Source organism: Psittacula echo (genome assembly GCF_963264785.1).
Source record: "Psittacula echo genome assembly, chromosome: 3".
Classification (NCBI taxonomy): domain Eukaryota; kingdom Metazoa; phylum Chordata; class Aves; order Psittaciformes; family Psittacidae; genus Psittacula; species Psittacula echo.
In genome coordinates, this window is record NC_137736.1 from 91,959,405 (window position 1) to 92,211,137 (window position 251,733).

Sequence of the window (251,733 nt, forward strand, 5' to 3'; positions counted from 1 at the left end):
CAGCAGGGCAAAGCACTTCGATTAGGTCTTTTTTTATGCAGTGACCAGTTCTAAATCCCTCTGCATAATAGAATACAAGTTATTGTAGCTCCTTCTTTGGTTCCCTAATTCAAAGCCAGATGTTTACAATGACAGCTCCTAATTCCTCACATTTTTGTCTTTCTTTTAGCGTGACAAATTTGCTATAGTCTGAAGCAATTGATTTAAAAAAGAAAAAAAAACCCAAACAACAAACAAAACCAAAACCAACAGCAGATCAAAACGTTGAATATATCCTGTATTTCATATTAATTGCATAACCTACTGGTCAGACTCACCCAACTGATGAACTGTAAATTATGAGTCTTTCTTTTGTCCTGAAAGTCCTCACTGAAATAGATACTCATCACAATGAAACACCTAAAGCCAAGAGTTGTCCAGTATCAAAATGGACAAAAGACCAATTCTGGGGACTGCAATCAAGGGCTACAGAATTCACATTGACTCAGGTTGTTTTCCATGGAATATTCTATGAAATAATTTATCCAGCAAAACCTTGAAGTACGGGAGTGCTGGTACTGCTGTCTATTCACTCCCAGAATAAACAAGTTCATTGATCCAGAAAACTGACTACATTTCTTGAAGCCATAAAAATGAATCAAAATCTTAGCTGTATGCTTTCACAATGCACGTTTTAAAACTGTGATTACTCTGCCATTCTTTTCTTATATCTGTATGCTTTTCCAAACCTATTTTGCAACAACAGTTAAATTTTGCACAGAGGATTAGAAGGTGGGCACAGAGCAGTTGAATAACACTTACTCATTTTTTTTTCACATTCCATTTCTGATCCCCTTATGCATTTTTATACATTGGTGTTGTAGAAGGTTTGTGCCTTTCTACAGTTGTCTTAAGCTGACTATTGCAACAATCAAACCCTAGGCAAATCAAGAGTACAGAGATTAAAAAATGTCATTAGTCCACCTGCTTATTATTTTTCCCTTGAGGTGACATCAGATATCAAACCCTCGCAGCTTAAAACTGAGCCAAAGTATATACAGCAGCAGATTGCGCATCTGGTGTGACTTCAAAATATTAAAATCTCCTGCTGGTTATCAGCACAACGACCAGTCAAAATCTTTGCAATCATCCAAACATCTTGTTTCACACTACATAGAGTTGTATGATCTCCAATTAAGTTGTTCAAAATCATCGTCATTACCTTATGATGAATGTTGATCATATCACCCAACCACAATTCTGCGTTTCATCTGTCACTGTCCAGCTAATATATAGTTACTGAAAACCAGTTTTGTCTGTGATCCAAAATATTACAGGAAATCAAGAATTGTCAGTTACAAAGTGTAAAATCAAACAACTTTCTAGACTCTGCTGAACACTGTCAATGTAGATTAATATGATACAACTCCTAAGTGACTGTAAAGCCATGATTTACATAAGACTGTATCTGAAAGGATATACCCTGTATCATCTCCCAGTTTAAAAGAAATGGTTGTACAATGACAGACTTCAGTTCTAGATAAACAGGCCAAATTTTCCTCTGTTTCCACTTAAAACGTAAATGGATAATTACATCCACCCCCAACTCCTCTCACAAGTTACAGTAACAAACACAGGGATAAAACAGTCAGTTCTGAGACTGTGCACATATGTTGTTCAAAGCTACAAAATCTCACAAGTCTGAAAGCTTTATTGAACAACACCAACAATAAAATGTGGGTTATTTTGTAAATATGATGAACACTGACAAATGACAACAGGCACTTAATGACTTTTTTGTCCTATTTGAAGAGTAGAACATTAAGTTTGGAAAGAAAGTGTATTTTATTCTGATATATCTGTTCTGGTGAATTTTACTCTGTAAATACAGGCAGAAACTCAGAAAGTCTAGAAATCAAACAGAATTTAGGTGTTCTGGTTCTTGCATGTAACATAAGTATCGAGCTCTGTGTATTAATCAAGGTGTTTATTATTGTAAAATGCCAGGGTCCTGGAGCTCTGTTTTGAATGAAAACAAGGTAATGCCCCAAAAGCTTGCTGGTTTTTTGTAGAAGAGAGACAGGAGATACAGACCAAATCAGAAGCAACACCTAACAGTGAGGGAGGCTGTAATTAAAATCTACATTTCCATGGTCATACTGGCAAAGGATGAATCTAAAGAAAGATTCAAAATGGAATAATTAGGGTGCTCATCGATGCTTACAGATTACTTCTTCATAGAGTAATGCCATCTGGGGAAAATGGCACACAAGTACCTGTTTAAAAATCTAACAAATTAATGATGGGACTGCTGTCATGCACTGATTAGAGAAGAGACTTAATTTCTTCATATTGCAAGTTTCCAATGTTGAAGAGGAAGTTTTACAAAAGAGAAAGAAAAATATATTGTAACAGGAAAGGGGGAAAATAATTAAGAAGAGAATATGAAACAGAAAAATGGAATAGATTTTGCTAATAAAATGTGCTAGAACATTTAGCTTGGTAGCAGCATTAATCCTTTTAATCACCATTCAAGTAAGACCATACAACAGGAAAAGTATATTGGCAGCTTAAGACTTCCACAGTTTTGGAAGTAGCTTAATATCTGTAATGATAACAGGCTGAGCCCTTGGCACTGCAGGACCTCCTCTGCAAGATCCCCTCCAAGCTCCTTGACAACCACCTCTACAAGGAGTGGATGAGCACCCTACAGATGACCAGCAAGTGGGAGAGGCTGGCAGCACTGAAAGAGTAAGTGGGGACTGGCACAGGCTGGGACTCACCTGCAAAGCAATGGCCTGCCTGAAATAGCCATGGTTTCTGCAAGGCACCACCTGCTGCTGCGGGGTTTATGTTTGGGGGGAAAGCGGCACAGAAAAGCATTTCTCTCCAGGGAGCACTTCCTGCAGGCATTGGGGCTTGCGTCAACAAGGGCCTCTTTGAGAAGGGCAGGGAGAGAGGGAGACGGCCGTACCTCAGCAGTCTCTCTGCTGTAGACCAGGCAGTGGCCTTGGGTGAGATCAGCCTGGGAGACCAGTGCTGTCAACACCGACTTCCTCAGCTTTATGTTCTTGTTCCCCCAGGGTGGGCAGCACTTTACCTGAGCCCAACCTGCTCCGGCTCCAGCACTTGCCGTGCCTGCTCAGTGACATCAGCAGGAACGTGGCTGCCACCAAAACGACTGCTGGCAACCTGGCCGTTTGGCACCGAACCTGCTCAGCCCCTCCCACGAGCTGCCCCTGAGCGTCCTGGCGCAGGAGATGGGGAAGGTACCCTGTGGTCACCACCCGGCTACAGCGTCCCCAGCCCACCCCAGCCCAGCTTTGCTGCTCAGAGGTCCCTGGCTGCCTCCTCCCGTCAGCAAAGCAGTGGGGCAGCATCTGGGAAGCGCAGCCCTGCGGCTGCACCATCCTGCACAGAAGTGCGGGTCAGGCTAGGAAAGGCTGTTTGAGCCCTTATCAACCACCCTAGTGGAACCAGTGGTTTGCTGTGTGCAGGTGACGCAGCTCGTGGAGTTCCTCCTTGACCAGCATGAGGAACCCCTTGGGGAGGAGGTGGCCAGGCTGGCCAGTGGGGGGGACGAGGAGCCACCAGCACAGCCAGCAGAGCCAGAAACAGCAGAGGTATGTGAAGTGCACAAGCAACAAAAGCCTCCCCCCCTCAGAAGGTGGGGCTGCTGCCGCGGGGACAAGCACGGTCAGCCACCAGCCTGCAGCTCTGTCAAAGTGCACAGCAAGGCTGATGCAGGTTGGCCATTGTGCTTTGTGTGGCGATCCCACCACAGCTGAGCAAACCCATCCAAGGGATGTGCTTTTCAGAGCTAAGGTAGCCATGGGAGAGGGAGGTCCTTGCCCCCTGCTAACATACATTTCCATTGTGGGTGCATCCCGTCGCTCCTCAGAGTGAACACCAGAGAAGCTTCTCTGGGGAGAAAAGGTAAAACTGCCTAGCTTTGCTTGGTTCAAGGTAACCATGGCTTCACCTATCTAACAATACTACTGAATGGAAAGGCTCCCAGGTTGTGCACGACAGAGCAGAAAGCAACGAGCAAGCAGTGAAGTTGGCACTAACGGGCCATCCTTCAGGAAAAGGAACAGGTTGTCGAGGGAGCTGTTAGGGATGGGCAATTAAGGAATTCCAAGCAGGGGAAGAAGAAGGAGGAGCCTGGGTATGTAGCAGACCCTGTTTTCCATCTTTTCAAGCTCTGAGTATAGGAAACGTTCCTGAGGTGCACACGATGGTCCTGGACAGGAGGCATGTACCTGCCCTTGGGGGAACATGTATGTCAGGAGAAACATACCACTGCAGTGTTGGCAGGGGTCATTTCGCCCCTGTAGAAGCTCTGCTTGTGTAGGTCTGAGCAAACACCCCAGCATGGTTAGCAGACTCACAGTTTGAATTCTCGCTGTTCTGCTCATGCCAGGGGACAATCCAAGTGCTTGCTGGTATTGTCTGAATCCCAGAGACATGCAAGGAGCTGTTCCAAGTATCTGTAGGTGCTGAGATATTGGCAGTTTTTACTTTACCTGAGATAACTGGGGGTGGGGGGGGGGGTGGGGGGGCGGCGGCGGGAATCAAAGCAAACAAATACAAAAATCCCCTAATAATAGTAATAATAATAATAAAATAAATAAAAAAAAAGGGCGTGCTTTGTCTGCCAACCTGTGATTTTAGTATGGCAGAGCAAGGGCTGATGCTGCTTGGGTGTTGGAAAGAACCATACCTCAGTTTCCCAGGGCTCCCTGCCAAACCTGCTGCCTGGCAAGGGGGCACTGCACATCTCTGTCAACTTGCAGTGCTCTGAGGGTATCACTTGCATTGAGAAGGGAACAAAGTACACTGTAGGTGCCAGTAAGGAGCCTCTCCCCTGTGCCAGGAATGACTCCTTTTACAGCACACTTCCAGAAAACCCAGGGGTCAACTCCCACCTGCTCCTGCCCTCATGGTTTCATCAGCGCTTTCTGACTGCCCCTGTAGGTGCCCATTTCCTTGTGCTGCTTGGATCCCCTGGATAAGATCTGTCACCTGGGCTTCCAGTTCCACCCTGCGGCCCTAGCACCACCCCAGCGGCAGTGAGGACAGCGTTACCGTGTCCTTCTGCTCTGGCCAGAAGGTTCCACCAGCTTGTCCTGGAACCAGAGGAGTGCCCTCAGACCCATCCCAGCCCTCAGGGGGCCTTGCTGGCTCCCTCCTCAGCTCTGTCAGCAAATGCCCACCCACTGGCACCTCCCCAGGTGGGGAGCTGGCCTCTGGACTTCACCTTACACATGGCCCTGAAGAGCCTCTGAGGGGGACAGCAGAGGCAACACTTATGCTGGGCCGCATGTTTATTACTGCACTTATTACTATGTTTGTTACTGTGTTTATTACTATGTTTATTTATTAGGATAGCCAATATAGATATAATGATAGGAGTTCTGGTTTAGTGGTTTTACAATTTAGACAGTAGTTATTTCATAGAATCATATGATAGTTAGGGTTGGAAAGGACTTGTAGTAACTTGATGTGATTTCACAAGACTAGTCTTAGAGTGACTTTTCAGCTCTATTAGTAAAAGAGCAGAAGAATAACAAAAGCCATATCTCTCTACCTTGCCATCTGCATCTTGCAGAATGCAAAACGGAAGAGAAAGTACACTGAGAAAGTCTATTGTTAAGAAAAAAATGACAGAAAGATGGTTTTATTTATAGCTACACATTCTGTGCAGAGAGACGCTGAAAAAAAACCAAAATCCAAACCAACCCAACAAAAAATGCCAAAACAAAATGAATTAAAAAAAACCCAAAACAAAACAAAGCAAAACAAACACACAAACAAACAAACCACAAAAGAGAAAAAAAGAAAAAAAAAACACTACAAAAACCTTTACCTAAATTATTTTCTGGTCTACTGGGGGCTGGTAGAGCTGATCTGACAAAGAAGAGGAAGAGAGGTTTTGGTAGGAGGCTTGCCAGGCTGGTCAAGGTTTCTTTAAACTAGATGTGTTGGGGAGGGGGGCATCATTCCATCCCAACACACCCAGTCAGTTGCCAGCACCTACAATAAATGCTTGGAGTGATGCAGAGATATTCCAGCTGCTCCAGCCAACAAGCCGGCTTCATTTGGAGCTCGGCTCAGATGCCTCTATACAAACGCCAGTAGCATGGGAAACAAACAAGAGGAATTAGAGATGTGTGCACGACTACGGGAGCATGATATAGTAGGCATCACAGAAACATGGTGGGATGGCTCCTACGACTGGAGTGTTGGAATGGAAGGTTACAGGCTCTTTAGAAAAGACAGGCCTGGCAGGTGGGGAGGGGGAGTTGCTATTTATGTTAGGGATAGGCTGGAGAGTATGGAACCCTGTCTGGGGACAGCTGAGCAGTCGACAGAGAGTTTGTGACTCAGGGTTAAAGGGAGAGCAGCGATGGGGGACATTACTGTGAGGATCTGTTACAGACCGCCTGATCAAGAGGAATCTGTGGATGAAGTGCTCTATAGGCAGATAGGAACAGCCTCACGCTCGCAGGCCCTTGTTCTCATGGGAGACTTCAACCACCCTGACATGTTGGAGTGAAGGTACGGCCCAGCACAAGCAGTCCAGGAGGTTGCTCGATTGTGTGGAAGACAACTTCCTTCTGCAAGTAATAGAGGAGCCGACAAGGAGAGGTGCCATGCTTGACCTTGTGCTCACCAACAGGGAAGGGCTGGTTGGAAATGTGAAGCTCCAGGGCAGCCTTGGTTGCAGTGACCACGAGATGGTCGAATTCGAGATCCTCGGGACAGTGAGAAGAGCGTGCAGCAAGCTCACTGCCCTGGACTTCAAGAGAGCAGACTTTGGCCTCTTCAGGAACCTGCTTAGTAAGGTTCCATGGGATACAGCCCTAGAGGGCAGGGGGGCCCAAGACTCTTGGTTGTTATTCAAGGATCACCTGCTACAAGCCCAGGAGTGTTGCATCCCAACCAGAAGGAAGTGCAGCAGGAGGGCCAGGAGACCTCCTTGGATGGATAAGGAGCTGCTCAGGAAAATTCAAAGGAAAAAAGAGGCTTATAGAAGGTGGAAGCAGGGACAGGCGGCCTGAGAAGAATACAAGGGATGCTGTCCTGGAAGCTAGGGACCAGGTGAGGAAGGCTAAGGCCCAGTTAGAATTGAACTTGGCTAGGGATGTTAAGGATAATAGGAAGGGATTCTATAGGTACGTAGCGAGTAAAAGACAGACTAGGGACAACTTAGGCCCCCTTTGGAAGCTATCAGGAGAACTGGCTACCCAGGATTTTGAGAAGGCTGAGGTTCTTAATGACCTCTTTGCCTCGGTCTTCACTGGCAAAGGCTCTGACCGCACCACCCAAGTCTTGGAAGGCCATCCTAGCCATCTGCAAACAAAGCTGTCTCAAATCCGAGTACCAACAGAGTGATTTGTTTGTAATGGGGCTGAATGACTGATACGTGTGTGTTGCCCTTGTGTTTGCTGGAATACACTGTACGGACTGCCTGCAGTTCTCAGCACTTCTTCATATGTATGCCTTCCTGAACTTTCTCACCATTTACACACAGAAATAAAGTGTCAAATGTCTGTCTGGACAGTCTCTATATTTGGATGAGTCTCTTCCCTTTTTATTCCTCTCTTCATCTCTGGGTTTCATTTCTCTCTTTCTCTGATACTTACCTGTCCAAGAAGACAAAAAGGTCATGCAATGGTTGCACTTGTATGAGCCTTTGCTTTCTCCCAAGAATTTTGTTTTTTCTCCTAAGAAACCTGAGGAGACACTTGAATCCAAGAAAAGGTCTTGACAAGGAAAGAACAGAGTATGTTACTACTTCTTATAATCTGAGAAACAGAAGCCAGTGTTCTGTCAGACAACAACAAAAGGCTTTTTGAAGTATGCTTATAAGAGGAGGTTTAAGGAAAGTATTGGACTGATACTTCATGAAGATGGTATCTGAAAATTGGGCATGAAGAAAAGACAGAGGCATTTAATGCTTTTGCTTTGCCCTAGTCTTCAATCTGCATGGTAGACCTCGAGCTCCCTAGGCTTGTGAGTCGGAAGGCCATGGCTGCAGGTGCCGTGACTTTCACTGCAGCAGCTACTAAGAAGGAGAAAAATAACTTTTACAGCTGAACCCAGGACAATATGTTTAAATGACAGGAAGCATTTTTTCTTTATGTACTTGTACAGTACTTAGTGTAGCTGAATATCAAGTTGCAGTAACCATGATATGATTATATCTGTTATTCTTGCAAGAGGAAAAATTGGAGTGAGAAACTTAAAGATGGATTAGGATAAGAAAATCAGAGACAAATAAAAGCTACATAAATTACAGTCAATTCTCAGACTTCCTCAATATACAACTAACTCATAAAAAACATTATATATGCACATACATAGATGTGTTTATATATATATCAAAATGATACATCTGTCAAAAAGAAAATGGGATTTTTGAAAGCAGACAGTATCATGCCCTAGTAGAAAGTAATATAAATTATCAGAAGTAAAAATGAAAGAAAGAATCTTAGAAGGAAATTTGGAAAATGAATCATAAAAAAAGACAGAAGTATATTAAAAGAGGAAAGCTATGAGGAATTCAGACAGTTATCAAGAAGTAATGGAAGATAATCACATCCCAGAATTCTGACATAAGCCTGAAAATCTTTATAGTAAATGCCCTGACAAATGTCTGTGCTTGATCAACACCACTACAGACCCTTATATTCATAGGAAACTTCATCACAATTTTCTCCTCTGGGAACATACTCATTTTCTTTTGCGAAAAGTTAACTGTTTGCAATAATTTCACTAGGAACATTTAATAGCGCAATGGCAGAGCAGGCAAGGTTTGAACAGCTCATTTAATTCTTTAGGCAGCTCTGAAAATCCCACACAAAGTATAAAATTATGTAACACAGTCTTTATTGCAGCCCGTGACACTCAGACCACTTACAATTTGTAATTTATATCAGCTGTCAGGCTTAGCCTAGTCACTTTGACTAAACTTAGAACTGAAGATAATTTGGACCATAATTAAATTACAAACCTGAACTTTATAATAATGTAGTATGCAATGTATCATAAATAGTGCCACAAATCACATCTCCAATATCCTCATAAAGATCCATTTGATGAACTGTATAATGGACTTCTTTACTCATTTTTTCCCCATCTAGGCAGTATCTCGAAAGAGGTATATTAAATTTCCTCAGCTGAATGAGAGGTCAGCCTAAAATATTTTGTGAGAAATTATTAGCAACATGTAATCCACAATAAATTGAGGAAGCAAACTACTTTCCCATTTCTTATATCCTCATCTTTAACAGGGTGACTTTGAAAGCTTCCAAAAGGACAATGGTGCTATTCAGACTACAACTACTTCTGAAAGCTCTTAATTTAATTTCTAGCTAGAAAAGAGAGAAAATAAATCCCCTGCATGAAAAAATTTGACATTTCAAAAAGCTATGACTGATACAAAATCAATAACAGGATTGTGACATATGCTGTCATCAGGGATGCCTTTCTCATCTGTACATTCTTGAGTAAAGGCAGCTATACAGCTATACTTTCAGAATCCGTTAAAACCATTTGCTTTCCTGTTTTCTTCAGTAACAACTCCTATGTAATAATTAAAAATGTATGAAAGTATTTTAAAGACAAATCTCAGTGAAGGCTTAATTTCAGCTTGAGTCCTCTGATTACATCTTTTTAAGTGCCTGGAATTTACTGCCATGCAGAATAGAAATAGACCCCTGGTGTCCTTTGTGTTTCCCAAAAACCTGAGCATTTTTATAACTGGTGCAAGATACATATTGCATTCATACTTAACACTGATACTTAGCACTGCACAGGTGTGACTGATCAAGACATCTAGCAATAAAGAATTGGGATCAAAGTCGGCAAGATTCTGGTTTCCAAAACTACTTCTGTTGGTAGCAGAAATTAATTACAAGCAACACAACGATAATTTTTTTATTTTTTTTTTTTTAAGAAAGGGAAGAAAACAACTGGGTTTAGAAGATAGTGGGTTCAGAGACTTTTAAGAAACAAGAAGTGTATGTGCCAAGAGGTGTGACCTAGTTCAGCTTTACCAAGTCCATGATCCAAATGGCTCAAAGCTGCTTGTTTGTCACTACAGACAATTCAGCATACCAGGCAAGATAGCATTTTCTTGAATTATCTGTCCCATCATAGGGCCTTAATTCCACCTAAAATATTCAAAAGTATTAGACAAATAGTAACTAGCACACTTCACACTTGTCTGCCAGGGTGCCAGTGAATGATACTAAAGGAGTGGTTTGAGTACTTCCAACTGCATGTAGTGCACTGGGTAGTCAGACAGAAGAGAGTAAGAGCAGGGGCTTAAAAAAGAAGCATAAGACAAGTAATACCATTCTTAAACATTCTTAAATTCTTAAGACATTCTTAAAACATCATATGAGTAAAACGACCTTGTTACCAAAATAGAACACAAGGAATCACAAAGAAAATGAGTATTTTTTACCTCAGCCTAAACTCAGTTCTCGGATTCCCTTTAAGCAAATTCACGATGAACAGAAGCTTTTTTGATGAAGAGCTTAAGCAAAGGAAAAATTCAATCCTATGAAACCCAAAACTCCTTTTTGTCACATTTCAGTAGACTTACAACTCTGTAACTGCTCATAACTAAGTTCATAACTATAACTGTACATCAGAAAATGTCTAATAGCTTTCCCCTTGTAAAAACTTCAGGCTAGTGTCTTATTAGGCTGCAAATTTCTAGTTGCTTCCTTTCTCTGATTGATAACCATGATCTTCCAGCACAGACTTATAGCTATGGATTTTCATTTTTCCTAGTCTATGCCCCAAACAGACAGCAGAGGTGACATATACTAGTATAGTGGCAGTGATATTGATGAAACAACAATCAAATGATAATCAAAAATCCATAAGAAGTCCAGATGTTTTATAGGAGAAACGTATGAAATTTTCTTTAATAAAACTTTATTATTTGGATAAAGCATGAATTCTCTCATAACTGTAACATAAATTAGTTCATTCATTAGTATGCTAAACTTGCTAACAGCCAGGTTCCTTAGGAAAGTTAACAGACTTAACTAGATGAACGACTTGAGTTCTTATATGCCCATTATCTTAATAATGGAATAATGTGCTTCATGAACCACCCATGCTGTGAAAATTAAGTAAGATCTTACCCATAGCTTACATTTAAGGGTATTATATTGCAATACATTTAAATTATTAATGGTTTCTGTTGCAATATGAAAATGCACCTGTTAAAGAGTTCCTTAGATAAAACAACATCAATTGTCTGTGTAAGACATGAAGACAGGCCATGTTTTCCAATATAATTTTTACCAGCATTATGAGTTAACAATCCGATAAGTTGGTGTAACCACTTTATTAAATGTTTGGATAAGATGTTAGGAAAGGTGTAAGATACATATTCAATTGGTATGACTTATAAACAGCTATTCAGGGTTGAGGGATTTAGTAATGGAATAGCCTGTTTGGTGCTTTTCATGAGAGAAAGAAGAAACCATTTTCCTGAAAAGACACATCTATCTGTCATTTGCCTTGCTTCTGCCAAGCCATGGCAACAGTGGCTCTGGAAGGTTCTGATTGTGAGAATACTTACATAGTATAAGTATTAAATTTGTATGCTTGCTGTATAAAAGCAACAACATTGCTCACAAAATCCTTCATAACTTTTACATGACAGTTTAAGAGGATGAACCTAATTAAAGAACAGTTAATTAACTGTTTTATCTTCTTCTCATAGGAAAGGACTAGGTGTCTCCAAATGAAATATGGAGAGATGCCTAAACTCTGTAAAAAGCCAGCTTACAAACACTGTGCACAGGAATTTATTTGAAATACTCCCTCCCTGGCACAATGAATATTAGGAGGATGTGGTTTTTGTTTTTTTTTTTTTTTTTTTAATTATTTTTTATTATTTTTTTGGTTTAAGACCTGAGTCACAGTATATTAAAAAATGAAGAAACAGAATGGGAAGAGCCTAATTAAATCCATCAATCTAAAGGACTAGTTTTGCAAATATCCATATGTTTAAACTTTACACATTTACTTTGTCTCAGACTTTTGTCAGCTATACACATGGTCCAGACAACACACATGCTATGTCCAAGTATAATCTCTGCACGATTATAGTATTACTGATTCATTTCTTTCTCACATATTTTTCCTCAGTCATGATTAATCTTGGCCAACTAAGCTGTTGGAAAAATGTATTTAGGTCTATGAAGCACCTAAAAAGCACAAGAGGGGTTGTATAAAATAAGAATAATTGATCAAAAGTACTAACATTTACTTTTGGCTTAGTAAAACTGTCTGATAAATTAGTCCTTTTAGTGTTTCCTGTATTATTGCAATACAGTACCTTGAAAGTGATATATTGGCACAAGCCATTGTGTTCTACCACAGTGCAATTAGGAGGCCCGTTTAAACATCTTTATCATACACATACATAGGCTGATTAATTTTCTAATCAAATGTTCCAGGAAATCATTAACCATGACATTAAACGGTGTTGTGCTAATTACACTCTCCAGAAAGAATTCCAATATAAATTTACAAAACATCTATAAAAATATGCCAAAGGACAAACTGTTTAATATACGCAAATAATTCTGACATCTACTCTATGTAGCCCCACAGCTCTGCAGGGTTAAATCCCTGTCTTGTCAAGGTCCAGTCTGGGCCTAGATTCTGCTACATTTTACTAGAGCTCCATGTAGTGCTAGTCATGACATTTTGTTGGTCACTGCCTGCGTAAATCATGCTGAAGGATTGGAGATTTTTATTCTTTTGATGTCATTGCATTGGAATGAAAGACCCTCAAACTGCATGGAAAAAGCAATTGCAGTTGTTGGAGGGAGCATTTTATTTTTACTGCATTAAAGACAACACAAAATGATAAAAACAATATGGAAAACAGAGCATCTTTCTTACTGAATGACAGAAGAAAAAGGAAACTTGTTCTGTTTTAGAAGACACTCTAGAGATACATATGATGAGTGTTAGCCTTCTTTTTCTTAAAAATACCTAACATCGAGATTTGGAAATAGATTTTCCCCTGTGTAACTCTCCAGTTTGCATTGTTATTCTAACTAGTGTTAATTTAAGATACAGATAAAAGCAAGGTATTGATTGTAGTAACGAGAATTCAATTACTTTCTTAAGCATATACAAATTGCTAGTCTATAGTGCAATGAAATCCCTGACTATCTGTGTATTTCCCCAGTCTTGGAGCCCTTTCTGTGACAGAAAACAACAGACTACATTATACAAATGCAGGATGTAGGTACGCTTGCTTTTGCAGCCTTGCTTGCTCCTCTGTAAAGACTTTGTTGGTCACAAACTAAAACCCTGCCCTGAAGAGGGGGATGGAAATACAGCCACTGTTTTGAATAGGGCCTATGTCTCTCCTGTGTTATTCTGTGTTATTCCTGTGTTATCCTGTGTCTTGACCCAGTACCAGCAAACTTATGTTAGAAAAATATTGTATATATAATATACATAAAAATGTGTATTTACAGGGCTCTAAAGATATAAAAAAGTTATATAGAAATAGATACACCAGTTTTCACCTGTCAGTGGCTCTACGTATGAAATGACAATTCTTAACAAAACCAGGTGTTGGAAGTCACCATCCTAGGCCAAACAGCTAAGGTACCCGTCCTATCCTTTGGCTGAGTGTGATCAGATCCTTTCGAAGAAAAGGCAGGGCCTGGGGGACAACGAAATAAAACACTCCTGAGGGGGTCAAGATTTGTCTTAACACCTTAGATGGAGAAGGCCGTAGCTCAAAACACGGGGATTTATCCCTTTTCTGTCGGCATTGTGACAAGAGATGACGAGGCAGGCGTGGGAACCACCACTCACTCCTTCTGCCAGAGGTGAACGACATACCCCCGCCCAAGGGGCGTTACTCCGGATGGCCACTGTTAGGGAAGCATAAAACTTCCTGAGCCCAAACCCTGACGGAAACCCGTATGTGCCTACAGACCCGCACTGACTGACACATTGCCGGACGGGACACAACGGCCTCTCCGTCCACACCCGCTCGGGACTAAACTATCTCCACGCACCTCTCGCCCTGTCTTATTCCGCGGGCTCTGTCGCGCTGCACTCTGGGACATGTAGTCCGGGCAGGAGCTCGAGGAGCGGTTTGTTACACAACCAGCCGCCGTAATTTGTACTGGACGCCGGCGCTTGAATCAGGTTGAGAACAGCTGATTCACCAGTGATTGGCAGAACGCCAGCCAACCGAAAACCTGCATTTCCACCCTGCCGTCGCGGATTGGCTCTCACGGGGAGGCCGCGGGCGGGACCGGCAGTGGCGGGACTATTCGGACGGCGCTACATTCCTAGGCTCTGACAGGTGGCGGAGTGTGGCCGTTGAGCTTCCGTGTTCCTTCCTCCGTGCTGTGCTTCGGTGTGATGGTCTTGCGGCCGGGAGAATTCGCTGCTTCCGCTGCCGGGATTAGTGGCTCCTCGCTAAATCCTTCGCTGCGCTGAGGTGGTGGTGGCGGCGGCTTTAGTCCTGAGCCTCCCCGTTCACCCCCCGCGGCTCCCTTCCCGGCTAAGCCGCGTTAATCGCAGGAGTCCAGGGCCGCCGGGCCTGGGCCCGATCGTGGGCAGCGGCCTCCCCTCTTTTCTTTTCCTCTCCTTTCCTGAGCACGGCTATGGAGCCGCGCCGGCAGCAGCCACGTTACCACTCTCAGTCCTCGCCGCCTGATCGCGGTGGGCGGGAGAACAAGGGGCTCCGTCGGAAGGGCCCGCCGGGGAGCGGCCTCCTCGGCTGCCCCGAGGAGGTGGCGGACGGCAGGAAACCCAAATTCGTAAGTACGAGTCTATCCCAGCCGTTGCCCCCGCGACTGCGGCAGGGCTGCCTGAGGTGAGGGCTCATGGGCGGCCAGGCCGGGCCTGACCCAGCGCGACGCCTGCCTGCTGCGCCTGTGCCGGGGGCCTGTCCTCCCCTCGGGGTTGGTCGCTGGCCTGGAGCCCCCTGAGAATCTGCGGCGCCGGGTAAGAATACACGGGCCACAACGGCGCTGTTGACTTCGACTGGGCTCCAAGGGGTGAGCCTGCCCGCTCCAGCTTGTCTCTTCCTTGCCTGCCAGGACACGGCTTTATTTTGCAGCAAGTTTTCGGGTCTCTCTTCGTCATCATAAAGCTTTATTGTCTTTCTCGCTGTTTGACAGCTATAGGTGTAAGGGGAACAGAGCAGACTTCCAGCTGTTAAACGATGTTATCTTTAATAGAACTGGGTTGTGGTTTTTTTTTTTTTTTTTTTTTTTTTGTTTGTTTCTTTTGTTTTGTTTTTAATTTTGGTGAAAAATTGAGTCTTCGAATTTAAGGGATATAGTAAAGTTCTCCCTAGCCTTGCTTTAACAAGCCTTTTGGGTAGCACATCAATAAGCTAGGGAAATGGAGGCAACTAATAATTGTCCACAAGACAGCGTGTCAGTAAGATGTGCTCTAACTAAAAAGGACTTGCAACCAGCCAGGTTTTGTTTGAGCATCATGAAATTCTCACGTCTAAAGCTGGGAAAATACATACTGTCATATCCACCGCATGCAGAGCAGATACGTCTTTTGTTCATATTTAGGCAATACACACTAGTCTTTGTTCAACCAGCTCTTGGGCCACCTGCTCTAAACTGTATTATGTGCTTATGAAATAGATACTGTAATGCAAAACATAGAGTGGATTCTTGATTCTAAGGTGTCTTTGTGTGATACTTGGTACTTGAGTGTTTGACACTTGAGCACAGGTTCAGAAAAGTTAGCTAATGAGTGATATCAAACTGTAGGCTTGCCAAACCTGTTCTGGGAGGTCACAACTTGCTCCTGGCATTCCTTTTTCCTGGAATCCTTTCCGTATTGTGGCTGTGTATATTGCTGTTTCAACCAGGTCATTGTGCCTGGTTTTGCATGTTAGAATGTGCATATATGAAACTGTGACAGACAGCTGTTTGCTTGTTCTCATAAATGGCTATGTATCTACGGGGGGTGCATGCATTTTTGTCATGTTAGTGACCTGACTGGCCATGCCTGAATATAGGATCCCTGAGTAAAAACCGCATGATCTGCTGAGTCTAAAGGTTTGAATAGCATTACTAGTATATGACTTGATGGTTGGATTATTCCTGTGGTGTGCGGGAGAGATGGATTTGTGTGTGTTTGAGACTGACAAGAGCACTGAGTTAAGAGGTTTTACTTATTATTGAAATTTCAATTGCTAAATTCCTATGCAAATAAGAAATTGCAAACATTTTCTCTTCTCCCCCCTCAACTACGTGCCAAAACAGAAACAGGGTGTTGCCAACATATTCAGCTTTTTTTCCTAACCATGTGTTAAAATGGTAATACAATAATTTACTGTGAGTATAACCCTGCAAGGGCTTTTTCCTTGAAGTCTTATTGGCTTTTCAGTGAAAGAAGGCCATCTCTTTGGTGTAAATGATCTGGTTTGATATCTGTCTAGGCTTCCTAGGATAGGCAAGAGTAGTTTTGAGCATGTGGAGATGTGGGCATGCCTTGCTTTTTGAGGTCACAGTGTTGTTTTTTTGACCCTGATACAGAAGAGAAAGAGAGCTCAGTTGGATATCTGACTTAGCTTTGTAGTGTATATGATCATCATGTATATGTTTTTAGTTTGTTCTCTTCTGCCCAGTTTCTGAAACTCTTGAAGCAGGGATGACTGAGAATACCCTTAATTGTCAAACTACAACTTGACCATAGATGGTAGTCTTATTTTTTCATCTTTAAGTCATCACTTAAAGTAAAGATTTTGCCTTGGGGTGTTGATAGGGACTGAAGAATGATAGTTCTGCAAACCTGAATTGTATTCTATGTACATCATTAGCTCACTGGATGACCTTAAGAAGTGTAATTGGTGAATATTTCTTGAATGGAATTTAGAATTTTGTTTCTGCCTTCATGTAAATTGCTGTGAGTGGTATAGTTTATGAATGTCATCTGTGGAATTCAGAGATGACTAAAGAGCAGCAGGCTGCTCTGTGCCTCAAAACTTTTGGAGTTACTGTAGGTACTATAACCTTTGAACTGTAGTCTAATCCCTGGCTTGTTCTGGATAATAATTTCTGGTGAAGAAACACACAGTGGTAGAGGTAGAATTACTTTAATAATTGTTGACATCAACCAGCTTCTTTGGTTCTTGAAGGGTACTATGAGATACACTTTTATTTCTATCACTTTATAAATTTATGCCCTAAGCTATTGCAATACAGAATATTTATCTCTTTGCTGTTAAATCTGAAGTTGGTTAACTCTCCTTCCTATCTACCTCCTATTGTCTTACAAGACTGGTTTGTTTGGGTTTCTTTGAGGAGGAGTTGGTTATATTTCTCCCCCAAAATAGGGTGGATGGATCAAGTGTATCCTCAGTGCAGATGACACCAAGTTGGGCGGGAGTGTTGATCTGCTGGAGGGTAGGAAGGCTCTGCAGAGGGATCTGGACAGGCTGAATTGATGGGCTGGGGCCCAGTAAAAGGTTCTGTGAGGCAAAGTGCCAAGTCCTGCTTTTGGACCTCATGCAACACCTCATGCAAAGCTACAGATTTGGGGAAGAGTAGCTGTAAAGCTGCTTGGTGGAAAATGACTTGGGAGGGGTATTGGTTGACTTAGGACTCGTTGGTATTGGTAGCCAGTTGACAGCCAGCTGAACATAAGCCAGCTTGTGTCCAGGCAGCCAAGAAGGCCAATGGAATCCTGGCCTGTATCAGAAATAGCGTAGCCAGCAGGGCCAAGGAAGTGATAATCCACCTGTACTTAGCACTGGTGAGACCACACCTCAAATGCTGTGTTCAGTTTTGGCCTCCTCACTACAAAAAAGACATTGAGGTGCTGGAGTGTGCCCAGAGAAGGGCAGTGAAGCTGTTGAAGGATCTAAAGCACAAGTCTTATGAGGAACAGCTGAGGGAACTGGGGTTGTTTAGCTTGGAGACAAGGAAGGTGAGAGGAGACCTTATTGCTCTCTACAACTACCTGAAAGGAGGTTGTGGTGAGGTGGGTGGAACAGGCTTCCCAGGGAAGTGGTGCAGTGACCATCCCTGGAGGTATTTGAAAGATATGTAGATGTGTGATTTGGGGACATGGTTAAGTGATGGACTTGGCAGTATTAGGTTAGCAGTTGGACTCTGATCTTGAAGGTATTTTCCAATGTAAATTATTCTGTTCTGTGCTGTTCAAATCTAATTCTTCCTGTAAAACATCTTCAATATGCTTTTATTAGTTAAATTAGTTTTGTGTTAGAAGACATAAAACTTCCCTCAGCCCTTGAATTCTATGTAATCTAGTCTTACATACAGGCTGTAGCCTTTTCTATGTTTGGGATACTTAGAATGCCATACCTATTCATGTGACTTGAATTATGTTTCTGATCGTTTGTCAAATGTGAATGAAATTGGCCGTTAGATTCAGTGAACTCAAGTTCTCCAGGTTGTATTAGTCTAATTTTCCTCAGTGCAAAAGGCTTGAAAATAAGTTCCAGGTTGGACCCTTCCATTCAATGCAACATATTGAGCAGTCACAGCAGATATGCTAATCTGAAAAATAATTTGATTCTCTGACAAACCTTGAGGTGAAATTGGATTGCTAGTTGACAAAGTTGGCCTTGTTAACATGTACCTCTTTTTTATTTTTTTTCTCCTTGCAAAGAAAAATCTTGTTTAGCGGGAGGTAAATATCTCTATTTAAAACACACTTCATCTGGAGGGGGGACATAGAGTCTTTAGGATAAACAGTTGTAGTGGTTGAGTCCAAAGGTGGCTTTGAAGTACTGCTTTTCTGAATAAACTTCTAGGAAGAAATGAATAGTTGTAAGCATCAGCTGTCTTACAGACTAATTTTTCTGTTTCATTTTGTTTAAGGAGTGATGGTTAATTTTTAAGCACGTACCAGCTTGGCTTTGTTCAGCAGTTCCAAAGTTTTGAACAGCAGGACTCTTAAAAGGGTAAAAGATATTCTGTGGTATCCTGGTACTTTGGCTTACTGAAAGCTCTTACATTAGCCATTGAGGTTTAGGGCTTGGTGAAAAAAGGAAATTAATTGAAGGATGGCAGAGACTATACCTGTTTTCTATGTATACATAGACTGAGCAGGAAACTTCTGAAATCAGCTGAGAGGTGGGGTAAAAAACTCCCCCTCCCCCTTCCCCTTCCCCTCTTGTAGACACTGGTCCTCAAAAGACTTCTAATCATCTTCAATTTCTAGCTCAAATTAGAGGTTTTTCTATTAATTTCAGTATACCATTGACTTGTCTTCAGTGACTTTCAGGTTATGTTTGTGATTAGGTTCTCCATGAAATTTATGAGTCAAGATGGCTATCTTGTTTGCACCAATCTGTTAAAAATAGACAAATTAACACTTATATTAACAGTGTCTGTAAAACAAAGAAAATGTAGTTAAGGGCAAAACCACTTCCATTTCTCTGGCATAGAGTAGAAAGGTAAGACTGATCTGTGTCAATATCTTTAATTACAAAGTGACTGAATTATTGCTGCAGTTACACTACAGTGTAAGACCTTGAATCTAAATTAGTCTTTTAAAGAAATGATTGCTGAACAGATGTTACCTAAAAGACTTTATTGCAGCTTTGTACAATTGTAAATTCCTCATGCTGTTATTTTTGTTGGCATGAATTAACACTGTGGGTTATGATATTAAATTTTAGTGTCGTGTTGTAGCACTTTGTTGTATAATCTTACCTGTAAGCACCAATTTTGAGTTTAACTCGTCAATGTCTAAAGAATATCACTGTGTGGAAACTGTCATGTTAAGATAATTTTGTTCCTGATTGCTTCTCAGACTGCTTTCCAAGCAACAGAGTGTGTGATAAAGCCATTAAATAAATGCTGAAGTAGTATATTGGAAATTAAAAGTAGGAAACACTGTGGGGTTATACAGCAGTTTCTAAATTGTGCTTATAAACTGAGGTAGCAAAATTACTGAGGGAATATTGTGACAAAGGAGATCCTAAAGTAATAGCATTCACTGTAATCATCCAATTTGCATCTCTCTTGAGCCTTCACATTTCCTTGCAATCCCTGCTTCAGTCTTGTTGTTGTGTTTCTGCTGGAGAATAGCCTTTGGGGAAAAAACAGCTAGTGTTAAATGTTTTTCGGTGGTAGAATTAATGGCAGTGTGTTGTGAGCTCTTTCTCACTTTCTAATATAAAAAGGCACAGAGGGGATTACGTGATTATATGTACATCCTTAGTCTTTATTTATCTAGTTTCAGTATTCAGACTTAAGTTGGCCAGTTCTTCTAAAACTCGTCTTTGCATCTTGTTTGAACCCTCTTATTTTTTTTTTTTCTCTACATCTACCTGTAGGCTGTAAACTCTTCTTAATGTATCAATAAGCTCCACATGTGTCAGTGGTTTGGAGGGGGTGTTATGTATTGTTTGTTGGGTTTTTTTTGCCTTCTTCTGCAAGGAAGGCAAAAGTGAATATCTCAAAAAGCTTTAGATACCAGGCTGTGGGATTTATTTTGTTTTTCGTAAGTTGAAGTATTTCAGTCCAGTGGAATGTTGAAATTCTTGCTTAGCTCCCTGAGAACCTCTTACTTTGCATGCTGAAAACTTCTCTCACATAGGCTGTGGTGTATGATTTGCTGCTTGTCTGTCTTCTGATTTCACTTATGATTGTGATAAACACATAAATGTATTGGCTTTCGCAAATCATAGGTGTGGTTACGTGGATATAACTGTATGAGTTTACAATAACAGAAATAAAGCTTGCTAAAGGCACAAGATTAGACAACAAGTTAAAGAGGGGCCGGAATTCTTGAGCAAAATGGAGTCACATAGCAAAAGAAATTGTAAAGGTAAAAGAAAGAAAGGGGGAGGGGGCTTGATATAAGAAAAGCTAGTGCCTGGAAAATATACAGTTAAAGTACTTTTTAGCTTAACTTAGGTTGTAGAAAGAAAACAATGTTTATGTTGTAAGTCTGTGGAATTTAGTGGCCCCACTAAACATGAGTTAATTGTTTCACACTAGTCCTCTAAAGTATCTTTAGCTTTAAAGAACAATGTTTGTGTTGTAGGTCTGTGGTGAGATAACAGGATTTAGTGGTCCCACTAAACCTGAATGAGTTATTTTACACCATCTTTCTACTTATCAGTTAGTTTAGAGGCAGAGCCTCCCAAACATCTGCTAGCTTGGGGTAGTCCTTGCCTGCCTGTCCTGCAATAAATTTTGCAGGAAGGTCACCCTGTTCTAAATCTTTGCTAGTTATCAGAAGAATTACAGATATGGCTGGTTTCAGCTATTTGTGTGATTACTGGAGCGCCCAACTGTGCCAAAGGTGAAAAGTACACTGTGAGGAAGACTGCTTACTTCATCTTGAAGACCCTTACTCACAAGAGGAAGACTGCTTACTTCACCTTGAAGACCCCTGCCCACAATCACCGGAAAGCAGTGTGCAGATGCCAAGAGGAGGAGACTTAAAGTATATAAACCTGTAACAAATAATAATCACTTTTGCCTCTGGCTACGGTCATGCGCCCAGCCCTGTTGCTTTTGCTTTATTGACTTTGTCCCTCAATAAAACCTTGTTATCTCGTTTAGAGGAGTGAGTTAGTATTTAACATGATCAACAATTGGACATTGTCCGCCCCTGTGGCATGCAAACATGTCCATCCCTGCCAGGCATGATCTGAGTTCATCTGCCAAATATACTGTTTTTAAACGTGCTGTTTTAATTCAGAAAGTTAGATGAGCAATGTCACTCTGTGTTCAAGTGACGGTGAAAAGAACACTTGTGGAGACCAGAGATACTGTCCCTTTTTGTAGAGTGCCAAACCTTTTAGATGATATAGAACATACATTTTATTGTGCTAGGATATTCCTCATTTTTTCCAGGCCACAGGGAGCTGCAGTGCTGGTGGAAAAAATGCTGAAGTCATCAGACCAAACTCCTGTGTGAGAAGATGTCATTCTCTTGAGTTCTGGTTCTGCTTGCCTGGACTGCTTGTACCACATTTAGATAGAATTTTGTTTATAAACGTGCACATGCAAAGATAGAGAAGTAAATGTAATGACACAAAAGATCATACTAGTACTGTTGATCCAATTAAGTGGCATTTCTAGTTTCTTTGCTTCACTTCACTGCTTCTACCCAGAGTTGACTGGTGGGCAGTTATGTAGACAATGACTCGCAGATTAAACATCAGTATGTGCTACTATTTGGACATGCAACAGAAAATCATTCTTTTCTGCATGACAGTAAGATTATTTTATTGTTAATATATGTGAAGCCAAGTAGTATTTGTCTTACTTTCTGTAGCTGGGTGGTGCAGAAGTCGCATCACACATGGCTTCATCATATATGACCTTTTCAAGAGAGTATTCTTTCTGTTCTGTAAATAGTCTTGTTGCTGTGCATGTGTTGTGAACATCAGCTGATGTGTGTCCTATTGAACCTTGCAGTTTCTGTCTAAGGCTCTCTATCTTAGATGTTTTTGAGATCAAGCCTTCTGATAGCTTATCAAGGACATTTTACCATACACAAAATGTATGTGTAGATCCTGTACCCAGTGAAATTGGCTATTTACCATTATGCCTGAGGGAAATAATCTTCAATAAGGGGTAATTCTATCTCAGATTGGTTGCTTTTCTCAAAGTATGATACATCTATATGCTCCTTTGTTATTGTGACTTGACTTTAACTAAACTGATTTTACTCCATAGCAAACCAAAATGACCTCTTCCTCCATGTCCCAGACGACTAAGTTAGCACAGAAAATGTAATTTCAAAATGTTAGTTGCCTTCAACTATACAAACACATTTATAAACAAAGTAATGGTGATAATTCTGCTTTTCTAAGTGTAGGTGCTACTGATAACTCTGGACTTTTGAAGTGTCCTAATTAACTCTTTAATCTCTTAATGGTTTTGTATAATTTTGACTAGAAAATAGGATGTCAGTGTACTTAAAACATTGTTACTCTGTTTCATTTCATACATCTACTTTATACATGAAAACCAGACGAGAGTGATAATTATACATAGCTCCTATGTTCTCAAAACCAATAATTTTATTATTCTGGAGTAGCTCATGGAAGGCACAGTATAGCATGTTAGTCTTCTTATCCACTGCAGAGTAGTATTCTGTAAGTTTATATCATGTTTTTAGTAGTAACTGAATATTGGAGGAATGTTACTTAAGCGAGATTTATTTACTTGCAGGCCTAAGTTTAAGGCAACCTATTCACTTGAGCAGAGTATCTTTTGTGAGCTGATACATCCAGGCCTAAAAATAAAAACATGTTCCTTTGTTAGTAAAGCACTCCAACCTCTACCTAATGGTCATCTAGTTATTTTTTTCCCCCTTATTAGGAATGTGTGTGTTTTGTATGACCTGGGAAGAATAAAAATATGCTACTGTTCTTGAGTCACAGCACTTCTCTAATTTTAATGTTATTAAAGACCAGGAAAGTGGCAACTGGTTTTACTTTGTACAGTCTTGCCAGAAGAGAAGGACTTGGTGAGGGTGAGAGGAAAAAAAGCACTCCAGTTCTTGTATTTTAACCAGCTCCACTGACTGAGAAGTATTATAACTTATATAAAATGTAAGTATATATAAAATTCACAGATTAAGTCTTTTGACATGTTTTAGTGCAAGTAATCTGCTTAGAATGAAAATCTTCTTTGTTCTATGCTTTGAGGTAGAAGTTGGGGACTTAAACATACATACATTCCACTAAACAGACACATAAAGCACAACATCACTTCCACTTAGGAACAGATGTTGTTTCCTTTAATATTAGAGTGGTAAAAAGATCTAGATATTAGGTTGTAGTTTAAGTAGGGTTTCTCCTGCTTTATAAAGAAATCTCAACATGCAATGTTGCCAGTGTTGATAGGTGAGTGCTGGTTAAGCAGGTCTACTTCCCTATAGAACTTACTTTTGAACTAGACCCCACAACATTATATGAAAGAAGTCTTATGCTGATAATTTTAGACTCCTGTACTGTAGGTAGACAGTAAGATGGAGAGTTAAGAGGCTCATATCTGTATATTGAGTATCTTATACCATTATGGTGTCTTTTATTGGTTGCATTATAGTCTTTTTTTCACTAGTTAGTAAGATTTTACCTGGGTCAGTGAGATGTTCTGATATATTAAATGGGGAACTTACTATTTTTTATCACAGTAAATTCCATTGCTGGATTTCATAGCTTAATTGCAAAGCAGAACAGTAGCTTGAGCTATCCCATTAACTATTATATTTTTGAAAGAATAAAACCTGAATCTGAAAAATATTGCCTTGATTCCATGGATGATGACGGTGTCTTGTACAGGGCAGTTGCAGACCATCCAGCATCTGTTCCTAAGTGGAAGTGATACTGTGCTTCCTGTGTTTAGTGGAATGCACACGAGTTTGACATGAGTCACCAACTTCTAACTCGAAGCATACAATGAAGACGATTTTAATTCTAAGCAGATTACTCTATCTTTTACCATGTTAGAGGAGTTTCACAGTGGTATCTGTACATTGCTTAAGGCTTAGTGATTGAAGTGATGTGTGTGGAAAAGGAATAAATGTTTATGTTCTTTGCTACCAAGCTGCACACCATATGTTAATGTTTTCTCCTGCAGTTTTGATCACTTAAGGGTAAAAGTATTATACCAACAACTTGCTAAACATGAAGTTGTGAGCTCTGGCAAATGACAGAAGTTAACGCCTTTGCTGTCTTTGTAACTATTTAGCAGAATGAGAAGAACAAGTTATAAAACCCAGGTCTGTAGCAGTGTGTGGGGCAAAAGTCTGATCTAACTGTGCAGCAGGAGAACACCAATGAAAAGACTAGCATATAGATCTTCACTCTCCTGATGGGATTGAAGTATTTTCACTTTGTTGTTTCCATTTATTAGAAATCCTTATCTATTAGCACATGGAATGGTCTTGTCATAAAAGTGCAGTGGTGACAAGCTCCAATTTTTGTTTATTTAATTCTATTTTGATGGTAGAACTTACTCTATGTCACCAACTACAGAATGTTTCCTCACACTTCACTTGCTTTGTATTTTTAACTTCACAGCTACTCATCAGATACATCTTCCTCAGTTTCTTGACAATATTCAGAGTAGAGCTACCATGGGATAATATTTGACTTACGGAAATTGTTCCTCAATCCTGAGGGAGACACCAGAGAAGATGCCATAAGTAATGATGCCTAACTATTATTGACTTGGTGAAGACGAAGCAAGAGTTTCCAAATCTGATTAATTTGGAAATAGCACTGATAGTTGCTGTAGCTGCTGACAAGCACATGAGGCAGTGAGGGGAGTCTTAAGATTAAGAGTCTACATAGCCGAGTATGTGACTTCACATTCTTCTCATGTCTTTGCCAAGTGTGTTTGTAGCCTTTTCATAAAAACTAGAAATGGGATCCCTGCAACACTGACTCATCAGCTGCCACAGTTCTTTGGTGCTGCTCTTCTGGTTTGTGCAAGATCTGAACGTTCTAGAACTTCCTGTGTTAGTAAATGTGTAGTGAATAGTCAAAGAGTTGGTTCAGGAACTCTTGTTTCACACAACAGGGACTAATCTACAGATTTTTGAATGTTACTACTAATACATGCTAATGTTACTTTCTACTCATAACTTTGTGTTCTGATTGCCACGTAGGCGTTGCTTGAGAGTAGTCAACAGTCTCAGTTGTTTGAGTGCTGCACTTGGCAGATAGTTTTGAACTGCTGAGGAACTCTGTTTCTGTTGAGTTAAAAATCTCTGTACCTAAAGCCATTTTGAGGAGACATAAGTCTTATAGGTGAATTATGAGCAGGTTTTCTAATATATTTAGCTATAAAATACAATCAAACATAACTTGTTTCAAACTCTGCTTGGTTTATATTCTTCTGGTATTATTCTATCTTAAGGGTTAGACTACAGATTGTTTTGAATCTCACTGTATTCCCTGTATAACTTGCTGTGCACTGTAATCCAACAAAGTACAATTTCTCAAGAAACATCAAGTTCCATGATTCGACACTGCTTAACTTGCTTCTTACTTTGAGTAACAGTAACTGTAACTGAGACTTGCTTTTTTATTTGGGTTTTGGGTTTTGTTTTTTTTTTTTTACTGCACAATTATGACATGACTGGTTTCCTGTTTGATTTACAGCACTTAAATATCAAGACACTGACAGATGATGTGGTAAGACAAGTTTTTCTTTGGCTATGCTAAGCTAATAACCTTATTGGTAATGCAATAGAAATAACCTTATTGATACAAGAAGCTCTTAATTGTGGAGTTAATTTAGTTAATTGGCAAAGTCTCACTAAAATGTAACTATCTGTAGCATACTTGGTGCAAGCAGCAAAAATCTGTGGATGTATGAAGTATGCTCTAATCATAGCTAAATGCACTTGACAGGTAGCTGTGCCAATTTACATGCAGTATAGTTAAGATATCTGTGATTGCATGTTTAAGAATAAAGTTATTTAGGCTGCATGGCTAGTTTAAAATACCATGTTTAACCAACTAACAGTTGCTTCTGAAACTCATTAATGCTTGTTTCAAACGACGTTAGGTAGGTATATGCAATGTCATGTTAGCACTGTTTCTCAAACTTCATCTGTCTGAACAGCAGATGAGGTTCTGTATCACAAAGCAGGTGTTTTTTTCTTTCTTGCTTCTGAAGTTACCTATTTCACTGTAATATTCTTTTGTAAGTAAGAATAGCTTTCCTTAAAGTGGATCATTTATGGTCTTTGAGTTTATCTAGGAAGTAATGTTCTGTAGGTATATAAAGATCACCTGTTGTGGCTTCAGTGCTATACAGAGTTCTTGCTGAAGTACTTCTGTGCATGACTGAAAGCTAAAGGGTAGAGAGTTTTATGCTGAACAATGTGCAGCGTGCTTGTGCTGAGAAATATTGTTGTTTCCTAGCTGAGGAACCAGTACTGCTGATTAGGTGTGCAAAGGTGGTAGTGTTGAACATGTTGCCTCCACCTATCATTCCTAGATTAACTTAAATCACCTGTTGCTATTTCTTTAGCAGAGTTCCATGTGTGGGAAGTTGTTGTTAAGAAATTTGAGTCTGATGGGTTGATAGTAAACTTTGATTCTCTACCTTTGTGCTTTTCCTCGAAATGCTGAGGAAATGTTCACAGTTCTTTCAAAGCAAAGTATTTTGTGGTAACCAAAACTTAATTTTGGTCATGTCCTGGAAGGGTTAAAGCCTGGATGTGCAAGATCTTGCTGTTTGTTTCTGTGGATTTTTTTTTTTTTAAACAGGCTAGCTTTATCCCTTTTTACACTTATCCTTCCCTTAGCCTATTGGACTTGTCTAACTTGTAATAATAGCCACTAGAAGTCAGGAGGTTTGTTTTGCATGTTGGGATAAGGACAAAGAGCCTTATAGCTCTGTAGTAAGCAGTCTCCTACCCAACTCCTTAAATTTCTTGGAGCATACTTAAGGCCCTTTCGCAGACTAAAGAAACATCACCTGAAAAGTAGTTATAAAGTGTCTGTATATTTGTACATATGTATGTATTTTAAGGGGAAATGACAGCTGTTTAATAAAAGGCTAACAGTAAAAACAAACAACCCAATCCTTAAATATTGCAGTGCCAGACACTTTTAAAGATGTGTATTTTGTTCAATTTCAACTTCATCTTGGAACAAGGGTATGCTTTTCAGTTGACACTTTTTGTCCCTCTGAGTTTTCTGTTGGTTTAGTCTTTCTGTGCCTGATCCTGGGAAACAGCTAATAAGACTAGGTATCTGAGTCCTAGGCAGCTTAAATGTGGCTCAGAGCAGAGCAGTTTTGGCATTTCACACCAAGCATAAAAACTGCTAAAGGTATTTTCTCAAAATTCCTTTTGTACCAAGGATGGAAACTGTAGTAAGAGAAGGTTAAAACCCTGAAGTTTTAATATTACTTGATTTTTGTAGCTTTCTATGAAATAATAGATTTCTTTCTTCTTGGAGACATTCATTTGCATGTTAATTTGCTCTCTGCTGCATTATGCTTTATAAAATAAATTATTACTCGCAGCCTTTTTCTTACAAATACAGTGTTGTATCATGGTCACTAGGAACTTTTTTACATTTAGGAAAGTTAGCAACATTTTGAGAGTCTAAAATGCAGACTGCTTTCAGAATTTCAATTGTATTGGATTATTCCTGAAACACTGATGCTTTGTCTACTTTTAGTGACGAATCTCCATAAAGTTCAGAAACACCTTGCTTTTTTACACGTTTGACACGTTCCTTTCACATTGTTTGTTTACAAACTATGGAGACAGGAATCTTAATCTTATTCCACAGAGTGGCAAATAGGTACCTGAGAACTCATCTACCTGCAAGATCACTGTGGAAGCAAGCCTTTTTTCTGTTTTATCTTGAGTGTTTCATATTTTGACAGATGGTTTGTAAGGTTCATAAAGATCAAAAACCTGCATATGAACAGAATTTTATTAAAAATCTCTTATGTAGACAAAAATGAAATGCTTTCTAAAAGTCCTTACAGCTTAAAAGGTATAAAGTTGGCTGATTTCATAGCAACTGCTGTAATGATAAGAAAGGCTGTATAAATTCCAGTATATAGAGAAACCAGATTCAGAGTAGAATATGTTCTAGACATTCAAGATGTGACTGCATAGGCCTAAACTCTGTGACTTTTAATTTTCTACCATTAGTAAAATTGCTCTCAAGAAAGGTAAAATAATCTCTGGGAGATTGAGCATATTAGGAATAGGAAGTCATATAAGAGGGATTCTTCTCTGTATCTTGGTTTATGCAATATACAAGGCCTACAAGGATGCTGGAGAAGGACTTTTCATCAGTGACTGTAGCGATAAGACGAGAAGTAAACTTAAACAGGGAAGTGTAGGTTAGATGTAATGAAGTTCTTCACTGTGAGGGTGATGAGGCCCTGAAACAGGTTGCCCAAAGAAGTGGTAAATGATCCATTCCTGGCAGTGTTCAAGGCCAGGTTGGACAGAGTCTTGGGTGATGTGGTCTAGTGTGAGGTGTCCCTGCCCATGGCGGGGGGGTTAGAACTAGGTGATGTTAAGGTCCTTTCCAACCCTAACCATTCTATGATTTTATTCTATGTCTTTCTCTTATGAAAAGCTTCGCTGCTACCAGTGGAATTTATCACATAGTAAGAAGTTAATTTTATAGAGCAATTTGGCTGTCAAAGAATATATATTTTTAATCTTCTTTAAGCCCATGTGGACTTAATGATTTTAAGGGTCTTTTCTAACCTAAGAGACACTATGAATTATTCTAATATTTTAAGTAGCAAAAATTGTTCATATGCTAAGAATATCTTATATTACTGGCAATGTAGCTGTGAACATGTGAGCTGTGGTGGGTAAAATAAATCCTTTGTTCTGCTGGGGAAGGAAAATGTAAAGAGGAAAATGCATCCTGTTACCCAAGAGAGGCGAGGCTGCTGTAGCTCAATGACCCACAGATCCAATCAGTATTGAGGCTGGAGCTGTGCCCTACCTGTGTCAGTTGCTTTCTTTCAAGTAGTTTCTTTAATGTGGCTGTTTTTAAAAAATATGCATTATAAATTAAATCCTTATGGGATTTCAATATTGCTGTGATGATACCACTTTGCAAATAAGCCAGCATATTTTCTTGTACTACTAGTAATAAAAAAGCACAGCCCAGATCTTTTTTGCACTGTATGCATGATTTATGTTTAAAGACATGTGGGATCTTCATCATTCACTCACATATCTTGACTGCCAAGTGATTAGTGAGGTAAGTTTTCCCTGTGCAGATGCTGTCAACACTGTGACTGTATATTCAGGAACTTGCTTTGCCCCTCATACACTGCTGGAGATAGTTGGTAGGGTTTGGCTGCTGTACTTTTCTGAAGCTAGTTTCCCATAGCTGTGTGATGGATGGAGCAGAGCAGTGGAGGAAACACTACTGTAAGACAGTTTTAAACTCTTATTACAGTGCAAGGGGGCCATAACAACAGTTTTGCCAAGGCTCCCAGAGAATCTTCAGGGTGGTAAATGTAAATGCTACTGAAAAGGAGTCTCATGGTAACTCATGGTTACATGTTGACCATGGTTTATTTTTCACTGTGTTTGAGTTATGATGTCAAGATTTTGTTTCAGCTGCCTTGCCATTTTTGTCTCACGGAGAATGCGAACTGACAGAATAAAGTACACAGCTTTATAGATGTTTCAGCCTCTGGCAGTAGGAGGCATAAAGACAAAAAAGCTAAAATATATGCAAACTCCTCACTGCTTTAAGTTTACTAGAAAAGATGTCTCATGCCTTTCATGCTGGGGGATCTAGTCTTAGGAGCGAGAACTATGCAGACTATATCTTTAATAGCTTCTTTGCTGTCCTAGTTAATTTTTTTTTTTTTATCTTTTCCCTCCTCTTCCTCTTCCCTCCCACTTAAGAAAAAAATCAGACCAAACCTACCTTTTGACCAAAAAAGACTTATGACTGTCTCTGTTAGTTGTTGCTAACAAAATAGTGCTGTATCAGTGTTATTTCTAGAATTATGCTTACCTTTGGATAAGAAACTTCTTCCTATCATTCATTTCCAGAGTTAACTTCTTTTCAGTTACTTTGGCTTCTCTTTTTGATATCACAGAATCCCAAGGGTTGGAAGGGACCTCAAAAGATCATCTAGTCCAACCCCCCTGCAAGAGCAGGGTAACCTAGAGTACATCACACAGGAACTTGTCCAGGTGGGCCTTGAATATCTCCAACGTAGGAGACTCCACAACCCTCCTTGGGCAACCTGTTCCAGTGCTCTGTCACTCTCACAGTAAAGAAGTTTTTCCTGATGTTCACATGGAACCTCTTATGCTCCAGTTTACACCCATTACCCCTTGTCCTGTCACTGGACATCACTGAGAAAAGCCTAGCTCCATCATCCTGACACTCACCCTTTACATATTTGTCAACATTGATGAAGTCACCCCTCAGTCTCCTCCAAGCTGAAGAGACCCAGCTCCCTCAGCCTCTCCTCATAAGGGAGATGTTCCACTTCCTTAATCATCTTTGTGGCTCTGCGCTGGACTCTTTCAAGCAATTCCCTGTCCTTCTTGAACTGAGGGGCCCAGAACTGGACACGATATTCCAGATGCGGCCTCACCAAGGCAGAGTAGAGGGGGAGGAGAACCTCTCTTGACCTACTAACCACACCCTTTCTAATGCACCCTAGGATGCCATTGGCCTTCTTGGCCACAAGGGCACAGTGTTGGCTCATGATCATCCTCCTATCCACCAGGACCTCCAGGTCCCTTTCCCTTTCACTACTTTCCAGCAGGTCAACCCCCAACCTGTACTGGTACATGGGGTTGTTCCTCCCCAGATGCAAGACTCTACACTTGCCCTTGTTGAATTTCATGAAGTTTCTCCCTGCCCAGCTCTTCAGCCTGTCCAGGTCTCGCTGAATGGCAACACAGCCTTCTGGTGCATCAGCCACTCCTCCCAGTTTAGTGTCATCAGCAAACTTGCAGAGGGTACATTCAGTTCCCTCACCCAGGTCGTTGATGAAAATATTAAACAGCACTGGTCCCAGCACTGACCCCTGAGGGACTCCACTAGTCACAGACCTCCAGCTAGATTCTGCCCAATTGACCACAACTCTCTGCCTTCTTCCTTTCAACCAGTTCTTGATCCACCTCCCTACCTGATCATCAAGCCTACACTTCCTTAGCTTATCTATGAGGATGCTGTGGGAGACAGTATCAAATGCCTTACTGAAATCAAGCAAAACCACATCTACTGCTCTACCATCATCCATCCACCTAGTTACTTCCTCATAGAAGGCTATAAGGTTGGTCAAACATGACTTCCCCTTGGTAAAACCATGTTGGCTACTCTTAATGACCCCCTCATCCTTGATATGTCTAGAGATGGTGTCAAGAATAAGTTGTTCCATCACCTTTCCAGGGATGGAGGTAAGGCTGACTGGTCTATAATTACCTGGGTCCTCCTTCTTGCCCTTCTTATGGACTGGCGTAACATTTGACATCCTCCAATCCTCAGGCACCTCTCCTTTTTCCCACAACTTACCAAAGATGATGGAGAGTGGCCTAGCAATGACCTTCACCAGCTCCCTCAGCACCTGTGGGTGTATTCCATCCAGACCCATTGATTTATAGATGTCCAGATTGCTTATCTGATCCCTAACCCAATCCTCATCTACCAAAGCAAACTCCTCCTTTATCCTGACTCCTTCTGGGGCTATAGGAATCTGGGGCCCCCGGGGAGAGTCTGCAGGAGTAAAGACAGAGGTAAAGAAGGCATTCAGCACCTCTGCCTTCTTTATATCCTCTGTCTCCAGGGCACCCACCTCGTTCAGCACTGGGCCTATGTTGCCTCTTGTGTTAGTTTTATCCGCTATGTATTTGAAGAAGCCCTTTCTATTGTCCTTAACCCGACTTGCAAGATTAAGTTCCAAGGAGGCCCTAGCTGTCCTAATTGCCTCCCTACATCCTCTAACAACTGTCCTATATTCCTCCCAAGTGGCCAGCCCCTCCTTCCATAATCCATAGATTCTCTTTTTCCACATGAGTTTGCCCAGCAGTTCCTTGTTTAACCATGCTGGTCTCCTGACTCCCTTACTTGATTTCCTTCCCATTGGGATGCTCTGATCCTGAGCTTGGAAGAAGTGTTCCTTGAATGCTGACCAACTATCTTGAGCCCCTTTACCACCTAGTACCCTTTCCCATGAGACTTCCCTTAGGAATTGACCGAAGAGGCCAAAGTTGGCCCTTCGGAAATCCAGAATTGTGGCCTGGCTAGGTATTCTATTCCTCCCACACAGGATCCTCAACTCCACCATCTCATGGTCACTGCAGCCAAGGCTGCCATTCACCATCACCACTTCAACCAGACCCTCCTTGTTGGTGAGTACTAGATCCAGCAGCGCTCCTCTCCTAGTTGGTTTGTCCATTTGCATTAAGAAGTTATCATCAATGCACTGGAGGAACCTCCTAGACTGTGAATGATTGGCTGTGTGAGTCTTCCAGCAAATATCGGGGTAGTTAAAATCCCCCATGAGGACCAAGGCATGTAGTTGCGAGGCTGCTTTCGGTTGCCTGTAGAAAGCCTCATCAACTCCTTCATACTGATCAGGAGATCTATAATAGACCCCCACAACTGTATCACCCGTACCAGCCTGTCCCTTAATTTGTTCCCACAGACTTTCCACTTGCCCCTCATCTGCCCCTGGACAGAACTCAGTACATTCTAGTCGCTCTCTCACATAAAGGGCAACTCCACCACCTCGCTTTGCTGACCTATCTTTCCTAAAAAGGACATAGCCATCCATGACCACATTCCAGTCATGTGAGCTGTCCCACCACATCTCTGTAATTGCCACCAGATCATAACCTTTAGACCGCACACAGACTTCTAACTCCTCCTGTTTATTCCCCATGCTGCGTGCGTTGGTGTACAGGCATTTCGGGGAGCGAGCAGAGCACGCTAATGGCACCCTTGGGTGGCGGGAGGCCTTCTGGTCTTCATTAATACTAGAACAATGCCCCACTAGTTCAAACCCAGCTACAACCCCCTCGCACTTTGAATCTAACCTAAAGCTCTGTGAGTGAGCTCTGCTAACTCTTGCCCTATCCTTTTTCCCCTGTGGGACAGGGTCTAAACAACTATCCTTTCCCTCAAATGAAACAATAGATTGAGAGTCCTCCCTAGTCCGCCACCCTTCAAGCCCTAGCATGTTTCTCTTAGGCTTGTCCCTAATAGGCCCAGTTATCTCCCCTTCCCCCTTCATATCTAGTATAAAGTCCTGTCAATGAGCCCTGCTAACTCCTGCCCCAAAACTCTTTCCCCCTTTGGGACTGGTGTATCCCACCTGCCACCAGCAAACCAGGTGTCTCATATAGCAGCCCATGATTGAAAAACCCAAACCCCTGCCTTTGGCACCAGTCACATAGCCATACATTAATCTGCAGACTCTTCCTATTTATCTCTTCACCCTTGCTTGTAACAGGAATGGAGGCAAACACTACTTGCGCTCCAGACCCTCTAACCAGGCGTCCCAGGGCCCTGAAGTCTCTCTTCATTGCCCTTGCCCTCCTTGTAATAATGTCATCACTGCCAACCTGAAAAACCAGCAGCGGATAGTAGTCAGAGGGCTGCACCAGATCAGAGAGTTTCCTTTTAACATCTCTAATCTGAGCCCCAGGTAGGCAGCAGACTTTCCTGTGAGATGGATCTGGTCAACAAATGGGCCCTTCTGTTCCCCTCAGAAGGGAGTCACCCACCACAATTACTCTTCTTTTCTTCTTGGCTGAGGAAGTTCTAAGGCATGGGGGTGAGTGACAAGCCCTAGGTGACTCACTAGATAGATCTACCCCTCCATCTCCATTTACCTGGCCCTGTAGTTCCAAGACCTCATACCTGTTATTCAAGGGCAACTGGGAGGGAGGAAGGGATTGCGAGGGTTTTCGCTTACCTCTCCGAGGAGAGACCTCCCTCCATACCTCCTTGTCCCTTAAGTTCACTCCTTCTATCTGATGGTTGGAGGGAAGGGGATCCATCACTTGTTCAACCACTTCCCTCTGCCCTTGCCTTAGGGTGTGGCTCCACCAATCTATGTCACTTTCACATTCTCTGATGGCTCTCAACCTTTCTACCTCCTCCCTCAGTTCAACCACCTGCCTGAGCAGATCATTTATTCGCTCACACTGCACACAATTGGTGTCACTGGCTCCCTCCAATACAAGTGCCAGGCTCAGGCATTCACTGCAGCCAGAGACCTGCATGGCTGCATGTCTGTGGGAAGGCTCAGTCTGGGTACCCACATTATTCCTCACTACAGCTTTTGATCGCTTTGTGACCATGATCTGTCTGGTCGATCGGACCGTCTACGTCTCTCCGCACAAGCAAGCAGTCCTTCCTCCTCCAGCGCTCCAGGCGAGTCCTCCTGATCAGGCGGTCATCCCGCTCTGCTGCATGCGCAAACTGGCTCGACACGCTCTGGTCACCGCGCTCCCTGGGCAGGTTTTTAACCAGTCACAGCTGGTGCCGCTCCTCCTGGCTCCGCCCCCCGTGAGTCAGCTCCTCGTGTGAGCTGAGCTGCCCGCTCCTGGGCAAGTCCTGTCGAGGACTTGAGGCTCCCTCCTCGGTGGCTCTTGTCGCTCTGAGGTGAGGCTCCTGGACGCTGATCTCCCCCCGCTCCGCTCCGGTGTTGCAGGCATCCTCTCTTAAGCTACTCACCCCAGCAATTGGATATCACATACTTTTGAGCATAAGACCATTCTGCAGCCTATATTGTGCTTATGTAGGCAGTTAATACTTTTTTTACAATTTCAACGCGAATAGTTTTTAATGAATATTACAGAAGCATTTTTGTACTTTGTATTTAATTATTTTACTTTTGTTTCTTTTTGGATTATCTGAAATAGTTTTTCTCATCTTCGGTAACTGTGCTTAGATTTTTTTTGAGATTTTTTTTGAATTTATGAGCTGGTTACAGATTCCCTGTTACCTTTAGGTACAGTGGATTAAAAGAATTCTAGCTTTCTCCTCTGAGTGCCCAGAAGTACATAACTGCACTGTTACTTCTTTCTCATTCCTTTATTGCCTTTGAAATCTTAACTCTCTACAATCTACTCTGCCTTCCATCAGTACATCAAATAGATATTAATTTGGGGAATTTCAAAGTGACTTTACTATGGAAATACTTTGTATCAAGAGCATTTGAAACACTGTTTATTGTTTGGTTAATTTTAATGTTGGCTCAACAAACATTCCAAGGGGAAAGTTTGTCCCTTTCAGAAAATTATTGTCCTAAAGCACTGTTCCTGTATGGGTCTGTATGTATTTATTGGTAAAATAAATACCAAAAAAATGGTAGACATCTTTAGAAAAGATGGAAGGTGAAACCTGCTTTAAACTGTGGTGACACTTTGTATCAAAGCTAACTTTATATATTCCCCATTGAAAAACCATGACAGGCTGATTTAAAATGTTTTGGTGTAGCATGGAAGATTACTGAACTACCTTTTTGCCATTTTCTCCTCAATGCACTTAGATCGCCAGCAGCAATTGGTGGTAGATTTCATTACAACCAAGCAATGATATTTCCGTTTTTTCTGTATAGTGGTTTCTGTAGACCATGAAATTATTCTCCTGTACGGCATATCGGAGGTATTAACTTTTTTGAAGCACTATCGATGTATAATTCAAGAGAAGTGTTTGTAGAATACCCACACTGTATTTCTATGCAGGTCTTCTGAGTTTCATTTTTTTTTTGTGTGTATGAAAATCTTACTCTTAGGCTGCATTGTTTTAAAGTAATTTGCTTGACACATGTTTATATGTGCTTATAATCCTAGTATCTCACTTTGTCTCACATTTTCTGCCTGATCAAATATATTCCAAGTGTGTGCTTCCCTACTCTAGGATATGTGGTATGGAATTTGGTGAATGTGGGGAATATGAATGTTATGGCCTTATCTGTAGTGTTGCGAAACATCTGCCATACAGTCTAATGTTCAAGAGGAACTTAAAACCAAAGCATAATCTAAAAATGTGAACAAATTTAAATATATATTTTCAAGGATGGATGGTCTCTCATCCCTGGATTGATGCTGCCTGTTATTAGTGGAGCAAGAGCAGCTCTGGGACTGCAGGGAGTATTTCATGGCAGAGACTGGGGTGGTTCTGTGCCTGGCCAGAGCTGATATTGCTGCTGCTGTGTGGTGCAGGGAAAGGAAGAGAGGACACTTCAACATCATGTACTGTAAGGAAGGGGCCGAGATTTTTCAGGAGAGATGGGATAAGGAGTGTACGGCACGCATTTCTCTTAAACCTAATTTAGTAAATTCTCTGCTGACTGAACCATGGGCTGAATGTTGTTTTTTTATTTTTTTTTTTTTTCTTTACCAGAGTGTCTTCCTTCTACCCCTGCTTCAGTTCTGTGTATGAAGAATCTTCAAACATAATGGTTTATTTCTTAGGTTACTGTCCTGGGTTTAGCAGTAGCAGTCAGTTTTTCTCCTTCTTAGTAGCTGGTGCAGCGCTGTGGTTTTGACTTTTGGCCTGGGAACAGAGCTGATGACACTGATGTTTGGTCTGACCAAGAACTTTGTGAGTCTCATGCTCTGCCAGAGAGGAGGGGAAGCCAGGAGGAAGCAGGGACAGGACACCTGACCCAAACTAGCCAAAGAGGTATTCCATACCACAGCATGTCATGCCCAGGATGTAACTGGGAGTTACCTGGAAGGGCACTCTCTGCTCGGCTGCGGTCATTTCCGGCGGGTGGTATCGTATTCTCTTGCCTTGTTATTTCCTTTATCATTATTATTGGTGGTAGCAGTAGTGATTTGTGTTATACCTTAGTTACTGGACTGTTCTTATCTCAACCCATGGGAGTTACATTCTTTCAATTCTCCTTCCCATCCCTCTGGGATGACTTGCCGACAGGGCTTAAACCACCACAGTTACACACTTGATAGTGAATAGTGGGGCATGGAGAAGCTACTGGCTAATTCTTTGGAGTAGACTTGCTGCCTTTTGTTGGTGCTCAGTGAAAGACATTGCTTGAGAAGAAAAATCTCAAATCATATGATTTTTATTTTTAAGATTCCAGTCTAAATATTGCAGTTTGCAACCTGGCTTTATCCCCCCATGTTTACCAGAGACTTCTGCTTTTAAAGGCAGGAAAGGAAATTGCTGTCTGATTGAGATGTAAGATGATTTTTTTCACTGATGATTCTACTTCTCTTCCAGTGATGTTACCCTCCCTTTTGCTTTTGCTGCATTCTTTCTTCCTGGGACTTGCCTATGTAATTATTCCTTTAGAGTGTGCTTTCCTCACTGCCTGCTGGTTTGATATGACACTAAAGAGCCCCATCACTCATGCTGAGTTCTTTTATGTTTATGCTATATTCATTTTCTTCTTTTGCGTGTTCTACAACCATCTGTATGTGAGTGGCTTGTACTCTATTTCTGTGTTCCAAAACCTGTTCTTTTACAATTTTGAACAGGAAGAATTCAAGTCTTTTTGTTTTTCCTCTAAGCCTCTCTTCATGGATGTCTAATAGTCAATTCTTGCTCTGACTAGAGTGGAACACTTGTACCCAGTTTTTGCTACTAATTTTCTTTGCTCTCTCTGATCTTAATTTCACAAATGCTATAATAACTTTACTTGTCATTTAGTTTAGTAACTTGGATGTAGTTATTAAGTTATATCTCAAGATACTTATATTCAAGATATATTGAAGCCTCAGAATATTTTTGCATAGCATTTCAAAGATGTAGGTCTATTGATGTGGTTGGAATCTTGTCCAAAATCTCTTATGCATCAAATGCTAACATAACTTCCTTCTGTATTTGCAAGTGTAATACTGGTGTTCACATCTGTTCAAAAGGCTGCTACAGAGATGATTAAGATTTAGCACGTTTCATTGAGCATGTAATCTGCTTTTGTGTTCTGTTGGCTCTTGCCCATATACATTTAAATTTGCAACCTCTAAAAATGAAAATAACTAAAATTTCACTTAGTAGGTCTTTATTGAAAAGGTGATATATACCTAATAAGTAAAAAAAAAACCCAAAAAACAACAACACACAATCCAAACCACTTTTCCAAAGAATTTTTTTTTGTTTGCTTTTGAAAGGGTAAAGTTCAAGTGACTGTCTCATGTTGGTGATAAGACCTAAGGATTATCCACAAAACCATGAGTGTATCCTGCTTAACTTTAATAAATGAACTGATGGTATTTATGCTTCTCCTAAATGAATTTCTAAATAACTGGAGCACAAAAAGGCACTAAGTTTTGGGTAGCATAACACAAATAAAAAACCAGAGCAATGTCTTAGTTATGCTAACTTGTCTTTTAATAAGAAGTAACTTCTGTATGTTCTGTATAAAAATGCAAATCTGTGTATTCTATTACTGTGTCAGGAGTACAGCTGTTTCAGGGTAGCAAAAAAACATTTTAGAACTATGCTTTTGGTAAATAAGCCTTCATTTTCATATGCTACATGTAATGGTTGGGAAGAACTCTTCATAAATTGGTTTTGTAGATATTTTTGCCTCCAAACGTTCTGCAAAATTCTCATGTTCTGCATGATTTCTCCATTATGTAATGGAATTCTGGTCTGTTAACTTGATCGCTAAGGTAACTGACTGTTACGTGCATATTTAAGAAACCCCTCTAAAATAAGGCAGTTAAATAACAAGCAAGTTACCACAGAAAAATAAGGATGTTTAGTTTCCAAGAATGCTTATCTTAATTAGGATTACGTAGAATGGAAACAGTATGTGATGTTACACCTTTTCTGTTTTCAGTTGGATAGATTTGCCAGTATAAGAATTCCAGGAAGTAAAAAAGAGCGACCTCCTCTGCCGCATATGAAGCATTCTCATTCTACGGATTGGTCATCCACACCTATGGACACACAGGATTTTGCTCCAAAGACCCTGTCGGAAAGAGAAATTATAGCGCTGTTTGAAAAAATGATGGTAAGGGTCTTATGTTGTTTTCCTTTACTTGAAGAGTAACAATATGGCTAACTGACAGAAGGGGGCCTTCTTTTGTGCATGTGTTCTGATCTTCACCTGAATTATTAGTATAGTTATTGTGAGTTGTAATTGTGTGTTTTTTACGGTGTTTCTCAGGGGATGAAGTCTTTGCATTATTTGGACAAGATATTTCTCCAAATATATTTAAAATGGAAACTAAAGGTTTCTGATTATTAAAAGTGAGATTATGCAACAGATTTTGAGGAAAACAAGAAATGGAGAATCCTGCTTCCTTTCAAGATGACTTGAAATTTTTACAAAGAGATTTTATACCTCTGAATGTCACATTTTGTTCTGAAATTATGTTCTCTGTCATTCTTGCACAAAAAAAGACTTGAGGTTCTTGCCTCCAAAGCAGCATTTGTGTGCACATGAGTCTCAAATTTGCTGCTTTCCCCAGCTGTCATTGTTATTGTGCTACAAAAGAGCAGTCATTTGGTGTAAAGGTTATGTGACGTTGGTAGCACGACTTGGCAGTACCAATAGGTTGACATTTTTTGTCGTGGTGATGATGACATTTTGGGCAATTTAAAACTAAATATGGAATGATCATGAGAGAAGAAAGTGACTGCAATCTCAAGAGTATAAGAGGACATTAACAAGGAGAGTGATGTCTAGATTGTTATTTCTTTCTCTGTCCTGTAACAAGTAACTCTTGAAACACAAAGGGATTGCCAGGAGCTGGGATGTGGAGGAAATGAAATGCGCTATGAGAGAAGTACGTTTATGGAATTTCTAATTCCCAGTACTCAATAATGTTAGTTTAGTCATGAAGATGCTTTTGTAGAACTGTTGAGAGCTATAACAGAAAGAGAGGATTCAGGATTTTAATTTTTCAGGTTAAGATGAATGGAGACGACAAATTTACGGTGTTATCAACTTTTGTATCTGTACTTGTTCTTACATGGTTGATTTTCTTGGTGTACCTTGGTGTCTAAGCTACTTTACTATTTTAAGAAATTTTGCTATGAACGATAGTTGCTCAAATGTTAGGAAATGGGAGAGGTTTTTCCTTAAATAACCTTGAAGATATGCCTCCCTGTGCACATCCCCTGCTACTTAAATGTAGAGCTATAGAATCATAGAATCATAGAATACTTAGGGTTGGAAAGGACCTTAAGATCGTCTAGTTCCAACACCCCTGCCATGGGCAGAGACACCTCACACTAAACCATGCCACCCAAGGCTTCGTCCAACCTGGCCTTGAACACTGCCAAGGATGGAGCATTCACAGCCTCCCTGGGAAACCCATTCCAGTGCCTCACCACCCTCACAGTAAAGAATTTCTTCCTTATATCTAATCTAAACTTCCCCTGTTTAAGTTTGAACCTGTTACCCCTTGTCCTGTCACTACAGTCCATAATGAAGAGTCTCTCCCTAGCATTCTTATAGGCCCCCTTCAGATACTGGAAGGCTGCTATGAGGTCTCCACGCAGCCTTCTCTTCTCCAGGCTGAACAGCCCCAACTTTCTCAGCCTGTCTCCATACGGGAGGTGCTCCAGTCCCCTGATCATCCTCGTGGCCCTCCTCTGGACTTCTTCCAACAGTTCCATGTCCTTTTTATGTTGAGGACACCAGAACTGCACACAATACACCAAGTGAGGTCTCTACTATTCCACAGGGATTCTGGTATAGGATAGTGTGTGATGTTGGGACTATGCCATAAAAAATGCAAACTTTCAGTAAATCCTCAGAAACCTACTGCTATGTGCCTAGGTAAAACGAAATGCTTATATCCAGGCTTATTTCCATGGATCCTGAAGCAGTTAATTCCAATTTATAACTACTATGCAAAAACATGTTAATGATGACATCAGGATAATTTCAATGCTTTCCTAGTCTCATTGAATAACAAAGCACTTAAACTACTTTATTAATGTTATTTTAGCTATAACATAAGGCAAAAGGGATTCTTCAGATTATCCACACTTGAATGGAGTGAAATAAAGCTTGTTTAATCACAGTAGATTATATAGGTAATTATATATTGTAGCCTCTGGTTTGCTGTTCGGATCAAGTTAAATGATCTAGGGGGTGGTGAACAACTTGAATGTTATAGCCAGGCTTTTAGAACTGATTTTGCACAAAACAAGAAGTCAATTGGTTAGTATGGAAGAGAGTAGTTTCTGAATTCTGAAGTTTCGATGAATGTGTTATGTTATACTTTGGGTTTTCCTAGATGCCTGCAGCTTCCTTCTCCCAGTATTTTATGCAGTGGCTTCTTGTGTGGTTTTGATGGCAAAAATGATGAAAAAATTTCATAAAAACAGATGATTAAAGCTCCTTTAATTTCTGTTAGTGCTATTACGAAAATATCCATGTGAGAGTACTTATTCTTATTTTCCAATGAGAAAAAAAATATTTTTTCTCACCTGTAGAATAACTGTAAATGATTTAAGAAGAAATAAGAGAATGGAGTTGAAGATTTTGTTAACTAAGCCACGTGTGATGTGCCCCTTGTAATGCTGAATACTTCTAATCTGTATAAATCAATTGCATCATAGAATCATAGAAGAGTTAGGGTTGGAAAGGATCTTATTAAGATCATCTAGTTACAATCCCCCCTCTAAACCATGTCACCCAAGGCTCCGTCCAGCCTGGCCTTGAACACCACCAGGGATGGAGCATTCACAATTTCCTTGGGCAATCCATTCCAGTGCCTCGCCACCCTCACAGTAAAGAACTTCCTTCTTATATCCAATCTAAACTTCCCCTGTTCAAGTTTTAACCCCTTACCCCTTGTCCTATCACTACAGTCCCTAATGAAGAGTCCCTTCGCAGCACACTTATAGGCCCCCTTCAGATACTGGAAGGCTGCTTTAATGATGTTTCATTTCTTGAAAGCAACAACAAAGAAATTACTTTTTGCTGCACACAGACAGAATATTTCTTATAAATAAACCTGCTGTTATGTTTAGGATTCTGGAATATAGCTGATAGGCTATAGGCTACTGATAGGCTTCTTAACACCCCCTCCCCTTTTCATCCTTTTTTTAACATGATTAGAAGTTAGATATTTTTGCAAGAAAAACAACACCTTTTTTACCTTTTTATTATATAAGAAGTTATTTTTCAACAAGCTTAAAAAAGGAAGTCTGAAAGGAGGGCTTTTAAATGAAGAATGAACTTCATAGTGGCTGCAGGCTAATGTGAAAAATCTTTTCTTGTTTGTGTTTTTTGTTTTTCCTCCCCTGTTAGGTAAGATATACATACATTTCCATGTTGCTATGAACAGAACCCGTTTGGCATATTGGAGGCAGGGTACTGACGACATGTTAACTCTCAGAAAACAGTGAGAATGACCTAGCCGTATATTTCTGTGAAACTTAAAATTGAATACTTTGATTTTGGTGTTCCTATGTTTGTCTTTATGTAGGTTTTAAAAACACAATTTAAGTATTAAATAAAATACAGCTACCTTTATTAAATATACATGTAAAGTGTATTTTCATTTGAAGCCAGTATTGCTATACAGTTGTGTCCCTGTGGAAAGGAATCCTGAGGCAGTGTTGCAAAGATACTTATTGGAACTTGCAGAAAAAAAATCATAGGGTAATGTCAAGGTGGACTTGATTTTAGTGATCTATAGTATGGGTTGTCATGTACATATCTCAACACATGTGTTGCCTCTTGATAAGAATACTCATCAATATGATGTTGTGAATTTAATGTAAGGTAGTTAATTAAACTGAAGTATTGCATAAAACAAGAAATACCTGTAGTAAGGTAACAAATGGAAGGCCAGAGGGAAAACTAACATTATAGTTTTCTTGACAATTTGATTTGATTTTGATCCCTCCCATTTTTAAGCTAAGGAAATGCCTTAGATAAGGTATACAGATTTTTGAGCAGTTGTTGAGAATTTAAGGTTATAGTATTTTGCTGGCTTTCAAAGAACTTGTTACTGAAAAAATATTTAAAGTAGTAAATTGAAAAGAACTTTCTTATCTGATCTTATTTAAAATACCTTTTAACAGTCTCCAAATCTGTACGTCCAAAACCATGTATCAGTGCCAGAATTCACTGATGACTTGTTCAAGTCCTGTCTAGTTATGTAATTAACGCTAAGTGCTTGACCAGCCGTTAAAATACATAGATTGGTTTGTGGTGTAACTAGTTTAAATTTTTAGGTTTCCAGCTGACCATGTGTGGACTCCTTTCTTGTTGGCTCTGTCTAGCTTGTTTAGACGAAGGTGTTTTGCGTTTACTTTGAGATGTAGGAGGTAACACCAACATGCAAGCTAGCTGCCAAGGATTCAAATTGAGTACATTTTTGCTTGAATGAAAGATTTTTTTACATGCCCCTTGTACTTGCTTGATACTAAAAATATCAAATAATAACATTGTATATATAGTATCAAATATATAAATCTGTTAATAGAAATCCACTACATAGTATCAAATAAATAATAAAATACTAAATAGTAATTAAATAAATAAGAAGTAGTAATTTAAATGCATACTAGACTTAAGTGAAGAATTTTTTCTAGTCCTTAAGGAAACAAAAGACTAACATTTGTGGGGGGGAAAAAATCTACACAAAATTGCCCTACTTGGAAGAAGTTCAGCATAAGGCGTCAAGCATTTTCTGCAGTGTCTTCTCACTTGCATTTATGCAAAACTCTAAATGTCTCTAGGAGTTGTGCTTGATTCTATCCTATTCAATATGAAAACTAGTGAAAGACAAGGAAACTTAAGTTTCAGTGTGGTATAAAATTTGGACTTTAGGTTGTTTTTTTTTTTTTTTTTATTTTTTTTCTTAAAATTCTAAGGTTATGACTTTGCTTGCTGTTTGTCTTTGATTTCTGACTAGGTGAAATAGCTTTGCTATCAAGATGCTTACCTACTGATTTTGTAGCATTGCTACTGCCAAAGCTGGTGGGGATTCACCTTGTGAGTGTCAGCTGAAAATAACTATAGTAATTCTTGCTAAGCTTGGGTGACCATAGTAATGCTGTATGTGCTCATATGCGTGTGTGCCTTCTTTTTTTTTCTTTTCTGTACCTTCAGTGTGATAGGAAATGTCCTTTCTCACAGATGTGGAACTGATTACAATGATCAGAGCATTTCTAGGCTGGAACAGTAGAAGTCCGTGTGTCAGAAATGTCAGTGAATAGCTGCTGTGTGGCTTTCAATGTAGCTCTGCACATGTTCCTTTTGACCTCTGGTTTATGTTGGAATGAATGAATTGTGATGGGGTTTTGATGACAGTTGAAGGTGTTGATTTAGTGATCAAATCATCAAGAATTCAGGCCTTACTTTTATTGCAAGGGTATTATTTTGTGAACTACACTCAGTGCAAAGCAGATTCTGCTGACCAGGATTAAGTATTTGGTGAGGAACACAATTATGGAACAAATTTATATTATTTTTAAAATCTTTCCAAGAAGCTGGTTAGCGTACATTTATAAAATCTTTTAGGAAGTGGTAAGTAATGCTTTTCTGGTGTGTGTGTATATGTGTGTGTGAAACTGCAGGTGATTTCTAAGAGATCATGCTAATGGTTGTGGTACACTTGTTTGTTGTGACATAGTTGGCTGTTTTTTTAGTCTGAGTTGCCACAGAATATGGATAAGGATTTTCATTATTTTGAGTAACTAACCTTTGGAAAGTTCTTTGTATAACAGTTTTCAATCATTCAAGCTCGTATTTTTGTGTCTTTATTGTTTTCAGGTTAGTCTCATAGTTAAACAACTGATTCTGGTTGACGTTTAAAACGACTTTTTTTTTTGCTTGTTTGTTTTTTTCCTGCTTCCCATTCTAGGAAGATATGAATTTAAATGAAGACAAGAAGATGCCATTGAGAGAAAAGGATTTTAATACCAAAAAAGAAATGGTGATGCAATATATTAGCACAGCTTCCAAGTCTGTAAGTAAATGTTTCTGAAGTGGAAAAATTACTTAATGTTTAGGTTATTTTCATGTTGGAGAGGAAAAAATGATGCCTGCATGTCACATTCTTTTGACTAACTCCTGTTTTTCATAGACACAAACATTTTTAAAGGGCATTATCTCCTTTTATAAGCTCCAATGAAAGATACTCACTTGTACTTGGGGTGTGTCTTCTGCTACAGAGCAGCACTTCTTTTTGGTAAAGGTATGGCTGTTAGTGGAGATGGAAAGATTTTTCATAGAACTTGAAAAAGCTTGATGTGAACATTTTTATTTTGTAGCACTGTTTGGAAAGAATTACTTAACTGGTTATTCTTTTTCATACTTGACTTCGGTACAGAATTCGTGTTGTGATGCTATGAAATAGTTGCTAATGAGATTGTTTGCACATGAACCCAATTAGTGTCTGTTTTTTACTTATAGGGGTAATGACTGGTTGTTCTAGAGAAGTGCAAGGAGTTGTGTACCAGGCAGTTTAAAGATTAAATTGGCATAAGAAAAATCTACTTAGTTCTTTCCAAGTGTGTACTGAGTCCAGGGCTAAATGCTTCAGTGCTCATACTGTCCTCAGTTCTTTTGAATGTTTTCAATTTCTTTTATTTGATTCTCTTACTCTCACTGCTCCATGTATGTAGACAGATCAGCAAAAAAATGCCCATATGTAAGTATAACTAAATATTGAGAAGACACTATAATAATTTAAATGAGCTTGTCTACTTATATCTTACTGTCTGTTTTAAATGATGTACCTTATTAGTGTAATGCACTTTTAGGAAGGTAGGTGCCTACTGCAGGAGTGAGCTGTCTGGAGATTGTTTTAGTTAAGCTAAGCTGATCAAAGCTGCTAGTCCTTCTATAGCGTAAAAGTTCCTTAGTACTGGAAGGATCAGGATGTTGACCTTGTTTTTCTTTTTTAGAGATATTTCCTGGGAAATCAGGAAACTTCAGGATAGTAAATCTCACAACATTCTTGAAATTTCTTAACCTAAAACAGTGTGTCAAGGTTTATATGTCATTGGCACTGCAGGCCTCCACACGCCTTCTAAAACTTCAGTTGTTTCATCTGAGAAGTAATGTGATAATAGCGCATGGATGGCTGTGCAGAGTGGTTGCATCCACATCTGTTGCTGGAATCTTAGTGTCTTGATGATGTTGATGTTAAGAATCCCTTTCTCAAGAGAAAGATTTTCATGTTTTCAGTTCCTGGCACTTAATACTTGCAAAGAACTAAAACCTATAGCAGAGTAGGTTTCTGTGATCCGTCTTTCTGAGTGCCATTTGCAATAAATATTTTTTTTGTGTCTTTGGTTGTCATTGCACTTATTTTTTGGCAATGGAGCTTCTTGCGCTATGCCTGAAGCAGCCATACAAGGTACTCTACAGAAGAGGACAGGTCTGTTTCCTCCCTCAAAGTAGTGATTTGTTCACACATGCTGTTGCCTTGCGTGTTTTCATAAAGCCCCCATAGCATATTTTCTTTTCCGTTACCCTTCTCCACTGCCAGCGCATGTATCCCACAGCTTTCTGCTGTGGGAGGTCAGTGAAGACTAATTTATGCAGGAAAACTCTTGTCTTCACTGAAATCTATTTCTAGTGTTGTATTCTTAACTGGAAATGGCATTCAGTCATTGTGAAAGTGGGAGGAGCTGTTTCTGTGATGCATAGAGTCAGCTGTTTGATACAGTAGTGCTCCAGATCAATTCAGCTTAGTGCTGGAGCTACTGGAATGGGAAACTCCTTCACTTGCCCTTGCAACTATTTGTTCCTGGCATGCTCTTTCATGCCTCCTGTGCGTTGGACTGTCCGAGTGATTTCTCAGTCTAGAGAGAGTGGTGCGCTGCATGCCCAGGGTACTCAGCTAAATTTTGGTGTACCTTGACTTGATGGAAGTGTCATGCTTTTCTGAAGAGATGAAGAAGCTACTGACTATTGCATACAACTAATCCCATCTCGGGTCTCTCTTTCTAGGAGTGATGCTGCAGTAACATCTGATAGTAGGTACCTCTCAAACTTTAAGCAGACAGGAACTAACCTGTATTGTGTTGGGACAAATATCCTCATTTGCAACTGCTATGCAGAGTACCAAGCAGGTTTCATTTACAGCACTTATTACAAAAACTATTAGAATGAAGAATAGAGGCTGCACCTCTAAAAATCACTGAAAGGGAAGCAGCCTCTGGGGAGCAGGCTATAGTCAGGTCTTCATCACTGACCTCAGTGTCAGGGTTTCTGTTTCTTAGAAAAGCAGAGCTCCTTTACAATATTAACAAATCACATCTCTTATTGATATATCTAGAAATTCTGCTGGCTTTGGTAGGGCTGCGCTCAGGTGCTTATTTAGGTATGGAATATTGTAACCTACCTCTATATGGTGAGATTTTAAGAATCATAGAATGGTTTGGGTTGGAAGGGACCTTAAAAATGATCTACTTCTGACCTGCCTGCCATGGGTAAGATGCATTCCACCAGACCAGGTTGCTCAAAGTCCTGTCCAGCCTGGCCTTGAACACTGCCAGGGATGGGCCTGCCACAACCTCTCTGGGCAACCTGTGCCAGTGTCTCATCATCTTCATAGTGAAGAATTTTTTTCCAATGTGTAATCTAAGTCTGCCCTCTGTCAGTTCAAAGCCATTCCCCCTTGTCCTGTCACTACAGGCCCTTGTAAAAAACCCCTCTCCGGATTTCTTATAGTCCCCCTCTAGGTACTGAAAGGCTGCTGTAAGGTCTCCCTGAGGCCTTCTCTTTTCCAGGTTGAAAAAGCCCAACTCTCCCAGCCTGTCTTCATAGGAAATGCATCATCCAATACTCCACTTTGCTTAGAGACTTAACAGTTGGCTGAAAGCATGCTTCTGTATATGTGTCTGTATATCTTTGCCTGTAAGCTTGCTGTTACAATCACTCTTTATAATGTGTAGAAGGATTGCAAAGACTAAACAGTCTTGGGGTTTGGGATGCTAGTAGTACTTGATGAAAAATTTGAATGATAGCAAAAGTTGTATGCTTGGAAGAATTCTGCTCAAGTACTTTAGTATTCTGTTAATACTTCCTTGCATAGTGTTTAGGTGAAGCCTTGTTTCTTCCCATAAAAAGATTATCTTAGAGATGTATACTGCGTATTGTGTAAACCATCATGGCTTTGGAATTTTGAATGAAATTTCTGTCTGCTGTGTTGTCATGTCTTATTTATCAGGGAACAGTCAGAGAAGGGAACAACAGTTGTGCTTAAAGGCTACTATGTAAGTGTGAATTCTCATCTACCAAAAGCAGTGTGGTTCCATTTGTTGTTGGATATTATGTCCAGTGTATTTTCTGTGGTTTTGTACCTGTTTGTATGTATTATGATTATTTGAGGTTAGAAACAGCACCACATTTTTAAGTGATGTATAAAAATACAAAGATGTTCCAGCCCATGTTATGGAGTTGATACTCAAGTGGGAATAAAAGCAGTACTCCCGTAACGTTACTCTACCATAAGTTTTGCTGTTCTGTATGTTGAACACACACAAACCGGGCTGTTAAAGTGAATTTTCTTCACAAGACTTTGTTTTTGTTTTGCAGCTTTTACTCTCTTGTAATGTTTTAACTGAATTAATTAATGCTGACTTCATACTGCATCTGCTCACAGACCAGTTCTTCAGTTGAGCAATTAAGTTTCTAGAGGCACTGATGCCTCAAGATATTTCCTGTCTCTCAGTTAACTGAAGCATTTTGAACTTAAGCAGCTTTTCCCATGGTGAAATGTAGTTAATATAATCAGTTTCACAATTGGTACCAAATGCAGCTCTCATTTTATTTAAGCACTGGCAGATGTATCCTATTCTTATTATGTTGCAGAACCTTAGCATAAGTATGAGTAAGTGGTACTTGGTACTGTGGGTGTGTTGTACAGACATTCATAATTCATTGGCATCTTTTGTACAGGGTAATGTTCAGGTGGGGAACTGAGCCTGAAACAGGATGTCTGATACTGTCTGGATATTGATGTGAGACTCCATTGCTTGTGAGACTTCGGATAAGTCAGAAGAGACTCTGAAGTGTCATCCTAGTGAATTCTTCTAGCCTGGTTAGGCTCTTGTCTCATGGGACCTTTCTACTGCACACATTTCTATTGATTATATTAACTTACTTCCAAAATATCTTATGACCATCTTAACTATGTGTCCTGTCCATATGACTGTCCTATATGACTGTTTCTGCATCAAAGGAAAGCAATTTTGCTGGCTTCTTATAAGTACCTTAGTTATATCCAGCTTGGTGAATTGTACAGCAAGAACTGCTGGAGGAAGTCACTGAAAAATACAGATTCTCCACCCACAATATTAATCCATATGCTTAGGCATACAAGTACTACTTATCAACTAGTCTATGCACAGCAGGAGCTGCCAGGAGGATTTCTGGAATTTTGTTAAATTTCTGACTGGAGAGCTCCTGTAATTTTTAGTTAAATACTTTGTCACGAGGGCTGCTAGGAGTTTGGTCCTCTTTTCTCTAGTCAGTCTCATCTATGCAGAGACTAGCTGGGAAGATATAGGATTGCATAGAGAACTGTATATTCATCCAGGCACAGCCTTGAGCCCCTGTTACACCATGGTTATTACAATTTCTTCCTTATATCACAGCTGTAACTCATATTCTCCTGACTGCCTCAGGGGTATATATTGTCTAGTCTTAAAGTGTTTGAGGATTATTGTAACAGGATGGATGCGCTCTGTATTTAATCTCTTGAACAACCAGGCGGAATCCCTTGTCAGCAGTTCCCCTTAGCCAGTGAATTTGTACTGTTTTGGGCGACTCATGGTGTAGTAGCTTTTACTTTTCATGTTTTATCCAGTCTTTGTTATGAACGCTTTATTGTTTTATTTAGGATCTTCTACATTTGGCTTGGAGATTGCTCTCCAGCTGTGGGGTTTGTTTTTTTTTTTTTTTGTTTGTTTTTCATTCCTGTGTAGATGTAGTTGTGTCAAAGCTGTAGAGGAGTTGAGCTTTCTTGCTTTCTGCAAGTGCAAGCAATTCTACCATCTTGGTGAGGAGCATAAATTCTTTATGGAATAAGTTTGCCACATAGATTGAGTTTTTTGAGGAGGTAGTGTTCTGTTCCTGGCATTACCAGTGCATACAGTTAACTCTTTGGACCCAGAGAATATCTAAAGAGGTTAAGGTATGTTCCCTTGCTGTAGGGCCTGACTTGAATATTATGTGGGTATGAACACAGAACATGAAAGAAAACTGAAACCACTTGAGGTTTTTTTTTTTTTTTGTCTGTGGGAACATTTGTTGTTATGGATCTTTTATTCTAAGGTTCCCTTCATCCCTCATCGCTTCCTGGCCATCTCATCTATTCTTTTGTGGAACATTGGAAGTGACTTTCATATGTAAGCAGATGGAGATCTTCATCAATTCAGAGGCATGTTTGGAATCACATTCCTTGTATGATGTGTGGTGTACCAAAACATAGCATGAGCTGCTGTATTTTCAGGGTGGTTTCTGTCAGAAGTCTGTTTTTGGCATCTGGAACCTATGTTTCCTAAGTCTGAGGAAATATAGGTGGAGCAGAGAGGTAGTGAAGCCTCTAGTAGCCCATCACTGTTCTGTTATCATAGTCATAGAATAGAATAATTGAGGCTGGAAGACATCTCTAGAGATTGTCTTGCTGAACCCCTTATCTAGTCCATTTCTTAATATCTCTGATAGAGGAGACTATACAGTCTGCAACCTGTTCCAGTGCTTGACCAACCTCATGGTTAAAAACTAAACAAAAACAAGGGGGAAACTTTGTGTTTGTCTTATGTTTAAACAATTTCCTGTATTTCTATTTGTGCCTCTTGTCCTTTCACTGATAGAGTTCCCCTGAGCCTTCTCTTAGGGCTAAATAATCCCAATTCTATCAGCCTCTCCTTGTGCAACAGATGCTCATTTAGTCTTGCCCACAGCCCTTACTGGGCTCATGCCAATGTGTTCATGTCTCTTCCATCCTGGGTGAGCCCAGAAGTAGATGCAATACTCCAGATGTGTCTCACCACCACTGAGCTGAGGAGCAGGGTCATCTCCCTTGAAGTGCTTTACTTTCCTATGGTCAACTTGGCGTCAACCAGGACCTTTGTGTGTTTTGTTGTTTTGTTTTGGTTTTGTTTTTTAATACAAACCTACTTTCCAGCTGGCTGGCCCCAACACGTATTTCTGCATAGGATTATTTCTCCCACGTTCAGGATTTAGCATTCCCTGAAATTCCTTTGCCCATGTCGTGGTTTAAGCCCCGGCTGTAAATTGGAACCACGCAGTCTACTTCCCCCCCCACTCCCCAGAGGGATGGGGAGGAGAATCGAAAGAATGTAACTCCCACGGGTTGAGATAAGAACAGTCCAGTAACTCAGGTATAACACAAATCACTACTGCTGCCACCAATAATAATAATGATAAGAGAAATAACAAGGGAAGAAAATATGATACCGCTCACCGGAAAAGAGCCCGACCGAAAAAAAGGACGTGCCCTTCCGGGTAGCTCCCAGTTACATCCCCCGACATGATGTGCTGTGGTATGGAATACCTCTTTGGCTAGTTTGGGTCAGGCGTCCTGTCCCTGCTTCCTCCCGGCCCCTCCTCCTCCCTGGCAGAGCATGAGACTCACAAAGTCCTTGGTCAGTCTAAACATCAGTGTTACCAGCTCTTCCCAGGCCAAAAGTCAAAAACACAGTGCTGCAACAGCTACTAAGAAGGAGAAAAACTGACTGCTACTGCTGAACCCAGGACAGCACATTTCTCCTGTCTGTTGCGATCCCTCTGAATGGCACCACAGCAGTCCAGTCTGTCATCTGCTCTTGCCAGTTTTTGACATGACTTCTCTGTTAGAAACAGTTTTATCATCTTTTACTTCAGGATGAGAAAACTTTTTTTTTTTTTAACACTTCTTGAGGACCTACCAAACTGAGAAAGCATCTTCTGTATAAAGCTCTGTATAATAACATAATGAGACTGCCTAACCATTCACAGTGGATAATTTCAAGTTGTTATGGCATTGCAAGTCTAATTATTTTCAATTCCTGACTTAAGCCACTAGATAATCAAGTATTATTTCATAACTCTCTTTAGTGCTATATGACAGAATAGTTGTGCTTCTTCTCTTCTCTAAAAAGGAGTTATTCCAATGAATTAAGTCAAATATAGGTTGTATACCCCATTGTGTGCCTCTATTTTTAGAATTTAGATATATTCTGCAGAAAATATATCTATCCTTCTCATGTCATAAATGAGTATTAGGTGGAATAGACTTGTTATTTTGAACCATCTACAAATTTTTTGTCTTTGCTGATATTTAAAAATAAAGGGGAGGAGGATACTCTTAATAATAGAGTCAATGCTTCTTAGATTCCTCATTTTAATTGCAAATTATAAAGCTTCCTTAGTTCAGTTCAACCATTGTTTTGTTTACAACCATGGATACTATATTTCCTTCAGAAGAGTTATTAAGATCTTGCCTTTATTTTAAGCAACACTTGACAACACAGATACTATGATGAATCAAAGCCAGTGTCCTTCAACCTATATTGCTATAAACTACTTTTGCAGTGTTGCGTTAACTTGTTATTGCATTTTCATTTTCTATCTTGCCATTTTCTATGTCCCCATTTGCTTCCCCATCTGCCAAAAAGAGCAAAACCGGAAAAGCAAGGCAAAATCCAAGCCCAAAGGTTGAGTTATGTGCTGATGTTATTGCATCAATAGTCATATTTGTGTTGTACTGCATTCTCATAGATGACAAATACAACAAATGAGGAGCTGTGATTTATCTTTGGAACTTCAGTGATTCTGAAGAAGTCTTTTTGTTTTATTACTATTATTTTTTATTTTCAAGTTATTTTGCTTTAACTGTTAGAGCCAAAGCTAGTCTGTTTTTATAATCCCAGTCTCATATACTCCTCATCTGAAGGACCTTTAAGGGAAAAGCCTTTTAAACCAGTATCTACAAGAACTCAAGTTATTGTGGTAACATCCTGAGTACTCTTCAGTTGCACTGGTTCTTTCCTCTATATTCTGTTATGACTGTGGTTACCCTTCTGGATGCGTGCCCTGTGATCTCTCCAGAGCACCTCAGAGTTGTTTTTTCTTCTGTTGAGTACTGAAAATTAAGATGCATAAACAGAATCCATTCATTACAAAAATTGCATTTCACTGAGTGTGCATGATACATTTCTACATTTGATGCCTGCTGCTTTTGACTACTGATTATAAATTTATACGTAAATTGACAACATTTAGTCAGAATTTAGCATATGTGTTATATGGAAACAGTTACGGTTCAGGACTAAATTATATACCTATCTCCTCTCCCCCTCTCCCCCTCCCAGTTTTTTCAAGGAACAGAAATGAAAGTTAGCCATTAGTAATCTATTCAAGTGAATGTATTTTCTGTATTTCAGGGAAGTCTCAAGAACAGTCGGAAGATTTCACCCCAAGAGTTTATTCAAGATTTAAAATCTGGGTTAACAGAGGAAAGACTAGTCACTTGCCTAGAATCTCTTCGTGTGTCCTTGACTAGTAATCCTGTCAGGTAACATCATTAATGCACATTGCAAAGATTAATTATATTCTTTATTTCTTTATGAATTAAAATTAATGGATCTGTAGATGTACACATTTCAAGATTTTAGTTAATGAATGTACATGCATTAGTGAATGATTGTATGCTTTTACTTTTATTATGTATCTTCTGTAGATCTATTTTTCAGTAGAGTTCACTAATCTGTACAAGATAATGTGAAGACAATGTAAAAAAAGTGTAGAGCAGAACAGTTCACTTTGTTTTCTGATCAAATAGTCAAATAGCTAAATAGCTCTAAATTGTTTTTTGGTTTGTTTTAATTGTGTGCTCCTTCTGTCCAGTGAGCTTTAGGCTTTCTTCCTTGATGCCTTCTAGTGATCTTTGCTGTATCTGTGGGGTTTATCTATACAGAAGATAGTTTAGTTTACCTGTGCTTTTTTTAAAGAAGTCTAACTCTTCAGTAGTTATAACTCTAACACTGATATCAATCTTTATGTTAAATTTTGGTTTGATCCATGCAGCTTGATTTGTAGATGCTGGGTTTTTTTTAATAAATTATACTTTTTTTTTTCCCCTACTCTTTTCAACCTTTTGTTTTAGAGTTCCTATTTAAGCCAGTTGTTGAACACATTAATTTGGGAAACTGTTTTGGGTTTAGTTAAAAAAAATGTAAATGAAATTTCAGGGTTGCCTATGGTGGGGTGTGGTTAAAAAAGGATTTGACAACTTCTTTCTGCATCTGACCTAGCAGAGTTGTTGGTGTGGGTCTTCTGTATGGGTGGTTGCTTCTTTCCTTCTATTAATTTGTTTTTGAATTGGATTATCTTATTTGGAATATGCAGTGGTTCACATAGGAAGAAACATGCTTTACATCAACCAGAACCATTCTGGTAGAGGGTTTTACAGAAGATACACTTCTTCCAGGAATGTGAAACAAATTTTTGGTATAGTTTTGTTTTTCAAAAACCAAAAAACAAACAACCCAAATATACCTCCGCCAAAAAAGAAAAAATCCCAAACAACCCCAAAACAGAAAAACAAATGAACCCTGCTAAGACCACATACCTTCCCCCCCCGATAAAATTAAAAACCAAACCCCAAACCCCAGAGACATTTTTTATTTTTTTTTTTTAATTTACACATATGTTGATTTAGCAAAGAAACTTTTGCTTCCTAGTATGTGCCTGGAAATAGAAACACAAAATGTGTGACGGTTGAAGTTTTAGAGCAGTCTCTTCTCTCTGTTGTTTGTATGACTAGATAGTTTTTCTTTTTTTGTATGTGATTCTTTCCCACACACCAAAGGAAAAGTTAAACCTCCTCCTCCCAAAAAGCCAAGCCCCATGAGCTTGGTGAAGTACTAATTCTGTTTTCATTTTCAGAAGCTTAGTGTATTTTATATCAAAACTTCAAAGCATGCTAGAAAGACTACGATGCATTGTTGATATCAAAATATTATACTGATAGTTTTGAGAGCTCAGTTTCTTTAACTTATTGGGAAAATAGTTCTAGATTGCAACACTGGCTTTACCCTTGTTCAGTGAAACTATGGTAGGTAGGAAATTTGACAGCTGAATCTAAGTTCTAATGTGACCACAATTTATAATTTAACTTCAGTTTGAAGCATGAAGGAGAATTAAGGAGAAAGAAGTGTAGAAGAACTATAATGGTTGGATTGGAGTGAAACTTGTTATTAAGCTAATGGATATATGGCCTAAGAATAGCTTAGGATTGCAACTAGTAGAACAGTTCTGAAACAGTTTTTTGGAAAAGGCTGTTAAGATAGACCTCACTAGGCTTAAACAGAGCATCTTAAAATAGCCTGAGTGAAAACCTGAGTTCTTCTGTAGGGCTTATATACAAAAATAGTAAAAAATGTAACAATGGCATGCTGTTCTTCATAATAAAAATGTGTGGCATAAACATTTTTAAACCATGCGCCTTTCTTTCTAATGAGTAACAACAGTTGGTGTTCATTGGATGTAGATTTTAGTGACTTTGATTTTCCTATCAGCAGCCAGATCTTTGAGTAAGAACTTGCTTTGACACATAAATACTGAACTCCAGTCCAGCTGCTATAAATCCATGATTATTTTTAAGTCCAGCTTCATATCATGTGGACAATAAGAAATAATTGATGAGATTTTGGGGTTTTATTTTGTGCACATGTAATACCTAAGAATAAATCTATCGGGTTTTTCCAGCAGGATGAGAATTAAATTTACATCTAGCCCAGCAATCTTAACACTTGTGGGCTGTAATCTTTTTTGACAACATATAATTTAAGAGGTTTTGCTTGTTTTCCAATTGCTATACTTCAACTTTTTAATCTTGTTGACCATGCCAAGTGCAAGGTCCTACATCTGGGTTGGAGCAATCTCAGACACGGCTACAGATTGGGCAGAGAAGAGATTCAGAGCAGCCCTGCAGAGAAGGACTTGGGGGTGTTGGTCAATGAAAAAATGAACATGAGCCAGCAGTGTGCGCTCGCAGCCCAGAAAGCCAAATGTATCCTGGTCTGCATCAAGAGGAGCGTGACCAGCAGGTCGAAGGAGGTGATCCTGCCCCTCTACTCTGCTCTCGTGAGACCTCACTTGGAGTATTGTGTGCAGTTCTGGTGTCCTCAACATAAAAAGGACATGGAACTGTTAGAACAAGTCCAGAGGAGGGCCACGAGAATGATCAGGGGACTGGAGCACCTCCCAAATGAAGACAGGCTGAGAAAGTTGGGGCTGTTCCAACAGCCTCCTAGCAGCCTTCCAGTATCTGAAGGGGGCCTACAAGGATGCTGGGGAGGGACTACTCATCAGGGACTGTAATGACAGGACAAGGGGTAACGGGTTCAAACTTAAACAGCGGAAGTTTAGATTGGATCTAAGGAAGAAATTCTTTAGTGTGAGGGTGGTGAGGCACTGGAATGGGTTTCCCAGGGAGGTTGTGAATGCTCCATCCTTGGCAGTGTTCAAGGCCAGGTTGGACGAAGCCTTGGGTGGCATGGTTTAGTGTGAGGTGTCCCTGCCCATGGCAGGGGGGTTGGAACTAGATGATCTTAAGGTCCTTTCCAACCCTAACTATTCTATGATTCTAACTGGTTCTACAACGTTGTTTCAAATTAGTCATTTTTATAAAATGTATTTTTTAGTTCACAGAGAAAATCTGAATTAAGTGATATTAAATAGTTTGGTCCTGGTACTTAGAAAAATGTACTGAACTCTATGGCCTACTGCTAAAGGTAGTGTTTATTTTCTATTGGTATAAAAAGAAATCCTCAAAGGGAAAATGCATCCACTGATATAGGCACTTGATCCTTCTCAGCATTCTCAGCAGATATGTGATAAAAAATGTCTCATAGGGTTGTATTTAGGTCAGATTTGGCCGGTTACATCAAAATCAGTTGACAGTTATTTGCCTAATCAGTTTCGGAGCAAAGCACCCATCCAGGAAGGACAAAACCTATTTTCATATATATTTATGTTTAGGGGACAAACAGATAAAGGCATCTAATCTGATTCTCTCTTCCTGTAATTTTAAGTCCATTACAGATCTGTATCTAGCTGGTATGAAGAACTCTTTAATCCAATCCTATGATGGGATTGGAAGTAGTTTGTATTTCAAAAGAGCTGTTGCATCTCCCTTGTGTTATTTCCAGCAGAACAGCTTATTATTTATCACTAGTAAGGCCACACCATTATAGGAGTATCTAAATATTCTGGTTACTAACCAAAAAGGTGATACATAAGTTTTACCCAATGTGTACAATAGTGTGTAAATAGATGAAACAGAAAACAGTGCAGAGTCTGTAATACAGCTGAAGCAGCTGTCTCATGTAGAAGCAACATGCCAAGGTCTAAGCTCACCAAAAAATATCTTTGGTAATAGCAGAAATTTTAAATTTTTGTTTTGTTCACTTGGAGAGATTCCTATGGATTAATATTTCAGGCAGCCACTTCTGCAATTCCTTTTGGTTTTTCCTTCATTTCATTTATGGTTAGATTCTGACATTTACAGGAGATCCTAGTACAGCATTTAGTAGAAATATGTTGCTTTTCTTCCCTTCCTTTGCAAGGGTTTCTTAATTACAATTCTGTGCCAAAGAATATATAATTGTCAATTTAAAAATTAAAATATAATGGCTACTGTAAGTATTTCATATTTTTAATTCAAGGTTATCTAGTTGCATCCGTGAGTGGATGGAATGTCTCTTAATATTCTGTTGAGTAGAAAGTCCATTTGAGGTTTTAAAATGATCCAGTTATACTGCTCTTATTCTGACAAGTCTCATTCATTGTAATTAGTCCTTTTAAATGTCAATTCTTTTAATTTCTTTTTTTCTTTCTCCCTAGCTGGGTTGAAAACTTTGGCCGAGAAGGTCTAGGGCTGCTGTTGGATGTTTTGGAAAGATTAGTTGATGCAAAAAAGTAAGGATCATTTCAGATAAAGTTGTTGGCTTTTCTTAATAAGTAAACAGCATTTAATTACACTATTTTTTATTTTTTTTTAATTTTTATTTATTCAGCCAGGACAAAGTTGTGAAGAGGAGTCAGCATAAGGTTATACAGTGTTTGAGAGCCTTCATGAATAATAAGGTATGGGATTTTATTTAATCTGGAAATATAAATTACCATAGTTCAATCAGATAATGTACATGTTCAGTGGGTATAAACCTATGTTTAATCTGGAGACAGAGGTATGTTGGTCAGCTGTGGTTTGAAGTTCTTTCTGCTGCCACTTCCTCTCCCCAGAAGTATACTGAGATAATAATATGAATTTTTGATCCTGATGTCTGCCCTTATTACAGAGTAAGTGACCCAACTGGGACTTTGCTGTCCTTCAACTTTTTTGCTTGAGTGTTCGACAGATTCGAATGTCATTTAAAATATTTACTTGAGGGAACTGTCGCTGTCTTATACTAGATATTCAGTACAGTCATTTGGATTCCATCCAACTCTCCTTACAACTGTTCTTCTGTTGTTTAGTATGGATTGGAAAGAATTCTGGGAGAAGAGAAGAGCCTTCTATTGTTGATCAAAGCAATTGATCCCAAGCAAACTAACATGATGACGGATATAGTTAAACTCCTATCTGCAATGTGCATTGTTGGAGACGAAAACATGTAAGTAATGTATTTAGCCAGAAATAGTAACATAATTTTACAATATCCAATATTATAGTTACACCTGAATGAAAAGCAAGTTTTCAACTTCAGATTGAAATTAGTACCTGTGCTATATTGTCAGTTTTCTGAATACCTTTACCTTTGGGTTTTTTTATCATGGTCGTATCAATAAGAGTTTTCTTTTTGACATGTGGATCTACTGGTTAAATGGAAGTGGTTACGCAGCCATTCTTTTGATTGAATTTTTTTAGCATTACTTTTAAAGGTCCATTAACCATTGTAATCCAGTAAGTAATTTTTTGGCTACGGAAGTCTCCAAAGGAAACAAGTAATGCTTAATCCTCCTAAATTTGAATGCAAGAAATTTAGGCAGGTGAATACTTTGGCAGCATGGATCTTCAGATAAGAAATGAACGGCAAGGTTAAATCTCTCTCCTGAAAGAAATGCTTTTCTTACAGCCTTGAAAAAATTTTGGAAGCTGTAACAGCAGCAGCAGAAGAAAACAATGTTGATAGATTCTCTCCTATTGTAGAGGGCCTTCAGGATAACTCAGTTCAGCTGCAAGTAAGCAAATTTTTTTCACAAACCTCTGCAACAACTGTAATTAAAATCAATTATTTTTCCTTACTGAACAAGTCATTACAATAAAAAGAAGGAGGAATACCGTTTCAAATAAAGGTCTAATTTCAAAATGTTGTATATAATGTTATCTTTTAAAAATGTGTCATTGGAAGATTCAGTGTTGAGAAACAGTGGAGTGTTTTAAGTTTGTTTGTTGATATCTATTTACCCAAATATTGCAGGCTTTGGGACTTAAATTTGTATGTATATTTGCTTGCAAAAGATTATCTCACTTGTGGCAATATTTGCTGGAACTTAAAGATTAATAACAGTAAAAAAGCAAGTTTTTAGGCACTATTTTTTATAATTGACGTTTAAATCTGTGGGAAATCTGTCCCTCATGCCCACTTGATGATTTCATAAAATTGCAGTGGAGAGTCTGAGGAAAAAAATCCTTCACCTTATTTTCAGTTTGTTTCAGTTGATATAGAGTTTACTGCAGAAAGGCACAAAGTATTATAGTGTATTTGAGTGATCATTATAAATGATTGGTCTAAGAGTGTAAATATTAACTTGTACTGATTTTTATGTAATTCAGTTGAACTGAACACTGTTCATAATTGTCATTGTTTATGAATATTACAAAAATAGTTTAAGATGAATCTCAAGTTAGAAAGAAATGATTATGTTACTTCACTGTCACCTCTTGTATTAAATAGTCCATGCCTGACAGTAAAGATTGCTGTTTGTTTCATCTGTCTCAGAGAAATGCTAACCATAAAGAAGTACTTGAAGGTAGAGGAGAATCATTTGTAGCTGAATTATGCCAATACTGATGGGAATATATTTTGAAAATTTGTCCCTCCTTTCTTACACCTTCTATCTTGTAATCATAGAATGGTTTGACTTGAAAGGGACCTTTAAAGGTTCCAACCCCCCTACCATGAGGGGTATCTTTCACTAGATCAGGCTGCTCAAAGGCCTGTCCTACTTGACCTTGAACATGTCTCTGTTCTGAGCCAATAGATTTTTATTTAATATTAATGTTATAGCTGAAGCTGGGATCAGTTGCTATGATAGGACAAATTCAGCTTTGAGTTACTGCTTAGTTGTCTGACAGTACGAATTCATAGCCATGATGTAATTTGCCCGGTGAGCTCATAATTGAGGGAGGAATAATCCTCTAATTGAAATACATAATTTTTTTCTTTTCTATTCATTAAGTTCTGTAAATGTTCGTTTATCTCAGCATAGGCTTTTTGCACTGAGTTAAAAAGTTTTGAATGAAAACCAAATCAAATCATTTATGAATTCTCTAGCTCCTTCTTTTGCTTCAACCTTGAAGATTTTAAATGACTGTAATGCATATTGCGCTCTATTACCAACAGTGATACTCCAAGTCACTTAGGAACCTTAAACAGTCAACTTCAGGGCCAAGTAGGCTCTCCCCCAGCAAGGGGTGAAATGTAGGATATTTTGTTTGCTCTTATATTTCATTTGTTGTTTGTTTCTAAAAGTGGGTCAGCTTGGTATTGTCTTCATATAGATGGTGTTGGTTCTGGCTTAGTGCAGAAAGATTTGTCTTTTTTTTTTTTTTTTTTTTTGCCTTTTTTTCTCCCCTGTGTGCATATGTATTTAATGTGTTGAAAATCTTAGTAATTGCCATTAGGGATCAAAAAGGAGGCCTTGCATTGGCAAGGCTGGAGTGGAGCTGGAAAGGAGAACTGTAGAGTAATTTTTAATTTGGGGCTGGAAAGGTTTTTGTAAGGCTCAGCCTAGAATTACGATCAGCAAGGAGATAAAGAAAAAGCTTTGAGCTACAGTTGTAGCGTGACTGAAAGGGACTGCAGAAGGAAAGTGTAGATTGTAAGACAACATATTTCCTGTTTTCCAAGGCTTTTGAGTCTGTATTTTCCAGATTGGACATATATTTCTTGTAGATCTTTACCTTAGGTATTTTTGTATGAATCGTTGCAGTTCTACAGTATTAAATCTAAATATATGGTCTCATAAATTTCTCTTCTCCACTGGGGTTTCTGTTTCATTTAGATTTCAAAGTGAATGATGTTCAGTTAACAGGTTCCTATTCAGTATGATTTCTTTGGCTCATATTTTAGTATCCTTGATATTAGGCAGTTTGAATTTGAGCCAGGCATGCAAGCTTGGGCATGTCAGACTTTCAGGACAATGTAACATTTGTCTCACTCCATCAAGGGCCTTTTTTTTTTTTTTTTTTTGTTTGCATGTTTTTTTAGTCCTTCTTGGTTTACTTGCTTGGTACTTTTGTTCCTATTTGATCAACCAGAGAAATAAAAATATGAAAAGTTTCATTTTCTGTTATGCTTATTTCTATTGTTTTAGTATTATCAATAAGGAAAAAAAAAATCTATATAATATATATTAAGAAAATGTTATTTTAAATATAACCAAAGAATGATAAAGTCCAAATACAGAAATTAGTTTTAGTGTTGAATAATGGTAGTTCAGTGTCTCTTTGTATTGGTTAAGCAGCTTTATTCTTTCTTTGGCATGAATATGGATATCAATTAATTTTGATTCAGAAGGGAAAGATGCTACTTTCTTTACTAAAATGCAAAAGGTTTTGAGAACTTCCACATCCATCACCACACTTATATAAAATGTGTAAATTTTAATACTATGTAGGGCAGTGCTTCTCTGAGTATTCTTTGGTAGCTTACAGGTATTCAGAGTTCTGAAATTAACAAGATTTTGTTATGAGTATGAGGCTTGCAAAAGTGCATAGTTTTAGTATCAGTAGAAAAGCTGTCTGTAATTCCCTTTGCTTTAGAGTTAAGAAAGCATGTGAAAACTGCCTTAAAGTCAGCCCCTTACTTTATTTGAAGCAATAAGTAAAATACATTAATCCTGTGTGCTTCTCACTTTACCCTGATTGGTACCCAAATGGGCATTTCACCCCTTTCCTCGTTTTTAAAAATTAAATAAAAATATAAGGGCCTCTCTAGAACTATAACTGTGTCTTGCAGATCATGCTGAAGATGAACAGATAGTAGCTCTTTTTGGGAATTTACTTCAGAAATTTTAAGCCCTTGTGAACAGTTGTTGGTAAAGAAGCCTCTTTAAGAAAAAGGTTGATAGCATTATAATGGCAGTTGAGACAATTGATATGCAGGGAAAAAAGGTCATAACTGATTATCTCTAACCACTTAGATCTTTCTTATAAATATGAGTCCTTTCATACTCACTGTTCACAGCGATGCTCAAGTCTATTAGTGAAAATTGCTGATTAGATAACCCAGTTAGTGTGGAAAACTTCAGCTGAGTTTTTAACTGTGCAGTTAACAGCTTTTATTTTCATGGGACTGCTACTCAGATATTAAGCAAGTACTTTTCTACCAGGTATGCCTTCTTGTGTTTGTGCTACACCTCCATTTGGTATTTTGCTATCCTCTTAAATAGAACATAAGAGCATTATTAAAATTGAGAATTCACTCTACATGTTGCAGTTGCAATACTTCAGCTAAATATATTAGTTTGCCTTCACTGAGAGTGTTACCCTAAAGTTCCTGAAAATGGGTAACATCTTGCTATTTCATTTAGTGTATCTTGCGTAGACGCAGAAACTTCTGCTGAGAGTTCTCTTTTTTTGAGTTAAAACTTCCATTTGAACATGTTCTTTCCACTAAAAGGCTCTTTATCTTTTTCAGACTTCACAAATGGTTGCTAGATTTCTTTTTTAAGACTGGAAAAACCAAGGTTGCTCATGTGAATCAGTTGTAAACTTTTATAACAATGCTATTGACCTGTTGGTTAATTTGACAGTGTTTTAATGGAACAAAAGTTTACAGTTGTCAGTTACTTGGTATACTTGCTTTGATTACGAGGTTGATATATGTAGACTTGCTGTGTGGCAGTTCAGTTTGACACTAACTACTGACCTTTTCAGTTTTGAGTTGCCTAACATTTCTGCTACTTGAAGGTTGCATGTATAAAGGACCTCTGTATGATGATTTTTTTTATTTTTAGTGAAAGCTCTATGTATCTACTTTTTGCATTTGTTGAAAGCTAACTATATCCTCCCTTTTATCTTTTACAAAATCCAAAGCTATGGAAAGCATACTTAATATTTTTGGTTAAAGACAAGATTGGTTTTACCTTAGTTTGAGACTGTAACTATAGCCTGGAGTAATACTGAATTTCTGGATTTGTTAAAAGTAAACGTAGTTTAACATCTTAGGCTTGTGCTTGAGAAAATGTTCACGGGGTAATCTGGTATCTTATATACTTAGGATAACAGTGTTGGTTGTTCTTGTCACGTCACAGCTCTTCTGACACAACCCATTTTGATATATTTTAAGACAACAGCTACAACAAATTTTGTCTTGTGTTGTACAGTTCTTACTCTTCATGGAGAATCAAATGAATGGTTCTGCTTTCTAATTATCATCTTTCATCACTGTCCCCTAAGCAGGCGATTTAACTAGTGGAAAGCGTGCTGCTTTTCTGTAGAGTTCTTGTTGCAGATGCCACCTCCTTTTAATTTTTCCAGTTAGAACTGAGAACAGGTACAATGTTGACGCAAAGGTGCAATTCCTCCTTTTCCAATTAAGTTCCTGAAAAATGAGCATTGATCATCCCTGTGGAAGCCTGCAGATGTTTCATGCCTGTCCTAGAAGTGCTTTTGTGACAAAGTAAAAGGTCTTGTCTATTCATTGATAACATTACCCTCACACTACTTGTCATTGTCAGGGAATTTTCATCTTTCTTTTTCATCTAATAATGTGAGATGGTATAGTCTGTGATATTTTGGTTAGCTGAATCACTTAATGAGTCTTGGTTGCTCTATGCTAATGAGGTCTTTTCCATCACTGAGTATGTAATAGGATGAATTACAGCAAAGCTCACCTTGTCTAAATGTAGGGACTGATAAGTGTTCAAGATCCATGTAAATGTACATGCATCTGGATGATATATCTCAGTCATTACTAAGAATTTTTTGTCATTAATAACAATAAAGAATTGGTGAACACTGATACAGTTTCTGTACCAAAGCCAAATCTACAGCCAGTTTAATACTGGCAAGCAGAATTTAACTTAAATATGCATCTTTAGAGCCTTTTCTACAAAAGCATATTTGGAGTAAGAGTGAGAAAAGTGAAGTAGCAAATCTTACTGCAGTTCCTCTTATTCAAATGAGCAAGTTATGAGATAAGAAGATACTTGCCATGTAGTATTGATTGTCTTGTTCATGCAAGAGAAAAGCTGTTCAAAGCTACTGGTATACACCTGACATTTTCCACCAGAAAAGGACCAAGTATATCCTGCCTGGTCATCAACTGGGAAAAATGCAAGTTTAAAGTACAGACTGTGGAATCCTTGGAAAATGCACCCTGTGACTGGACAGACATCATCAGTTAGGACTGGAATTAGAAGCTGTAACTTCTCACATAGCAGAATATATCTGATCTCATTGGTCTAGTTTCCCATGGAGGAAAGTATTAAAAATTTTTGCTTTCCGGGTGAACTGTATCATCATTAATGAAAAATTCTTCACTACCAAATATGTGTGTATCCATCAATATATGCCCATCTCTTAGATGAACAAAGTCCAGTATTGTAGGTTTCCCTACCATGTAACAGCAGGGTGTTAAAAGCATTCCATATAGAATATATTCGCAGACCTGAAAGCTCTCTGAAAACTAACAGGATGGATTATACTTAGCTGAAGTTCTTTAGGGATGAAGGAGGAAATGAAGCATTTAACTGGACTACCACATGAAGAGAAGGCTTTGCTTTTGGCTTGTCCCTGAAGAAAAGAAAGTGTCTCTATATGCCTTCACTGCATGCCTGTTGTAAACGGAAGGGTACTCTCAAAATGTAATTAACTGTCTGGGTTAGAGGTGCCCTTCTGGAAAGAGTGTTTAGAAATTGCACTCCTCAGCACCACAACAAAATTTTAGAAGGTACACCAGAGAGCTGTGTATTATCTAGAGCCGAAAATAATTTCATTTCTTCATGCATCTTCTCAAGTGCAAACTGACAAGAACCTCCACCTACATCATCTACAACTTTTAATGAATTGCTTTTAGATATAAACCATTTCCCCACCATGTTTGCTCACAAGACTTGTGTGTTCCTAGGAAGCTAATTTACCTATCATTACTATACTTCATACTACCTCAGCAGTAGTACCTCTTCTTGTGTTGAAGATGAAGCATCCTTTTGATGTGGACACAGCTTTCCTATCTTATGTCTGTGGCTGAAGATTCAAAAGGCTGTCAGTCTGTTTACAGAATCTTATCCAAGGTAATTGAGTGTAAAAGAATGCAGTTAGGGCCCACTCATCTGGAGTGCAAGCAATGACTGATTGTTCTGTGTCCCAAGAGTTGACATTTATAAAGCTGTCAACTGAGGTGTCACAGGCATTTTGTTTAAGTGTTATGTGCTCTGAGATTTGTCAAGGAATGATGCTACATTTGAGATAATTGTTCTTCAATTTTTTCCTCAGTTAGGAACATCGAACATGAGCCATTATGAGTGGATACTCCTTGGAATTGTATGTAGTATGAATGCACATAGAGGCCATCACTTGAAAAGAATTACTCATCCGTAGCTTCCTTTCTTCCTTAAATTTTTTTTTCAACTCTTTGGACCTTGTTTTCTTTGGTGTGACCCTTTATTAGCATCACTAGAGAATGGATGGTCTCTTTCTGTGGAAGAAATTACTATATCTATTGTTTCTACTGCATTTCTTTGATTAGTAGCTGTACTCTCAAAGTAGGAATCAAACTTGTTGTTTGATTAGTGTTAGATCTGAAGTCAGTAATTTAATGATTCTAAATACCAGTGTGTTTCTTCAGAATTTTTAAGCATGCTGTTAAACAAATTTAGCACTACTTTAAGGTAATAAGATCCTAATCTGGTATTTTTAAACAAAAGCCATGTACCTCCGTAGTTTAAAAAAAAAAAAACAACAAAACAACAAAACAAAACTCATGACAGACTTTGTTTTTCTGAGGCCTTTTTGTGATTGAGACGTTCTCACTAAACAAATAGACACAGATGGAAGTAAAATATCACACTTTGTAGATCAGGAACAAATGACTGGCATTTGTAACCCAGATGGGACACACTGCAGCAGCCATAATGGTACTCTATAATATGTGTTCATGTTTAAGCTGATAAGTTGGGTCCCTAGTCAATGAAGACAGTAGATCTTAAGTGCCCTGGTCACTTCATGTATGTTGTAAAGAAGATCTTTAAAGCTTTTTTTTAAGATTCTAAGTTCTAAAAGAAGAATCTAGTAGTGCATTGATTAACAAGAATGGGAGTTTAGCAATGCATATAACTACATATAGGTATCTATCTACATGGAGGCATGTAAATGCAGGTATCTCAGGCTTGAACTGTGTTGTCTTGACAAACTCTTGAGAACTCCAAGTTTATTCCTGTTTTACATAGACACTAGTTGAACTAAGCTTGCTACTTTTTTTATGCTGACTTACTGTCAAGCATAGGATAATATTTATATATTGTTTTTCCAACTGCAGAGTTTAGGATTGCAAAAAGTTTCTTTGTTCTTAAATCTTCTCTCAATTATTGGTTAAAGTAATTTTCTTAAAAGCCACTCAAATGCTGTTCACCAAGTTGTTGTTTTTTTTTTTTCCTCTTGGTTTTTACATGTTCCCCCAAAATCTAACTTTCCAAACTGCAGTGTTACTAAACTGTTCACAAGCTTGTTTCCTCCTTTTGATAGAATTAACCACATTTTTTTCCTTATAGATTTTAGATTCACTAGACAGATCTATCTTGCTTCACTCTATTTCTAAGTGAATGAATAATTTGAAATTATTGCAGTTGTGTAGTTTAAATGTTATATGCTAACTGCTGGATACTGAATTATGGTTTCATAAGTTTTCATACAGCAAATTGTTCAAAGGTAGATATACATAGGCAATGCCTTGCTTAGATCTGTGTTTGCTTCGTCATGGATAAACTTTTCTCACCATGCTTTTTGTTGACTTTTGTTTTGGAACTTTCACTATTTCTTTGTATTATAGAAATAGTTTGTTAGTAGGTCTTTGTCTTGTTTATTCCAGGAAATCAAAAGTATATTCTGCTTATAACCTGAAATTGAATTCCCATGTGATCAAATTTGACTAAGCTACTGGAACAGCAGTTCTTTTTACTGATATGTTTCTTTTCATTGTCGTATCTTCAGTCTGTGCTATTTCAGTAGCAAATCTGCGCGTGTACCTTGTTGATTTGGAAAATTAAAAGAAAATGCCTTTTTTTTTTTTTTTGGCAGCAATTACACCTGTAGACATCCTTTCATCTAAATTGCATTGCTATCTCAAAGATAAAACTAGATTGCTCTTGATCAGTATTTTCACAGTAGCATACTTTGTTCAGTCTCTGATTGCCTCATTGATAATTTAAATCAAGTGTGATAGATGCTGATTGCTTGCTTAGCAGTCCATTCACATAAAGGTTGGCATGAAAATATACTGTGTTTTAAACTGCTGATAACAATGACAAAGGTTCCAATTCTGTTGTGATCAAACAACATGGAGCTTGACTTTATTTGAAATGTGAATGTAACCTTGCAGTACTGTATGTTATTATTGGCTGTATGATAATGTTGTCCAATGGAGTCTACAGTTATTGAAATGCCTCACTGATGTTGACAGTAGTACAGGTGTTTATGGCATCTGTCAATGTGCTGAATTACTGGATTTGAATGGCAGAGGTAATTCAATCAAGAAAATGGAATTGAATTAAAGCACTCCAGAGAGGTAAATGGTTGATGGTGTATGATAGGTTTCAACTAAAAAAGATCAAAATTAGATGAAGTCAAAATGTTCATCATGGCGGCTGAAGAAAAATAAAAATACTGGTAAAATGGATGGTTTGGTAAAGTGTACCCATACTAAAGCAAGTATGAAAAGGTTTAAGAATAAAAAATACAGCCTGTATTTAGGTAATAAGAGAATATATTCTATAAGGTATTGTTGCACTAAATTTTAACTATTTTGGTTGCCTGTGTTTTCTACCACTTGTTGCATCCACATTCTCCGCCACATTGTGACCCTGCACATTAAGGGCCCAGAGAATACACCTTCTAGACCAAGGCAAGAATTTGTTGTTAGTCTAAAGGAAGTCTTAATGGAGTAATCAAATTACTGTCAGTAACGCTAACACAAGACATTCCTTGTCTCTACTTTTCTATGCTGCATTTTACTTAGGGCCATATGGCTATCTGCTAGTTACAGGAAACTTTGTTATGAAAGAGTAAGCTTTGTGCCACAAACTTGTACAAGACTAAGCAAAATCTAAAGCTAGTAGGGTGCTAGTCATTCTGTTGCGAGACAAATCTTGTTGCATCTAAATAAGCCAAAACAAAGCTCCAGGCAGGCGAGCCTAGTCTCTATAAAGCCTGATGAGTCTGGAAGCACGTTAACCTGTTACTAGCAAAAATAACACCTACAAGGACACATATTCTGAATAAGAGTGTAAAGGACATGACAGTTAAATAATGAATATGAAGAGCTTTTCCAGTTTCCAAAAATACTTGGCTGTGCAACACTAGACTCCTAATTTCTTACTGGGTGCTGTTAAGATTGGTTTTATTCAGTTCACTTCTCATAAGTGGACTGAGCATTTTTGGTGGGTTTAAATTTTTATTGTTGTGTGCAGTTTAGATGTAGGTAAGTCTAAGTATGGTTTTTTTATTTATGTTTTGGTACTTGTAGTTTCCTTTTTTGGGGGTTAGCACCACTGTTTGCTACCTAGTGTTGGATGATGCTTCAGTAGTAATAAAGAAATATTAGAGTAACTCTTAGAAATTGTACATATACGGAAACAGGCTCCAGGAGTAATACAAAGGTTTTGCTAGGATTTGAAAAAAATAAAGGGGAAGTTAATGAGTCATATTTTCCTTTAGGTTTTTTAAAATGCTGTAGACATGCATGTAGAATCAAATTGCATAAAATTAGGGAAATAACACATTCCAGGGAGGAGAAGTGTCATAACAATTGTTCTGACAGGCATTACAAAGATGAAGAAGCCACTGTGACAGTTAAAGCCCCAAATTGCTATAAATTTAGCAGCTTTCGAAGTGGGTTGTTCAGAGAAGAATAATAGGATTGTTTCTTATTTATAAATGTAATGAAGTCCCAAATCTGAAAGGTCTTTCTCAAGGGAACATATTTAAGACAGAATGGTCAAGGTTGTGGTTCTAGTACCTATATTCCTATTTAACTAATCTCATTTAAAACTGACTGTTGGTAATGTAGTGGCAATACCTTTCTGAAAGAAAACACACCGTATGTATCTATTCCTTGTTAACGTGTAGGGTTTTATACTGTTACTTATTAGGCGATGATCTAATTGATCTCATTGTAAAGAATACGGAGAAAGAATAGGAACAGAATTTCATTGCTTTGCATTTTCTAGCCTTAGATGTTGTTTATTTTCTTAATATTTTTGTTAATTTTTTATGCTTTTTGTTATTTTTTTACACACTTTGCTAACAATATGAAAATTGTCTTGCAGTGAGAAAAAAAAACAATAGCAAGGAAACATCACTTCACACCTTATGTGTGTTTACATTGACTTTTATATGTTGAGAATTATACTTATCAAAGTATTAGCTCTATGCTGAAGTTCATTCACTAAAAGGAACTTGCTGTTTGTATAAAATTAAATGATTCAATGAAGTCAGAGACTTTCATTTTTATGGAAATTTGTTAACTAGTGTTTGGTATTTATAGCTCAGGTAGCTGATAAGAAATTTAACTACCTTAGTTATAAGATTACAGTAGATTGTTAATTTGACATGATGTAATTAGTAGTTTGTTGTGTCTTTTTGACTGTGATGCATATTGAAATCTAAGAAATAAAATAGTTTAATATTTCCTCTGTTACAGGTAGCTTGCATGCAGCTCATCAATGCTCTCGTTACATCTCCTGATGACTTGGATTTTAGGCTTCACATCAGAAATGAATTTATGCGTAGTGGATTGAAAGAGATATTGCCAGTAAGAGTCTTCTAGTCTCTCTTTGCGTTACTGTTTAAATTATTGGTCTGTTTGAGCTTGAGAGGGAGAATGGGAGACCAAGTTCTAATAAACTATTCTCAAGGGCATTTTATTAACTCTGGGCATGAACAGTTAGATATGAGAATCACTGTTAAAACAGGAATGAAAAAGTGAAGTGTGCTCTCTTAACTTTGTTGATTCCTTAGCATTTTAGCATTCTGATTTAGAACACGTGACAGACTGTTGTGCAGACACTTGTTAAGCCAAGCTGAAGACATGTTTACCTTTTCTTACACCTTTACTTAACTCGTGTTCTTGTAATTTTAAACTTTTAATAACATAGACTTATGGAAGATACTAAAAGTATAAGGTATGTTTACCTCATATGGAAATGCTAATTTTGCAAGCCTTCCTACTATTTCTTCTTTGCAGCGATTGAAAAGTATAAAGAATGAAGCATTAGATATTCAGTTGAAAGTCTTCAATGAGCATAAGGAAGAAGACATGATTGAATTCTCTCACCGTTTAGAAGATATTAGATCTGAACTAGAATATCCTTTTGATATCTGCAAAGAAACATGAACAAAATTAAGTGTATAAAGGACTTTCTGGTATAATTTCTGTTTACAAAAAGTTATCAGTCAATATTTGACTGAAATATTTTTTTCCCTTGCTATTACTCTCCTTAACACTTTTACTGAAGTAAATGATGTTTACAACATGGTGTGGAATACAGTTAAGGACACTAGCGCTGAAGGATATTTTCTTTCTATTCTCCAACATCTTTTGCTGATAAGGAATGATTATTTTATACGGTATGTTTAACACTATGTTAAATGTGAATTATGGGTTTTGTTGCCATTCAGTCCATTAATAGAAGATTTCTTCTATAAATGTAATGATAAATACAGCTTCATTTTTTTCTGTGCAGATTGTAGTTCCTAACTATTCCTGTGTGAATTTATGTTCCATAGTATCAGCTCTGAATAAGATTGCCATCTATATGTTCTTGTTTCTTCTGCTTAGGATACAATTTCATATATAAATGTAGAAAACTATTTTTGTTGATATCTGAACCTTGTTGACGGCAAGTATAAGGGATTAGGTCAGGTCTCTTTAACTGGCTATAAGTCATGGTAGTAGCATTATAATATTTTGGTGGCTTTGAGTCAAAGATCAAAACCAAGTACGCACAGAAGTGCTCTTTATACAGAAAGCTGAACATGTGCTTAATTTAGAGTAGCTTTTGGTTGGGAATTGAGTATTCTCAATATACATTATAGATCAGTGTGAACATGTTAGTGTCCCTTGGAAAATTCATCAGAAAAAATTACAGGGAAATAGTTAGGAAACTCTTAGATATGTAAAGCTGCCAGATACTTTCTAAAATCTGCTCATATAGTTTTTGAGGAAACTGGAGAAACCAGATGCGAAGCATACAGAGAAGGAAAGCAGTCTGTTTTCTGCATAGCGTTCTACATAACCTTGTGTTTCAGGCAATGTCTAGCATAGATGTACCCTTAAAGGTTAAGATTGCTTGCCTGACATGGGTACACCAGTGCTAGACCTCTTCCACCTGCAAGCTGTGAATTCAACCCTTTCATGTTCTGGGTGAGTGACACGGCTGTCATACACCCCAGCAATTTAGAACCAGGTGGTTTCATTCTTTTTACTGAAACAGGGCTGCAATGAATCCATAGTTGAAAATTCACAAAACCAGAAGGGGTCAATCTGAAGGAAGAGTCTTCTCTTTACTTGGAGGAAGCAGAAGGGAGTCCTTCCTTCTTGTAAGGGGAGAGATGCAGAGCTTATAATTAGGGTTTGCACCTACACTTCTATGGAAGTAAGTCATCCCAGACCTTTTGACCTTAATGTGTCCACAGACAAGATTTTAAGTACACATTTGAAAGTAAATACACTGTAAAAGAACTCATCTTTGTCTTTAGTCCGCAGTATTTCAAATTAATTGAAGAGTGTGTGTCCCAGATAGTGTTACATCGAAGTGGAACAGACCCAGATTTCACATACCGTAAAAGATTAGATATAGATTTCAGCCACTTAATAGGTAAGTACTGTATTTAGAAATTATTACAGTATCATAGTTCTTTATATGTTATAAAACCCAAGTTGTACATGTGACTAAGAATCTTGTGTTGCCCATATATGTGCAAGTGTGTTTGTTTATTTTTCAAGATATTTGTGTAGATAAAGCAAGATTAGAAGAATGTGAAGAGAGGGCTTCTGAACTTTCCAGAAAAGTAAGTAATTTTCAAGTTATGTGATCATAAGATGGACACTGGGGATTACTTAATAGCTTCATGGATGGTGTAACTGAACATGGCGTAGTTTTTAACTTAAAGTTACTATTTTTAAGTTACTATTAGTTTCATGTTTATGTGGGAATTTGAATGTTTCTTGTGGACTGAAAGGAAGAGAAAAGTGCTTAAGAAAAGATTAAGAGTATTTTTACTATTTATTTTAAGGTTTCAAGTATGAGTCTCTCAAAAATCAACTGAATACTTGATTTGAACTGTTATCAGTTTCTTCAAGATAAACTGTGTGAGAGTAAGAATTGACTCATTTGTATCTATGGACTGTGTTACTATACATCAAATTTTTAAGCTACTTTGCTTGTAGTTTAAATGCAATACTTTGGCATTTCATATAGTAAAGACTTGCAGTAGTAATAGAGATGGTACATCCACTTACTAGATACATGGAAGTTAGAATAGCAAATAATGTTGCATGTTCTTACTATTGTTAACATGTGAGCTTTAATAAACACAAAAGGACATGTTGGAATCTAAAGAAATTATACGGAACTGACTAGTATTAACAACTTTCTTTTTTTCTTAGTTTGAAAAAGATTTTGTAGTTCATCAGGAAACTCAGGCCCTACTGCAAAAAAAAGAAGAACGAATCAGTGAACTTGAAGCAGAATTGCAAGCTTTTAAGTCACAGGTATAAGATTTTAAATGAGTGTATGAAGTATTGTTTTTGGAAGGGGCTTCATTTTGCATCTTTTGCAGATTGTGATAGTGCAGTTGTTTTGTTTTTTTTTTTCCAAAGAATTTTTGTTATTGATTGTTATTGACTGTTCGTTTCCTTTATTTCTGTTTTACATTAAGTATTGTGATGTGGCAGTAATTAGCTTTTTGACTTCCCAGATGATCCTTTTTGTGCCTCAGCTCTGTTAATTAAACTAGTTTTTATGTTTCATTTGGGTTTGCTTTCAGCGTCATATATTTCTGAAGTAATTAACCACATAGGGTAATAAGTCTTACACTTTTAGGTTAGCATTCATCACTATGATTTTTATCCCTCCACAGGAAATTATTCATTATGCAGTTTGCTTTGCTGAAACCACACTATGGATATCCAGCAGTGAAAGAAATAACCTGTAGTTGGATAAGAACTTTGCCTGATAATTTTTCAATTTTCAAGCATAGATGTTTTAAAATGGGATAGAGACGAGTAGTGCAGGATTTTGAGAGTAATACTTGAGTTAACTTGTAACTGCTTCCGCTCTAAAAACTGTGTAAGGAGACTGAGTGACCAAGCGATTTTGTTTACATGATTATGTTTAATAATTGTCATACAATCATTTATCCCACTGTTATTGCAAAACTTGGAATGATTTGTGACTATCAAGTAATTGATTACTACAACTTAGTACTCTAAAACCCATCTAAAGAGGAGTCTTTAGTTTCCATATGGCATCAGTTGCTACTTAGCATGGCTACCTCCAGCTTCTATGACTGTTTTTCTCCTGGTCTTGGTCCTTTACTCTTTTGTTGTATTTGGTGTTTGTTCGTGTATTTCTTTCATTAGTAGAGCCAAATTGTTAAGTGTCTGTTTGTCAGTGTCTGTTCAGAAATTTAAACCAATAATACTGCAGTGCATGTATTCATATTCATTTGTATTTATTGATATTTAGCTATTTCCTTTTAAAAATATTAAATCCTTTGCATGTTGTATTTCGCTTCATTTAATAAAAAAAAGATTGTTTCATCTCATATTTATTAGTTGAAATGTTAATACTTTCACCAGTAGATAAATATTTCTCATTAATTCTTTTGTCATCTTTGTCATGTACCTTTTTATTAATGTTTGAAGGCCTATGAAAGAAGTTCTCCCAATAGTGGAAATAAATATATTTTTTCAGACTTACTGAAGTACTGAAGGCCTATCTTCATATAGTATAGGTGTCTTCATGATACAGAGTAAGAAGTCAATATGTAAGACAGATGCATTTTCTTGAAGAGTTTTTTTTTTCATCATTACTTTGTGCTTTCAATTCTGTAGAAAATACAGGAAACAACGTTGTTTACAATATTAGAAAATATCTGTTGAGAATTCAAATTATGAAATACAAAGCGAATTTGCCTCCTTATAATTCATATTTGGTGGTCCTGTGGAGTTAAAAATGGCACTAACTTACAACTGGATTGCTGGATTTAATCTGTAAACTATGATTGTTATGGCATTCTATTGATAAAGATGTGAAGCTGAATATGAATATTTTCTTTATCAGTATGGTTCCTTACCACCTGGTTTTCTACCATCAACATGTGGAGATGCATCTGTTGTTCCACTGGAAGCTGCAGGACCACATCAAATTCCGCTGCCACCGCCTCCTCCACCACTGCCTTCTAATGGAGCAATTCCACCACCACCGCCTCCCCCTCCTCCTCCACCACTTTTGAATGGCTTGGGAGTTTCTCTCACTGGTGATAGTCATCCTCCACCACCACCTTTCCCAGGCCTGCTAGGAGCACAGTGGTCTCCACCTTCATGTACTTTGCCATTTGGAATGAAGCCTAAAAAAGAATTCAGACCTGAGGTTACCATGAAAAGACTCAACTGGTCCAAGGTAGTACTGATTGATATAAAATCTTATGTAGAGCTTAGGGTAAATAGATTGTCAGGCATAAAATTTATATAGACCAATTGTTATGTTAGTTAAAATTAGGCAAGATATGAATATTTACTGCCTTTAGTTTTCATTATTTTCTAAAAACTGTATTGCATTGACTCCTGAATCATCTGGGCCAAGTATATGTGATGTTCTGAGATGCTTGCAAAAGTCAGTTCTGGTCTAGAATAATGCAACCTTGATACCAGCATGCTTCCTTGATTCTACTATGCCTTCTGTTTTAGCCAACTGTTTACATTGGATCAGTCACTGCCGTGTACTGATAGCTATACAGTTTCTAAGCAAGTGTCTTGCATCTCTCCAACCTGGACTGTGGAAAGAGGCATTGTAGGTCTCTCCGTTTGTCCTTGTTGTGAATGTATTATGTAAATTTTATGTGTTTTACAGAGCTCTTGAGTATTTAATTTGCTTTAGACTCTACAGAGCAGTCTTTGCATAGTATCAAAATAATTAATAAAATTTTGTTTCATCTCTTAATTGTAGATCAGGCCTCAGGAAATGACAGAATCCTGCTTTTGGGTTAAAGCAGAAGAGGACAAGTATGAGAATGCTGATATGCTTTGCAAATTGGAAATTACATTTTGTTGTCAAAAAAGGGGTAAGTAGTTGATTGCTTTAATTTTCAGCTTTTAGAAATATCTTTGAAATTCTTGGGGCTTAAATATGCATATGAAAAAATCAGAATATAACATAAATTTTGTGGATTTTAATTGGAATATGTGAAGATAACAATTTGAAAAATTGTAGACTGGTTAAAGCAGTAATATTGAACTATTTCACTTAAAAGGTGACAGAAATTGTGTGACCTAGAACGAAAATCTTGTTTATCCTCAGAATACATATGTTAATTGATGTGTTCTGTGTCTGTGAAGGAAGAGAGACTTTGAAATCTTTTATTTTTTGATAAACCTGTAGCAACATAGATCTTTGCTTAGTTTCTTCAGCTTTTAAAGATTTGTGGTAGAGCAAAATATGTGAATGTATTCCTGGCCTTAAACCTTTTCTCTCTTTCTGTAAGTAAGTCATCTTGCTAGTAGTTTAAATTATTCTGCCCCATATATAAAATGCTTGTATTTCCACTGTTTGTCTTGGCGTTTCTTCCTCCCGTTTGATTGGTATTGGACATCTGGTACTTTGGGTCAGCCAAAGAGGTGTAATGATTAATTCCTTTTCAAATTGAAGAGACATTATTATATTTTCAGTTCGTATTACAAATTTCGATTTTATTTTTTTATTTAATCAAGTGTGTGGAATTTCCAACTTTCTCAGTTCTTTTTAGTATGCTTTGGTGTGTATTATCCAATATTTTTTTTTTTTTTTTTACAATAACCAAGAACTTTATTGTGCTTTTGCCAAAGCAGGCTTTTTATGCTCTAATAGTATTTCTACTGAGTTGAGTACTACACTTTATTACTGTTGATAAGAATGTTGTGCAAAGATAAAAAGTCAAGAAAACTTCACACACCACAGACATTTTTACTTGAATCTATTAGAGTAAGTCTAAAAGATAATTGTGGTGCCTTATTAATGTTAGGAGGGTTACCAACAAGGTTCCTTGAACTAGTAAGTTGGAAGGCTTAAAAGCCGTTGAAGGAAATAGTGTTTCCTGTGTGTAATTAAACAGTAAAATTTGGGAGACAAAATGGTGTTCAGACCAAACATGTTAATAGCTCAAAGGAGAATTGTGAATTTCCATAGACAGCAAGGACATTAAAGTTAACAAGATTAACATCCTTTCAAAGTTGAACTGAATGTACTGGGTACACTGTTTTGACAAAACCTAATAGAAGACACTTATCTACAGTTGAAAAATCAGTGAAATATACTCTTACACCAAATGGAGGTGGTGTGTGTGTGATTGAAAGACTATCGCCTACAGGGACAAATTTACTTTCTTTCTCTTACAGGTGGAGCTTACTGCTTAATCTTTTTTTTTTTTTTTAAGTTTTGATATCTCCCTCTTCTCACATGGGTGATCTAAGTGTGCCATCATCTTAATTTTCAAAGGAAGTGGAGACACTAAAGACTATTTAGAACAGCAAGTAGGTGTCTAAAGGGCAACATGGATGGCAAATTTTTTTCAAGAGTGGTTTACAGTAATTTGCAGAAATACAGACAGCACCAGACATCTGTCTCTTATTAACAGCATGAATTCTAGTACGAAAGATAGGAAAGTATTGTTTGTTCTCATGGCCGTGGGGAGCAGTGAAGCTTTTTTGTAGCTTGTACATAACTTACTGATTATAATAAAGCTTGCCAAAGAAATTGGAGACATCTAGTTTTTGTCACATCTCAGTCTTGGAGAGATTTAAAACCATGCTTTCTAGAGTAGAATCAGGTAACTTCACTAGACTCAATTTGGGAAGAGTCCTTGATTGTTTCTAAAGCTTTGTCTCTAAAACCAGAAAGATAAAAAGTTTAAAATGATTCTGTAGCCAAATGACAGCATTCAAAGAATGAGCTGGTTTTCACTCTTTTGAAGGCTCTGCTTATGCACTCTTTTCATTGAAGTCGTTGTGTAAGAAGAGGTATCTAGTTGTGGAAGCAGATACCAGAATGTTCAATGAGGCTTTAAGTGAATTCTGATTAAGTAAAATCAGATTGAAGTACTCAAATGTTCAGTTGGTAAATTTTGCCAGCTCATGGGGCAAAAGTATTTCAGTGTTAATCCAGAAGAGGAAGTATTATGTTTATGTAAACAATCCATTGAAAAATTTCAACTAGAAAAAGGAATACAGAACAGTATAGATTTGAAGCTTTAGGCAGATGTTTGTATAGAAGTATAAATGATGTTGATGCTGAATGGGTATTGAAGGAATTAAAATAACAGAAGATGTTATGGTGTCATGAAAGAAACATTACTGCAGGAATAAAGAAGTAAAAGAGGGTCTAGCTTCAAAGTGTAGGAAAAATGGTAAGTAGTAACATGGAGCAAAGACTATGCATGGAGAAAAAAATCGCTCTTGTGGAGGATGTCTGGAGACATGTTAGTGACATGTCCTTGAATTGTGAAATAATTTAGTTTGGAGAGGACCTCTGAAGGTCATCTGGTCTTACCTTCGTAAAGGACCAGTCTAGTTCATGTTGCTTGGGACTTTGTTCAGCTGAGTTTTGAGATGTCCCTGAAGATGGAGATATATGTTCCTGTTTGTTGTTTTTGGTTTTGTTTTCCTTCGTAATATCTTCCTTGTTGCAACTTGTGTCTTATGCCTCTTGATCATTGTGCATGTCCAAGAAGAATATGAATCCGTCTTATTTTATGTAGCCTTCTGGTAGCTAGTTTGAGATGGCAGATAGTTTGATCCTTCTCAAAATTGACAGCTCTCTCAGCCTTTCTGCATCCTATGTTTCAGCCCTCTAATCATCCTGATTTTCTGCTGTACTTGTTCCAGTATATCTAGTTTGGTTTTTGTTTTGTTGTTTTATTTTTATTTTTTTTTTCCTTGGGGTGGGAAACCCCAAACTGAAAAAGTACTCCAGATACTTCTCCCTGAGAGAGAAGGGGCATAGAGGGAAATAATCACTTCTTTGACTTGCTGATAACAGTCTTGGTGACTTATTAGGGGAAATGTTTTCACTGTGCTGCTTATTTAATAAAAATAATGATTGCGGTGGTGGTAATGATGAGTCCATGAAGGATATGGGTGGTGTAGGATATTTTCTCTTCATTCTTCTATTGTTAGAAAGCTCGTTTAGCCACTTTGCAGACATTGAACCTTTTGTGAAAGTAATGTGTTTTATAAAAATTTAAATTGGAGCTGGAACAATGAGAAATATGAAAGCATCAGTTGCTGATGGTATTCTTGTAGTAACTGAGTAAAGACAAAGTGTAATTTACTTACTGACGCAGCATTCTTGTCTCAGAATAAATTTGTAATCTTGAAGAAATCTAAGATTATATACATGAAAGAAGAAGGCAAGGGAATAATGGAAAACCAACTTGTTTGTCAGGAAGCCATATAGATTTATTGATACATAGGGAATGCGGGAGAAGAATATTAGCTTGGAATCTGGAGATATGAGTCAGTGTGTGGATGTGATATTTGCAATATGAATACTTTAAAAGATTTAATTGTGACTGAAACATGTACATGCATTTAAAATATATGTAAGAAAACATGAGAGTTAATTGTGAGGTGCCCCAAGCAACAAACAAAAGATTCTGTAAACCTCAAATAATTAATTAGCTTTGTGTCAGCAACTGAAAGAATGAAAGTAAGTGGTGAAATCACTGCCTTAAAGACAATGTAGAAGTATGCTCCGTGGCTGTCTCCCTGGCTGGCAGGGGGAAGAAGAAAAAGAAAGTAATTGAGAAGTTCTGAAAATAATGTGACAAATGTGAATGCTTTGCATGAATGATCTTTGGTTTGCTGATAACTTTTCTTTTTAAAGGCAAAAAGAAGGATTGATATGAAGGTAGGTTAGAGAATTCAAAGAGAAAGAAATAATAAGAAATATCAAGTGTTTGAGATTTATCAGGATTATACTTGTGGTTGCAGATCAATGAAGAAAATCTGCGCAAAGCCTTTTTGGCAACAGTGGTATCAAAGGAGTCTCTTACTGTAATTCTTTGAAAGCATTAAACTGAATATATGACTTAAAGTTAACTGGTATGTGAAATACGGAAAAGCAGAGCTGGAGCAAACCTTATATGTACTTTTATCTGAAGCCTAAAAGATAAGATGAGCAAACAAAAATTCTCATATTTGAATGACAGCTGCTCTATATTAGATGTTGAAAGCCTGATGAAAGGATAATAATCACTGGTGTATGGTGTTAATCCGCTGCCAATTTTGCTGAAATGATTAGATGTACAGGCAGGGGAGTGGCACTTTTCGGAAGAGATAGCATGAAAATCTTGTGGGGGGGAAAGCAGCTTACCATGCAAAACCTTGTGAATGGAAATTCCTTCTAATAAAATAATAGTGTACTGTATTAATAGCTCTTAAATCAGATGATGATTGTAATGAGAAACTATTAAATGAGATTAGAGAAGCTGCAGGTTTTGTGGCAATAAAGTGAGAGATTTAACTACCCCCATATAGGTTTAGTCAATTCCTCATCAGGATGTTATAAGAAGATAAATGTTTTAGATGAAACAAATGACTGTTTCAGATAATTCTGTATCCAGTATGAGAAGGAACTGTTCTGGAAATGGGCTTGAGCCATGCACTGGATCTAGGAGGCTGGAGTGGGAGAGGAGGAAATAATGATCACTATCTTAATTTTGTACCACGAGAGAACTATCCAAGTCAATCTATTATACAAGCACTGAACTTCAGGACAGGGAGCTATCAAGCAAGCAAGATATTCATGCCCGCTAACAAGCCAGAGGCTATTCTGATAATGCCATCTTAAAGATTTGAGTAAACTTTGTATTATAATTCAGAAAAAGCCTAACTAAGGCTATGGGGCAAAAAATGATTGTGACTCGATGAGAAGGTTAAAGACAGTATTGCAAGGAAAAGGGTAGCGTTAAAAATGTGAAAGCCTGGCCATATGAAGATAACGGGGAAAACTCATTAAATGTACCTAGATAAATGTAAGCAGGACATTATTCACATGGTCTTTGAGGATGCAAAGGGTCCTTCAGCTGATACTGAAAAGCTTATTTAATCTATTGAAAATTAATTTAGGTAGGGAATTGGTAGGACCACTTGGTTAACAACTTCAAAAGTTCTGCAGGTTCAAAGAAAATTAGACAAATTTAGGGGTAATAGGTCCAAAGAAAATAGGAATGAATGTATTTGTAGGAAGATGAGATGCCTTTTTTTGGGAAACGAGTAGTGGTAAGGCTGGCATAGTGTCTTTTTAAGCAACATCTCTTACTGCAGTTCTTGTAGAGAGTGCTGACCTGGAGGGATCACTGGTCAGACCCATTGGGGCAGTTATTAGGTTCTTAATCATGGATGTAGTAATACCCATTTGCTTGGAGTAGTTTGAAGTTACTGTGTTTAAGACTCACAATGCTGAAATGATTAAGTTTTGATATGCAAATTCTTGGTCTTGTCAATTGTAGAAGGGAGAATAGTAATGAAACATCTATAAGATACGTACTTAGTTTTTGGGGATAATCTGAAGAGTACTGATGTGGAGAAGATACATCAGTAAGTTGGTGGAAGTCTGTGAGTAAGTAAAATTAATGTAGTGAGAATGTAGTAGTTAGGCTTAATGTTAGATATGCATTCAGGATAATTCAGGAGAGAACCAGTTACGTGTTACCTAAAGTCGTCTGTTTGGTGCTTGAATTGTTTTGTCAAAGAGGATTCCTAGACTTAGGAGGCTGCACGGAGTGTACAAGAAAGTGACCTCTAACCAAAAATAAATCTTTTGAAGCATTTAAATACACTTTGTTTAATGTATGCAAAATATAAGAATTTTCTGAAGTATATGTTTTGTAAGTGGTGTGCTGTGTTTATAGATGTCCTATTAATAAATTGATTTGACTTTATCCGGCAATTTTTTTACATAATTATGTTTGAAGTGTTAAAGTCCAAATGAGGATTAGAAATTGCAGATCAAACGTACAAGAAACCACTCCTAAATTCTTCATTATTTTGAGCAACATGCAGATAACTGCAGTTAATGAAAGATGGCATGGAAAATTATAAATCTACTCTTCTTTCTTGTCTAGATATCAAAGGGAGCTGAATTAGTAAACTCAAGAGAGAGAGACTGCATGATATCTTTTTTTTTTTCTTTTTTTTTTTTTTCAATCAACTGGGACAGGTTTTCATCCTAATCTTATTGGAGGTGGCAGTGTCTGATCCCATCACACCAGAGCTCCTGCCAGACTTGATTATTCAGAAATTAAGCACTTGTATGGGAATTTTATCTCTGTGGGCATTTGTTGAAATGGTCAATATAGTCCTCTCTAATTTCTTTTTTTTATTTTTGTTTTCCTCCACTGTATACTCGGTAAGCAAGAACATCAAGGCCTAAACCACTATGGTGCCAACCACCTCTCAAACATTTTAAACTACAAAAGAGAGTAAATGCTAGCAAGAGGGGCAGATCACCAAGGTAAATTAGTTTAGTGCTGCACTTGACATGTGTCGTGGTTTAAGCCCAGGCCGTAAATTAGAACCACGCAGTCTACTTCCCCCCCCACCCCCCCAGAGGGATGGGGAGGAGAATTGAAAGAATGTAACTCCCACGGGTTGAGATAAGAACAGTCCAGTAACTAAGGTATAACACAAACCACTACTGCTGCCTCCAATAATAATAATGATAAGAGAAATAACAAGGGAAGAGAATACGATACCGCCCGCCGGAAAAGAGCCCGACAGAAAAGAGGACGTGCCCTTCCGGGTAACTCCCAGTTACATCCCCCGGCATGACGTGCTGTGGTATGGAATACCTCTTTGGCTAGTTTGGTCGGGTGTCCTGTCCCTGCTTCCTTCCGGCTTCTCCTCCTCCTTGGCAGAGCATGAGACTCACAAAGTCCTTGGTCAGGGTAAACATTCTGACCAGCAACTGAAAACATTGGCTTTATCAGTATTATTCCCAGGCTGAAAGTCAAAACCACAGCACTGCATCAGCTACTAAGAAGGAGAAAAACTGACTGCTGCTGCTGAACCCAGGACAACATGCCGCAACCTACCCGGCACAAGCAATAGGACTTGTGGTCAGCTAACTGAAGGATTAGGTGGAGCTCAGTGTCCTCATACTTTCCTCCTCTGAAGTTGTTCCAAATTGTGCTTCAAATAAACCTGTAAGACTGCCAGTAATGTAGTCTAGTAACTTCTGATATTATAGCACTAATTCAAGTGTACAAACAAAAGTAAAGCCTGAGTTTGGCTGCTTTGCAGTATCACTCCAACTACCCTTTAAACCAAAATTAGTCTAAAAGATTTTTGTATATAAAATGGAGATAGGAAAAAAAAAAGTTTGCTTCTGAATAATGCAGGAGTCAGTCATAGGCATTTGCAAAGGACAGCTACCAGTGAGTTTTGTAAATCACTGAAGTGTCAATGGTATCTTGAAATTTCAATGTGTCATCTTTCCATGGAGAAGAAGGGATGATATATTCACTGTTGCATCGGTGATAAATACATTAGCTGTTTCTATTCTTAGCAGATAGAATGATCTCTGATTTTTATCTTATTTAGGTATATGTCAAGTATGTTTGTAATGTACAGATTGATATGGAAGAATCAGTGAATGAATATACTTCAGTGGTGGGTTGAGCTTGGCTGGCTGCCAGAGTCCCACCTAAATGCTCTCTAATAAAAATGCAAAGCCTGTCCATTGAGATCATTCACCAGTTACTGTCACAGACAAAAGAAACCCAATTTGGGTAAAATTAATTTAACTTTTTTTTTTTAAATTAATGTCCTATCACAGATAGGAGAAACCTTCAGTTGTTCATATGGTTAAATGTCTTTAAAGAAGTGGGATATGAATAACTTCTAAAAATCTGACTTTCATATCCATGAATATGTGGCAAACAAAAAATGGAAACCCATAGATGACATTAACATACCGAGGGTTGCAATAGTCTGACAGTAGCATTTGTTTTGTAGTTTGTTTCTTTTTGAAGATATAAACTGAGATATATTTTTTCATTTAATCTTTTTCTTTGGGAATTTTTTAGGATTAATTCTCCCTTGAATTTAATTGTTGAATGGCGGTGTCATTTGTACCCTAATCTGAGTACGTTAGAATAATCCATAACATCAGGTCACTAATCTGGTAGGACTGTAGAAAAGAGGTAGTCTGCCAGTAGAAGTTTTAAATAGTTACAGAAAAAATTTTATTTCTAGAAAGGGTCCTTTGACTTGTATTTTCAGTTAGGAAATGCTGTGTCAGATAGTGAAGGGGTATTATTGAAGAGTTTGTTACCGTACTTGTAAGTAACTACCTAAGCACAGGTATTATTTTTACCTTAAATTTATTTTAGATTAAGTTAATTTTTTTTGGCAGAGTTGCAGTATGTGTTGTTATTAGGTTATTGGTTCTTACCTTCTACATAAAGACTATTTAATATTTCCTGTCAGCTTCAAAACAGATTGAGTACTTTCTTTTCTCTGCAGTGAAGTGCCTTGAAGGAGTAGTTCCTGTAGTTCACCTTTACCTTTTTCTTTCAGTGATTTTTTTTTTTTTTTTTTTTTTTTTTTTTTTTTTTTTTTTTTTTTTGTAGTTGATTTCTGCCCAAAACACCATATTAGTCTGCAGTGAACTCCTGTTTGAAAATATGACAGTATGTGCAGGCTAACAAAAGCATTTCACTCCCATTCAACAGCACTGTGGTAGGAAAAACCTTCAAGGGCTTTATGTTTTAGAAGCAACAAGAGTGTTCCTTTATTGATTTCTAGTAGAGAATGTTTTTACAATGTGAATAAGTGCAATCTTAGAGGAAACGGATATTATTTTCCTGTATCCTGAGAGGGGAAGAAAGTCTTCTCAGTATAAGTCCTAAACTGTAAACACCAGTAGAATGGAAAACCAGGTTTGGAAGTTAAAATGCAAGTTAAAAAGAGGTCATTACAATTTTGTTTATTTAATGGAAGATACCCACTTTAACAACTTGCATGTTTCTGCTTATACCAGCAAGGATCTTGTGAGAATTAATTTGGTGTTTGTATTACACACGAGGGGTAAAGCTCTGTATACCTACTGGAAGCCTATTTTCATAGAGTTTACTTACCTTTTAGTTTTGTTACATGATGATGCACTATGTACTGTTGGAATTTCTAATATAATGCTACAAGCATTTATATCTGACTAAAGGTAACATATTTAAGTGTAACGAAATCGTCATTACAACAGTGCTTTTATCGTAGACTTTCATGGCGAGCTGAGAAAAATAATTTAAATGCAAAAAAAGAAATGTTTAGAAAACCTTATTTGGCAAACCTTCAAAGTCACTGTTCATGAAAACTATAAGCATTTGAATTTCCATTAGTACTACTTTTTGTCCTTTAGAAAACCTGCCATTTAGTTTTTTGATTCAGGGAAAATTAATTTCAAAGACAGTTAATTTTAAAAACCAAGAAACCCCCACATTCTCAAACAAGGAGATTGTGTTAATGGAGCAGTGAATTCCAGTTAGGCAGCTGTTGGACAATATTTAGGTAGATACTGGAAAGCCAGGCAGAATATAGCAGTATATTTGGCAAAGCCTTTGATTCTGTTTGCATTTGAAGTAGTTCTATTGGAACAATATTTTAATTTATTCATATGTGAAAATTGTTTATAGACATTTTGCCTTACCCACTAAGGAAAGCTCCTCTTTACCTGCTAGCTCTGTGTAAGTATGATCTGATGTTGTCTTATACATAACTTTTTTTCTTAATTAAAATGAGGTCTTATATAAAAAACAGTAAGTTGATGACTTCATTTGAGAAACAGACTTCCATTATAGGCTGCTGTTCTGTGATCTGTACATGATAAATTTCTCACAGTTTCTTCATTCTATGTAGATTCTTTTATTCTGTAAATATCTTGCGTAACAGACTTTTTTAGGGGACTCTTTCAATACGTTTTATGAAACAAACATCACCATAAAGGATGCGTATTTTGTGAATATCCTGTAATTGGTTCTCCACCTTCCCATTAATAGTAGTCAGGTTCTGAAGGTTATGTAAGAATGGAGAGAACTTAATTGGACTGAAATAGTAAGATTTTTTTGGGAGGGGGTTAAATTGGAACTTTAGCTAAGTATTCTTTTACATAGGAGATAAACTAGTTCAGCATTCTGAAAATTTTCTAATAGGACAGTATGTGTTTGCATGATATTATTATTATCTGGCATAACAGTTAAATATTTACATTGAAAAAGTTGTGTTTTCTTCTGAATCAGTTTGTTGGCTTTCAGTTTCATTTAAATTAAGAGAATGAAGACAGTGGGCAACATACTCTGTAACTAACAACTGTATTTCTGGTTTATGGCTTTGCTTCCTCAATTTTCCCATTTTTACATAATACTGGGGCTCTACTTTTCTTGTGATCTCACAAGATAGCTCTACAGCCTTACTCACCTCTAATAGCACCTGAATAATGAAACTTTTAAACCTTATCTGTTCTATTATTCAGCTTAACAATTTTAAAAACTAAACGTGTCCTGCTGTGCAATCTGACTTGTCCTTTGATATAGAAGTGCCTCTTTCTAAAATTGTAAATGCATATGTGTAGCTGGCAAGGGTAATAAGATAGAAAGAGCCTAGTTAGGGCGACTGGTTATCTTTGCAGTTCACTGATTGGTGCTGTATTGCCTTGTGGCACTTCAAATTTGGCTGCAACATACTTGATACATGTGCAGTAGAATGTTGCTTTTTTGTTGCTGGCATTTCAGTGTAAGATCTCAAAGTACTGGATCATCTACTCGAAACAGTGAGAAGATGGAAGAAACAACTAAATGTTCAGCAAATTCATTTGAACGAAAGCTGCTATCAAAGCTAACAAAATGGAGGGTAGGTACAGCTGGATTCCATGAAGAGAAATTGGATTCAAGGCTCAGTTGTGCACAGCAGGAGAAATCTTAGCATGTATAGTTCAATGGATGTATAATGCTGCAGTGAAAAGAAATAAGCCTGGATAGATATAGCTAAAACTAAACTGGGTTTAGATCCTCCTGATTGCAAAAAGCCAACTTTATTGGCAGCAGTAATTTAGTGGCATGAACTAAATTCTTCTTTTAATGCTCTATAGAAGAGAAACAGTAGTGATAAATACAGGATTTGACTTGGTCAGACTTGAAAAAGGGGAAGATAGAATCCATTTGCTGCTACCAGTTGACTTTGAGAATGCACCTGAGTCTTCCTTATTCAGCAAATTAATGGAAGAGATAGTGAGCAAGTGGGGTCGAATGGTGAATTAAGCTGTGCTGTGCAGATGCATACTTTATAAGAAATAGAATCTGAACTACTTGAACAAAAATAGGTTTTTTGAGAACAGAATATTGGTATGCAATGGTAACAGAGAATTCTGATCTTCGGATTACTGCTGCTGAGAGAATTTGGGAGTATGAACCAAAACTCAAAGTATGGAGCATATTTGGGAATAAATAAAAGGCTTCCTGAAACAACTGTGGCAAAATAAGTTAGTATGAAGAGAATAAGAGAAATTAAGGACAACGTGTATCTTGTGTCAAGAGGCTGTTGTGCCTCTGATTTGTCAAGAAAACACTGTGGTTCATTTTGCTAGAACTCATGCCTACTTTAAAGGTGAAATGGAAATAATATTATGCTTAATTTCCTTAAAAATAATGACAAAAAAATTGTATATTAGTACCACTATCAGTGTTTGTTGTGGACTGCCTGCATAGCTCTTGGTACTTAGGAAACTCCAGTCTCTGAAGATATGGCTTATTCTTTGATCACCAGCTGGATTTTTCTGCTAACTCAGGGAAATATTTGTATCCAGTCTTTAGCTGGGGGAGATGAAGGGGGGAATTCATGTAAATTTAGGCAAAGTATAATTGTGCGGCAAAAAGATACATCTACTGATAATGATGCTTCTCATAGCTGTTTATTCAGGTCAGTGAGAATGAATGCTTTGTTACTGTTTACAGGTAGAACTAATAAATGATTTTGATACACATGAGATTAGACTAATTCCTCAAGTCAGCGAAGTCTGGTGACTGGGTAGTTAACTGTTATGCATATGTAAACGTAACAGAAAGAGAGGGATAAAATCCTATTTACAGCATTTAGAGATGTTAATGTAGTCAGTGCAGAAAGGTCTAACACTGATGCAAAGCATACTTATTTTTCCCTTCTTATCTTTCCCAGCATTTAAAAAAATTTGGGGCTAATAGGAAGACATGTGACCAGATTGAAAAGAAATACTATTATTATTGTTGTCATGTGATAAATTACATTTTTCTTGTAAAATAACTGAATCTATATAGTAGAGTGATTATTCAGAATCTCTATTACAATCTACATCATCTTCAATCTCACAAAATTATAGCACAGCTTTTGAAGAACAGGAATTCAAGAAGCTTCAATGATAAAAAAATTTGTTTCCCTGAATTCCTGAAGGAATGAGAAATTTTCTGGGCAGAGTTTTAAATGCATGCTAATGAGAAAAGCCTTTTAATATTTAGCCTAAAAGTATATTTGCAGAAATTGTCTGATGTGCCAGCTTTGCTAGGTGTGTTAGATTTCCCATTATCTATTTTTAATGTAGAAATACCTATTCTTTTTTAACCTAAGAGAAGATAATTTGCAGTGAAGCTACACTCAGTTTTATAGTATGGTGTGGTATTTTATGTGTTCTCCAGCCAATAATGATGAGAATTCACTTGTAATTCCGTCATCACTGTCATTTAGTCTCTATCTAATAGTATGCAGATACACCTATTTTAGTGAGAATGAATGGTACAATTCTCTCTCACTTGCTTTTTAATATAATATTCTGAAATGCTGCATCTTAAAGCTTGCTTGCAGTGTATGTTCTCTCAGTTTGAATCTCTTTCTCTGTTCACGATTGACTGATCACTTCATTCCTTAGTGTACCACAAGAGTGTCTCATAGTACAGTAAATGATCTGTATTACTGAATAACTATTACAGATTTGGTGAAAGATGAGAGAAAACTCTAAGAAATACCATTACTTTGGAAGTAATATCTGTTGCACTTCTGTAACAATGCTGAAGAGATGTGGTTCTGTAATTGGAAGATACATAGGCATACTTTCAACTAGAAAACATTTTTTGAAAAGCGAGGTCAATGTTCTTTCTTGTAAGCTTGTCTTGTCAGTGAAGTTACCAAGTGGCATCTTGCAACCAAGTACAAAGCTTCCTAGTTGATACGTGTTTGTATTTTTTTTTTTATATTTGTCTTTTATATTAAGGAAATCTTTCAGCAGAAAATTTTTATTTAAACAGAGTTGTAGCATTTGGTGAGCTATTTATGTAGAGTAGCACACTGAATATTGAATCTTTGAGTATATTTAAATATTTCTAAGTACTGAGGCTGTGAATTAATGGAAAAAGTTCTTTTATGGGTTAGGAAACTTGTACCTGAGTTACTACATTTACTTCACTTTTTTTTTTATGGTAGTGATTAAAAGCTTTTAACATGCAAATTGTGAAATACTGCTCTGAACACTGATGCTCTGAAGATTCCAGTATAGCCTTCAGTTCGGAGGAAAAAGTTAAGGTGATTTGTACGCATTTATTGTGCATCCTGTTTATTGGTTTACAGAAGCTGGAACTTCTTATATTTATTTATGTTTTAATAATAAATACGTAAATAATCAGTCAGGGGAATTCTAATGGCTTGTTTCTGTTATAGATTGCTCTTGAAAAATATTGTTTTCTGGTATTTAATAAGTCTTTAAAGAAGAAGCTCTAGCTCTTATTTAGTGAGCATGAGAGTCCCTGTATCCCAAACATAGCAAAGCAGTTTGGTACCTGAATAATCTGGTGTCTAGAGGTATGTGATGAAATTTCCTCATGCTGTAGATACCTTCATGATTATATTATGAATACAGAAATTTTATCTCTTTGTAGTTTAATGGTTTTCTGATAATTGAACTTGGGGCTACAGTTACTAGATACTTACTTTCTTTTTTGCTTTGTTAGTTTACTTCTCTTTCAAGGCTTTCTTCAAAAAAACCAGAAGTTTATTTAATCTTCATGACCTTACGGAATGTGTATTAAACTATCATTGACTCAATTTATATGTTTTTCTCAGTAGTTTTTATTATTAATTTTTTTCTGTGTTAGGCTTGTCCAAAATAAATAGTTAAAATGGGCACTCTTCTGAACAGCCTTGAATAATTGGCTTATTACAGGGTATATTAAAGCATATAATCTAAATGAAGGTATGCTCCATTTACCTTTACTTGCAGTCTCATTATGGCTTGAGACTATGAGAGTTTAGTGTTTAATATGATGAGTACACAGATTCTTAATGATATAACTCATGTACTTAGACGATTTACCCTATAATAGTGTAATCTTGACACGCAATGCATTAAAACATCTAAAACCTCATTAAGTATTCTTAATGTCCTATTTCTACCACTGCTAATGGACTAAGCAACCTTTAAAGGTGTCTAAAGTGTTCTTAGAATTTGATGTAAACTGTAGTGTTTTAACTTGAAACGTCCTAAACCAGAATATGTTGGTAAATCCAGTTGTTTCCAGCTTGAGTCTATGAGGTCAGTCAGGTTGCTTGGCCTGTTGAAGGCTCATGGTAATACCTACCTTTCCTGAGCAGTTTAACACTCTAATCCCTCAAGAACAAAACAAACACCACCTCCCCCTCCCCCAACAAAGGAACCTGCCTTCCCTTGCCCTATGGAAAATTCTCTCTCTTATACTAGTTTATTTTCCAACATTATTTAAAGACTTACTTTGGATGTAAGTTGAAATCATTTATCAGACATTCTAGGAAAAATTAAGACAGAAGGTACTAATGATTCATATCCAGTGTTTACATGCTTAAGTTAGCCTAAATTGTATGAACTGTCATCTAATTCTAAAAGCATTTGTTTATTTAAATATTTTTGGCAGTATTACTCAAGACAGCAGGTAGAGTAAGGAGGGAAATATGATCTGAGTGATGGAATTAACTTCTTGTTTTCTACTGAGATTCATCATACTTTTGAATACTCAGTTTTTCAAAACTGTCTTAAGACAGTTTTAGTCATACAAAACTAATGGCTTAGTTCTGAACATGTTCACAAAACTGGGTTAAGAGTATAATACTGGTGTTTATGCTAGACCCAAAAGTTGTGGTATGTTTTCGGGGTGTGAAAAATGAAACCTGGAATTCATTCCGTATGTTAGACACGGACCTGTTCTTCTGGGTTTTGAAATAGAGGCCCTTCTGGAGTGTATATTTATCTTTACGGCATTTTGGAAAAGGTGTTAAATACTTGAAAGTAATACTCTCAGCCTTCTTCCCCCAGTAACTGCCTGAATAGTAATTAAAGTGATAATTATTACTTTTAGCTATGAAATGGTTTTAAATAGCTAAATAATAATTAAGTTGCTTAAAAGCTACTATATAAATAATTGCTAGATCAGGAGGAGGTTTTGTGGTAACTACTAATACCAGGAATTTGTTTTCTGAACATATTGTGCATTCTGATCAGTGCTTGACCTTTGTATCTAAGTAAATAGTTTAGACTTTTTGGTTATTAGTTGTCTATTGGTCTGTTTTAGCTTTTCTTTGAATGTATGAATTGTTATAGAGATTATTTTAATTTTTGCTGCTGAGTCCTATTTTGATGTCAAGAACATGGTTTGAGATCAGCTCAAGCCCCCGTCTTCTTTTCAGTAGTATCTTGCTTCTTTCCTCGTTCAATTTGGTATTTTAGTGTCAATGCAACATTGCTATGTAATTTAAGAGAATAGAGACTCTGGTTCACCGTAAAGGCACCAGCATGTAATTTCAAAAGGGAGTACTGAAATTTAGGATAAAAACTTAGCTTACTATTAAAAAACCAAATTGAAATGGATAGGGTGAATGACCCCTTCAATTTAAAGAACATCTCAGAAACAAATTACTAGTGGTTGGTCTGAAGTCCTCAAGTTGTTGTCAGAAAATTACTTTTTGTATGCAGTGTATGACTGAAAGCGTAGTATTCATGGTAGTTAATAAACTGCCATTGCAAAATATGTAAAGCTATTCATTTAGCTTATTGAGGAATTATAATACAGACTTGTACAATGCAGTTCTGTATTGTTAATTAACTTTTTTCTACAGAATAAGAACTATACTGTTTATATTCACCTATCAACAGTTAATGCTGTTGATAATACCTGGATTTGTTTAGTAAGTTTGGCAATTCTGTCCACCTGGGGATTTTGTGTGACCTGGATTGACACTAGTTTTAGTTATAGAGCTGTATAACTTGTTTATCCCACAAATACTTCAGTATGCTGTAGACATTAGAGTTTCATTAAGATTTGTTTATTACTTCTAAAAATGAATTAGTTGTGTGTTGATTTCCAGCTAGTTTGAAAGAGATATTAATGCCTTTTTCAGTAAGTAAATATTCTGGTTTGTTCACCTTTTTCTCAGAAACTATTTTGACATATTTTTATCATGTGTAATGTTTCCTTGTGCAGCTGGGAACTCACCTGTAATGATTGCTATGTATGTATTAAGCTTTGTATGCCAAATCAAGTTCCTTCATAGAGATTTTTCTCAGAAAGCTGTACATGAATGCAAATATAATGTGAGTTTCAGAGAGAAAAGATACTGCCCATTTTTCTTGGGACATTCAAGAGACTTTCAAGTCTAAATCAGTAAGCTGCTCATTCTCCAGGTTGTATGATATCTACTTCCACAGTGTTAAGCAGTGTAGATTGAGGTAGAATATAGCTTTCCTTTAGGCAGGATAGATATGAGAAATATGAACATTCACTTATTAGAGCAAACCAAACTTTTAATTTTCCTTAGTCATATTTGCACTTTTCTCTTACTGCTATTTACAGTTTATATTTGGAAAAAGGAGGGGAAATTTCATAAAGCAAAGTTTATGGTTTATGAAATCATGTTCAATGTGACAGAATAAATCTCAGTACTTAGATAGTTACAAAATTTGAGCTATTATAATTGTAACTTTTATTGTTATCTTTCTTTTCTTAATTTTAGTTTTTTTTAAACCTCATTTATTATGCTACTGACGTGATTATTGCATATCAACATAGTATGATTATTTTATTTTATTTTTTTAATTTTATGTAAGCCATCCTTTTCTAGTCAACAAGATGACTCTCCTAACAAAACTCTATGAAGATCAAAAATTATAGTTTGCACTGTCATTTTCTATTAGTAATGGTCAGTTAAATTTCTGGCTCTGCACTACTTTAGTTTTTCAGGAAGTTTTTCAATGTATATTTCTGTCTTTGTATCCATTATTTTTTAATTTCACAAATATTGTGTGAAACCAGTTTAATGTCTCACATTGTGTTCTTGCATCATATCTTTTTGTTCTGTATCCGAATCCTTTTTCTAACTATTTATGCATGCCATTTTGACTTTCTGCTTCCTCATGTCTTCACCATAGCAACAAGATTCTTGGATCTTTTTTCAGCCTGTATTATGTCTTATGTTACTGTGACCTTTGTATATTTAAAAAGATTCCAAACTTTACTCATCTTATATTCTCACTAGAAACAGATCTTAACATCTTATTGAATAAGTTACTAATTCATGCTTCTTTGTAAACCTCGCAACCTCTGCTTCTTTCATATATATATATATATATGTGTGTGCTGTGGTTTTAGAGACTATCAAGCTAAAAATTCTTTTTCTTTTTCTCTTCCCTCTTTGTGTTTAGAACTGTAATTTTAGACCTTCTTCAAGTATTTCCTTAAAAATCAAATCTTTAGTACATGTTGAAACTAATGACTATGCAGCTTTAGATATAGGTTTGTTTTTTTTTTTTTTTTTCCAGTCTGTAACAGCAATGGTTAACTTGTGGCTTTAAATATACCTGTAGAGAATTAGAGAAATACTACCTTTATAATTTCAAATGGAGCAATATCATCATAAATCAAAAAAGGTGGGTTACTGGGTTTTTTGTGTGTTTTGGTGGTGGTCGTGGTTTTAGTTTTGTTTTTTTTCTACCAGCCTTCAGGGCTGCATCAAAAGGAGCTTGACCAGCAGGTCGAAGGAGGTGATCCTGCCCCTCTACTCTGCTCTCGGGAGACCTCACTTGGAGTATTGTGTACAGTTCTGGTGTCCTCAACATAAAAAGGAGATGGAACTGTTGGAACAAGTCCAGAGGAGGGCCACGAGGATGATCAGGGGACTGGAGCACCTCCTGTATGAAGAGAGGCTGAGAAAGTTGGGGCTGTTCATCCTGGAGAAGAGAAGGCTGCGTGGAGACCTCATAGCAGCCTTCCAGTATCTGAAGGTTGCCTATAAGGATGCTGGGGAGGGACTCTTCATTAGGGACTGTAGCGATAGGACAAGGGGTAACGGATTAAAACTTAAACAGAGGATATTTACATTGGATATAAGGAAGAAATTCTTTAGTGTGAGGGTGGTGAGGCATTGGAATGGGTTTCCCAGGGAAGTTGTAAATGCTCCATCCCTGGCGACGTTCAAGGCCAGGTTGGCCAGAGCCTTGGGTGACATGGGTTAGTGTGAGGTGTCTCTGCCCATGGCAGGGGAGTTGGAACTTGATGATCTTAAGGTCCTTTCCAACCCTGACTATTCTATGATTCTGAAAGTACAGTTATTTTATTGTTTATGTTTACACTAATAGCTTTGAATATCCATTGACAAAAGCATAAATAGTGACCGCCACTGTATGTGTTGATTTGAAGTTATGTGCTTGCATCCATTTTCAGAAAGTAGATGCAGGAAGAGAACTGTGGCGATCATTTTTATGGTTAGATAGCTTTAGAAAGTAGAATTATTGTGTAAAGTCTCAGTATTTTCTGAATCTCATTCAAACTGAAAAAGTAGATTGATAGTAAGGCAAATTGCATGTGTAAAGTCCTCTTTATGTGATGTCCTAGCCACTTATTAATGAATGAATTATTTTGATAATGATGATGAACAACAAGAAGAAGATTCTAGAAAAAGCTTGTGGATTTCTGGTCTCTTGTTTTTCTACGCAGTCCACGTAAACGGGACATTGTTTCTCAGTGTCTGGTTTGAGATGACGCTGGGAAATCTCAATCTAGTTCATTTTGGAAATCACAGTGGGACAATCTCTCCAATATTTGGTGACCCAACTTCTGAAACATTAGTCTATCTATTTGACTTATCACCGAGTAGCTATTTCAAATACTTGAAGCTTTATGGGAAGAAATACAGCTAAAAGAACTGGAAAGCTTTGGAAGTATATTTTACATTTCTTCACTATCTAATATTGTGCAGTCCTGGTTATCTTACAGTGCTAGTGTGAGCTGTTTCATAGTAGTCATAAAAAATTGAAGGCTCTACTTTGAAGTGGAAAACTGCTGTAGAACCTCCCTCCTTCCTGTTACAGGGCAGTCCAAACACGCTTCTGTTCAGGTTGACTGGGCAAAAGGCATTTTGCATCCAGCTGCTTGAATAAGTTTGAAAAGGCAGCAGCTCCCTCTTTTCTTTTTGAGAAACAAAGGCTTAGTTTTTGAAGTGGTTAGAAAAGATGGATGGATGTAGTATTTTGCCAGAGAAAGGCAGATACATGTTGCATTTTCCACTGATATTTCATTTTTTAATTACAGCAAATTATATTTGGAGTTTGGGGAGACCAGAAGATTCTGCAATAGCTTTTTTCCTTAGCCCAGAGAAAGAACAATATTCAGAAAACAGAGAACTCTGTTTTCCTTTAGCTTGTTATGGAATGCAACTATACAGTTCTCTGTGGTTTGTTTAGCATTGTGTACTTGATCTGTTTTTTTATTTTATTTCTATATTCCTAGGTATGATACTTTTTCTTTCAAAGCAGTTAAAAAGTTTTGTACAGATGGCTTGTAATTTGGGTGCTGTTTAAATAATTCTTGTTATTTTCTTTTTATTTAAGTTAGATGATAATGAATGGCAAGCTAAGCTCACTTTGTATCATATGACAGTTTCAGAAATATTACACCTGCTGAGCTGCATGTTCACCCATTTCAGTATTTGTCATGTGATATTGAGAAATTTCTATCTTAAAAATACAGTGCAATTGGGTCATTAAAGCTGAAAATATGCTAGGGTTTCTTTAGTTGCTAATGAAATGTCGTCTTTTCAAAGCTGCTGGACAGGGCAGGTGACTTTTTAAGCTAATTGTAATTCACTGAGACACCTTATAATCTATAAGAATGTTCACCGCTGCACTGTTCCTGTCCAGCTGTTGTCTCAAACAATTATCAGCAAGTTATTGTTCTGGTATGAGTCGTGTCATGCTTGAAAGTGAGATGAAAAAAATTAATGAGGGTGCCTGAGTGCTGGTTAAGTAGGTACAGTTATGCTCTCCACATTCTTTACTATGACTGTTGAGACTGAGATAATGTACTGTAATGAGACCGCATAAACAAATCTGCTGATTGACAGCTCTTGATTTAGCAATGAAAAATGTTGGCTGAAGCCATATTTTGTTTCAGTCTAATACTCTAGTTGCTTGTGCACATAAGGACCTTGACTTTAACTTATAATACGGAGCATTACTGTTTTTCTCTTTATTCAATTATATCAATCCATTTCATTACTTCTGTTAGGAACAGTGTGTATAACTTTTACTGATGATTGCAAAGGAATAATGCATTATTTAATGGTTATAGCAAGGGGGTTTTATATTTTTGCTATGTAAAAGGAGTTAGTACCTTTTCTGTAAGTTAATTTCAAAAATCACAGAGGAGAGAAGTTTGTGTTATAGATTTGTCAGCCCAATATCAATGATATGCAGAAATACTGAAGAGTTTCTCTACAAAATTATAGTCAAAGATAGAGGTAGACTTTTAGGTGTGTGTGTCAGACTCAGCGTATGAAAAGTAAATTATGCCAGACAGTTGATAAAATTGGATTCATTTTGAGAAGATGATAATTTTTCTAAGCAAAGTAAATGTGATGGATTTAACCTTGTGACTGCAGTAGGATTGCCAATGTGTTGGTATTAATGGAAAGTGAGATCAGCTGCAGACTTGTAAAACAGGTAGGTTCAAGAGAAGGTGTGGAGTATCAAAGGATGCATTGTACTATGAGGCTATTAGTAGAGTTTCTGAAGGATGAGTTTTGGGAATAATTATTAAATAGTCTCAATGATAGTTTGATGTATTAGGAGAAGGCTGAATTTTGTGATGGCAGAGTTTGGAGGCATTCTCAAGTTTGAGGGAGGTTAGGATGTCACAGATTCACATCAGCGGAGATTCACACAGATTCACACATCAGCGGAGAAAGAAGCTGTCTGAAATAAACTAACACTTCTCTAGCCCATTTAAATTGATGCTGTGTAAAAGCATAATGTAAAACTTGCTTTTCCTTGTGATCAGGTAGCAGAGTCTTAATTAAAAGGTGCTCATTCCCAAAATTTAAGTGTGAATACAAACTTCAGCTTAGCACTGGAATCTGTGAGTTTTACTTGAAATTATGTATATGTATGTATCAGTTTTTTACAAAAAAAAAATTAAAGGAAAAAAGGTAAGAGTAGAAGAGCAGAACAAATCCTGGATTTCACAGAATTGTTTCCAGTGGGGAAGCATTGTAGTTAATATGTTTACAAGTCATGCTTTTTAATATGACTTTCAGTTCTACTGTCCCAGACTCGAGACAGATTAAATCACAGATGCATAGAAGCTGCTGGTATCATCAGGTGAAGAGATTAAATGGATCTGAAATCTTTAATTAAGAAAAAGCAAAGATCATGTTGTAGTGCTCTTTTCTTATTCTTTTAGACGAGCATTAGGAAGGGAAAGGAACTGTTTAAACCAAGAGAAATCGGTATAACCTTGTCATGAATAAATTTAAACTGCAGATTGGTTCCAATCAACCAGATCTGAGAGGTTCAGGCACACTGTCCTGGTTTAGCAGTAGCAGTCATTTTTTCTACTGGTGCAGTGCTGTGTTTTGACTTTCGACCTGGGAATAATACTGATAAAGCCGATGTTTTCAGTTGTGGGTCAGAATGTTTACCCTGAGCAAGGACTTTGTGAGTCTCATGCTCTGCCAGGGAGGAGGAGAAGCCGGGAGGAAGCAGGGACAGGACACCTGACCCAAACTAGCCAAAGAGGTATTCCATACCACAGCACATCATGCCCGGGGATGTAGAACGGAGAGTCCCCGGAAGGGCTGGATCATGGCAGGGTGGGGGTGAGGTACTGGTTGGTGAGCGGTTGTATTCTCTTGCTTGTTATTTCCTTTATCATTATTACTATTAGTGGTAGCAGTAGTGGTTTGTGTTATACCTTAGTTATTAAACTGTTCTTATCTCAACCCGTGGAAGCTGCATTCTTTTGATTCTCCTCCCTGTCCCTGCAGAAGCGGAGGGAAGAAAGGTGTGTGGGGGGGAGTGGACTTTGTGGTTCTGATTTACAGCCTGGGCTTGAACCACGACACACACTTATCTTGAAAATGCATCTTTAAGAAAAACAGCTCAGTATTTTGAAGGTAGACTTAACAAAAATATGAAAAATATGTGTGTTGTGCTTTCATATAGCAGTGATCTGGACCTTGGGCCGTGAGTTCCTATTTTACATTTATTACATGACACTATAGTTTGTATTATTGTTGCAAAAATGTACAAGTGAGGGATAGACTTGCTTTTCTTCATCTTCTCTCCCCTCTCCCCATATACCATATAAGGTAAATGTTTAGGAGCAGCAGGTGCAGCACTAGTGCAGGAGGAAAAGGTTGGATTGCAGATTGCGGTGGTTTGGCTATTTATTGGCTCGTCATCTGTGTTTCCCAGGTTCCAGGGGTTGTAACAATGAGTAAGTAATCTTGCTCTGAAGCTTCAAACACAGGCATTTAACCTTCAAGTTCCCTGCTACTTTAAGGTTGCCTGCCGCTCAGCATAATGTCATCATATTGGAGATCTAGAGATATTGCACTGCCTGGTTATGTACTGGTGTCTGATGTTTTAGGTTGGTAGAAGTGATCCATCCATATCTTGAGGCCTACTTCAGGTGCTTTCAGGGACTTTTTCAGGTACTTCAGGGACTGATGTGAGGAAATGCTGTGAGGCCTTGGGTGGCATTGTTTAGTGTGAGGTGTCCCTGCCCATGGCAGGGGGGTTGGAACTTTATAATCTTAAGGTCCTTTCCAACCCTAACTATTCTATGATTCTATATGTTAAGGAGGTTGAAGTGAGGCAGGGTTTGGCCTCTTCTCCCAAGTAACAAGTGACAGGATGAGAAGAAATGGCCTCAAGTTGTGCCAGGGGAGGTTTAAATTAGATATTAGGAAAAATGTCTTTTCCACAGGAGTTGGTCAAGCATTGGAACAGGCTTCCAAGGGAAGCGGTGCAGTCCCCATCCTGGAGGTATTTAGAAGACTTGTAGGTGTGGTGCTTGAGGGCATGGTTTAGTGGTGGACTTGGTAGTGCTGGGTTAACAGCTGGACTTGATGATCTTAAGGGTCTTTTCCAACCTAAATGATTTTAATGATTCTATGTGCTTGGTCTCCCACTGTCTGTGTAACTTAGCAGTCTGCTGGTAACTCTGGCTTCCTCACTAAGCTTCTTTCATGGTGCGCCAGCTCCTCCCTAGTGATCCTAGTTTGCTGTTCTCTCCCCTCTGCCCGTTTGGTTTGGAGTCCCATATACTGTTGTTTCTTCCCACAAATTAATGATTGTTAGGCTAGTGCTGCCCTTGCCTTTTTGGTATGTGAGGCACTGATATTGCTGTGAGGTGACAGTGGGAGCTTAGTAAGTTTTTCATGCCTCTTATGTCAGATCATTCATTTCTATCTTTCCACTCCCGTATCTCTTTTGCTGTTATGTTCTGTTCTTTTGTGCAGTCACTTGATGAATTAGATTGAAAGCATGATCCAGTGTTTCCTTGCTGGAAAGATCTTGAATTGTTTAATGCTGAGATCAGAGGTTAATAAAAGAATTAAAAATAACATCAGAACCCATAGAGTACCCCTTGAAAAATCAGTGTTCAGCAAAAGTATTGCACTATAGAGTGTGCTTTTGTAAGTACGTGTTCTGTGATGTAAATGACTTTTACACAATAACTAGTACAAATTGTCTTTTTGGTGAGTACCTTGAGGTGTATTGTTCATTTTTAAGGATACGTAGTAAAATACTGATTGAGAGCTGAGTGTTGGAAAGACTATATAACACTATTTCACACAAGTGAAAATAAAACCATAGTTTAAAGGAAGGAGATGTGATCTTAACAGAATCCTTTCTCTGTCAGATATACATCTTCAACTGTAGATATAGATGGTACTTGTTAACTTTAAATTTTGGAACAACAAATATCAAATAAATAATGAAAAATGTTTATCTTATCAAGGTGTTACAGTGTACTGTTCTGAGAGAAAAATGCCTTAAGTAAAATCAAATGTTTTTAAGTTTTGTTTATCATTTAATGTAGTAGCCAATTTCATAAATTTGCTTTGTGCCATATTTCAGCAACAGGTGAATCTGGTGCTGCTAGCTGGGAGGGGGTCTTTTCCATTTTACATGGCTGTGCTGTGAGCTCCGACAGGGAACTGACACAACTGGAAACTAGCTGCTGGCGTTTGCTATACACATAAGAGTGTGCTGGTCAGCATAAAGTGTCAGGAAAAAGGTTGGAACAGCCTTTTTAAGCTGCAGTGCCAGCTTCTGTTCAACTGGGATCATGGGCTGGTGCTCTGTGAGCAACTGAGAAGATGCAACAGTTCATTGATGCTGAAGGGAAGAGGCGTGACTGATGTCTTTTGCTCTGCTGGTTATGTGGTCTGCTCCACTCCGGTGATCATTATAATCTAATGGTTACAGCACAAGCTTTGGTTTACTTTGGTTGAAAGCTATGCACTATTTGTTGGGGGTTTTCTTTCTTGGTGATTTTCTGCCATTTTAGTGAATGAAGGGGTTCTTGAAGCAGCCTGATTGTTGTAGTGGCTTTGTGGTGGCTCATGTCCAGTTTTTTCCATATACCAATAACCCCAAGTCCTTCTCCACAGGACTGCTCTCAATCCCTTCATCGCCCACCTGTACTGATACTGGGGGTTGCCCTGACCCAGATGCAGGACCTTGCATGTGTTCTTATTGAACCTCATGACGTTCACATGGACCCCCTTCTCGAGCTTGTCCGGGTCCCTCTGGATGTGTCTTAGCTGCTAAGCATGCAGTATGCACAATAATAGAAATGTGTCAGACCAACATTATCTAAATCTCTGAGGTCATTTAAAAATACTGGAGTCAGTTGTCGTTGTGTGCTCTCATTTATGATATTTAACATATACTGCGTAAAATCTATAAGCATCAGAAGCCATGTCTTAGTGTCTCTCATTTAGATTTTACTGAAGAGTATATGCTTGTATTTAAATTACAGGGACTTCGGTATGTTTCAAATGCTGTTCTAATTCTTGCTGCTTTGCTCAGTTAAAGATAAGGTGTTAAAATTTTTCTATTAGTGAGTTTTGAGCATGGATAAAGACTTAATAAAAATGCAGTATAAAAGTATAATTCACTGCTTCTTATCTGTCTTCCAAAGAAAAAAATAAAGTTTGAGTAACATACTTCTTTTCTACTTTCAAATGCTAAAGCTTAGAATTGTTTTTGGTTTGGCCAATAGTGAAGTTGCCTCTAAGCTGCCTTTGAGGGTAGCACTGTGTTGGAGGATCAGTCACAACTTGCATGGTCAATAGAGGAAGTTTTAGAATTGGTCAATAAAATGGACAGTAAAGGATTGCTAGAATCAGTTGCTATTCACCCTGGCCTTCTAAGAGAACTAGAGGACGATATCACAGCTACAGGTTGGGCGGAGAAGAGATTCAGAGCAGCCCTGTGGAGAAGGACTTGGGGGTGTTGGTTGATGAGAAAATGAACATGAGCCGGCAGTGTGCGCTCGCAGCCCAGAAAGCCAACTGTATCCTGGTCTGCATCAAGAGGAGTGTGACCAGCAGGTCGAAGGAGGTGATCCTGCCCCTCTACTCTGCTCTCGTGAGACCTCACTTGGAATATTGTGTGCAGTTCTGGTGTCCTCAACAGAAAAAGGACATGGAACTGTTGGAACAAGTCCAGAGGAGGTCCACGAGGATGATCAGGGGACTGGAGCACCTCCCAAATGAAGACAGGCTGAGAAAGTTGGGGCTGTTCATCCTGGAGAAGAGAAGGCTGCATGGAGACCTTATAGCAGCCTTCCAGTATCTGAAGGGGGCCTACAAGGATGCTGGGGAGGGACTATTCATCAGGGACTGTAGTGACAGGACAAGGGGTAACGGGTTCAAACTTAAACAGTGGAAGTTTAGATTGGATATAAGGAAGAAATTCTTTAGTGTGAGGGTGGTGAGGCACTGGAATGGGTTGCCCAGGGAGGTTGTGAATGCTCCATCCTTGGCAGTGTTGAAGGCCAGGTTGGATGAGGCGTTGGGTGACATGGTTTAGTGTGAGGTGTCCCTGCCCATGGCAGGGGCGTTGGAACTAGATGATCTTAAAGTCCTTTCCAACACTAACTATTCTATGATTCTCTGAAACAGCTGAGCAATGAACTGTGCTGTGTAAACTTTTATTTGCACCAGAAACAACTATCTGGTGCGCCGGTAAAGAAGATCACTACTGGTGCTGCCAGGAAAAAGAGATGGGTCATAGTGGTAGGGGACTCTGCTTTGAAAGGGACAGAGGAACTCATCTGTCGGCCTGACCCGGTCTCGAGGGAGGTGTGTTACCTACCTGGGGCACGGATCAGGAATGTTGCAGAGAGGCTGCCTGCTCTGGAAAGTCCCACGGACTATTACCCACTTCTAGTGATCAATGTAGATGCTAGTGATACAGATAGCAGTAGCCTGGAGAACATAAAGAAGGATTACAGAGACCTGGGAGAGGTGGTTAGGGGCTCTGGAACTCAGATAGTCTTTACGCCAATTCTCCAAGATACAGGGGAGGACCCTAAAAAAGCTAGGAGGATTGGCCAGGTTAACAAATGGTTAGAAGGGTTGTGTCATAGTCAGGGGTTTGGGTGTTTTAAATACGGGACCCAAGTTAGTAGGCCAGGTCTAGTGGGGGCTGGTATAGCTGATCTGACAAAGAAGAGGAAGAGAGGTTTTGGTAGGAGGCTTGCTAGGCTGGTCAAGGTTTCTTTAAACTAGATGTGTTGGGGGAGGGGGGCATCGTTCCATCCCAACACACCCAGTCGGTTGCCAGCACCTACAATAAATGCTCGGAGCGATGCAGAGATATTCCAGCCGCTCCAGCCAACGAGCCGGCTTCATTTGGAGCTCGGCTCAGGTGCCTCTATACAAACGCCAGTAGCATGGGAAACAAACGAGAAATTAGAGGTGTGTGCACGACTACGGGGGTATGATATAGTAGGCATCACAGAAACATGGTGGGATGGCTCCTACGACTGGAGTGTTGAAATGAAAAGTTACAGGCTCTTCAGAAAGGACAGGCATGGCAGATGGGGAGGGGGAGTTGCTATTTATGTTAGGGATAGGCTGGAGAGTATGGAACTCTGTCTGGGGATAGGTGAGCAGTCGACAGAGAGTTTGTGACTCAGGGTTAAAGGGAGAGCAGCGATGGGGGACATTACTGTGGGGATCTGTTACAGACCTCTTGATCAAGAGGAATCTGTGGATGAAGTGCTCTATAGGCAGATAGGAATAGCCTCACGCTCACAGGCCCTTGTTCTCATGGGGGACTTTAACAACCCTGACATCTGTTGGAGTGACGGTACGGCCCGGCACAAGCAATCCAGGAGGTTCCTCGATTGTGTGGAAGACAACTTTCTTCTGCAAGTAATAGAGGAGCCGACAAGGAGAGGTGCCATGCTTGACCTTGTGCTCACCAACAGGGAAGGGCTGGTTGGAAATGTGAAGCTCCAGGGCAGCCTTGGTTGCAGTGACCACGAGATGGTCGAATTCGAGATCCTCGGGACAGTGAGAAGAGCGTGCAGCAAGCTCACTGCCCTGGACTTCAAGAGAGCAGACTTTGGCCTCTTCAGGAACCTGCTTAGTAAGGTTCCATGGGACACAGCCCTAGAGGGCAGGGGGGCCCAAGACTCTTGGTTGTTATTCAAGGATCACCTGCTACAAGCTCAGGAGTGTTGCATCCCAACTAGAAGGAAGTGCAGCAGGAGGGCCAGGAGACCTCCTTGAATGGATAAGGAGCTGCTCAGGAAAATTCAAAGGAAAAAAGAGGCTTATAGAAGGTGGAAGCGGGGACAGGCGGCCTGAGAAGAATACAGGGATGCTGTCCTGGAAGCTAGGGACCAGGTGAGGAAGGCTAAGGCCCGGTTAGAATTGAACTTGGCTAGGGATGTTAAGGATAATAGGAAGGGATTCTATAGGTACGTAGTGAGTAAAAGACAGACTAGGGACAACTTAGGCCCCCTTCGGAAGCTATCGGGAGAACTGGCTACCCAGGATTTGGAGAAGGCTGAGGTTCTCAATGACTTCTTTGCCTCGGTCTTCACTGGCAAAATCTCTGACCGTACCACCCAAGTCTTGGAAGGAGAACGCAGGAACTGTGAGAATGAGGACCCTAGGCCCACTGTAGGAGACGATCTGGTTCGAGACCATCTTCAAAACCTAAACGTACACAAGTCCATGGGACCTGACGAAATCCATCCGCGGGTCCTGAAGGAGCTGGTGAATGAAGTTGCTAAGACACTGGCCATCATATTTGAAAAGTCATGGCAGTCAGGTGAAGTTCCCGACGACTGGAAAAAGAGAAATATAACCCCCATTTTCAAGAAGGGGAAAATGGATGACCCGGGGAATTACAGACCAGTCAGTCTCACCTCTGTGCCTGGCAGAATCTTGAAGCAGATTCTCCTGGAAGGCATGCTAAGGCAGGTGAAAAACAAGGAGGTGGTTGGTGACAGCCAGCATGGCTTCACTAAGGGGAAATCCTGCCTGACCAATTTGGTGGCCTGCTATGATGGGGCTATGAAACTGATGGACAGGGGCAGAGCAGTTGATGTCATCTACCTGGACTTGTGCAAAGCTTTTGACACTGTCCCACACGACATCCTTGTCTCTAAATTGGAGAGACATCAATTTGATGGGTGGACCACTCGATGGATAAAGAACTGGCTGGATGGCCGCACGCAAAGAGTTGTGATCAATGGCTGGATGTCCGGCTGGAGACCAGTAATGAGTGGTGTCCCTCAGGGATCGGTGTTGGGACCGGTCTTGTTCAACATCTTTGTTGGTGACATGGACAGTGGGACTGAGTGCACCCTCAGCAAGTTTGCTGATGACACCAAGCTGTGTGGTTCGGTTGATACGCTGGAGGGAAGGGATGCCATCCAGAGGGACCTCGACACACTTGTGAGGTGGGCTGATGCCAACCTGATGAAGTTTAACCATGCCAAGTGCAAGGTCCTACACCTGGGTGGGAGCAATCCCAGGCACGGCTACAGGTTGGGCAGAGAAGAGATTCAGAGCAGCCCTGCAGAGAAGGACTTGGGGGTGTTGGTCGATGAGAAAATGAACATGAGCCGGCTTCAGTGTGCGCTCGCAGCCCAGAAAGCCAACCGTATCCTGGGCTGCATCAAAAGGAGCGTGACCAGCAGGTTGAAGGAGGTGATCCTGCCCCTCTTTTCTGCTCTCGTGAGACCTCACTTGGAGTATTGTGTGCAGTTCTGGTGTCCTCAACAGAAAAAGGAGATGGAACTGTTGGAACAAGTCGAGAGGAGGGCCACGAGGATGATCAGGGGACTGGAGCACCTCCTGGATGAAGAGAGGCTGAGAAAGTTGGGGCTGTTCATCCTGGAGAAGTGAAGGCTGCGTGGAGACCTCCTAGCAGCCTTCCAGTATCTGAAGGGGGCCTACCAGGATGCTGGGAAGGGACTATTCATCATGGACTGTAGTGACAGGACCAAGGGGTAACGGGTTCAAACTTAAACAGGGGAAGTTTAGATTGGATATAAGGAAGAAATTCTTTAGTGTGAGGGTGATGAGGCACTGGAATGGGTTTCCCAGGGAGGCTGTGAATGCTCCATCCTTGGCGGTGTTCAAGGCCAGGTTGGATGAGGCGTTGGGTGGCATGGTTTAGTGTGAGGTGTCCCTGCCCATGGCAGGGGTGTTGGAACTAGATGATCTCAAGGTCCTTTCCAACCCTAACTATTCTATGATTCTATGATTCTATGATTTGAACCTATGACAGCATCAGAGGAAAGGAAGCAAAGTGACAAATGTGATAACAGTTTTTTCAAAAGGTTGCTGGGGTTTGTGGATCTACAGTTAGTGAAGTTGGTACCCATGGTGGACATAGTGTAGATAATCATTAATAAAGGATAGAATTGGTTGACAGCATATTAGTTATATAATGGCAAAATCTTCTCAGTAATGCCTGAAAGCAAATAGGATTTGAGAACTGCTAGGAAAGAAAAAAACTAAGTGATAAAACCGAAAAGTGTCAATGTACAAGTTCAAGCTGTGCCCACATCCTGCTTACTTTGTGTGGTTTGTTTCCTCTTGCTAATAAAAGGTATAATAGAGGTACAGCAAAATTATCATGGTTATCAAAACAAATAAAAGTATAACTTTCTTTGTACAATGCATAATTAGTAATGGGAACTCTGTGCTCAAGAACTTCATCAATGTTTAAAATTTACTAGGTGTAAACAGCAATTATACACAGGCACAGAAGAACAATCTTGAAGATTACTAAATAAAAAGATTTTGCTCTAGAATAGGACAATCTCTGAAAGGCAAATATATGAAGACTTTCAAAGAAGCATATGTTTGACTTGTTCTTGTATGTTTTCCTATGCATCTTACTGACCTCTGGAAGAGGTGATTTGTGGAGACATGGTTAGCAAGCAAAGGTCATGTTCCCATGTCTGAGCTTAATTAAGCACAGATTCTGTGAAAGTGAGAAAAAACACCAGTTGTGTACAGTTGCCAGCAGTGGAAAAACCCTGGAAGTTAACCAATAGAGATAGAAGACCAGCTGGCCTACCTTGTAGCTAAAAATTGTCTGTGAACTAGGAGCGGAGACCTTGAGGGGAGGATGTGTATATGAGCAGGGGAAAATCACCAAAATGCACCTGGAATGTACCCAATGCTGTATATGCCAACCAATCACTACGGGAAGCTGTGTGTACGTGGCAGTTTAACACTATATATACCCATTATTTGAGCACAATAAACGGATCACTTTTATCAATCATATTGATTGTGCATGTGTTCCCTCCGTGCGCGACGACATATTGGCGCCTGAACAGGGACCAACAGAGGAACCCGGGTACCCGTAGTGGCTGGGAGAATTGCGCACGGAGCGGGAAAGCACCGGAGAAGCAGCATCTGGAGGGCTGAAAGAAGAAAAAATGCTCGGTTTTGCTGGTCGAAGATGCCGGGCGGAGAACGGGCAGTGAAAGAAGAAAAAAGAGGCCAATCCTGAAAGAGAAGAGGAGCCTATGATAAAAAAAAAAAAGAATTGGACTACTAAGTAGTCCTAAGGTAAAGCCCGGAGAAGAGACAGAGGTCAATCCTGAAAGAGAATAGGAGCCTCTGAGCCTGGAGGACGAAGAGGAGCCTCCGCCGCCCGCTAAGTTGGCCTGCTTGCTGGTGAGCTGCATTGGTACCAAAATTTAAAAAAGAGAGAGTAGTGAAAAATGGAAAGACAAGCGGCCTTTGATTTATTTAAGTGCTTCTTAGAGAAGCGGGATCTAGGAAAAGGGCTTACTGCCCTCTTTGATTATGGAATGAGATGTGGGGTGCTGTCGAGAAAGTTGTCTCCAGGAGAGGAGCTGCTGGAGCGGCTGCGGGACACCGAGGCGCTGCGAGTGAAGGAGCCGCGGGTGCAGACCTTTGCGCGGGAGCTGTGGAGGAAGGTGCCCTGGGAGGCGCGACCGGAGTCCCCGGGCCACGCGGCCGAGAGGGCAGTGCTGGAGCTGCAGCGAGACTGTCAGAAACAACGGCAACAGCAACAACGGCAGCAGCAGGAAAACGCGAAGTGGAGTCCTGGTAACACTCCCCTTTGTGCGACAGGGCGAGGGACAGGGGGGTTCCCCACAATGAGTGACAGCAACCCTCAAAGCCTACCCTGGGGGAATCCTCCCTGCTGATGACAAATTGGCTCCTACAGAAAAAAAAAAAAAAAAAAAAAAAAGAAAAAGTACCCTTATAGCCTTTTGAATATGTTATATGAGTAATGTGGCAGGCTGGGGACTTGAAACCCCATATACAACTCATTTGATAGTCTCTTTGTTATCCACATGTACTAGAAGTTGGGAAATATATATCCATGTATATTTGTGTTTCTATTAGCCCTTGGAGACTTTTTAAGGATATTGCTGACCACTTCTTCCCATGTAGGCTGGCCACCTGCATCGGAACGAGTGTGCATTTTGGTCAGTGTAAAAGCCCAAGGCTCATGCGATGTGGGGAGGCAGAGCCTCTGTGGGGACACCCGCTAAAGTTGAGCCTGCCACCTCACACTGCGATGATGCTGCTTGGAGCTGATTTTTGATTATCTTCACAGGGTCCTTACGCCACGTTCCGTATGAGGGACTGTGTAGTGGGAGTAATGGTTGTCTAGGCTTTGTGTTTTGAATATTGTAGTTGTATGGAGTGTGCTTGTGGGATCCCATGCATGTGTGTGTGTGTGTGTGTTGAGGGCAGACAGTGTTCTGTGTGTTTTTTGTTGTTGGGTTTGTGTAAAAGTTTTAATGGGTAGCAGATTAACATTTTGGACAAGAAAGGGTTAATGCAAAAGTGTGGTTGCTGGCAGGTATTTATGGCTGCTGCTAAGCAGGCAGGCAGCTGTAGCTTCACATTCCTTTCCCATCAGAATGTCTTTGAATCACTCTAACCCAGCTCCTTCTCAGGAGCTGAGAGGGGGTATGTTTTTATCCTCCTACCTAAAGATCCATGGTGGCTACCTGCAAAGTTTGTTAACCCTTACCATAAGCTGGACAGACAAGTGGAGAAACCTGATACCTCAGCTATAGGAGCTGACAGTAAATACCCCAAGCAGAATGAGATAGAGGAAGAGAAAAATAAATGATTGCAGGACATCACTTGGGGGTAACTGAAAAGTAACAACTTGAATATGTGTGCTTGTAACGTAGCTATTATTAGAGGCTGTGATTTTGTGTATAAAACCACCTGTATTTACTAGCCAGTTACTAATGAGAAACTATACCTTGTGTTGTGTGGATTTGTTACTTGTAAAAGAGATGTTAGAGCATGCAAATTTGCAGCAGCTACTGGAAAATGCTAAGACAAAAACTAGAAAGATTCTAATACAATGGTAGTGTAGAGGGTGAAAAAAAAAAAAAAAAAAAAAAAAGCCTTCTTCAACATGCAGCACAAGAAGCTGCACCAGTAGACCTGGACGAGAGCCTGAACATTTGGACTCTTATCAACCATAAACCTTGAAAGAAGTGAAAGGGACAAGTTGGGAAGAACCGGAGAAAGAACATCGGGTGGAACCGAAGAGAGAACAGCAAGATAATTTCTGAGGACTGTAAATTTGGAAACAGGAGGATGCTTAAGACATGATAAAGAATGTGTAGTCAAGGGGAAGTGAAAGTTTTGATATAATGAGTAGTGATGGCAAAGAACTATGTTTAGAAATAATTGGTCAAGCAAAAGTGCGTGGACAGTAATGTGATTAGCTGAGAAAGTGCGTGATCAATAAGATTGTTTCGTGACCAAAGGAACTAACCCACTACTAACCGCTAGGCAGAATACTATAAAAGCCTGTAAGCTCACTCAATAAGGGATTTTGTTTGTAGCCAGAAACGGAGTCAGTGCCTTAGTTGCCACAGGATCAGGCCTGGCAGGAGGTGCCATCCCATATAAAGTCCCATATAATTGCCCATGTACAGTAGGTATCTTAGGCATGTTTATCCCTAATAGCACTATGGTAATATACAAAAGAAGATTGTGTTCTTGAAGGTCAAAGCATGTTTTTTATTTGAGCTGTGATGACAAAGTAAATTTTTGGAACCTGGGTGAAATAATAGCTGCCTCATTTTTAGCTCCCAAAGTAGCTAGAGCTCAAGCTTTAGTAACATTAAATAAACTAGGTTGTTGGCTTGCAAGACAGACAAATGCTACTTCACTTGCTATAAGCGGACTTTTAACTGATGTTGATAGTATTCGTCATGCCACCTTACAGAATAGAGCAGCAATCGATTTTTTGTTGTTGGCACAAGGACATGGTTGCGCAGAGTTTGAAGGGATGTGCTGTATGAATTTGTCAGATCATTCGGAGTCAATTTATAAAAGTATACAACAATTAAGAGAAGGGGTCAAGCAACTAATAAGAGATGATGGTTTGGATTGGTTGACAAAACTCTTTAGAGGATGGGGAATCTCTGGATGGCTTAAAGATTTGCTTATGCAAGGTGCAACTATATTATGTGCAATAGTCTTATTCGTATTAATAGCAAGTTGTATGCTGCGATGTGTGATATCAATGCTTAAGAAAAGTGTAGCGTCCATCTGACTTGCTCAAAAAGAAAAAGGGGGAATTGTGGAGACATGGTTAGCAAGCAAAGGTCATGTTCCCATGTCTGAGCTTAATTAAGCACAGATTCTGTGAAAGTGAGAAAAAACACCAGTTGTGTACAGTTGCCAGCAGTGGAAAAACCCTGGAAGTTAACCAATAGAGATAGAAGACCAGCTGGCCTACCTTGTAGCTAAAAATTGTCTGTGAACTAGGAGCAGAGACCTTGAGGGGAGAATGTGTATATGAGCAGGGGAAAATCACCGAAATGCACCTGGAATGTACCCAATGCTGTATATGCCAACCAATCACTACGGGAAGCTGTGTGTATGTGGCAGTTTAACACTATATATACCCATTATTTGAGCACAATAAACGGATCACTTTTATCAATCATATTGATTGTGCATGTGTTCCCTCCGTGCGCGACGACAGTGATTGATCTAACAGGGTGTCGTGGTTTAAGCCCAGTAAACTCAGTACCACGCAGCTGTTCTCTCACTCCCCCTGCTTCCTCTCTCTGCTCCTGGAGCAATGGGGAGGAGAATCGAAAGAATGTAACTCCCAGGGGTTAAGAACAGCCCAGTAATTAATGTATAACACAAACCACTACTGCTACCACCAATAATAATAATGATAAAGGAAATGACAAGGGAAGAGAATACAGCCACTCACCACCTGCCGACCGATACACACCCCGACCCAAGCAGTGATCTAACCCTTCCGGGTAACTGCCCCCAGGTTATATACTGGGCATGACGTGCTGTGGTATGGAATACATCTTTTGTTAGTTTGGGTCAGGTGTCCTGTCTCTGCTTCCTTCCAGCTTCCCCTCCTCCCTGGCAGAGCATGAGACTCACAAAGTCCTTGATCAGGGTAAACATTACTGAGCAGCAACTAAAAACATCGGTGTTATCAGTGCTGTTCCCAGGCTGAAAGTCGAAACCACAGCACTGCACCAGCTACTAAGAAGAAGAAAAATGACTGCTACTGCTGAACCCAGGACACAGGGCAATAATTATTCTTATGAAAAGGCTTCTAGCGGCAGCAGTGTAGTTATGATTCTAACTGCTTTTTTAACTCAGCCAGTATCCCTGCCCATGGCAGGGGAGTTGGAGCTAGGTGATCTTATGGTCCTTTCCAACCCTAACTATTCTGTGATTCTGCATTTCTCTTGCCTTGTCCCACTTAGACTGACCCTTGCTGGCTCCTTGTTCAATACTTTTGTGTGGTTCTCTACTTCAGTTCAGATACTGGACCCAGAGAAGTGGAGTTGAACAGCTGTCATTCCATTTCACAGGGTAATAAATAACATGATGGTGCTTCTTGAATCAGTTATGCTCAGCTTGGGTGCAGCTGCACTCAGGTCCTGTTATTCTGCTTTTGATAGCTTCTGTCAGGTGGCAGGTCAGCCTTGTAAGGCCCAAGCAGCTAAATCCTGGTAGTAGGAATATATCTTAAAACGGGGAGGTCTGAATTATGTGTCTACTGGAGCTAGACTCTAAGCAACTTTACTGCTGGAAAAACCAGTGTGATTTGCTTTTCCCTGTTCAGCAAACTCCACTGTAGCAGAAAACCCATTTCAACCCCACCTCTTCCCTTACCTCTTCCGTTTACCTTTTGAGGAAAATTAATGAAGTTTTTAAATCTTTCCAGGGGTGGAATCAATCTTGGTTAAAACTTTCAATTCTAGTGTGGACCCAGGCAGGTGTTCAGATTGTAATGAAGAAGATTCTTCTGATTTTTATGTGCCATATTTCTGACAGTATTTTAGAGAGTTACTGAAGAAAAAATTCAGAGTTGATTTTGTTTTCCCCTGAATTTTATCGACTGCCATTAAAAAAGTGAGAGTCTACTGTCTCAGCTTTATGAATGAACTAACATAATTTAGAAATTATTTAGTTACTATGATATCACTTCGGTTTTCAAAATAAAATAAAGATGGTATTTCTGTTTCAAATTACTTAGTGACTTAGTTAAAAAAATCTTAGTTACTTGGCTAATTTCACAAAAGCAGTACTCTGTAACTGCAAAGTCCTGTGTTGATTGTTATAGAAGATGAGGAGAAGAGTGGAAGCACAAACACTAGACCATTTGGTTAATCACTTGCTAGTGTACTAATTCCTGTTACATGATTGATCAACCTATGACTGTTATCGGTATGTCTTTTTGCAAAACAAGGACCTTATATGTCCACCTTAATTAGTTGGATTTTTTTATCTTGGTCCACCTACTCATGCTACGATTATGCAGATTTTCAATGGGCAAGATGTATTGCTGGCAACTGTAAAGATTCTAAGATAAATTACTTACTTTTGTGCATGTAATGTAATGTATACGCAGAAAATTAAAGACTGTCAGTCACTGGATGTATTTAATAGCATGTTATAGAAGCATATTCTTCCGAATTACCTTGAAATAGCCTGTCAGAGATAAAATGCCTGAATATATTTGTACATTTGCTGTTAGCAATGATTTCAGTTCTTGTGTACCCTTGAGAAATTATTTGTAATAAAATCCTTTATTTTGAATGAGTTACAGTGATGCATGAATTTAAGCTATCATGAAGCATGACTGAGTTAAAATGGTGTATGCACGAATTGTGCCAATTCAACAGCAGTGTTGTCAATATAGGAACAACAGTGCGTGTGTGCATGACTGAAAATATGTTTGAGGGAGGTAAGAAGTGGCAATCTCTTACAAACTTCTTAGAAAACAAATGATAAAACTTAAGAAATATTCCCTATCGCAGCAACTACCATTCCAAAGATAGGAGGCACTGATGAATAGAAATTATCAAAAAAGAGGCCTAAATAGACAGGAACTTGGAATGCACTGGCACCTTTGCATTGTATTTTCCACATATCTGTTATAGTCAACATGAAGAATAACAAATACCCATACTCTCTAAGAGTTTGCATTCCACCTCAGTAAAGGAAACATTTTCAGTTTCAAGGCTAACTGTTAAAACTGTGAAACTTTATTTATATTCCTACCATAGTTAATAGTTTCTTGCTGATTTTCCAAGTTGCAGGTATATGTAGATGGAAAATAAGATGGAGCGTGAAAGCTTTTTCGTAGTACTTGAAACATTATTTGTACCCCATGAAAGGGCTGGATTAGATTATTAGGCGTGATGAACAGCCCCTGAGGCTAAAACTTTTCTGTTGTTACAAGCTTAGGTTGCTCTTTTTGGAAAGAACATATACCAGCTTCCTCACCTCTTAGGTTCAGGCATTCTTCCTATTGCTGTGGGCTGTGCCCAGTATCCTCATTTTATCCTTGTTTTTATTTAAAACAAAACAGCAACAGCAACAAAAAAAATCACCCAAAAAAACCCCAAAGCACCAACCCCACAAGAAAACCCCAAATAGGTGTCTTAGATGATACTGAAGAATAGATCTAGTTCAGAATTTCTTTCCTATTTTGAAGCAGATTATCACAAATAACTGTGCCAGAGAATCCTGCAATTCAGTATGGAAACTGTCTAGGAAATAGGCTTGTCCTTTTATTTTCTTTGTTGCATGTCATATTGCGGGACAATAATTTTGGAGCTGTTGAAACAATCCAAGTCTTCAAAAAGCTGTGTTCTGTCAGCCAAAAAACATATACTTCTTGGCAGGTCTCAGATTTCACCACCAGTCAGGCCGCACATGGAGTACGGAGTACAGCTTGAGCCTCCCCAGTAAGAGGGAAGCATGGACATTCTAAGCAAAGCCCAACAAAGGGTCAGAAAGATGATGAGGAGACTGGGGCATCTCTTCTATGAGGAAAGCCTGAGGGAGCTGGGACTGTAGTATGGAGAAGAGAAGGCTCAGGAGAATCCTATCAATTTATATTAATACCTGAAGAGAGGGTAAAAGGAGGACAAAACCAGGCACTTCGCAGTAGTAGTGGGCACAAACTGAAACACAGGAGGTTCCTCCTGAACATCACAAAACACTCCTTTTACTGTGGGGATAACTGATCACTGGCATGGGTTGTCCACAGAGGTTGTGGACTCTCCTTCAATCTTTAGAGATATTCAAAAGCTGCCTAAATACAGTCCTGGGCACCTGTCTGTAGGTGGCCCCATTTGAGTAGGGGGGTTGGAAGAGATGACCTCCAGAGGTCCCTTCCAACTTCAGTAGTTCTGTGGTTTACAGCAAGTTGTGCCACATTTTTGCTTTGAATAACTAAGAACTTTTGCAGCATTTTTTTTATTCAGCTACAACCTCATTTTCTGTTCAAGACCTATTGCTTTGATTCCAGATAACTTCTTGGAGATAAGGAATGGCTTTCAGTTGAATGTCCTACTGAATGGGGCACAAGCTATCATTTACAAAAGTTAGATTTCTAAACAGGTGAGGTGGGCATGTACATTCATAATGAGTCTTGGTGTGGGTACATCTTTTGAGCTCATGACCCCAGGCTTGTTCTTTCGTTTTTCAGTGAAGACAGACTTCAAGATGACTGTTGTTTTAGCTAAGAGGGTAAGAAAGGTGCAAGGTCTTGTGTAATTTTCTGTATGCTCTGTTAGTTAGTGACAAAATTACTCCACTGAGTGTTCTTTGGATTTCTGTGTAAGGTAGTTTTCAAGTTTTAGCTGAACTAGTAATTCAGACTTTTTAAAACAAATGGTCAGATCTGCATGTTCCTTTCAAAACCTGTATTTCAAGGGTATTTTGTTTTTATTCAATAATGATGTACTTTAGAGGAATTATTTTTTTTTCTTTAGCATTCAGATGCTAAAGACATGATTTTTCTTGCACAAAGATAGTGGATGGCAGATTCTATCAAGACCTGTGGCAGAAATGGAAATGTGGATAGCACTTCACGAATGTAGATTGTCAGTTGCACCTACCAAAATGTGATTGTTTCAGAGATCTGCTGAGTAAACTACAAAGGATTCAATCCACATTTCTATGAAATGCTATTCTGTAGGCTTCCAACTGTGATGTTATGTTTGTGAAAGAATCCCGTCTCCACTCCCTTCATGACTCTAGTATCAGTCAGGTCATTGCCACAGATGCAGGTAGTTGACTACGGTTGAATGTGTATATGCACACATGTTTGAAAGAGTCAGTAAAAGCAATTTTTCCAATACGTAAAACTCCTTTGAGGTATTTTTCTGTCTGTACACTGGCAACCACATCTGTTAATTCTGGAGTCATGTTAATAAGGATGTGGGATTGTGGAGGTAAAGGGAACTAACAAGTGTGGGAGATGAATTCTGTGTGTTTCAAAGTGACGTAGCATTTTGTTTCCCAGTCTGAGAGAGCAGAGCAGTTGGAGCATCAGAGGAGATACTACTGACTAAAAATTATCTAGTTCAGATGCTGGGGCCATGTGTATGCCTCCAGTGTGCAGTTTTTGATATGTAACATTCCTTTTCAGTTGTATAATACATGAAGTAAGACCTGAGATTTTGAAACAATTAATGGTTTAATGTGATGATCCAACTTCTGGAGCCATGATAGTTTAGAGATCCCCTGGTTTGCTTCTTTTCTTGTTAGCATGACAATGTTTTATATCTGTTTCCCTTGATAGTTATCTCCTTTCTGCAACAGCTGCCCATTCTCACTGGGCTGTGCTCTCTTTTTCCAGTGTAGGCAGACGTTCCCCATTTTTATTTTCTGCATGCTTTCCTCCCTCCCTCAGTGCCCTCTCCAAATAAAAATGCAAGTGCTGATTTTCTTAAATTTTCTGTTAGTTTAGATATTTACTTCACTTATTCAGACGTATTAAATGTTTTTCTCTCCTCCTCTCTTTTCCCCCCTGTGGGTTTTTTACCTTTTTTCTTGTTGGAAACAGATAATAGTTGTGTGTCTTCTGCCCTCCCTGCCTCCTGCACATTCCAATAAGTTAACAATCAAACGAGGTAAAACATTTCTAGAGGCAGTAGGAGGTATAAGAATTTCAGAATTTCCATTGGAAAGTGCACCATTTCCAATAGGAAAGACAAGTAATATGTATTCTCTGCTTCTTACTGCTGCCAACTATGTAAGGATGTGACCTGAATTCTCCTGAAGAAGTATCAGGTAAGTCTGATGTAATTAAGTTTGCATAACTGTATAGCTCTGTATGCAATTCCTGCATGAGTTTCTAGAGTATGTTCTATGTTCATTTTTTCCTTAGGGTTGTGATGCCTTAAGTATTGCTGTCGCTTTGTGAGTAACCCCCTCCTGGGTGAAAGTTCCAGAGGGAATTAGCCAGTTCATTTGCAACATTGTTACTTAATTTGAAAGCTAGTTTTGTATGTTTGTGTATTATCTCTGTTGTAAGACTAATGAATAAATACTGCTTTCTAGTCCTGAAAAAGGCAAATGTATCTGTGTTTTTTCTGTTTCATCCCCTGTTAGTATCCAGTTCACGTCTGTCAGTGCAAGTTTAGGTAAATTTATGAATTCAGATAATTCAACTTTTTTTTATTGTGACTATGAAGAAAATGATTTTGTTTTCTGTAAAATGATGTGCAAGGTTTTGAGGGAGCCGTAAAGCATTGCTGTATTTTCATTATGATTCAGATGAGTTAAGGCGTGAAGATGGCATGGAACCTGTACTACAGAGATACCCAGATCTAGTGGAATCTGCAATTCTAGCACTGACAAGATGTGCCACTCAGAATGATAGTTTTAAGAATGGCTGTTGTCAGCCTGTAGCCTTTAAGAAATTTGAGAGGTCTTTCAGGTGTGTAACTACAGGAGACAATAGTTGCATGATCTTGAGATCCATAGCCCCTGACATGTCCTTCTGGATTTAGTAAGGCCCTTAAACCATAACCAGACAAAAAAAAAAAAAAAAAAAAAAAAGGAAAAAGTGAAGCTTTAGTGGTAACTTCCCTTTTCTTTTTGCTTTCATATACATAGTAGGCAGTAATTTTTCTTAGGACAGGAGAATGTTGACTTTTCTGTTAAATCTGTGGATTCAGACCACTGATTGTTTCCGGTAAGGTTTGGAGAAAGACAGAAGAGGAAGATTTTGACTTTGTAACCCATTTGCCAGGACCCTAGATATCAGCCTTCCTTTAAGGGCCTGCTTTATGTCTTAACTCAGTAATTTCATTTGCAGAATACCAGGGTCTTTTCTGCACTGTGGCATGTCCTCAGAAGGGAGCATCATACTGCCTAGCAATTAAAAGTACTTTAGGAGATGATTCAAATTTGTGTCTCCGCCAGCTTGGGAGTGACTAGAATCTAGTTCCTTCAATCCCTATGTGAGGTCTTTAAATTCTTATCTCTTTGGTAGTTTCCTAGTCAACAAAGGTCAGAGACCTTGAGAGGTCACTGTCCTTAGAAAAACATTTTTTAAGAATGGCTCTCTAAGACCACTTTTAAAATTTACAGAAGTAATTTCAAGTTAGAGAAATTCTCTTGATAATTCATATTTATATCTAGTTTTGTCAAGAATCATTGGTGAGCTACAAATTTTAATCCTATGCTTTCTTGACAGTTTCTCTATATCCATCACCTTCTGAAGTCAGTAGCATATACTTTTATTACAATGTATTTTCTACTCTCAACTCTATGAAGCATGTAGAACTTAATTTACAAAAATCATACTGTAAAAGCTTGGAAAGTAATTTTGTGAAATAGTAATATATTGGCTGAAAATATTTGATAGTGAAGACCTGTGCTGGGGGAGGAGAAGAAAGAAAAAAAAAAAAAAAGGAAGAAAATAAAAAAGGACAACCAGATTGGGTTAAAGGAAAGATTTGTGTGGGTTTGGACTTCTTGTGTGTTTGTATAATAGTTGGAATATTTCTTACTAATACATTACCAAGACTATGCTGTTATTGTAAATGAAATTCTTATGACAGTGTGTGAATAATGAGAAATAAATTCAGCTTACATAATGTGTTTGGGAGAACGTATTTGTATGAATTATTTTTTGAAAAGAAAGTATAAACCAAAATTTCCAGCCATGTTAATGTACATTTACACAATCACTTTGTCTTTGTGGTATTTTATAATAAGGTTATTATGCCATATGTTTAAAAATATATCTTTTGGAGGAAATAAGGAAAATAGGTATAAACTCATTTATGTTCTAAAGTAATATTAGTTTTTCATAAGCCAGTGACTTCGATATTTTTGGTGTGTATACTTGGACAAAAGCAGTCACAAAAATACCTAAATTTTGGGTTGGTTCTTTATTGCTTAATATCAAGACATATTGACATATCTTCTTTAAAATCTGTTATTGTCAAGTGTCAAAATCCAATTAGAATGCTAACCTGGCCTGGCTGACTGAAGTAGTAAGTTGAATGGTATTTTATATATGACTTTCTTGACTTCAGACGATTCATACAACTAACATTATCATCTTCAGTTTCTATATATTAAAAAAAAAATCTTGTTCTAGAAGGCCAACATGCTGACAAATTTCACTGAAGAACACATTTTGATAATGCAAGCAATTAAATGAAAAACCTCTGTATTTTTTCTGTTCTATATGTTATTTTCTTTGTGAACTGACTATGCTTGATAGCAAATGTTTTCTGAATTCATTAATGTTTTTCTAAACATTAAGAGTTTACAGTGAGTATATTTGTGTTTACTTTGGCAGTAAAAAAAGAGGAGGAGGAATTTGAAGAAAAGAAATCCATTAAGAAACGAATCAAAGAATTAAAAGTCTTGGACTCGAAGATTGCACAGAATCTGTGTAAGTAGATTCTGGTTTTATAACAAAGTAATGTTGCATATATGTTCCATAAAAATGTCTGTCTTGTCTGACTGCCTGGTAACCACTTTTTGTTTAAAGTATGTGGTAATATGTTCATATGTGCATATTGGTGTTACGCCAAAGGATGTGAGTTGATACAACTGAAACACTTTTTAAAGGACCCAGAAAACAATTAAAGGTCATCACTTGTTTGAGACGGGCCTTATTTTCTTCTGTATGTATTGAAACACAAGTATACAGCTATGTATCTAATTATCTATCTATATTTTCAACATAGTCGACAAAGAATATTGCCTAACCCCCTACTGCTTTGCCCCTCCAAGAAGTCTGGTACAAGATGTCTGGCCATCCCTCATGTACTTTGTAGAAAGAAGGCAGTACTCAGTATTATGCAGTAATATGCAAATAAAGATGATAAAGTTTTGGCCACGATGAGTGCTGTAAGGAGTATGTTCCTGAATACTTGGAAAGATAAAATAGGAAATGATTGGATTATGGTGAATGAATAAACAGGGCTTAATAAGAGCATTTTTTTTTTTTTAACGTTGATATGACTTCAGTTTCCCAAAGTTCTGACAAAACCATTGAAGGAAAAAAGTGTTAACTGTTAACTTAGCACAAAATACTGCAACAACGACTGTCCTGCAGAGTAGACTTTTCACTGGGTACTTACGGTGGTCTTCTGTGATGCTGGCTGTTCTGTGTAATGAGTGGATAGAGAAGGCTAGAATTGTAGAAGAACAGTAGTTAAAAATAATTGTTGTCTCTTATCTGTATTACTTTGTATGGTGTTTGTTAGCCTGTATGCTATAGACTGTTTAACTGGTGACTTGTAAGTAGAAAAAAAAATGTTGCCTTGGTTTCTTTGTTATGTGTTGAATCTTTGTTTTAGCAATTTTCCTTGGCTCTTTCCGAGTGCCGTATGAAGAAATCAAAATGATGATATTGGAAGTTGATGAAACACAACTATCAGAGTCCATGATTCAGGTAAGGAAAGTGACACTTTAAATCCCAATATTTCAGAGTAAGCTTCTCATTAAATAGAAACCTGTAACTAATAAACCCCGTACCATTACTTTAGGCTGATAAATAACTGAGAGAATCTTTTTTAATCTGTGAACTGTAGGATTTTTTTTATATTTGTAATGCTATTTTTTAATGAAAGTGGATAAATTTATATTCTCTAATTTCTTCAATTGTATTGTCCACTCCTAAATTGAGATTTTTCTTTGGTATATTCAAACACCATCTGATATTCTGTTTCTTTCCTAGTTACACATTTTTTCTTTAATTTGTTTCTCCCTCTGTCTCATTTGCATGTACCTGTTGTGGTCAAGAAGTTGTGATTTTGTGTGTGTGTATTTTGGGGTTTTTTGTTGTTGTTTGGTTTTGTGTTTGTTTTTTGTGTTGGGTTTTTTTTTGTTGTTGTTGTTGTTTGGTGTTTTTTTCCCTTGTCTCTTTAGAGCTGATACAATCCAGGAACTTGCATTAGGGCATCCAGTTTTCTTCCCTGGAATTTATTTGGATACTGTTTTCCCTTTCTGTATTATTTTATTCAAAGCACAAAATTAGTATGATTATGTGTGGAGGCAAAAGAAACTGAAAGTGCCTCATGTTCTTCTGGACAGTGTTATTTAAGTGTTGATGAGTTGAGGAATTTCATAAAATACAAATACTTCATTATACAACCATAGGAAGAAATAATTTGGAATTGATGTCTGGAGGTCATTTGATCCAAGCCTCTGCTCAAAGCCAGGTCAACTAGAGCAGGTTGCTCAGTGTCTTTCCCATTAATTTTTCAGTATCTTCAAGGCTGGACACTCCGTAGCCTTTCTGGACACCTTTTCCAGTGTTGAACTACCCTTTTGATGAAAAATCTTGTGGAGTTTATCTAACCAGAGTTTTCATTGTTGCAACTTGTGACCTTGGCTTTCTGTTGCACATCTCTAAGAGGAACCTAATTGCATGTTCTCTGTACTCTCCAGTTAGGTACCTGAAGACCATCCTAGGCTTATTTTTTTAAGGTCAACAAACCCACTTCTCAACCTCTTCTTGCCTATCATGTGTTGTGTTCCCTTGTCATCTGGATGGGCACCTGTTAGATTTTCAATGACACATTTTTAGGTTAAGACTGTCTTTTGGACAGTACTTATTACATACCGTGAATGTCAAATTATTGCCATTATGGCTCATAAATGTCAAATCATAATTTTTATTAATCTACTGGTAATATGTTGTAAGTTTCAGTTAGAGAGGATTTAGGTAGCTGATCTCTAAGCATACCTCAGTGTGTGTTAGAGACATAGATACCAGTCCCTACTGAAACATCCAAGAAAAATAAAGTTAGATTTTTTTTTTAGAAATGTACACTTTTTGCAAGGATATTGATTAGTGAAGAAATAAATGCAGGTAATCAAGAGTCATAAAATTAGTTGTAACATTAAGGCTCTTTGTAATTCAGGTGTGTGACTTGTACTGAACACAGCAGTCTGTGTACAAAGGTCAAAAAAAGGCAAATTTGTATTTGTGTGCTTTTCTTGCAAAATAAATATCCACCATATTGGTATGTCAAAATAAGGTCCTACTGAGGAGGCTGTACAATGTTCAGGATGCTCCTTTTCTGCCTACATGCAGTTTGGCCCTCACTTCTTGTTACTTTGATTTCCAACGATCTTTAAACTCTGTTGAGCTATCTGGACTTCATTTTCCATTCTTCATTGAAGAATGAGATGTTTCTCTCAAGGCATATATGAAGGAACAAACATGAGCTGTCATCTCCAGTGACAGTATGTGTAATCATTATGTAATTTTCTTTAATTTGTTCAATGATGCAGTTAATAGTGGAATTGAAAATGTTACTTTAAGGTTATTAGATGAGCAGAGGAGTTTACCTCTAAAATGTTTGTTCCAGTTTTCACTTGCATCACTTTTCTTTTTCGAAGTATGATGATATATATCTTTCTTGTATTTTATTTGGAATAATAGTGAAAATTCTTTAACATAGCATGAAAAGCTATTTTATGGAGAGATGGAATATGCTGTGTTGTTACGTGTAGCTTGAACTCTCTTTCAGATAGTTCATGCCTGCTCTGAGACTCATATTCTTCAGCCTTAGCACTGTTTTACATTGATGAATATTTATTTTGTTAAAGAAATTAGGTCCTCAACAAGATCCTGAAGCAACCATTGAAAATGTAGTCCCATATATTTCATGATTCTGGGAAGAGCAAAAGCATACCGTGGTTTGCAAGCATATGGCTCTTTTTTTCATTTTTTTATATAAGATACCTTAGATATTATTGGTATTTTTCCTTTCTAGAAATTTCTTGCCTTCATCCTTCTTTTTTTTCCTTTTTTTTTTTTTTTTTTTTTGGTCTTTCCTTAAATATTTTTCAGTGTGTCCTGATGTCATGGTTTCCAAAGCTGGAAGTTTGTCTTTGCTCCTGCTCTTGTTATGCTTAAGTAATAAAAGTAATCTCTCCCTCTCTCCCTTTCTCCAGTTGGAAATTGAATCTACTTCTGAAAGACATAAAAACTCCAAAAGTCATATTGTAATCCAGATAGTCATTGAGTAATCATTGGAATGTTTCTTAAGATTTAGCCAAAATTCTTTCTCCTGTTTATTCTCTGTCTGGTATTCAAAATGTGTTTCATCTCTAGCAGTTCAAAAGCTTTATCTGAACACCGTGAAGCTCCTTTGGTATAAGCTGCTCCTTTTTTTTTTTTTTTCTTCAATGTGTTCAGTATTGGAAATATTAATAGAACACTTGAGTACTTGTCTTTTTCAAAAGTTTTGTGATCAGTTTTTCTACATATGAAAATTATTTTAGCATCAAACCAGAGCACTTTAATCTCAGTAAAGATTACGGAATTGTAGTATATTAAGAGCTTGTTACATAGATGTTGTATATCAAGAGGGTTATGAATTTCTAATTTAAAATAAATCTTTTTACACTCTGTACCCTTTCATTTTTTGCTCAGTATTACTGATTTAGCGCTGAACATCTTCATTAATAAATGCAGCTTTCCTTACAAAAATGTTTTCTAAATGTAGTTATGGTAAGGATATCTATGGACTACTGTCATAAATTCTTCATGTTGAAAGTCAGTCTAACTATGTCCAAATCAAGCTACATAAAATTTGAGTTACATTATTAAGCATCAGCTTTCATGCATTTTTAAGAGTTTCCTTTTTTCTGCTAAAATCCTGATTTGAGTGTGGATGTTCTGTTGAAGCAGTCTGATCTTTAACTATTATTTACTCTTCCTTTGGTTTATTTGGACCTTTGATCCTAAGTCTAGCTTTTCTTACACGCTGATTTTATTTTCTTCATAAACTATTTGATCCTTACTTTGGATTTGACAAAATATTGTAAAATCAATTACTTATCGTAGTCCGTAGGATCAAAGTAGAGTTTCGGTTCTTAAAATAGAAACTATTTTTACCCTAAAACAAAACAGTGATAAAAGACTCTCTATGTCTTTTTATCCATTAAAAAAAAAGGGTTGATAACTGTTAAACTACCATCAAATGACAATTGTTACAAAAGCTAGGAGACTGAGTTATTAAAAAAAAAAAAACAAACCAAAAAAGTATTAAAATAGTCAATCTGCCTTTAAAAAAAAATTAACACTTCAGGTATACAGTCTAGTATTTTCACTCTTTAACAAGAGGAATATCTATACTGTGCTCCAAGGATCATAACAGCAGGTAACTTTGAACTAGTTAATACAGATTGTGAAGATTTCAAAGGGCCACTGCATTGATTACTGGTTTAAGGATATTTTTGGGTACTCGTTAATGAGTTGAATTCTTTTTTCCTATATTAGGGAATTATGTTATGCAAAACAGAGCTTTGAATTTTTATCTTTCAAAAAAGATAATTTGTGTATCATAACTGGCTGAATTTCATGTAGAAGAAGAAATTTATTTGTGTGTAAAATTGGGGGGGGGTTAAGACTTTCAGATAGAGATCCTGTTCACTAACTTTAAGTAAATTCTTTTCTGTTGACTGTATGTCACCAAAGCTATTTACTTGCAGAGACATAGAAGAGATTTTGAGTTAACTGAAACAGGGAGCTGCTAGAGTTAGTCTTTCTGATCCTTTCTTGAAATACAGTAGTAGGCAGTGGAATACTGTCTGCTAGACCTGATTCAGTGTTAGAGGGCTTGCATCTTTGTTCAGACTGATCTTACTAGTAGACCAGGGAATATTTTAAGAAAGAACACAATTTCTCTCTTGTTTTTTTACTATAATGGAAGCTTAACCACTATATAACCAGGAATACTAGAGTCATAAGCTGAGAGAGAAGGAAGGCTAAAGGGACCCTGACTATTGCTCGGTAGTTATAGTAGTTGTCTTGGGAAGGGACAGAACTGAGCTACTGACTCATAATTAACATATATAACATAATTAAAAGTGTTCAGAAAGCTCCAGGAATTGAGGATTCTTCAGATATCAGATGAAACTGACATATTTAGATTCCCTTACCTGTGTTCAAAAGCCATCATTTATGAAAATGTCCAAGCTCCTTGTATGGGCTCCTGAATTCCACTGAAGCAGAATCCCACCTCTGAATTCCCACTTCTGGCAAGTTTCCATTCTAAATATAGTATAGAAGGGTTTTAAGCTTTTGTTTTGAGTGTTGTCTTTATAGTGTTTGGTAATGATGCATATGTAATACCATTTGCCTATAATATAAGCAACATAGAATCTTGAGATTTTTTTAAGCCTTTTTTATTTTTCTTGATAGAATTTAATAAAACATCTTCCTGAACAAGAACAATTGAACGCATTGTCCAAGTTCAAGAATGAGTATAATAATTTGTCGGAGCCAGAGCAGTTTGGAGTTGTGGTAAGTTCTCTTTTGTTATCCCTTTTTTTTTTTGTGTGTGTGTGTTTTGTGAAATACAATTTTAATATAATATTATAGAAACAATAGCAGCTATTTTTTCCTAAATGTGAAGAAGTTCCTGACTGGAAGAAGAGTACAAGTCAAAATCAGTTTTTAACATGAAAATGTTTCTAATTTCTCTTGGAGGGCAGAAGTTTTCAATAGGTCACTTTTTTTGCTTTCTTGATATGGAACGTTATGCATTTGCTTTTCATCAAAGTTTCAGTCTCCATCGGGCTTGATTGTATCTTTTGTTTTATTCTGGCTGGAGGACAGGCTGAGAACTTCTATTAATGTCTTTATGAACTGTTGTAGACAAAAAAAAATGTCAACACTTCTGCCCAGTATAGCTGTTTGGTTGTGGTTTTGGTGCTTTTTTGTTTTATTTTTGGTTGTGTTTTTTGTTTGCTTTGTTTGGTTGATTGGTTTTGGGGGGGGGTTTTGTATTTGTTTTTTTTTTTCCTTAAAATTGCTGATTTATGCCTATTTTTTTTGCTATTCTTTTCAAATGAGGACAATCAAGCACACAGTACAGGATATTCATGTTTTTCTTTTAGGTGAGTGGTGTCTTGTAGTTATGGTGTTTTAAAGAGTTTGGAGTCCCATGATAATTTGCTCTAAAATTGTGATTAAGGAAATGACTAAACTATGTGACTCCCAAGGAAAAGCCTGAATAGTGAATAAATAGATAATTACTACTTGTGTGATAATAAAATTTTTTTAAATGGAAATCTTCTTTATCCTTCTGTCTTTGAATTCAAAGTCAAGATTTGGTACTCTGAAAGAAATGGCTGGACACTTACTGAGACACTGGTGTGCTGTGACAGTTACAGTATTGCATGTGTTACTTCAACCAAAGTTAATTAACTTTTATTGTTGGCTAAAAGACATTGAGGGCATAACTCTATAAACACTTCAGGTTCCCTTCATGAGTGTGGCTGCTTGATTTTATTTTTGTAGTGACTCTATGGGTTGCTTTTGTGTTTACTGCAAACTTCCTCTTTTTGTGTTATTTTGAACTTTTATGTTTTCGATTAATTCAGCAGTAAGTATAACATAAATACTTTATTACTCTTATCTTCTCCTCCAGACTTTAGGTTTTCCTTAGCTAAACTGCTTTATTTTCCTATACATCCTTTCTTTCACTTTGTCTAGGCTGACGCTTCAGAGCACACGTACTATCACGATACTATTGCCTATTATTGCCGTAGTGAGGCACTGGCACAGGTTCCTCAGAGAAGCTGTGTCTGGCTCGTCCCTGCCCGTGTTCAAGGCCAGGTTGGACGGGGCTTGGAGCAACCTGCTCTAGTGTGAGGTATCCCTGCCCATGGCATGGGGGTTGGAACTAGATGATCTTGAGGTCCTTTCCGAGCCTAATCATTCTGTGAGTCTGTGATTCTGTTTCTGTGGAGTTTGGTTTTGAGGGGTTTTTGGTGGTTTGTTTTCTGGTTGGTTTTTTTTGGTGGTTGGTTGGGGTTTTTTTTGGTAGGGTTTTTTTTTTTTTTTTTTTTGTTGGTGGTGTTTTTTTGTTTTTATATTGTCCTGCCATTTAGACATTCACTCTGCTCTAGCAATATATCCAATCACTCTTACCCAAATATAAGTTTACCTATGTTCTTACTTCATCCCTGTTAGAGCACTGATGATTTTATCTTTTCCTTGTATTCTACTATTGATGATGAGTTTATTGCTGGCTTTTGTCCTTTTATCTTTCCCATGTAAATAAGTTATTTTTTTTTATGTATTTCAATTTTATTCTCACCCTTACTCTAACTGGTAGAAGTTCCCTATTTCGATCGTGTGAAATTCTTAAAGATTGGTCTCTTTCAAAACTGGGTTGTGATAAGAAGTGCTTCTGTCTGCATATTAAATTCTGAATTACTTCTTCCAGAGACCAAGACCTACTAGCACTGAGTGTATTTATCAGCCCTGTTGTGTCGTTTTACTGAAGCTGTGACAGCCTTACTGCTTCTGTTTTCTGTGATAGTTCCATGAAATACTGAACAATTTCCTACCAGTGGTTGATGAGTTTCTCATGTTTACCTGCACATAATTATAGCTATTATTTGGTCATCTCAAGTTTCAGATTCATTTTGACTTTAATGGTTTTGTCTGAGTGGCGTAGCACCTGTCTTGGAACAGTGGTGACCATGCAACATGAGTCTGGTTACAGCTGAGGCAGCAACCAATACACATAGCTGTTATAGCTGTGTGGGTTGTTGGTTGGATTTTCAGTTGTTTTTTCCCTCTTAGTGTAACTCTCAGGGTATTGTGTGGCTTTCCAGGAGCAACAGGGCATTTCTCTGGCCATGTGAGCTAAGCTAATGTCTCACATTGCTTCAGTTCCACTCCATCAGAGAGTGTTTTCCTTTGTTCTGCAGGCACTGACAGAGTTCTGGTATGAGTCCACTGTTGACTAACCTGGGGACAGCCCTGCTTTTCTTATCTCTTGCTTATGCCATCGAAAGCCCCCACTTGTCTGCCAAGTGAAGATGCTGATAACTTCAGAAAAAGTAATGTTAATTTAGATATTCTCTTGGGAGAAACTTAAAAGGAGAAAGATCACCATGGGTAATCTTAAGTGTAAAGAACAGGTAAAATAAAGGGATTTGGACCATGGAGGTGCAATTCACTTCATAGGAAAAGAACTTAGGGATGACAAAATAAAATAACAATATAGGTATGTTAAAGAAAGCAGAAGCTAGAAGTTTCTAGATCATCTAGTTTATTGGGAAACACAACTTGTAGAATAATTTTTAACAAGATCTCTTATGAACCTGTTTTAATGACAGATTATCTTGTAAATAAATAGGAAGTCCAAGTTAAATACTATTCTGAGTTATGGTTAACAGTTGCGTAGGGCTTTGTGAAAATAAGAACAAAAAAGTAATGGAGATCACTTGCACAAATACAGCATAATTAAGAATGTGATCCAATAATACAGTGGTATTAACTTCAGGCAGGAAAGGTTATGGCCTTTTAAAAAATATAGCATGAGAAATGAAATAATATGTGGTTATTTGAGAGAAAGTTAAAAAATAAACCATTGTTCATTATAATTATTTTAATCAAGCTATAAAAGATGTGAGTCAACATTTGTCCAGTGCTTTTTGAATGTAAAATATTCAAGTACTAAAAAATTGTCTTCTGTTATTGTTCATTTCTATTAATTTGATCTGAGTCTGAGGTTTTTTTCTGAGATATTAAAAGTGTAAGGGTCATAAGCAACTGATAAGGGCGGCTTATTCCTTGCTTATTTAAAGTAATCTTTCTGAACTTCCGAGTTGAAGGATAAATAAGAAAGAGAAGTTTACAGTAACATAAAGCTTTTAAGTTTCGGACTTGCATGGGGAAATGAGCATAGAAGAAAAATGCTCAGTGTGAGATTTTATGGGAAAAGAAGGGTAATTTTTTACTTACAAAACCTTGATGTAAATTAGTTTTTACCTGCTCGGTCTCTTATAGATTTAATTCACTTGTCCTGTCATACCTACGTTCTTCTGAGCACCACCTTGTGTGTGTGTGTTCAAGCAGTCTGACCAGCAGTCTGATGTGCAGCACAGAGGACTCAACACCATATTATGTCTCTGTGGTGGTTCTTGGTTGGTGACAGCAAGCTTTTTTGGACAGATCTTTTATACAGTCAGAAAGCTTCAGTTGGCATGAGGATGTCTTTATCTCAGAATCTCCTAACTTCAGCTTCTTGTAAAGATTGACCAGGTTGCTGCCCACTGATTTAATTATCCTTGTTTTGAATCTATTTTTAAAATACATGGTTTAGTTTGCTTATAGGCTAGTAAGAAAATGAGTAATCTAGACTATCTTAAGTTGGAAGGGACCCATGTAGATTGAGTCCAACTGCCTGCTCCTCGCAAGACTGCTTAAAACTAAATCATATTACTAAGAGTATTGTTTAGATGCTCCTTGAACTCTGATGGGCTTGATGCCATGATAGCTTCCCTGGGAAGCCTGTTCCAGTGGCCAGCCACCCTCTCAGTGAAGAACCTTTTCCTAATCATAGAATCATATTTCCAACCTGAACTTCCCCTGGAGCAGCTTCATTCTATTTTCTTGTATCCTGTCACTGGTCGTCAGATAGAGGTGATCAAGCATCCCTGCACCTCTTGGACGTGGTATTTAAGGGCATTTTTGGAGGCACAGAGGTGCATGGCAATGTTTGGTGTCGTATCAGGTGGCTCCAGATCTTTGCCCCCACCCTCCTCAAATTATTTTGGATGCAGTTTATATAAATGAGTGCCAGAGTACTCAAAATACAATTGATTCTTTGTGGAGTTGCATGGTCCACCTCTCCCCACGCTTCTGCCCACACAGCAAAGCTAATGCTTTAGGCTTGTCAGTGCCAATGTACGTTAACTGCCTTTTCACCAGGAACCATTCCCCAAGGTAGTTCTGATTTGGTTATGCCGCAAGGAGAAAGCCGAATCCAGTAGGAAGCATGTAGACTTGTCAGTGCCTTTAATCCTTAGTGGTGTAAAATAATCCTGGACAAATTCAATTTAGTAATATGGTTTTAAATCCATAAATGCAATTCCATTTTAAAAAAAGAAATCATAATTTTTATGTTCTTTATAAACACTTCTGATTTTAAAAGTTGCTAATACCTGTCAGGATGTGACTAGTGGACATTTGACCTCAGGTGTAGGCAACAGTACTACCAGTCTCACACCTGAGAGTAGTGTCTCAAGAGCCATATGTGATAGCTCCTGCTTTATTTCTTTTTTAAAACTTGAGATATTTGTAAGTATGTTCCCATATTGTCCTGGAGTGAAAAGAAAGAAACAGTTTTTTCCTTGATTGCTTATTTAGTGGAAAGTAAAAATTGAGGGAATTATGAAATATTGTTTCAGAAATAATTATTTTTTGAGAAATAATAAAATTAATGCCCGGTCCTTGTGAAAGACACTGTTAGCTAACCCAAATAGAATTTGGCAAGCAGTCCTCATGTGGCTCCACAGCTTGTTCATTGATGGATGTGTTTTTAATGAGTTCATACCAAAGGAAAAAATTTCACTAGAGTAAATTGAAGATTAGAGTGAGGCCTGATGAAAGCTAGTTTGTCTTAAATAATTTAGCAGACACTTAAAATGATCAATTCCATATTCAGCTGATGGCTTCACCTGTATGTCCGCATTGAGGATTACTGAGAATGTAGTAGTGTTTCTTACTGTTGTCTGGAAAATATCATACTTATCACTCTACCTGCAGAGGAATACTCTGCCTTTCCTAACACTTGATGCTTTGGCACAGCCACACCTACTGACGTTTCATTTGGTTCAAAATCTTGAAGTGGTGAGGTGCACCTGTGTTGTAAGATCTTTTGATTGTGTAAATTCTGTCTGTATAGCTTACCTTCCTCTCTTGTGTTCTAGAAGTCGTGTCTGCTGCTCTGCCTTGTCCGTGTTCTCTATCAGTAATTCCAGCCTTCCCAGAAGTGTTGCCAAAGATTGACTTTCTATTAAATGCCATCTGTGACAGTTAAAAGATCTTTATGACAAATGGCAGCTAAGTTACTTAAGTCGTTAAGAGGGAGAACATCCTTGACACCTGTAATGTTGGTGTCTTGCAAACCTTGGACATGGATAGGCTGGAGAACCAGGCTCCAGAAATACCTTCTGAAGGTGGACATTCGCAATTGCTATTTGATTGAATTATGTTACTTCCTCTGTATCACTGAAAGATTGTGATGCTGAATTATGGAGGAATGTTCCTGTAAAAGCCTCAGTAGCAGCAGGTCTCACTCTCTTACCCTGTTCAGTTCTGGTAAAACTATTTTGTGTAACTAATCTAAAGAATAGGTTAAAAAAAGTTTGTCTTACTGCTGTCTGATGTTAATTCAGATGTCTGAAAGTGGTTGGTTGGTTAATGTTTCTTCTAGCACACACATAGGCTATCTCAGTTTTCTTTTTGGCAGACACCACTACAACTTCAGATCAATAAAGTTTGTCTGAAGGGTTCTCATCTTGTGCCTCCAGTCATTCACTTTTCAGATTTGTCTATATGCCTCGATAGCCTGTCCTGAATCTAATTTGTCCCTTTTGCTTGACTAGAAATGTAAGCAGTCCTCTAATGTTCATGCTGTGATTTGAACATATTGAGAAAAACACTTCCGTTTTGAGTAAGAACCATGATCAGTACAAGATTCTGCCATTTTGACTTGGCAACTTGAAGGATGTCTTGGAATTTAGCCATGTAAATGGAGGGAGGCATCCAAATGACTGGCTAATGTAGGGCAGCTGTGCTGAAAGAATCTTGAGGTTAGTCAATATCTCTTGAAATTACTATGCAGGTATTTAACCTGTTCTAACTTTAGACTTCAGAGCTCAATGGAGCTCCTATGGTGCCCAAGTGCTTTAGGATTTATTTTCCCTTTGATCGTTTTGTAGAACTGAGAAACTTTCTCTAGGATATGCAAGCTGTCTTGCACAGCATTCACTTGCATAATGCTTCATGTTAGACTGTTTTTGCCACAGATGATCTGTGCTTCAAAATACACTAAATAACATATGGATAAAAATTCCAAAGTTGTTACTGAATTCTCTATTGTCAGGACTCTAGAAGATCTCCAGTGGAATGCTTTTTCTTTGCCAGTACTGTCATCATCATAGACACCTTCCTTCCTTAGGAAACTAACTTGGATACCTTGCTGGATCAGTAGAGAAGACTATTCTAAATATTAACATGCTAGAGATCTGAGCTTTTTTGAAACAGGTCATGTCTGTCACACCAAACACATTATCATCAGCTGCTATTGTGGTCTGATACCACTGTGTATTGCTTAAATAATTGTGTGGCATTGCATTCCACTTTTATGTTGGAGTTGTTATGGTGGTTCAACCTGATGGAAAGTAGTAAGCCTGCTGTCATGGTTCTCAGACATTTCTATCCATACCTGAATCATCTGTCTGCATCTTCATGGCCTGTATGTTGGGAGACTCAAAGTAATACTATACTTACTTTTCATTAGGAGGTGGATTCCTGGTAGTAGCCAGGCAGAAGATGAGACATTTATTTTGGGGTGAAGCTGATGAGATTTTTTCCATCTGGAATACAACTAGATCTGTTTTAGAAGCTTTTCTCTATTTGGTTTAATATTATATTATTCTATTTTCAATTCCTCAATGACTTCTGGTAGAATTTTTTTTTTTTTTTTTTTTTGCTGTCTGGCTTAATTAAAGGTTTTACAGAGGATTTTTACCTATATTAAACTCTTGACTTGGTTTCCCATGAGGAAAGCTTTTCAGTCTAGTGGCAATCTGCTCCATATGTACCTTTTAATGAAAATAGCTTTTCTGACATCTGTTATGTCTGCCAAAAGTAATAGAATTTGGGAAATTCAGACCTTCCCATTCTTGGGTAATTCCTTTTTAGGAAAGTACCATTGTCTAAATTCAACTTGGAGAAACAAAAGTTGTCTCTGTGTTCTTTTCTGATCAAGATGTCAGTAAATTTAATTATATTTTTTGGATAAGACAAAGTCACCACTTTGTTGTCATAGTAGAACATGCCTGTTCCTGAATTTCAGCATGAAGACTGTAAACTCAGCTTACTTTGACAGCTGTGTTGTAGCCCCCATTGGCAGTTTGGTTCTATTTCTTAAGACAGATGACTTCTGGAGAATTCAAAAGGAATGCCCCCATTTCTGAGATTTGCAGACTGGTCTTACCAGTCCATCTTTCTTGAACATAATGCCATCAGAAACAGTACTGGGGATTTCCTGCACTGTACATCAGTGCACTGTCATCCAGAAGACAAGACTACCTATGTGCAGCTAGGAGGTAATTGATAGATGTTGTTCCTGTATACAGGAACTACACAGTACACTTCCTTCTCTTCTGCCCTGAATACCTTTAGGAAAATCTTGAATTTGCAAGGAATTGAGTCAGCAGTGCAAATTCAAGCTGTTCATAGCTGAAAATGGGGAAGTAGAGTAGCAGGGTGTCCCCTTAATCAGTGCTAGTAGGGCTGAAAAGGTCATCAATTCAGTTTTAGGCATGTACACATATCTGTGTTGTAAGTGTAAAGACTTTATGATCTCTCACAAGTAGTTTTAATTTTGAGTTAGCAGGTTCTGACTTTACTACCATTAATTTGAGGAAAAGAGTTTGTCAAAGGTGAAGGAGAACCATTTCCAGATAGCCATAAAAAAATCTCAACAGAAATACTCTTCCATTATCATGGATTGATTTCCCATACACTGAAATAATGTTTAGTGTTTCCAGAATGCTGGTGGTCTTCACTAAGATTTGGGCATGTTGACCACACATTTCAAATTGAGCAGGATGTTTTTTTTCTCTTTAAACATGATTCAAAGCCTGTTAAGGTGGGAGTTCTTCCTCACTTTAACATTTTTCCTGCTGTTCAAGTGCCTGTATCTGAAGAGAAGCATTAGCAATTCACACCTTTTACCTATGCACTTTATAGAGTTCATTGGTGGTGCAGTGATGAAAATGATACATTTTCCATAGGAGGTGCCCTTCCAGTTTATTCTCTTAGGTGGCTTTGCTGTAACTGATACTTTACTTTTTGGATGGGAACACTTTCAGGTGGTCTGACAGCCTTGGTACTCTTGATCCTGTAAGGAAGGTATATTGTGAAACTGGAACCCTTGCAGTGTTTTTCTCTATGAGCTTGTAAGAATGAATCACATTCAGTGATCAAATTTAATGTCTGTGTAACTTCTGAGACATGTTCCTTTACTTGACATCAACAAAGCAGACAGTGAAAGTACAAATTTATTAGATAGCACACACTTGCAGGTGCTTTCTGATTTATGCTATATTTGAGAGAAAAACCTTTTTGTTGTTGGATAAAGGGCTGTGAGAGCTACTACTGGACAGCTCAACTCAGTTGTCAATTCCCATTTGGACTTGCACATAGAATATTCTTGTGGACTATTACTGGAAAAATAAAACAATTTGTTACTCATACACAGAGTTCTCTGACATGTGTAGTCCACTCTCTTTAGCTTTCTACTTCAACTTTTCTTTTTAGTTATTTAGCTTTTCTGTTTTCAGGATTCCACTGTAAGGACATAATTAGGCTTATGTACTTATATGCTGATGTGAAAAGTATAGGGCATGAACATAAGCCCCTCAATATCACAACACTTAAATTCCTAGCCTCTCTTGTGATAAGGTGTATGGATTTTACAGTTTTAATGTATTTGTAGATTGCATATCACCAAGAAAGCCATATATTGCTAAGGGAGCTCTCCATCGCCTCCCTTCACAGTTATTGACTTAGATAAAAGCTAAACAAATAGCTGCTAGAACATGCATTGTAGATGAACTATGGATTTCAGAGTGTTTAAAAAGATTTTTTAAAAAAGCCCAATGGCATTTCTGCTGTGTTTCTAGCATGCACTTCTGTTTCTTATTTTTTAGATTATATATTTATGTATCCATCCCTAAGACCTATGTGCAGAACTTCTTAATTTGTTGTGATTCAACTGGTTTTGATGAAAACTTTGCATCCTTTATGTGTATGCACTTGCTCACATCTGTGCAACACATCTGTGTGTTCTAAAATACCCATTTATTTTGGTTTCAAGAATTGGCCTGTCTCAGAAGCCAAAAGTCAATTAGTGCTGCATTATCGGCTGGTTCACTAGTATCTTAAGTCTGGCACCATTCAAAATCCATGCACTATACACTTTATTTTGTTAGCTCTCATGATTTAATGTTAACGATCACCTCTATTACATGTTGAGTAGGGAAAAATAGAAAAAATCTTGATAATTTCAATGGAATTTTATGGTATGGGTTTTTTTCTGGGCTAGTCTCATTTTTTTCCTGGCTGAATGGAGAACAAAACTTTATTATTATTATTATTCTCAATGTACTGAGTAGTAGTATATATATATATCTAATAAGTAAATTGTTTGAGGAAAAGGAAAAAATACTGATTTTTCCTGATGGAGCTGGGAGAATGACTTTGTGAAACTTGCTTCTGTCCAATACCTTAATATTCTTTTAGGTATTAGTTCTTAAGCTAGGTATAAAATTGTAAGAGCAGTTATGAAATGCCCTATTTAAATGTAAGTCTGATTACCAGTTTTTAAGCAAGAATTTTTCCACACTGTTCTCCTGGATTCTCCTGGAAGGCATGCTAAGGCACATGAAAAACAAGGTGGTTGGTGACAGCCAGCATGGCTTCACTAAGGGGAAATCCTGCCTGACCAATTTGGTGGCCTTCTATGATGGGGCTACGGAACCGATGGAGAGGGGCAGAGCAGTTGACGTCATCTACCTGGACTTGTGCAAAAGCCTTCGACACTGTCCCACATGACATCCTTGTCTCTAAATTGGAGAGACATCAATTTGATGGGTGGACCACTCGGTGGATAAAGAACTGGCTGGATGGCCGCACGCAAAGAGTTGTGATCAATGGCTGGATGTCCGGCTGGAGACCAGTAATGAGTGGTGTCCCTCAGGGATCGGTGTTGGGACCGGTCTTGTTCAACATCTTTGTTGGTGACATGGACAGTGGGATTGAGTGCACCCTCAGGAAGTTTGCCGATGACACCAAGCTGTGTGGTTCGGTTGATACGCTGGAGGGAAGGGATGCCATCCAGAGGGACCTCGACACACTTGTGAGGTGGGCTGATGCCAACCTTATGAAGTTTAACCATGCCAAGTGCAAGGTCCTACACCTGGGTGGGAGCAATCCCAGGCACAGCTACAGGTTGGGCAGAGAAGAGATTCAGAGCAGCCCTGCGGAGAAGGACTTGCGGGTGTTGGTCAATGAGAAAATGAACATGAGCCAGCAGTGTGCGCTCGCAGCCCAGAAAGCCAACTGTATCTTGGGCTGCATCAAAAGGAGCACGACCAGCAGGTCGAAGGAGGTGATCCTGCCCCTCTATTCTGCTCTCGTGAGACCTCACTTGGAGTATTGTGTGCAGTTCTGGTGTCCTCAACAGAAAAAGGAGATGGAACTGTTGGAACAAGTCGAGAGGAGGGCCACGAGGATGATCAGGGGACTGGAGCACCTCCCGTATGGAGACAGGCTGAGAAAGTTGGGGCTGTTCATCCTGGAGAAGAGAAGGCTGCGTGGAGACCTCCTAGCAGCCTTCCAGTATCTGAAGGGGGCCTACAAGGATGCTGGGGAGGGACTCTTCATCAGGGACTGTAGTGACAGGAAAAGGGGTAGTGGATTCAAACTTAACCAGGGGAAATTTAGATTAGATATAAGGAAGAAATTCTTTACTGTGAGGGTGGTGAGGCACTGGAATGGGTTGCCCAAGGAAGTTGTGAATGCTCCATCCCTGGCGACGTTCAAGTCTAGGTTGGCCAGAGCCTTGGGTGACATGGTTTAGTGTGAGGTGTCCCTACCCGTGGCAGGGGTATTGGGACTAGATGATCTTAAGGTCCTTTCCAACCCTAATTATTCTATGATTCTATGATGAGTGCAGATTAACTGCCTACAGTTGATACTGAGCTAATGTTCAAACTATATGCATTTTAGTGTTTTACTTTAGGACCAAATTGAAGGCAGCCTGTAGATTAAAGCTTAATACTGGAGCTGATTTTCAGCCTAGTCTTATCTGAAAGACATTATGTTTGTGTGCTCTGTGTTCAGAACCGAAGCGTGATTACTGGAAAAGATTGCTTATTTTACTTCAAGATTTCTTATTTGTGTTAAGTGCAAACAGTATGTTTACTTCAGTAGGGCATCATCAGGTGGTTTCACTACAAGGCAAGTATTGCAAAGTGGCTTGGTAGCATAAAATGTTAACTCTACCTGATTTTATTTTCTAATACTGCCACTGTAAACCCGACAAAATAGACTGAAAATTCCATCCTTTTCTGATTCTATATGAAACTAACTCTAGATTAGACAGCCTTCAGTATCAGATTAAGGGAAGGTTTTTGATTTTCCACTGAAATGGATGAAAAGTGTCACCATTATACTCATTACTTGGTCTCCCTGAGTCTCCTGTGGGTTAATCAGCACTAAACACTTGTGAATGTTGCAGTGTCAGAGCTATTTTAACATTGATAGACTAGATATGGGTTGAGAAGTATTCTGCAAAACCTTAGGCATCACTATGGGTTGGAGTGGGATAATTCCAATATCAAGGCAAACTTTTAAGGCCACTTTATGAAACCTGTTACTTTGTAGGAGAAGTGCCAGTATTATTTCTTCTTTTCTTGCATTGAAAAGTATTGATAGCTGGAAACCATAACACCTGTGTTTTATTTTAAAAAAGCCCAAAACCTGGTTAATGATTTCAGAAATTGTCAAGGCATTATTGTCTTGAACCTTGCCTTGAGAAGAAACAATGCAGGTACAGGGAAGAAAGTGTTACGGAACTCATCGAGCTGGTGAGAAAATGGGGAGGGGAAAAATGAGGGAAGAAGCTCATGAAAGAATTTGAGAATTGTATTTCTCATGTGGAAACAGAACAGGTTGGAAAAAAAACCCGCTATTTCTGCCATGGACGATGGAAAGAGCAAGGAACATTTAATGCTTGTTTAGGGAGAAAAGGAACAAGAATGGAAAATAGTAAGCATCTGGAATTGTATGTGATGCGAAACCAAAAAATGTTTGAAGGTTTATGTGATAGAGTTGGAAGGACAAGTAGTACACTGGAAACTTGAGAGATGGAGGAATTTAATTTACTGAATGCATTCGATGTTGCTTGAGTAAAGAAACGATAACATTTGGAATCTTCTTGTTTGGATATAGTCAATAATGTGCTAAGTATGTCTGGGGTGGGAATTCGGTGACCTAAGCTATATGGGAATTGAAGAATCTTCTCTTGAACATACCTGATCAGTAAACCATAGAAAAAGCCAAGTCTTTTGCTTATGATCTACAGAAGCTATTGTTTTCCTGGTAGCATTCTGGTTTATCTAATTAACTGTATACGGTTAATATATACAAGAGTACAGTGGGGTATGAATACTGGCATATATTAATGTATGCTATATGAAGTGTTTCATAGCTGAGATTCTTCAAAACTGTTATTTTCCTGCAAGTTTATTGTAAGCTGTTATTGAAATCAACTTTTAAATATTTGACCAGAAAATGAGATTTGCCTTGTTTTGGTACATCCTGAGTCATACAAAATTTGTGAACTACTTTTATTACTTTGTAACAACTGGGTCATAAACTTGGATTAGTTTTATAGGATTTGGTATATGAGTTGACAGATATGATACATGGTGACACTTTATCTTTTATTGCTTACACATACTAGTTATTGGGAAAGGATGGGGGCAGTTCATATTAACCATGATGGGATTTCAGTTGCTTACCCAAGTGTCTCTCATTCATTCATTCATTTGCTATCAGTTATAGCAGATATATTGCTTCTTCAAGCCTGTCACACCAATAAATCATTTCAGATTGTATGCATTTGTACAGTGCCAAAGTGTACCAAGAATTTTAAAGGAAATCTCCTATTTTCTTTTCAATCAGATGAGCAACGTGAAGAGACTACAGCCACGGCTCAGTGCTATTCTTTTTAAGCTTCAGTTCGAGGAGCAGGTGAACAACATCAAACCTGACATCATGGCTGTCAGTGCTGCCTGTGAAGAGATAAAGAAGAGTAAAAGCTTTAGCAAGCTGCTGGAACTAGTATTGTTAATGGGAAACTACATGAATGCAGGTTCCCGGAATGCACAGACCTTTGGATATAATCTCAGCTCCCTATGTAAAGTGAGTTTTGAAATACCTGTGTTGAGTAACGCATTCACTTTTTCATTTGTTTTTATTATGCTACTTAAATACTTTGTTTTGATGTTTTTCCTGCAGTTAATCAGTTAATTCTTTGGTTTCTTTACTTTTTTTTTTTTTTTTCAGTAATTCTTGACATTAGTTGGTGGTTTGAACAATACAGCTAAGCTGTGTACAGTCGTCTTGAGACTGGATTGCATTTAAACTTTTACAAGATTTCATTTTGAGTGAATGCTAAACGAACCAAGCCAAACTAAATAAGGTTATGCAAAAACCATATTACTGTGATCATGGTGATGTTGTAGTCTTACATGTATGAGCCTTTCTAAGACTGTTGCATTTTAATCTGTTTTAAAACAGTTATGTTTTCTCTTTTACAGATATTTTCTCTTTATTTGATTCGCTTTTATTTTTGCTCAGTTTCATTAGTTGCCTGTTTCTTCTAATTTTCTTTACATTTTCACTCTTTCAACTTTTGTATAAAGTGTATACAAGAAGACATCTACACTTTCCTGAGTGTTAACTTATAGTCAATTCTAATCCTTATTGCCTTCTCCTTATTTAGTGTTGTTATATTTTTTTTCCTGTGCCCTCTGGAAGGTCATTGCAAAATCTGCAGAGAGTGCACATGTATGTAATAGTCCTTTCAAGAATTATTGGGGAGTTCGTATGTACTCTTTGTCTTCTGTCAGCTTCTGTTATCTTTTTACAGAGGAGAAAATACAATATGTTAACTTCTACATTCTTTAATGTAATTACCCTTACTCTGCCATGTTTCAGGAAGAATTCTTTCACTATGCTTCTCAAATGTTGAATGTGATACTGTAACTTAAATATTCATAGAGAGTAAGCTGTATACCTTTCTGAGTCTGAAGTAAACATTTAAGCATGTATCAACCACATAGAGAAATACAGTGTAGATGAAATTAAGTTTGAAGTACAATTTGTTGAGAAACATATGCAGAAGGAAAGGTATTAAAGGTTCTCTCTACAGGTGACTGCATTTACTTTTTAGGTATGATTTTACAAGTATCTGTTCTAGCTCTCCTTTTATTTTCTATATTTTTAACACATGGCAACAAAAAAAAAGAAATATGAGAACAATATGAGGTAATTGATATGGGCACTTTGCAGAGCAGGATCAAATTTCAAAAATATCTTGGAGGAATAATTTAACATGTTGAATATGACAATTTTGAAGACTACCATGAAGTACTACATACAGGAAATGTAACTGATGTATGTAGATATTGAAAGTAAGGGGTGAATGGCAGAATTCCAGAAAATCTGCTTTATGTCCTGGCTAGCTCTATAGTGTTCTGACATTAAGTGCATTTGATAATCTAGGATGTCATAGTTGCTTAGATTTGCACTCTTAAAGGTTATTTAGTTTTACAGGAGGTTACACTGTTCTTTTAGAGAGAAAAAAACATCTCTTTTAATGGACCATGTATATACTATAAAGTTGGTAATTATCTACTACTTAGTTGGTACTGATAAGGTTTTAAGTGAAGTCTTGTCTTAATTACTAGAGAAAACAAAAATTGACTGGTAAGAATCCTGATGATAGTAACATGTAACATTTCTAAAATGAGAAAAAAACATTTGGGTGTTTTTAATTTAGAAAAGCAAGGAGAGGGATGTGAAGAGGATGTAACAGTGTCCTTTTGTTATTAATTTATGATAAAGTAGTCATTTGAACACTTGTTTTCTGTGTGGCTAAAGTAGGAGATGGAATAATTAATTGGCTTTACTGATAACAAAAGAAGTTTGCTTAAAAGATAAGAAAGCTTTTTAACTGCAAGTGTAGTTAAGAATTGATAGTGAAGAAGACTTTGGAAAGCTTTTGAAATCCAGATACACTAATAATACTCAAAATCTCCTTGAGGCCTAAGTAGGAGCTAAAATAAGCAATATTTTGAATCAAGTCTTTAGTTGACTATTTGGGAAGTGTGTACATGTTTCTTAAAATCAGGAAATGATTCAGGTGGGAAGGGATGTCAGTAAGCATCTAATCCAAACTTCTGGTCAAGGAAAGTGATGATCACTACCAATAGTCTGTAGGTGAAGTAGATACAAAGCAATAAGGACCAAAAAAGGTAAATTGCTCACTGTTATCAAAATGTTTATTATGGTGTCATTTTAGCATTGTATCATCTGATTAGACATGGTGATACTGTTTTACTCCTTTCAGGACTTCATTAATTTATGCATAAACATATATCATAGTACTCAGTATGTTTCATTTATGTAAGGAATGTGTAAGTAAAAAAATGAAGTTCCAATGACAAAGATTTCATACATATTTTATTTGGCTTCACTTCATGCTGGTTTGTAAATACCAGACCATGGCACTTAAAAACTTTTCTAGGGGAAAAGAATGCAACTTTAATGGTTGTTGAATGAACTCATTGATGTCCCTACCCAGGGCAGGGGGGGTTGAGCTGGATGAGCTTTAAAGGTCCCTTCCAAGCCAAACCGTTCTATGATTAGAAAACAAATATGAATTATGGTAAGTTTTTCTGGGAAGCAAAGCAACTATGGCCACCTTAGATTTCATCTGTAAAATCTGAGATCTCTGCCACTAGATGTCCCAGGACAAATGCAACCTACATTGAGCTACTTGTTCTTTTGAAGGCTGAGATATTTTCAGAGAGGGAATCGCTTTGCATTTACTATCCTACATGTATCTAGTCACCATTTCCTAATTTACCTCATCCAATTGTGGCCTCATTTAGGAAGTCCGTGAGTGCAAAGTCTTCACTGGTTATGAAATTGTGTCTTACACAGACAGATCACTTTGTCTGGAAACATGGAGGTAAAACTATGTATGTGTAATTTGGGGATTTTCTTCACTGTGTGTAATGTCTTGGTTAATGCTTGATCTCCTCTGTTCTGAGAATAATAAAGTGGCTCAACTATTAAAAATGTTACTATTAAAACAGGAAAAATCCCTCCCAAACCAATATTCCTTCAAGGCCCAAAACTAGAAAGCTGCAAATTGCAGACCACTCAGTAGTCTGCACAGCAGTTTTCAGTAGGGGTTCCAAGAACTAAGCAAATTTGCCATGGCTTCTATTCTTTGAAGATGTTGGTTACTATAATATTTGAAGAATATAACATCTGTTCTTCAGGGGTGCCCAGCTATGCATAGGGTTCTATATGGACGATCCACCTTGCAGAAAAGTGGGTATCTTCCACTTCCATATCTTGCCTTCTGTCTGCATCATGTAGAATTGAACTGTAAAGGTTCTGCATGACATGCGTGCATATTCTCAGAAGAGAGATATGATGTTCATATGCTAATACTCAATTGCTAATTAAATAGTGATATATTAGACTTATATGCATGTTTATAACAGTGGTTGGTTTTTAAAATTAACTTTTTTTAATTACATGTATTTTGAGCAGTCTCACATTACAGAAATTGTGTGATGTTTCAACTATTGAGACATTTCTCACTGAGATTCTCTGTACAGCAGAAGTAACTTAAAACACTGCATACAATAATGATCATATAATATGGTTTGTTTTGATATATATGTATTGTATGTTTTATTTATTTTGAAAATTATGCCTCACATTATTAATCCATTCGTCAGAAGGAAAACATATACATTCTGTATTAAGATAGTATCATTTTGATCTTTGACAATAATCACTGACTTTTTACAGTGAAGTATGAAGTATCAGCCATATGTGATCACCACCGTTCAAAATTCTTCATTTTAATTTACATACAGTATAGAAAAAGCAAACAATATAATTTGGTTTTTAAATCAGATCAATAAAATGCCCTTTAAGTGATCCCTCAGGATATTGCCCAGGTAGTGTATGTATATTTAGGTTGGGCTTGATCTTGCTCTCAGTTCCTGTTCAGAAGTAATCACCATATAGCTCTGTGTCTGGTTTTGAACCTCCTGGGAAAGGAAGGCCATTTTTCCTCTCTGCCTTGTTGCTGTAGTTACTGTTATACTGGTTGAGCATTGCTGATCACTTGTATTTTTCATAATAACCAAAGTAAAGAACAGTCTTGAAGTTGAGAGTGACAGAGCACTGGAACAGGTTGCCCAGGGGGGTTGTGGAGTCTCCTGCGTTGGAGATAGTTAAGGCCCGGCTGGACAAGTTCCTGTGTGGTGTACTCTAGGTTACCCTGCTCTTGCAGGGGGGTTGGACAAGATGATCTTTTGAGGTCCCTTCCAACCCTTGGGATTCTGGGATTCTGTGAAATGAAGGACCACGAGTTTTCTACTTTAGCACACTATAATAGCTAGCACTTAAGACTTTCCCCCCCCATATTCAGATGTACGAGTCTGTGTTCAATTGTGGCAGCCCTTCAGTATGTGTGTATACTTTGTTATGTGCCTATGTACATGTATACTTTCAAATTGTTTTATGTAGAAAGTTTTTTAAGTAGTGAAGAAAAGCTTTCCTATGAGATGTCATTTTCAAATTCTAAAAATCTCTCTGATTATTTTAAAGACTAGCTCAAACTGGAGACTACAACAGAAACATATAACCTAATATTTGCCAGTTGTCAGTGTTTTACAAATTTTAAAATGGCTGGGCTTAAAATAATCTTGTATGTATAAAGGATGCTGAAAGAAAAGTTTGTACTTAAGAATTTTAAGTTAAAGTTTTTAAACAATGAAGCCTATGAATTGTTGCTTGCCCTATTGAGAACTGATAAAAGGAAGAACTTGTGCAAGCTGAGGTTGTAGCTTCAACTGCATAAATATTGTTATCCTAGAATTAGCTTCACACATAAGGAAATCACATCACGAAGTGCATATGTGCAACATGTATTGTTAGCTTTTGTTGATATAGCTCTGATTTTTATTTTTCTACACTTTCATGGGTCTGTTAACAGTTTTGCAATTATTCCTGTATTGCTTAAATAATTGCATTTTAAAAAGAGAAATGTGTACTGGTTTTGAGTACAGAACTCTAATATTGTTTAGAATTTTAAAAATATTTAATGTGATCTTTCTGGGGATTTTTAGGAAGGGGGGAAATGAAACAGCCTGTTCCTTAGGGTTTTCTTTGAAAGAACTGTACCAGTTCAACAGTTTGTTCTTGCCTTTCTTGGGTTCACAATCAGAAATATATATTCATTATCAAAATAGTCAGAAGTAATCTTATTCTTAGTGTTCTAACATTTCCTTTTTTCTCTGTAGCTTAAGGACACAAAGTCGGCAGATCAGAAAACAACATTGCTCCATTTTCTCGTAGAAGTCTGCGAAGAAAGCTATCAGGATGTCCTGAATTTCGTTGAGGATTTTCAGCATTTAGATAAAGCAAGTAAAGGTTTGTATAACCAAGTAAAAGTTTTGATTCTGACTGCATTACAGCGTGTTTTGTGTGATGAGTGTGATGCATGTTTTATGAGATGATACTTATTTTTTACTAAGATTATTTAAAAAATAGATATTAATAGCCTATATCATAGATCAGTAATTTGAGCTGCTGCGAGTGGTCTTGGAAGTTATTTATTATTTGGTCTTCTATTATTTACTACAGGATTTCCCATTGCATTTCTTTTAACATATTTTCCTGAATCATTGTCCAAAATGTATTTCTTTTAGAAGTTCTTTCTATTAACAGATCTTAAACTATTTCCAAATTTCAGTCTTCTATGTGATAAGTATAGTATTATCACTCAGTGTCTTTTAATTCAGAAATGCAAAAAGGCCGTCGTATCATCACTTCATTATTTTTTTTTTTTATTATTTTAGTTTTCTTTTCTGAATATGAATCAGAAAGTTTTGTCTTTCCTGTGTGTTTATTTTTCGCGCATCAGTAGCATTGGAAGTCTGAAAAAATAAATTCGTCTTTTTGCTGCTTCATCATGCAGCCTAGAATATGGTAAATCTCAGTATACGAAGCAGCATTTTTTTTGCAGTTAATGTCTTAATTAAGAGTGCCTTCTCCATATTTTATCACAGCTGAAATAATTTAAACTGACTAAGCACTGAGTTAGAAATTGATGCCATCTTAGCACTGTCCTACTGTTGCAGTAAAAGAAGATTGGATGGGCTGTCTCAGTTAATAATTTTTTATTTTATGTCAGTTTGGAGAATGTCACTGTTTATCTGTATTGCTTTATACAGTGTCACTTTTATGCCTCAGTCAGTCTCCCTGCCACAAACTACAGCTTTGCAAAACCTGCTTCTGAGAGAGAACTTGAGATAGTGGTCACTCACATTGAGTTCGCTATCTGTTGTCATGGGTTTTAAAGTTTCAAATTTTAGTTGGTGCATAACCACTTAGAAGGTCAAGTATTTTTAAATAGCTGTCAAATGCTTCAAGCTGTTCATCTAAGTGTTTGTACTGGTAGTAGAAGGAGTTCCTGTTGTACATAAAATTAGTATTTTATACATTATTTTCAGTGTCAACTGGCCATTGAAGATGATTATGAGGATGATTATTAGTATTAGTGTGTTATTGGGTGTATTGTGGTTGAATTTTTTATATCAGTCAGAAATCCCAAAATGTTCCTTATTATAAAAACCCTTATTTTCAGTGTAAACAATCCATCTTACATGAAGCTGCTGAGATATAAACCACTGACCATTTGAAGAGTACCCAATAAAATTATCCGTTAGTCCAGGTTTTCTGTTCCTTTTTACGTATCTGCTGTTGACCAGATGAATTTTTTATCTCACTCAGTACACTGTAGAATGGAAATCAATGACCATGTTTTCAAGATTATATATCAAATTTACTTCAGTGTACTATGAGATGCATTTTACATTTCAGTTTTACTGTATGAAAAATACAAAGGCGTAGGATTCCTTAACAGGTTAGCATGTCAGTGTGTGTGTTTATACTTGTTTTCCTACCTGCAAAACTCCATTTTGTTTTGAAAAATTCCTCCTGCACTGGAATTTCAAAAAATTCAGCAGATTCCAAAGACTATAGCTCATGTAGGGTAATTTTAAAACTTTTTAGTAATTTTGCAGAAGTATGTTTTTACAAGGCAAGTTGATTTAATACGTATCAGCTTTTGCAGAGTAAATTTTTAATGAAGTGGCTATTATTGCTTGAGCTTACCAAAAGGTCAGTTCAAAAACATTGTGAAGCTGTGGTTGTGATCAACCATATTCAACAAAATGGACTTACCTGGTGTGATGTAACTAATCAATGTGCTGATAGGACTAACAAGTTGACCAAGAATGGTTTGCAATGAGGCTTCCACTGTGAACCCGCAAACACAGCAGATGTGACAGGGCATCATTGTGACTGCTATGGAGAGAGACAGAAGGAAAGACATCAAAAATCTTTTATCTTGATGGTCATGGAGGCAAATATGCTTATTCCAGAACATACACTGATTGTGTTACAGCAGGATTTGGGTACTGAGCGCCTAGAGCATTCTCCTTTTTTCTACCTTTTATTCAAAGGTTAGGGCCTTGTAGAGGTGGTGGAATGCCATTCCTCACACGGTTTCACTGACCTTTGTGCTCTGAAGTAATTTTTAAAAGTAATGCACAAGAATAAACCAATTAAGTTTGATAAGAACATTTTTTTCTCCTATACCTTTGTTGCAAGCTTTTTTTTTTTTTCAGTTGAGCTGTTTTTATTTCCTGTCTGCATGTTCATTTCTTCAGATACAATAATTCTGCATTTTGTATGTGGCATAAAAGTATTTTTTGCTATTTCCTTTTAAATTATAAGTAAAAATGAATGTGGCAGAAAGATACGTAAATGCCATTTGAACAGTATAATCAGAAAACTTTTAAGTTGAACACACTGTATAGAAATGGGACTATACTATGCATTTATTGGTTTTGATTTGATCACTAACAAGTGATTGTTGAGTCTTTTACAAATTTCTTAAAAAGATTTCTTTTTGGAATTCTTACTTGACAGAACTGTGCTTGTATCAGCCAGCCCATTTTTGTATCTTTTTAATTTTGTATTGGCTCATTCTTAAAAATTCTCTTTCTAGTTATTTTTTATTCAAAATGGTGAACATTAGAACACTATAATGTTTAGCAACTCATTTTCTTTTTATCCTTTTTTAGAAGAAGCAATTTTGTTCATTTCATCTCATTAAGTATTGTCCAGTAATTGTCACACAGTAAACTCTTAACATAGTTTGGAAGACTTTAAGGGTAGTGACAAGGTCTGTTAATTGTGAACGTGTTTTTTTTAGTATTTTGTAAATGATAAAACATTCACAATATGAAAATAATGATTGCAGTAGAAAAAAAAATCCTAATTTTTAAAAATATAATTTTGACAGGGAAGCAGCAAGAGACGTGCAATTGTAGTTTACTTCAGAGTATTTAATTTGCCTCCCTTCTATTATGTGCTGAAGTTTTAGTTACTACTTTTGTAATACTAACAGTAGGCTTAACTCACTGTTACAGTACATGAATTAAAGATACCTTTTTGCTTTGAAGTATAACACATCCTGTTTTATAAGTACGTTTAGATCAGCGGGAGGAACTTTCATTGCAGCTAATGAGCTTATTGATATGACAGTTCCTGAAGATTCATATAATTAAAGCTGTCTCTTCTTTTAAACATAATGACTTTCTTGCTTTTCTATTAGTATTCTAGAGAAGAAATGTTTTGGTAATTTAATACACTTTACTATTTTCTTATTTTATGGTACTATAAAGATTTATACTGTGTTTATCCAGGCTGCTGTTTTATTGATTGACTCTAATTTGCACAGACCTTACAGATACCAGTGTATAAAGCCATTCATATTCTAATAACAATACAAAACTACAACTTTTCCGTCCTCTAAAAGTCATTAGCTCATTGTCAGAAGTAACTTATTCTTTTTCTCATTTTTGAAAATTTTTCAGTTTGTTTTTTTTTTTTTTTTAACCCAGAAGCCAAACTGTAAATCTGAAGCTTAATCTATATTCATTAAAAAGCAGAACACCCTCACTAATAGTTGAAACCATTAAGACAGCAGAGAGAACTGTATTAATATGTATGCTATAAGAAATCTGTATGTCATAAGGAAAGGAGTATTTTCCCATTACAGAATTTCTGAAAGTCTATGGCAAATTTTGTAAAGGAACTTACTTGTGTGGGGAACAGCTGTACCTATTGTGATTTCTAAAGATTTAATGTAATCTTCAGTAAAGATTTACTTTCAGTAGGAGTAGAAAGTCCTAGTGAAATGAGGTGATAAGACAAAATTAAAAGCTGTTGTTAGAGGAGAGTTTGAATATCGCAGGAAGAGAACTAAAGTGCTAGTGGGGTAATAAAGAAGAAAAAAATTCAATTAATTAAATTGCCATAATTACAAATTAGTTAAGAAATGCGATCAATGTGCCTAACTATCAAAAGAGTAAGGTTACAGAATTCCTTTCCTGAGCCATATTTTCCTTGGTGGAAAAAATACAATTATATGTTTCTGCATGGCATCCTTGTCTCTAAATTGGAGAGACATCAATTTGATAGATGGACCAACCGGTGGATAAAGAACTGGCTGGATGGCCACACACAAAGAGTTGTGGTTCAATGTGCAGCTGAAAACCAGCAGCGAGTGTTCAACATCTTTGTCGGTGACATGGACAGTGGGATTGAGTGCACCCTCAGCAAGTTTGCCGATGACACCAAACTCTGTGGTTCAGTTGATACGCTGGAGGGAAGGGATGCCATCCAGAGGGACCTCGACACACTTGTGAGGTGGGCTGATGCCAACCTTATGAAGTTTAACCATGCCAAGTGCAAGGTCCTACACCTGGTGTGGAGCAATCCCAGGCACAGCTACAGGTTGGGCAGAGAAGAGATTCAGAGCAGCCCTGTGGAGAAGGACTTGGGGGTGTTGGTAGATGAGAAAATTAACATGAGCTGGCAGTGTGCGCTCGCAGCCCAGAAAGCCAACTGTATCCTGGGCTGCATCAAGAGAAGCGTGACCAGCAGATCAAAGGAGGTGATCCTGCCCCTCTACTCTGCTCTCGTGAGACCTCACTTGGAGTATTGTGTGCAGTTCTGGTGTCCTCAACAGAAAAAGGAGATGGAACTGTTGGAACAAGTCCAGAGGAGGGCCACGAGGATGATCAGGGGGCTGGAGCACCTCCTGCATGAAGACAGGCTGAGAAAGTTGGGGCTGTTCATCCTGGAGACGCTGCATGGAGACCTGAAGGTTGCCTACAAGGATGCTGGAGAGTTACTGTTCATTAGGGACTGTAGTGATAGGACAAGGGGTAACGGGTTCAAACTTAAATAAGGGAAGTTTAGATTGGATGTAAGGAGGCAGTTCTTTACTGTTAGGGTGGTGAGGCACTGGAATGGGTTGCCCAGGGAAGTTGTGAATGCTCCGTCCCTGGCAGTGTTCAAGGCCAGGTTGGACAGAGCCTTGGCTGACATGGTTTAGAGTGAGGTGTCCCTGCCCATGGCAGGGGGGTTGGAACTAGATGATGTTAAGGTCCTTTCCAACCCAAACTATTCTATGATTCTGTGTTTAAGATGGAGATAGGTTGCTTATGACAATAGTCATATAAATGTGGTGCTCAGAGTAGTAGCAAATACTAAATTTTGTTTCTCAAGATATCAAAAATAATAGGAATTAAAGCTTTAGTCTGATTTGGCCTTCAAACAAGACTCATATTAACTGTGAAGTAATGGTATTAGCCTTAAAATAAATACTGAGGTAACAAAGTAATGATGGACAAAGTAGGGCGGGGGGTTGGAACTAAATGATCTTCCAACCCAAACCATTCTGTGATTCTATACCAGGGGCATTAAATATTTGCAAAGGGAAATTCATGGTGATGTGGTTTAAGTATACCTTTAAATATTTCTGCAATTTTGTGTTTATTGATGTTTTTGCACCTCTTTCTATACCTGTAATGGATAAAATTTTTGCTCTATTGGGACACAAGTCCTACATCAGCACACTATAGACTTGATATAATCTTGTCTGAACCATTTTTTAAGAAAGTGAACTTGCTGAAAATAAATAATTAAACACAGCTTCTTTTGATTTTTTTTTCCTTTGGTCTGAGTGCATTTCATAATATAAAAAATTTGGGGTTTAAAAGCTGATGAAACATGCAATATTATTATGTATTTATTGCAAATAATCTCATTTCTTTTACTGTTTGGCTTTAAATTGTGCACAGTGCTGTTATCTGGCAAGTAATTTTAAGATACAATCTCGCAATGAACTACTAAAACATAAATGAAATATTGTATTTCTTTAGGGCATGGAAATATATGCATCTCTTACAAGCATGAATTAGGAAATCAAATACGAAGCAGGAGGGTTTTTACACATTTTTACCAAAACAGCGCTTCAATTTCTAATATGATATGGATGCATGTTAGTAATCCATGCAAGTATGGGCTATACTATCCCATAGTGTTAAGTATCGTGGCCAATCCCTGGTGCAGTCCTTGAGCCTCCTTCCCTCTTTCCCTCCCTGCTCCCCCCCCTCCCAGAGTTATTTAAACATGTAGACAGTTTGATCTGTAGACAGCTCAGGATTCACATAAAGCTGTTCAATACTTTTAAATTCATGTTTATTAAACTGAGTATAAATATCTGGATGTTATTGAGAGATTTCATTGCTGTATAGCATTGTAAGTGATAGTGAAGTTAAGACAAATAATATCAATACTCTGTGGTTAAAAATGTAGAGATCTGCAGAAAGATAAAAATATCAACTGGGTTATGCAGAAATCATTTGCAGGAGGAACCTTAATATGGTGGAAAGGGCATTGGAATAGAAAAGCTGAATACATTGTGCATGTGTATAGACCCTTGAAGGTGAAAAAGCTTAATTTTAATGAGTAGGGAAGTGTTGCAAGTGCATATATATGTATATTTAGGCTTGTTTATCTTGCTACCTGTATGTCTGTCTCAGGGAGTTAGAGATTGCAGTGATGGGATTGTTTAGAAGACTGATAAATCTGGCTGGCTTTAAAATTTTATTTAAGCTTTACTAGTCTAATATTCATTAACATTTCATGCTAATGGCTCATTCTTAATCATTATTAATCACTATCACAGCATATTCAAAGCAGTTATTTATTAATAATCGTATCCTAAATTAGCCGTGAATGTACAATAGGCTGCAGTTGTCGCAGTACTCCACGGTCTGGGTCCCCAAGGGTTGCGGCGATGAGGCTTAAGAGCTTTTCAGTGAGGGAAGCCAGAACTGATTCCAGGTCATCTTTCTCTTCCCTCCTCCAAATTTGACTCCTTCATTTAAAAGATTATTCTATCAGTTGGGAGGTCTTAGTTCACCATTGCACTATATCTCTGTGTACTGTGCAACACTGAGGGTTATTACTTCCCTGTGCTGAGGTAAGGGCGATATATTGCTTGGCCGTTTCTTCCCCCTTGCTTTAGTAGCTGCTTCTTTCTTCCAATAGCAATCCAGTAATGAATAACTGACCATGAGGGAATCATTTGTCATTTGGAGGTTTCTGTTTTCAACTTTCGCTCATGTTTTCAAGTTTTGAGCTTAAACTGTACATTGTAAAAGCAAGCATGTGATGTCAGCCTGCATTTCACCCAGGAGGTTCTCAGAATAAGTTTATATTAAGTGTATCAGACCAGGGCTCTTGTATAGATAGTATAGGATGCAGCATAAGGTCTGAAGCCTCTTTCTACAGATGATAGTATCATTACTAGTGAACTGGGTACAAAAATGTTTATGCCTTGTTTATTAATTACACTACATTAGTGTGCTCACTTTAAATTCCAAGTAGAAGAAAATTAATTAAATCCTGCTTAGGGAGTTGCTTCTTCTGTGTGTGCAAGTGGAGTCTGCTTTGGCTACAGAAGAGAAAGTGAGGGCTCAAGAGGCAATGGCATAGTCAGAGCTTTATAGAAAAAAAGGATTTCAAAGAGTTTTCAGTTTTCTGTGATGAGTATATCCAACTAGATCTTATTCCACTGTTAATTGCTATTTCAGGGTTTTGGTGGTGTTTACAGAAACCATCTGACACTTTACCTCTGGAACATTTCTTTGTTAGTGCTTTTAAACCCATTGGACAATTCAAGGGGGGGTTTGTTGGTTACAGGGAGGGGAAGGTAGGCTATATTTTGTCATTTAACTGTATGTTTAAATCTTGCATCAATAATATGTTGGCAATTTCAGACAATTAGTCAGTAAACTCTGTTCATCAGTCCGATATGAAGTTCAAATGGCGAAAGCAAATATATATTTTCAGATGTTTTTATTTTAGTAATATGGCACAGTTTTCTGCGTCAGGCTGGAGATCAGCTTGTCACTGTCACTTTCCTCAGAATATAGGAGCCAGAATAGCAAAAGGGAAGCAAAATATCTGTAGGCAAGAGGAAGATTTTCTTGATATGGAGATTGCAACCATCCAAGAAAATTATCTTACATGGGTGTCACGTAGAATTTCTGAAATATCAGCTGAAATATCTGTTCCAAAAAGTAGTATTGCTTTGCTTTGGAGTATTATTTCTTGGATTTAAGATAAAACAGGTATAGTCTCTAAACTAGATGAAATATTGCTTCAATTTTAAGCAAGAATAATGATCTGGAGATGGGGGAGAGGGAAGCAAAATATCTCCAAATAAATTCGCTGAAAGTACTGTATTTTCTCATATTGTAAATACCAGTTTCCATTTCTGCTTTCTGAGATAAGTGAGATATGGTACTAGAAGTTTCATAAGTACATTTTTACCAAGTTTTGGTGTGGCTATATTAATGTTGTGTGACTACAAAATATTTAAGAAACTGAAGGAAAAAGAATGATTTGGGCAATTCCACATCTCTTTACCTGACTTTACTGGTACAAAATTTAGTGGAGGGAAGAATAGTCAAATGCGGAGGTTAATGAGAGTAGCACAAAATGAAAGTAAATTTATTTGTAGTACACTAATCTGCTGGGTTTGATAATTTTTCTTTTTTTTTTTTTCTTTTTTTTTTTTGTTGTGACCCTATCTATGTTGACTACAGGAAAGAATATCAAACTGTATCTATGATTTGATATTATGGAAAACGGGCGAATATTCCTTAGAATAAAAAGCAGGAAAAACATAAAGTACTGTCTAAAAGGAATATTGCAAAAAAATAAATAAATTGTGGTATTGCACCAGTGAGAATATCTGACAAATAGTTAGCTTTGCCAGGCAAGAGGGGGATTGAATTGTCATCACTGTCATCGATGATCCTGAGGAAGCAGAGTAACAGAAATGAAAATCCATAGATGAAGTACAAGTATCATGCATCCTGATGCTGTCATAAGAGCTTCAGTCAAGAAAAGAAGGATATTTTATCATAAGATAATCAGATAAGGTATTTCCAGTGAAACTGTAGAAATAGTAATGCAAACATTAGAAGGGCTGGTGAGTCCTCACCTGAAATGCTATGCAAAAAGGTTTTAAAGCAAAAGTGGGTGAAGAGGCTTCTGGAATAATCATAGTATCAGAAAACCTGAATCAAGAGAAAAAAAACTTTAAGAACAAAGTTGTTTAAACCATGAAATGCAGAAGTTGAAGATACATAATTATTGCCTGTAAAAATATCAGGACCCTTTTTGAAAGAAGGGTCTGGGAGTTCAGAGGGTGCAAGTGAGAGAGCGTGCAGGTATATATGCATTGTATTCAGCAAATAACTTGGGCTTGTAGGCTCACTAACACTGAAAACCCCAGTCTTTGTTTTCAAGACATCATATAAGTTGGTTACTTTAATTTGGCTTGGATTTGTGTCTGAATTCTCCCAGAATTAGGGGTCAAACTTAGGGATTTTTATTCTCATTCTTCTATGTGCTTTTAGATTGTATACCATGTCTTGCAGAGGTGCACTAAGGAAGGTCGACTAGGATTTAAGGTGTTTTCGTTGAGGAGCTGGTTATATTTACAGATTTTATTTTTTTCCTCTGTTTTCACTAAATTGGAAGTTGCAAAGACAATAGCACCAAACACACCAGCATATTGTGACCTAGCTTCTGCTTGAAGCTATCAACAGAAATATAGTCTTAAAGTAAAATATATCTAATAGTTGTGCACTGCTGAAATCAAAGGAATGCTGAATTTTTATATTGGGGAACAATTTAAGGTCACAACAGGAAAAAACCCTTCAGAACAAGATGAGATGTAAAGATTCTTGATCAACTACTTAACTGCTCAGTGGCAAAAGAACAGAAGATTTTTGGTGGGTTGGAGTTTTTGGTTTTGTTTTTTTTAAAACTGTACTTGCTGACTCTCATTGTTCTGACATTTTCTAAGTATGTCACTTTTTACAGTGTGAACTCTTAATGCAAGTCAACCTATACTGTGAAGTCCTATCAATAGTTGCATCAAACACAAGGTATTATATTCTGTGTTTCTTAGCAGCTTTCTAACTAAATCAGTGTTTTAAAATTGTGTGTGCCCTCCCTCAAAGGCTTCTTGTGACAGCATAAGTAAGACTTTCTATTAAAATCAGGTCTGCTTCTGGAACCTGTGAAGACTGAATTATAATATCAATCATAGGATGGTTTGGGTTGGAGAGCACCTTAAGATAATCTACTTCCAACCCCTCAGGACAGGTTGAATCAGTAGATGATCTTCCACCCTGCCATGGACAAGGACACATTCCACTAGACCAGGTTGCTCAAAGCCCTGTCCAACCTGGCCTTGAACACTGCCAGAGATGGAACATTTACCACTTCTTGGTGCAACCTGTTCCAGTGACTCAGCACCCTCACAGTAAAGAACTTCTCTGTTTTATCTAACCTGAACTTACCCTGTTTCAGTTTGAACCCATTGCCCCTTGTCCTATCACTCAGTCCCTAATGAAGTCAGGCTGAACAACCCCTATTTTCTCAGCCCGTCTTCATACAGGAGGTGCTCCAGCCCCCTACTCATTCTCGTGGCCCTCCTCTGGATTTGATTCAACAGCGCCATATTGAGGACACCAGAACTGCACACAATACTGCAAGTGAGGTCTCACAAGAGCAGAGTAGAGGGGCAGGATCACATCCTTTGACCTGCTGGTCACGCTCCTTTTGATGCAGCCCAGGATACGGTTGGCTTTCTGGGCTGCGAGCGCACACTGCTGGCTCATGTTCACTTTCTCATCAGCCAACACCTGCAAGTCTTTCTCCGTAGGGCTGCTCTGAATCTCTTCTCTGCCCAACCTCTCTCTGTGAACCTACATTTATATTCTCTTATTTTTTTATTTTTTTTTTAGGAAAGTTGATTGTCGTCCAATTGTGGTTTTTTGCATTACAGGGGTTTTTTGTCTCTTTTTTTTTCTTTTTTTTTTTTTTTTTTTAATTTTACATTAACATTTTAACAGGTTGCCATTGATCATTTTATAGTTGTGTTAACCTTTCTGCTGTGAATGCAACTGTAGTTGCTATGCAACATTTTACTCTAGCCCTCTGGGGACTCTGTCATCTTTTGAGAGAAAGATATATTCAATATGAGTATCTTATATTTTCCACCACATAAGTCTAATCAATGGATGAAATCATGGAACCGTGTCAGATCCTAGGAACATTATAGGGCCACAGACTTTCTCCAGGGATTTTTTAGATTAAGATAGCTTTACATTTATAGGTACCGCATATTATGAATGGAGTAAATAATGATTAAAAAAAAAAAGTCACTAGACGGATTATATTCTTATCTATATGTATTTTTCCTATAGAATATATTTGAATGTTAAGTTTATCTTATAAACAGTTAGGAAATAAATCTTAACTGATTTCAGTAATATTAATCCAAGATAGAATACATGCTAATAGGTATTACCCTCAGGTTGCCCTTCTGGTCTTGGTATTTTAATCAACTATTTTTCAATAAGGTGTTCAACTTCCATGTGTTACTTTAAATGGATGGAAGTTGTATTTCTCCTTTTCTGATAGAGAAAATTAGCATTTTTTCTACATCCTTCTGTAAATCCCTGATGTTACATCTTTACTCTTTTCTTTTTTCTAAGCCCCTTTTTTACTCTGCCACACCCTCTCAAGGTCTTGCACTTCCCTCCAGCTTGGCAAGCACTTTTGCTCTGACAAATTCTGTTTGTTTTTTACGAGGCATTGTGCTTTTAAACTGTGGAATTGAATCTTGGGTGTCATGCGTAGGTGTTTAGTAGCCTCATTTTGTCTGTGTTTTGAGGGTCTTATTTTCCTCATGGTCTTCCATACAAATGTTCCCATTTTCTGCTTCAACACAGTGAGACTGAAGAAAGCTTTATGGCTCCTGGGATAGCTTCAGGACTTGTCCTTTGGTTAATCAGAAGAAATGGACTGGCATATGTATATCTCAAGTTATTTTAAACAGATTGCAAAAACTTAGGCATAAATATAAAACAAAATGCAGTGTTCGAAGAGCATGCATCTAATTAGAATAAGACAACCACCTAACTGAGGGGAACTGAACCTTGTGGAGTTACCCCCTAATCTTGTATTGTAATTAGTTCAGTATGCTTGTACTTCAGAATTAAAAATGTAGCATGCTGATTTGGGTAAGGTTTTAACTCATGTATTCTACAAACAATGTGTCGTCTTTAAGGTGTTAACAGAATGAATGTTCTGTATTTTAGTCTCAGCAGAAAACCTGGAGAAGAGCCTGAAGCATATGGAGAGGCAACTCCAGCAGCTTGAGAAGGATTTGAAGACTTTTCCAGTTCCTGAAGATAAGCACGATAAGTTTGTAGCAAAAATGTCAATATCCTTTGGAGTATTCTTGTTAAAATCCAAAACCAAAACCCACAAACACAGACAAACAAAACCACACAAAAAACCCACAACAAAACAATTGTCCTGGGTTCAGCAGTGCAGGAGTAATTTAACTGCATTACCTTAAAATTTAATTTTCTTTACATCACTTCTGTCTGTTCTGTAGCATTTATTTTTAAAACATAGAACTCTCTTTTTCCTCTCAAAAATTAAATACATGAACAGTCCAATTAAAGATTCATCCATAGTGGATAGAATGAACAGAAAAATGCTTCCTGTTCGGTTTTACCCTGTATGTAAGTTTCTTAGTGAAAAGTAGTGTCCTGGGTTCAGCAGCAGCAGTCAGTTTTTCTCCTTCTTAGTAGCTGTTGCAGCACTGTGTTTTTGACTTTCAGCCTAGGAACAGAGCTGATAACAGCGATGTTTAGACTGACCAAGGACTTTGTGAGTCTCATGCTCTGCCAGGGAGGAGGAGAAGCTGGGAGGAAGCGGGGACAGGACACCTGACCCAAACTAGCCAAAGAGGTATTCCATACCACAGCACGTCATGCCGAGGAGGTAGAACTGAGAGTTCCCGGAAGGGCTGGATCGTGGCAGGGTGGGGGTGAGGTACCGGTTGGTGAGCGGTTGTATTCTCTTCCTTGTTATTTCCTTTATCATAATTACTATTAGTGGTAGCAGTAGTGATTTGTGTTATACCTTAGTTATTAAACTGTTCTTATCTCAACCCGTGGGAGTTGCATTCTTTGGATTCTCCTCCCTGTTCCTCCAGAAGCGGAGGGAAGAAAGGTGGGGGGGGGTAGTGGACTGCATGGTTCTGATTTACGGCCTGGGCTTAAACCACGACAAGTAGTTATAATACAAATGTTAAGCACTTTAGTGTTAAACAACTTTTTTGCTTAAAAATGTTGTAAAGATGTCTGTGGCCCTGTGTTCATTTGTTTTGTAGTATATGCATTACCACTGTGAATGTTGTACATGAAGCCACAGAACCAAAACATTTCTCTTATTTCAGAAATGAGGTTTATAGCACATGAAAACTGGTTTCTGGTTTTATTTTTGCCAGAATTCCTTTTCTCACTATTTATTCCAAATCCTGTAGCCAACTTCACTGCCTCTCTGTCTCATAAGAAAACTTTGTGACATGAAGATACTTAATTAAAGCAGGGAAAAAGAAAAATCACTTCAGCCTTCCTACCAGATGATGGTCATACGTGCTTGGCACTGAGACTAATCTGGAAGCAGAAATATCGGCAGGTAGAGAGACAGGTTGAAATTCCCTCTGCAGGCATGGTTAGGTTATTACCTAGCTGGAGGACTACTTTGCTATGTTCAAAGACAGGGGGACTCAGGAGACAGTCCTTTTGATTAATCTCACACTATTAAATAAAAGATGGCAAGTATCCCTGAGGCCAAGTGGATATACTGGTTCGTTCTTGCTGCATTAGGGCCAGTCTCCTCTTCAGTAGACTTGCTGCAACCAAAGCGTTTACTGCTTTGCTTTGGGCCTTCTCTGGGCAGTGTGGGTTATCTATAATCTTTCAGTGACACTACTAATTCTTTTCAAAGGTCAGGTATTTTGTTGGTGAAGTTGTCCTCTTTGTTTTGTTGCTGGCTTTTTTTTTTCCAGCTCAATGCATTTTTGAGAGATATCTTGCAACCTAATAACATGGTGTCTCTGTAGTATGAAATGTAAGTTCTGTCCATGAAGAAACCAATAGCCTAATGGAAGGACTAGGAAAAGGGTCCTGAAGGCAATAGATAAACTATTGCTAACATGTGACAGCAAAATATATCTGTGATAGCTTTCTCAGACATATTGCTAGTACTGTGTCTGGGCTGGATGGCCACACGCAAGGAGCTGTGGTCAATGGCTCAATCAGCTGGAGACCGGTAACGAGTGGTGTCCCTCAAGGATCTGTGTTGGGATTGGTCTTGTTCAACATCTTTGTTGGTGACATGGACAGTGGGATTGAGTGCGCCCTCAGCAAGTTTGCCGATGACACCAAGCTGTGTGGTTCGGTTGATACGCTGGAGAGAAGGGATGCCATCCAGAGGGACCTCGACACACTTGTGAGGTGGGCTGATGCCAACCTTATGAAGTTTAACCATGCCAAGTGCAAGGTCCTACACCTGGGGTTGTTCATCCTGGAAGAAGAGAAGGCTGCATGGAGACCTCATAGCAGCCTTCCAGAATCTGAAGGGGGCCTGTAAGGATGCTGGGGAGGGACTACTCATCAGGGACTGTAGTGATAGGACAAAGGGTAACAGGTTCAAACTTAAACAGAGGAAATTTAGATTGGATATAAGGAGGAAGTTCTTTACTGTGAGGGTGATAAGGCACTGGAATGGGTTGCCCAGGGAAGTTGTGAATGCTCCATCCCTGGCGGTGTTCAAGGCCAGGTTGAATGAGGCCTTGGGTGGCATGGTTTAGTGTGGGGTGTCCCTACCCATGGCAGGGGGGTTGGAACTACACGATCTTAAGGCCCTTTCCAACCCTAACTATTCTGTGATTCTATGATTCTATGTTAGGAATGGAAAGCATTTATTAAGAAATCTAACGTATGAAAACGGACAGGCCCTTCTTAATCTGTTAGAATAGAACTGAATAGACTATTTCAGTTGGAAGGAACCTACAATGATCATCTAACCCAAAATGGTCATGATGTAAGGCAGTTGAAATGCCTTACAACCTTTTGAATTTTTATACTGAGGACTAGGATTTGATAATTTAGTATACAGCTGTCTTTGGAGATGTGGTTATAAAACTTCCATACCTATAAAATAAATAGGGAAGAAATTACCAAAATTCAGTTGAGAATGAGTGAAAAATAACCTAAAAAAATCAACATCACTTGAGGAAGATTAACTTCAGACAGCAATATTAAGTTGATGAATAAATATGTACTTCTATGCTAATATCAAACATCTAAAATAATAATAAAAATCTAGGATGTTTCATTTTCCTTTGTGTTATGGACATTGAGCATTCTTGAAAGTAGATGGCAAGAAGTGAGTAGAATACTGTGATAAAAGGTTATGAATTGTATTTAAGACAGAGTAAGTCACAGTTGTAGAGAAATAGTGTGAAAAGTTAAAATGTAATACAAGTTAAATAGAGTAAATAGGTGGACCTTGACAATATATACAGTAACTTTACCAGGGGTTGAAATTCCATCCCCATATATGAAGAAAAGTAGAGCAATTTAGTGATCACTTAAAAAGTATAGTGATCATTTTAGGAAACACAAAGGAGATTTGCATACCATCTTTTTCAGGCATCTCAAAAGCTATAATCCTGCCAGATAAAATGAAGATTTTTGATGTGTACCAAGGAGATAAGCCATAGCCATAAAGCTAAATTTGTTCTTTGCATCAGTTTTCTCCTGGGAGAGTTTTGGTTGACCCCACTGAAATATTTTGAATGAAAAGATGATTTCAACTCAAGGAATCAGTAGAAAGAAAAATAAAAAATAAATAGTAATAAATCCCCAAGAGTAACCAGTGGTCACAAAAGACTTGAAAAGATCTTAAAATTAGGTCACATATAAACCTATTTTACTGCATAATCTTGCATGAGCTAAGTTAGCCCAAGACACCAGAGAAATGAAAGCTGAAAAGAAGCACTGAGCTTTCTTAAAAGGGCTGCAACGAGGATCTGCAAATCTGGCATCTCTACCAAGAAAGCTGATGAAGACTGAATAAAACCAAAACCAACATGTATATATGGGAAATATAATATGGTTGGGGAGAGTCAGCAGAGGTTTTGTAAAGAGGGACCATATCTTGCAGATCTATTAAGGCATGCAGATAACAGATAGGACAGTCAGCAGAATTTTCCTGAATTTCCACATGCCTTTCAACAAGGTGTATTAAAAGACTTCCAAGGAAAGAAATTTCTTAGGTCAAAAGTGGAATGATTATTTTTTCTGAATTAATACCTTCAAACAAACAGACAAAGAACACCTCATGTCAAAAAGGAGATATTGACAGATGCTGACAAAGAAGAAAGTGAACTTTAATGATTATAGAGTAATAGATCTGGACATTAGAATAAATTAGTACAACTGCAGTTAAGAGCAAGCAGAAAACATAAGTAAATTGTTGTAAAAGTCAGTTATACTCACATCTTGAGTGCTTCCATCACCCCATCTCAAAAATTATACTGTATACATGCTGATGTGACAGAGAACAGTGACAATGATCAGTAGTAGGCAGTAATTTCTGCATAAGGAATATTTTAATAGATTAGGACTGTGAAGATGGAAAATCAAAAAAGTTAGGAAAATACGGTAAAAATACTTGAAACTCTTTATACCATACAGGGGAAAAGTTAGGAACATAATCACTGCGTATTATAAATAACCAGGCTTCATCCCATGTAAAATACTGTCTGGCAGGTTAAAACATACTAATGGAAATATTTTCTTACACAACAGACAAACTGCAGCGTTTACTTTTAGAATGTTATAGAGACTGAAAATGTAAATTAATTTCATATAAGGCTTAGATAGTTAGCTAAAGACAGCACATCTGCATCTCTTAATGGCAGTAGTCCAGAGGTAGCTTTAGCTCCGAAAAATCACTAACCTGCAGACTTTTAGAAGCTAAGTACTGCACCAGGTGAATTATCACGCTATACTTGCCAAGTTTCCTTTTTGTTTTCCCTAATCATTGGGAATATTGACTGCTGCCAGAAGCAGCTGAGATGGATATTTGGTCTTATTCAGCATATATTAGTCAGGTAAAACCAGCCATAATATGTATTTCATTATACTAGACTCTTCAAGTAAAGTATTTTGAACAGTAAATATTATGAACAGGAATAGTTTGCCCACACCTACTACCTCTCCCAGCAGACAGGCAGTAATTTCCAAACAGTAAAGTTGTATATGGGTTCTAGTAATGTCTGTGAAAACACTAATTAAAGAAGCTCACTTTTAGAAAAGCAGGAACTTCAATAAATTACAAAGCAAAAATGGTTTGATGTAAAGGTTAGATAATCCTGCACAGCATGATGAAGCCTAGACCTGTCTTTACTTTTATTGCTGTGACAAGGAAAGCTGAATGATGCTGATGTCTTGAAAAGCATGCAGCTCATAAGAAGAAACCAGCAGGAAATCTGAAAAAGGAAGGATGGTTCTTTGTTGGAAATAATTTTTCATCCTGAGTACAATTAGGCTCCATGGACAAGCAGGCTATTACATCCTGTCGCTAAATATCACAACCCAAAAGCCCCTAATGAACTGATTAGCATTCTTGTTCCTTTAGGAAGTCAGATATATGCACAGTTGGTGCACTCTTTTATTGACAAAGTCTATAATTACGAATATTTCTCCTATATATTATATTGTGCTAGTTTGTCAGTCATCTTATGTATGCTAGCTGAAAAACAATTATGGTTATCATTGCAGGTCTTCTGTTTCCTTTAATTAAGAAAGTCAAAGAATATTGAATTGATGCTGATCTAGAGTATTAAATCCATTGAGTGAAATGTTCAATAAAAAGCAGAGTGAACAAAATACATTTGTACATTCAAAAATGAAAATTTAGTGGGTTTGTGGAGAATATTTAGATTGCTTATTAAAATCCTAACTAAGTAATTTAGTCAACATGCTCTTTATCAGTCCAGCTCACATCTCATGATTTTGTAAGTAGCAACTGAGAAACTGTTGACAAGTTTCAGCCTTCCTTTGAATGTAGTATTGGTGGTGATTTTTGCAGAACTAATTTATGGAACTAATATTTGAGAGACAATGAGTTTGTTGCTGCCTTTCAGCTAGGAACAGAATCTTCTCTATTTGATCAGTTCTGTGTGCCTCTTTCCTTGTTTAAGTTGGTTTGTTGACGCTGCAAAAAGGGAAAGAAGGAACAGTACTTACCCAAGCCAGAGCCTGATTCTAGTCCGGTAGAAGAAACAAGAAACCCATTTCAACTGCAAGAGACTACATGTTGCCTCTAAACTGTCAGTTACTTTATCAGCCTCATAGTCTGAACTTCCTTCTGTAGAACTTAAACTGAAGTCTGTGACATGTCCTTACATCCTAAGGACTTTGCAAGATTACAGGACCTGAGCTCATTAGGAAAAAGATTGCATGTTGCTCTTCGGGAGATTGTTGAGATGTTGATGATATGGACAGATAGGGCTTTGGCAAACAATGTAAATTGACGTATATAATTCCTTTATACTGGTCTTTAATATCTGCTCTGGACTACAGGCATGTATTATAGCTAGCACTGGTTTTGCTTGTAATATATGGCATATATATGTTGTATGCAGCAGCTGTCAATTTGGTTTAGTATTGTAACACAGAGCTAAGTAGGAGCGAATGAGTCAAGGAAAAGTTATTATTTGACAAATACTCTTCAGAAGGTACTAATTTAAAGATCTTAGTATTTCTGTTTTTCTTGAAATACTGTATTCACATATGGAATTTTACTGTTGAACCTCTCTATATGTGTATAAAAAGAAGTCTCTGTGACACATATTTTTAAGATAATTGCAATGATTTTCCCAAGAACTTAATGTGGGAAGTCTTCAACAGAGCCCTGTGGTGTTTCCAGTTGTTGGCCGTAGCAGAAACTTATTTTCTGAAATGCTGGTTTGAAGTGATCTCATGCATAGTCTTTTTGCACTAGTCTTGGAAAAGTTTCATAGAATCATCAAATCAGCTAGCTTGGAAAAGACGTTTAAGATCATCAAGTCCAACCATTACTCCAGGACAGCCAAGACCTCTACTAAACCATGTCACTAAGGGCCTCATCTACACAGTTTTTGAACACTTTGGGGATGGTGATTCCACCACTACCCTGGGCAGCCTGTTCCAATGCCTGATGACCTTCTCTGTGAAGAATTTGTTTCTAATATTCAGTGTAAACTTCCCTTACAGCTTGATGCTGTTACCTCTTGTTCTATCACTTGCTACCTGGGAGAAGAGACCGATCCCTGCCTCACTGCAACCTCCTTTCAGGTAATTGTAGAGAGCAATAAGGTCCCCCCTGAGACTTCTCCAGACTAAAACCCCTCAGGTCCCTCAGCTGTTCCTCATGACACTTGTGCTCCAGGCCCTTCACCAGCTTTGTTGCTCATTTCTGGACCCGCTCCAGCACCTCAATCTCTTTCTTGTGGTGAGGGGACCAGAACTGAACACAGGATTTGAGGTGCAGCCTCACCAGCGCTGAGTACAGAGCAATATTCACTTCCCTGGCGCTGCTGGCCACACTACTGCTGATACAGGCCAGGATGCTGTTGGCCTTCTTGGCTGCCTGGGCACAAGCTGGCTCATGTTCAGTGGCCATCAGTCAGCACCCCCAGGTCCTTTTTCCACTGAGCAGCTTTCCAGCCACTCTTCCCGAAGCTTGTAGCATTGCATGGGGTTGTTATGGCCTAAATGCAAGACCTGGCACTTTGCCTTGTTGAACTTCATACCATTGGCCACATCCCATCGATCCAGCTTGTCCAGATTCCTCCGTAGAGCCTTCTTATCCTCCAGCATATCAACACTCCCACCCAACTTGTTGGTGTCTATTTGCTGTGTTCTTATGAAAACTGTTGTTGGCTACTGTGATGGCAGTCTCTGTTCCATTTTGAAGATTCTGCTAAAATATATCCAATATCTATGCATATGTTAATCTTTTAATAACATCTTAATCTTTTGTTCTTATGCAGATTGATACTATTTCAGTTGTTCATGCTGAATGAATAGATCAGTTTGTGAAAATACCACAAGTGGTGAATATAGGTTCTTTTAAGGAAATGCTTGCTATACATTTATGTCATTCATTATCATTAGAATCATAGAATCATAGAATAGTTAGGATTGGAAAGGACCTTAACATCATCTAGTTCCAACACCCGTGCCATGGACAGGGACACCTCCCACTAAACCATGTCACCCAAGTCTCTGTCCAACCTGGCCTTGAACACCACCAGGGATGGAGCATTCACAACCTCCTTGGGCAACCCATTCCAGTGGCTCACCACCCTCACAGTAAAGAATTTCTTCCTTATATCCAATCTAAACTTCCACTGTTTAAGTTTTAACCCGTTACCCCTTGTCCTAATGAAGTGTCCCTTCCCAGCATCCTTGTAGGCCCCCTTCAGATTCTGGAAAACTGCTATGAGGTCTCCACGCAGCCTTCTCTTCTCCAGGATGAACAGCCCCAACTTTCTCAGCCTGTCTCCATACAGGAGGTGCTCCAGTCCCCTGATCATCCTCATGGCCCTCCTCTGGACTTGTTCCAACAGTTCCATGTCCTTTTTATGTTGAGGACACCAGAACTGCACACAATACTCCAAGTGAGGTCTCCCGAGAGCAGAGTAGAGAGGCAGGATCACCTCCTTTGACCTGCTGGTCACGCTCCTCTTGATGCAGCCCAGGATACATTTGGCTTTCTGGGCTGCGAGCGCACACTGCCAGCTCATGTTCATTTTCTCATCGATCAACACCCTCAAGTCCTTCTCTGCAGGGCTGCTCTGAATCTCTTCTCTGCCCAACCTGTAGCTGTGCCTGGGATTGCTCCACACCAGGTGTAGGACCTTGCACTTGGCATGGTTAAACTTCATAAGGTTGGCATCAGCCCACCTCACAAGTGTGTCGAGGTCCCTCTGGATGGCATCCCTTCCCTCCGGCGTATCAACCAAACCACACAGCTTGGTGTCATCGGCAAACTTGCTGAGGGTGCACTCAATCCCACTGTCCATGTCACCGACAAAGATCTTGAACAAGACTAGTCCCAACACCGATCCCTGAGGGACACCACTCGTTACTGGTCTCCAGCTGGACATTGAGCCATTGACCACAACTCTTTGCGTGCGGCCATCCAGCCAGTTCTTTATCCACTTCTAGGGTAACAGCTGCTTTTACTTTGTTTGATACTCTGAATTGTATTAGTATATTATATGTCACCATATATTAAAATCAATATAGATTTCAGACAAGTATTCCACTATGAAAAGAGCTGCCATGAATATGCAAGACCTAACGTACAGCAGTTAGAAATTTTGCCACAGATATTGCTCATCTCAGCCCTGCATTGCTTTCTTATTCTATTAATGAGCAGAATGATGATCTGTAGTCCCATGAGTCCAAAAAGGCAGTCTGTGAAGTGAAGCTGCTTCAGAAAAGTTAAGAAATACCAAACTTCTTGATTTCCTTTCCTCCCACCTGTGTTGCAGCACTGCTGTACTTCTGTCTTCATTCATGCAAAGCCAATGAATTGTGTAGCTGATAATGCATATATATCAACCTGTTCATAATCATGACAGCTGGGATTGCTGTACTCAGTAGTTTTCCCTGTTGTCTCCAGTTTAGCTAGCGCTGGATAACAAAAGCTATATTAAAGAGAAAAAGGAAGAGGACATACAAAAAATACTTAAATTGAAGCAAAGTCTCAGTAGAATGCCAGGAGCTTAGGGTATCCCATAATGCACCAGATGGAAAATAAAAATCTCACGATTCATCATGTCTGGCATTGAAATACCGGATAGTAAAACATCTTCCCAGACTGCTGGTTTTAAGTTTAAAATTATGCATCACGTGTACAAGGGGAATCAGCTTTAACAGAATAAACTAAGCAGACTATGTGGACTCTATTAACATACCTGTAATTTTAGCGATGTCTTAAAGCATATCACAGAATTTTTGTCTCTCTCACCTCTCCACCTGAGTTTCCATTTCAGGATATACTCTTGGTATATCATTAATTAACAAGATGAAGTATGCATCTTATTGATAATTTTAACTTCCACCTCCCTCCCCCCTCAGTTTTTTCTTCCCAGAAAACTGAGGAAAGTTACTTGAATATTTGATGTATGGCATTCATACATAGTGCCAATAAAACAAACTCACCTTATTTGCCTTTACCTTTCCACTCTGTGGAAATAAACAGCCTCATAATTGCAAAAAAAAGTAGTGTAGTTTTCCCTAAGTTCTGTTAATGATCTAAGAATCACACATAGTAAGTATCCTAAATCAAAAATAAACAAGATATACAAATGCTTGTTTCTAGTCTCTCTCAGCATTAATTTTTACTGTTTTCCTTTATTATAGTGTTTTGTTGGTTTGATTTGTTTGGGTTCTTTTGAACTGCTGACATTTCTTTTGATGGTCTTAACTTGTGTTTTGTCATGTCTTGTTTCTCATAACCCTTTTTATTTAATATTTGGGCAGCTGTTACATACTAATCTGTCATCAACTTCCTTTGCTGTCCCACCAATAGCTTTTTAATATCCTTAATAATTTTCCAGAAACTCAACTCTGAAGGGTAGATTCTTTTAAGCTTTGTGCATTTTTGCAGCTAAGTTAAGGAGAAAGATTCACTTGATATGGGAAGAACAAGTAGGCCAACAGCACCAAATCTCTTTGAGCTGTTGCTAGCCAGTCAGCACAGGCAGTCTGAAGCTTCTCAAAAACTGCAACTTGTGAAGTTAATAGAAACATGGAAAGAAGCTCATACTGGCTAAAGAGGCTTGTCAGAGAAAGTCTGAAATCAAGCTGTTGGGGGGATGATGGAAGATGTATCATTTAAAATCATTGAAATCTAGGCTTCAGTTAGTCATTTTCTGCAGGTCTGACATAGTGGAGACTGCTCTGCCCTTACAGGCAGAGCTAATAGCCATCATAGTGGCTAATTTGAATGCTGTGAAATTTTTCCTTTCCTGCATGTGTCTGAGAACATTATCATATGACACTGGCATAGATTCTAAATAACAAAAAGAAAACTATTAACTGCTTGGTATTTTAAGAGCAATGTTAACAAACCAGAAGGACATTTAATAGTGAAATTCAAATGGGACTCAGCCTCCAAATAAAACTAAAAGAAGTGTGCATCATAAAAAACCCTTAAGAATGGAAGCAGTCACTCAGCAGTAAGTTGTTACTGTATATTAGAAACAGCATGGAGGACAAAAATTCTGTATGTCTCAATTTTAATGTACTTGATTAAAAATCCTGTGCCTCATAAAATAAAGGGACAGTACTGTATGTATCTAGTATAAAGTATGCAAACGCAGTAAATTCTCTCTTGCAATAGTTGGGTAGGCAATTGGGAGCAAAGGTAAAATTGCCATTTCTTGTCTTTCATAGTCTTTCCTGCAGCAACAAAATAATGGAACATAAATATTTGTTTAGCTACCATTCCATTAAAGTAAACACCTTATGAAGTTGTCCTACATAAGAAAATGATTACACACAATATTTCTTCGTTGAGCTTCCTTGACAAACTGTATTATCAAAAGTCTTGAATAAACATAGGGGGGTTATTTCATTTATGTTATGCAGGATATTGATGTTGTTTAAGAATTGTCTATCTCTTGTGGAAGTAGTTCTATTGTTTCCACCTGTAATTTAATGAAGTTGTATTGACATTGCAAATAGCCTTAGAAAAAGCATGAATACCTGATGCAGCCACCAGGAACAGAAAGCAGTACATTTCAGTTCCTACATCAGCATTTAAAAAAAAAAACCTATTAAGAAGTTTTTATCTTTTGTGCTTTTTACCTTTAACACTGTTATCAATATTTCTATTTTTACTCTAATTTTAGTAGGAACTATACTATTTCTTGATATATTGATGTATTCAGGTTAGTTAGTGGTACCCATACCTAAATTCCATATAAACAGTAATTTATATACCTAAAACTTTAGCTTCAATAAGAAGACAGTGATACTAATTAAGCTACATAGGTGCTTGAAGTTAGATTAGTCCCATACATTTCATTTCATACAAAACAATATGATAATGGAGTAATCCTTGAATTTTAAGAATTGAGAAAATTTGATGAAATTTGATTTATTCATAGGCGTAATATACATGGTAAATACTAGGAAGTGTGTATGACATTGAAGTAATTCTTTTTGATACTTCCAATAGTTGCAAGTGAAAAATGTGTATGAAATATAGATCGATATTAAGTAAAATCTGTGGAGTTAACTGGATTCACTGAGTATTGTTGCAGCCTTAACAGCAGTGTACAGCTTTCTGGTTCATGCCAAAGAAGATTTTCAGAAACTTTCAAGGATGCATGAGAACATGGAAAAGCTTTATCAGAACGTGATGGGATATTATGCCATTGATCTGAAAAAAATTTCAGTGGAGGAGTTTTTAACAGACTTAAACAACTTCCGGACAATGTTCATGGTATAGTCTATTTATTTTATGGCTAATGTTTCTTAGAAATTATTTCTGCAATCTTTCAGTTACTGAACAATCTAAAAATTATTTTCTTCCTCTTCAAATGGTACTTGGTACTCATATCAGAAATTTTACTTGGCACATCCTACATTTTTAAGACATCTTAAACATAATGGAGTATTGAAATTATTTGTGAATTATTTCATTTCTGAAATAATTACAAATTCCTAACAACAATGAATGCAGTTTAAAACTGAACCTCTTGTATGCATATATAACCTGAAGAGGAAAAACCTGAAGCCCTACTATTTTTCAATACAACTGCATTTTCTGTTTGAAGGATGCTTGTGATTTACTTTAAACCAAATTCATTTACATAACAACAAATATTCTAACAATCATTCTATATTTATAATGCATGTTCTTCCCATGCAAAATCCAGACTCGTGATTTTGTTTTGTTTAATTTTTCATTTGATCAGTGCCGAGGTTTGCATTTGTAAGCAGGATCCCTGCTATTGAAACTCAGACCTCCTTAGCCTTGCTTAAAAAAAATAGCATATTTTCCTCAGACTCTCTTTGTAAGGACCTTAAATTTTTGTGACAATAGATTTTCTAGGACTTTGTTTTATGCATCTTAAATGCTTACTTTTGTCTTTTCCCTTTAAAAGGGTGATCTTTGGGACAAAAGGCTAAGACTTGTTATTTTGTTATTTTTGATATATTTGAATTACATTTGAGAAACAGACATTAGGTTGATCGTAGAATCATAGAATGGTTTGGATTGGAAGGGACCGTAAAGATCATCTAGTTCCAACCTGCTTGCTATGGGCAGGGACACCTTCCACTAGACCAGGTTGCTCAAGGGCCCATCCAAGTTGATGATCCCGGTTATTGACCTGATCCAAGTTATTGTTGTGTTGCTCCTTTTCTGTAGAACTTAGAAGATAGTTTAAACCGTAGTTCAGACTCTCTGGGGTTTTTTGTTGGTTGTTTTTTTTTTCTATTTGGGGGACCAAGGGAGGTGTGATGGTTTGGTTTGGTTAGGTTTTTTTCCCTACCAAAGTATGATTTAAAGGTTTTAACAAAAGACGTTTCTGAAAAGTAAGGTACAAATTTCTCACCAGGGTATTTCTTTATATGCTTGGAGCTAATTCTGTATGACTATGAACAGTCATCTTGGCAAATTTCAGGATAATCAGATGGTCTCCAAAATATCACAGGTTTTTTTGCCACTGTCAATTTAGTTCTGGAAGAAGAATGATTAGCTTGATGTACTTCAGAATACATACTCAAGCCTGCTATAGCTATCTATTTAAAATAACCAAACATGAGCAACTCAGGGAAAGCCAATGTCTATATAAATTCAAAATACTTTTCTAGAGCTCTTATTTGGGATTAGTAGGGGTTGCTGTCTTGGTGATTGAGGACTACATTCAGATTGGTAGTGTTAGGGGGGGCAGGGAGAAGTTGGTTTTGTGTGGAGGTTTTGACTGGTTTTGGTTTGTTTCTTTTAAGCTTTCCTTGCAAAAATAGGTTTTTTCTCTTGGATTCTGAACACCTGGCTGGTAAGCAACATTTTCTCAAGAAATGGAAGAGTAAAAAGGCAGGTCCCCAATTATGTATGAATTTATTAATTTCAGCAACTTGAAAAAGGTGGCTTATGTCACATCTGGCTACTTATGACTGCATAGCTTAACTTGCTGGCTAAACTCCTGCTGAAAGGTTATCCAATTATGAACTTCGTGACAAAATCTGGAGCAGTGATCTAACTCATGCCTATTGATCTGTAGAAAGATTCAGTAGTCATTTTACCATCCAGTCCTTCTTGCACCTGACACTTATTGTTACAACACACTTAAGTTGCTTGCATATTCTCCAGTCTTGTTTGGTTTTGCTTGGATGGTTGGGTTTTTTTTAATAATTTCAAAAATATTTGAAGATGTAGACGGGGAAAAAAATACTTCTTTTGTAGCTACTGAGTAAGGGTTTGAAATTCTGTTTTCATCAGAAAGGAAAAGGAAAGGACTTAATTTTGAGGAAAAGGCTTAAAATGGAACCCATATTTAGCAAACATTGGAACACGTAAAGATCACCAGGCCTCTGCAACTTCACAGTTTAACAACTAAAAACCTAGAAGGCTCTGTCTTTCATCAGAATAATTTTGTTTGGCAAGTTGTGTGTGACAGATTTTTCAATGTGAGCAGTGATAATGTTTTCCTAACTTGGTCAGTGCCTAAAATGAAACTCAAAAATTCGATTTCAAAATTGCTAAATATTATGAAATAGTTATATTACTTTAATTTTCTGATGGTTAAACCGTACCTCCTGTTTAAACACTGCAGAATAAGAATTCTAAATGCTTAGGTTCATCCTAAATTGAAAACTCCCTTATTTTTTATCTGTGTCTGTAAAATCATCACTGATACTAACCTCTGCTTTGCAGCAATATTATAAAGGCAGATTAATTAATGCTTCAAAACAGTTAGATATTATTGATGAGCATGATAGAAGAAACCTTGAGGAAAATTAATAATTCTGTCTTGCGGTGCACAGTTTGAAGGCTGTATGAAAAAGATGTGTAGATAAGGCATGAAACCCCTTATCATTCAATGACACTAAATAAAATATTGAGTAGCTACTCAGTTTTGAGACCTTTTGGAAAAGATTTTTGAAATGCCTAGTGTGAGGCACCTAAGGTCTGATTTTCATAATTGTTTAGCATTGGTCTTGATTACTGTCAGAATCTGAAGGTGGTTGGCATCATAGAAAACTTAGTTCAAAACCATTTTAAACTCAGTGCTGAAAAATCATTGGCTTCTTAAGAAGTCCAAGACTAAAAGACTACTTAAGTCACCAGTAGGTGTGGGGAAAGTGAAGTTCAGTCATCCCCGTTGTCAAGCAAAGTTGATAATTTGTGTACAGTACTTACCTACTTATAATGTGGTTTTTTTGTTCTCAATTAATGAAAGTGTTTGAAACGTTTAAAAAAACATGTTTAAATATACAGCCACAAACTTCAGGTTCTTTGGTGTATGCTTTGTACTTAACTTTGGCATGCACTTTGTACTTCAGTGTTGTTTGGTGGCTGTGACAGCTACTCACACTCTGTTAGCACCAAATCTAGGGCACAGACCACATCAAACTCTTTAGGCCTTTTGAGCCAGGAAGTGTTAAGGCATTTAATCTTTAAAATGCAAACAGTATGAGAGATAAGTGCGTGTTCATCTTAGTAATTTTTTTGACGATTTGTGGTATAAGCATTTTGAAGAACTTTATACACCTTTTTTTTTTTTTTCTTTTTTCGTTGAAAACACACAGAACCGCGTAGATTTGGCTCTAGGGCATAGACCTCTAAATACTGACATCTGAATGTGATCTTGCGCATCCAATCTCGTGTTATAGTCAAGTTGATACATACTCAATACAGTTAACAGAATTTGGGAGAATTATCTACCCAGTGACTCAAAGGAGATCTAATAAGAGAAGTGCTTAGTATCCTGCGGAGGTGTCTTAAATAGTATCCAAAACATCATCATCATGAAATTTTAAGTTATGACACGGAACTTACGGAAGACCAGTGTCTTGCTAGAGAAAGGCTGGAGGCAAGGTGTGATACTTCAAAGCGTTGAATACGAAGGTGTGACCTACTAAGTTAAGCCCAGTTAATAAGCGTGATTAGAAATAAATAGTCATCTACATTTGGACGACTGCAGTCTGTGGCTGAATCCTCCTGCTATAATTTTTTGGGGGAAAGTATATATGCAAAGTTAGAAATTTCCTTGTCACTCTGTTAGGAAAGTGTGTCATTTCTGTCAAATTTGTACTTGTGCTCAAGTTCCATTTGAGTTTTGCCTAGCAGTTTACAGAATGCCCAGTCTGAAAATCAGCAAATAATTTGTTAAAATTAATTCAATTCAGAATTTTAGCAGTTTGTAGTAGGCTTCTTCCCTCCTCCCCTAGTGTCAAGAAAATTGACAGAGGTGACTCTGGAGAAGACACTGTGGAAGTACAGCTTTGCTTTGTTTAAAAAGTCCATTTCATTCTCATTTTTCATGATTGAAAGTTTATTGTCTCGTTTTTCATGACCGAAAGTTTATTATTTGGTTATCAAAGGCAGGTGTTTCCTCTCAAGATATTTTTTTCCCTTCCTTTGTTCACTATCTATTGCAGTGATGCTACAAACGGTGTCCGTGCATATATTGCAGTAATCCTCAATCTGTGCTTTATAGTACTCTTTAATCCTGTTTTACGTGTTTGGGCTTTTTTTCCATAAGGGCAGGCTGGGCATTTTCCCACTAAAACCAACATGAGACATTATATATCCCTGCCAACAGGGAGTCTCTGCCTCAGACCTTGTGAAGATGTTAGCCATTGTGTAGGGGGGGACACTTTGATTTATTTTGAAGGGTGAGATTTTGTGTGTAACTGCGTTCTGAAAAGATAAACTTTCTGCAATGAAGAATAGGTGCCTGGCACTTCACATTTAATGGAAGCCACTGGAGAGCACTAAGAATTTACCAGTGTGTCGTGGTTTAAGCCCAGGCCGTAAATCAGAACCACGAAGTCCACTTCCCCCCTATTTATTTCAGTTAACACTGAAATAATGAAAAAATAATCCTAAAATAGCTTTGCTAAAGTATTGAATGTGACAGTTTCTTATTTAATATCTGAATATGCAAAATAATGATTTAAAAACCCTGGTTCTGTTTTGGGCTTCAATGGAAGTTATGGAGTACTTACTTATAATTCAAAATAAAAAATGGTATATGGGTATTAACCTAAAGACAAAAATTTGTAAGACCAGTGAATTAGTGCGTATGTGGATAAGAACAAAGCACAGCTAAAGTTACCCAAGCAGCCTTGTTTTACTTGGTATAGTGACAGCATGAGAAAGAATAAATGCTGAAACTATTCTAGAAATACAAATAGTAACAGTTTTGTAAAACCAAGATTTTTTAAATTGTTCCTCCATTAATATGTGTATTCTTAAGATGCATTTCTTGCTGAATTTCTAATCCCCATTTAGGGGCCATTAGTATGCTTTTAAGGTATTTATTCTGAATTTGCTTACTTTTTTGAATAAAATGCACTAAATATGGAATGTAAAATATTATTTGCCTTGAGAAATTAAGGTTAGTAGTTAGGAGATGTGATTTTAAAGCTTTTTTCTTTGTTTTTAAGGTTCAGCTTTGTTTTTGCTAAGACTTCAGTTTTAATGGAACTTTCTTTTTCACAGCAAGCAGTAAAGGAGAATATGAGAAGAAGAGAAGCAGAAGAAAAACAGAGGCGTGCTAAAATAGCTAAGGAAAAAGCAGAAAAAGAAAAGCAAGAGAGGCAGCAAAAGAAAAAGAGCTTATTAGAAATGAAAACAGGTAAGTAACATAGAAAACCCAAAGAAACCCATTTTACCACGCATTTGCTGGAAATAAAGCTGCTATTTTTTCATTATCTGAACATACTATGACAAAAGACAGAATAAATGAACAATTTCACTGGAATGGGTTGCCCAGGGAGGTTGTGAATGCTCCATCCCTGGTGGTGTTCAAGGCCAGGTTGGATGAGGCCTTGGGTGGCATAGTTTAGTGTGGGGTGTCCCTGCCTATGGCAGGGGTGTTGGAACTAGATGATCTTAAGGTCCTTTCCATCCCTAACTATTCTATGATTCTATGATTCTATGTCACAGAATGGTTGAGGTTGGAAGGGACCAATGGGTTTCATCTAGTCCAATGTCTCTGTTCAAGCAGGGTCACCTAGAGCATGTTGCTCAGGATTCTGTCCATACAGCTCTTGCATAACTTCAGGGAAGGAGACTCCTTGGACAACCTCCCTGGACAACCTATTGTGATGTTCTGTCACCCTCACAATAAAGCAGCTTTTCATGTTGATTGTTATTTCAATAGGTCCCTATTGAAGCACCTGTCTAAAAAGTAACCCCAGCCATACGTTTTTAAAGTTACTCACTTATGGTATGTTGTCTTTTGTACCAAAAGGCAGACACTGTGAATTCTTTGTTACAAAAAAGATATCTGATGATCCTCTATACTGCTACATTTTATCCCAGACTGAGCTTCTGGAATCTTTCAGAATGAGACATGACTTACTGTGTAAATTTTCATGAGCTGCTTTCATTTTTTTCTGAGCAGATCTTGTTGAACAGTTCCCCACTCAGACCCTGGTCAGCACCTTTGGAATAAATCATTATGTGCCTCTTCCACATTTCAGTAGTAGACAGAATAGGTGTATTTTATTCCAGAGATTCTTCAGGCCAGAAGTATTTAATTTATTTCCATAAGAACATCCATGCTTTGAGGTGCAAGAGTACACCTTTCTCTTAAGATGGAAAACCAGGCAGCTGCTCTCTGAACACAGAATTACTAATTCTTTAGAAGTAAATTCAAAGCCCAATCACAAAACTATCCGTGACAATCTTTTTAAAGCCCATGGAAGATAGTGAAGGATGCTGAAGACTAGGAAAGGGTAAGAATTCATGCATATTTGGAAGTGTCTGAAAAGAGGTTAGGTCTTCTTTTCTCAGACATTTGTATGTATGACTGATAGTGCTTTGGGTGGAAATTTAGTAGTTTTCTGTGGAAAATTAAAGCTTCTCTCAATTCACTTTCTTAATAATGTCATATTCAGTCTTTCCAGAGTACAGGTGCCAGCGTTACAGACTTACATATATTAATCCACATGCACATGTAAGCTTCTGCTAGTTAAACCTACTGCTTCTGCTAATGCAGCAGGGAGCTATGTACTTGTCATCTGCAGATTAGGGTCATTGAGTAAATAGCTGCTTTGTTTCTTAGTAGCTTGGGTTTTTATTAAATCATATAAGTCTACAGAAAGAGGTTTCCTTTTCTTGTTAGCAGCCACTTAAGATTCAGTCTGGAATGACTGATCTAGACAGCAGCATATGGTAAAAGATGGTGTTAGGATCACTTAAATGTCTTGAATGTTATATTCACTAAACTGGGCACTGATTAGTTGGGGTTTTGTTCTGCAAAGCTCCTTGTAAGTTTTCTTTTGCTTGTTTGCAACATCATTTTTAAAGTCTATTAGAAGACCCTGAGTCCGACAGTGAAAAAAACTTATGAAAACTAGTTTTTAATTGAAGAGGCAAATGTTGCTCCAGTTCTAATGGAAGAGTAACATGGATATTCAAAAACTAATTTTTTCCTTCTTTTTATTTTCCTAGCCATAACTAGTTCATTGCAAGCTGCTTTCTCATTTAGAATCTGTAAATCAGTGACAAAATGTTTATATCTGACCTGCTGACAAATTTCTAACCAGGTTCGCCCTCTGTCAAAATAACAAAACACTCTCACTTGGACTGTGACTGTGGAGTAACTGAATTTTGCTGCATATCTTTTCATGATATGGTGACTGGTTCAGATGCTGGATTTGTAGAAACAGTATTTCAATTGTTACATGAATGACATTATCACTACCACTACAAATTACTTTTTAGTATCACTAACACTACATATTCAATGCCTTAACATCTGTGTCCTAAATTTGATGTGAATATAAAATCCCATGGAGCTGATAATGTAGAGTTGGCAGTGGTGGCTACCAGTGATGGTCTTAGTTGAGAAGGCATGTTGAAACTTGATAGGTCTTCTGCAAGGAAAGCTAGAATCGAAGTGGGTATAGTTTTGTCTTCTCTACCATCTTCTCTACCATCTTCTCTTCCCTTCTCCACTCCCAGTTTGGGATCTTACTCTGTTATAAAATGGTTTAGTTTCTAGACAGTTCCCGACCCTCTTGTCTATTTCTACATTACAGGATACAAAATCCTTTGGGGGGGGGAGGGATGTTAATTCCCCAGGCCGCAGCAGTGCCTTCAGCTGGATACTTTTCCCTTACTTAGCTGCTGCTTCTTTTGTTAATATAAGATCAGTCTTTTCCCAGTGCTTGAGATTGTGCTTTTTTTCCACTGACCTTTAATTGGCCATTAGTGACTAGTTTAAGGTTCTGGAGCTTCTGCTTTCAGCTTGTGCCCATATCTTTCAAGACCTGGGCTGCTATCCAAAGCTTTAACAGGATTTATACCAACATCCTATGATTGTTTTGTTAACCACTTGTCTAATTTAAAACACAGACATTTAACCTGTCCTAGATTCTTCTGTATTCTTGAAGTCCTTTTCTTTGGATATCTTCAGCTTTCATCTGCTTTTGGAAGTAATTTGAAGCTTGGCGTTTTGTGGTGCCTCCTTTGGCTACATAAGATGGAGAAAATAGTGATTCGTTTCTTCTCATAAATGTGACCTACATAATACTGCAAAAGTCTTTAGCTATTTGGAGGAAATTACTGACTTTTTTTCTGCATTCACATAAAACTTAAGATGTTAAAGAAATATGTACCAAAATATAGATTTTATTAATGTCTATGAAATATGTGAGTTGAGTCAGTAGGTTGCATATAGCACATTTAGACTGTATTATATGAGGTTTGACTAGCACCACATAGATCTTATTAACCCAAAAGGAAAATGGTTCTATATTTAAGGTAACTTCTGATTTTTAGCTTAAACTAATTCCTTCCGGGTGAAAACAATAATTTCATTACTAGTAACTGACCTATACTCCAAACATGAAATTCAAGGTGGTCCTACCATATGCCAGCCTTCTCATTAACTGTAGTCATCTTTTTTAGCCTATGCTATTCCTGTCATACACAGGTGACAACTTAATCATCTAGATCACAGCTTTGTCATCCATACCTCTGCATCAGACTGCCTTTGAAATACTGTTACACCAAGTTCAGTGTTGATAAGGTCACTTTCTAAATATAGGTGAATATGTATACTGTGATAAATCTTCATAAAGTTTTCAGTTTGATTTTTGTTATATATTTCAGGTATAAATGTATAGAGAGATTGTGAAGTGTGTAGAGTTTTATGAATATGTAGTGCGGTATCTTTTAGAAAGACTTGAATTTTTAGGTAGGCTTTATAATACAAATTTGGACTTCTGCTTATAAGACCATAGTTAGGGTTTCTTAATTATATGCAAGTTTGACTTATTCTTGCAAGTATTTTTTGGAGATTTGGACCAGAAGCCAATGTCAGATTTGGATCACTCTAAATTGTAATTTGCTAAAATTCTCAATCTCTACCTTACATCATAGGCAGTGCTACTTAAGTGTCCTAATGATCATAGCTCAAATGGTTCACTGATAAAAAAGGTTAAGTGTAAAAATATCAGCTCCGTATTTTCCTTTCAGCTTTATCCTAACTTGAAAAGTGTGTGGAATTCAATAAAGTTTTTGAATGTCTATGCAGTGAATTATATTTGAAATTTATGATAACAAAATCTGTCCTCAAAATATTCTCTGGGCTACAAAATTATATCCATTGTGAGATGCTTTTTCAGTAAGGTTGCTTTACTTGCATCTGTGAAACCAGTTCAAACTATCACATGCTATCCTTCCAAAGGTAAATAGCCAGTGGATGGGGATCTTTATGTAAATGCCACTTGTCTGCATACTGTTAACATTCAGATACATACTTTCTCGTGCTGTTCAGGTTCTCATTAGAAAGCACACCAATCAATTATTTTGATCTCATCACGGTGTAAAGAATTCTGTAACTGTGATAACACCAGCTAAATGTATTGTAATTTAATTGAGAACTCCATCATTGTGGCATCTTCATTGTGTCTTACTTTGAATACTATTTAAGTAACAAGCCACTTTAATCACTGGTTATTTACAAAGGCTGCCCTTTCTTACACTAAAACAGTGAAGAGATGCCAAAATGGTGTCTAAAATACTTGATTTTCAATCTAAAATATTAGTTTGTTTTCAGTTGTGTTAGTTTCACCTTTATTACAACTAACTGGTTTTGAATCCATGTTTCAGTTCATTTAGACAGTTATGAGCTTATTAGCAGTCAATTTTGAAACAATTATTTTTGCAGAGGTTTTATATTGTTTATCTGCTTTTAGAGAAAAACAGATTCATGTCTCGAACTAGCTAAGAGTGTTTTAGGTTTTGGTTCTACAAACATTTACTACTTTATTACCATCTGCTAAGTTGTGCAGTATGAATATTTTAATTATTTCTGTAGTGTTCTTCAAAACAAAAGGACACCATGGATCCCAGCACTGACAGTTTAAGCAGCAGGAATGGTAAACATAATTATGTAATTAAAATTCAGATTTCAACAGATAATATGCTTGCCTTTGAAATAAATTTAAAAATCCTCAAACCTACTTATATTAGTAGGTGCCCTCAAAGACCCTGTTTTCCCTGCCTAGCTCAAGTTTGTCAGGCATCCATTTTATTACTTTCTTCTCAATAGCAGAGGAGAATCAATACTTTTTAATAGCATCCCTTTCCTCTGAGGGAAATGAAGGACTGCAGATGTCACAGATTATCAAAATTGCTCAAGTTCCATTACAATTGAGATGACATCAGTAATTTTGGACATATGTTGATAATTCATTGTGTTAAATTGTCTGCCGGGCCACTTTCGTGAAAAACAAAAATTTTGGATAGCAGTTAAGTTTATTGCTAGATTTTGGGCATTTAGGTATATGGTTTGTGCAACTAAATTTACTGTGAAGGGGACAAAAGATCTGATAGTGCTATATATATAAAGAAATCTTGATGTTATAATATTAATATCCAACAGCTGTTTTGTGGAAGGGCTCTCTTCTGTAGGGAATTTCCCCTTTTGGAATCCATTCATCCTGGTTCCTCTGTGGTGCCTATTGCTCTTTACAGTTGTTCCATGACTGCCTCTAGTTGGCCTCCTCAGATTGGAACCTCTTCTTCAAGAGGACTCCTGAGATCACTTTTTGTTATTTAAAGTTATTCTTAAGGATTGCCTTTTTTGTGAGGCCAGCAGGGAAGAAATAGCTGTGAGGAGTATAACTTCTTCCTCTTATATTAAATAATAATGAGCAGAAAGAACTATGGGACCTTTATAGAGTAGCCTACTCAATGGTTACTCATGTTAATAACTAGTGGGCAGTTGACATTAAGGCCATGACAGCTTAGAAATTAGATCTAATTTTGCTATATGCCCATTAGAAAAAAAAAAAGTAAATAAAGTCCTATACTTGAAGAATGAGTTGTGACAGGCATGGACCACAAATCTACTGGAACGATGTCACCCGGTATGTCACTAAGTATGGAGGTTGTTTTTCAGCATCAATTGTATTGTTTTGAAAGTGAAGTATAAATCTGGATAAATTGCTTAGAACAGATGTTCCCTCAAAAATAATTGTCACATTTGTACTTGAAAATTATACAGAAAATCATAAAATACAGGTATGTTCCATTTAAAAATAAATGGCAAGTCCATATGTGATACATCTGCAGATACCACAGCAAAAGATGAGGTACACCAAAATCTGATCAAGTCTTGCACTGTTGGATGTTCAGGGAACTGAATGTTTTTAGTGCTGAGAAAATAGGTTTTGGGTTTTAATTAATGTACATTCAGATCAATTCTAATAGGCACAAGTCGTTCTAACAAGATCTCAAAGGTGCTAAATCTCAAACATGGAGATGTAGTTCATGAGCTTGTTGGCAACACATGGGCTCAGAATGCATCAGTTGCTATTCGTTTGTACTAAGTAGTAGCTCCAAAAGAGCAAGATGCTTTGAAGAAATGATTCTTTTGCTTTCTGAAAATTTTACTTAGAAGTGGAACCTTTGGAGATAGTAGCTGAAAGGCATTTGTGAATCTGAGGTTTACACAAAGCCCCTGAAAAAATAAATAGCAGCTGTGTTTGGGAGAGAGAGAAATTGTCAAAACAAACAGAACTGTTGAAAAAATTAAGGGTCAATAAAGTAACATCTGCAGATAAATATTCTTATAAGACTTGTCATTTGTGTTGTAGGAGTAAAATTTCTAAACAAATATGAAAAGAATGCTACAAACTTAAACTGGCATTACCAAGAAAAAAAAATTACAATCCCTGGAGCCATCTTTGGGATTAAGAACTCTTTAACATTTATGCAGATGATAGGTTTTGGTTTGAGTAAGCATTTAGTACTCCAAATACTGCTGCACATCTCCATAAGGAGGTAGGCATCAGAGTCCTCTTTAAGCTCCCGCTCCTGCTATTTGTAAATGTTTTTATTCTTTGGGTTTTTTTCCTGAGTCACAAAAGTTTCTTCTCTCAAGTTGCAGATGAGAGGAGGAATAAATATCCTTACCAAAGCATTAGAGGGTATGCTTTATTTTTACTTTCCTTAGTCCAAGGTTATAAAAGAGTCAAGAACCTCCTTTGTCATTGTTGGAAAGCTAGCAGAAGAGGTCATGTCTTTTACTCCTTCAAACTGAATCTGCTGTTCCTTCTATTTCTATGCTGTTCACTGTGACGCTTATCTTCACTCGGCAATACCTCAGTGGTTGTATAGAAGTACAGTGTTGTTACTGCATACCAAAATATTCTGAAGCTCTGAAGCTTGCTGACAGAAGTTACTTGATTTCTCTGGCAGCTTCTATCCATTGAAAGTTATTAAATGCAAATAAAAAGTCTTTGAATCACAAATGGCTGGAGACAAAGAGACCATTCTAGAAATGTCATTGCATATTTATCCTGTCCCTTTTATAGATGTTTGCTGTTGGCTACTAGTGTACAAAGGACACAGGGCTAGGTGGACCTGTGATCTGATTCTGCTGAGTAATTTTGTGCATTTATAGCCACCCAAATGAAAAAGGTCTTGCCCACCCAAAACTGTCTGGAAGCTTTTATTTTGACTAAGCTCAGTCATGTAATCCATTCAGAACTTTATCACTCCACAAGTGAAAAATTGTTTAACTTCTAGATTTCTTTCAGCCCCTCATCTCTGTAGCACAGCTGTCAGTATGAGTGATCATTGTGTATATTTTCTGATTTATCTGTTTATAAATTTGAATGGAAATAGTAATGTCTTTCCCTGTGCTCAATGAACTCCTTCAGAGGAACACAGTAACCAAGAGACAAGATGTTCATGCACACATAGACTTATATTAGGTCTTATATTCTAGTTAAACAAGTATAAAAAAGTATTCATTCTGGTAATTACTGAACTATGAGATCAGGACTTCAGACTACAAGAACAAATCCAATAGCTTCAGCACTCCAAGTTTGTTTTTAAAGTATATAAAAGCTTGAGTTCTGCCATGGAGTCTTTGCTAATTCATATACTTAAATGATTAAAGGTTATTAAAGTGTCTCCTAATTCAGATAACTTGATGAATAGCCCTTGAGTTTTTGTACCCTTTTCATTCTGTTACACTGTGAAATTTGCAGGTCTGTTTTTAATGTATACATTAGTCCAAACTTTTAATTTCAGGTGAGGCTTAGTATTCGGAGGTTGGCTTTATGAGCTGATCTTTTCCATTACTTACAGTGTAACAAAAAGCTGTATGTAATTGCAGTGCCATAAATAGATCCCAGTAGAAAATGACAGTCAAAGTCCCTGTAGATAAATCTGCTTAGTGTATGAACTGAGATTAAAAAAAACCATGCTAAAGCAGTCTTGTTTTTTGTGAAGTGCCTTAGTTTTCCTTCATTGAGGAAAAAGGGCAGATTTTTCTTTTTGTTTTTATTGAGTAGCTGAATAAAGCTTTTATTTCTTGAAAGAGGAAATAAATATATTCTTCTATGTTTTCTTCCTGGTAAAGGAAGCTACAGTCCTGGTGTTGAGTGCGATGTTTTAGTTTGTATTGGAAAGATGCAGGGGATCTGTAAAAATGAAATATTTTTCTTACAAACTAAACCCATATTGCTAATGATATTTGGGTTTCTGTCATGTCAGTGGACGTGCTCCTGGTATTATGGTATATATAATTTGTTCCTTAATAAGAACATAAAATGCAGGACTCATTACTAACTGCAGTATCTGTTGCTATCATCATAAGACATACTAAATTCATATTGTAAAGCTTATGAAAGTACACTGAAGGGGGGTCTCTAATATTCCTAACATTTTTAAAGACACAATTATGAAATTAGGTAGTTTATATCTGGCACTGAAATGTCAAGGGCAAAACTTACCTACTATTTTGACAAGTTTACTTCTGCTTTAGATGGCATTTAAAAGACACTTGTACGAGTCTTAATTGGGTATGATATTAAAACGTATTTAAATATATTCTGCAGTTAAAAGAGATTATTTAGATCATAAGAGGGTGTATTTCTCAAAGGAATTATTGTGGGCTGTACGACTATCTGCAAGCCAACTGGAATTACTCGTTCTAGGATGTCAAAAGATGGATGCACTTGACTAATTAGGAAGCCAGTTTGGACTGGTGACAGCAGTCTGCAGCAGCTTTTGAAAGCCGATTTAAAGGTCCCATAGGAAGTGTTCATATTGAACAATATTTGTGACTCTTATACTATCACTGTAGCAATGTTGTATGCAGTTGTCCTCGGGCAATTTAAGATATTTCTAAAATACTGCATGATACATTTTCATTTCTTAAAATTCCCATTATATAAACTTGGACAACATTGTAGATAGTATGAGTATATATAGCTAGGTGTGTTGCTTCATAGAAGCTGTCAACTGTTGACTTAGGAATCAGAAAAAAGTCCCAGAATTTGGAGCCTAACTGAAGGAGTAGGAGTTTGAAAAATAAGCTTTCTGCATGTTTCAGGTACATAGATTATTAGCTATGAATGCTTTTATTTGCAGTGGTTAACTTTTTTCAATACATCCATGCATACAGGAAAACGACTAGAGGAGTTTTTAAATTCAAGTTTCTATACACTTCATTTCTCCTTCTGCTAACTGTTTTCATGTCAACGGAAGCACTAATTTATAATCTAGTTTGTGACTACAGTATATTTCAGATAAGTATGAAAAATAGATAAATATGTTTGCTATGATACAAAAAGTTGTGGCTTTTTAGTATTTGTATTCCATTATTTAGAATCTTTTTTTATTAATGTGATGGGTCTTCTTATAGTTTAGCAGATAATGCACCAGGAATTTTTTTTCTACTGAAAACTGTTAAGTTTTTGAAATAACTATGATATCCGTAGTAGTCTTGGATAGGCTTAAAAGGAAAGAGATGACATGCTGAAATAGGATTGAAATTCTTCTTGTGTTATTCCTACTTCCTAAAACAAAGCTCATGAACTCTTTTCCATATCTTTTTTGGGACTTTGATATTATTCAGTCTTTTTTGCATTACTGTTACCAAAAATGCTTATAAACTTTCCTCCAGCATTCATGTACTTTACTGTAGCTAATGGCTTGGCCTCAGAGTTTCTTCAAGCATGATTTTGGTTTTAAACTCTTCACTGAGTTTTTCATTCCAGACATAAGTATTTTAAAGAATTGCATGGCATCAGTTGGAGAAAGGGAAAGTTAAAAAATGAAGCTGAATACATAATCTAAGTTATATTTGTTACATACATTCCAAACCATATTCATAGTTGTGATAGTTCATTAGTCATAGGAAACTAAACAAATGGTGTTCTGTAGGGCTCAGGACTGGAGCCAGTTCTGTTTAATGTCTTCACTGATGATCTAGTGAAGGGGATCAAGCACTCTCAGTAAATTTGCAGACAACACCAAGCTGGTTGGCAGGGTTATCTGCTGGAGGGTAGGAGGGATCTACAGAGGAATCTGGACTGGCTGGATCAGTGGGCTGTGGCCAATAGTATGATGTTCAACAAGGCAAAGTGCCAGGTCCTGTATTTAGGCCATAACAACCCCATGCAACGCTACAGTCTTGGGGAGGAGTGGCTGGAAAGCTGCCTAAGCTTTTGGAAAAGGACCTGGGGTTACTGATTGACTGAACATGAGCCAGCTTGTGCCCAGGCAGCCAAGAAGGTCAATGGCATCCTGGTCGGTATCAGTAAGAGTGTGGCCAGTAGGGCCAGGGCAGTGATCATCCCCCTGTACTCAGCATTGATGAGACCTCACCTTGAATCCTGCCTTCAGTTTGGTCCCTTGACTACAAGAAAGATATTGAGGTTCTGGAGCATGTCCAAAGAAGAGCAATGAAGCTGGTGAAGGGTCTGGAGCACAAGTCTTATGAGGAAAAACTGAAGGAACTGGGAGATCTTATCACTCTCTACAGCTACCTGAAAGAAGGTTGTAGTGAGGTGGGTGTCTCTTCTTCCAAGTAACGAGTGATAGGATGAGAGGAAACAGCCTCAGGTTGCACCAGGGGAGGTTTAGACTAGATATTAAGAAAAATTTCTTCACTGAGAGGGTTGTCAGGCATTGGAACAGGCTGCCTAGGGAACTGGTGGAGTGACCAGCCCTGGAGGTATTTACAGTATGTGTACATGTGGTGCTTAGGGACATGGCTTAGTGGTGAACCCGGCAGTATTAGGTTTATGATTGGATAAGATGATCTTGGTATTTTCCAACCTATATAATTCTATGATTCTGAGGGTGTTCTCAGGTTATAGTTTTGTTGTTTTAAGGACTAGCATCCTGGGAGAGTGGCAATTCAAATACTACAAGGAAGGAAGAGGAATCTTCTTGGTGGGAAAATTCATGACATTCTAAAAATGAAAACAAAATTACTCACTAAAACCAAATATACATGTAGAATTAGCAGAAATCAAAGAATGGGTAAAAATGCAAGCAAAAGTAACTGAAGTGCCTACTAAATGCAATTTGTAATACAATTGCACAAAAAGATATTTTCAATTAAATTATTTTGGTCCTGTAAATAATAAATTAGTTACTGGTGTAATAGAGAAAATTAAAAATGTTTATGAAAATCTATTTTAAATTAAGGTCAGTATTAAGTAGCGTGTGTTGTGATCTTTACATATGTTTATAAGCGTATATAAACTCTTATTATGAGGTTACCACTATGTGACTTTAAAGTATAATTGAAGAATATTTTTCTTCAATTTGTTGATGGAAAGCTCAAATTTTGAGACAATAATTTTGGGTTTTTTTAATAATCTTTTGCATATCTTGGCTCCCAAGTTCTTGTGCCTCTTTTTGTTATGCTTTTGTTTTCTGCTTTTAAATGATACCCAGGCTTAGGGTTCTCAGAAGCTAAATTAGATTCAACTCTTGACTTACGTGTTGAATAATGAAAGTAAAAATGTTTTTTCTAGACTGTCCTGGTCATGATTTGGTCCATGCTGGTTTTACAGTACTTTGGCAGACCTTCCTGTTTGCAACTTCGAGCTTTTTTGTCTGAATTACCTTGTTGCCCTTGAAACCACTCACTTTAGAAAGATGATGCTAGAATTCTTTAAAGCTTATTGAAAGATGAAATTTAAAGCAGAGAAAGAGATAGAAACAGTGTTGGAAAGGAACATTTCCCATACTAATTTTCCCCCAATTTCAGGTCTAGAAGATTGCCTTGCTTCCTTATTTGTAGTCCAGCGCTTTCAGAATTCCTTTTTAATGATGTGGCATCTTGTTATACCCATCAAGTAGTTTATATCCTGATTTGAATATTCACTGTGAGCAATGACTGCAGAATCATGTAACGGGTCTGACTGTATCCAAGGTGCATGTTGACTGAGAGAGTTTTGCCCAGTGAGGCATAATGAGATTTCTATCGTGTAACTGTTTATTCCTCTGTGGTGATTTTTCATCATATAGTAAATCCCTGGAGTAGTGTTCTTTCTCCTCCCAGGCACAGACACAAGGGGTTAACAAGATTCAAAAGTCTAACATCTGCTGATGTGTTTATTTGAGGAAATAAAAGCAGGGTGTTTAATGCTTGCATTTAATTATCATTTCATGTAGCATAAGTCTTTTGATGGATATTATACATACATGTGTAATAGGATAAGTAGAATTTTCCTAAACTGCATCTATTATTTAACATTGGCCAGCAGTCATTAAATACAAAGGGAAAACGCCTTTTGATTAAAGCTACCTATCCAGTCCAATATTGTTCACTCATCTTCCTGCCAAGAAACAATTTCAACGTTTTATAATAACTGAAATGATCTCTTATCTAACATAGCAAATCATTTTTAGGGACAGCTCTTGAAAGCTGACTTGAAGCTGATTATTTGTGGTTGCAAAAGGGTACTGAAATGAAAATATGAGTGAAATGGCATTTCACTTAAAACTGCTTGACTCTCACTATAGGGAAAGAGGAATGTGAAATTAATGAAATAAAATTAGGCCTAGTTCAATGTATGGAAGACCAAATCAGTTATGATTAATTGCAAGACAGCAAATTGTGAATGTTAAAATCCTGGTCTAAGTTTGAAATAAAAAGTTTTAATGGTACCCTTAATGCCTTTCATTGTTGTTGTTTATAGTTGTTATTATTTATGCTTTGATATTGCTATGGTAACCTAGAGAGTTCCTTCTCTCTGCTTTACAGAAGGTGAGGAGACTGGTGTGATGGATAGCCTGTTGGAGGCCTTGCAATCAGGTGCAGCTTTTCGAGACCGAAGGAAAAGGGCACCGAGGTCTAAAGGTGAATATTCTACTTTACATTTTATTTCCCATAGAAACTTAAAAGTGCTGTAGAATTTCAGTGCTATTTGGTTTAATTCTTTCTTGCAGTGATAACTTTTAGGGATGTTCAAGCTGTTTTGCTGATGATAGTAGCACTTCAGAGATTAATTTACTAAGCTTAGCATAACATGATTATTATGACAAAACTCTTCAATACAGCCACGTGTACTTTAACGTTTTAGTTGAATGGGGAAAGTAAAAATCATCTTGCCCTATAAATGAATCAAATCATTTCACTGATATGTAACTGTCACTTTACTCATAGGAACATCCAACTTCTAAATAATTCTGCTTAGTAATGTTGTTAGAATATTTCAGTAACTTTCAAAGATGTATTTCATTTCCATTGTTTCCTTCTTTTGCAGACATACCGCAAAATCTCAGTCCAACCACACAGCGGCCTGTGCTGAAAGCTTGTAACCATGGTAATGAACCATATTCATGAATTGCATGCTGCTCTTAGCTTATGTAGTTGATCTGTGCTTTCAAAGGACTGCTGTGATTTTTTTCAGTTTCTACCTTAATGGAATACTGAAAGTATATTGGAACCTGCTTTTTAAAATCACCTGAAACTGTACTTATTGATTACTTTGGAAAGCTCTTCTGTCTTTTATGGGGGTTTTATTTAAAACTTGGTTATATTTTTAAATGTAGTGCTTTTATAGTCCTTAAGAACAATTATGCAAAGATTTTTTTAATGGGTTATGGAAATATATCAGAAAGCAGAGATTTTGGAACATTTTAAAGGTTACCAAGTATTTATGATACTGAATCAGAAAAATTTTTGCATTTGTTCTGTTTTTCTTTGTCTTGGTTTTCTTGATCCTATAATAATGGAATTGTTTAAGCCATCATTTACCAGGTTAATACAAAAGTGATGTTGTATTAACAAAGTATGAGTAAATGAATCAGTTACTTCATGGCAAAATTTTTCTCCAGATTTTGAGCATTAGTCCTATATGTTTATTTGTAAGTTTCTGAACTATCTCACTGTAATCAAATATGACTTACTCATATTTGAAAAGTTACAATGAGGGTGTGGATGCTTGTTAGCTTTGTTTGTTAGTCTATGGAATATTGTTATATTAGGTGTGTTTTAGTTAAGCTTGGGGGGTCCAAAGTGACTGTTTTCGGTGGTTTCTGGAAAGAGCTTATATCTGTAATACCTCTGTTAAAGAAATTTTTTTCTTTTAAACTTACAGAGAAAAAAAATCAAAATATCTCCTTTCTTTATTTTTTAAACAGAATGCATTATCCTTTGATATGTTAATGCATTGTGAAGTTTATAAAGCAAGTGCTATCAAATTGATGATATTAATTATTCCTCATGTTTAAGTTGTTATTGCTTAAGTGTCAGTAGCCCCCAAAAACCATACAGAATTTGGCATTATCTTAAACACAAAGTTAAAGAAAATAGAGCTGGAAGGACAGTTTAAAGATAATTAATTCACTTACAGGAATTGGTGCAGAGAAGAATCAAGTATGTTTGACATGTGCTTGTCTAGCACGTAACATTGACATTTGAATAATGACTGTAAAGCACATCTGAGTTCATCCTAAACGTGTTTCTGCTAGTAAGAATATTTATGTTGAATTTTGCCTCTTTTCAACCCTTTCGATCTGTCTAGCTGTGTATGGACAAATAGTGTAATTTCCAGTTTTCAAATTAATTGTATTTGGACAAACTGTATTTGGGCTGTGCACCAGAAACACCAAAAAAAAAATTCTTTCACTTGTTATCTCAGGACCAGGATAACACAATTCAGAGCTTGTTTTTAAAGAATTCATTAATATGTTTTTGATTTGTTGACACTTGTCACAGTATCTACATGTTATATCATCCTATCTTGAGCTTAAGAGAGCGTTAAACTTGATGTAGATTATGGTGAGTTCATGTATCAGACTGTTCTGTTTTATGATGGAATTATATAGTCATTCATTGCTCCAAGTTCCGTTTGAGGTGAATATCTATTTAATTTTTTGCTATTCAAGATCTTTGTAGGTAAATTGGGAATTTGCTTTTAATGATTTGTATTATTATTGAGATACCAGAAATTATCTAGGTTGCATACTGTCTAGAATGAATACTAGACCCTCAGTATCAAAGTTTATTTTTAGATAATAATAACCTCACTGAAGTTAACAGTGTGGCCAGTCAAACAAGAAGTCCCTAATTTCAGCGCATTTCAGAAAAATTAGGATATGTCATTAGACAGAAGTATTGGCTTGGTTGTTCATTAATTTGCTGTTTTTCCCAATCTAACATATCAAATGGGTGCTAAATTTTATATAATGGCAAAAAAACACTGGCTTACTCTAAGCTTAAAATATGTGAAGTCTGATGAAAGCCCTCAAGCAGCAATTCAAGCATTTTCCTTGTTTGCTTCTGTACTGGCTTTGGATGTTTGACTTAACTGGTAACCGCTGTTTGGTTACTGCTTATTCTGCCGAGACTAACAGATTCACTTACAGTAGATATACTTTAATAGATGCTGCAAATTCATATCTAGGATGAAGTTCTTTGACTCATCATGCAGTCAAAAAGAATTACAAGCTGTGACTTGAAATGTTTGTCCTCTGAATCATTCAGAGTATAGCAATCTGTTGGGCAGATGCTATCAAGTTGTAGCTAATCCTTTCAGTTTCAAAACAAAAACAAGCAAATGCATAAAAGCTTGGTCATTATATGATTAAAGATATTTTCCTAAAAAAGTGGGATATAAATCAGACCCAAACATACATTGGAACCGGAGAGTAGTGGTTCCATGTCTCACAGGAGGTGCCATGAGAGACAAATACAGGCAGAATGCATGCTTTCTTCATAGCTCTAACATAAATGGAAGCAGGAAAGAAATCTCTCTAACCATTGCCATTGTCATCCTCAGAATGATACTGCTCAAGATACCAAACTATCACTTGCTTGTGAGGCTGAGCTAAGCCCCATAAAACAAAGTAATACAGATGAGCAATCCAATGCTACTTAGCTCTAGAACTGAGAACTGAAATTGTTTCCTTTATCTAAATAGACTGTTTAAGGTAAAAAGGAAAAAAGAAGAATAGTAGCTTTAGTGGAATACTAGCCATGTTTTGGTCACTTCATGATCTGTTGAGGTCCCTAGAAAGCTCTGATAGGGTTTGGCTGATATATTTCTTATTAAGAAAGAGTACTGGTTCTCATGCTATATCCCAGGGAAGCCTCTTGGGTGTGTTATTTTATTTTCAGTCCTACTGCACTCTTCTTTTATTGAACAGATTGCTTCTTTGTAACACGGTATGTGAGTTTTGTCAAGTTTAGATCTATTCTCTTTCTGTGATCAGAATTACTAATTATATTTTTTCTGCTTGTGACAAGGCCTATGAAGTCAGATAATTTCTTCTGAGGAAAAGCCCTGCTGCATAACTAATAGAAATAATACACATTTGGAATTGTTAGATTTTGGAAATGTTCTAGCACCTGAAGAATACAAATAATTTTTACTAGATTTTTTATTGACGTACTGGTATATCTGTTTCCTTTGTTTCCATTTATGGTGCTTTGTATTTTTAAATTAACAACTAAATTATATATATGTTCAAAACTACCTATTAATATTACAGTTTACTTTAACTGCAAAGAGCCGCAAACTGCCATCAATACTGTGGTGTATGCTTTCACTCTAATTGCCATTCAGAGCACTGTATGACACAAGTGAAGTGTTAGTATAGTTTTAGTGTTGTACTTTGGTAAAGTTGTAGTTCAAGAGCATCGAATGGGAGCTTTTTTATTTTATTTAGGGAGTAGAAGAAACCACTTAATTTTCAGTGATCAGGATTTTGCACATTAGAAGATCATCTCAAGCAGCTAATAGCTACGGCTGATCTGATTTCAGTCATTTACAACAGTCAAGGCATATTTTCAGCTTGCACATTTATTTCAAGCTAGTTCAAATAGACATAGCAGCATATCAAAGGCAGCACGAAGCCCACTGCTGCACAGAAAGCTGTATTATTCACTAAGTTTTCAGTCAGGCTTTGCAGCCTGCATCAAGTTCTCTGCTGCTGTGGCTACGCATTTATTTACAGTAACATTAGCCAAGGTAATGTTATCTGAAATGCATGAAAATGAATTTGAGATGCAGCTTTGATTGCATGTATGTTTACCTCAAATGCAGCAGAAAGCATTTTTTCTTTACAAGTAGATTTTATTCAGAATGCTGTGAGTAAAGAAAACTATAATAAAATGGAAGTAAAAAAATACAAATTGGTTTTTGTGACTGAAAAGGTTGAAAGAAATCTTTCTGTTGCAATCAGTAATTGGGTTGTGGACTGTACTTCCAAAAATAACAATAAAGTCTTGTTTCTATATTCAAATCAAACTTCCATGGTAAGAGGTAGTCATAATTACTATAGCTGTTTGTTCAGTGAGTCTATAAACAGTAGAATAATTTTCATGTCACATTTCATCTGAAGCATTTTAAACACCTCTGTTAAATAAAATCCTTGTCAAGTAATGTCATTCTGGTCCAAATTAAGGAGAAGAAAACCCCTTTTTTTTTGTTCATTGGGGTTTTTTCATCTCTTATTTGTAATGGAACTGTCATTTGAGTTTCATATTAATGTCTCTGCTACCTTATTTTTGACAATCATAGTTGACAGTGAGCTCAGGCTCATCTTAATTCTTGAAACCCACAGTCCAGTCACTCAGGGGTCACTTTTATTTCATCATAGCTGTATATGACAGCAAACTATGATTGACATTTCAACCCAGTTTTTCTCTTATTTCTTCCCTTTGTATGTTACTGTCTTTTCCACAACTATATGTACTGAACATTAGGAAGTACCTAAAACTAGAGAAACAATGAAACCTGTGAAGGTAACTTTTTACCCAGTACATGTTAGTAGTAAAGATGTATCCTTGACCACTACCAGTTCACAGTAGGTACTGTTCTTCTTTCTGTATTTGATCTAAAACCATCAGTGTTTGTACCTCTGGTGGAGAAAAAAATTGTTAGCCTTTGTGAAGTTTTACTCAATAGACAAGTTTCTTTGGCAGCAGATTTGGAATATCTGCAGGCATTGTTATAAAATGAAAACATATAATAGAATTTCTATTAAAAAATACCAAAACATAGTTCTCAGTTTTTCCCATTTTAAGACCAAAGCTTCACTTCAATATTGACTTCATAGGTCAAGGAAAATTGTTGCTTATTCTAACAGAAATAATTCCCCTGAAACCATCTGCACTGTTTATAATAGAGTGTTTTCCTAGAGCAGGCAGCAGAGTTCAAACAAACTGTGACCATAAGAGTCAATTTTGCATGTCTGGAAAAAAAAATATCTAGACAAGAAAAGTGAATTTACTCATTGCTATTTGTTTGTTTAGAACTATTTCTGCAATGCCATAGTTGCAGACACATACAATTTCTCACAGAGATGGTCCTAGAGAATTTGCATTCCAAAATATCTCTTTCCAAAAAAGTTAATAAAAATATATCTTTATAATAAAGGCTGACATAAAGAGAGGTATAAAACACTCATCTATTTATTTATATTTATTTTTAAATGCCAAATACTGCAAAATGGATGCAAGCTGCCTTAAGAATGGAAATGGGTTCTTCAAATTAGTAGTAAATGCATATTAGTAGTCTGAAAATATTGGTATAGACATAAAAAAATAAAGTTAACTTGCCCTTCATATAACCCAAGCACACACTGTCAACCTTAGCACTGCCTATATGTAGAGGAGAGGAGGAATTGTAATCCTACAAAAAAATTTCTGTGGCTATTTCATTAATTCTCTTATATAGTCTTGTGTGACATTCCATGAGTAAGGTGACACGCGTATCCTCCATTCTGTGTCTTTTCATAAAGAATTATATGTGAACATAACATAGACAAGAATCGAAGCTTTTTAAGAGTAAACATTTTAGGTGCTGCCTTGAGAAGAGCAGGGACTTATAATGGGGCTTATTCTGCAGCGGTTTGACAACTTTATTTCTAAAGTGAGACCCTTTGAAGATGTCAAATTAGGCACTCAGAAGAGCTAATTGCTTTTGTAAATATCTTGCCAATGTTTCTTGGTGCTAGTTGAATCAGACTGCTTCTCTCAAGGGAGGCAAGGACATTTTCTGCAAGATAAGAACTGTGGCAAAGAGGTGACATTTGAAAGCAGTGACACGGTATATTCCATAATTGCACATACAGTGAATGTCAGTTTCATAATAGTCTAGCTAGGTAACCAGATTTCCAAAAGCTACAGCAGGCAAGTTATATATTCAAAGCAGTCTTCTGCATATGCATCAGTGGGCAATCTTAAATCTGCAGAGGGAGCTGTAAATTGCCAACAATTTACCCATATTTGTCTTTTCATTATTTAGTCACGCAGAACTTCCCATTCAAAGAGAATTAGTGAGTTGATCTATATAGCGAAGAGGTTCTGTCACTTCTCAGAGTATTTTTCAAGTCTCTTCCGTGTTTGTTAAACTAGATTTTAGGTATAAATTTGCCAGACTCTTTCACTTCTGTTTTCCGAATGTTAAGAACAAGTAGTCTAAACAAGTTTCTAAACTCCTGCACCTTTCTTCAAAATCTTTAAGAACTCTGGTCCAAATAGAATAAATTATGTATCTATTGACTGAACAACAGCCATAATGCTCCTTACATTGTTTAATATGTATACATCTCCTTAAGGGAGATATTTTTCTTAAAGAAATGTCGAGTAAGGAAAAATCATCAGCTAGACATTAGAAATGGGTTTTCTCTAGTTAAAAGACTCTCCTATATATACATAGGGGACAAAATCTGAGCTGGAAACAAGCAGTGAAACTGTATCAGCCCTGACTTGAGTCTATTTTGTGACTCAAATGATGTCTGGTTCATGAAACATTGTTTAGCCAGTAATTCAAAAGGTGTAGAGAAAACACAAAATGTTACTCGTGAAATTCTTTAAGCACACTTCTTAATTCATCTTTCTTTGCCATGTAAGTGCATGTGTTCTCTTGATGTTCTGGGGTATTTTCCTCCTGTGGGAGAATTTAGTTTCATTTTTTCCTAAGTTGTTGTTGCAGCAAAGCACAAATGTACAATGCAAAAGAAATACTGGAGTTATGTTTCTGGTTGAGTTGGTGTTTTGGTTTTTTGCTTGGTGTTTTGTTTTTGTTTGTTTATTTGTTGAGTTTTTTGTTTTGTTGTTTTTTGTTAGGTGTTTTGGTTTGTTGGTGTTGGTTTTGGAGGGGTTGTTTTTTTGTTTGTGTTTTTTTATTTTGTTTGGTTTTGGTTTTTTTCATTATAAGCCAATGCTTTGCAAAGGTACAAATAAAGGACATTAAATAGATGTAGGGAAAACCAGGATATCCTTCTACTTTTTCCCTTTGTTGAGGTAGGAACATTTAGAATCTTTATTTTCAAGTTTTGGAGTACTCTAAGGGGAAGTTGGCATTCAAATTGAACCAGAACTGGTGGGTTGTGTCTGTAAGTTGCTTGATAAATGCAGTATCATCTTTGTTTCATTCCAAAAATAGATGTCTTTCGTATTTCTATCATACATGCCTAAGGCAATATCTACATCAATCACCCAGCAAAATAATCAGCAGAAAAGTCAGAGACTTTTTCTTGGTGGCTCAAACTTATACATCATGAGTGGAAAAGGAAGGAAATATAGGGAGCAAATGCAGTTTTCATTTGAATGACAAAAGGAAAGATGATAGCCAGACTTAGGCTGAATGATCTGGGGTAATGTGAGGTAGTTGGACTGTAACTCCTCTTTTCTTACAAAACCAAGATAAAAAGGTACAGTTAAGTAATTTCAGGAGAGAATATTTGGATTTTGGAGGATATTGGGCTAATCAATATCTTCACTTTCAGCATACGCTGTGAAGTAGTTTGACCCTTGTTCTTGGTATGGTAATGTTTAAAAAAAAACCCTCTTTAAAGGAAGATCAGAAGAATTACTTAATCTGTGCAATTTCCTAGCAGATTTTACTTCCTCAAGGTTTGCAAAAACCAGGATTGCTAATATCTGCTCTTTCTTTCTCTGAAATACTGTAACAATACCTTGTTAGTAGTATGGTCTTGATGTTACAATAGTTTGTGATGATACCTTGAAAAAAGGACTTTTTTGTGAGGGTTTTTATTTCATTGAGGGAAAGAGTTTTTCTCATGCTTTATTGTCTGATTATGTTTATCTAACTCCATATAGAGGAATCAAAGAAAAAACTGTTCTCTGACCCCACAAGCTTGACCATATTTGCCCTAGGTTTTCAAAAATCTGAAAACTGAGGTTTAGAAAACCAAGAATGAATTTATTCTACACTGTATTCAAACTTGCAGTTGTTGATTTATTTTTTTCCCCTCTCCTTGTGGCATAGGAAAATGATAAAATATGAAATTGAAAAGATAACATCAAGAATACTTAGTGTCATAAACAGAGAAATGGAATGAAATCTCAGCAGATATTCAGCATGAGCAAATAATTGTTACAGAGGTTTTGTTTTTTTTTTTATCTTTCTTAGGCTTTAAGCTGATTTCTTTGTATTTGAAAATAGATGAGTGTACATGGTATGTTACAGTACAGAACACATACCAATACTTCAGTTACCTCTGGACAGACTGCTTTGTCTACTTGAAGCAGGATAGCTTTTGGGGCAGGAGCAAAACTGGGTATCACAAGCCAGTTTTCAGGTTTCAAAACAAATTTGGGTATCTGGGTACAGAACCTAATTGAGCTATGCAATTTCAGGAGCAATGTCCAAGAATTTTAACAAGCCTTCAACCACAGAAAAGTAGGATTCATTGCCGTAATGAACACTCTTTTGATAGGTTTCTATTTCTGAAATCTAAATTAACCAATATAATCGGTTATATGTTTTTGTATCTAGAATCACTCTGTCACGTGGGTTCTTCCCTGCAATTTGGAAACTGTAGTGGCAAGAAGGACAGCATTTTCTGATAATTGTTTTTCATAAAGAGAAAGAGGCAAACCATTTTAAGTAATCTGAAAACAGGATATCCATCAGATTATGTTCAATTCACTGACAGATAAAAGACCTTAATAGAACCACAGGTAAACTATTTCTTAGCATAGGCCTGCTTAATGCAACACAAGTTGAGCGGCTGGTATTTTCATGGCTTCCAGGTCATGGTATGCCTTTTACTTAAGTCACTGGATTTTTGTGGCAGGAATAATTGTCAGCCTTCCCTATTCAATATGAATATTTGAATAACTAGACCCAGTAATATTTGTTACTTATAGTGTAACTCTATGAGAAGAGGGGATAATGAACAGAAGGGAGCTTTCCAGGGATATGGAAAACATGATTCAAATCCTGTCCCTGAAAGAATGAAGCTCGTAAAGGAGGCTCAGGGGAGATCTTACCGCTTTCTGTTACTACCTGAAAGGAGGTTGTGGTGAGGTGGGTGTTGGTCTCTTCTGCCAGGTAACAAGAGGAAACAGCCTAAAGCTGTACTGGGGAGGTTTAGATTGGATGTTAAGAAAAATGTCTTCACCAAAAGGTGAAGATTGGAACAGGCTGCCCAGGGAAGTGGTGGAGTCACCATCCCTGGAGGTATTTAGAAGATGTGTAGCTATGGTGCTTAAGGACGTGGTTTAGTGGTGGACTTTGCAGTGCTAGGATATCAGGTGGACTCAATCTTAAAAGTCTTTTCCAATCTAAATGATTCTATGATTCTGTAATGGTAATGGAATGTGGATGAACCAGAGTTCAACACAGCTGAATGAGAGTTTTCATTATCTAGGTTGACTTTGACACCTAAATTTTACTGGTCTTTTAGTTTGGTAACTGAATTTATTAACAAAAGAAGAAATTGATATCATAATTGTGTGCATTAACTGAGGGATAGCAGTCTGAGATAGCACAGATGTGTTAGCCAGAAAAATTAATCTTCCAGGTGGAGACTGATGGGATACATTGACCTTCCAGTTGTTTTCTTTAGCCTCTGGAGAACGGATCATAATATATACTCAATTACTACATGAAGGCTTCTTTTGTTTTCCGAACTTTGTATAAGATTGGAGTTTTGTTTGGGTTTTACTGTAGTAATTATTATATTTGGTGATTTGTTTTTTTATTTTATGTTTCCATAGTTTCAAAATAAAGATACATTCCTAAATACTTCAATTCCTTACCAAAAGTGTTTTCTCTTCTGTGCATAAGAACTGTCTCTTGAGAAATTTATCTCAGGACCTATTCCTATTTCAGTGGGTACTTCTTATTGCTGTCATTACCAGAGAAGGGAGACCTCCTATTTTTTTTTCTTCCTACATTCAAAAATATAAATATTTTATTTGCACTATCTTTTCCATGAGAAAGCAAACTTTATGATGTCTGATCTTTCACTTCACCATCGTTAGCTGAAGAACTAGGTGGGTTGATCTAATGACTCCAAACATGCTGATAACTCATATGAACACGATGCCAAATTAGGCAGTTAAGCTGATGGAGGAGCTAGGGGAGGACTCTCTTAAATTTTGGTCAGTATTTAAAAAATGAGGTAAGATTAAACGAGAACCACATCAAAAGAAATGCTAGAAGCTAGTAGAGAGCCCTATCTTTTCCTCTGATCCTAAACCATAGAGGGGGTGGGATTTGCTCTGGTTTTGGATTGTTTGGGTTTTTTCCCAGTTTATACTGTTTGGTTCTTAAGCAGACATCTGCAGGTGCTGCTTTACAGATGTACCAAACATCTACAATCGCAGTAGTATCGAAACAGCTAAACACATGAAGTGCTTTATCCTGTTAATTACTTTGGGATATCAGGTATTAAGCATTTTTAATTCATCTCCCAGAATTAATGTATGTATTTAATCTCTTGAAGATATAAAATACCTTGTAAACATAGATACACAATCTGGAGAGCTCTGGGTCTATATACTGGCTAGAGAGAGGGACATACCTATCTTACATAGGAGCTAGCTTATATAAATTGTTAATAGTCAGTGAGTTCAGGCCTCTAATTTAAAGTGATTGAGGCCAAGAGACTAAAGAGGTTATTCCATGTTTTAGTTCTCTATCTGTAATAAAGTTAGTAATACATGGTACAGCACACTCAATACTGAAGATAAAAAAATAGCTGGAGTAGCTGCTCTTTAAGTTAGTACATTCTGTCCTAGGCTTGTGAGGGGAAAAAAATTAAAGTAGTTCATGTTACAATGCATATATATATATATATATATATATAAAAAATTTACATTAATTTTGGATAGCTTTGTTGTGCTTCCAAATTCTAGTACTTTGAGACTCAACTTTTTCCCTTTACTATGGAGTGTTTATATAATTGATATTTTACTGCTAGCTGCAATGCTAATATTTTTGAGTGTACTAATGTTTCATTAGACTATATGGATTAAAAGTAAATGAATCAGTACCATGGCCTTAAGCTATGTAGCTTTTTTCTCTGCAAGATAAGTTCATAATTTCAGTGTAAAGACTAAATCAGGATTGAAGCATGAGTAGTTGCAAACTCTGTTCTGGCTATTCAGCACAGAATAAAAGGTACTTTGCTATCGGGTAATCCCCTAGTTTTATAATTGTACTGTAGATGGTAGTCTTCCCCTTTCCCTAAGAAATATAAAATCATTTTAATTCTGTGTGATCCATCATCAGGCAACTACTCAAAAAAGTAACATTCTTAAATGCTCTCAAATGTCCAGTAGCAAAAATAAATGAAGGGCAGAGTGCATTAAGGGATTTCCAGTTGTGTCTCACAGGGCAAAGAAAACTGCTGTGAGAGAACTCTTGGGATAGCTCCTACTCTTGCTGCCTTTAGCAATAGCTTCCTGACTAATCAGTCTCCAAGCTTGCCCCAGTGCTTTAAGTCTGTTCTTTCTCTGTTGCCAGCTGCTGACTGAAAACAGGACACAGCCAATTACTCTCCACTGAGTTTAGCCAGTCTCTGTTTATCCACCTAACAGCAGTTGCTCTGAGATCACTTTATTGAAAACTTCTGATGTAGTGAGATCTGCTATTGTAAAATGTTGGGTTTGTTTCAATGGTGTCAAAAATGTGTGAATCTTACAGTCTAAGATCAGATATTTTTTGGAATAGTTGCTTCCTATGGGACAGAAAACAAAACATGCTGAAATAAAATTATTTTCTTTCCATTTTTCCCATTACAATGACAGCCAATAAAAAAAAAAAAAAAAAAAAAAAAAAAAAAGGCAAGATTTGTCTTCATTATTAGAAGTTAAAAAAAAACCTCTTAACAGCTGTGTCTTTAGTTGAGGATATGACTAACTGTATCCTAATCTCTTAGTTTGGGGTCAGACCTTCCTTCACGGATCTTTTTTCACTGCTTTCTTTCTAGTTTTTTCTGAGACCGTGTAAGTTACACCTAATGATAGTTTTTCTTGTTCCCTACGACATCTTGTCGCTTCCTTTTTCCAAGTCCATCTTTCTTACTCATCTCTCAGTGCTATAGTACATTAGCACGTTCAACAGTACCATTTAACTGTAGCATATAAAATATTTTACTCCTACTTCAGCCTGTAACTGCAGATTTAGCCTAATAAAAAGGGCATTTTTGACCTGTACCAATAAAGTATAAAATGCACTGTGGCCTAAATGAGAATATTACTTGTGATAGAAATTGTCTACACTCACATTAGCTGTAAAGCTTAGGTGAAATTGTGCATGTTGAAGCAACTAAGCAACCCGAAAGGCTGCAAAGGATCTCCAGCTGATCTTTTCTGGGAAAGCTATAGTAACACGAAATACAGTATACTTTTGACTGTTATTTTTCTAATACCTGTCAATACAAAGGGATGTATTTAAAAAAATATGTTATAGCTACTTAAGAAAAAGTCACATGAGAGGCAGGTCAGCAATAACTTAATGTATGTCCAAATTCATAAAATATTTTTCAATTAAATAGCCATAATGTTTATGTCCTTTTAAAGATCCAGGAGAAAGGTGCTGGGGTGAGGTTCAAGCATTGTGTATTTAGATTTCCCATCCAAAACTGTGCCACTTAGAATTTGGATTTGTTCAGAAATTGCTATAAGATGTACTTTCAGAACTGCTAGCTCTAGTAATGCACCATAATCCAACAGGGTTTTCTTCATCTGTGCTTCTATAATGCAAGTGCATTGAATAGTTACAGTGTACTTTCTCTTATACTTAGCATATCTCAGCTTTTAATTTAGCTCAATTTAAAATAAGCAAACAAAAAATAAATAAAAACCCCAAACCCACAGGATTTGTTTATTTTTAGTTTGCAAACTTTATTCCCCTAGCATGCAGTGACATAGTGGAAGTTGTTTAAATGTTTGCAGGAATACATTGTGGCAAGTGATAAGAAAACTTATTTGGTCAAGAACACTTTTTAACAAGAATACTAACTGTATTTTTTACGGAAACAAAGTTGGACTAAAATCAGTCTTCCAAGGTCTGGCTTTGTTGAAGCCAAACTGAATAGGTTAGGAAAATATGAAAAAAGCGAAAGGTCTTTTTAAGCTGCCAATGTGTATGCTAGTAAAGGGCACACTGCACTGCCTTATGCTCCTGTCTTCAGCTGTAGATTTCAGCCTTAATTTATTTGTTGTTATTAATGTGGAATTCTCTTTACATCTCTCAGCTTTACAAAACCAAATAGAATGCAGTAAAAATTTATAATCTGTTGTTTTTCTTGGAATATGATGAGTATGCTAGTGGAGAACCCCACTTCAAGGTGCTTTATATTCAGAAAAGACTGCAGCATTGCTGCCCTAAACCAGGATTTTCAGATTTTGGAGCTAATTTTATACTTGGTACATTTACACGAAGTATACTGGCAAAAAATAAAAAACCTAAAAAAATATATCACCCTAGAATGTTTTGGTTCCATGGAAGCACAGTGCTTCTCTGTAATACCAATTTCTGTTGCATGTCTTCAGGACAAAAAGAGTTCGGTGGGTATCACACCACATATTTCAAGTCCTTTTAACATACTCTTGTTTGGTGTAGCAAAGTTAAAGTTGAGCTTTGAACCTATGCCAACTTCAGTACATGTTTAAATCTTTTCTCCTTCTTTTAATGAAAGTAACATATACTTTAACAGATGTTTTATCCATTGCTTTTGAGGAGTTCCTTATCTTTAAGGTATATGAGCTGAGTAGTGTGGTCTTGGATTTAATATTAGCTCTTATACTTGTGTAAAAGTGGTGTGTCGAAGTGAACAAATTCAGCCAAAGAAAGTTTTATCCAGTTTTTCAGTTTGCTCAGTAAATCAGCCCAGGCTTATTAAGTCAACCTAAGAATACAACTTCTATCACTTAAACTTTCCACTGGGATTTATGATTGGAGTGCGTATAATGCCTCATTACTGATCAATGCACGAGGGGTATTCTGTTGTAATTTATATTCCTAGGAAGTACTGGCACTCATTTTCATTTTACATTTTTGTAAATAAAATTCCATTAATTATTAACCAAAAATTAAGTAAACCTTGAAACTCACTGGATCACAGTGCAATAATCAAACAGAAGCAGTGATTTTTCTGGGATACTCTTTGTCTCAAAGTTTGGTTTCCAATTAATTTACTTTTCTTGTTGATGAATTACATTTTCAGCAGTTTAAGGAAACAAGAAATATGATGGTCTAACCAAAATTATTTGTCAAACTAAATTAAAGCTTAAAGCAAGTTAATAAAACTATCTTCCAAAGCAGCAACAGGATAATATATCAATTACCCAATAAACGCCATTACCAGCACTTAAGATAAAAAAATTGTGTAGTTCTTTATCAAAATCAGAGTTTACCTAAGAGTTTGATTTCTAACACAATAGAAATAGTTATCTTACAAGTAGAACTTGGGGCAGAGGGGCTTTCAGTTTAAAGAAAAAGTGCTTCAGCTTTCTTGCTTTTTTTATTTTTAGGAATTAATTGGTTTGTGCTCATTCCTTGGCTACTTTTGAATATGAAAGGAAATAGGGAAATGAATTATTTCACAGAAACAGGAGTGCTAGAAATGAGATTGTGTTTTATCTTTTGATAGTCACTTTTTAATCTACTCTGGTAACTGCCATTCTCTACGTGTTAACAAAGAGAGAGTAAAGAAAGGACTTATTTTGCAGAAAGAATTTGGTAAAATATCTTAATTTTTACTTTTCCCCAACATATAGAAAGCTGTCAAAAAATGTGGCAGCTGACATCATATCCAAACTGACTCTTGGATACTTCAAGTGCACTAGTTTCTAGACATTTTAATTCATCAGCCTAGCTGCATTAATATGAGTCAGCTGAAGGACCTTTTATTGCCATTATTCTGAGTGGAGTTTGCATTTGATAAATTCTGTAAGCATTATCACAAAAAGTACTAAGTCTAAGATGTTTTTAAAGGTTTAAAAATTCACAGCAGCTTCCTGACTTAAATGTGTGGCCCAACAGGCAAAAGCAGTGTGAAGTTCTCTGTTTTGTTTGGGTTAAAAGTTTTGAAGTGTGCTTCTAAAGCATTTTATTTACATGTTTTATTTTCTGGTACAATATTTTCCATTAATTCAAATTCAGCTGAAATTAACACCTCCATGTGCTTTGGGATAATTAAATTACAGTCTCCTCTTATCTTGGCTCACCATGCAGACTATTGCCCACCCCTGTAGTTGCCTTCACTCCATTGCTATAGCAGCTCCGTTATTTAGGAATAAATCTTTTATTCTCTCCATCAGTTGTTGTGAAAGGAATGTAAACCACCTGTAAAAAAATTAGCATATTTGGATGGACTTCTTGCATTTGCTTGACTGGCTGTGTTCCAGGTGGTTTATGGCTGTGTAAGGGAAGGAGTGAGAAAGATACTTCACCTGTTCCTGGTTATTAAAATTGACCTGGATGGACCACAGCCTGAGAAGAGAGGAGAGGGGGTTGAAGGATGAAGAAAATCAGATCCTTGTGAATTAAGATGGGAAAATAAAAGGATATTCTTTGGGATGCCAGCTGGATGTTAGTGACCCTCAAACCTGTGGCTGGCAAAATGGTTTCCTTCATCCCCAGCTGAAGAGAGACTCACCCAAAGGCTGCTGCAGCGTTTCAAAAGCTGTTGCATGTTTAAGCAAAACTTTGTAGTTGTGGGTGTTTCTTTCTGCGAGGTGATGAAAAGAAGTGATGCACATGGCTTAAAAGGCAAATTTGATAAATAACACTGGCACTAATCCAGGGAAACTAGTGGTGATGCAATTAAATATTTTGGGTTTCAGTTTTGTGTAGGGGTGCACGTGTTTCCTTGTAGCACAGGCACTCTTAATTGCCATCCATGAAAATGGCATGAAAATGAAACTGTCCTTCTTACTTGCTAATACGTAGCAATGAACTTGGCTGTTCCTTTGCTTTTCCTTTTTCTGTAGTTTCAAATGTGTGTTGTACTTACTTTTCTCTAAATGGAGATTTTAAGCCGTGTAAAATCCTTAAAATAGCCAATTACTTTCAGCCTTAAAAATTTCATCAAAGAAGGGCATCATTTGTGTTTGTTTCTGAAAGGTGAAAATTGGTTCACAGATAGAACTGGTTACTGTATTTTCAGGTGACAGAGATTTCTATTACCATTATACCACATAAAGTGGCTTAAATGGCAGAATGTCTTTCTGCTTTTCTGTCTGTGCACATGTATCTCTTTCTGACATCTAATCCTCTCACTCAATTCTTTCTTTCAACTCCAGGAAAATGTTTGAAACTGCTTGTAAAATGAGGGGTTTATTGGGTTGGGTTTCATTTTGGGGTTGGTTTTTTTGGTTTTTTTGGGGGGAGAGGGCATTGTTGTTAAAGGTTGTAATGGAATACCCAGAAAGATTGAGGAGAAATCCTAGGCTGAAGATAAAGGTGGTAGGTCTTCCTTAAGGGAGTCTGTCGTTAAACAGCAGGCTGACTGCCACTAAGAAGCACTTTTGCCATTGAAGATATATTTGGGGAAAGAGGGGAATTATGGAATGGGTTACTTGGTGAGGAGTTTGTGAATGTATTACTGGAGAGAAATGTCCAGAGCAGAGCTGTGCATACCTATTCTTCTTTTTCTGGTAGGAAGACAAAGAGAAAATATAAATCTACCAAAAAAGTACAGTATTCTGCATTGTATTGAAGACTCATATTCCTTTCCATTTGGCATGAAATATTTGCTTTTCTGAGAGAAAGAAAGAAAAGCAATAGAGAAAGAAGGAGATGGATGTTGCTGCCTCAACAGCCAGATTACTTCATCATTTAGCCAGGATATGAGAAACAGAGATTCAGTTTCTTTGCTTAAGAATATCTGTGAATTTTCTAGAAATATACAAGTCACCTACCCACCAGGTTAGCTTCTCTTTCCCAATTGGTGCATGCTGTAAGTAGTGGAACAGTCCTGATGGGCTGAGAGTCTAACTTAAGTCTCAGTGAGAAATGGGTATGACAGAGTTAATCAAGATACCCACCCAGCCACTGCATTGGATCATCAACTGACTTTTTAGATGAAGTTGCAGGGTTTATGGCCTTAGTTATGACAATTTAGATAACCCTTAGGTCAGGGCATAAAAATTTTAAAATATTTACATCGACCTGTAGGCCTGTTTTGTGAGGTGCAGAATTTTCTGTGTGCTAGTAAAATCGAAAGAAAACATGCCTGCAGCCTTTCTTTTCACATCTCTCATACAAGCTTTCTGTTTGTAATAACCCATGAAAACATGCCACAATAAATGACAGGTTTTTTTGTCTGTCTTTGGAGACACACAGTCCCAAGGCACCTTCCCTGAATACCTTGGGAATAAAAGATAGTGTGTTTGACATAGTTCTGTGGCTCACAGGACCAAAACTACTATTGCATGGGTTTTTTTTCTTTCTTTCTTTGCTTTTGGAGGTTCATATTTTGGTAGAGGATTCGAATGAACATAGTGACTTCTGAGATTTGACTTCATATTTTTCCAGGTCATCTCCCTCATTGCCCTTTTCTGGGTCTTTCATGGAAGAAATTGTTTTAAAACGATGGTGCATCAATTTAGACAGAAGCAAGATCAATTCTTCTGCAGTTTCAGTAAAAAGGCTCTTGTATTTTTCTTTCAAATAGTTATCAATATGAATTAAGCTCTGGTGTGCAAGTACTAACCACTCATTTTCTGGATATTTTATCTATTTTGCGGTATTTTTATCTTCTTCTCTACCCATTAGTTATGGTTGAGATAAGCATTGAAGAGCACAGCATATGTTTCTGATGTCCCTACCATATTTTTATGCACTGACATAAAGATTTAAGCTAGCATTTACGTTAGGTTTTCAATCCAATTGAAAACGTCCTTCCAGATCTATACATTTTATGAATTCATTCTTTTTGGGATTTTACATTGTAATGCTAGCATCTTCCGTCTCCTCATCAGCTCATTCATTTCTCAGAATGAATTCCTAGGTTTTGATGTGTCTGTTACAGTGAAACATAAGGAAAAAACCACACTTTTAGAATGGTTACAATTAAAGGTTTATGTAATTGATTGGCAGCACTAAGATAATAATTCAGGCATAAATGTTCATTTGGATAGCAGGTCAAGTGTTCTGGCTTTTTGTAAGAGAGCAGCCTCTTGTTTAATTCACCTGCGGCATTCTAAATTTGTACGTTATTTGTTCCTTTAAAACCCACGGGTTCTTTGATGTCTTAGTCTACCTGTTAAATAGAAAATATACAAGGCTGTTAGTCGGTATCACTTGCCCTAAGTACCCAGGGAAGGAAACTCAGAGAGCCAAGTTGTGTGGAAACTGGTTGTAATCTCATAGCCTTGCTGTAAATACAAGTGGAAGATCCCAAAAGATGTTCGGTTAGTAAAGGGAGAATGTGGAGGAGAAAGTGGCAGCACTCAGGAACATCAGACAGGGAGTTTCAGTCAGCCTGTGCACATCACTTGGTTTTAGTTGGTTTGGGAATTTTTTTTTTTTTGTGAATTTGGATGTCCTAAAACTGCCAGGATTCAGTTTGTTACTCCAACTCGCTTCACTGTGTTCTTTCATGAATCCTTTAGAGTTTTAACATCAGGCGTCCTGTGAATGGCTGTGAAAGTGTTAGTGGTTTGTTTTGAGTTTTTTATATAGAAAGAAGTTTTGTGTTTCTTTGTAGAGGAAGTTGATCAATCAGTATTTTCCCTCAGACGAGTACATATTGTAGTGTTGCTTATAGAAGAGTTAGGTGTTAATGGAGCTATTGCCTGCTAGTTTAACTATCTAATATTAATACTATGCATCAGAAATAAACTAAGTGACTTAAATAAGGACTTAATTTAGTCAATGCAAGTATTATTAATTCAAATAGTAAAATTGTCAAGACCATAATAGAACTATAATTGCTATTGCAGGTGGAAATACAACATGGCTTGTGTCGCCAAATGCAGACATGAACCATTAAAACAGTATTATACCCCAGCAACATCTGAACAGTGGCTTGCTAGAAAACTGTGTGAAAGACCATTATTTCTTAAGCATAGACTATAATCTGATAAATTGTATGGTTCAGAGCTTCACACACTGCAATAAAGTTGAAACATTCACCGACTGCTTTAAGCAAATAAAGATTGCAGTTCATTTAGTAATACAGCTCTTTTCAGATCAGCCCTGGAAACTTTGGTGTGCTAAAATTGTGTCTCTGTTGCCACACAATTCATTGCGCCACTTAGTACATCACTGAATTCTGTAGTATAGTACAAATTTATATTTGTGACTACTCATGATGTTTCAAAATATTATAATTATTCTTTTTCAAGCATGTAAAATATTGAAGATCTACTTCTTTGTTTTATCATATTGATATCCTGCTGAGAATGGTAGGAAGAATACAGATCTTATTTATCACCTCACGCTTGAAAAGTCTGAGTTTTGTTTAAGTGATTTAGTGTTTTAACTTGCACTTATAATTACTGTAAGGCCAGAACAACAATTCAGAAAAAGCAATTTCTTTTTGGATCAGATGATAGTATTACCTAATAAAAAGAGAATTCCCAGCAAAGATAGGTGTAGATATATTGTAAGATTATGGGCTGTGATTCTCTTGTTCCTCTTCCCATCTTTAAAAATGATTGATGCTTTATATTTTTTAAGTGTTGCTCTGGTGCCAATGTATAAGAGATTCTAAAAGAAATCACTTTTATACATTAACCTTCCTGAATAGTTTATGCATTAAAAATTATACTGGCAAAATGAAACTAGATGGACTGAGTAGGGTTGACAGCACCTTTCTGAGTGATGAAATTGCTATTGATTTATGACAAATGCCAGTAAAAGCAGGCAGGGACTGTTTTGTTGCTGTCAGATGAGAACTGAAAGTAGGCAGGTTTTGTTATCAATCATTTGTTGTCGGTGTAAGACAGTGGCAGGCTGTTATAATTGATTTGATAGCTCCGTCTGATTTGAGCTCTAGTGGCCACCGCAGATTGTGGCAATGCAGCAGTGCAGAGAATTGACATGAAAAGGAAGTGACATGACTCCTCAGAGTCAAAGTTGTATGATTTAAAGGGGTATGTTTGTCAAAACATTTTATAAATCAGAATTTTTAGACTGAGATGCAATTTATTGATAGGATATATTTTTTAGGTTAGTCTGGAAATGGGTTTATTATATATTATGCCATTAATATAATAGATGTATTATGACCTAAAAGGATTTGCATGGATAAAGAAACCTTTTTTCTTTTTTGCCTTGAACAGCAGCTTATAGTATTTCATTCAGTTTAGTCTTTTGATAAAGCTTTTCCCCTGATACAGTATCTGTCCCAGTTATGCCTACAGTGACTGTAAAGTGCCACTATGAAACTTTGATCTGCTGTAATATGCTGGGGTTTGTGGTTTGGAAAAAAAAAAAAAAAAAGAAAGAAAAATAATGATGGCTATTGGAGACCTAATAGGACTACTGGATAAGGCCTTGGGGAATTACTCTGTAGCGTAATGTCCAAAAAACCTTACTTGTTTCTCTGTAAATTTTTATTTGATTCCTGAACAATTTAGAAGTTTGAGGTTTACAGCTGAGTTAATGAATAAAGACAGATTGTCTGCTTCACCATTCCCTGCAAGGATAAGGATTATAGAATTAGGAAACACACTGCAGAGAATTATCTTAAGAAATATGCAAAACATATTTTGGTATAATTGCATGGAAGTCATGGATACGTTCCCCTTTTTCTCATTTATAAGTATAAAGTATACCAATTAGTTACAGACTTTATGCTCAAATAGAAGTATGTTTCAATAGTTATTTTATATATGTGAGAATGTGAGAGATGAGAAGGCATCATATTCTTTCTATAAACAGGGGATTCGTGAGCTAGGAAGAACTTCGATAGGTGGAAATATAGGGGTTGTTTCTTAATACCACTGCAGTCTGTCTGTAAGAAAAGTCATCGATTCTGGAACAAGGAAAGTATTTTTGCAATTAAAAAAAAGTGAAATACTGATGCTGTTCACCAGTGTTCAAAAATAATTAATTCAACTAGAATAAATGTAGAGCAGGGCTGTTAGGATAAGGCAGAAGAACAGAGACTATTTAAAATTAAGTGGTTGAAACAGCCTGGTTTGTTTAGTCTAGCACAACAAAGGCAAGAGGGAAGTATATGGTTACATATATACACATGTGTGTGTAAAATGTACACATATATAAAATATAATAAGGTACAATTATATATGCTATGTATGTATATGGGAGGGTAAACATGGAAGAAGAAATGTTGAGTTAGCAGACAGCATAAACACAAGAGCAAGTGGACAGTAGCAGCAAGTGAAGTTTCAAAAATAGCATTCTAGTAGGATGGGTGGTTGGTCAAATATTTAAAAACTTCATCTATTAATCAACAAATGAATGTATATTTGCATCCTCATTGGATATAATAGGCAACTGGAATCTCTTAAGACTTACAGACAGTATTTTTAGCTGTGGGTTTTTTTCACAGTCATTTGTAATCTTTCCCAGTCTATGCCTGTATGCTTACAAGGCTCCTAATCTTTTTTAGATAAAATACTCAAAAAGATATGGTCATTGGTTCAATTTGTGTTACATTAAAAAAACATTGTGTTTTGCACTCTAAACGTCTTTAAAATATGTGTAATATATGTAGCATCCCTAAATTCTTTCAATTTTATAACATATCCTTGTTAAAAATAAATAAATAAAAAAAAAGAGTGAAATTTTGCTTTATGCTGATGGATATTCGTTTCAGAGTAGGTAGGATGAAGAAAGAAAAGACAACTGTTGGAGGTGAAGAGGGATCATATTTCATACTGCTTCTAGAAAAAACCCAGTTTAAAGAGGGTGTTAGGTGGATAAGAAGTGTAAATCTGTTTTGATTACATGGGTGTTTTGATAAAACACTTAAAGCTAAGATTTAAAGAAGACACAAAAGGAGTATTGAAGTCTGCAAGGAACCCAGAGAGAGCATGAAAATCGAAACAACTAGGATTAAAGATGTAGGTAAAGGCAATATTACAGGTATAATTTTGAAGAACTTGAGTTTGAAACTTGTAGTGTGATAAATGTTCCAGCTCCTGAATATGTTGCTCTAGGAACAGATACTTAAAAATACCCTGTGAGAAGAAACAGTTTCTGAAGAATTGGGATCTAAATTATTTAGACTTCATACAGTCTTTATTTTCTTACGTCTTACCTGGATGCAACAGCAGCAAGGCATCAAAGCAGACGGATAATAGGCTAGTTTAGATTACTGAGCAGCTGCCATATATAGAGAAATACAGACTGAAAGCACCACACAACTCATAGAAAAATATGCATTTGGTTTCTTTACTTTTATGCCATGTTTATAATGAAGAGTAACAGTGTAAATCCAGTCAATTTAAGCTGTACAAAACCACTGGAAGGTCTGTCCCACAGGAAACAGGTCTAGAATTTGCAGAAGACAGTCTGGGTTAATTAGCTGCAACCTTTCAGACACCATTCCAACATGTTGAAGTTCATGGCTTTTGACACAGATGGCGTAGTGAAATATCAAAACTGCTCATGTCAAAGGTGATTGTGCTTAATGATGTGTCTAAACTAGTGGAGCTTCTGTGTCCTTGTCTCGCTGTTTTATGTGCCATACTTCGTCATTAGTGCTGATCTCTTTACACTTGTTTCCACAAGCAGTGCATTTTTATATCCTGTGATTTGTTTAATACACTAGGTTCCCTAGTAGAGTAAAATGCTTGATCATTATGGAGCTAGCACTGCACTGTGGACTTTTAGTGAGATTTAGAGCTAAAACTGGCTGCTCTGTGCTCATGGTATGCTCGTTATACTATCAATTTCTAACCCTTACCTCCTGCCTTCCTACAGAAAAAAATCTGAAAAATCACTTCAGTTACTAAAGTGGTATTTCCCTCCACCACTATTCCGCAGTTTCTCTTTTCTGTTTGCTGGTTTAGACTCATGTTCTCTTAACAAAATTTGAAGCAAGTTACTAGAATACATTGATACTCCAGCCTCTGACCTTAAGGGTAAATATTTTACAAATTCCCTATCTTCCCTTAGATGTTGTGAGCTCTCTTTTCTTTAGGTATAACTATTTCACATGAGCCATGTAATAGTAAGCAACTCCAAAACCAGTATTTATATTAAATAGACATGAAACCATTCACAGGTAAAATCTAAATTTATGTATCTTGTAAGCTAAATAAGGTATGGCATTTGAGCTTAGTTACAGATGGATAAAATGAATAGTTTGTTTTCATTAATGTAATTCCGCTACTTCAAAAACTTGTTATGAAGCTAATATGTAGCTACGGATTTTTCTCAGTGTACTTGTTCAGAGACTCTCCTTCTGGTCACCTGCATTAGACCATAAACATTTTGGAGAGCATTTCATTAACACTTACATGGTAACTCATCAGACTGTTATTGGACTTGATATAGCTTGAGACCAATTCACCTTTGAGATTTCCCAAGGTGCTTCTTGCCTCTGAAGCTGGTATGTCAAAAGCCCTAGGAACTTGCATGCTTTTCGATTAGAATATAATGATGGGACTGCGATTCAGGCAGAGCTTTAAAGGAAGTGCACCAAAGGTTCCCTAGTTATCTTCCCATTATATAGGAACATTAAAAACAAATAACTATGTATGTGGTGAAAAATCAAAACTGGTGGGTGAGCCAGTTCAGAACTGTATCGTGATACATTTGTATCCTGCCCTCAGTGTTCTCTGCAAAAGTTCGTCTGCTTCCATCCTGCATTAAGAAACATGGCTAAAGCTGAGCATGATTAGATTGCCCCATCTCCAGAAGGTTCAAATTCACCAGCTCTGCCATAGTCAGCAGATGGTAAACAGGCAGCCTTCATGCCTTTTTCTATGGTCTTTTCACAAAACGGACGTTACTGCATGCATGCAGCAAACTGTGAGCAAACAAGCTTTGCAGCTATTTTCTATATAATGTTGTTACCTAGCAGTAAGTTGAGATAAATTGAATCACTTTAAGGTGTTTAAAAGTTATCTAGCATGTTGGTGGGGAGGGGAGCAAAGAAAGCTTTCACTGTTTGCCTCTGCAACATTGTCCATGAATCTTTAGATTAGGTTTTATTTCTTTCTTATAAAAGATTTTTATTATTAGCTGTTTTTTCTGTTTGTGTTTTACTCCTCTTTCTCCTGCCTTGAAGGGTAAGGCCATGCTATATTGCAGTAGATTATATATTTACAGTTTAATTCTTAGTGTTAGAAGTTTTCAGGGGACACACACATTTTAGCTTGAAATTTTAATTGTATGCATTTGTACCTAATCATGTATTCAATTTCTACTTTCTGTGTCTTTATTATTACTTTTCATAGTTTTCTGTCCATTATTGCTTTGCAAAAGACCAGTGCAAAAGAGGAAATTGATAAGCAAGGTAAATAATGCAGAATGGTCCTTTACAGATTGGAAATTTTTCTTTTATTTTGTTTCTTCGAACTATCAGTCGGGCAAATTTGATTTCTAAGTTGGCTGTGTCCTTTTTCTAAAGCACTTGAAAACATTTAACCAGATACTGATGCCTAACTAAATCCTACTGAGGTACTGAACAATCTCCATCAGTCTTCATCTTCCTAAAACCTTTCAGTTTTCTCTTTCACCATTTTTTTCTGTTTTCTTGAACAGAGGAGAATATAAACAATGCCTCTTCATTCTTAGAATGCTATTTAAGATTCTGTGTTCTGAAACTTTGCAAACCTAAAGATTATGACATGATGATCACTTATTGCAGTAGTTTTATATTAAGACATTTTAAAGGACAGCCAATGGACTTCTACTAATCCATTCATCATTTGTATGCATGCACACGTATGTGAGTGTGCTTCTAATGCATTAAGACCTATAGGACTTCTAAGTATACATTGTTGCATTATAAATATGTATATATCTCAAAATCTGCCCTAGCCATGCCAAATCTTCAGTAGTTTGAGATGACTGAATACTTTTAAGTATGTGACTATAATATTCATTATCTGCTTCTACATCAGTTTCAGTATGTTAATGTAATGTTGTCTCTGTGTGAAGATATATTTCAAATGAAAAGAACTAGTTTTAGAGAAGTATTGTAGGTTGTGGTACCTAATACTGTTAAGAGATAAATGTATATAACGTTTATTTGTGTGTTGCTAGAAAAGAATCTGAACGTACTGTATGGATAGTAAAACAGAAAGAAGAGCTGTTCCTTAGTAGGCTAGTACTTAGGCACTTGATAACTTAAAAGTGTTATCCCAAGTCAGGGAGAAAAGCTAAGGGAAACCTACCAGAAATGGACAACAATTAGTTTGAGACTGGTAATTCTCATCTAGGAAGGCTAATCCTAAACTATGGATTATAGAATCATAAAGTGGTTAGGGTTGAAGGGACCTTATAGATCATCTAGTTCCCACTCGCATGCCGCTGGCAGGGACACCTTCCACTAGACCAGGCTGTTCCAAGCCCTGTCCAGCCTGGCCTTGAACACTGCCAGGGATGGGGCAGACACAGCTTCTTTGGGCAACCTGTGCCAGTCTCACCACCCCCAGAGTGAAGATTTTTTTCCTAATATCTAATCTAAATCTACACTCTTTCAGCTTAAAGCCATTCCCCCTTGTCCTGTCACTACATGTTCTTGTCAAAAGTCCCTCTCCAGATTTCTTGTAGACCCTCGTTAGGCAAGGCTGCTGTAAGAGCCTTCTTTTCTCCAGGCTGAACAAGCCCAACTCGTTTAGCTTGTCTTCATAGAATAGGTTCTCCAGCCCTCTGATTGTCTTTGTGGCCCTCTGGACTCACTTGAGCAGATCTGCATCCCGCTTGTGTTGGATCTGTCATAGAAGTTTAAAGAATGTCTGTTTGGGAAACTGACACTTGAAGTATTATAGTTGGGAATGGAAATATGTACATAGCCTGACCTCTAGTTCTAAATGACTGTTTACCTGCCATTCTAATATTAAAACCTTTATTTCTACCAAATGTTATGTAAATGTTTGTTTACTGCATAGCTCACCGACTTATTCACTGAGTTATTTCATAATTTCCATATTCATCACTACAGAAATTTACATTTTGGAAATCTAATGAAACAGATTGTTAAATATAGTACTTGGAAGGAAAATAAGTAGCCAGGAAGAAAACTACATGGAAAAAAGGGAGAAGAATTATTATCACCTCTGATAGAGCCTGAGTACCACAGTAGTTCATTTTGTATTCATTTTTTCATATAAATAACTTTTAAGATTATTCTGATAACAGCTCTTATATGTTTGTTTCAATGTTTTTGAGTTCATTAGACTTTTAATGTAACTACAGCAATAATTTCCAAATAAAATCAATATATTATTTTGTCCTTATGTAGCTCAAGTTGGGCTATTTGTAGATTCTTAGACTATTGCTGTTATCAAACCCCAACTTTGATTCTGTAGGAAGAAACAAACAAGTACAAATGCTTCAATATGGACTACATTGACTATAAGGCTTAAGGAGAATTCCTTCATGCTTTCACTAGGATGCTGCAGTACAATTCTGTTCTTAAGCTGTTGTTTTATATCTGTCTTAACTTCCCAGAAAATTGAGTTTTAATTTATTTGAGTATTTTAAATACTTAAACAAATAAACTTAGAGTCATCTCTCTTAGCTCTATTTATTCTCACTGTGGAATTTCTCATAATGAATGCCATAAGGAAGTTTATTTTAAAATGCTGGCTCACAAATGCAGTTTAACTGCTAGCCCACTGTTGTCTGCTCATTGGTGCTTTAGCAAGAATTAAGTAAAGTTTCATATTCCATGTGAAAGATGAGCTACATGTTGTTGGTTGGTGGGTTTTTTCTCAACAAATCCATATATACCTTATTAGTGAATCTTGCTGTACTGCTGTATTTTCCTTGACTTTGAGTAAAACAAAGTATTATATTAATATAATATAATTATATTATATTAATCAGGAGAAATAATAATTATTTTTTTCTCATGGTGGATAGCTCTTTTTTCCTTTCACTATGATTAATAATCAGAAAACTTATGATACCTAAGAGTTTATTTAATCTATTTCCCTTTCACACAATCAGTTTGAGGATACAGATCCCATTCTTGATGGAGCTTTCTAAGAAAATAATTAGACAAATACATCCACATTGAACAAAAAGAACAGCATGTTTGTTCTTCTGCGTTTTTATTCCCTGTTTTTGCTTCTTTGTATATATTAAAAAATATTGCTGAATAGAGTGTCTCACTGTAAGAGACAACAGACAACGTTGATCTTGGGAATAAGAAAGAGGCTTATGTGGCGTTTTGAAATACCTTTATTGTTCTATGTTTTCCTTGGTATTTTGTTGTCTGTAGACCGAAAAGAACAATTGATTTATTTTTTTTTTCTGTTCTTGTGGATTAGGATTTTCAGATGATCATGCTTTTTATTAGTATTTTGATATCTAAAAGGAAAAAGTCAACCTCTGAACCTTAGTTCAGTGTCTAGTACTGGACAAAGAGCTGAAGGTGATGAACGGGAGAATTAAAGCATGATGTCACATATCTAGAAAGATGATGCTCCTGTTCATAACTCCTAGAAACAGCCCGACATTTTGACTTGTGTTGAGCAATTCTGTGCCACTTCTCTTCTTTGTTATTATTACAGTCACAACTTTTGCATTCTTCCAGTTTTATTAACTCATCTCTTCTAAAGAAGTTATCAGGTGTGTCTGCAATTTGCTTTGAGGTTACTTTAACTGATGCCCTGGGTCAGGTTTTATCTGACTTAGGTTTTGGGGTTTTTTTTATTTAGAAAATTACAGAGCTAGCTGCGCCTTTGTGCTCTGTTACTGGTATTAATTATGTTAAAAATGTAATTTTAGTGAACACTGAAGTAAAGTAAGCTATTAAACATTTTGGCTGTGATGGCCTCTTCCACAGAAGGCTTTCCTTCTCTTTTGAGGAACGTACTGAGTCTTTATTTGGTCGTCTTCTCTTTATCTAGTGTACTTATAGACTGACTTTTTTTTTCTTTCTTTCTTTGCTGAGTGTATCTCATTTTGTTCACTGATGTTATTTTGTCTTTACACAATTGCATTATTCTTTCTATATTCATCCTTACTAATTTTATCCAATTACCATATTTTGGGCTTTTCCTTTCAAATTTCAACTTGTAGAAGGCTTTGTGAATTAATCAAGTTTATTGCTTACTACCTTTTTCTGTACTTTGTGATGAGATAATGGGTTTTCTTTACTTTTATGTTGCATTCTTTTAAAATGCCAATATTTTTGAGTCCCATTTTTCCTAGTATTTCTTGCTATGGGAACTTTGTTTTGTGCAGAACATAATATAGGCTGTATTTACAATGAAGCTAATAAAGCCTGTGTTAATTTCTCCTTTTCCAAAGCTTTTTTTTTTTTTTTTTTAAGAAAAATATAAATTATTTCCAGCATTAATCTAAATTAAAATTTTGGTGTTCCAATCTATTTTATTAATAAGTAGTACTAAGTAATAATTTCACCTCTTAAAGTATCCAGTGACTTGAAAATGTTTTTTTTTAAATAGAACAATATACTTTTCTGGAGAAAATCAGGTTTTATTCTATTCCTTAATTACATGTAAGAAGATACATATAAGAAAATAGAATATAGATGTTGTCTGACACCGTTTCAGATTTCTGGAGTAGTTCAAAATCCATTTCTGGTAAGAATTCAGGTTGATAAAATTTCTGATCTCCCAGATTAAGCCATTAATATAGGTAGCTCTTCATATCCATCTGTTTGTTCTTCCATGCAACCAGCATTAGAGATGGATAGCATACTCCTGAGTAATTTGTAAAAGACTACAAATAACAAAAGTGTAGAAAACATTTTTATTGGCATTTAGGAAATGCAGAACATTTCAGCTGTCTTGAGTCTGAGACCACTTGATAGTTAATGACTGATGTGCACACCAAAAAACACTAAGCTTCCCTTGATTTTGACTTTTTATAAACCTATATAATAGGTTTAGTATATATAAATGTGTTATATTCAGAATGTTCATCATACCAAATTCAACATATTTGTTGAATATATTGAAGAACTTCTCATCTGTATATTTTTTCTACCTTTCTAAACTTATCATCCTTTGTATTCTAGAATTAGTCTAGAATATGTGCAGTACATGGATGGAAGGAGTTTTTTTGCTCGTCATTTTTCTCTATGCAGTTATATGCAGTACTCTGATGATAGAAAATAAGTATAGTTATGCCAATTGGTCTCATTGTTAGTGAAAATGTTGGAATCTGTTATACAGTAATTAGACAATAATTTCATTAGAGCTGGAGATGTGATGTTTTCCATTATAATTACCATATGAAAGTTTGATAAATCAGCAGTTAACTAGCTTCACCTTTGCAGCAGCTGACCAGCATTAACACTGTGTTCTTCATCTTCACTGGGTGGAAAATGATTCTAGCGTTCAAGAGAAAGTCTGTAGATTGTGTCTGGAAGTTTAATGTTAGAAGAACATTTCAAATATTTAAAAGAATATAAAAATAGTGCTGAGAACAAGTTCTGCCATGGAATTAAGTAATTATATTGCCAAAAATGTTACCCAGATGTATTGTAGGTGCCACATTTCTAATGTATGGCTCCCAATCAGTTACTAGGGGAAAGAAGCGCCTTCGAAGATTGTATTGCCAGCATGTAATTGGGAAGAAAAGCAGCCAGATGACAAACTAAATATATCTAATATCACATCCATCAAATTAAAAATGTTTTCTACTTGCTAAAATTTTATAGCCTGTAAAACCACAGTAGAATGTTTATCTTCAGCAGCAGTGTGGGTCAGGAGATGCTGAATACAGCCTGAATTTGAGGGGATTAATATAAAAGCTAGACAGAGAGGAACATGCTAAATGCAAGAGTATTTTTTTTCTGTTCACTGAAAAGATCTTAAGATTTGAACAAGAAGTTCAATTCCTGATCTTAGGAAGGTTAAAAATGAATTTTAAAAATAGCACTGTTGTTCCTTTAAAGGTCTCTTATTATCTTTAATTTTTTCTTTTGTTGACTGAGACTCATTTGTAGATGTCTTTTCACACCTTTGTATTTTTTCCCATTATATTATGTAAATATTATTTTGGAATCCTTGTAGTGCACTTGAGAAATCTTTCTTTGGCAGCATAAGTTAATTAAAAGGTGAAGTGCCTTTTTGTAACTGAGTTTAAATTGCCAGTTGGGATTTTGGGAAGTCACTGTTTCAAAGTATTGGCATATAGTGCTAACAAAATTTGTGTTGCCATTAATAATTATACTAAAGCCCACTGAGTCAAAAAAGCTGAATATAATGTATATGCACATGTAATATCTGTGCAGGTATAAGATGTGTGTAGACCATTATTTTTATATGTGCGTACATATAAACATATGTACGTACATATAAACACTAATACTTATTAGTGTCAGGCATTCATTTTTCAGTAATACCAAAGTAATGGGTTTCAAAAATAGTAGTAGTGACAAATATTCTCTGTAATAGTTACTATTCAATGTAGATATAGTTTTAGTTACTTCCAATTTTCAACTTTAGGGAAGCAGTTTGATTTTAAAAATTTAAAAAAAAAAAAAGAAAAAAAGTGAAATTTTTCACTTTTGGATGATAAATACGCTGGCTGACTAGAATTCAGAGCACGTTGGGTATGTCTGAAATTCATTGACTTTAGAATGACCTAGGAAAAAATAGTGTAGTTAATAAAAAACTATTTTACAAAGAATCTGTGCCGTCAAATAGTATTTCAGATAGCAGTTGTTGTCCTCTTTTTGACCTGCTAAAGTGGTAAGAAAATGAAGCCTGGTAATGAAAGTACTGAAAATATCTAGAAAAGTTGTATATTATGAAAACCATCCTGTTACTGATTAATATTTATTATTGTTCATATTTGTGATTCAGATTTTTCCTAAGCTCATTTTTATGCGTATTTACACTGCTAGTTCATTTTCAAGCAATAATCATATTTTAGGCTTTGAATATCAGTTTCTCCTTGTGACAGTTCTACCAGAAAAGAAGCCCAGTTTGCAAAGTCTAATTACAGTAAAATTCTAATTCTCTTAGCTTTGTTATTGGCAAGAACTTTGGCCATGGTGGAATAATGCTGGTAGCAAATTATCAAAAAAAAAAAAAACACTAATCCAAAAACTTAAATATTTGGGTTTGAGGTTTTTTAAGGTAAAATCATATATTAGGCATTACCAGATTATTTTTCAGCAAGTGCAGAAATACCCTGAGTTATTATAACATACAGCTCTAGCTATTTGCAATAAGAAAATAAATAACATGGCACAAAGCCATATTTATCATGACTAATGAAAGCTGTTAGAATGCAATCAGAATGATGCAGAGCAACAGGGCAATTCACTCGGAGAAAAACAGTTAACAAATAGTTGAAGCATGCCAGTTTGGACCTTTCCCTTTCAACTTCAAAATACATACTCTGGTTTTGGTTTATTATGCTAAATAATTCTTTCTAAGGAAAAATAGGTAGTAAGTAAGGTTATTGTTGCTTACTGATTTCTCCTAACTCACAAAAATGCATAGAGGAGATGTCATTTTTAGCTTTGTTATGGATAGATAAATATGCTTGCCATGTTATGCTTTTTAAACATACTGTACTTGTGGTTTGCTGCAATGGGATATTGTTCCAGCACAGCATATAAGCACATACATAAGTCCCTCCTGACTTAAGCACCTCTGTTTAAATTCAGTGTTCAACTACACTAGATCAGGGCGTAAGTAATGTAAATCAGGCAATCTGGACTTAAATTACATGCTTCTAAACTATGGCTTCTGTAATATTACCAATGTATATCTAAAAAAAAAAAAAAAAGAATGCTGACATTTGTAATAGATTTTTCTTTCCATTTTTGTATCTTTAAGACATAGAATCATAGAATGGTTAGGGTTGGAAAGTACCGTAATGTCATGATTACAAGAAATAGAAATTATAAAAGCTGTATTTAATTTCATTTTCTCTTTTGTATAAGCAGAATATATAGGGGAAAAAGACAACTATCACAGATGGTAAATTATAAAATTCATACTTTTGAAGACAGGCTTTATCTGATATTTTATTTTAGAAATAGTGAAACCAAAATAAGAGATTGTACTTTAAGAATCTGAACTGACTAGTGTAAGTTTTTCCCTTTAGAAGTCTCCTTCCTACTAAAGAATGAATTCAGAGAGATACAAGTACTTACAGAGCAACCTGGTTTGTTTCTTTTTGAAACATCATATTTTACAAAGTAAGTTTACCCTATGCTAGACATAAAACTGTAAATTACATTAGTTTTAAACATTAAAAATACTGCATACTGAAAACTTGCTGCGATTTTAATTATATTTGGCCATACGTCATCCTTTCCTTTTTGTTTTCATTGAATAGCATTTCAGGAAACGTAATTTATTAAAAAGTGAAACAGATTCAGCTACCAAAGCTCTGCTACCAAAGCTCAGAATTTCACAGAAACTAGTAAGGTAACAGTTGCATGTTTTGGCTGCAAAACATACCAAAGGCAACTTGAGTACTTTGAAAACTAGATACTTACAGAGCATTTCCACTTACACTGGATTGCAGCAAAATTTGGATTAAGTTCCAGTCTGATTGTTTGCATGTTCTTACTAACATTTTGATGTTAGAATAAAAATGCAGGGAAAATGCAGCCAAGTAAAAATAGTACTTGAAGAAACAGAAATGAGCTTCTGTAGTGAATTGCAGGTGCTAGAATAAAAATAGGTGTTAGAATTTTGGCCAGTGGCTGCAATTTCAAGCAGCAGTTATAAATGCAGCAGAGCAAAAGTGTAGCACCGGAGTTCAGTTGCACCCATCCAAATGTTTTGTGATTTTCTAAACTCTAATCAGGCCTTGCAAAAAATCCTCCTCTCTTGTAATACTGCTTATGTAAATAGACCAAAGCCAATGTTAAAGTTTTAAAGAAAAGCTTTATGGAACCTTTAGTGAGATTTTTCATCTGTTGCATGGTCATATTCACTTATCTAGTGAAGTGGGTTTGTGTGGCAAGGTTTTGGTAGCAGTGGAGCTATTGGGGTAGCTTCTGTGAGAAGCTGCCAGAAGCTTTCCCTAAGTCAAACAGAGCCAGTGCCAGCTAGGTCCAAGACAGACCTGCTGTCCATCCCTAATTAGCAAGCCTTTACTCAATGAATGCACCTATACAGACTCTTAGGAAGGATGGGAGATGATTGTTTACCCATGTCGTGGTTTAAGCCCAGGCCGTAAATCAGAACCACGAAGTCCACTTCCCCCCCCACCTTTCTTCCCTCCGCTCCTGGAGGGACGGGGAGGAGAATCAAAAGAATGCAGCTCCCACGGGTTGAGATAAGAACAGTTTAATAACTAAGGTATAACACAAATCACTACTGCTACCACTAATAGTAATAATGATAAAGGAAATAACAAGCAAGAGAATACAACCGCTCACCAACCGGTACCTCACCCCCACCCCGCAGTGATCCAGCCCTTCCGGGAATCCTCAGTTCTACCTCCTGGGCATGACGTGCTGTGGTATGGAATACCTCTTTGGCTAGTTTGGGTCAGGTGTCCTGTCCCTGCTTCCTCCCAGCTTCTCCTCCTCCCTGGCAGAGCATGAGACTCACAAAGCCCTTGGTCAGTCTAAACATCGCTGTTATCAGCTCCATTCCCAGGCCGAAAGTCAAAAACACAGTGCTGCAAAAGCTACTAAGAAGGAGAAAAACTGACTACTGCTACTGAACCCAGGACAACCCCCATGTCCAGTTTCATATTCTGTAGGTGATTCTTAACTGTAACATGCCTACGGGGCTGATACAATTTAAATGTTCATTTCTGTGAAAGTAGATTCTCATATCTACTGCCTGTTACAGAGTACTCTGGGAAATTATTTGCAGTGAATAATTATGGCAACAGACAAGAAGCCATCTTCATGCCATTTGGAGGACAAACTTGTTTCTTAAGTATGGTGCATTCATATGAATGCCTAAAAAGAAATCTCATTAATATTTCAGATTGATTCCAGTGTGGAAAGAGAGCAGAGCTGTAGTTTGCTTATACAGATGAGGGAATATAATATCAGATGACAGGTATGCGATTGCCACGTTTTCACCTCTTATTCTCCTAGACAAAGCATACCTTTACAGGCATATACTTGTTCATTCTTCATCATCTCTTTTCGCTTAGATTGTACAGGATGTTCTAATTATGTAATTTCTGCCTTTCCTTCATGAGTCAGCCTTCCAAAATGTTAGCATATGGGGCTTACATGGCCACTGTGCTTACTGGAAACCTATAATCTACTAGATTAGATCTTAGCATGTCCAAAATCATACTTGCTGAGTTTTTTCAAATGTTTTTATAAGCAGAAAAATTCTTACCTGATTTCAATTTTAATTGTAGGGAGGGAAAAAAATTTGATTCTTGAAATATTCAAAGGATAAAATGTGCACGAGCTTGAACCAAGTTGGACATGGTGAAGCCTTTAAGTCGTATTTAGGGATCGGTCATTAAACTGTACTTTGAAGTGCTATGTGGTAAACGCAATGGACCAAAGGGGACACTTTCTATATGAACTTTCTCAACTTTGTGACTAATGAAGAAGATACCACTCTCTCTAGTCTAAGGAAGGCTACGTTTTCACGTATTATAAAACTACCTTTTAAAGTAAGTTCTTTTTTGTTCAAATGTAGTTTTGCAGGAATGGTTTGGATATTTAAAAATTTTAAAGGAACATTGTATAATGCAGTGTTGCAGAGCAGAACCTCTACCGATACAGTAGACTTGAATATAAACAGCTGTGAAGAATGACAGTATTTGGAGTATGCAGGGCTGCTAAACTACATGGCTTCTTTGGTTGTGTTTCAGAAATAACTACAAGTTGGGATGAAATGATACTTAACAGCATCCAGAAGATGCCCACTAATTTTCTGAAGAAACTTTTTTGTTCCTTAGAGGTTGTATTAGCTGATCTAATATGACAAAATAATATTGGAGTGTGACAGATGTACAGCAGATTTTTCTTAACCCTGCTCAAGCAAAACAATCACTTTTCTGTAGAACCCCTTTGTGTAATATTTTACTTAATTTGTTAGGGGAGGAAATTCCATTTGCAACTGCAATCAATAGGATACTTTTAAACAATCAGTTTTAGCTTACCAGTGATGACTGTTCCCTGTACATTTTAAAGCAACTTCAGAAGTACCTACTTATGATTCATCTTCTAATATTCTGTCTTTGCAAAACAAGCTTTCATTTGTTCTTTATGTTGCAGAATCTGTAAGACTTACTCAGTAGCACTTAACTTTAATAGTTGTTCTTCCTCTGAGTCTGTAAGAATTATAGAACTTAGTTCTTAAGCCCTTTTTCTTTTGAACATGGAGAGGAGAAGTGAGCATTCAGGAAAATAAATAAGTCATACAGCACAAAAAAAACCTCAAGAGAAATAAAATTCTCTTTGAGCTTTATTGTTCATGAAGCCTGGTTACTACACATTTGTGTTCCTTACTTGATAGACTGTTTAAGTGAATTTTGCTTTGTACTCTGCATAGAATAATTGTACTGTTTTGCATGAAACACATGGGCATTTTTTGTGTTATGTTGGACTACTGAATTCAACTGATGTGATTAAATGTCACCAAAGTTGAATTATGAAGTTTGAATCTCTAACAGCCTATTTTTTGAAAAATTTTATAGTCCAACTTAACAACTGTGTTTCACTTTGAAGCTGGGTTTGAACCAGATGACCAGATGACCTAGAGAGAGGTCTCCTCCAACATAAATTATTCTGGTATCTATGAACTATGCCTCTTTATTAAATCTTTTAGTATTAAAAGACATAAACAAATTTAAAGTTATTAGTCATGCAAATGTGTTGAATATAAAGGAATTTTTTTTCCATCAGAAGCCATTTAAAAGTTCTGTTCATTACTTTTTAGTAATATTTTCATATTCATATAGAAAATTAGCAAGTCCTTAATTAACATAAAAAGATATTGTGTCTTGCATTCCTCAAATTTTAATGAGACACCAGACATTTCAGAGAAGTATGTGAGAAATTTTTTTAGGGCACCCATTCTACAGTACCAAAGTCTTCTTTGTACCAAATCAGCTTTGGTATTTCTTTGCACCTTCTTTATCAGGGAAATCTGAAGCTTAAAAAGCTTTATTATATTTTTTCCAATTGACATTTTAGGGTGGTACACTAAAGTATACATTCTTTGGACCTGTGATTTCATTGGTTATGTAACTAAAACACTATCTTTACATTTATCCTTAAAATTCCACTGGAAAGTTAATTTCTGGCAAATAATCTAATCTTAAATTTTATTTTGTGATGTTGGAACAAAATCTGTTTACCTTTATGGCAAGCCGAGCAGTTCTGTGAGCTCCACTACAATGTTTCACTACAGAATTCACTTGCATAGCTTCAAGAGAAATCACAAATATTATAACAAAATTTAGTGATCTCTGACTCATGCTTTGGCCAAGAGATTTTCCCTAAAGTACATATTGTGATAGTCCCAAGTTTTAACTTCTTTTTTTCTTTCCTAGCAATAATAGGCATCTCAATTAATAAAGAAAAATACTTTGCATTGATGAAATTAAGCTTACCATAAATTGAGTAGCCCACCTTGTCACATTCAAATTGGAAAAACAAAAAAAAAAAAGCACTGTCGAAAATTCAATTTAGCATTACAGAGATTACCACAGTATAACAGCCCTTTATCTGTAGTAGTGTATAAAAGCACTTCTAACAGTGCATCAATTTTCACAGCCATTTAGTAGATTAGAAAGCAATTGTAAACAGAGTAAAATCCACATTAACTCCTGTCAACAGCCTGCCTTTTTCACAGTTATGGATTTGTTTGAAATAACAGTGAAGTCTAAAGTGATTGCATCAACATCACAGATTGTATTATAAATATGAATGAACCTATTGTAATGGACTGCATAGTAATATATGGCAGGCATTTGTCCTCCCCATCAAAGTAACAGCTTTTGTAAAGGAAGCTGTGACATAAGGAAACATGTCACTCTACAAGAAATTATTCCTTCCATTGTGAAACAATAACTGCATTAAGTGACAGGTTTTTAAACTGCCCTCAGTTTCATACTGTAGTAATGCACTATTAATAAGTGTCTGGTATTTCTTTTAACTGAAATTAACTGAAAGCTATGTATAAAAATAAACCAAATACTCTTAAATGAGCAATTATTTAAACAACATTACTGTTGTTTCGAGGGGAAAGGAAGCGAGCAGTTATGCATGGTTGTGTTTACTTTGGAAAATTACCACTGCTTAAAAGCAATAAATGCCATGAGAATGAAAAATTGCTTTTTTTTTTTTTTTTTTTCCCAAATAATAAGTCATGTGGTAACACAGTGATAATTACAATAAAATGATTTATGGACAGTGATGAAAGTTGATCTTCAACGAATTGAAGATTCTTTGTATACAGTATCAGTATCATCCAGAATAGGGTGTGTTTTGCTTTTTATTTCTCTGGAGAATTATTTACCACAAGAAGTTGTCTAATGTCTTTAACTAGCACTGGACAGTAGATGTTTCCCAATGCCTGTTTCTAAAAGGTGTACTAGTGCATATCTTTTTAATTGCTTCTATCTATTCTGCATTCCTTATAGTCTTAAGTAAGGATGTTTTCTCTCCTACTACTCAACTGTATTTGTTAGAAAACTGGCTGCCAATGAATTGTGATACAGCTACCACAGTCTTACTTGCAATAGTATACATCCTACTCTAAACCAGTGTTTCTCTGTAGTAAAAGGGACAATACTGTATATTTGAGTTTAGAATTGTCAAATACAAAATATTAAACATTGGTAGACCACATTTTCAAATGAAGACAAACATAGTGTTCATGGGGGTAAAACCTGTTAGTAAAGTATTTACAAAGATAAAAATATTTTCTTTAAATAGTGAGGATTAAATATGACAATATTTATTTTCAGTCAGCTGTTGCATTTCATTGTTATTTTGTGAAATATTATGGCGATTGCTCAAACATTTTATGTGAAGACCTTACTAAAAAGGGCTTTAAATTTTGTCTGAGAAACCTAATGGTTTTCTTCACATAATTCATATATTTTCTTTGATAACCCATGTATAATTGTAGCTTCTAACCTCCACATATGTACATTGAAACAATAATAGTTCCGTGAATGGTGATTTCACATTACTGAATATTCAATCCACCCTGTAATAGCTATTTTTTAATATTATATTCATATTTTAATAAATATGGTAAGAAGAACTAGTAAAATACTTAACTGATGCTATGTCTAGATGTATATTACTTCAACCCAATTAAAAAAAAAAATCTCATGCTTTGGTAATAATAAAGGACAGTTAATGGATGTAAGGAGAAACAGTATGAAGCATCAGTCAAAAAATATGCAACATCAGTGATTTTTTTCATCATCATCTCATTTCCTTATTTCTAAACTTTCTGTACTGTTTTTATGAAAAAAACACCTAAAAAATGCAGGTGATGGAGTGCTTTCTTAAATGGGACCTAGCATCCTACTGTATTGCAACTCCTATTGTTCAGTGCTGCTATTTAGTGGATTTCATTTCTTCAAGTCAAATAAGTTTGCACAAAATTTAAGTGCAGTTCTAAGCTCTAGATTTATACAATCATAAATTTGGGTATCTGGCCCTTCCCTCTACTTCCTTTCCCTATATGCAATCAGATGCAGCTGAAAATAGCTGAAAATGATTTTCCGAAATTGTCTTATCCATCATAAGTGTTTAATTCTTTCTAAGATGCCTTATCTATTGCAGATTCATATATAGTCAGTGTTTTATATAAATATAGAATTAATTGTATCTCACAATAATTTTATTACCATTAGATATTTTACAAAACTGCCTTTTAAAGAAGTCTTAAACACCATTTAAAACAAAGTGAAAAACTGCAAATACAAACAGTTGGTTGAAACTAAAACTGATGAAATTCCCAGGGTTAGAAGGCAAGCTATCCTCTCATGGCTGATTTAGAATTAAAGTTGAAACTAGTCTGTTCTGAGGGAACTAACACAAAAAGTACAGTCTCCTCCTAATGACCTTTGCTTTTAAAGTAGTCAAGAATTGCTTTCTGAGTAGCAGAAATGTCTTCCAATGGCAGGTGAGGAGTCCAAGATTTACCAGTTTTTCCAGAGGCAGTCATGGAATCATAGAAGACCAGGTTGGAAGGGACCCTGAAGATCAGATGATCAGAAAGGTCCAACCTTTCAGTCATCTCAGTGCATTCTCTACAGCCAGACAGCCATCATCCACAACAATTCTGTCAACAGTGTCTGTCTGTCACATACTCCATTTAGCTACTTGAGCCCACTTCTCTATATGACTTACATCACTTCTGTTTGGAAAACCTTTTTTCTTAGAGTATCAGTCAGAAGTTGCTGTTCACAGCTGGCAGTTCTCCAGCACGTTTAGACACATGTAAGGCAGGTAAATAAAGTCCACAGTCTGATGTTGGTATATTCCGCTTAATTACATGGGATCTGATTTGCTATCTGTTTAAAACTAATTTAAGCTAGGCTCTCTGTTGAATCAAAATAAAGTAGTACATGTCTAAAGTATGTGCTTTTAATTGTGCTCTGAAGATTACCTTTTTTCCTTGACTAGTCCCTTGACAGTGCAATCCCTTTGCCATTATTGTCCTGCAGAGTCAGGCATAATCAAAGATTAATAGAATCAATTAGGCTGGAAAAGACCTTTAAGATCATCAAGTCCAACCGTTACTGCCAAGTCCACCACTAAGTCACTAAGGACCTAATCTACACGGTTTTTGAACACTTCCAGGGATAGTGATTCCACCACTTCCCTGGGCAGCCTGTTCATTGAGCCTGACAACCCTCTCAGTGAAGAAATTTTTCCTAATATCCAATCTAAACCTCACCTGGTGCAGTTTGAGGCAGTTACCTGTTGTCCTATCACTTGTTACTTGGGAGAAGAGACCACCACCTCCTCACTTCATTTTAGGTAGCTGTAAAGAGCAATAACGTCCCCCTGAGCATCAGGGCATCAATGATTCTGTATTGTGGCTACCGTACTCTAGAAAAATTTTATTTCAGTGAAATATAGCACTAGTGCATGCATAGGATCTGTAGGCAACATCCCACACTTTGTATTACACACAAAGGTGTCTCCTAAATTTTAAATACATTTCAGCTGGATCTCTATGTGTCAGTCATTCTTACACGCATGAAAGAATATAAAGCTGGGCATAATCTGGTGTGGAAAACATCATTTCTATTTTAATTCTGATGGGCATAGGTCATTTGGATTTGTTTCTGAATGAAAGATGAAATATAGTGTTTCAGTCTACTAGACATAATAAAAAGACTTATCAAAACAATCTTTTCAAAAGGTTGAGTCCTAAGTAACTGCTTGTGTTTGTTTCATACCAAAAATTTTTTTAATATTATTGCCTTTCCTATGTTGAAACGTTAATGCTTTTCTTTACTGATTCTTTAGCTTTATTTTTTATGGAATATTTCAAATTTAACATCATATTTAGTCTGTTTATAAGCAAGAGGCAAATGATTTTAATATATGCATAAAGTATGATGATAAGATCCAATGAAAATATTAATTTTACTCCTTACTTTGAATGGCAATGAGACTATATGAACTAAAGTAGTGTTGAATAACAGATGCTGTTAGAGTTTTTAGCACTGCATACTATTTTTATACTTTTTTTTAATCTTGTCATATACTCTATATAAGCACTGTTATGAGATGTTTTCTTTCTAAGAGGGAGTTCATAAATAATCTTCATGGGATTCAGATCACTGCCTTTATTTTTTTCATCTACAAAGCTGGCTATCTTAGCAAAAATTCAAACACACAAGACTGAGTAATATCTAAAAATCACAGAGTTGCCTTGGCATACAAAGCGTCACATTTATATCTTCATCCCTAAAGGCTAAACTTAAACACTTAGTCCTCTGTGGATGTGAGATTCTTAAGTTTGAATGTACACTACTGGAGTTTCAAGTTTTGCATGGCCAGGACTAAGTCTATGCCAACTTCAGTTTATAGCAGTGGTGATTTTCATGTGAAGGGTAGGGTTGTACATGCCAGTACAGAAGTCAGAATCATTTATGATATAGGCTGAATTTTAAATCTAGAATGTTTCAAGCTTGTCAGAATCTTGCAAAGCTACACAGAAGTATGGGTATCACAAATCTGCAAGAAATAGATAGGAGCCTGAATAACTATAAGATCTACGTCTATTTAAGAAAAAGTTCAGTGAACATGGAAGATTTTTAAAAAGGAAAAAATTGTGACAGCTAATGGCTGAGCAACGTACTTAATAATGACAACTTTCACACCTACAGTTCCTGTCAGTATATTATATACAAAAGAGAGTTCCCCTGTTTATATCTGATCTGTTCACTGTAGCAACCAGAATATAATTTCAATTCTATTTTCACATTTTTTAAGCAGACAGAAAAAATTATAGAAATAGTTTGTGTTAAGTCGGTGATAAGTACCCATAAGGTTCTATCAGGCCTTTAATTTGCAAGATCTGCACCCTTTCCTCCTTCATAGAGAATGTATGATCTCTACAATCTGCTGTCACTGTCCAGATTAGGCAGTCCACCTTTTATGCAGACTTTGCTGCAGTGAAAAGTGAGAAGCTTCCAGATACAGAAGTTTAGATGCCTGGAGTGCACGAATTCACATCTGAGTTAATTACCTGTAAACTCTCTTTACCTGTTTAAAGTATCTGCATTAGGGTGAAATGAAGCAAGTTTAGAAGTGCTTGTTACTTCTCATTTACTGTGAAGAGAGCCTAAGGCAATCAGCACAAATTCATGTCATCCAGTGAATCTCATGGCCTTTGGTCAGGCACAAGGACACAAAAAACTAAGCATGCCCAATTTTATACAATACTAAAGAAAAGAGAGGGGTTTTTTCTGTACTTGTGATATGTATCTATTTGTTGTCAACAAATTATATGTATTACATCGTTGTAGTTTGTGTCTCCTGTTTTGAAATTTAACTGAGAATATTTTAGAGTATTCAGTATGACGAAAGAAAGTTTATTAATTTAAAGGGAAGTGCACCTGTACAAACGCAATCAAACTTTAGTTTAAGGTGCATACTCTTAGATAACAAAAGAGTTACATTTATACATCTACTTCAGCTTATTGAAACTGCCCCGATTTTAAGCTTAATTTATGGAAAAAAGTATGTGGTTAGTAATCTCAGAAAAAGTAAACATTTTTAAGAGAAGTTTTCAGATAAATTCTCAATTGCAGTAGCTGAATCCTTAGAGGCAGAGGATATTCTGCCTTACCCACTCCCTTCCCCATAGTTTTCCTCCATTAAGATATTTCTGGAGTAAAAATATATAAATATCTGTCCTAGTATTTTTGCTTCAAAATTTTTCCAAACGTCTTTGGAGTCTGCTGAATTGTTATTCTTAATACTGCTGGCTAATGCTGAGAATCTAGATTTGTGTTATTATTTTATTATACAAAACTGAAAATTATGTTTTTACTATAGGATGCTACTTTGAAATTACTACTGATGTGCTTGAAATTTGCATTTTAATAAGTTTTACTTAGACCACAGCAAGCTGCTGAATATTGGGAGATTTTTCTATAGCATTTGTTTTCCTTCTTTGCATTCAGAGCTATTTGGGTATGGCATTAGTCTTTTGAAATGAGCACTAATGAAGATGCTAGAAAAGATCTGAAAATATAACTAGAATATTTAGTATGAGTGAGTAACTTAATTGATGAGCTAGCGATGTGTTTACAGAACATATTCATTCGAAAAGAAAGTGCCATTGTGATAATTATTATATGGATTGTGTTTCTAATGTAACCCTTTCAAAATATGTTCAAGGTTGTAACTTTATATGTTAAAAAAGAAATACTGTGGTGGTGGCTTGACCCGGGCCATCAGCCAAGCATCCATCTGTCCTAGCTGTTTTTAGCATCTTTTTAAATGGTGGGAGAAAAAGAATTTACTGTTTGAGAATTGTGCAATGATTGCGCCTATGTATGAAATGAGAGTAACCTATGGACATCCTGGTCTGTATGAATTTATGTACAAGTGTTCCAAAAAACTTTTCAGGTGTTCTCAGTGGTCTTAAATTTTTGAAGAGTATCCACAGTATCCATAGTCAACGAATTATATATATTTCATAGTTGTAGTTTGTGTTTCCTGTTTTGAAATTTAACTGAGAATATTTTAGAGTATTCATTTTGGGTAATTTAAAGGGAAATGCACCTGTATAAATGCAATCAAACGTTAGTTTAAGATGCATACTCTTAGATAACAAGAGTTAAATTTATACAACCACTTCAGCTTCCAGTATCTTCAGTTACATAAACAATAACTGGGGGGGGGGGGGGGGGAATGGGGGAAGTGAGGAGATTTCTGAATTTTTTAGTCTGAGCACCCAAGTGTTTTTCATCACAGACTAACTTGCTTCTGGAGGTAGGTTGCTTTATGGGGTATTTTTTGGTCTACACTGAGTAGACATCTGTAGGCATCTATAATCAGTATAATTGCAAAGTAGTAACCTTGCACACAATTTTGAAAAGATTATATTTTTTTCCTATGTCCTTCAGAAAGTCAGTTCACAGGTTTTACGCTGTAATGTAATAATATATAATAAAATAATGTAATGTAATGTATAGTACGAATAATATTTAGTTGAATGCCCAAAGTAGCTGAAGAAAGAAAAGTATTAGTGCTAATTCATATAAACTTCAGTGGTCTTTGCCATAATCTGTTGTCCTCTGAATTCTTGCACTGTTCAAGCATTTATATTTAACATGAGAATACATTTGACCATACATGCTACAGAGAAATAAGTTAAGCTTATATTTTTCTCTTTGTGACTGACTGAACTTCTGTATTAATATTTTAATTACCCTTCAGACAATCTTCTGATGTGTGATCATGTGCAGGTCAATGTTTTGCGAGTCCTTCAGCATGACAGTTCATAGAATAATTTCCCTGTCATCAAACCTTGATTCATTGTTACGTCCTTTCTTGGGCTTTTTCTCTTACTCACATTTGCTTAGCAACCAGATCACACGACTCTTATACTTATTATTCAAGTAATCACCCTCTGCAGCACATAGATGCATCAATTAAAGCTTTACAATGAAGTATATTGTTCTGTGTAGAATCCTCAGGTGTCCGGAATTAAAAATTGATTTTAAATGGTGCAGGCCTTCTTCAAATGGCTAATCTGTATTTATATTAAACAAACAGACATGTAACAATTCAAAACAAGGAAAAAAAGTGATAGGTCACTATCAATAGGTAAAATTATATTCTGTTCTTAAAGTGCTTAGTCTTTTTTAGAGATTTACCAATTACATGCAGCTCTGAAATGTCTGAGTGACAAACATCTATTTTAGTTTGGGGTTTTTTTCAGACACAAATCAATTTTGTGTCTGATTTATTTGCCCTTGCCTATATTCTTTGTAAACATTTTCTGGCTAATATTCAGATTTGGGTACATTTCACAGCAAATTATTATTAGACTGAAACTCCAGTACCCAGAATCTGTCAAGATGGTTCAGTGATTTAATGTTGGTGTCCTGCAGCTTTAACTGTAATCAGCAGATGCTCTGGCATTACCATAAATGTTTTCTTAACCGCCTCTGTCATAAAAAGAGAGATTTTTCCTGTTTGGAGTCTGCTGTTTCTGATTAAATTCAGTTTGGCTTCTTTTGCATAATTAATATACCATGATGATCTCTAACCTTTTGTTTTTAATATCACCTTTTGAGCTAAACATATTTGCAAGGCTGCTTTGTAAGTCATAACAGACAAAGGAAAACCAAGACTATATGTAAGAATCCTTTGTTTCAGTGGCTTGGGAGGTCTTGGTGCCTTCTGCCTTGATTTCTTGGTGATTGTAAAGGATTTGGTTTTTCAGTCTCTTATTTTTTCATATTCTATGTAAAATTTTCCCTCTAAGTTCCTCCGTAAGTGAGGGAGAGTTTTCTTCTGTAAGCACAAAGTTGTGTTGTGTCTTAGATTTCTTGAAATTAAAAAAAAAAAAATCCTCTGATAGGAAGATTAAATTCTGTTAGCTGGTGTTTGCTAAACAGTAAATGCATGCAATTGGTTAGGAAAAGAGGAAACTGGAAATGCTACAGTTGGCTTCTGATGGGTTTTTTTACATACTAAAGTGGCTGCTAAGAGTCTAACTGTTGGAATATAGGGTAGTAAATATGTTCATTAATGGTACGCATTTTTCATGTGATGATGATGTTTTTAATTTTGAGTTCACAATGACTGGATTAATTACCCATGACAATGTGTCTCGGGTTTGTCTCATATGATAATTCAGTGATGTCTGGAAGGGTCAGTAAAAGCCATCTTTAAAAGATAATTCCTCTTTTAGATTGTGTTGGAATTTTGATCTCTTTTCAAAGCAATTTGTCACACCTCCAAAGTACAGTTGTTGGTGTCAAATACACGTACAGCTGGATCATGTGCAGAGTAGACACATTTCTTTTTGTATCCTACCTCTCCACACATGAGCAAGGCCCAATTAGAGTCCACCCCAAAGAGAGGAAATAATTAAGTGAAAGCATTAATGAGAGCTTCATATAAAGAGAGAGAGAAAAATTGTCAAAGGAGCATATGCTATCTTGCAGAGCAAGGGGAAGATGAATCACTTTTCCTCTGCCTTTATTCCCCAATATTTAGTTTTGTGTGAAGATCTTCTTGAAAATTTACTATTTCCTGCTGCACAGTTTCAGTTTCCTTGACAGCATGCTTTTAAGTGTTTTCTGTAGAGTTTTGTCAGAGGAAAGAAAGGACCATAATAATGATAATAATAATAATAGTGTTTAAACAATGAAAGTTTCATGAAATAAGATGATTTAGCTTCATCCTATCTCCAGTGTATTCATGAAGGCGATCTAGGATGTTCGTTTACATGGGTTAAACTTCACAATCAGGTCTGCCTCTATCCTGTTGAGAAGCACCCATGCTACAAACACACACAGATATCTTGAAGCTGACATCAATGTTGTGTAAATCTTTTCTCAATCTACTTAGGATTTGGAGTTCTCATAAATCCTTTTCCAGGTCAGTAAATCTCTAGACTTTCACCTGACATATCATTAACGGCACGCAGCGCTCTCTGTTGTACCTCTTCCCTTCAGAGACTTATTTTAAAAAGTTTTAAAATGAGAGGAACTGAGAGCAATGTGCTATTTGTGCAATCTTCTGGATAATAGTGAGCAACCACCCACTGCAACTGTGACCTGTATGGGCAAGAACTGCCCCAGGACTTTGCTCTGGTACCTGTTACAGGAATACGAGAAAATTATGTTTCTACTCAACTGCTGAAACTAAGACCCACCTAATTTGCTTTCAGCTCTAGCCTTTCATCTTCATGCTGCTCCAGAAAATGTTTGCAGGATTGGGTAGATGGATCTCTGTCCAAAAAACATTTGCAGGAGAGAATTGCAACAGGTGATGAGGGAAAAACCATTGGTTTGGTCTGTTATGACAAAATATTCGTGCCCTACCTTCAGGCAATGCAACCTACTAATACTCTTGCTTATATAAACCTGGGAAAGGAAGTTTGGGCTAAAAATAGGAAATACAAATTGTATAGGTTTGTAGCAGTTATTAGAATAGCTAGCAGATAGCTTGTATCAGTAATACTGGGTAAGAAATAATTTGGTGTTAAACTCTTAAAGCAATTACAAGAAATAGTTATAGAGGGGTTTTAAACTGATCATGCTAAATAGTAAATACAAAACAGAAGCGACCATGTTATTTAGAACTGCAGTGAGTGGAATCTCATAAATATCAGGTCAGTATTTAAGGCTTGCTTTGTTGATTGACTTGTTGGGATTTTTATTTTCCAGAGATAGGAGGCTTCCTAGTGTGTGATTTTTCCAGCAACAAATGGTAAAGGAAGACACAAATTATGTGTTTCCTTTCCATTTTGGTTATCTTCATAAGCATACTACTTACCATTATCCACTGCAGCTGCCAGTAGCTTTCCTTTGATGACAGCAGTCTTTATGCATATCCCTGAAATTCTTTATCAAAGTTTACCTTGAAAGCAGTATCCACCTATAGGTAGACGGTATGGAGACAGGTTTAGAGACTAAACTTGTCTACTGCTCCAAGGCATCAGTGGCAGTTTAGTGTATGGGATCTACATAAATTATTGTCAGCTTTAGACTATGGACCTCTATGTATCTTGTCACAGATCACAAACTTATAAAGTCATCATTTTTTACTCTCTTTTAACTCTAAAGAGGATTTGGAATGGCAAGCTACAATATACTTGTGAACAAAGTAAAAAACAAGTCATAAACCGCATTTCAGGAATTTCAGTGTGTCTAAATATGTTGACTTCCAGTTTCTTGTACTTTCTTGTAATTTCTTGATCATTTCCTGACTTAACCAAGAGAAAAAGCTGATGTTTATCCTATTTGTACTTTGGGAGAAATCCCGTGAACACCTGGGCTGCATAACATTTCTGGCCACTTCCTGAAGACCCACTGCCACTGGGTAACCATGTAGATCAGTATTTATCTTTTTACCCCCTTCATCCCAACATAAATAAGAAGATAATTTTATTATTTATTGATAATAAAGTTATGCCAAAATATTTACCCATTTTAAAATTGAGACTTGCACATAAATCCCACTTTTTACAAGAATGATTCAAATAAAAAAAAAAAATCAATAATGACCACAAAATAGGTTTGTATTTTGGAAGTTGCCATTTTGCAATTTCCTAGAAACTCCCCAGTGTGCTTTCATTTTGGAAAAGATGCATGAGAAGACATGGAAGATCCACTGTAATCAGAGTGAAATAGGGAGGATAGCAAACTCCTAAATCTGAATTAGATGTCAGACACCCTCTGAAGTTTCTTCTTTTGCTTACCTAAATACCTTGGGCGATTTCTGTCATTAGTTCTGTTCTCTTTTTATCTTGACAGGCACTCAAGACTTTCATTTAAATCCCAGTAACTTAAAGTTGCATTTCTTGTAACATACTAGAGGTGAGGATATATTAAACAGAGAAATTGGTCCCAGCTCAATGCAAATGCAAAGTACATTTGGAAAAGATAGAAAAAAGATTGAATGGAATGATCAACAGGAACTTAAAGTAGTCTTTGAGAAGATGTAGGAGAGAAAGGGATTAAAAGAGTTTTTAAAGGCTTTGCTTTAGGGCCGATTAAAAGGGAGCTGGTCCAGCATAGTTCCTCTTGTCACAGATTGGTTTGCTCACAGTTTTTAATAGATTTTCTTTGAAATTTAGGTTCTATAGATCCTCTGTGCTAGCCTCACTTTAGTGCTGACATACTCTACTCTTGCCTTTGAAATAAACAAACAAACCTATATTCATTGTTGTCCTGGGTTCAGCAGTAGCAGTCATTTTTTCTCCTTCTTAGTAGCTGGTGCAGTGCTATGTTTTTGACTTTCAACCTGGGAATAGTGCTGATAACACCAATGTTTTTAGTTGCTGCTCCAATGTTTAGTCTGACCAAGGACTTTGTGAGTCTCATGCTTGCCAGGGAGGAGGAGAAGCCAGGAGGAAGCAGAGACAGGACACCTGACCCAAACTAGCCAAAGAGGTATTCCATACCACAGCAGGTCATGCCTGGGATGTAACTGGGAGTTACCTGGAAGGGCTGGCTCACTGTTCGGTCGGGCTTGTTTTCAATGGGTGGTATTGTATTCTCTTTCCTTGTTATTTCCCTTATCATTATTATTATTGGTGGTAGCAGAAGTGATTTGTGTTATACCTTAGTTACTGGACTGTTCTTATCTCAACCCGTGGGAGTTACATTCTTTCCATTCTCCTGGGGCGAAGAAGGGGCCGGGGGGGAGTGGACTGCATGGCTGACTTGATGACAGGGTTTAAACCACGACAACTGTTTCTGAAAACTTTGTCTCATCTAAATTGGACTTACTGGTTAGTGTTTATTCCTTGTCTTTCACACCTTTTTAAATAATACTGAAGAACAGCAGCACCTTTTCAATGAAATGTGCATAAAAAATATTTTCTAAATGTCCCGAAAATCAGTAACACTTTCCCATGCCTCATTATTGTCTGCTTTAGATTAGTCAAGTTGTAAACATTTAGCATGACATGCTAAGATGTAAGAAACTACTTTTCAAGCAAGGATCATTCAAGTACAGGTACCATTCCTCCATGTTAGGGCTTGGGCTCTAGGGTATAACTAAAATAAGTCATAACAATACACAGCACTCCTTTAACATTTCAGGGGTATTCTTCAATCCTACCCTTGTCAGTCCCAGAAATTGTTGAAAAAATATGAAACTAATAAAAAGTGGAAATAGAAAGTATTTAATGTATTTTCCATTATAGTATCCAGTAAGGACCTATCCCATTTTTTATTAATGGTATTATGTAACAGACACGGGCCCTGTAGCTATAGCAATCTTTCTTATTGTCTAAATTCTGCTTCTGGGTGGTAAAGCAGACTTTTAAGAAAGGTCTTGTTATATTCTAACACCAATGCCAAGGTCTGGGAATGGATGTCAAAAGACCAACTTGGGCTGTATAAATGACATTGAGGAAACATGGGTGCTTGAAAAAAATCAGGGCTTGCAACTGTCCAGTATCTTAGGAGTAAGAGGAATGGGGAGAGAGGGTCAGTGCAGAAAACAAGACCCTCATTTCATACTTGAGAGAAAACCAAGAATTAATTCTTGTTGGTACTTCTGTAGAGTAAAAAGCCAAGAGTTTGGAATCTGGAAATCCAAAATCACAATTTTCAGAATTTGTGGGGGTTTTAAATTGGAAAATTTAAAATAAGGAATGATAAAAGACAGGTGGAATCGTCTTATCTCTAAGCTATTCTGGTGGGTTGGGTCTGAGGCAGCGGACCAGCTCCCACCCGGGTGCTCATTCAGTCCCTCTTTTGGTGGGGTTGGACGGAGCAGAATAGGAAGAACAGGAGCAGGAAAGCTCATGAGTCAAGGTAGATACAGGGAGATCACTTACCAATTACTGTCACAGGCAAAACAGTTTTGACTTGAGGAAAATTAATTTATTACCTATATATATATATGTCCATACAACTACTGATTTGGATAGTGTGAAACAAAGGTACTGTCAAAAAAAAATCTGCTGTCAAAAACACATGCTCTTTTCCCCTAATGAGGAAAATGTGTTTCCCTACTGGGAAGACACATGAGCGTAGCAGCAATGTCGTGGTGTAGCTTTTCCCTGACTTTCAGTTCAATGCATCAGGGACAGGGAAACAGAGACAAAAAGTCAGGAATACGGTGTAGCATGTGGAGCACAAACCAGACAGATAAGAAGTATTCCACTGGGGGGTTGAGCATTTTTCTCTGTTAACTTGGTAAAAGGTTTAATGAGGTTGTAACTGCAATTGTTATTTGTTATGTTATGTCTTTGTCATGACCAACATTGAGATGTATGAATGTAATACAAGCATATAATGTCATGTAATGCGGTTCTCTCTATAGTATTTGCAAGGGTTTTTTTTCAATCAGTGTACAAGTATTTACATAAAAACTAAATATGTCCTCAGTATCTAGACTTTTATTGAGAAACTGCCTAATGAAATAAAGCTTTTCAAAGTCCTTTTTATTTTAAATATTTATTTGTTGTTTTTAAAAAGTCCATATCTCAAGTGAGCCTCTTGCAGTCATTTCTGTTCTCTATTTAAGGTAGTATATAACAGTGTTTTGCAGGTTTTAAAAATCTCCAACTGATCATATTTTGCTTCCCCAACTTACAGCAGGCAGGTCTTATACTACTGATTTTTCTTTGTTCACATGCTGGTGCAGAGTTTCCTTTTTCTGAATATAAAGTGTATAGCCTTTAATAGAGATAAGCATGTCGTTATAAGTTATTCTATGCTAGGACACCATTTAAACTATGGAAACCTATTACGCACAATTTTCTCTCAACTGAATTTCCTGAGTATTGCTGTTAATCAAAGTAATTTCAAGACTTGTATCTAGATGATAGCAGCTATTTGGCTCTAGGTTATGTGAATATGATTTTGAAATGATTTTGATTAACAGCATCATTCATGAAAGTCATATCTGAAAAAAAATGAATTTTAATAGGTCTGATGGACGCACAAGTGTTAGATATTGAACAAGGGAAATAAAAAGATTCAAATGTCACAGAATCTAGATATGGAGGCTTTAGAGTATACACTGTGATCTCTGCGTAAGCTGTGCCTGGAAGAATTCAATATCAAAGTCAAAACTATTTAAGTCAAAACTATTATGGGTAAATGTCTTCTCACTCCAGCATTTAGAAAACTTGAACATGAATTCAAAGATTTTGCTTTTTTTTATCTGTCTAGTGATTGTTATGGTACATGTCAATGACAGGTTTTGATTACTACAAATGACCAAACATTAGAAACTTGTCTCAACTACTTCCAATATATACAAGTTAATAAGTTGTCTTTTTCCACTAATTTTTAATGTCTGGTTTCTTTTTGTCTTGCTACTGCCGAAAGGTACACGTTGCTACAGTAGGTGGACAAATAGTGCATCTCCAGAAATGTAAGCTTTCTTCTTAACCAGACTTCATATAGAAGTGCCTTTCCATGAGAGTTTCCTTTTAACCTTCCCTTTTCCCTTTAATCTTCTATAACTTTAATATATTCAATTCTTTAAAAGTGTATTTGAACCAAGGTGTGTATGTAACTCCACAATTTGTTTCAAATATAGTTTCCTGCCAAAAGCACAAACCAAATTTGTATATGTCCATGCTGTAATGGTTCGAAGTAGTTTAGGAAAAGTCTGTTGATATTTATATGGTTTTGGGATTGTCTGTGGGAACCTTTGTTCTAGAAATGTAGGATTAAAATGGTGGCCAATGTCAGTAAGCCATCTCCTTGCTGTGGCAGGAAGCCATATCAAATATTGTCTTCAGAAATAGATCAAATTCCTACTTATAACTGATTAGGATTTTTTGTTCTCACTTCTATATATGTGCATTCCAAAACTTCATTGCTCTGATGGTGCAAAAGGTTTTAATTTCTAATAGGAACATATTATTGGCTGTTTATTCTTGTGCCTACTTTGTCAGTTAATCTCAACTTGGGGCTTTTCTTGAAAGTAAATAACTATATGCTTCGTAGCCTTTATCATGCTGAACTAAGTAAGTGAAGCTTTTCTATTGCTGTGATCAAAGTTACATGATAACCTGCAGCAGCTTGCACCCTTGTAGTTTTAAGTTCATATGCAAAGTGCATTGGCTTCTTTAAAGCACCTACCTCAACAATTATAGGTTGAAAATGCAATTCTTTCTTTGATTTTACTGCTATAGCATAAGATTTGAGGGAGGTGTGGTAACAATCCAGAGTCATGACAGTGGAATGGGATAGGGTACCAAATCACCAGTGCATGCACGTTTTGAATCAGTGTGTGGAGCAGTACAGGGTGTTTAAGAGTATACCAAATATTTTTCTTCCTGCCCCTAGGTTGTATATAAACAAAAAGGGCTATGATGCAACTAGCATTTTGTATATTGATACAGGTGCCATGCTTTTATCAACATACAAATATGTGTTCAGCATCAATAAATATAAACATTTAAGTAGAATGGGCTATTTAAGAGTCTACATACCAGGGATTTTTAATTATATATGCTGGGTTTATTACCTGTAATTAGAAAGGTGTGTTCATAAGCAATCTTTGGCCTCCTGTGATGCAGGAGAACTGAAATGTGTGCTGCTGCATCTTCAGGGTCAAATTATTTTCCATAGTATAAAACAAATAATTTTTTTCAGCCAAGTGCAAAATTTGGCTTTTATCAAATTTTAATTAAGAATTGTTTGTGTGATTTAGAAGATGATAGAAAGAAGGTATTTATTTTCCTCCACTTGCCAAAAGGTGATCGTACTTACAAAATTTGCTGAGATTGTCCAAGAAAGTGTGTAAAATCCTCATCCATCACCAAGAGCCCCTGGTCAGGGAATGACAGTGCAGTAAATATCTTCAGCAGCTGCCTTTTAATGTACAAGCTGTTTTCAGTAGGAATTTTCAGCACTCACATAAAACACACTGTCATGAGTGACTGCCTGTGCTCCAAAGTCATTACTATTGGGATGATGGAACATCTTTCAGCGAATAACCAAAAAACTTTAAATGTCATGTCAAGTTTGTCAAAGCCATTTTCAAGCCTTGCTCAAGGTTACATGAATATTGAGAACACTTGTTTTAAAAAAGTTTGAGATCTATGAGAGGGACCACTCAAATGCTGGTTTAGAGAACAGTCACTTGATTGGGTAACAAAAAAAAAAAAAAAGAAATATGTGTATTAATACATGTCAGTCAAGCAAAGCTCCTGGATATAAACTAAGTGCAACTGATGTTTAGCAAAAGGCAGCATGTTACGAAAAGGAAAGAAAAATTATTAAAATGGATAATTAATTTGAAATATATTTAAAAAAAACACATTTTAAAATGTGGACAATAAAAAAACATGTGTAGGAAATGTAATTAACCAGGTAAAACTTTGGAAGACACTGAGAGGTGCCAAGTACTGTTATCTCTTTTACTCCAGTAAAAAAAGAGGATCCTTTCAGGCTCTGCCTGTAATTTTGTAGGAAATATGGATGGTAATGTAATGAAGTTATGTAAAGACTGAATCACTTCCAAGAGACCAAGCCTACTGCTTTTGAAGTTCATAATATTTATTGTCTTATAGAATAGTCTGGGTTGGAAAGGACCTTGAGATCATCAAGTTCCAACACCCCTGCCATGGGCAGGGACACCTCACACTAAACCATGCCAACCAAGGCCTCATCCAACCTGGCCTTCAACACCACCAGGGATGGAGCATTCACAACCTCCCTGGGCAACCCATTCCAGTGCCTCACCACCCTCACACTAAAGAATTTCTTCCTTATATCCAATCTAAACTTCCCCTGTTTAAGTTTTAATACGTTAGCCCTTATCCTATCACTACAGTCCCTGATGAATAGTCCCTCTCCAGCATCCTTATAGGCTCCCTTCGGATACTGGAAGGCTGCTATAAGGTCTCCACGCAGCCTTCTCTTCTCCAGGATGAACAGCCCCAACTTTCTCAGTCTCTCTTCATACAGCAGGTGTTCCAGTCCCCTGATCATCCTCGTGGCCCTCCTCTGGACTTGTTCCAACAGTTCCATCTCCTTTTTCTGTTGAGGACACCAGAATTGCACACAATACTCCAAGTGAGGTCTCACAAGAGCAGAGCAGAGGGGCAGGATCACCTCCTTCGACCTGCTGGTCACGCTCCTCTTCATGCAGCCCAGGATACAGTTGGCTTTCTGGGCTGCGAGCGCACACTGCCAGCTCATGTTCATTTTCTCATCGACCAACACCCCCAAGTCCTTCTCCACAGGGCTGCTCTGAATCTCTTCTCTGCCCAACATGTAGCTGTGCCTGGGATTGCTCTGACCCAGGTGTAGGACCTTGCACTTGGCATGGTTAAACTTCATAAAGTTGGCATCAGCCCACCTCACAAGCGTGTCAAGGTCCCTCTGGATGGCATCCCTTCCCTCCGGTGTATCAACTGAACCACAGAGCTTGGTGTCATTGACAAACTTGCTGAGGGCACACTCAATCCCACTGTCCATGTCACCAACAAAGATGTCGAACAAGACCGGTCCCAACACCGATCCCTGAGGGACACCACTCGTTACTGGTCTCCAGCTGGACATTGAGCCATTGACCACAACTCTTTGCGTGCGGCCATCCAGCCAGTTCTTTATCCATCGAGTGGTCCACCCATCAAATTGATGTCTCTCCAATTTAGAGACAAGGATGTCGTGTGGGACAGTGTTGAATGCTTTGCACAAGTCCAGGTAGATGACATCAACTGCTCTACCCCTGTCCATCAGTTCCGTAGCCCCATCCTAGAAGGCCACCAAATTGGTCAGGCAGGATTTCCCCTTAGTGAAGCCATGCTGGCTGTCACCAACCACCTCCTTGTTTTTCATGTGCCTTAGCATGCCTTCCAGGAGAATCTGCTCCAAGATTTTGCCAGGCACAGAGGTGAGACTGACTGGTCTGTAATTCCCCGGGTCATCCATTTTCCTCTTCTTGAAAATGGGGGTTATATTTCCCTTTTCCAAGTCGTCAGCAACTTCTCCTGACTGCCATGATTTTTCAAATATGATGGCCAGTGGCTTAGCAACTTCATTCGCCAGCTCCTTCAGGACCCGCGGATGGATTTCGTCAGGTCCCATGGACTTGTGTACGTTCAGGTTCTTAAGATGGTCTGGAACCAGATCCTCTCCTACAGTGGGCCCAAGGTCTTCATTCTCACAGTCCCTGCATCCGCCTTCCAAGACTTGGGTGGTGTGGTCAGAGCCTTTGCCAATGAAGGCTGAGGCAAAGAAGTCATTAAGAACCTCAGCCTTCTCCAAATCCTGGGTAGCCAGTTCTCCCAATATCTTCCAGAGCGGGCCTACATTGTCCCTAGTCTGTCTTTTATTCGCTACATACCTATAGAATCTCTTCCTGTTATCTTTCACATCCCTAGTCAAGTTTAATTCTAACTGGGCCTTAGCTTTCCTCACCTGGTCCCTAGCTTCCTGGACAACATCCCTGTATTCTTCCCAGGCCGCCTGTCCTTGCTTCCACCTTTTATAAGCCTCTTTTTTCCTTTGAAGTTTCCTGAGCAGCTTCTCATCCATCCAAGGAGGTCTCCTGGCCCTCCTGCTGCACTTCCTTCTAGTTGGGATGCAACACTCCTGAGCTTGGAGCAGGTGATCCTTGAATAACAACCAATAGTCTTGGGCCCCCCTGCCCTCTAGGGCTATATCCCATGGAACCTTACTAAGCAGGTTCCTGAAGAGGCCAAAGTCCTGCTCTCTTGTCTCCTTAGCTATCATTACTTCTTCTAGTACCTCATCTGCATGTAAAATTTTGTCTGATCAAAAGGTTTTTTTATATTACAAAATACTGAAACTAAGTATTTGAATAGTGAAACAAGCTTTGTTTGGTTTATCTTCTGCAGAGAACCAGAAAGGACAACTAGAGAAGTCATGTTCGCACCACAGTATCAATTTAAACCTGACAAGAAGCCCAGTCACCAAAGAAGCTCCTTATGATGTTGTAACAAGTTCTGCGGTGTGGAGTAAGCCTGTTGGGAAAAAGGAAGCCTGTCATGGAGAAGGCAACAAAGAAAAGAAAATGGGTCATATTGGATCTCCTTCTAAGGGAGAAGACATTCCAGAAGTAGAAGCCCTCCTGGCAAGACTGCGAGCACTATAGAATAAACATATAAAGGATTAAATCAGAGCTTAAAACCAAGCTATAAGAGACTACATCTTCAAAGATACACTCATTTTCTATTATTGACGTTACATACTTCTGAGTTCCTAACTTATCTATGGCTGAATGATCTATTTCTAAGCTGTTTGTTTGCAAGGCTGTATAAAAGAATACTATAGTTTTGCATAACTGCAAGATGATTTATATTTCATGTTTTCACCTACTTAGCATACAAAAATATCAGAAGAAAACAGATCCTAAATTATTCCAAGGCACAATCCCTTTCATGGACAAGCTACTGACCACATGTTTTGAGAGCTTCACAAAATAAGAATATCTTTTAAATATTGTTAAATCATCATGCCTGGAAATGAGGGTCAGTAAATAACAGAAAAGGTATTCTTTTATTTTCTACTGCAATTTCTATACTTAAAAGGTTTTAGCACCTAAAAAGTAGTGTTATAGCATACACTGCAGTTATAGTAATAGGAAATATGTATCATAAATCAGCATATTCCAGTTTGAATTCATTTAAGAGCACCAAAGCTTCTATGTGTTTACAAAATAGAAATCCATGAACAGTAAACAAACAATATATACAAATAATATACTTTATGTGTGATTAATATATCACTGCTGTTAAGCTTAGTTATGAATATTATATCAAAATAATATATACAATTTCTGTGATTGCAAGGTTTTGCAGTTGTGTCCATAGTGGGAGAAAATGTGTTTACGGTTACTTACCAATTAATATTTTATCTTTTTACATGTGAGTTAGTATGTTTCTATACAAGTAACATGTAATGGAAAAAGTTTTAACGATTGGTTTTTCACAAACTCATTTTCCAGTAGCCCATAAAGTCCTATTTGCTGGCACAATAGGAATTTTGCATGTAATTGCATCTCTTTTATTGCCCTGACATTGTACATTGTTATGTGTTCACTATCGTATTTATTAATTGCACATCATAAAGAATTGCTACCTATGTTACCAAGTAGAAAGCTATTATTAGTATCTTTGCTCCATTATTTAAAGCTTCCTTATTATAAGAGTGTATCCAATATCTTTCTTCTAAATTACTCCATTTTTCTTTACAAAATGCTGAAAAATACATCTTTCAACAAGAGTCAGTTACATGAAACCAGTGTTTCAATGCTCCAGTGCTTTTTATATCCTTGTTGAAGTTGCCTTCGTACTTCCTGCACCAAACATTAATAAAGTTAATTAGAACTCAGAAACTGGGCCTGTTTATACATACTGCATGGAGGGGTTTTCAGCCATCATGGGAATCAACCTCATGTTTCTGCAGCTGTTGTATATTTCTATTGTATATTGTATATTGTATATACTCCAATTACATTTCCCACATTAACTGAAAAAAAGTAAGAGGTATTAACAGAAGTCAGGGGAAGACACAGAGAAAGCCTATCAGACAGTCATTTCTTCAGCTCCCCTTGCAAATAGTGGGCAAAGCTGTCATACGAGGCCACTTTTGGTAACTTGAAATGGTATATAGTAACCATAGAACTGGGACTTAATGCACCTTTAGTGGATAACTGGAAATACAGGTACTGCTAATTGTTCCACTAAAGTCTTCTGCACCTCCACTGTTAGGACTTACTACCCTTGTTTACAGGGTGCAGTAAAAATTACTATCTGCAAAGTACAATATGTTTGACTAAATAAAATAGGGTTTCAATCGCAAAGAAAATGTATGTAGAAGGGAAAAATATAACCATTCACTCACTGCATGTTGTCAGTTGCTAAAGACGTGCTAAAATAAAAGGGCTAGGAGTAGAGAACTGTGTCTGAAATGCTAGAAAGATGACCTACCAAGTGAAGGTGGAAGTACAGACTCATTTTCTTGAACATAGTAAACTTGTTCATTTGAATTAGTGGGTAATAGTCTACAACAGAAAACTGACAGTTCAGGACACTACTGAGTAGTTTATCAAGCAAAGAAAATTTACAAAACCATCTACTGAAATTTTCAATGAACAAAATGCTAGTAGCAGCCTAGCATCTTCTGGTTTTAAAATAAATATTTACATCTAAAATTATAGATCTTAAGTTACCTTTTCTTACAGTTCGAGAAGCTTTTAGAAATGTATTCCAGGGTTTTTCATCCTTCTAAGATATTGTGTTTCTGAATTACTCCTTTCAAGCAGACATCAAGTTAATTCACAGTTTCTTTTGTATAACTAGGAGAGTAGAAAAAGCTATAGAACTTCTTACACTATACAACTTAGACTCCATGTAAATACAGTATGTAATTCTCCCTCCTCTTCTCAGTATTTTTTTGCACATTGTAATTTGATGTATTTGGAGTTAAAGTATACAGTCCAGTTGAAGTACACAGTAGGTTTTCTGCATGCATTTCATCTTTCTTTATCTTCCTTTAGAAGCAAACAAATACACAGGCCATTTTTGATAGGAAAAAATGCTTGTATTGCCTAAGGAGTTCAAGTGAAAATAACTTGGAGAATATTATGTATGTATTCTATTTCTGTGCTTTTATAGTTTTATTAAAGTATAAAACTCAGCTTCTGAATTATATGGAGTAAATTGCTTTAGTTACATTTTAAAATTAATAAATTCAATTTAAAATTTAAAATTAATTAAATCTAAAAATAGTTACGGAAGAGCTTTAGTGATGTGTGCTAGTTATTTTTAGGAAGACATTTTTTAGTCATTTATTCCTTGAACAAAGGAATTGATCTATACACCACTTATGTTAGATATTGAAGGTTTCACATACTGTGCAAACCCTTCTCTTTCTGTAATTCACACCTGAAACTAAATCCTTATAAAAGAGCCTCCCGATTTCTTCAAACATGACTCCTCATATAAAAGCTGTCCTGCGTTCAGCGTTTGAAGTAATCTTGCAAGGTACATTCCACTGCTTCTCTACATGAGCAGAAGACAGAAGGCACAAACACCCCTGGCTTTTCTCACCAGTAAAACTGTAAAAGTCTAACGCATCTGATTTTTCAAGTTTATTTTGGATGACTTTTCATTTTACTCAGTAAAAGAATTTTGATGACTACATCAATTTTTACTTTATATATACACCAGATTATTTATGGCAGTGGTCTAAATTCATATGTAATACTCGAATGTTTTGACCTTCTCAAGATATGAATGTTTGTGATCAGCCTCTTCAAGCTGCAGGCAACCAAGCTTGACACCTGGCTTATGGGCCGTGGGTAATATACTAGTCTGTGTAAGCTCAGAAGAAAAAATTATGGTACAACTTTTTATTACAGAATAGTACAGCAGTATCAGGAGGTGGTGAATGCCGTGAGATGTAACAGTCCTCTGCATCAGACCCTGTGTTAAAGGAATATGGGCCAGCAACCTGAAAAGATGTAGTTATTTTTGGTTCTCAGTTAATTATGGCAACGCTCCTGCTTAGGGGGCTGGAAAGACCACATGTGGGGGAAAAAAATAGTCTCAGCTACAGTTGTTATAAACTGCTTCCCTCCAACAGTTTTCCTTGTTTTGCCTCATATGACCAATCCTCAGCCTGGCCCATCCAAAGGAACACTTTCCAGAACTGAACAAGTTAATGCTGAGCAGCTTGAGGTACTGCAGCCCTTCAGGCTTTTACAATAAAAGCTGAAAAAGAGGACATTTACTGCTAACACTTTTTCCACATCCATTTCTAACAAACAGGACCAAATTATAATTTTTACACTAATCTTTCCAAGCCTTACAGTGCTCAGTAACTCAAAACAAATTGGCAACAAGCAGGGGTCGATAAACCCTATGCTGTGGCACCTAAAATTTTATAATAAGCAACCAGGGTCAAGTGAAAGAGCTCAGGAAAAAAGCAATTACATGACAACATTGTTTTCTCCAGAACAAAATAAAGCATTGCTATACCATTTTCTATTTCTTTTTAATGTGATGTGTGGGTTTTACACAACTGAACTGCAGCAGAAAAATAACTTCACTTAGAAGTTTGAGGAAATGTTTCTCTATTCTATGAAATAAAAAGAATTAGATGAATTGCCGATTTTATTAATTTTCACTCTAATTTTATGGCAACATTTGTATATGTCAGTAATTCTAAAATTATCATCTACTGTTAAATTAACTATGCCACCAACTAATAAATTTGACTTGAATTTTCTTGGCACATGAAGCAAGCACACTTTGTTGCTTTCCAAATACAATTCCTACATTGCACTGTTGTGTGTTTTACATGAAGTATATTATTAAGATGAGGGCTATACATCTCACTATAAAACCATGCTCATAAAGCATTCTGGTCACTGACATCAGAGAAGAATAAACAAGAGGTGTTCAGACATCCTTTTTCCTCCCTCCCAGCTGCAGAGGTAGCTGTTAAGTTTCATATGTTAGCTGGGCACATTTAAAACCCCTCTGTAGTTTTATTTCAGTAATGCAGCTTTTCCTTTTTGTGATCCATGCACTGGCATACACTGAAGAATTATTAAGGGAAATATTTTCCAGCAGCATATCGAAAATACACTGAGCAGATGCCTTGCATGTAACATCAGTCCTATATACCGTAGGAGGCATAACACTTGAATGTCATCCAAACAGAGGCAGATAAGGCATTTCACTCCACTGAAAGAAAAGAGTTCCTTTCATCTAAATTAGCTTATTCCACTGCTGATACCAGAATCGTATGCATTTTGAGAGGGTAATATACCCCTATTTTTAAATCTGTGTTGTATTCAACAGAAAAATAAATTATGGAAAGACAGAAGTGCAGAAACTGAGAAGCAGAGTTGATTAATGTGCTGCTTGATTTTACTTCTGGGACCTGAAATTGCATCTAGTGCAAAATGAAGCAACAGGGGAAAAAAACAGTCTCATCTGACATCTTTAAAGGTCATAAAGGAAACGATGGTGAGTGATCCAGAGTTGGTATGGCCACAGGTGTTGTGTGTATTTGAAGACATATATCGGAATACCCTCAGAATAGCAATGCTGTTGGACTGTTAGTTCTCAAAGCCCTCAAATGAATAAGACAAAGGAAAAGCCTGACAAAGATAAATATGAAGCGTCATAAAACCTAAGACTCTTTTCATCTTAAATCCAAGCATCAGTCCTGCTTCTTCTATCCACACTGATAGCTAAAGGAAGGGCACAAGGACAGAGAGTCCACATAATGGCCATACATCTCTTTACTGCCATGCCAGACAATACTGCTCTGGTATCTACCATGGGTGACACACGGAAGGTAGCACAGATGACACCCTGCCCTCCTGGTCTTTCAGACTGTGGAGAAAGCCACAAGGGCAATGGCCAGGAAATGTGAGCTCAAATAATGGGATCACAATAAAAACCCCACAATTCCACAGCCACATGTCAAGTAGAATAACTGTCTTCTAAAATGTTCAGGTGTCAAAATGGCAGCAGAATGTGTGCATACTTCTGATGTCTCCTAAAGACAGCCATTACATCAACTCTTCAAGCCTGATGAATATGCACACGGTACACATTCAGAAGGAGCTTTAATTCTCAATTATTTAGGCTTCTTTGTTATATATAGTTCAACCTCTAATTGAAATTTTCAGTCCAAAGCAAGCCATATAAACTTTGCAGTCTGTAACTGTTAGTAAAAAAAACCCCAGCTTTTGTAATAGCTCTGCTTAATTTGTTGCATTTTAATGTGAAGGTTGTTGCACGTAGCTGAAAACATGCAGTACAACAAGACTCCTTCCATTAAGTAAGACAGAAATGGCAATTATGCAGTCTGCCGATTGGATTTTTTACTAATGAAGAGTACTTTCTGCTAATGGATAGGATAGCAAAGCAGTCCAGTGAAACAAGTCACCTTGATAGTATAACGCAAGACCCATCAATTTCGCACACACAACTTCTTTAGTAATGAATCTTGGAGCACAACCCATCAGTGTTGCTCCTGAAAGATGACCACTGAGGCAGAGGAACCACAAAGAGAGGTTTGAAATGAAAAATTGAATGAGAGCTTTCCAGCCCTTTAAAAGTGGAATTGATTATGATGAATTTATCTCCAAGGTGCCTGGGCACTGCATTAAAAATGCTTAGACAGAAAAAAATATGATCCCTCCGTGCAGTTGGTGGCACCTCGCCATTTCATGCCGCAGCATCACAGTCAAATAACTGGAATGCTATCGTCCTATCTATCCTTGAATCTACTGACATTGTGGAGAATCAGAGGGAATTGTAACTATAGTATTAAGAGAATTCTTTTCACTTGAGGAGTAACAGGTTCCAACCTGCAAACCCACGCTACAGATTAACTGCTTAAGCCTCAGGATGGTAGAGTGGAAGAAGCAGCTTTCTCCCTGTTCCCTCTGCAGGGAACATGGGGCATCTCTGGTCCACAAGGAACAGAATTAGCTCTCATTAACTTCAGCTCCAGAATACAATTTTCTAGTCCTTGATTACCAAATCCCCAGAGAGGGATGAAAAGTTTTTATTTCTCTCGGAAGGAATGCAATACAGTAAATCTTTCCACAACCTAATAATCAGTTAAAATTCAATAGCACCAAGACAGAGCATCAAAATCAGCAGGAAAGAATAAATTAAGCCCTTCCTGTGAAAGGCTGTGCAGGATCATTTCTTCCCTTTCCATCTCCAGTATCTTCAATACTAAATACACATACCTCTATTAAAATAAAGTTAGAACTGCTTTTAATTAGATAAACCAAGAAGATTCAGCATTCATCCTGCACCTTTAGGATGCTTTGATTAGCACACTTTCAGCACCTTGTCTCAAAGAATTAACCTGTCCCATTTCTCAGCTCAGAAAAGAAGTCAGTTATATGAACACAGATGGCCAAAATAAGGACCTAATCCTATGAGGTCCCTTGCATGTCCTCGCAAGTACTCATCATCCTCAGACTGCACAAAATCATTACAAGCAGAGGGTTTCTATAGCTTTTTGGGATCATGCCGTAATGAATAAAATATACAAAGGTGACTTGAGCAAAATCCTCTCCTAAGTGCTGACAAAGGTAAAATAAATTATTCCTCTTAGGACATTTTCCTGGCAGAACAACCTGACCCCTGTGTGACTGGCTTTGAGAAGTGAATGGGAAATACCTTAACCAATTCACACAACTGAACTTTTGGGTAATTTTTTGCCAAATGATTGGTGTGTTGCACATATATACAGCAGATACATCTCACATCACTGTAAAGTTTTAGATGCATGTAAAATACCTTTTTAACTTCAAGCACCTTGCATGCAAACTGCACTGTTAATTGTTATTGCAGTAATTGAAGTGCTCTGAACTCTTACCCCCCTGCAAATCTGATGTTCCTGCAAAGGGAATGATTCTTCTTAAACTGATATTATTTTATTCATACAATGTAGCTCGTTAAACTTGCCTTTTGCCCCTTGTTCTTAGACTTTGAAAGGAGACTACAGCAATCTGATCCAGCAGCTACTGAGAAGAAATCAAAGGCTCCTGTTGACTCCAGTGTTTGCTGGAGACAGCTCCTAAATGGGATGCCTCAAAGTGTGCCTCTAGCCTGGAGGCAGCTATACAGCTGGTATTGTGGGGCTTTATTGTCTCCTTGCTTCCAGCTCCAATCTGTGCAGTTTTTAACTGTAATTATTTTCTAGTTGCCAGCCCAAAAATATGATGCTGAAAAGGCGAATTGAATTCCTGCCTGAAATTTGAAACAGAAAAAATGACCCTGCAATGAGATTTCACATAACAGTTATGTGTTGCCATCACACTGGTTTCTTAATGAAAGAAGGGGAAGGGAAGGGAGAAGAGGGGAGGGGAGAAGAGGGGAGAGGAGGGAAGGGAAGGGAAGGGAAGGGAAGGGAAGGGAAGGGAAGGGAAGGGAAGGGAAGGGAAGGGAAGGGAAGGGAAGGGAAGGGAAGGGGAAGGGAAGGGAAGGGAAGGGAAGGGAAGGGAGGGGAGGGGAGGGGAGAGGAGAGGGGAGGGGAGAGGGAAGAGGAGAGGGAAGAGGAGAGGGAAGAGGAGAGGGAAGAGAGGGAAGAGGAGAGGGAAGAGGAGAGGAGAGGAGAGATGAGAAAAGAGAAAGAGAAAAGAGAAAGAGAAGAGAGAAGAGAAGAGAAGAGAAGAGAAGAGAAGAGAAGAGAAGAGAAGAGAAGAGAAGAGAAGAGAGAAGAGAGAGAAGAGAAGAGAAGAGAAGAGAAGAGAAGAGAAGAGAAGAGAAGAG

General features: G+C 37.3%; 1 protein-coding gene across 1 annotated transcript; it reads left to right on the plus strand.

The window, feature by feature from the left end:
- Positions 1-14,660: 14,660 nt before the first annotated feature.
- Positions 14,661-243,569, plus strand: DIAPH3 (diaphanous related formin 3; the record flags this gene model as incomplete). Its single annotated transcript, XM_080614298.1, has 28 exons — positions 14,661-14,816; positions 26,135-26,167; positions 39,273-39,446; positions 45,271-45,375; positions 53,813-53,943; positions 58,278-58,352; positions 58,451-58,520; positions 58,911-59,047; positions 59,510-59,615; positions 70,520-70,630; positions 71,063-71,181; positions 71,329-71,445; positions 72,577-72,695; positions 72,824-72,888; positions 73,487-73,591; positions 75,165-75,503; positions 76,050-76,164; positions 119,061-119,156; positions 120,070-120,164; positions 124,932-125,033; positions 138,516-138,755; positions 143,951-144,080; positions 156,263-156,389; positions 168,377-168,539; positions 173,772-173,907; positions 186,811-186,906; positions 187,313-187,372; positions 243,313-243,569. The coding sequence occupies 28 exons, from the start codon at positions 14,661-14,663 to the stop codon at positions 243,567-243,569; spliced, it is 3,579 nt and encodes a 1,192-aa protein (XP_080470424.1).
- Between the last annotated feature and the right edge of the window lie 8,164 nt (positions 243,570-251,733).